Source organism: Mustelus asterias, chromosome 11 (genome assembly GCF_964213995.1).
Source record: "Mustelus asterias chromosome 11, sMusAst1.hap1.1, whole genome shotgun sequence".
NCBI lineage: Eukaryota > Metazoa > Chordata > Chondrichthyes > Carcharhiniformes > Triakidae > Mustelus > Mustelus asterias.
The window spans coordinates 88,040,998-88,329,355 of NC_135811.1; the positions used below are offsets into that span (position 1 = coordinate 88,040,998).

At 44.8% G+C, this 288,358-nt stretch overlaps 1 protein-coding gene across 1 annotated transcript; it reads right to left on the minus strand.

Moving 5' to 3' along the window:
- Window positions 1-14,590: 14,590 nt before the first annotated feature.
- samd14 (sterile alpha motif domain containing 14) lies at window positions 14,591-199,650 on the minus strand. Its single transcript, XM_078223904.1, has 9 exons — window positions 199,604-199,650; window positions 107,650-107,807; window positions 104,777-105,113; window positions 98,427-98,520; window positions 82,593-82,670; window positions 78,233-78,416; window positions 27,964-28,074; window positions 20,878-21,039; window positions 14,591-14,975 (listed from the first exon to the last, which is right to left on the minus strand). The coding sequence occupies exons 1-9, from the start codon at window positions 199,641-199,643 to the stop codon at window positions 14,814-14,816; spliced, it is 1,326 nt and encodes a 441-aa protein (XP_078080030.1). The 5' UTR covers window positions 199,644-199,650; the 3' UTR covers window positions 14,591-14,813.
- Window positions 199,651-288,358: the final 88,708 nt, after the last annotated feature.

The window sequence follows — 288,358 nt, forward strand, 5'->3', positions numbered from 1 at the left end:
TGCTGGGTGACACGGTGGGACAGTAGTTAGAATTGCTGCCTCACAGTGCCAGTGAACCAGGTTCAATTCCGGCCTTGGGTGACTGTCTGTGTAGAGTCTGCACATTCACCCGTTGTCTATGTGGGTTTTCTCTGGGTGCTCCAGTTTCCTCCCACAGTCCAAAGATGTGCAGGTTAAGTGGATTGGCCAGGCTAAATTGCCCCGTAGTGTCCAAAGACACGTAGGTTAGGTGGATTGGCCATACTAAATTGCCCCTTAGCGTCCACCGCTTTGGTGGATTAGCCATGGTAAATGCAGAGGGTTATGGGGATAGGGCGGGAGGTGGGTGGGTGTGGGTAAGATGCTCTTCTGGTGAGTCAGCGCAAACCCGATGGGCCAAATGGCCTCTTCTGTTGTGTAGGGGTTTTATGGTCTCAAAACACTTTGCAGCGAATGGCATACTTTTGAATTGTGGTGGTCGTAATATCGGAAATGCAGCAGAAATTTGTAAACAGCAACTCCCGTAACAGCTTTGTGATACTGACTGGCTTATATCTTTCTGTGATGTTGATTGAGGAATTCATATTGGCTGGGATTTGTTTCTTATTCTTTTCCACATTGCCTCATGGGACCTGGTACGTCCACTCCAGTAAGCAGATGGAGCCTTAGTTTAACATCTCAACCAAAAGTGGCACCTCTAACAATACAGCACTCCCTCAGTGCTGCACCACCCTCTCCACCAACCCTTGCCCTGTCCACCCCATTGTAAAATTGCTTCCAAGTCAGGGCGGGCGGGATCCCAGAGGGAATTCCATCTGTACAATTTTATGCTCCCCTTCCTTGAAATACACCGGGGTGGGGGAATGCGGGGGGGGGGGGGCATAAGATTAGTTAGTTTACATTTATTTATTATTAATGTCACAAGTAGGCTTACATTAACACTGCAATGAGTTGCTGTGTAAATCCCCTAGTCGCCACACTCCGGCGCCTGTTTGGGTACACTGAGGAGAATTTAGCATGGCCAATGCACCTAACCAGCACGTCTTTCAGACTGTGGGAGGAAACTAGAACACCCGGAGGAAACCCACGCAGACATGGGGAGAATGTGCAAACTCCACACAGACAGTGGACCAAGCCAGGAATCGAACCCGGGTCCCTGGCGCTGTGAAGCAGCAGTGCGAACAACTGTGCCACCACGGAGGAGCTCTGACTGATTCCCCCCCTCTCCAAAACAAGGAGTTCTGAGGTTAATTACCATGATGATAATGCACTGCTTTATCTGATAACGGCTGATGTCACAGGTTGGAAATTGAATCTGGAACGATCTGATTTGTAGAATGATACCTTGTTTTTGATGAATGAAAATATTTCCTCAATAAGATTTTACAAGGAAGATTTCAAAAATCTGTTTTCCTATGTCGAAAGCAAATAAGAATTTAAAAAGCTGTTGATTTAAAAGGTAGTCAGCTTATTAGATTTAAGGGACGCACTGTCACAAAGTATTGCAGAAGCACCGAGATTGTGTGACATTAATAGTTCTTCATTGTTACCATGCACTGAATAAAAGTTTCTGCATGCAGCAAATCACTGAATACAAAGTTTGCATCATTCCAAATTTTGGGCTAAATCTTACCAAAAAAATGGCAGAGTGTGGTTGCTGGCAAGAAAACCAGTGTGTTTCCCACCGGAGAACCCGGTCGGTTTTCTCTCCCGATCTTATGACACTCTGCCAAAAAAAACTCAAGGGGGCGTTTTTCATGCCGCCATTCAGGAGAATGGGGCCTCCACACGCTGGCAATACACAGCTACGCAGAGATCGGGACGCCATCTTTAAAGGGCGCCCCGATGATAACCTGAGAAAACCTGCCCCCCAGCCTATCATCGAGGCCTCAGGGGCTCCCCTCCCTTCCCCGCTCCCGATCGGAGTCAACACTTCTTCCCCCCACTCCAATTCCCCCCTCGATCATCGGCCCCTTCCCCTCCCCCTCCCCTCCCCGATCTACAACCTCATACCCCCAACCATCAGGCCCTCCCCCCTCCTCAATCATTGGCTCCCTTCTCTCCTGTTTATTGACCTCTTCTACCCCCAACCATTGGCCACTTCCCACCCCCCCCCCGCCCCCACAGTTTGAGCTGGTACCCGCCTCCACCGTCCTCCACCAAACCCCCACCTCTCCCCTCCCCCTCAGTTTGAGCTGGCACCACCTCCACTGTCCTCCACCGCACCCCCACCAGTGGCCATTGCCAACACCCTCAGCTCCTCCATCCACTCCCACCACATTCAACTGAATCCCCCTCCTCCCCATGAGGCTCCCACTGGGGCTCGGCCTTTGGCATGGGTTGGCAGTGTCGGGTTAGTGCTGCCAGGTTGGCATGGGCATGCTGCCAACCATAGCAGTGCCAGCCTGTGCCAAGTGGCAGCGCCAGCCTGTGCCAAGTGGCAGCGCCAGGGGTCATTGCCAGGCCACTGACTGGCCATTTCCCTCTCTCCGGGGACTATACTTACCACTGCACCATGGGGGGATGGTGCGGCCCCCCCGCCATTACAGGTTCACGTCTGGGTGAACCTCTTGTAAGCTATAGACGGCGGGATGTCAATATCCTGAGGGGGCGGGTTCATAACATTTAAATATATTCAAATTCATGCAAAGCAGGTTCACCCTCATTATGATTGGGAACCTGATGACATCACCAGCGAGGGGCTGAGAAGGTTCGAAGTGCAAACTCGCCACTGAGAAGCGCGACTTCCTGATCTTGGCATTCGCATGAATGGTGAACACAGACTCCAGATCACTCCATTGTACACTGTCCAAAAATACCGATCCTCGAGTCAAACTAAAATATTATAGCCTAGAGGGTGTATTACACACATTTTTAATCACTTGTGCTTCAAATAATTGAGGTTTTGTACAGGTAATTTTATTCATGTAAGTTACATACCTTCAAAATATGCAAAGTTCATTGCAAAGCATAATATTTATTGCACTTGCTTCATGCCCATGATGCTGAATGGACTACCTGAAATAGTAACTTAATGTCGAAGTTTAATGTCAATGCTATATGCCGGACTAAGCATGTTCTGAATAACACATAGCATCACCTTCACCAGAGAGCTATGCTGATAAATGCAGACCATGTAAGTATATGTACTTAGATATATGGTCATCTCACAGAGTGTTTCATAGAATCATAGAAGCTTCTACAATGCAGAAGGCGGCCATTCGACCCATTGAGTCTGCACCGACACAATCCCACCCAGGCCCTGTACCCGTAACCCCACATATTTACCCTGTTAACCCCCCTGACACTAGGATCAGTTTAGCATAGTCAATCAACTTAACTGCACATCTTTGGACTGTGGGAGGAAACCTGAGCACCCCGGACGAAATCCACATAGACACGGGGATAACATGCAAACTCTGCACAGATAGTGACCCGAGGCCGGAATTGAACCCGGGTCCCTGGCACTGTGAGGCAGCAGTGTTAACCATTGTGCCACCATGCCACCCCAAAACAGAGCTTCACAAAACAATCGTTCATTAAAATGTTGAAAACTGTATTAGCGTTTGCATGAAACACAAACAATTAATCTCCGCTTCCAGATCCAGGTTGAATGATTCCTATTTAAATCATAAGATGAGGTTTTGAATTTTAAGTGTTCACTTAATTGTATTTGAAGAAGGAATTCAAACCTTGGTATCATTAGAGGTATCTGCCCCGTCTTTATCAGTTTATCTGGTTCATTGTGATCTCAAACAGCTCAATGTACTGGTAGAGGAAAGCCCGATATAAAATGGTTGAATAAACTAGGATTGTTTTCACTGGAAAGATGGAGGCTGAGGGGAGACCTGACAGAGGTCTACAAAATTATGAGAGGCATAGGCAGGGTGGATAGTCGGAGGCTTTTTCCCAGGGTGGAAGCGTCAATTACAAGGGGGCACAGGTTCAAGGCGAGGGGGAAAGTTTAAGGGAGATGTACAGGGGAGGTTTTTCACACAGAGAGTGGTGGGTGCCTGGAACGCACTGCCTGAGGAGGTGATGGAAGCAGGCACATTAGCAATATTTAAGAGGCACCTGGATGGGTACATGAATAGGGAGGAAATAGAGGGATACGGACAAAGTAAGGACAGAAGACTTTTTAGTTTAGTTAGGACATAATGATCAGCACAGGCTTGGAGGGCTGAGGACCTGTTCCTGTGCTGTACTTTTCTTTGTTCTTTGAACTTGCTGTCTTCATTGAGGATCTTGTGTGATTTCCTTCCTGGGTATCCAGCTTGTGAACTATTCCAGTTTATCAGTTGTCAGTAATAATTCTATTCAAATGTGTGTCGATTGATAATTGAAACATAGACATCTTAGGTTTCATAACACAGTGAAATAAAATTGAAGTAAATAGGATCGCGTCAATAACATTAGTCAATTTGACACAAGCACATATCAGGATTTTCAATCCATTTGCAAACAAACTGCTTATATTACAAAACCAGTCACATTATACCATTTTTTATTGAATTTTGGACAAACAGATAACCCAAGACACCTTTGAGTTTGGACTCAAATGGAGAGAGTAATCACTTTGAACTTATCTCCTTTGCGTCTGCTAATCACTCCCGAATGACTCGGTGGGCAATAGTCCATCAGAAGTTAAAGCAATTTTAACATTGATATAACATGTGCTAACATAAGACCTGTCACAACCAATACCCGTAACTTTCATCTTATTCAAAAGAAAACTCAAATACATTTGCACGCAAAATCTTAGCAAGGAGTTGATAGAGACTGCAGTGTTTGTAGGCATAATTCCCAACAGCCATTACAATTGTTCCAGGCTATGAAACTATTAACAGCAGGAACCTTATATTGTAATCAAACAGAGAGAGAGAGGGGATAATCTACACTCATTGGTTATCCAAGTCCATGCAGTCTGTAGTTGCACCCTTGTGTTTTTTTGTACAGTGTATTTATTTTGGCAGTGCAGGTTGTTGCAGCAGTTTTAAGGTCAGGTATAATGTTCTCAAATTAAAAAAAACATGGCCAGTCTGAATTGCAACTGGAAATTTGAAATTACTTTGCTGTTTGTTTCCTTAAAGGGGACATTCTTGCCAGAAATTCCTCTGACCCCCTGCTTAGCTGCAATGGGCGCACTGCAACTTCAGTGTAGCTATTAAGGCTTTAACTGTAATCATTCAACTCCCCAGTCAGACAACAATGCCATTAAAGAATCATTCTACTCAACATGGTGCTCTTAATTTTGGACATTGGTAACAATGACTTTTGTCCCACTGATCTATGAAGGATCTCTCCCAGGTATCTAAGATTAGTAAAAGCATGAACAACACGCAAGCAGTGTGTTTGAGGAGAGATCAAGTGGACCTAAATGTCCACAAACCTTCCTCTTCCCAGAGAATAGACTTGTGGAACAGGAGGTAGAAAAGATAAGAAGCAGTTTGATGGAATCCGACAGCAGTAGCTAATAATTGACTTCATTTTTGTTTCCTATGCTTCTCTTTGGGAGCGGTGAGTTTGGTGAATGGGGATAACATCAGCAAAGGAAGGGGTAGTGGGCTGAGAACGCATCGGACCTTTTGTCCTGGAAGCAAGAACATAAATGGGCCGAGAGGGGAGCCTGAAAACTTCAGCAAATGTTTGCCAGCCTACAAGGGTCAAAGAGACCACACATTGTTTTGTTTTATCACCTCACAACCCTGAGCTTTTGTCATTAATGCCTTTACCAACACAAACTGGCATTCAGATTTCAATAAAATGCTGCCTCCCATTGGTGGACTGCACAGTAATGAATCACATCCTTAAATCCGCCTGTTCTGTGGAAGAATACACGTGAGTAAAAAGTGCAAATACGTAGGAATGAACCAAAAAACCTTAAAAAAATAAGTTAAACTGAACTAAAATGATAAATGTAGTCATCTATGGAATAAATAGCATTGATTTCATACTATGAACATTTGCATAATCACTAGTAGGCAGTGAAAGGTTTAAAATATATATGACGGCAGAAAATAAATGGCACTTGATGGTGTTGCATTTTGGTTGTTTTGCTTTTCTCTTTAGGATAGTTGATTAAGATACAAATTCAGTTCCAGGGATCATAACTTGGCCCCGTCTGGATGACCCTTCGTCAGAGTTCTGACGAAGGGTCATCCAGACTTGAAACGTTGGCTCGATTCTCTCTCCACAGATGCTGTCAGACCTGCTGAGATTTTCCAGCGTTTTCTGTTTTTGTTTCAGATTCCAGCATCCGCGGTATTTTGCTTTAATCATAACTTGGCCATGAGGCAATTTGTTCACACTGAGGTTGTGCGTTGCCAAATTAAAAATGAATGCGAGGCAAAGCTATATGTTTGGCAGAGTCCTGGTGGCAAAGCAATATGGAATCACAGAATCCCTACAATTCAGAAGGAGGCCATTCAGCCCATCAAGCCTATCCCCGTAACCCCACATATTTACCCTGCTAATCCCCCTGAAACTAGGGTCAATTTAGCATAGCCAGTCAGCCTAACCTGCACGTCTTTGGACTGTGGGAGGAAACTGGAGCACCCGGAGGAAACCCATGCAGACATGGGGAGAGTGTGCAAACTCCACACAGACAGTTCACCCGAGGCCAGAATTGAACCCGAGTCCCTGGTGCTATGAGGCAGCAATGCTAACCACTGTGCCACAGTGCTACCCTCATTTGAAAGGATGGCCAAAATGCTGAGATTTCACAGGCCTCCTTACAAGGACCCTTCCACATGATAAAATCTCTTGACAAAATGTTCTACCAGCTTTGTAAACTAAGAAGCATTCAATCGCATTGCCTGTGATGGATTTGTGATATTCTATCATGCCTGTCTGATGCCCATTGTAAGCTTTAAGTTCAGCAGAAAGCATAAGCCTGCTTAACATAATGTAACATTAATTAAACTCAGCCAACCTCATCATCCACTTGCCTGTTTGTGTTAGAAATTATCACCTTAAGTCCACCATCACCAGGGTGTGATTTTCACAGGCCTCAACAGCTCTGACAAAGGATCATCCAGACTCGAAACGTTGGCTCTATTGTCTCTCCACAGATGCTGTCAGACCTGCTGACGTTTTCCAGCACTTTCTGTTTTTGTTTCAGATTCCAGCATCTGCAGTATTTTGCCTTTATATATATATGTGTGTGTATGTATAACTAGAAGTATAAGTTTAGTTATTAGTCACAAGTAGGCTTGCATTCACACTGCAATGAAGTTACTGTGAAAATCCCCTAGTCGCCACACTCCGGCACCTGTTCAGGTACACCGAGGGTGAATTCAGCATGGCCAATTCACCTAATCTGCACATCTTTGGACTATGGGAGGAAACCAGAGCACCCGGAGGAAACCCATGCAGACAGAGGGAGAACGTGCAAACTCCACACAGACAATGACCCAAGCCGGGAATCAAACCCAGGTCCCTGGCGCTGAGAGGCAGCAGTGCTAACCACTGTGCTAGGCTGGCTGACCCTCTGGATATCTGCATGTGCCTTCAGCATCCTCCTCTCCTCATCTCCTGGAGGCATTGTCTTAGCCTGGATCCAGATTAATGAGTACACGTTCTGCACGAGTGATGATGCTCCCATGAACTTAAGCAGTAACTGTCAGCGGATGGGGATGGCATAGGCATGTGGGAAGACATTTGAGGCTAATCCTATTCTCACCGTATATTGACACACAGGAACTTTTCAGCAGCATTTGAGACCAGGAACTTCAAGCGGATTTTCTTTTCCTTTCTAGAGCAGTATGGCCAATTACATATCTTCTCCTGAGGCTTAAACTGAGATCAGCTAACTTGGCTCAAACCAGGGATTGAAATTCTGTGGTGCAAGTGAGTTAACAGCACAGGAAAAGTCAGCAGGGAAATGTTTAGTCACAGATTTCCATTTTCTCGTAAGCAAAGGAGTTCCATTGACATAACCTTCTGAAAATTCAGAACAGGTATCTTCATAAGACTGGTAATAACAGCATGCAATGCTGTCTGCATACAAACTAGTGGGATTTCCAACTGGGTTATTTGAAGCTGTAGTGAACAGTGCTCACTGAAAAATACATCTTTTCTGTATCTTTAACCACCAGTACATTACAGCTAATTCACAGAGGTATTAAGGACAGTGAGAATCACGGCCAGCACAGTCATGGCATGCTTATTGAAGTATATTTTATGCTTGTGGTCAGTACTGTTTAATAATACCTTCATTAAAATAATAAGATACATATCTATTTAACGCATTGCCCACATTGGTGGTAAATAAATTAGTGCAAAATAGCAAATGTTCACCAAACATGTAAACGTTTTCTTTCCCCAGTATAAATCTAGTTCCAGATGGACGTCAATTTAAGTCACATCTAGGTAGGCAACCTTGCCAATGGCGAAAAATAAAAATAATGAGTTCTTGCCAACGGCAGTGGATGACAATTGTGTGGCAGTTAGAAGCTCAATATGGTGATCAGTGAGTTTATTATCAGGCACATAAGAGAGAGTCTACAGGTACAGCTGTTGGTACAAGGGATAATCGTAAGCTGAATAAAGGGATCACAAAGGACCCGTCGATTCACACATCCCCGTACAAGCACAAAGATACACAGCAATAGCTGACGCACTAAGCACAACTCCTTCCACGCTGCATTCTGTGCGCAAGTTGCTGTCAGTATTTCCAGGCCCTTTCCATGAGGGAATTTGTGATTCCAGAACAAAAGGTGGTATTTTCTGGCCATTCCCGCCTGTGCGATACTCCGGTCCTGCCAATGGCGACCCCCCCAACCCACACCCACCCACTGTGGGTTCCCCAGTGGCGGAGAGTGGAATTTTACCGGCACGTCTGCCCGAGGTTCGTACGATCCCGCCCGAGGCCAACGGAGAATGCCGTTTTCCGAGCCTCGTCCGCCCCTGACATCGGGGCAGGCGTGCCGGTAAAATTCCTGCCATAGAGTGCGGACAACTGGAAACCCTGTTGACAGTGGCAGGACTGGAATGTTTTTTTTAAAAGCCACAAAACACGTCGCAAGGGAAGTGGAAAATCCCACAGAAGTTTTTAAGAGAAAACTCTTCACCAACATAATGTTGAACAGATCACTTAAAATGTCTGCACACTATTGGTTATATTTATTGTTCTTCATGGACCCCATAATTGTTTCCTACCAACCACTTCCATCTGCTCTCTATCCTCCTGGGAAGGTTACAGTCCTCAATGACTTTGAGTCAGTATTAAGCTGTGTTGACAATGTAATGAACTGTGCCATGCACGTGTTGGTGTTTTTGGCTCAAATGGCCTGACAGACCTCACTCCTAAGTTTCTATGTAACCAAAGTGACAAACTCTAATCCAACCTATTGATCTGCTGTCTACAGTGTTAATCTGAAAGGAAATAATGGATGTTCCCACAACTACAATTTAGGACAGGATTCTCCAGCCTCCCAGCCGTGTGTTTCTCAACAGTGAGAGGCAGTGCACCGTTCACTGGCTGTGGGACTTACTGCTCCCACCACTGTCAATGGGAGTTCCCATTGAAGCCACCCTATGTCGCCGGGAAACCCGTGGACAAGGGTGTGTTGCCGGCAGGATCAGTGAATCCTGTTGGCGTGAATGGCAGGAGAATTCCGGCCTTAAAGTCATGAGCTTGGATCCCAAACCACTAAGCTACAATGTGGCCTTGGCTGATTGATTAATCAGGAAATTCAGATAGTTAATCGGTTAGTACAACATAATACATGTTATTTCTAAATAGCTCTTTTAAAAATATGCCAAAAAATATTTGTCATAAAATGCTGCAAATAGGTACTCTTTGGTTCTATAATTTTTTGAAAACTCCTTTAAATACATTTTCCAAAATTAAACTATATCTGCAGATGTTTCATGATAGACATTGTGCATACTTTAAAAGATAAAAAAGATTTTCATTCAGATAGAATTGACCAACTAACTGAAACTGCGGATATTTTTTAAGCTTGAGACTGTGTTTTATACCTGTTCAAAATGGTTGTATGAAACGTTCTTGCTCAAAATAAAGTTTAAGTTTACTTATTCTTTTTTTAAAATTATTCATTCATGGGACTTGGATGTCGCTGGCTGGCCAGCATTTATTGCCCATCCCTAGTTGCCTGAGGGCAGTTGAGAGTCAACCACATTGCTGTGGCTCTGGAGTCACATGTAGGCCAGACCAGGTAAGGATGGCAGATTTCCTTCCCTAAAGGACATTAGTGAACCAGATGGGTTTTTCTGACAATCGACAATGGTTTCTTGGTCATCAGTAGATTCTTAATTCCAGATATTTTTCATTGAATTCAAATTCCACCGTCTGCCATGGCGGGATTTGAACCCTGCTGCCCAGAACATTAGCTGAGTTTCTGGATTAATATTCTAGCGATAATACCACTAGGCCATCGCCTCCTGTCATGTCACAAGTGGGCTTACATTAACACTGGAATGAAGTTACTGTGAAAACCCTCTAGTCGCCACACTCTGGCACCTGTTCGGGTACACTGAGGGTGGATTTAGCGTGGCCAACACACCTAACCAGCACGTCTTTCAGACTGTGGGAGGAAACCGGAGCACCCGGAGGAAACCCATGCAGACACGGGGAGAATGTGCAGACTCCGCACAGTCACCCGAGGCCGGAATTGAACCCGGGTTCCTGGCGCTGTGAGGCAGCAGTTCTAACCACTGTGCCACCGAAACAACATACTAAAGCATCATTGACTAGAACGCACTGAAAGTTTCTTCTTGGTTAACATTGATTGAATCAACAAGTAGCAATAATGTAGATGTGCTGAGAAATTGATGATTGAAGTGATAAATTTGACATCTACTGACTGAACAATGAATCAGACCCGTAAGAGAATTCAATCATTTTATATTCCAGTCCACAAAGTGGGGGAAAATGAGGTAATTCAAAAAGTGCAAAATATATTCGGTGGGACATAAAGATGTCTTATTTTAGATTCCATGAACGTACTTAGAAACATAGAAAATAGAAACAGGAGTAGGCCATTCGGCCCTTCGAGCCTGCTCCGCCATTCATTTTGATCATGACTGATCATCAGAATTCAATATCCTGATCCTCCCTTTCCCCCATATCCCTTGATCTCTTTAGCCCCAAGAGCTTTTCCTAATTTCTTCTCAAAATCACACAAGGTTTTGGCCTCAACTACTGAAAACCTTTCTTGTAAATTCAATACCAGAAATTGTGCAATTGCTTCAATGGCCACAGTTAATATTTAACTGTTAAAAATGTCACGTTAGACATGTGTGTGCTTTGAGTTAAGCCATATTTCTTGTTACTGCGCAGATCTCAAAAGATGGCCGATTCTGCTTTTAGAATACAGATTGGACCCGAGCTAAAAAGTTGTTAAACCCAGCAATGATTTATCTACATGTCCTGCTCAGTATTCTGATTCGACTTATCCCAGTCTGATAAAGTTCTGGACTTACATTTTAATGAATCTTCAGATGTGATACATCTGTTTCATAGCCTCACATAGTTAATCATGTAGACACCACTTTGCTTAAGAAGAGGTCACGGACCCCCCTCCGATGCTTTCTTTGTCAGCTCAGTACTAATGATTGCACACAGGGTGTAGAACTAGGCTGAAGCAAGTGATTTTTTTTCAGCACTGGCAACTGAAGGCTGACAGATAATGGCTAAGCATGCAACTTGGAGGTTTTGGTGGGCCTCATGAATAAAGCTCCGAAGAAGGTAATTTTGCCACTAAATTGCCCTCATCCTAAAATCAGTACAAATGTGGTCAATGAAGTTTATAAATCATTTCCATTTGAAATGAATGCTAGAATAAATCACTGTCTGGGATATCTTACAACTTGATCTCTATGTAAAACTGTGAAACCATAGACTAGGACAGATGGTATGATGTTCAGTGCCCATAACATTGATTCATATTCATTGCCAACTGTTCACATTATGAGGTGCCTAGTTTTACTGGGCTCTCTATGCATCTATCACACAAAATGTACCCCCAACCAAGGGTCTATGGCACTCTGAGAACCAATGTGCCTTCCATGCAATAGGTTCATTATGAACCCAATTGTACTGTAAATGAGCAGTCCTCCCCATCGTACAGTGGAAACAGTTGAGCAATATTCCAGATGCACAGTGAAGGCAGCAGGGAACTCCAACACTATAATGCCTACAGTATAGCCCCCTCCTTCCAATCGGGCTATTCTTCTATATGTACGTACTTATCTTTTGTCTTCAGTGGGCAATGACTGAAAAATGCTGTTATATCAAGATCATGTGGGAAAGACTGTAAGTGTTTAATGGGTAGTCAACAGCTCTTCCACTCTTGCTGCCTCCAATATTTGGGTCCGACTGTTATGCACGCGAAGCAACGCAAGTGGCGCTAACATATTTTAATGAGCTGATGTTACACTAACCTCCCAGGTCAGTTGCTTTGGGTGCTGGGTTGAAGATGCGACAGTCCTGCTGCCCTGAGTCAAACTATTGACTCCATTCAGCCCTTCCAAGCCCAGCAGCATTTATACACAAATGCTCTAATATCTTTGTCTAGCATGATGTGGAGGTGCTGGCGTTGGAATGGGATGGGCACAGTACGAAGCCTCACAACACCAGGTTAAAGTCCAACAGGTTTATTTGGAATCACGAGCTTTCAGAGCGCTGCTCCTTCATCAGGTGATGAACCTATTGGACTTTAACCTGGCGTTGTGAGACTTCTTACTTTATCTAGCATGTCAGAAACCATCTGAAAAATATTGTCACCATGCGGGCACAGGGTTATCAGTTGTTTACAGGCCCTTAGTATCTTCCCTCAATCTCAGATGACAAAATTCAAAAGCTTCACTGGCAGTATCCAAATACACGTATCCAATAACTTCTGCAGATTCCCAATCAATGTGATGTTCCAATAATCTTGCATCCATATCAATTCCATGCCACACATATAAATCCCTTAACTGAGGTTTTAACCAAGTATCCTCAATATATTTTACAAAATAATTATCCCTTGGATAATTTAAAATCAAAAACTGTGATAGATTTGACAACCTACCTAACACTTAAAGGGACTTATACCTGTCTAAATCATAGAGTCACAGAATCATACAGTGCAGAAGAGGCCTTTCGGCCCATCGAGTCTGCATCGAGTCCCCGAAGAGAGGGGCAAATTTCAACCAATTCATTCAAACAAAATCCTTTCCTATGTGCTTTGACCTATTTGTTGGTGGCAAATTTGGGCTTGTAACACTGAACTGAAGGTGAATGATGTCCCTGCATTTCTTCATTTCCTGCAGCCATGCTATATATTTGCATGTGTGTGTGAAGCCTTGGTTAAAATCTGTGTCTCGCTAGTCGTAGCTCTATCAAAACTATCTAATCTGATGCCACATTTCCCACAATGCACAGAGGGGACAGGAAGCAATGGTCCTGTGGGGCAGGAAACAAATGGATTTAGACGGGTTGCCAGATGTTATAAAGAGGGTCATGGGCATGTACAGTTTACAATAAGTTAGAGCTTCCATTGAAAAGAAATCATTTAATCTTTGTTTCTAATTCCCTGAATCTATGACCATAGTAAAATTAGAGTCACTGCTGAAATATTGTTGCCACTTGCAGGTTTCCTATTGCAGGGTGTTCAATAATTCCCCTTTAAATCACAACCACGATATTTGGAAGATCCTGCCAAGTGTCACGGTTTGGATTTAAAATACTGGCTACACTTGCAACACGCAAAACATCTCCACACCACCAATATCTTAGGCGACTTGTAATGTTTTTACTTGTTCAATACAAGCCAGAAAGTGTTTTTTTTTAAGGTCACATAACTGGTGATCTTATTACACTGGTCTGAACAATGTTCATCACCTCCTAGATCTTTGGATTAATTTCTACCTTTAATCAATGAGTTCACTCGCGGGTCCTGAATATCTTGTACAACTACACGCACGGAAATGAGGTCTTCTGAAAACACGCAGTTTATCTCCATTATACTGCATCAGGCTCTCCAGGACAGTCTATCACAGGAAGACATTGCTCAATAAACGGCAAGGTACCAAGTGCATCCCATTGCCTAGCTTCTTTTCCTCATTCCCAATTTCACAGTACGTACATTCCAGCCACACACTGATGCAATGTTTCTGTCTGCCATCACAACACGATAGCCGGCAAAGTCTTTCGATCAACTGAGGCCTGCTTTACAACCTAGATTGTGGAAGAATTCAGGTTTGGAGAAAATTGTGCACAAACAGCTGTAATATTTCCAACGCAGGCACATTAATCCTCAGTTCTCCCTCGTCCTTCTTATTTAATAATTAGAATGCATCCTTTGATGACTAAACAAAATAACAAGATTTCGTTTCTTTTTTTTTTAAAAGGACATTTTTCATGTTCTTCTCCATTTTTGATATTGTTAAAGTGAACAGAGGTACAAATGCACTCGGAATCACTCCTGTAAGTGACTTAAGAATTCAGGAACATTTTATTCTCAGAGGATAGGTATTTTTTTTTAAATATAGATTATCCTGACATCCTCTGTGTCTGACCCAGGATGGATTCAGTTGTTAGTAAACGCAGCATGGATTTCGGTGGTAATCCACTGATGAAGGAAAAGTCTGCCTGCATTGTGAAATATTACTTCTTTTTTAATACTAGAGGTTGCCGTTACAGACCTGAACTGTCCAAGTGTGAAGTTAAACTGTACTTCACAAATCCCACAAGCAGAACTGAGATACAATGTCCAGTTTGATCCACTGACTCCTTGCACTTCTTCTTTTGCTCACGTTTAAATATCTCTGAAGAACTGGAGACAAATGTGTAGATGAGTTGACGTCTGGTCATTCTTCCCAGCTTAACTCTTCTTCTGCGACTGCTCCTGTTCCTTTCTCTTCTGTTTCTCCTTCTGTTTTTCCAGTTTCTCCAAGGCTTTCTTTTCTTTCTCAACTGCTGCATTCATGTCTTTAATTTTCTTTTTGATGGTGGCTCGATCCTGTGAGTTGACGACTCCCAAAGCCTGTGCAGTAAAAAAAACCCAAATTAATCCTCAAAGTGGGCTGCTGGCGTGTGATTTTTGTTATAAAATATTACAATTCTTGAAAGCCCCAGGGATAAAAGGAAGGAGATTCAGTAAATCCGTCCATTGATTTAACTCTTCCCGTCATAGCATCAAACTGCACTTTAAAACTCTAGGGTCGGGATTTTCCGGCCTCGCTCGATCCGAGACTGGAAAATCCCGCCCGAGGTCAATGGTCCATGGTCCGCCACTCGCCTGCTCCAATTCCTGTGGCGGGCGGGATGGTAAAATTCCGCCCTAGGGGTAAATTTTCCGGTCCCACGCATTGTGGGAATTGCAGCGGACAGGACAGAAAATTTGGCAGACCATTTAAAGGTCCGTTGACCTTGGGTGGGAATTTCCAGTCTTGGTGTCACGTGCAACCAGGAAATCCTGCCCTGGTGCGCTGAATGATTCCAATTCTCTTCCTGCACCTTGTGATGCACTAAGGCAGACTTTAGGCTGTTTGCGTAGCTAGTAATTCCTGGAATAGGTCACCAGTCTGTCGCCAGGAGCTCATAGCTTGAGGGGCGCCACTCCACATCAAGAGTGGCTGACCAGGAGTCTCTCCCACTCTTACCGCCAGCCATTGACATGTTTGGAAGGATTTACAGGTTGACACACTCAAACCTGTTTGGTCACATTATGAATGTACCTTTCTTGGCCATCAAGTCCGAGGATGGGATTCAAACCCGGAGCTTCTGGCTCAGAGGCAAGGATTCTTGGGCAGCATGGTGGCACAGTGGTTAGCACTGCTGCCTCAAAGCACCAGGGACCTGGGTTCGATTCCTGGCTTGGGTCACTATCTGTGTGGGGTTTGCATGTTCTCCCCGTGTCTGCGTGGGTTTCCTCCAGGTGCTCCGGTTTCCTCCCACTGTCCAAAGATGCGCGGGTTAGGTTGATTGGCCATCCTAAATTGCCCCTTAGTGTCAGGGGGAACTAGTTGGGGTAAATGCGTGGGGTTATGCGGATAGGACCTGGGTGGGACTGTGGTCAGTGCAGACTCGATGGGCCAAATGGTCTCCTTCTGCACTGTAGGGATTCTATGATTCTACCCACTGCGCCACAAAACCTCCAATGTGCTGAATGACAGAATTTCTCCAGTGGACAAGCCAGATAGGCTACAGTTTTTTAAATTTGCTGGTCCTGTAATGTAATATTCTAAATATGCATCACTCTCTATATGATCAATAGCTGTTTTGAATGTATCCTTCAGTGTATTATGTCTATGGTCACTGGCCTTCCTCTCTTTGCTGAACCTCAAGCAACAGCCTATGTTTACTTCAGGTAATATTTTCTACTTCAATAAGGGTGGCATGGTGGTTAGCACTGCTGCCTCACAGTGCTAGGGACCCGGGACCAGGCTTCAATTCCAGCCTTGGGTGACTGTCTGCGTGGGGTTTGCACGTTCTCCCCATGTCTGTGTGGGTTTCCTCCGGGTGCTCCGGTTTCCTCCCACACTCCAAAGATGTGCAGGTTAGGTTGATTGACTATGCTAAATTGTCCCTTAGATGCCTAGGCTAGGGGAATTAGTGGGGTAAATATGGTGGGGGTTATGGGAAAGGGCTTGGGCGGGATGTTCTGTGGGAGAGTCGGTGCAGACCCAATGGCCTCCTTGTGCACTGCAAGGATTCTATGATTCTAAGATGTGCCCTTAGTCCTTTCTTTCTGTACTGAAGTAATCTTCTCTTGTAGCTCCTCCCCTTTAAACTAGGGATCGATCTTGGCTTGTGTGTCCTTTTGCGGTACAGTAAACAGGGTTGAAGACAGTGGGGCTGATTAGTCTAAGTGGACAACCCTGGTGAGGGGGCAGAGTTTGCAGGGAGCATTGGTGGAAATTTGCAGAGCTCCAGATATTTACCCTCCTCCACCATTAACCACAAGGCCAAACTTTTATCCATGTTCATATGACCCTTCTAATCAATGATCCTCAAGATGTACCACAAGATCTTCCTCAGTTGTAATGGTGACGAAGGGGAGCAGAGCAGAAATTTGTCAGAAATCCTGATAGCTTGCCCTCCCATCCGTTCCTTTGCAGAGCGGAGGTACTGGGGGAAGCGCACCCTGCGTATGGCATTAACGCCAGGGAAATGGATTGGTCATGATGACCTTGAGTGCTAAACTTTTGTGCACTCACTTAGTGCTCAGTGGGGAGGAAGGATTCTGGGTCAGAGAGAAGGGCCGCGATTCTCCCAAAAGTGCTGAATTGGTGGGAGAACTGTTCTAAATCCCGACTGTTCTGTCAGTTCAGCTTCTCACCTGAATCTCCGCACTCTGTGCACTGAAGAGGTTCCAGTCGGGAATCTCATTAAAAACCCAAGGGGGGCGGGGCCTATTCACGCCGGAGTTTGACAGTTCTGGAACTCTGCGCGTGCGCAGTGGCCCCAAACTGTCAACCTCCCATTTGCTGGCCAGCTCAATCGCTGGCCAGCCCGGGACCCCCGCAGTGCTGCCCCTCCAGCCCCCCTCACGGCCCTATCATGGCCCCCTCAGCAATTCACAGCCCAGCCCTGACACCACCCCCCCGCCCCACCATCCCAGAGCGCCCCGACGTCCAGGCCTATGCCCCAGCAATGGCGATCCCTCACCCCCTCACTCCGGCAGACTCCCCCCGCCCCCCCCCAACCCCCCCCTGGGGTCAGACACCCCCCAGAGGCAGCCCGCCCCGGCAGGCCCCCCCTCCCTGCCCGCCCCAATTGCTGCCCTCCCTCCATCCCAGACCGATCCCAATGCAGAGTGGCAGCAGGAACCCCCATCCCCACCAATCACCCCTAGGCCCTGCCCACAATAGGCCCCGCCCCTTGGCACTGCCTGATGCCCGGCGGGCAGTGCCAGGGTGCCCCCTGGCATGGGCACTTTGCCCCTTGGGCAGTGCCGGGGGCACAGGCTGGCACTGCCAGGATGCCCATGACCTGAAAGGTCCTGATAATTAACTCATATACATATTTAAAACATATTTTAAAAAGATTTAAATGACTTAGCTGCCTTCCCGCCGATTTCAAGCGTGGTCTGACCGGCGAATGTTTGCCGGCTCTGGGAGATGGGCATGCGCCGGGAAGGCCAGAGATGCGCGTCTCCCACCGCGACCCGACAGAAAAGTTGCAGATCGCAATGGGAGAATCGCGGCCAAGGTGTTTTAAATTTTGTTTGTCAATCATCGGGGTGGCAAGGCCAAGGCCTCTGGTTCAATTCCAGCCTCGGGTTACTGTCTGTGTAGAGTTTGCACTTTCTCCACGTGTCTGCGTGGGTTTCCTCCAGGTGCTCCAGTTTCCTCCCACAGTCCAAAGATGTGAAGGTTAAGTTGATTGGCCATGCTAAATTGTCCATGAGCATCCCAAGATGTATCTGACAGGGGAATTAGCAGGATAGATATGTGGTGGTATGGGGATTGGGTTGGGTCAGATGTTCTGTCGGAGAGTTGGTGCAGACTCAATGGCCCGAATAGCCTCCTTCTCCACTGTAGGGATTCTATGATTCAATATTTTCATTGCCATTTATTTTGCTCAGATAGTGACGATTCCAAAGGCATTATAAAGCAGAGAGAAGGACAGGCTATCAGGATTCCCCACAGAATTGCCACGTTCCCCTCCATCACCAATTGTCCCTCTGGGCCCTGGAATTTTACAGGTATTGCTTTTGTTGAAAGAAGAAGAAAGCAGTTTGCTTTGGATTATGTATACAATTAGATTGCAGTATCTCAGTGCAGAGATGGTTTTATGATAAGTGAGCTGTGTTCTCACCACTCAAGGGGATTTTGTTCCAACTTTGAAGCTTCCTTAATGTCAACTATTCTCCTTGAGTTGATTGAGAAACTGATCATACATTGTACTGAGCCCAAAGGTAATGCAATTCTCAACAGGTAAAGAAAGACATGAGATTTTGTTTGTGCTCCACTGTGAAGACATCCACTGGGGTTGATGTAACATTGATTCAACTATGATTAGAAAAAATAGATGCTCTCATTCTATATAGAATCCCTACAGTGCAGAAGGAAGTCATTCATCCCATCAAGTCTGCACTGACCCTCCGACGGAGCATCTCACCCAGGCTCACCACCACACCCTCCCCATAACCCCACACATTTACCCCGCTAATCCCCCTATCTTACACATTTTTGGACACTAAGGGACAACTTAGCATGGCCAATCCACCTAACCTACACATCTTTGGGCTGTGGGAGGAAACCGGAGCACCCAGAGGAAACCCATGCAGACATGGGGAGAATGTGCAGACTCCGCACAGTCACCTGAGGCCAGAATTGAACCCGTGTCCCTGGCATTGTGAGGCAGCAGTGCTAACCACTGCTCTAAAGTACTGTGACTATTCTCTCTGTAATTTCTCACACTGACTGTCTCAAGTATTCAAATGTTTAATTCTGGTCACCACACTACCAGAAGGATGTGGAGGCTTTGAAGAGGGTACAGAAAAAATTTACCAGGATGTTGCCTGGTATGGAGGGCATTAGTTATGAGGAGAGGTTGGAGAAACTTGGTTTGTTCTCACTGAAACGACGCAGGTTGAGGGGGCGACTTAATAGAAGCATACAAGATTATGAGAGGCATGGACAGAGTGGATAGTCAGAAGCTTTTTCCCAGGGTGCAAGAGTCAATTACGCAGGGGCGTAGGTTTAAGGTGCCAGGGGCAAGATTTAAAGAGATGTACGAGGCAGGTTTTTTACACAGAAGCTGGTGGGTGCCTGGTTCTCGTTGCCGGGGCAGGTAGTGGAAGCAGATACAATAGTGAGTTTTAAGGGGTGTCTTGACAAATACATGAATAGGATGGGAATAGAGGGATATGGTCTCCGGAAGGGTAGGGGGTTTTAGTTAAGTCGGGCAGCATGGTCGGTGCAGGCTTGGAGGGCCGAAGGGCCTGTTCCTGTGCTATAATTTTCTTTGTTCTTATTTCTCCACAATGTTGAACGGTTTAGGTGTTGTGTCTAATATCCCACATGTATGAAAGAAAAAACTATCACAAAAAGGTCATCTCTTTTAAATTGTAATATTCCTGCCTGTGTAATTATCACCTGCTCAGTGGTGTCACATAAATCTTCAAAACAAAAGTTAACTGGCAATTGTATGCATTGTCATTATAAATAGCATAATGGGGTCATTTAAGACGTTAGGGTGGTCGTCACTGCCCTTTTGCAAGTTGCCCCAGGCCCAAGGGTCCCATGCTTAGAGTTATGAGCCATGTTAAATAGTAGAACCAGGGAATTTTTGATCATGATGACAGGAGAGTTAGAACCTGAGGGAAATTCCACAGAATCCCTATAGTGCAGAAAGAGGCCATTTGGCCCATCAAGCCTGCACCAACAACAGTCCCACCCAGGCTCTATCCTTGTAACCCCACGTATTCACCCTGTTAATCCCTCTGACACTAAGGGGCAATTTAGCATGGCCAATCAATCTAACTTGCACATCTTTGGAATGTGGGAGGAAAGTGGAGCATCCAGAGGAAACCCAAGTAGACACAGGGAGAAAATGCAAACTGCATACAGACAGACACGAGAGGCTGGAATTGAACCCGGGTCCCTGGCGCTGTGAGGCAGCAGCGCGAACCACTGGGCCACCGTGCTGCCCTTGGTTGCTTACAGGTGGAGGATCTTTTGGGAAGAGGACTTGTGTTTACTTTCAGCATACCTGAGGTAGCCAATGGGAAACCACCTCATGTATTATTTCTCCTAGTCATCTTGCTCAGTCAGTGAAGATGAAAATGGAAGGCCCCCATGAACAACTGAAGAGGAAAGCGGAAGACCACGCAATGTGGAGAACTGAGCAGAAAACCTCATGCAGATCAATACAACATTGCAAATCATCCTTGCTGTAAAAGCACCCCACTTTCATCTTTACTTCCCCAAACTTACCTTCAGCTTACTTCCATCCAAGTGCAATAATTGTTCTCCATCAACATTGCCAGCAGTGAATTCTGATACGTAGTGGTCCATGTGCAACCCAGTTAGCCACTGGCAGACTTGCTGGGTTGTCCAGGTTGAAACAAGGCAACAGGGCTGTCCTTCATCAAGAAACTGGAATATCAAACAAATGGCACACAATTACTAGATATCGCAATCTGGTGAAGATATCTGTTGAGGATAAAGAAACTTTACAACTATATTACTCAAGCATTGAATCATAGAATCACAGAATCCTTACAGTGCAGAAGGAGGCCATTCCACCCATCGAGTCTGCACCGATCACAATCCCACCTAGCCCCTATCCCCGTAGCCCACATATTTATCCTGCTGGTCTCCCTGACACTAAGTGACAATTTAGCATAGCCAATCAACCTAATCCGCACATCTTTGGACTATGGGCACATAAAAATGAACTACACAAGTATATGTCAAAAATATCTAATTTTGTTTGTAATTACAGCTCTGTTTATAAGGCAAATAGGGACAGCATGGTGGCTCAGTGGTTAGTACTGCTGCCTCACAGCACCAGGGACCCGTGTTCAATTCCAGCCTCAGGTCACTGTCTGTGTGGAGTCTGCACCGTCTCCCCATGTCTGCGTGGTTTCCTCCAGGTGCTCCGGTTTCCTCCCACACTCCAAAGATGTGTAGGTTAGGTTGATTGACCCTAGTGTCAGGGGGATTAGCAAGGTAAAAAATTGTGGAGTTACGGGAATAGGGCCTGGGTGGGATTGTGGTCGGTGCAGACTCGATGGGCCAAATGGCCTCCTTCTGCACTTTAGGGATTCTATAATTCAAATGTACATTGTAAAATAGAATCAATTTTGAAATACTTATGTAATGGGAGGGATTTTTCAGCCTCACTTGCCCCAAAACTGGAAAATCCCGCCCAAGGTAACGGACCTTTCCATGGTCCACACCCCTGCCCAATATGATTCCTATGGCAGGTGGGACAGGAAAATTCCCTCAATATGTCTTTTTACACAATCTCATGGAAATATGTGATGCCACATAATGGAACATGATAGGACAGTCTGCAATTTAAAGATTTATCATTGGGCTGAAGTGACCTGCGGTGCTAAGATTTTATTTTGAATGATGGTAATTAACGTGACTCAAAACATATGGCAGCAATACTCATCATCCTTTGGGTAATAAAATTGAAGAATGACACTATGGTTTAAAACCCTTTTTTCCTCTCATATGTAATATAATCTCAGCAATATTTGGTCAAATTATGTATTAACAAGCTCGACGAATTAAAGAAATGAGAACAAAATATTCTTAACGCAGCAACATGAAATTGCTGCGAGATTTGCAATAATTAGATGGAGAGAAGATTGAGTCTAGGATGACTTCACCTCTGGCATTTGGATCCCCACTACACATATGGCCTTTGACCTGTTTTGTTTAAAGTTTATTTATTAGTGTCACATTTACATTAACACTGCAATGAGGTTACTCTGAAAAATCCCCGAGTCGCTACACTCTGGCGCCTTCGGGTACACTGCCTCTGGCTCGCCCGCACTCTCTTGTCTCTGGCTCACCCGCTCGCTATATCTCTGGGTTGCCATTTCTCTGTTCCTGGCTCGCACACTGTCTCTGTCCCTGACTTGCCCATTCTGTCTCTGAGAATTTAGCACGGCCAATGCACCTAACCAGCACGTCTTTCAGACCGAGAGGGGAAACCGGAGCACCCAGAGGAAAACCGCGCAGACACGGGGAGAACGTGTCTGTGTGGGTCTGCGCGGTAGCACAGTGGTTAACACTGCTGCTTCACAGCTCCAGGGACCTGGGTTCGATTCCCGGCTTGGGTCACTGTCTGTGCGGAGTTTGCACATTCTCCTCGTGTCTGCGTGGGTTTCCTCCGGGTGCTCCGGTTTCCTCCCACAGTCCAAAGATGTGCGGGTTAGGTTGATTGGCTGTGCTAAAATTGTCACTTAATGTCCTGAAATGCATAGGTTAGAGGGATTAGCGGTTAAATATGTAGGGATATGGGGTTAGGGCCTGGGTGGGATTGTGGTCGGTGCAGACTCGATGGGCCAAATGGCCTCTTTCTGCACTGTAGGGTTTCTATGATTTCTATGAACATGCAGACTCCGCATAGGCAGTGACCCAAGCCGGGAATCGAACCCAGGTCCCTGGTACTGTGAGGTTAGCAGTGCTAACCATTGTGCCACCGGGCTGCCCACAAATGACCAAGGCACCCCTGAGATTTGAACTCACGATCTCCTTTGCACTTTAACCAACTAGTTTTGTACAGGCCAATAAGTGATGTACCTAGTGTGGAAGTGCATTCTCCAAAAACAAGGTGTAACATCTCCAAACTACAAACAAACTGTCAATTAAAAAATGTCAAATTTGAGTCAATAATAAATTCAATCCTCTGCGGTGCCTTTCACGACCTTGGTCAAGATCTTGGGATAATCACTTTCTCTCTGAGCTGCATTCCAATGAGTGAGGACCAACAACCTGTCTCACAAGTGTCTGAAATATCGTTCATCCCATTCAAAATGCAAAGCGGCACGAGTTCACAGCATTTAATATTGATGCATTTGCATGCATTTAAAGTGACTTAATGAGCTGGACGCCCATCTTACCGGATTTCCCCCCTTTACCATTGCGTTCACCCATCCAGATTCGGCGCAAACCAGACATGCTCGGCGAAGGTCTGTTTCGGGCGCTCCAGCTTCTGAGGAGGTAAGTTCAGAGCTTCCAGCGGCTCTCTGACTCAGATCGGTGGGGGGGGGGGGGTAGGAGCGGGCAGATCGCTCTCTGGTGGGGGGAGGGAGGGGGTAGGAGAGAGGCCCGACGGTTCTCTGGTTGGCGGGGGGAGGGAGGGAGGGCCAGATGGTTCTCTGGTTGGGGGGGGGGCGGGAGGAGGGAGGCCAGATCATTCTCTGGTCGTGGGGTGGGAGGAGGGAGGGCCTGATGGTTCTCTCGTGGGTGGGGGCACGGGGGACAGGAGTAGGGGGTGTCCGCTGCCACTCTGTGGGCGATCGGTGGAAGAATGGGGGCAGGGGGTCAAAATCGGTCTGGGTAGCGGGGGGTGGGTGGATAAGGGGGATAGTTATGTTGTGGGGATGGGGCAATGTCTGTGGGGGCCAGCCCTCCTGGGCCGCTTTATCCGCTTTTTGTGGCCCGGGAACAATGTGTCAGGGGAGCGTTTTTCTAATTTTATTTTACTGCGCATGTGCAGTTGAAGGCTCTGATCGGAGCAGCAGCGTTTTGGGCGTGATAAGCCCCGCCTACAGCGCGATTCAGACTCGCGATTTTTTTTTTCAGACTAAGTGCGTATGGGGGCGCCTGAGAACAGATTTCCAAGTCAGATCTGAATTGCGCCCAGATTCAGCACTTAGAATCAAAATGGCAAAATAGGGACCGTAGTTTTGCTTTTTTCTCTCTCCCCAGTTTGAAAAAGAAAATCTCTGCTCCATTGTATCAGGCAGCATGCTCCTTTGGAGGGACAAGAAATGGCTTGTTAATTGAAAGCATTGCTGTAGAACCAGTCAGAAGGAGTGAAGGCTGAGGTGATTCACCACCTGAATTCTGAGGCTTGCTACTGCGGCAAAAACAGCTGATATTTGCTGCCTGGATTGGAGACTAAACATAGCAGGAATTGAAGGTGGGACTGAGAAGGGGTACTGTAATGCCACGTGCTGTCCCATTACATTAAAGTATAGAAAATCATGCTGTTAATCTGATGCAAAATAGACACACATATCTATATATAGTTTGCTGATGACACCACTGTAGTGGGTCAGATCTCAAACAATGACGAGACAGAGTACAGGAATGAGATGGAGAATCTGGTGAACTGCTGCAGCGACAATAATCTCTCCCTCAATGTCAACAAAATGAAGGAGATTGTCATCGACGTCAGGAAGCGTAGAGGAGAACATGACCCTGTCTACGTCAATGGGGACAAAGTGGAAAGTGTTGAGAGCTTCAAGTTTTTAGGTGTCCAGATCACCAACAACCTGTCCTGGTCCCCGCATACCAACACTATAGTTAAGAAAGCCCACCAACGTCTCTACTTTCTCAAAAGACTAAGGAAATTTGGCATGTCAGCTACGACTCTCACCAACTTTTACAGATGCGCCATAGAAAGTATTCTTTCTGGCTGTATCACAGCTTGGTATGGTTCCTACTCTGACCAAGACCGCAAGGAACTACAAAACATTGTGAATGTAGTCCAATCCATCACGCAAACCAGCCTCCCATCCATTGACTCTGTCTGCACTTCCCGCTGCCTCGACAAAGCAGCCAGCATAATTAAGGATCCCACGCACCCCGGATATTCTCTTTTCCACCTTCTTCCTTCGGGAATAAGATACAAAAGTCTGAGGTCATGTGCCAACCGACTCAAAAACAGCTTCTTACCTGCTGCCATCAGACTCTTGAATGGACCTATCTTGCATTAAGTTGATCTTTCTCTACACCCTGGCTATGACTGTAACACTAGATTCTGCACTCTCTCCTTTCCTTCTCTATGAACGGTATGCTTTGTCTGTATAGCACGCAAGAGACAATATTATTCACCGAATACTAATACATTGACAATAATAAATCAAATCAAGTCAAAAGTCAAAGTTGGCTTTCATGTGTCCAGACTAAGGAACAGAGAAGTTAGCCAGGAAGCCCATTCCCGAGCAATATTCCAGTGGCAATTCCTCTCCTGTTAGCAACTTTTGATGTGTGAGTGGTGAGGACAGAATTTAACTCTGCAGTAATACTCTCCTTCCCAATGATGGGATCCCATATGAAGAATGGCCAGTTGGCCATTGCCTGTGCCATAGAAAAGGGTACACAGATGGGATATGCTATTATATGATGTAGATGATTGTGTACTATTGACATCAGTCAGTCATGTGTGAGACTCTCTTTCAGGGAGAGAGAGAGGTTGGAACACCATGCCTAAGAGCAACATACCTACTCTGGAACTTGTTTCGACGAAACACTAATAAAGATGTGTTAAACTTGTACAGCAGTGATGGGCAGCCTAGGCTAGTGAGTGGCCCTCCTTCATCCTGCTGCAAGATTGAAATCAGGCTTGTCCACTAACCATGACCCCAGGAATAAGATTAAATACATTTAACACTCACCAAATATTTCCTCACTAGTTATAGAAAATACTGAATCATTTATATATAAATAGAACCATCATCAACTTCAAATGGTAACAACAGAAGACATTTTTATACTTTGGACACAAAGGGAGTGCAGGCTCTCACAGTCAGTGTTGTGAGCAATCAGCACGCACCTCACTTCACTTGCCCTTGCTTTACGTGTGAATCACTTCAGTAGGAGAAAGCTTATGTGGACAGAAATCAGCAGAACGTGGCAATCCTGCACTGGTCAACTCAATGTCTCGTGGGCTGTACTCAGAACGGAGATGGGCCGCATGTGACCCCCAGGCCCAGCGCTGTTGTAGACTGCAGCCTGTTTAAAAACCAAGTACCACGCCTAGTGTCCAAGACAGAAAGACCATTTCAGAACAGCCTGTCTAATGGTAGTTAAGCATAAACATTACCATTAGGAGAGGAGGGTAAAATTGATTGGATGGGAACAGACTCTATTGCTTTAGTGTCAGCAGAAAGCTCACCACTCTCTGTGCTATCATCACCATAACAACGCAGAGTAAAAATATACTCCAGCTCCATTAGTCAGTGCATCCTTCAGACTTTCACTTTACACAAAACTGCAGCAGATATCTGTGGCATCGTAAAGAAAAGATTTGTTTAAAAAGGACAAAAATAAATAATAATTTAGGGCCTGAATTTTACCTCATTGGGCGAGCGCGATTGGCGGGACTGGAAGCGGACGTAAAATTCACTCCGGCCCTCTGTAGTCTCCTAACAGTGGTTTCCCGTTGGCCGGACAATTAACTGGCGGCCAGTGTGAAATGCGCTGAAGGAGGCATGGGAGCGCGGGGAGGGGAGGAGGGAGAGGAGGAGGAGGGGTGGTGGGGGAGTGAAGAGGGTGGTGCTGAGACAAATGAGGGCGCAATGCAGGTGGATGGTTTCACACAAGCTCCCTGAAGACTGACAACTGCTGTGGTGATGCCTTAGGGAGCTACAATATTGTTAATGGATATTTACACGTGAAAAATGCCCCAAACTATGTCCAACAACAAAAAGCTGACAGCAATACTTCTACCTCCTCAACATTCAAATATCTTTGGGCCTTTCATCCCACCCTGGATCGAGAATTGTCCAAAAGCATAGAAACATAGAAAGTAGAAGCAGGAGTAGGCCATTCGGCCCTTTGAGCCTGCTCCGCCATTCATTTTGATCATGGCTAACCAATGTGAAGGTTGTCTGGCTGACTGCCCGTGCACCATACATAAAAGTGCACTTCCTCTAAAAATCCCAGTCAATTGAGGCTTTAATAGGCGCACGGTAGCACAGTGGTTAGCACTGCTGTCTCACAGCTCCAGGGACCTGGGTTCAATTCCGTCCTCGGGTCACTGTCTGTGTGGAGTTTGCACATTCTCCCCGTGTCTGCGTGGGTTTCCTCTTCCGGTTTCCTCCCACAGTCCAAAGATATGCGGGTTAGGTTGATTGGCCATGCTAAATTGCCCCTTAGTGTCCCAGGATATGTAGGTTAGAGGGATTAGTGGGGTAAATATGTGGGGTTGTGGGGATAGAGCCTGGGGTGGGATTGTGGTGGGTGCAGACTAGATGGGCCGAATGGCCTCCTTCTGCACTGTGGGGATTCTATCTGTGAAAGGACTCCGAACACTGTCCAGGTTCGAGAAAACGTTGGGCTGGTATACCAACACCATAGCTTCGTCGTGTCATATTACGGTCGGCAGGCACACTTCGGAGACCTGCACCGACTAAAGCACTGATTGACTGGGCTTTTTAGAGGCTGGTGAGCTTTCATGCTGGGTACAGTGGCTCTTGCGAACGCAGAATTGAAGGATGTTCAAGGAACCGTAACCCACAAGTAGACGAGAAGAGAGAACCAACAATTGAGAATAAGAAGCGTGAAAGTAAAGTACAAAACACCAGTCATCAAAATTAAAACACTTACTTCATCAGAGGACAGAGACAAAGGAGGTGTCGCTCGTGATTCAGCAGCTGAACTACTCAAAATTCTAGGGCTTCCACTTCTTGGGCTGGAGTCGTCACTCAGTGTGGATTCCTGTGTGAATAGAGATGGATTTGAATGATATTTCATTTGTGGATAAGATTGCAGTGAAGTTTCGAATCCTAATCTATTTATTTTGAAAACAAATCATAGAGTCTCGACAGTGCAGAAGGAGGCCATTTGGCCCATCGAGTCTGCACCAACCACATTCCACCCAGGCCCTATTCCCGTAAGCTCACATATTTACCCTGCTAATCCCCCTAAGCGGCAATTTAGCACGGCCAATTAACCTTACCCGCACATCTTTGGACTGTGGGAGGAAACCGGAGCGCCTGGAAGAAACCCACGCAGACACAGGGAGAATGTGCAAACTCCACGAGGCCAGAATTGAACCCGGATCCATGGCGCTGTGAGGCAGCAGTGCTAACCACTGTGCCATAAACAGGAGGGGTTAGAAATTCATCTTGGGTGCTATCACGTCGATTGCCTATGGTACATAATGAATGGGAATACCATCCCTTGCAAGTTCCCCTCCAAGCCACTCACAATCTTGACTTGGAAATATATCGTAGTTCCTTCCCTGTTGCTGGGTCAAAATCCTAGAAATTCCCCACCCCACGGCACTTTGCCTCCACCTACTCCACATGGATTGCATTGGTTCGGGAAGGTGGTTCACCATCACCTTCTCAAGAGTAATTAGGGATGGTCAATAAATGCTGGCCTAGCCAGCGATACCCACATCCTGTGAAAGAATTTAAAAAAACATCTTGCCCAATATTAATTTCTATGGCAGTCAATGGAATTAATTATTGTGTACGCTGGCTGGACAATGCAGTATCACTGGCTGTGTACAGGATAAATTTCTACCCACTAAGCTTTCCTGATACAGCTTTCTTCAAAATGCATTATTCATAGGTTGTGGAGGTCACTGGCCAGGCCAGTATTTATTACCCATCTGTAAATACCCATGAGAAAGTAGTGCTCAGCCATCTTCATGAATCACTGCCATCTATGTGGTGCAGGTACATCCAAAGTGCTGTTAGAGAGTTCATTCCTTATAGGGGTTGACACGACTGAGTAGTTTGCTGGACCATTTCAGCGGGCAGTTAAGAGTTAACTACATTGATGCGGATCTGGAGTCACATGTAGGCCAGACCAGGAAAGGCCGGTAGATTTCCATCCCTATAGGACACGAGTGAACCAGATGGGTTTTTCTGGCAATTGACAATATTTCATGGGCACTAATACTGAGACTAGTTTTTAAATCCAGATGTTTAGATTGAAATTAAATTCCACAGTTGCCGTGTTGAGATTTGAAACCTTGTCCCCAAGGCATTTTCCTAATCCTCTGGATTACTTGTCCAGTGGCATTACCACATAATCATAGCCTCTCCTAGACTAACACAACAGAGTACATTACAACACACCTAACATGGCACTGATCACTTGGTCACAGTTGAACAAGAATGAAACTCGTTTATGTCATAGTGGTGCCTAAGGTAAATGTTCAATTAAAGGAACATCTGTGTATTTTAAAATGAACATTGATTTTCTGTTTATTCCACCTTCGTGTTGACTTTCTCTCCCATTAATGCTCCCTTCACTTTTTCTTTGAAAACCTCTAAGATTCCCCCCAGTCCACACACGCGGAAAACATTGGCTTCTGCTGAAGGAGAAAAATCACAGAAACCACATATCCTTTGGTATCGAACCAAGTATTATTTATTTTGATTTAATTTGATTTATTATTGCCGCATGTATTGGGATGCAGTGAAAAGTATTGTTTCTTGTGCACTATACAGACAAAACATACCATCCATAGAATATATAGGGGAGAAGGAAAGGAGAGGATGCAGAATGTAGTGTTACAGCCACAGGTAGGGTGTAGAGAAAGATCAGCTTAATATATGGTAGGTCCGTTCAAATGACTGATGGCAGCAGGGAAGAAGCTGTTCTGGAGTGTTCTCAGACTTTTGTATCTTTTTCCTGACAAGGAGAAGGTGCAAGAGAGTATGCCCCAGGGTGCGTGGGATCCTTGATTATGCTGGCTGCTTTTCCGAGGCAGCGGGATTGTAGGCAGAGTCAATGGATGGGAGGCTAGTTTGTGTGATGGACTGGGCTATGTTCACAACCCTTTCTAGTTTTTTTGTGTTCTTGGTCTGAGCAGGAGCCATACCAAACTGTGATTCATCTGGAAAGGATGCTTATCATAGTACATCTGAAAAATTGGTGAGAGTTGTAGCGGACATGCTGCATTTCCTTAGCTTCCTGAGAAAGTAGAGGCGTTGGTGGGCTTTCTTAACTATAGCGTCAGCGTGGAGGGACTAGGACAGTTTGTTATTGATCTGGACACCTAGAAACAAAGAACAAAGAACAATACAGCACAGGAACAGGCCCTTCGGCCCTCCAAGCCCGCGCCGCTCCCCGGTCCAGGATTGAATCCTGAATCCAGGATTCCCGCCCAATTTTCCAGCCTATCTACATACCAATATCCTATCCACCGAGCTGTCCCCCACAGCTACGATGCTTTGTTCATTACAACCTATTAACTCACCCCCACCCCCCCATTCCAGACCATGTGATCTCCAGGGAGAGGCGAAAACCCAGAGTGAAAAACCCCAGGGCCAATATGGAGAAAAAAAAATCTGGGAAATTCCTCTCCGACCCCCTGAGGCGATCGAAACGAGTCCAGGAGATCACAATGGCCCTGATCGGAAAATGCTTCCCAACCCTAGTCATTTCCACTTCCACGAGAAACAAGGAACAATTAGCCCGCGCCGCTCCCTGGTCCAAACTAGACCACTCTTTTGTATCCCTCCATTCCCACTCCGTTCATATAGCTGTCTAGATAAGTCTTAAACGTTCCCAGTGTGTCCGCCTCCACCACCTTGCCCGGCAACACATTCCAGGCCCCCACGACCCTCTGTGTGAAATATGTCCTTCTGATATCTGTGTTAAACCTCCCCCCCTTCACCTTGAACCTATGACCCCTCGTGAACGTCACCACCGACCCGGGGAAAAGCTTCCCACCGTTCACCCTATCTATGCCTTTCATAATTTTATACACCTCTATTAAGTCTCCCCTCATCCTCTGTCTTTCCAAGGAGAACAACCCCAGTTTCCCCAATCTCTCCTCATAACCAAGCCCCTCCATACCAGGCAACATCCTGGTAAACCTCCTCTGTACTCTCTCCAAAGCCTCCACGTCCTTCTGGTAGTGTGGCGACCAGAACTGGACGCAGTATTCCAAATGCGGCCGAACCAACGTTCTATACATCTGCAACATCAGACCCCAACTTTTATACTCTATGCCCCGTCCTATAAAGGCAAGCATGCCATATGCCTTCTTCACCACCTTCTCCACCTGTGACATCCCCTTCAAAGATCTGTGGACTTGCACACCCAGGTCCCTCTGCGTCTCTACACCCTTTATGGTTCTTCCATTTATCGTGTAGCTCCTCCTTACATTATTCCCACCAAAATGCATCACTTCGCATTTATCAGGATTGAACTCCATCTGCCATTTCCTTGCCCAAATTTCCAGCCTATCTATATCCTTCTGTAGCCTCTGACAATGTTCCTCACTATCTGCAAGTCCTGCCAGTTTTGTGTCGTCCGCAAACTTACTGATCACCCCAGTTACTCCTTCTTCCAGATCATTTATATAAATCACAAACAGCAGAGGTCCCAATACAGAGCCCTGCGGTACACCACTAGTCACAGGCCTCCAGCCGGAAAAAGACCCTTCCACTACCACCCTCTGTCTTCTATGACCAAGCCAGTTCTCCACCCATCTAGCCACCTCCCCCTTTATCCCATGGGATCCAACCTTTTTCACTAGCCTACCATGAGGGACTTTGTCAAACGCTTTACTAAAGTCCATATAGACAACATCCACGGCCCTTCCTTCGTCAACCATTTTGGTCACTTCTTCAAAAAACTCCACCAGGTTAGTGAGGCATGACCTCCCTCTCACAAAACCATGTTGACTATCGTTAATGAGTTTATTCCTTTCTAAATGCGCATACATCCTATCTTTAAGAATCTTCTCCAACAACTTCCCCACCACGGACGTCAAGCTCACCGGCCTATAATTACCCGGGTTATCCTTCCTACCCTTCTTAAATAACGGGACCACATTGGCTATCCTCCAATCCTCTGGGACCTCACCTGTGTCCAGTGACGAGACAAAGATTTGCGTCAGAGGCCCAACGATTTCACCTCTCGTCTCCCTGAGCAGCCTTGGATAGATTCCATCAGGCCCTGGGGATTTGTCAGTCTTTATATTCTCTAACAAACCTAACACTTCCTCCTTTGTAATGGAGATTTTCTCCAACGGTTCAACACTCCCCTCCGAGACACTCCCAGTCAACACATCCCTCTCCTTTGTGAATACCGACGCAAAGTATTCATTTAGGATCTCCCCTACCTCTTTGGGCTCCAAGCATAAGTCCCCACTTTTGTCCCTGAGAGGTCCGATTTTTTCCCTAACAACCCTTTTGTTCCTAACGTATGAATAAAATGCCTTGGGATTCTCCTTAATCCTGTCTGCCAAGAACATTTCGTGACCCCTTTTTGCTCTTCTAATTCCCCGTTTGAGTATTTTCCTACTTTCATTGTACTCCTGCAGAGCTCCCTCCGTTTTTAGCTGATTGGACCTAACATACGCCTCTCTTTTCCTTTTGACCAGTCCCTCAATTTCCCTGGTTATCCACGGTTCCCTAATCCTACCCTTCCTATCCTTCTTTTTTACAGGCACATGCTTGTCCTGTAGCCCTAACAACCGTTCCTTAAAAGACTGCCACATACCAGATGTGGATTTACCCTCAAACCTGAAGCCCTAGCCCATTTTCACTTCATCCCCATTGACGTAGACATGGGCACGTCCTAGAAACATAGAACATCGAAAAACTACAGTACAAAACAGGCCCTTCGGCCCCACAAGTTGTGCCGAACATATCCCTACCTTTTAGGCCTACCTATAACCCTCCACCCTATTAAGTCCCATGTACTCATCCAGGAGTCTCTTAAAAGACCCTATTGAGTTTGCCTCCACCACCACTGACGGCAGCCGATTCCACTCTGTGAAAAACTTCCCCCTAACATCTCCCCTGTACCTACCCCACAGCACCTTAAACCTGTAAGTCCTCCGCTATGCTTCCTGAAGTTGATGACTATCTCCTTCGTTTTACTGACATTGAGGGAGAGATTATCATTGCACCAGTTCACCAGATTCTCCATCTCTTTCCTGTACTCCGTCTTGTCATTGTTTGAGATCCTACCCATTGTGGTGGTGTCATCAGCAAACTTGAAAATCGAGTTGAGGGGAATTTGGCCACATAGCCGTAGGTGTATAAGGAATATAGTAAAGGGCTGAGGACACAGCCTTGTGGGACACTGGAATTGAGGATAATCATGGAGGAGGTGTCATTACCTATCCTTACTGATTGTGGTCTGTGGGTTAGGAAGTCCAGGATCGAGTCGCAGAGACTTGGGACTACTTGGGAGACTTGAAAGGGATTGTCAGCAGGCAATTCAACCATGGAGGTGTCATGTCTGTGCCTACTTTTCACCTCAGTTGATGTCTTGGGTAGAGGTTGTTCCAATCTCAGAGAAATGAAATCATCTACAGTGTTCCACCACTGGCTGTCATCAGGCAATCTAGCTTTGCTGGTTTATGTTGTCTCAATAAGCCTATATATCTAGGATCACCTTCCATAAATTAATGAAACTAGGACCAAAAAACTGTTGCAAATACCAGTAAGAAGTCTCACAACACCAGGTTAAAATCCAACAGGTTTATTTGGAATCATGAGCTTTCAGAGCGCTGCCCCTTCCTCAGATGAGTGTTGTGAGACGTCTTACTGTGCCCACCCCTATCCAACGCTGGCATCTCCACATCATGGCAAATATCGGATAAGTTCAGAAGATAGCACAGTACACAATAAACTGACTAGCTGACGTGCTACATTTTTTTCAAATTGTACATGTAGTCAGAACAAATCATTGACATGGAGGAGAAAAGATGGTGAGGGGCAAAGAAATCAATAAAAGTGTAACATTTTACAAGTAAATATTAGATGTTCACGCCCTGCTGCCAGCAAGGACAGAGAATTTGGCACTCAGCCAAATCTTCATTCAGTGCAGAAAATCCCGCTAGTGTGAACAACTGGGAGACCCTGCCCATCATAGCTATGGGGGGACTTCTTCAGCCATTCGCGCCAGTGGGATTCTCCAATCCCACTGGCAATGCACCCTCTCCCCCAGGTTTTGCAGCGGTGTGGGGGATGACAATGAGAGATCCCATTGACAGCGGCGGGGCCAGAGAATCCTACCACCAGTGAACACACGGCTGGGAGGCCGGAGAACACCCCCTATCTTTCAAAATATATATGATCTTATAATGGGTAAAGGTTTTAAAAAAGAAATATTTATACTCCCTACTGTAAAGATCCGCACATAGTTAATGAAGAAATAAAGAAATGGTGCATGAAAAATCTTTGGGTGAGATTTTCCAGCCCCCCTGTGGCATGCTTACTGGCGACAGAGGTGGCTCATCATTCATTGGCCACATGGAGGATCCTCTGGTCCTGTCAATGTCTACAGTGTTTTGCATGGCTCACCTGTCCCGTTGCCAGGAACCCACCGGATGGAGGGAAGGAGTCACCTTTCGACGGGACTGGAAGATTCTGCCAGCCAAAAGGGCCGGAAAATCCCACCCTTTAGCTTTTGTTTCTTCATGTGCATTATCTGCAGTTCAGGTAGCTTACAAGAAGATGGCTGCTGAGCTTCCAGGAGATCTCCGCTGTTGCGAAGAAAGAAGCTCCAGACAGAAGAAAAGGCCCAGAATATCCCGGAAGACACAAACCTGGTTGCAATTTATAGAGTGACTAAATTCTATTTTTTGTTAGTGAGTGGGAATTGTATTTATTGGAACCGTATGCCATTAGAATCTTGTTTTATACAGTTTGTTAATAGTTTAGTTAACTTGTTCACTGTTAGTTAGATAAATTGTTATGTGTTGATTTTAGAGAGAGTGTCAGGGATTTATTTTGTATTTAACCACTAGGAGTTGCTGAAGAGCAGGTCGCACCACTTCTCACACACTTTTTACAGATTATGAGGTGAGGGACTCCTCTTTGGGTGTTTGCTCTCTGAGGGGGAATCAAACTCTGTTTCATAACACCATTATCCATTCAAACCTTTTCCAGAAAGTCAGAGTCTGGACATAGGGACACGCACACCATTGTGGGGGCATGGTGGTGGCTGCAAGTTGTAGCGTAGAGGAAACTTCAACTGGTTAAATTCCAGAGCTGTAAGGTGAAGGTTGCTCAGTTTGAGTGGTGCGGTGAATAGATCTCTCAGAAATATGAACCATGACTTGCCATTTCCAGCATGTTAAGCTGCTTGATGATATGTCGCAATGCCTGTGACATTTTTAATGGCCTGCCTCACAAGCTCTTTCTCTCTCTGTGACAGGCCACACTTGTTTATCAGGGGGGGGTTCTATCTCGATTATATACTCTCATTTCAAAACTCTGGAAATCAGTGGCGTGATTCTCTGGACTCCCAGCTGAGTGTTTCCTGCCGGCGGGAGGTGGCGTGTTGTTTGCTAGCGACGGGATTCTTTGGTCCTGCCGCTGTCAATGGAAATCCCCATCGACATCACCCCACGCCCAAGGAAACTCGCAGGCGGGGCTGCGCTGCCAGTGGGACTGGAGAATTCCATCGGTGTGAATGGCCGGAGAATTCCGGCCTAGATTTATTTTCAATGATTACCCAGACATTTCAATGGCTCTCTTAGTTCCTTCACTTTCAACAAACGCGCCCTTGAATGAGAGAGAGAATTCAAAGGTCAGACATTTTTAAAAAATGTATTTCCTTCATTACAAATCAGCAACTGAATCCCAGTGAAATCATGTTTTCTCAGTCACTATCGCTGGCTTTTGCCACCACATCATTTGTATTAACCAACTGGCATGCTTAATGTGAATAATTTCAACTTGCATCTGACTGCATTTCCCAACTGATAAAAGCAGAGAATCAGATCATTAGGTGCTGTTATCTCAGTGTTCTATTGCACATTGCTGCCCAAATTACTTCCATAGTCTGAATCTAGAGCCACACATTACTACATTCAGGGGAAGAACTGAAATTGTTTTCTCTACATTTAGTTACATCCACTTTAATGGATTCTTCCAGCCCAATGTTATTAGCCTGACATGAAATAGCTGTGAGCGAAACCCCGGCAGGCACCAGCATCTAATTCCAATTACAGTGCTTTTGCTCCGCTGTTTGAGATTATTCACACTCCTTCGGAAGCTATTAAAGTTTCTTATAAATGCTAAGAGCTCCCAAACCTCAAGTGGATTAGGGGTGAACTGCCGTAAAAGAGCTGGATGAACGTATTTGGGAGTCGATGAGAATGATAATTTGCTGTCACTAAGCCCACCAAAGATAGGCACCTCTTTAAGATTCTGAAGCAAAGGGTAATTTGCATCAGCAAGGCTGTGTCCTCAGCCCTTTATTATACCCCTTATACACTTATGGCTATGTGGCCAAATTCTGCTCCAACTCCATTTTCAGGTTCGCTGATCACACCACCGTAGTGGTGATGATAAGACAGAGTACAGGAAAGAGAGAATCTGGTGAAATGGTGTGACAACAATAATCTTTCCCTCAATATCAATAAAACGAAGGAGATAGTCATCGACTTCAGGGAACGTAGGGGAGGACATGCCCGTCTACATCAACGAAGTGAAGTGGAAATGGTCGGGAGTTTCAGGTTTCTAGGTGTTCAGATCACCAGCAACCTGTCCTGGTCCCTCCACGCTGATGCTATAATTAAGAAGGCCCACCAACACCAATAGTTTCTCAGGAGGCTAAGGAAATTCATCATGTCTAATACAACTCTCAGTAATTTCTACAGATGCACCATAGAAAGCCACCTTTCTGATGTATCACAGCTTGGTATGGCTCCTGGTTTGACCAAGACTGCAAGAAACTACAAAGGGTTGTGAACGTAGCCCAGCCCATCATGCAAAGCAGCCTCCCACCTATTGACTCTGTCTACACTTCCTGCTGCCTTGGAAAAGCAACCAGCATAATCAAGGACCCCATGCACCCTGGACATACTCTCTGCCACCTTCTATCGGGAAAAAGATATAAAAGTCGGAGGTCACGTACCAACTGACTCAAGAACAGCTTCTTCCCTGCTGCCATCAGACTTTTGAATGACCCTATCATATACTAAGCTGATCTTTCTTTACACCCTATCTGTGACTGCAACACTGTATTCTGCACCCTCTTCTTTCCTTCTCCCCTATGTACTCTATGAATGGTATGTTTTGTCTGTACAGCATGCAAGAAACAATACTTTTCACTGTACCCTAATACACGTGACAATAATCAAACAAATAATATTTAAAAGTCATGATCTGGAAATAAAACTGTTTCTGAATTGGGGCATCATCTGGGTGCAGTGTTACATGCTAATGAGGACGGTCACAGGTAAATTGGTCCACTGGCTTCAGTGGGATAATAATGGCCAAATACAAAGCACAATTCACAGCCCCAGAGGCTGCTGTCTGGTTCCTGGGTGGCAGAGTTCCACTCTCAGTTAGGAAATGCTAGTAGGGTGGGAAAGGGACAAGTGGAAGAGGGCAACGGGCCATATTTTAACAGGGAGTTGGTAGAAATATTCCCAGTCCTCTTGGCTCTACCATAGGGAAACGCATCTTTCAGCATGTAGCCGACAACAATCCCTTTAAAGATTGCTTGTCTTTGCTGAGAAGCTGAGCAACTCCAGTTTAATTGGCCAAAGGCATGCTCAGACACATGCTCTGGATGCATAATGATTAGCCTGAATCTATATGGCAAACTTAAATCTGCATTACAGAATGAGCACCATATTGCATCCTTAGGTACCCGGTTTACACCTGTAAAATGGGCACAGAGCCATCACATTTCATGGTTCAGGTGTCTAATTTCGTTCATGCAGGAGTCGTCACAAAACAATATGGAACGGTCTGTATAAAATCCTTCGTGGAATATTTCCTTTTCTTGATTTGATTTGGTTTCTTATTGTCACATATATTAGTAGACAGTGAAAAGCATTGTTTCCTGCGTACCACACAGATAAAGCATACCGTACATAGAAAAGGAATGGAGGGGGTGCAGAATGTAGTGTTACAGTCATAGCTAGGGTGTAGAGAAAGGTCAACTTAATAGCCGGGGACCTGGGTTCAAATCCGGCCTCGGGTGACTGTCTGTGTGGAGTTTGCACGTTCTCCCCATGTCTGCGTGGGTTTCCTCCGGGTGCTCTGGTTTCCTCCCACAGTCCAAAGATGTGCTGGTTAGGTTAATGGACTATGGTAAATTGACCCCAGTGTCAGGGGGATTAGCAGGGTAAATATGTGGGGTTACGGGTATGGGGCCTGATTGGGATTGTGGTTGGTGCAGACTCGATGGGTTGAATGGCCTCCTTCTGCATTGCATGGAGGTAGGCCCACTCAAAAGTCTGATCGCAGCAGGAAAGAAGCTGTTCTTGAGTTGGTTGGTATGTGATCTCAGACTTTTGTATCTTTTTCACCATCTTTCAAGACAAAAGTATCTGAACAAGGAACAACCAGCAAAGAATGAACAGAAGGAAATACTAAATAATTCAAATAAAGGATAATTGATATGCAATCCTTGAATATAGCAGTCTGGAAATTAGTGTTGACAATGTGAACGGATAAATGCTTAATGTGTTTGTATAATCCTTTGCTGTCGAAAGCAACGAATAACCCATTTATTTTAAGTACCTCGTCTAAAATAGCAAACAGAAGACTATCATATGAACGTGTTAAACATTTGCCAACAGTAGTTCTTCTGCTTATAATTCTTCAAACGGACGTGCGGCACTTAAACAATTATACTGAGGGCTAAGTAGGGTAGTGTTTATATAAGTTCCTTTCATTTTTAATGAAATTATGTTAATTTATTCTGGACTGCCCATGAAAGTCATTGTGCAGCCGTAAGAATTGCTCGCAGCTTTACCTGCAAGTTATTGCAGCGTGGTGGTTTAATTTCATTGGGCCATGTTAATTTTCTATTCCCCTGCAAATTCTCCATGAAATGTTTGTTATTCCTCAGCTGCCCCCATTTGCTTCCAAGCGTTGCAGCAAACTCCTTGACAAGGGGGAGAGAAGAGAGGAACGTGTTCCCCCAACTATAATTGTGTTTGTTAAACTAGAAACAAATAGTTGCTGCTTGATCATCAATCTCTTGTCAATGTCAGAAGCGTTGTGCGTGCCTCCCTCCATAATGTATGTGTGCAGGCACTGGAGCCAGCGGTCCGGTTTTAAGTGCTGCTAGATACTTAACCTCTTCCTTCTTGAATTTCTTCCCACTTAAGCAGCCTCTCGCCAGCAATTTGACTGCTGACAGCTTTTGCTCTGTGGTGGAATATTTTGCTGAGAGGATATTCTCACCCTAAACATCGTGCCAATGTAGAAAGAATGCACTTGCATTTATATGACATTACATTTTTCTCATCCCAAGTGCTTTGGAGAGCACTTCTGATTTTTGGAGAGAATGCAAAGAAGGTTCACCAGGATGTTGCCTGGTCTCGAGGGCATTGGCTAAGAGGAGAGGTTGAATAAAGTAGGATTGTTTTCACAGGAAAGACGGAGGCTGAGGGGAGACCTGATATTGGTCTACAAAATTATGAGAGGCATAGACAGGGTGGATAGTCAGAGGCTTTTTCCCCAGGGTGGAAGCGTCAATTATGAGGGGGCACAGGTTCAAGATGAGAGGGGGAAAATTTAAGTGCAGGGGAAGCTTTTCGCGCAGAGCATGCCTAGGATGCGCTGCCAGAGGAGGTGGTGGAAGCAGGCACATTAGCAACATTTAAGAGGCATCTGGATGGGTACATGAATAGGGAGGGAATAGAGGGATACGGACCAAAGGTTTCTTTTTTAAATTTAGTAAGGGCATCATAGAGGGCTGAAGGGCCTGTTCCTGAGCTGTACTTTTCTTTGTTCAACCAATTAATCACTTTCTCAATTGTACACATCACAGCAAAGATAGCACAAGTTGACAAAGCAGCTTTTCCTCAGTACCACACCCTCATCTCTGCCTAGGTTATGAAAATTCTGTGGAGGCAGTGGCATAGTGGTAATTTCACTGGACTAGTAATTCAGCAACCCAGGGTAATGCTCCGTGACTCAGGTTCAAATCCCACCATTGCAGATGGTGAAAATTTAAAAATCTGGAATTAAAAGTCGAATGATGACCATGAAACCATTGTTAATTGTTGTAAAAACCCATCTGGTTCACTAATGTTTTTTAGGGAAGGAAATCTGCCATCCTCACTGGTCTGACCGACATGTGACTCCAGATCCACAGCAATGTGAGTGACTCTTAAATATCCCCTCAAAAACAATTAGGGATGGGCCCACATTCCATGGAAGATTAAAACAAAAAATGGGGCTTGAAACCAAGACCTTTAATTAAGCAGCAATATGCTGTATGCCATGTAATTTGATTAGTGTGAAGCAATAACCTATAGTAACCTGAGAAGAAGTCAATTAGAGGGGGCGACACAGTGGCACAGCACCAGGGACACGGGTTCAATTCCAGCCTTGGGTGATTGTATAGTGTTTGCACGTTCTCCCCGTGTCTGCGTGGGTTTCCTCCGGGTGCTCCGGTTTCTGCCAACACTCCAAAGATGTGCAGGTTAGGTTGATTGGCCATGCTAAATTGTCCCTTAGTGTCAGGGAGATTAGTAGGGTAAATACATAGGTTTACGGGGATAGGGCCTGGGTGGGATTGTTGTCAGTGCAGGTTCGTTGGGCTGAGTGGCCTCTTTCCGCACTGGAGAGGGTCTATGATTCTAGGAAACAATGAATGTTCAGTAGTCACTGATGGCAATCTTGTTTTGACTTCTTGTCGTACACAAATTTAAAGGGCAGACATGAGCTGTGAAATGACATAAGATCAGAGAGAAGAGTAGGAGTAGACCCATTGGGCCTGTTCTGCCATTCGATGAGATTAATGCAAATCTTCTACCTCAAATCTTCCCCCACCCCAGCCCATATCCCTCGATTTGCTCAGTGTCTAAAAATCTATCAATCTCAATCTTGAATTTACTCAATGACTGAGCATCCACAGGGTTAAACAACTCCTCAGATTCACAACCTCCAAGTGAAGAAAGTTCTCCTCATCTCAGTCTTAAATGGCTGACCCCTTATCCTGAGCCTATGCCTCCGAGTTATAGACCTCAAACCTGCTGTTTAGTAGCAAAGAGTCAGGGATAAATTGAAAATACTCCCTAAGATTAGTAGACATCTCCAAATTTGGAAATAAAAAGCATACATTCTAAAATAAAAAAGCTAAAGATTATTCTTAGAACTCTTACACTTAATACAGCTCAAATAAAGGTTTTCCAAGGCAGATCCATGTCTCTTATCCATCATCAAGAAGCCACGTACATTCCTCAGCTGTTAATTCAATAATTTCAATTCGAATTGTTCTTGAAAGAAAACATTGCCATTTTTAAGCAATTGATCGATCCAAAATACTGAATCAATTTTTGAGGACAAAAGCCAACCTTTGGATGCTCATAGGTAGACTGCATCAGGGACCTGAGTTCAATTCTGGCTTTGGGTGACTGTTTGTGTGGAGCTTGCACGTTCTCCCCGTGTCTGCGTGGGTCTCCTCCGGGTGCTCCGGTTTCCTCCCAGAGTCACAAGTTGTGCAGGCTAGATGGATTGGCCATGCTAAATTGCCCTCGGGAGGGGGATTAGCAGGGTAAATACGTGGGTGGGATTGTTGTTGGTGCAGGCTTGATGGGCCGAATGGCCTCCTCCTGCACAGTGGGGATTCTATTCTATAAAATGTAAATTCTGTTACCGGCACACACAGGATTTGGAAATCTCAAATAAAGCTGGAGATGGGGGAACTGCGGAAGGGAGGGAATAATGTGTAACAGCAGCTGAATGGACCATTCTGGTGGCTATTTTGTGCATTGAATTGAAATGCAATAATTCCGAAGGGTTTGAGGCTTTGAAGAGGTATTTTTCAAACCACAGAACTGTATGTGGTTAGAGAGATGCCAATTGGCAGGTCCCATTTGTGAAAAAAAACAAAACCACTTTAAGAAAACAGAATCTCGTTCCAACTTGGAACATTGTAAGGGATGTCCTTTGATGCAATTGTGCTAATTCTTGCTCATGCCACACTGCCAGATGAAATGTCAGAACTGAAGTGAGGCTTTCCTTTGAAAAGGTCCCTTTAGATCTCACTTCTCAACTTGGCAACATTGTATTGTGTCTGATTGTTATCCCTGTTCTTTGGGTTTTAGATCCCTCCATAAACGTTCCTCAGCCAACATACTGGGCAGGCAACAAACTCCCTACTCTCTTGTGCAAGTGACTCTATGGCTGACGATTAAGGAATTACAAGCTTAACCACTTTCTGAATTTCCCTCTTCCACGTGGGAAATGATCGGGCTTTTTTCTATGCAAAGAGTCGTTACTCTAAATCCTCTAGTACTGCTTTGTTATACACGTCCAACCATATCATTCGAATTTAAAGTTCATTGTTATGTGCCTGAATGTATCGTTGGTATAATTGTTCTATTTGTCTATTCCCTTCATGGTTTCAAGAGATATGCATCCAATATACCAATGTCTTCTAATGCTTTATGCACTTCCCACTGCCTCGGAAAATCAGCCAACATAACACGCCCCTGACATAGGCCAGAATTTTAGCGCCACGCCCCGACCCAGAATCAGGGCGGGCGAGGCTCACAGAACAGAATTCTCCGTTGGCCTCGGGCGGAATTTTATGAGCCTCGCCCGAGCGAGGTCGTAAAATCACGGCCATCGTCTCTTCCACCTTCTTCCGTTGGGAAAAAGATACAAAAGTCTGAGAACACATACCAACTGACTCAAGAACAGCTTCTTCCCTGCTGCCATCAGAGTTTTGAATGGACCTATCATGTATTAAGCTGATCTTCCTCTACACCCTAGTGATAACTGTAACACTCCATTCTGCACCCTCTCCACTCTTCCTCCCCTATGTAATCTATGAACGGTATGCTTTTGTCTGTATAGTGTGCAAGAAACAATACTTTTCACTGTATCCCAATACATGCGACTATAATAAATCAAATCCAATCAAAAACTTGTGCAGTTGTCCATCTGACCTATGATTTGGGCTGCTGATGAAGCCTGTCCAAGCATCCAGTGGTACATTTAGTTTAATCACTGTATTAATAGTATGGACAATTGTGGTTAGCCTTCTAATACATGCTGTTGGCGCGCTAGGTTTCTCAATGGTGGCACAGATATAAAAAAATGGGTTGAAAGAAAACAACCACTCAAACTACCACTCTACCCTCCCCCCGACCCCCCTCACCACACCACCACGGGGATAGGGAGCATGAACAACCCCATCCTACTGGCCTCACAGTTACCTTGAGACTTTTCAAATGTTTCTGAGATGAGGCATCAAAATGCAATTACCTGTTCTGAAACAATAACTGCAGCAGGCATGCACTTATGGAATTTCTCTGTGATATACAGCCGGTGAGGTACTTTTCAGGACTCCTCATCAGCAGGAGAGGGAACAAAATACAATGCTGTACTGAACACAGGCTGTTGAAGCCGAGTGCCTTCTCTGTCTTTCTCTCTCTCTCAGAGGTATTGTGCCTGGCTTTGCAAAGCAACTATCCTGGGAAGAGAAATTGACTGCAAACCAAAACCTTTTGGGAGTAAAACATGGAATATGCTTCATACAATTACATGCAGGAAGACAACTGAACAAAACGGCCAAAACATGGAATCATCACATCGAGATCAGCCAAGGAACAGCAATTTACCACTCTGTTTTATTTTTTCAAGAACAGTAAAAATTCTAAAGGCCTATCCTCTTACTCTGTCCTCTGTACTGGTGTGGTGGGTGTGTGTGTGCTCAGATGAGTGTGTGTGACGTATGCATGGTGGTTGCAATTTACCTAGGTAAGTTGCAACCACCACACACACGTTGATTCAGGAGATAGTTTCAATAAACTTATCTTGTTCTTTGTTTAACCCCTGGTATGGTCAGGCCTGGAGTGGGAGAATAAGGGAGTCATTTCACCTTGCGGTAGCACTGTAGTTAACAGCACCAGGGACCCGGGTTCGAATCTTGGCCTTGGGTCACTGTCTGTGTGGAGTTTGCACATTCTCCCCGTGTCTGCATGGATTTTCCTCCGGGTGCTCCGGTTTCCTCCCACAGTCCAAAAAACGCGCTGGTTTGGTGAACTGGCCGTGCTAAATTCTCCGTCAGTGTACCCGAACAGGTGCCGGAGTGTGGCAACTAGGGGATTTTCACAGTAACTTCATTGCAGTGTTAATGTAAGTCTATTTGTGACACTAAAAGATAGACTTTAAACTTCTCTTCATGTGGCCATAAGAATCTGTGCAATCAGACTGCACATAAAATGCCTGGTGTGTCCCTTAAAAAAACCACACTGACTTCCCTTTGAATTTATTGTATGTGAAACACTTTACAACGATCCTGTAAATAAATGGCATTTTGATTTCTCCTGGTCCTTCACTTCAGTTGTGTTTTTCTCGAGAAAGCAACAGCTTTATTTCTTAAAGGGTGAGTTAGAAAAATTAATTCAGGCTGAGTAGCACTTTAGAAAGCAAATAAAGTGAGTTTTTTTTTCTGGATTCATTTCTCAATGGTATATCCCCAAGTACCTTGTTGCATTTCAGGGCAAGTCATTTGAAATAAACTGCAAAGTGGTTAGTAAGCCGTCACTACATCTGGGAAATTAATGTAGCTAATCCAAATGTCAAGAACATTAAATTCAATCAACGTTCACAGAACGAAGCCGCTGTCTGGTCTACAAGTAATTTGGTTCCCCATGAGGGCAGCATGGTGGCACAGTGGTTAGTACTGCTGTCTCACATTACCAGGGACCCAGGTTCAATTCCAGCCTCGGGTGACTGTCTGTGAGGAGTTTGTACGTTCTCCCCGTGTCTGCGTGGGTTTCCTTTGGGTGCTCCGGTTTCCCATCCTTGTAATACCCCACTAGCCACAGCCTGCCAATGGGGGAATCACCATTTTATTCCTCCTCTATGTTTTCTGCATGTTAGCCAATCCTAAACCCATGACAGTATGTTGCCTCCTATCCCATGTGCTTTTATTTTGCTAATCAGCCTTGTTATGGTTCAGGTCAGAAACTCCAAAGTGTTTTACCAAGCCCGCCTAAATCATAAGTTTTGCACTTTGAATTTGGCTAGGGTAAGCATGATCTGTTTCACTTCAGGAATGATTCAAATGACCCACTAGGGAGCTTTTATTAAACAAAGTTTAATTAAGAATATAGTTAACATGTATAGTAAGAAAATTAGCAATAACTTTTATCAATTGCAACCAACAAAACAACCACAATAATGGACAACCCTTAACAAATATATCCAAGATGTTCCAATCAAAACCAATGCCTTAAACAACCCATCAAACAGGTTCGACACTGAAAAACTACTGTTCACGTGATACTGGAATTGAGTCCTTTGGATGAATTCTGCTGTTCTCTTGATAGACTCAGAACAGTTTGAGGTCAGAACAGCGTCTCAGAATCCCAAGGAGATTGGTCAAGCTACCAACAGCAGATTCTCCCCTTCAGAAAGGCAAGACCTTGTTTCCAGATCACCAGCAGAATTTCCAAATAAAACAGAGAAACACTTCTCTTAGCTTGCTGTCCCTTCTTAAAAAAAAAACTTACCTGCAGCTCAGAACTGAAAATGAAAAAGCTCCTGTCACCTGACCTGCCAACCAGTTTTCCTCAAAACTAATCTCAGAAAGTACTTGAGGCCCCCATTTAAGGAGCAATAAAAGGACATCTTCTAGACAGCTCTGCAGCAATGAAGCTGTGAGAGCTCCAGAGATCATGATTTAAGAAAAATCTTTCTTAAAGGTACACTAACGTCACATCTCCCCCCTTAAGAAAAAAATGAACCATCAATATTCAAAGATGGTTTCATTTTTCAAATCCTTACAGGTACATTAACGTCACAGCCTCTTGTGGGGGATTTCATCAAAAGCCTTCTGAAAATCCAAATATTCTATGTCCATCGATTCTCTTTAGTCAATTTTGTTAGTAACATCCTCAGAAAACTCCAACAAGTTCATAAAACATGACTTCCCATTTGTAAATCCATGCTGACTATACCTAATCAGATCATGGCTGTCCAACTGCCTATTTATCACATCTTTTATGATAGATTCCAGCATTTTCCCTACCACTGATGTAAGGCCAACAGGTCTGTACCTCCTTGTTTTCTCTCTCACTCCCTTCTTAAATAGCGGAGTGACATTTGCTACCTTCCAATCTTTAGGATCTATAAATTTGATAATCACCAATGCATCATCCACCACCACCAACCCACCCCCACCTCACCACCCATAACAGAACCCCTTCCCCCATAACCATTGACCCTGCCCCAGATGTAACACTCGACTTTCCCACAGTTGCCCTTGATCCCCCTGCACCATTACCCTCTGTCCCACGAAGGTGAGAGTCCACACCTCCTAACTTCCCGAGGAGTTCACCTCTGGGGCAGTAGATATGCCTTCCATCATTCTGCTGAACCCCAGAATCCACTTCTACTTCTGTATTGCCTCCAGCAACACTCAGCGCCCCTTCACCATGCCATTGCGAACCCACACCCTCTCATCTTTCCAACTCCCACTGCCCCCTTTAAATCTCACCATCCCTTTACATCAACAGTTTCTTTAGTGTGCTCCCGGGGTCATCATTTGGCCGACCAGAGCCCCCCTTCTGAAATCCCTTTTCCATTTCCCCACCCACTGTCCATTTTCAACTGCACCCACCCCCCACACCATACAACCGCCCATACTCGTAAACAGCCATTCCCACTCTCCAACTCCTTGCCCACTCCACGACTCCCACAACATCCCGCTCTTTGCCTCACCACCCCCCAACTCCCCCTCTCTAGGCACACTTGCGCCATCTCTTTATTGCTCTACTCCCTCATCTCAAACCACACCCCCTACTCAATACATCGCTGCCCAACAGTACCTCATTCAGTTGAATGATTGGCAGTTCAAGAATCCACGTGATAGATGCTCCACCCACCTACTGCTGCACGTGATCTTCCAAGGCCCATAGTCACTGGAGACCTCCATCTCTTCCACTCTCCACAAGTTTCCCCAGGCCTTCATCCCAACAGTGGAATGCGGTAGGCCTTCCCAATGGCCTCAGGATCGCCATGATCATACTATGACAGTTGGGACCGCAAGTTCTTGGGGCCAATGGGATCAAAGGTTATGGGGAGAAAACAGGCTAGGCTATTGAATTGGATGATCAGCCATGATTGTGATGAATGGCAGAGAAAGCTCGAAGGGCCAAATGGCCTCATCCTGCTCCTATCTTTTATGTTTCTATGTTTCCTGCTGTCAGCAACCAATTTTTCAGTTCCAGTGAGATTGTCCACCCCTGCTTGCCACAACTCCTGCTGGTGGTGGGGGGTGGAACGGTTCCACTCAATATGTTGGAGGACTTAAACAATTGCTGTTGTAAGGTCTTATATTTATTTTCAGTTCTGAATCAACAGCTCTCTCGTTTACTAATCTGACCAACGTTGAACATCTTGTTATAATTGTATTGCTTGTGGAATTTAGCCAATGGCTCCAAGGTGACGTCTTTGGCCTAGAATCTTCCAGTCAGCCTTGTTTTGACATCGGCTGTAACCATTACTGCCACAGTTAAAACAAGTCAGTATTATCGAAGCTACACTCTCGGAACATTATCGGAGATCTACAGGTCAAGAATGAAGAATGTTGCAAGCCTGAGGCATCTTCAGGAGCGAAGGGAGGGCTGGTGACTGCCTCCAGGGCAGCTGAGACAGTGAGTGACATTTGTTTTGCGAATTTTAAATTTGACTTCTTCACTCACCTTGGATGCCATTTAAAATTGAACCACTTTGCTGGATGTTGCAGTGGAACAACATTTCAGACATACAGTACTGCCACTCCATTAATGAACATTGAGGTGATGCATGTCCTCAGAATGCCCTTTAGACATGGCTGGCCAAGTATCAGTGGACACAATCAGTCACTTCCAAAGTAAAATGCTGGACATAGTGGAAACCGGCAGCAGAACATTTGCCAGGGTTGTTATCCCATAGAATCCCTACAGTGCAGAAGGAGGCCATTCGGCCCATGGATTTGCATCAACTCTCTGAAAGAGCATCTATCTCACCCCACCCCTCCCCCAGGTTATCCCAGTAACCCCATGCAATTACCTAAACTAATCTACCTAACCTACATATCTTTTGGCCACAAAGGGCAATTTAGCATGGCCAATCCACCTAACCTGCACAGGATGGCATGGTGACAAGGTGGTTAACACTGCCGTCTCACAGCTCCAGGGCCCCGGGTTCGATTCCAGCCTGGGGTGACTGTCTGTGTGGAATTTGGATCTTCTTCCTGTGTCTGCGTGGGTTTCCTCCAGATGCTCCAGTTTCCTCCCACAGTTCCAAGATGTGTAGGTTATGGAACTTAGCGGGGTTCCGGGGATAGGGCGGCAGTTGGGCCTGGGTATGATGCTTTGTCAGAAATTCGGTGCAGACTCAATGGGCCGAATGGCCTCCTTTTGCACTGTAGGGATTCTATGATTCTACCTTTTCACTGTGGGGTGAAAGCGGAGCACCCAGAGGAAACTCACACAGACGTAGAAACATAGAAACATAGAACAGTACAGTACAGTACAGGCCCTTCGGCCCTCGATGTTGTGCTGAGCTTTGACCAAAGCCAAGATCAAGCTATCCCACTCCCTATCATCCTGGTGTGCTCCATGTGCCTACCCAATAACCGCTTGAAAGTTCCTAAAGTGTCTGACTCCACTATCACAGCAGGCAGTCCATTCCACACCCCAACCACTCTCTGAGTAAAGAAGACACGGGGAGAACATGCAAACTCCACACAGACAGTGACTGAAGCCATGAATTGAACCTGGACCCTTCGCGCTGTGAGGCAGTAGTGTTAACCACTGTGCCATCATACTTTCCTTCAATTATTCTGCCCCTTTACACCCCATGTAAAGAGGAAGTAAAATCTTGCCCATCAATTTTTAGTTAAGAGATCACTAATATTAAGAACACAAAGGCAATACAATGGGAGTTGTATTGGTGGTTTTTGTATGTATTTCAATCCTCGTCCCCCCAGTCTGCTGTGAGGAAATTTGTTTAGGTGGCCTCCCACTGCTTGTCTCAAATCTGAGTGCTCTCAGATCACTAACCTCAAACCAGAATGATTCCGCCATTTAGCTCTGGAAATTATAGACCAGTGAGTCTAACCTCAGTGGTTGGTAAGTTGATGGAGAAGATCCTGAGAGGCAGGATTTATGAACATTTGGAGAGGTATAATATGATTAAGAATAGTCAGCATGGCTTTGTCAAAGGCAGATCATGCCTTACAAGCCTGATTGAATTTTTTGAGGATGTGACTAAACACATTGATGAAGGAAGAGCAGTAGATGAAGTATATATGGACTTCAGCAAGGCATTTGATAAGGTGCCCCATGCAAGGCTTATTGAGAAAGTGAGGGGGCATGGGATCCAAGGGGACATTGCTTTGTGGATCCAGAACTGGCTTGCCCACAGAAGGCAAAGAGTGGTTATAGATGGGTCATATTCTGCATGGAGGTCGGTCACCAGTGGAGTGCCCCAGGGATCTGTTCTGGGACCCTTACTCTTTGTGATTTTTATAAATGACCTGGATGAGGAAGTGGAGGGATGGGTTGGTAAGTTTGCGGATGACACAAAGGTTGAAGGTGTTGTGGATAGTGTGGAGGGATGTCAGAAGTTGCAGCGAGACATTGATAAGATGCAAGACTGGGCGGAGAAGTGGCAGATGGAGTTCAACCCAGATAAGTATGAGGTGGTTCATTTTGGCAGGTCAAATAGGATGGCGGAATATAATATTAATGGTAGAACTCTTGGCAGAGTGGAAGATCAGAAGGATCTTGGAGTCCGAGTTTATAGGACGCTCAAAGTAGCTGTGCAGGTTGAGGCTGTGGTTAACAAGGCGTATGGTGTACTGGCCTTCATCAATCGAGGTATTGAGTTTAGGAGCCATGAGATAATGTTGCAGCTATATAAGACCCTGGTCAGACCACACTTGGAGTACTGTGCTCAGTTCTGGTCGCCTCATTACAGGAAGGATGTGGAAGCCATAGAAAGGGTGCAGAGGAGATTTACAAGGATGTTGCCTGGGTTGGGGAGCATGCCTTATGAGGATAGGTTGAGTGAACTCAGCCTTTTCTCCTTGGAGAGACAAAGGGTGAGGGGTGGCCTGATAGAGGTGTATAAGATGTTGAGAAGTATTGATCGAGTGGATAGTCAGAGGCTTTTTCCCAGGGCTGAAATGGTTGCCACAAGAGGACACAGGTTGAAGGTGCTGGGGAGTAGGTACAGAGGAGATGTCAGGGGTAAGTTTTTCACTCAGAGGGTGGTGGGTGTGTGGAATGGGGTGCCAGCAACGGTGGTGGAGGTGGATTCGATAGGGTCTTTTAAGAGACTTTTACATAAGTACATGGAACTTAGTAAGATAGTGGGTTATAGGTAAGCCTAGTAATCGCTAAGGTAGGGACATGTTTGGCACAACTTTGTGGGCTGAAGGGCCTGTATTGTGCTGTAGTCTTTCTATGTTCTATTTGTGTATTGATGTGGCACAAAACTGCTGCATCAAAACTATACCATAACTGTCCTATTCGCCAGCTCACTGATCACTGATCACAGCTAAAATACAGATTAAAACAATGATAGAACAAGACAGACATTAGCAGGGAGTTTCATTCCCCATTAAATTGCAGTAAGTAGCACAAGACAAGATGATATCAAACACCACAGAAGTGCAAATAAATCCCCAGAGAAAAGATCACGTACGATGAAAAATTGCAGGGAGATGGAATGCATGGGATTATTGATTAGGACTCTCACTAATCAAATTTCATCACCTCATTTAGTCTGACTATGAACCATAATTGGATTGCAGGAACAGTCTGAACAATTTCATCTCATACGATTACTCTGCACAACAGAAAGATCTCCATCTAACAGCTCCTGTGGAGTGAGCAAACCATTTCAACTTTGTGAAGTGATTATTAACTTAATTTGATACAATCGCCAGAATTCTACCACCCCACCCACCACGGGAATTGGAGTGGGCAAGGAGCGGATAATGAGAAGTACTTTGACCTCGGGGGGGGGGGGGGATTTTCCGGCCTCGGATCGAGCGAGGCCATAAAATTCCACCCAATGTAAATGGCAACATTCAAAGACAGTAAGAAGTTTAACAACACCAGGTTAAAGTCCAACAGGTTTATTTGGTAGCAAAAGCCACACAAGCTTTCGGAGCTCTAAGCCCCTTCTTCAGGTGAGTCCATAGAATCCCTACAGAAGAGACCATTCAGTTCATCACTGACTCTCTAACAGAGAATTTTAACCAGGCCCTCTCCCATATACATCTTGAGACACAAAGGGGCAATTTAGCATGGACAATCCACCTAAACTGAACATCTTTGGACTGTGGGTGGAAACTGGAGCACCCGAAGGAAACCCATGCAGACACAAGGAGAACGTGCAAACTCCACACAGTCACCCAAGGCCAAAATTGAAACCGGGTTCCTGGAGCTGTGAGGCAGCAGTGCTAACCATTGTGCCACCGTGTGCCCAATTGATTTGGTATTCTTGCAATGTATCTGATGAGTGCAAGATGAAAAGCTTCAACAACATATCTCTTTTTTCAAGTTCTGTACTGTCAAGCGACTATTGTATACCCAAGACAAAGGTATAACAAAGACCAAGTTCTATCTTTCTTGTAGCCATGTAGTATGACTGCACAATGCAGGTTCACTGGCCATATAGAGGGATGGAGTTGAGTCCCAAGGCAATGTTTCACATTGGCAATCAATCACAAAGCCTGGGGATAGGACAGCAGGAAAAAACAGATAACCTTTTCTCGAAGAAAACCACGTTCTCCTGTAGTTCCCTCCTGATCACCAATCAATCGCAGAGCTACAGGCAACTGGAGGTTTCTCTTCAGAAAAATATTATGCTCACTTACAATGGAGAAAGGAAGACTTGTATTTGTATAGTGCCTTTCCCTAAGCCAGACATCCCAAAGCCAAACCATGCTGGAAAGCTGCCACCCAGTTTGCACCAAGCAAGAGTTCACAAACAGCAATGAGACAAGGATCATATGGTCTGTTTTAGTGAAGTTGGTTGAGGGATGAATATAGTGCAAAGGGCAGGGAGAACCCCCCTATTCTACCATTAAAATAGTGCAAGAAAACTTTGTATTTACCTTAGGAATACGAATGGGCCCTCAGATAAACCTTTCATCTAAAAGACAGCACTTAGAGTCATAGAATTCTTACAGTGCAGAATGAGGCCATTCAGCCCATCGAGCCTGCACTGACAACATTCCCACCCAGGCCCAATCCCCATAACCCCACGTATTTGCCCTTCTAATCCACCTGACACCAAGGGACAATTGAGCATGGCCAATCAACTTCCACAGCCCAAAGATGTGCGGGTTAAGGGAACTGGAGCACCCGGAGGAAACCCATGCAGACATGGGGAAAATGTGCAAACTCCACACAAATAGTCACCCAAGGCTTGAATCGAACTCAGGTCCCTGGCATTGTGAGGCAGCAGTGCTAACCACTGTGCCGCCCCTATCAATGTCAAAATTCCTCGATGCTGCACCAGCGAGCGAGCTTGGACTTTTAACTCTGTAGCCCCCGAGTCAAATCTTTCTGTCTCAGGCCCATTTTTCTGTATCAGCTCCATTTAACCATAGAATGGCAAAGCGCTGCTGTAACTTTCCTGCTTCACCACAGGGCAAATGTCATAAATGGGATGGGAGACTGGCTCTTGTACATAAATAATCCTGCCTCCGAGATCTGGGATAAGGCCAACACTGAGCAGAATAGTGAGAGGAAGTCTTAGAGCTCCTCAATCCTGGCGGTGGGGATTGGCTTGGGAAATTTCAATCTTATCACAGAAGAAATAAAATCTTTACAGTGTTAACTAAATACACCATGTCATTATTTCAAACAACTGAAACAATGTACACAAAACAAATACATTAAGCATCATAACGTTTCACTGTAGATCCAGCGAGAGGGAATTGATAATTACTGTTCTGGGGAGTGGGAAACAGCAGTTGTATATAATTTAGATGCTTTATTTCAAAGATTAGTGACTGCTTTCCCGAAGGAAGTGTGATCTACTATTTTGCTTCATCGCTTATAGAGTCATAGAATCATAGAGGTTTACTGCATGGAAACAGGCCCTTCAGACCAACTTGTCCATGCCACCCTTTTTTTTAAACCCCTCAGCGAGGGGTGATGGTGCTGTAGTGGTAATGTCACTGGACTAGTAATCCAGAGTCCCATGCGCTGGAGACACCAGTTCAAATCTCACTGTAGCAGCTTGTGATACTTTTAAAAATTCAATTGAAATCTACTCTCAGTAATGGTTACCATGAAACTATCATCGATTGTCACTAAAAGCCCATCTGGCTCACCAATGTCTTACGGGGAAGGAAATCTGCCATCCTTACCTGATCTGGCCTACATGTGACTCCAGATTCGCAGTAATGTGTCTCCTAACTGCATTCTGAAATAGCCTAACGAGCCACCCACGGGCAACAAATATTTACCAGTGACGTCCACCTCCCATGAAAGAATGAATAAAAACAAGAACTCCCAGTGAGAGTCACCAGGGTAAAATTAGTACTATCCTGTCACATGAGAGAATTGGTGCAGACTCAATGAGCTGAATGGCCTCTTCTGCAGCAGCTTAATTGCTGGGATGATTATTTTAATCTGGACTAATGTAGGATTGTTATTTTAGTGTTTTCCCCTGGGGTTTTTCAGAGTGGGGCTTGATTAGATTTTAACAGGAAAAGTCATGTGACTGGGCGGGGCTAGGCTCTTAGAGAGATGCCCAATTCAGTTGCTGTTTGGGATCTGTGGAGGGAAAAAAAATAGCTCTCTATCTGTCTCTTTCGTTCTCTGGATTTGGAGATTCTATGATTGCATTGCTATTGGCTCAAGGCAGGGGAAACACAGAGACGTTATGTGAATTTCTTGGTGCATCACAAAGATAACTCAAAATTCCTGCACTAAATTATTGATGGTGTTGGAGTCTCCATCGCGGATGCAGCTTTATCTACAGTTATTGACAAAAGCATCCATCCACATTAAAAACCCAGTGTTGGTTGCAGTGCCCTCGGAATGAATAGTGTGGTGATGAAAAACATGGAAGAAGTTATAATTCAAGTCACAGATCTATTGATAAGAATCTTTGTATGAAGATACGGGCTCACAGTAAAAGTAACACTACTTTCTCTCTCACATTTTCTCTCCTGCAAAGAGCCATAATTTAAAATAATTACCCTAAGCTTCAATGAGCAATCATACAGTTGCTCTCAAGACAAGGACAAAAGGGAGAAAAATGTTCCAAAGCAGAAGGATTGTTACTAATCTTTTGTAATATCGGGAAATCTGGTCTTCCTTTTCCGTTATTGCAGTGAAGTCCCTGCTGCAAATCTTCTGCAATTTGCTTTATCGATACATTCTCACTTGATTGCACACGTGTCAGAGAAAATTATTTTTCTGATGAGACCCACAGGAGTTGTGGATTGAATGATAGAGTACATGGTGAATCAATATTGCTATCCTCCCCTACCGACTCCATGAGTTTATCTAGCAAACATAGAACATAAAACATTACAGCGCAGTACAGGCCCTTCGGCCCTCAATGTTGCGCCGACCTGTGAAACCAATCTAAAGCCCATCTAACCTACACTATTCCAATGTCATCCATATGTTTATCCAATGACCCTTTAAATGCCCTTAATGTTGACGAGTCCACTACTGTTGCAGGCAGGGCATTCCACGCCCTTACTACTCTCTGAGTAAAGAACTTACCTCTGACATCTGTCCTATATCTATCACCCCTCAATTTAAAGCTATGTCCCCTCGTGCTAGCCATCACCATCCGAGGAAAAAGGAACTCACTGTCCACCCCATCTAATCCTCTGATCATCTTGTATGCCTCTATTAAGTCACCTCTTAACCTTCTTCTCTCTAACGAAAACAGCCTCAAGTCACTCAGCCTTTCCTCATAAGACCTTCCCACCATACCAGGCAACATCCTGGTAAATCTCCTCTGCACCCTTGCCAATGCTTCCACATCCTTCCTGTAATGCGGCGACCAGAACTGTACGCAATACTCCAAGTGCGGCTGCACCGGAGTTTTGTACAGCTGCAACATGACATCATGGCTCCGAAACTCAATCCCTCTACCAATAAAAGCTAACACACTGTACGCCTTCTTAACAACCCTATCAACCTGGGTGCCAACTTTCAGGGATCTATGCCCATGGACACCGAGATCTCTCTGTTCATCCACACTACCAAGTATCTTACCATTAGCCCAGTACTCTGTATTCTTATTACTCCTTCCAAAGTGAATCACCTCACACTTTTCCGCATTAAACTTCATTTGCCACCTCTCAGCCCAGCTCTGCAGCTTATCTATGTCCCTCTGTAACCTGCAACATCCTCCTGCACTGTCCACAACTCCACCGACATTAGTGTCATCCGCAAATTTACTAACCCATCCTTCTACGCCCTCATCCAGGACATTTATAAAAATGACAAACAGCAGTGGCCCCAAAACAGATCCTTGCGGTACACCACGAGTAACTGAACTCCGGGATGAACATTTCCCATCAACCAGCACCCTCTGTCTTCTTACAGCTAGCCAATTTCTGATCCAAACCGCAAAATCACCCTCAATCCCATGCCTCCGTATTTTCTGCAATAGCCTACCATGGGGAGCCTTATCAAACACTTTACTGAAATCCATATACACCACATCAACTGCTTTACCCTCATCCACCTCTTTGGTCACCTTCTCAAAGAACCCAATAAGGTTTGTGAGGCACGACCTACCTTTCACAAAACCGTATTGACTATCCCTAATCAAATTGTTCCTTTCTAGATGATTATAAATCGTATCTCTTATAATCCTTTCCAAAACTTTGCCCACAACAGAAGTAAGGCTCACTGGTCTAGAATTACCAGGGTTGTCTCTACTCCCCTTCTTGAACAAGGGGACAACATTTGCTATCCTCCAGTCTTCTGGCACTGTTCCAGTAGACAATGACAACATAAAGATCAAAGCCAAAGTCTCTGCAATCTCCTCCCTAGCTTCCCAGAGAATCCTAGGATAAATCCCATCCGGCCCAGGGGACTTATCTATTTTCACACTTTCCAGAATTGCTAACACCTCCTCCTTATGAACCTCAATCCCGTCTAGTCTAATAGCCTGTATCTCAGTATTCTCTTCGACAACATTGTCTTTTTCCTGTGTGAATACTGACGAAAAATATTCATTTAGCACCTCTCCTATCTCTTCTGACTCCACGCACAACTTCCCACTACTGTCCTTGACTGGTCCTAATCTTACCCTCGTCATTCTTTTATTCCTGACATACCTATAGAAAGCTTTAGGGTTTTCCTTGATCCTACCTGCCAAAGACTTCTCATGTCCCCTCCTGGCTCTTTTTAGCTCTCTCTTCAGGTCCTTCCTGGCTAACTTGTAACTCTCAAGTGCCCTAACTGAGCCTTCATGTCTCATCTTTACATAAGTCTCCTTCTTCCTCTCCACAAGAGATTCAACTTCTTTAGTAAACCACGGTTCCCTCGTTCGACCACTTCCTCCCTGCCTGACAGGTACATACTTATCAAGGACACCCAGTAGCTGTTCCTTGAACAAGCTCCACATTTCAATTGTGCCCATCCCCTGCAGATTTCCTCCCCATCCTATGCATCCTAAATCTCACCTAATCGCATCATAATTTCCTTTCCCACAGCTATAACACTTGCCCTGCGGAATATACCTATCCCTTTCCTTCGCTAAAGTAAACGTAACCGAATTGTGGTCACTATCACTAAAGTGCTCACCTACCTCCAAATCTAACACCTGGCCTGGTTCATTACCCAGTACCAAATCCAATGTGGCCTTGCCTCTTGTTGGCCTATCTACATCCTGTGTCAGGAAACCCTCCTGCACACATTGGACAAAAACTGACCCATCTAAAGTACTCGAACTATTGCGTTTCCAGTCAATATTTGTAAAGTTAAAGTCCCCCATAACAACTACCCTGTTACTTTCGCTCCTATCCAGAATCATCTTTGCAATCCTTTCCTCTACATCTCTGGAACTTTTCGGAGACCTATAGAAAACTCCCAACAGGGTGACCTCTCCTTTCCTGGTTCTAACCTCAGCCCATACTACCTCAGTAGCCGAGTCCTCATCAAACGTCCTTTCTGCCACCGTAATACTGTCCTTGACTAACAATGCCACACCTCCCCCTCTTTTACCACCTTCCCTGATTTTACTGAAACATCTAAACCCCGGAACCTGCAACAACCATTCCTGTCCCTGCTCTATCCATATCTCCGAAATGGCCACAACATCGAAGTCCCAGGTACCAACCCATGCTGCAAGTTCACCCACCTTATTCCGGATGCTTCTGGCGTTGAAGTAGACACACTTCAAAACACCTTCCTGCCTGCCGGTACACTCCTGCGACCTTGAAACCTTATTCATGACCTCACCACTCACATCCTCCTGTACACTGGAGCAACAATTCAGGTTCCCATTCCCCAGCCAAATTAGTTTAAACCCTCCCGAAGAGCATTCGCAAATTTCCCCCCCAGGATATTGGTACCCCTCTGGTCCAGGTGAAGACCATCCCATTTGTAGAGGTCCCACCTATCCCAGAATGAGCCCCAATTATCCAGGTATCTGAATCCTTCTCTCCTGCACCATCCCTGTAGCCACGGGTTCAACTGCTCTCTCTCCCTATTCCTCTCCTCGCTAGCACGTGGCACGGGTAACAAACCAGAGATAACAACTCTATTTGTTGTAGCTCTAAGCTTCCACCCTAACTCCCTGAATTTCTGCCTTACATCCCCATCTCTTTTCCTACCTATGTCATTGGTGCCTATGTGAACCACGACTTGGGGCTGGTCCCCCTCCCCCTTAAGGATCTCGAAAACACGATCCGAGACATCACAGACTCTGGCACCTGGGAGGCAACACACCAACCGTGAGTCTCTCTCGCTCCCACAGAATCTCCTATCTGTCCCCCTAACTATGGAGTCCCCAATGACTAATGCTCTACTCCTCCCCCCCTTTCCCTTCTGAGCAACAGGGACAGACTCTGTGCCAGAGACCTGTACCCCATGGCTTACCCCCGGTAAGTCGTCCTCCCCAACAGTATCCAAAACAGTATACTTGTTATACAGAGGAACGGCCACAGGGGATAGCTGCACTGACTGCTTCTTATCCCTTCTAACAGTCACCCAAGTATCCTCATTCCTAGGAGTATGAACCTCCCTGTAGCTTTTATCTATAACTGTCTCTGCCTCCCGAATGATCCTGAGTTCATCCAGTTCCAGCTCCAGATCCCTAACACGGTCTTCAAGGAGCTGGAATTGGGTGCACTTCCTACAGGTGTACTCAGCTGGGACACTAATGGTGTCCCTGACCTCAAACATCCCACAGGAGGAACATTGCATTGCTTGCACTGACATCCTTGTTAACTTCCCTTACTAAGAAACGAAAGAAAAAGAAAAAAAAAAGCTCACCTGCTCTCACACCGAGTCTTTTTTTTAGGTTAGAGGAGGGGGAAGGGTGGGAGACTCTACACGTGTAGAGTCTCGGGTTACCCCCCCCCCCCCCCCCCCCGTTCAAATTTATTGGGCAAAAAACTGTCCCAGGTCACCCTGCAACCTATTTCCGGTTTCTGGTTTCCTGTTTCTTGTTGCTCAGGAAAAAAAAACAAAAAAAAACAAAAACAGGAAGGTTCCAGCTTCAACTCCATTGGAGGAATTTTCGGCCGCGCTCGCCCCAAAGCCAGAAAATCCCGCCGGAGCTCAACGGATCTTTGCATGGTTTGTGTCCCGCCAGCTACGATTCCCATGGTGGGCAGGATGGGAGAATTCCGCATCACGTGCTGTGGTAGTGGGCAGCCGGGATCAAACTAAGGCACGGGCCAATTTTAACCCAGATGGACAGGCAAGGGATGGGACAAAGGGAGATGCAGTCATTGGTCTATGACACAAGCTATTTGATCATTTGTTAGGGACCATACCAGAAACTCTAAGGTATATTTATGAAGTTAGCCTAGACTCCAACTTTATTTGATTTTTGCATTAGTGCAAGCAAAAGGTTTTTCACTCCAGGTGTGATTCTATTGACCCACAAGAAAGCTTTTATTAAAACAAACTTTATTTAAGAACACAGTTAGAATGTAACAAAAAGAATTAGCATAACTTTTACCAATTAAAATACTTAAACATGACAAAGTGTCATTCTTAACAGATATCTATCTTTATAGTTCTAATTTAAGCAATATCCCCATAGACCTAAATCCTTCTTCAGTATTAATTAGCACCAAAAACACATATCCACACAAGGGTGTTAGATTTCCAGCCTTTTAACCCCTCCGGACAGATACAGAAAGACACCTGCATTCTGACTCCTATACAGCAGTTTCCAGAGAAAGATCTACCTTCAATTAGCAAAACTTTAAAAGAGAGAGAACTATTTTCTAGCAGATCCCAGTCTCCAAATCCAGAGAGAGAAAGAGACAGAGAGTTTTTTTTTTCTCTCTACAGATCCCAAACAGCAACTAAACTGGGTTTCTCCCTGCGAACCTAGCCCCACCCAGTCACATGATTTTTCCTGTCAAAACGTAACCCCCGGGGAAAACACTAAAATAACAATCCTACATTAGTCCGGATTAAAACAATCATTCCAGCAATTAAGATCAATTATGCTGCTGCAGTAACAACAGGGGCTGCCGGGCACAGACAAAGCGGCACCAATAATAAAACAAACTGCTAAAATAAATCCGAGGATTTGCAGCTGGATCAGGCAAGAGATGGGCACAGTTTGGTTGTCTGGACGTGGAAATCCAGAAGTCCTTCCAGGCAAGCAGCAACTTTGAGAAGGTCTAGCAGGAAGGAGGTAGGTTGCGGGGAATGGGGAGAAGGGGTTGGATTCCAGGGTATGGAAAATTGTGACTTGGTTTGCAGCACCCCCACCCCAGATTAAATTAGACTCAGTGGCAATGCTGACGCTTGAAAAACAATAACTCGGGCAACAAAGTCCTGGGAGTGACCAGCACATTAGGAACTGCAAACAAGAAAAGTATAATGACACTGAAGAGAGGAGGAAGATGTCTAAAGAAGGAAAGAAATGCAACATAGAACTTGAGACTCAGGAGCAGGAGTCAGGCAGTCAGCACTTGGAACCTGCTCTGTCATGAAAGACGCTCATAGCTGATCTGGATGTGTCTCAACTCCATTTTGTCACCCCCCCCCCCTCCCCATAACTGTTGAAGCCTTTGTCTATCAAACCAAATTGATAACATAAATTCAATAACCCAGCCTTACCATTGCTTTCTGAGGGTGAGAATTCTGCATACCAACCAGCCTTTGAGAGATAGATATTCTCCTCAGCTACATCTCGAATGCTAGACCTCTTATTTGTAAACTGTGTCCCCTGGTTCTAGTCTCTCCCAAGAGAGGAAACGTCCTTCTTCTATCCACCCTGTCAAATCCTCTCAAGATCTTATATGTTTCAAGAAGATCACCTCTCATTCTTCCAAACTCCAGTGGGTGAAGGCCAAACCTGTTCAACCTTTCTTCATAAGATAAGACCCACATTCTAAGAATGAGTCGAGTGAACCTTCCGTGAACTGCTTCTCAAGCAATTATATCTTTTTTTTCAAATAAGGAGAGCATACCATTTTCCAGATGTAATCTCACCAATTTACAGCGGCAGTAAAACATTCCTACTTTTATCAAAAGAGAAAATGCTGGAAAATCTCAGCAGGTCTGGCAGGTAAGGAGAGAAAAGAGCTGATGTTTCAAGTCCAGATGATCCTTTGTTGAAGCTGAAGAGCTTTGACAAAGGGTCATCTGGACTCGAAACGTCAGCTCTTTTGTTTCCTTACAGATGCTGCCAGACCTGCTGAGATTCTCTAACATGTTCTCTTTTGGTTTCAGATTCCAGCATCCGCAGTAATTTGCTTTTATTCCTACTTTTATGTTCTATTCTACATGCAATGAATGCCAACATTTCATTTGTCCTTCCTAATCACTTGCTGTACCTGCATACTAGCTTTTCATAGTTCATGTACCAGGACATCCAGATTCCTCTGTATCTCAGAGTTGTGCAATCTCTCTCCATTTAAATAGTAAACTGTTTTTCTATTTTTTGTGCCAAGGTGGATAAATTCACATTTTCCAACATTATACTACATCTGCCCATTTTTGCCCATTCACTTAACCTACCTATATTTCTTTGCAGACTCTCTAATTCCACTTGATAACTTACTTTTCGACCCATTTTGGTGTCATCAGCAAATCTAGCTACCATACATTTGGTCCCTTCATCAAATCATTGATGTAGATTGTAAGTAATTGAGCCCAGCACTGGTCCCTGTGACGTTCCACTTGTTAAAGCTGGCCAACCTTACTCTCTGCTTTCTGTTAGCCAAACAAACCTTTATCCAAGCTAATATGTCACCCCCTACACCATGTAATCTTATATTGTGTAATAACCTTTGATGTGGCACCTTATCAAATACCTTCTGAAAATCCAAGTATACCACATCTACAGGTTCCCCTTTATCCACCTTGCTTGTTACTTTCTTAAAAAAAACTCTAATGAATTAGTTAGGCATGATTTCCCTTTCACAAATTGGTGTTGGCATTTATTTTTGATATTATTCGTGAGAAGCCAAGGAAAAGGAAATAAAAAAGAAGGGATATATCACATGTTTGGAGGACTCAAACTGTGTGCAAGAAGGCTGAAGATTTGAGAGCAATGTAAATAATTCTACGTGACATCCTACGAAGTATTTTCAGTGATAGGAAATTCATTAACAACCTTTGACATCCACACTGTGGAAAAGAGGACAACTTTTTTCTTCTCTTGTTCTGAACTATAATTAGATTCTTCCCTATCTCTGTATTTCCTCCAACCCTACATCACCTGCTTTCCCACCCCCATAGTGATCCCCATGCGCCTCTAATTCAGGTCTCTGGCACATCTCTGATTTTAATTGTTCCACTGTTAGTGACCATGCTTTCAGTTAGGAAGGCCCTAAGTTCTGGAATTCCCTCTAAGTCATTTCACCTCTCTCCTCTTTCACAATGTTCCATGACACATATCCTCATCTATCCTAAAATCTCCAAACACAATCTGATGACAAATTTTGTTCTTTAATGTCACAATGAAGTGCTGTGAGAAGTTTCAGCAAGCGAATTGTATAGATGCACTTAAGGGAAAGATAGACAACCATGTGAAGAGGAGGGACTAAAGGTTTATAATGATAGGTTCAGATGAGAAGACACTCAAGTGGACAATCAAAGCTAGCATGGACTTGTTGGGCTGAATGGCCTGTTTCTGTGGTTTATATCCTAAGTAATCCAATGTTTTGTGATTAAGAGTGTTACATAGAAACCCTACAGTTCAGATGGAGGCCATTCAGCCCATCGAGTCTGCACCGACCACAATCCCACCCAACCCCTATTCCGTATCTCCACTTATTTAACCTGCTAGTCCCCCTGACACTAATTTAGCATGGCCAATCAGTCTAACCCGCACATCTTTGGACTGTGGGAGGAAACTGGAGCACCCGGAGGAAACCCACGCAGACACTGAGTGAATGTGCAAACTCCACACAGTAGCCCAAGCTGAGAATCAAACCCGGGTCCCTGGCACTGTGAGGATTCAGTGCTAACCACTGTGCCACTCAATTTTTTTTTTCTTTTCAATGCAGCATAAATGTAAGTTGTTAGTCATTGCATTTTCTATTTCAAAATAAAGTTCAGGTCTCCTTTTGCAGATATAATTCTCAGAGGAAAAATGTTCAGGCTATGTTTGCAAAATATCTGGAGGGGGAGATTTAAAAAGTACCCTTCCTTTTTTGTTCTCTCTATATTCCTATTTGCGGGCAATAAATGGCCACGCTAAATCAAGTAAAATGACACTATCGTGCTGAGACTTGAGGTCACGTCTTCTCTTCTCATCTTTTCATGGTATTGTCACCGGTATAATCACAGGAAATTGGGCAATGTGCTAAGTAGAACATTGTGCTGTTAACCTCAGTAATCTGGGTTGAAGTCTAGCTCAGGCACCCAGGATGAAAACCTCCTCACTTCAATAGCTGTTAAAAATATCCTAAGTGAATATTCTCAACTTAGTCCCCTAATTGGAATATGCACAGCACGCACTTATCATAATTCAGCACTAATTGGAGAATTTTACTGAGGCCAAAGAAGATCAAAAGCAGAATTTTAATGCCTGGTAGAATGATATTAGGCTGGCGCAGTTATGCTATTAGCTATTATTTCATATCTTATATTTTTGCCAGAATTTACAGTGTAATTTAAAATGGTAATTATGTCCCTATGTTCAAACAAATCGGGCACATTTTATTGTCATTTATTCACAATATGTAGTTCTGAAATTTAAAAATAAATCTTTTTAAACAAATAAACATTCATGTTAAAGTCAACCAAATTTGTATAAGGTAAAAATCTACATTTTGAGAGCCCATTAATTAAGCTGCCTGAAAGTACCTACATGTCTTGGGTTTGAATGAGATGAGGTACTCAGGGAAATGTAAATTCTGTCAAGGCTATATAAAACAATGCATGGCCACGCACACTCCGGTTTCACTCAGACCTTGGGATATGGGAGCAACATATTGCAAATGACAGTGTTATAGGATGAGCAGTAGATTTGCCGGGGTTGTATACTATGGCATGCAAGATCTGAGTCATAGCTGGATATGTTAGAGTTTTTATTTTAATTTGCAAAATGTATATGACTGGCCTTTATATACAGATATATTATAAAATCATTGTACCAAAGCAAGGTAGACACAGTGTAGTCTGTGAAAAAGCAGCTCTTGTTCAACAATGAAGGACTTTAGGTGAACAAAAGCACTTCTGTCACCTTCAGGTCACTGCATCTTTCACCATAAGACGGAGGAGCAGAAGTAGGCCATTCGGCCCATCGAGTCGTCTCCAGCGTTCAATCACATCATAACTGATCTGATGTGATAATCCTCAACTCCACTTTCTCGCCTTATCCCCATCTGGGATCTGGGCGTGCAGGTCCACAGTTCCCTAAAAGTGGCAACACAGGTGGTCAAGGTGATCAAGAAGGAATATTGCATGCTTGCCTTCATCAGCCAGGGCATTGAGTACCAAAGTTGGGAAATCATGTTGCAGCTATATAAAATCTTGTTTAGGCCGCGTTTGGAGTATTGCATGCAGTTCTGGTCGCCACACTACCAGAAGGATGTGGAAGCTTTGGAGAGAGTGTAAAGAAGTTTAACCAGGATGTTGCCTGGTCTCGAGGGTGTTGGCTATGAGGAGAGGTTGAATACTCTACGATTGTTTTCACTGGAAAGACAGAGGCTGAGGGGTCACTGATAGAGGTCTACAAAATTATCAGAGGCATAGACAGGGTGGATAGTCAGAGGCTTTTCCCAGGGTGGAAGTGTCAATTACAATGGGGCACAAGTTCAAGGTGAGAGGGGGAAAGTTGAAGGGAGCTGTGCGGGGTAAGTTTTTCATGCAGAGAGTGGTGGGTGCCTGGAACATGCTGCCAGAGGAGGTGGTGGAGGCAGGCACATTAGCAACATTTAAGAGACATCTGGATGGGTTCATGAATAGAGAGGGAATAGAGGGCAGGATTTTTTTTTAGTTTAGTTAGGGCATCATGATCAGCACGGGCTTGGAGGGCTGAAGGTACTGTTGCTGTGCTGTACTTTTCTTTGTTCTTGATCCTTGATTCCCTTACTGATGAAAAATCTGTCTGTCTCAGCCTTGAACATGCTTAATGACCCAGCCTCTACAGCTTTCTGTGGTAAAGAATTCCATAGATTCACTGCCCACTGAGAGAAGGCTTATCTTCTGGCTCATTATTTACACTTAGCATTGGTTCATCCTAAACCTGCGCCCCTTAACCATCAGAGAGTCAATACTGTCAATAATACTTATTATTGTTTTGACATATTAAAAGGAGAATCATCACAATAACACACCTTAACTGAGAAATTAGTCTTGGTAGACAAATGATGAACAGCTTCTTATGACATTCTTGTCAGCGCATAGATTAATTTGGAGAGCTCTCATTATTTTCTCTCAATGCTCCTGTTACTATGATACAGCTCGGACTGCCTGGTACAGTCTTTGGACACCCTGATTTTACTGCATTCTCCACGGTTTCATTCTTATTTTCACTTTTCATTTTCTTTACCTTTTTAATGGAACATCTCCCTGGTATTATTTTCACTTGTTAGACTCTGTTTTACAGGTAAACTGAATGCAATGGGAGACCAATATCAGGGACCTGCAAATGGGTGAGACATTTTGCGGGCATCTCAGACAGCCAACTAAGATGTGTTAATTAGGCCCCTTGCGTTTGCTAATGAGGGGTTTATTGCCTGCTTCTGGACTCTCCTGGGAATTTGGTGCCTTGAGCAGAGCATGTGTTGGCTCCACTCAGTTTTTGAAAACACGGAGACTGACTAAGGGAGTCAGTTAGATCAGTTGGCTGGACGGCTGGTTTGCGATGCAGAATGATGCCAACAGCATGGGCTCAATTCCCTTACCGGCTGAGGTTATTCATGAAGGCAAAGCCTACCTTCTCAACCATATCCCTCACCTGAGGTGTGGTGAACCTCAGATTAAATCACCACCAGTCAGCTATGGTCATCTGGGACTCTGACGACTCTACATCTTATTGACCAAGCAGTGGCCACTAACAAATTAATATTTCTTTTGTTTGGCAGAGCACTAGAATGTACAAATGCTTCTCCTGGCTCCACAGCAATCTGAGAGTCATTACAGGCCCACAGTTGGACTTCCTTCCCATCCACCCACCAACCCACATTAATTCTAGGACCACTTCCAGCAAAGCTCAACAAGTGCTGGCAGCTTACCCAAATAATGAGGCCCGAAGTCTAATTTGGATTAAACCACAGTCCTCTCAGTTGGGGTGTTGGTGTTCAGGGCCCATTTCGGGCAATTCCCACTTGCCCACTTGGAAATCTGAAAGTGCCAGAAAATCTCAGCTCAGTAGGTCTGGCAGCATCTGTGGAGAGGGAATCGAGCCAATGTTTCGAGTCTGCATGCTGACTCAAAACATTGGCTCTATTCTCTCACCACAGATGCTGTCAGACCTGCTGAGATTTTCCAGCATTTTCTGTCTTTGCTTCAGATTCTAGCATCTCAGTATTTTGCTTCTAATCCATTGGAAATCTGTCTGCCTTTCTGTCTTTTACAATGCTTTTTTTTTGCATTAAATTCCTAACCCTTATTTCCCCACTGAAACCTGAGATCAATGAGTAATCGTCATGGAAAAGGCACTCATCAGTCAGCAACTACAGCTGTCAAAGTAACTTCAAGCTGCGGAGCAGAGAAAACACAGGGCTGTAGACAAGAGCTGAAATTATTTTTAGCTCACTGTGTCCTGGGTGCTTTATGGACCATTAGCTGGGATACTATAACACAGGAATGTGACTTAACGTCATTAAAGTAAAAAAAACATAGACCCATGAGGTGTTCTCTGGATTTTAGCTCATTGAGCTTGATGCTTTCATTAACGGACCAAATGTAGAGTACATAAGTAGTGGGCCTCCTTTGAGATTTGACTTTGGGCATTCTAAAATTCAGGTATTCTTGCAATGAAATGTGCAGTCAGCTCACCTATTTATATAATATATGCATTTGCCCTCACCCCTCTCTCTCTGCACCACAATATGCTATCATGTGCACTGTTCCAGTTATTCTTTAATATTAGTCAACACCTCATGGATACAAATCTGTTATGCGATCTGAAGGATACGATGAATAAATGTTTCTACTTGGTGCTGAGCGCTAAATCCTGCTCGTGTTAGCACGAATGTATTTTCACTTCACAATAAAATGATGGAGACCATTCAGCCCATCACTATTTACAAACCATTAAGGAGGCCTTTCAGTTCCTCACACTTGTGTTGGCTCCCTGAAAGAATTTTCCACTCAGTTTTATTTTACTACCCTTTTGGACTAATCAACTTTTCTTTTTCAAATATTTATTCCCTTCTCCTTTCCAAAATTTTATGAATTCTACTTCTATCAGTGTTTCTGCTAGTTTTCCTGTCCTGCCCACTATGGGAATCGGAGCAGGCGGGACAAGCCCCATGCAAAGGTCCGTTGACCTCAAGCGGGATTTTCCTGCACTGGGAAAATCCCGCCCTCTATGTTCATAGAACTAGTATCCCTACAGTGCAGGAAGATGCCATTCGGTCCATCAAATCTGCACCGACTCTCTTAAAGAGCATCCCCTCTCCTCCGCCCTATCCCAGTAACCCTGTGCATTTACCACACATTTTTGGAGACTAAGAGGAAATTTAGCATGGCCAATCCACCTAACCTGCTCATCTTTGGACTATGGGAGGAAACCTATGCATACACTAGGAGAACGTGCAGACTCCACACAGACAGTCACCCAAGACTGGAATTGAACCCGGGTCCTTGGCTCTGTGAGGCAGCAGTGTTAACCACTGTGCCACCATGCCACACACCAACCTAACAACCCTTTGCAACAAATAATTTCTCCCAATCTGCGCATGGCACTGTAGTGAAGGTTGGAAGTTAATGAGCTGGTCACGATAGTAATATCCTAGAACATAAACACATTGGTATGAATGATTTGTTCCTAGAATTACAGGAATCCTGGATGAACAACCATTATATTTACCTTCAATTTAGATCGATGTCCAGTATTCTGCCCAGGGCAGAAGAGTTATGCTTTTTAATGGGGCATGCATTAGGATAAAAGTGCAAACTAGCAATGCGAGGATGAACGGGTTAACAATACACAGATAATAATTTGTCTATTATTGTGTACTGGACAAGTATGAGGATGGGAAAGATTTAGTGGGATAAGGGCCAAACACAGACCAATGGGACGAGTTCAGTTTGGGAAACCTGGTCAGCATGGGCCAATTGGGCCTGAATCTATTAAATACAGCATTTGCATCATGATATCATGAACTGTGAGCAGAACTGCCAAAATTCTAAAATTATGCATTTGCAAACTGGTTTCTCAAAGCAAATTTGGAGAGCTAAAAGCAAAATTCAGATATTTTGCACTTGAGTAGAAGTCACATTTAATTGCAGTTAGATAAGAGTGACATATGAGGATGGTTAATAGTGTCTGTATGGAATAGCAATGAGAAACTCTGCTGAACATTTCCTCGCAAATCATCCCCCTGCCAAGATCATTGTGAGGATGGAACTCAACACCACAGGAGGCGGTGGCGTTGTGGTATTGTCGCTGGACTAGTAATCCAGAGACCCAGGGTAATGCTCTGGGGACCTGGGTTCGAATCCCACCTTCACAGATGGTGAAATTTGAAAATTCAATAAAAATCTGGAATTAAAAGTCTAATGATGACCAGGAAGCTGTTGTAGATTGTTGTAAAAACCCATCTGGTTCACTACTGTCCTTTAGGGAAGGGAATCTGCCATCCTTACCTGGTCTGGCCTACATGTGACTCCAGAACCACAGCAATGTGATTGACTCTTAAATACCCTCCTGGTTGGGCAATAAATGCTGGTCCAGCCAGCAACACCCACGTCCCAATGAACAAATGAATTTTAAAAAAGGATGTCAAAGGCCCAGTCGCTACACCGCCATCTGGTCAGTTAGTTCCCATTTCCTCCAGCTAGACAGGTGTTGGATTTGTAGGAAAGTTTCCATTATTGTCGAACTACAACAGTACCCAAAACATTTTTCCCTTTGCAGAGGGGGAACTAAAATAAAATGAAAAGAATTGAGAAACATTAGGAAAATTGAAGTGGAGAAGATAATTCCAGTTAATGAATAAATGCAGCTATCATTTCTGCAATGCTAATTATTACCTTCACAGAAGATAGGAGCAGGAGCCTGCTCCACGATCATGGCTGATCGTCCAACTCAGTAGCCTAATCCTGCTATAGAAACATGGAAGATCGATTCTTCATCACTTGGCACAGCTAATCTCAGGCCATTCTTTCCTATTTCTCATCTACTGGACCTTAAAATGTCCAGTGCCTCATGAACAAGGCTCACCTTGTTGAATCTGTGACCATTCTTAGAATCATTGTTCCAAAATAGAGCTTCAAAATTACTATGGAGAGGCAACTTTGCAGTTTGTCCGCTCAACTCCATGTTGACCACAATGTAACTTTTCAATGGCACAATCCCTTCCATGTACATCCTTAAAATCACACCAACTGGTCTTAAAGGAAGATGCTTCAGCTTTTGTTGGTATGTAGTCTCAGGAATTAAAGATACATCAGCATTGGTATCAACCTCTGTCCTAATTGATTGTCCACTTAACTTTGGAATCATCCAAAATCTATGTGATCCACCCTGTACGGATAAGATGTTCTGTTGGAGATTTTCATTGTATTTCTGGACACTTGCTTCTTCACAGTCGTAATTATTTTCTTCTATGTTGTGAATACGTTTTGTAAAATGCAACTTGTTCTTCTTCATGAAGGTTACCAGAGTCTTCTTCTGAATATTCTTCTCAGGGGAAGCTGGTCGAGCCCAACATGCTTTTGCAATGTGACCCATTTTGCCACGTTTCCTGCATTGGCTATCCTTGCTCCAACATTCACTTGCTGAATGGTCCATTCTGGCACATCTGTGAAATGCTTGTTGCTATTTTGATTTCTGATGACCAATTCCAAAATGTGGGTCTTCATTCCTGTGAAGGCACTTTAGCATATAGTTCTAACAGCACTGCGATATCCACTTTTGTCTTTAAACTTAAAGCATGTTCGGTCAGCAATCTTCTTTGGATTCTTTGGATACCTAATTTCGGAGACCACAAACTAGACAATCTCAAAGAGTATCTTCTAATGACTCACCAAACACAGGTTGCCACAAGCTGAGCAATGCATTCGCCTTCCACTTGATTCCTTCGGTGGAACCTGTACCGTTCCACGATGATCAGTGACTTTGGAGAGTAATGTTCTTCAAGGGTCTTTAAAATCATAGAATCCCTACAGTGCAGAAGGAGGGCATTCAGCCCATCAAATCTGCACCAATAACAATCCCACCTGTGGAAGGGGATTCCTAACCAGCTAATTTATAAGCAGAATGCAGTCTTTCAGAGGACAAGAAATCAGTAAGGAGTTAAATAATTCTTAGACCAGCTAACACAAACCGTTTTACACATATGTGAATGCAGTAAGACAATTAAAACAGTAGTTGTGATTTCAAAACGTATATATTGATATTTTATGATATTCTATGATATTTAAAAAATAATGTTCACTTTAGCCAAGCAAAGGTAGTGAAAGGCATGGTGGTAAAAGTCATTAATTTAAAGCGAAAGGTCTGAGAACTTGTTAGTCAGCAGCAGTTTTATCAGGAGGATTCCATAAGGGAACGAATGTTGCAACTAATGAATACATGCATTCATTGCCCAGACACAAGGATAGACATGTCCCTGGATGCAGGAACACATGTCTATGCAACTTGGCAGTGAGCTGGTGGGAATGTCCACTTTGACCTGACAGTAGCGTCTTCCATTACCAGGCGATATAGGGATGAATTAGTACCAAAAGAGGAGATTACGTCTGGACTTAGATGGATGAATAAAATATCACCATATTATTAAGTATCATATGATTGACTGAGGTACCTGACAGAGATTTGTATTGATGTATCACTCTTAAATGAAATTGATTTTAAGCTGAGGAAAGGCAGAATTATTGATTAGAAAAAACTATAATTGATCTGTTTTTGACTATGTACTTCAGATCTTTCGGAGAGGTTCTGTCACTCTATTCCAGAGCTATTTAACCCTTCGTGACAGTCTGGCCAGCCGTACATTTGTATTTGTCTTGCTCTATGTTTTATGGTTAATACATTTTAGTGCATCTCTGCACAGAGGCATCTACCTTGCGAGTTTTGAATTGTCTTAGTTTAATACACAACTGGCCGCCTTTTAAAATTTCCTCACAACATCACCCAGGCCCTATCCCTATCACCTCATGTACTTACCCTGCCGATCTCCATGACACTAAGGGGCATTTAGCATGGCCAATCAACCTAACCTGCACATCTTTGCACTTCAAGTCTTTGTAAGTTTTGGTTCCTGTCTTTGCTGGATGAACCAAGTTCCAGAGCAAATTGAAGGTTTTACTTCCTATTGTACTGAAAAAGGCTGGTACAATCAACTCATTTTCAATTTTATTCACTTGTGCAAAGTACTGGAACAACTCATGGTGGGAACTGCATGATTAATTTTCTTCATCTTCAGGCCCCATGGATCCTAATTGACCCACCATTTATCTTGCAGGCACCAGTGACTCAAGACCACTCAGTATATCTTTTTTTACTTTCTTCCCAGCACTCACCTTCTTTCACAAAAGCAAATTACTGCGGATGCTGGAACCTGAAACAAAAGCAGAAAATGTTGGAAAATCTCAGCAGGTCTGACAGCATCCATGAAGAGAGGACAGAGCTATTAGGTGCTGTCAGACCTGCTGAGATTTTCCAGTATTTTCTGTTTTTGTTTCCGTTTTTTGACCTTGGAAACCATTGACTTGACGTATTTTTTTTATAAACGACCCCAGCCGTGCAGCAAAGCATCTGTTCTTTTTGAATATGCAAGATACTGCCTCGAATCTCAACCATCATGCTTGGTCTTCCTGCACTGGCACTTCAACCTTTAATCCTGTTTTTGCTTCTCCCCAGCCTTCCAATATTCGAAGTGCGAGGACCGACAATGTGTTTTCTTCTACTTAGAATCTTTTCTTCATGTTCTCAACAAAACAAAATCCAGACTTGTCACCAATTTTCTTTTTATAGTGTCCTTACTATATTAGGGGTGGTTGGTTTTACACAGAAAGAAAAACACATGGTTTACACACATAAGCCCCAATTTTACCGGCACACCTGCTCCGATTTCAGGGTGGGCGAGTCTCGCAAAGTGGTATTCTCCGTTGTCCTCAGGAGCGATCTTACGAACCTCAGGCATGCATGCCGGTAAAATTCCGGCCATAGACTCAAACTGACAACAATAGATTAATTCTGTACAAAGGACAAACTGAAACTCAAACAGCAGCCTGTACAACACTCTAATGACATCACCATGTGACCAGCTCTTAGAGCAATCAGGCAGCTGCTTAAATATATAACAGTATAATTTTAATGACCCATCTACTACCACAAGAAGTAGAAGCAGAAATAGGGCATTCGGCCCAGCAAGTCTGATCCGCCATTCAATGAGATTATAACTGATCTGATAATCATCAACTTCACTTGCCCGTCTTAACCCCTGATTCCCTTACTGATTAAAAATCTATCTCAGCCTTGAACATATTTAACAACCCTGCCTCTACAGCACTCCACAGTAATGAATCCCACAGATCCACTACCCTCTGAGGAAAGAGATTCCTCCTCATCTCAGTCTCAAGTATGTGACACTTCACTCTGCAATTATGCCCTCTGGTCCTAGATTTGCCCACAAGAGGATGCAGCCTCTCAGCATTTACCTTGCCAAGCCCCCAGAGAATCCTATATGTCTCAATAAAGTCACCTCTCATTCTTCTAAACTCCAATGAGTGCAGGTCCAACCTACTTAATGTCTCCTCATAAGAAAATCTCTCCAATCTGGATCATCCTCATGGACCTTCTCTGGGCTGCTTCCAATGCCAGTTTATCTTCTCTTAGATAAAGTGACCAAAACTGTTCACAGTGTTCCAGGTGTGATTTCATCAAAACTTCCCAGTTTTATACTCCATTCCCTTCGAAATAAAGGTCAACATTCCATTTGCCTTCCCTATGACCTGCTGAACTTGCATGCGAGCTTTTTGTGATTAATGCACGAGGACCCCAAATCCCTCTGTACTGCACTTTCTGCAATCTTTCTTCATCTAAATAATATTCAGCTCCATTATTTTTCCCACCAAAGTGCAAAACTTAATATTTTCCTACATTACATTCCATCTGCCAAGTGTTGCCCACTTACTCTACCTGTCTATATCCCCCGTAGTCTCTTTATATCATCCTTACTACTTGCCCACGCACCTATTAATTTTAATTTTAAGAGCGTAAAGGAGAACATGCCCTTGTCTACATCAAGGGGGATGAAGTAGAAAGGGTCGAGAGCTTCAAGTTTTTAGGTGTCCAGGTCACCACACCTGTCCTGGTTCCCCCCCCATGCCGACACTATAGTTAAGAAAGCCCATCAACGTCTCTACTTTCTCAGAAGACTAAGGAAATTTGGCATGTCAGTGTACAGTTCTGGTCACCCTATTATAGAAAGGATATTATTAAACTAGAAAGAGTGCAGAAGAGATTTACTAAGATGCTGCCAGGACTTGATGGTTTGAGTTATAAGGAAAGGCTGGATAGACTGGAAAATTTTTCTCTGGAGCTTAGAAGGCCGATGGGTGGTTTTATAGAGGTCTATAAAATAATGAGGGGCACAGATCAGCGAGATAGTCAATCTCTTTTCCCAAAGGTAGGGGAGTCTAAAACTAGAGGGCATAGGTTTAAGATGAGAGGGGAGAGATACAAAAGTGTCCAGAGGGGCAATTCATTCACACAGAGGGTGGTGATTGTCTGGAACAAGCTGCCAGAGGTAGTAGTAGAGGCGGTACAATTTTGTCTTTTGAAAAGCATTTAGACAGTTACATGGGTACGATGGGTATAGAGGGATATGGGCCAAACGCGGGCAATTGGGATTAGCTTAGGTGTTTAAAAAAAAAAGGGCGTCATGGACAAGTTGGGTCAAAGGGCCTGTTTCCATGCTGTAAACCTCTATGACTCTCACCAACGTTTACAGATGCACCATAGAACGCATTCTTTCTGGTTGTATCACAGCTCGGTATGGCTCCTGCTCTGCCCAAGACTGCAAGGAACTACAAAAGTTCGCGAATGTAGCCCAATCCATCACGCAAACCAGCCTCCCATCCATTGACTCTGTCTACACTTTCCGCTGCCTCGGAAAAGCAGCCAGCATAATTAAGGACCCCACGCACCCCGGACATACTCTCTTCCACCTTCTTCTGTCGAGAAAAAGATACAAAAGTCTGAGATCACGTACCAATCGACTCAAGAACAGCTTCTTCCCTGCTGCTGTCAGACTTTTGAATGGACTTACCTTGCATTAAGTTGATCTTTCTCTACACCCTAGCTATGACTGTAACACTACATTCTACACCCTCTCCTTTCCTTCTCAATGAACGGTATGCTTTGTTGTATAGCACACAAGAAACAATACTTCTCACTGTATGTTAATACATGTGGCAATAATAAATCAAATCAAAATCGAATTTTTGTATCATCCACGAATAGTGCGTTCACTTCCCTCACTCAAGTCATTAGTCTATATTGCAAATAACTGTGTCCCCAGCACCTGTGGCATTCCACAGGTTGCCATCCTAAAAATGCCCCACTTATTTCAACTCTCTGTCTTCTATTAGTTAGCCAATCCTCTGTCAATGCTAATATACTACCTCCAAAACCAGGGGATCTTACCTTAGCTTTTTGTGTGGTTCTTTATTGAATGCCTTTTTAGAAATCCATCTGCTGATTCCTCGTCATCCAACTGCTACTTAATGCTTCAAAGCATCACCTTCTGGATCAAGGTGTCTGTCGGAGCAACCTGCGTAATTGGGAATCCTCCTCCCCATCTACCCGCCGCAGTCCCTCTCCCAACGCTTTCCCCTAAGGCCTCTGATTTCATCGTGAAGTCCTGGATTTGTCACCTGTTGTGACCCAGGCCAGAAACTCCAAGGTGTTTTATGAAGATAGCCAGGTTTTACCTTTAACTTTGGCATGGGTGGGCATAAGGTGTTTTACTCCAGGTATGGTTCAAGTGAGCCACTAGGACATTTTTATCAAACAAAGTTTATTTAAGAACACAGTTAAAATATAGTAAGAAAAATTAGCATTACTGATACCAATTACAAGAAACAACCATGATGTAGTATAAACCATAACAGCTGGCCAACAATGATGTTCCAAGTCAAACAACACTCAACAAATATACACCTCCTTCTAGACTTTGCTCAAAATGCAAGTATGCTCGTGTGATGCTGGATTTTGCAGTTTTTTAACATCTGTGGTGAGAGACAGAGAGAGAGACAGAGAGAGAGACAGAGAGAGAGACAGAGAGAGAGACAGAGAGAGAGACAGAGAGAGAGACAGAGAGGCACTGCCTGCCTCCACCAGCTTCTAGCGAGCAACTAAACCAAAACTAAAACACTGGATTTTTCTATGGAAAATAAACTGTCCCCAGGCATCACCTGACCTGTCAATCATACTCCATCCAGTAATTCCAAAAGGCTCCTAAACCCCCAGGACACTGCATTAGTCCAGAATAAAATTAAACATAATGTCCATTATATTGCTTCAGAAACAATTAGAGGACAGCGGCTACAGACATTATGGCAACAATACAATACTAGGACCTGTTTGAAAAGCATGTAGAGAAATATGATTAAATACATTTCTTAAAGGCACAGTATCGTCACACACCCTTTCGCCACAAGGCCTCCAAATCTCATACACAGTCACAATGCTCCTGATTCGCAAACCCCTTAATCCCCTCCACCCCACCAACACGAGTCCTCCGATATCCCATCCACCACACAGGCCTCGTTCCATAGAAATTCTTGTCATAGAATCACAGAATCCCTACAGTGCAGGAGGCGGCCATTTGGCCCATTGAGCCTGCACCAACAACAATCCCACCCAGACCCTATCCTGTAACCCCATGCATATACCTTGCTCGTCCCCCTGGCACTAAGGGGCAATTTTGCATGGTCAATCAACCTAACCTGCACATCTTTGGAGTGTGGGAAGAAACTGGAGAACACAGAGGAAACGCATGCAGAAACAAGGAGAATGTGCAAACTCCACACAGACAGTGACCCAAGGCCAAAATTGAACCCGGGTCCCTGGCGCTGCGAAGCAGCAGCGCCAGCCACTGTGCCACCATGCCGCCCTATGTTCTTACATGTGTTACATTCTTGAATACAGTTCCTTTGCTCTATTTATAAAGAACAAAGATAATCATTTTCATCTTGGGCTGGGTGGGTAATTGACAGAGTGCACATGACCTTCAAACCTGTCCAACCTGTGTAAAGGGATTGACAGTTTTGTCAGAAAGCAATGTACTCTCCAACTGTTTCATAAAACTCTGCACACATTCCATGACGGAGCTCAAAGAACGGACATTTGGTTAACTGCAGAGAAGTGTATTCAATAAATAAACAAGAGTGTGCTAACATTTTCATAGGTTTCATTAATTTTTCAAAAGGAATCATCTTAACATATTTAACCAACAGTGTGAACACATAAAGGAACCTTTGGGACATGCTGTCATTAAACGCAGTTTAGAATTGGTGAATTCAATATTTTATTGATTGTTTAGATTTCTATTAACTTAAGATAGATTTTAGGGCAGTTACAATTTTTTTCCATACAAAGAGGACCAAAGTGGTCCTGATTGCTTCAATCACATTCAATGAATATGTTGTTCAGCGCTATTCCAAGTCTTGTTGTGAGGAATCTCCTGTCAGGCAATTTTTATACTGTTTAGCCAAGTTGAAATACACTGGGAACAATCTTACCAAAAAAATTCTAAGTGCCGAACGAGCATGAAAACAGGTAAGAATTGCACCTATTTTTTGGACCAGCTCCCATACGCTATCTTATGGCACTTAGAAAAAAAAAATCCCAAATGTGATTTTCATCAGTGGGGGAATGTCGCTGGAGTCTATTTACACCTGGAAACCGGCTTCAGACTGCTAGAGGGTGCTATTGCGCATGCGGCCCAATCTCCCAGCGCACTGTGTACAAGACTACCTAGTTGTTCTATAGCAGTAGTGGACTCGTCAACATTAAGAGCACTCAAATGGATAAACATATGGATGATATTGGAATAGTGTAGATTAGAGGGGCTTTAGATTGGTTCCACTGGTCGGCGTAACATCGAGGGCCGAAGGGCCTGTACTGCGCTGTAATGTTCTATGTTCTATGTAGTGCACTTCGCCTCTGTCACTCCCGACATCCCCCCCACCCAGACAGCGCACCCCCACCCCATCGATCACCCACCTGATTGCCTCCCCGATTGCGGTTCCCCCCTCATCACAGCCCCCAATCATGGCCCCCCCAACTCGCCGCCCCCAATTGTGACACCACATCCGGCCAATTGCCACCCCGACTTCCATCCACGGCCAATCACCACCCCTGATTTCCCCCAGTATCAATCACCTCCCCATTTTATGCACCAATCCCCGGCTGATCGACACACCCAACTCCCTCCCTCCCCCCCAGCTGATCGCAGCCCCCAATTTCCACCACACCCCATCGAACGCTATCGCGGTGATCCGAGGCAGAGGACATGACCCCCCACTCCTTGCCTCCCTTCAGGCCATGCCCCCTTCAAGCCATGCCCCTCCCCTTTGACTGCACCCCTTGGCTCTGCCCGATGCCCAGTGGGCACTGCCAGACTGCCAGGTCGGCAATGCCACGGTGCCGAGTGGGCAGTGTCGGGGTGCCAGGCTGGCACTGCCAGGGTACCAAGCTGGCAGTCAGACTGGCACGGCCCAACCCTGTGTCTGACCACCAGGGGGCTTCAATGTTCTTTGGTCCCACTAGTGAGGTCATCACATCTGATCCCCGTTGCTGGGGGCCATACATGATCCTCATCAGTGTGGCAACTCGAGGATTTTCACAGTCACTTCATTGCAGTGTTAATGTAAGCCGACTTGTGACACTAATAAATAAACTTAAAAAACACCATTAGACTTAGATTTGCTGTGTGGTTATTCATAAGAATTGGATCGCTGAGAAATGTGCCACTGTTTATAAAGGTAGTCGGAGGGGAAAGCAAATTCAAAACACCTTTCTGCTTACAGGTGGGTGTGGTGAGAGGAGAAATCAGGGCTATTTAAATTAGACTCCCCTCCCATAAACCTCTTTTACTTTCCAAAATCAATGGTCATGGAAAACAGCAGCCCTACCTGGGAAGCAGACTTTTTCGGGATGATTCCCTGGGAGGACATCCTTGGCGAGCAGGTGGGTGACATTGTACCGCTGGAGGATGTTGATCCTTTGCTGCTGTCTGTGAACCACGAGAAAGGCACAAACTGTGGCACGGCAGACTTGGCAGAGACCAGAATACTGATTGGACCTTCAAAAGATTCCCTTAAAAAGAGGAAGACGCAAGAGTCAGGAGAAGGAGAAAAGCATAGTCGCGACAGAATGAGAAGGCCTTTTCATGCCAACCTAGAAAATTAGAGAAAGATGAACAACATATTTTTTTTAAAAAGCTGCCATAGCCCCAAGAGAAGCTAATAGTAGAATAGCCAATCTTTGTACAGGCATTATGCCACATGAAGACAAGTAGTTAAATTAAGTGTGCAATTAAGTCTCCACACTGGCTGTGTGGAGTTTGCACATTCTCCCCGTGTCTGTGTGGGTTTCCTCCGGGTGCTCCAGTTTCCTCCCACAGTCCAAAGCTGTGTGGGTTATGTTGTTTGGCCATGCGAAATTGACCCTAGTGTCAGGGGGAATTGGCAGGGTAAATATTTGGTGTTACGGGAATAGGGCCTGGGTGGGATTGTGGTCGGTGGAGACTCGATGGGCCGAATGGTCTTCTTCTGCACTGTGAGGATTCGAAGACATTAATTAAAACATTGGTTAGGCCCCATTTGGAATACTGTGTCCAATTCTGGTTGTCACTCTAACAGAAGGACGTTGGGGCTTTGGAGAGAGTACAGAAAAGGTTCACCAGGATGTTGCCTGGTACAGAGGGTAATAGCTAGGAGGATAGATTGAATAAACCGGGATTGTTCTCCCCAGAAAGATGGGAGGTTGGGGGGGGGGGGGGGGGGGTGGCGACCTGATAGAAGTTTAAAAATTATGAGGGGCATAGATAAGGTGAACAGTTGGAAGCTTTTTCGCAGGGCAGAAATGACAACTACAAGGGGGCACATGTTCAAGGTAAGGGGGGGAAGATTCAGTAGCGATGTGCGGGTAAATTTTTTATACAGAGAGTGGTGGGAGCCTGGAATGCACTGCCAAGTGAGGTGGTTGAGGCAGACATGTTAGCGACATTTAAGACTTGTCTGGATAGACATATGAACAAGTGGGATATAAAGGGATACAGGCAGTAGGTCTAGATAGGACAACATGATCAGTGCAGGCTTGGTAGGCCGAGAGTTCTTTAAGAGTACTGTGTTACAGGGCTTGCATAATGTCAGCTGTATCTTTTTCTGATCCCCTTGTATGGAAGAAGATGTAGAAATATGGAACTCTCCCCTACAAAAGATTGGAGATAGGCGGTGGGATTTTCCAGTCCTTTCCAGTCCTTCTTGTGATCCCAGCAAAGGTGACCTCCCCGCAGCTGGACAGGCAAGCCACGCAAAAGGGCGAACACATCGATGGGACTGGAAGATCCCACCATAGACCAATGGAAAACCACCTCTGCTGCTGGAAATACACTGTGGTGGGAGGGACAGAGTGGAAAATCACACTCACAATGTTATTGGAGCTTAAGGATGTACAGCCAAGGTCCTGAAACACTAGCTCTGTTTCTCGCTTCACCGATGCTGCTGAGTGATTCCAGAAATTCCTGTTTTTATTTCAGGTTTCCCGCATCCATGGGATTTTGCTTTTGTCCACAGGTTTGTGTTGGGCAAGTGTATCGAGGGATTAGATGAGGAAAATGGAGTTGAGTTGCACAATCAGCCTCGATCCAATTGAATAGCGGGACAGGCTCGAGGGGCTGAATGGCCCACGCCTGGTGCTAGTTTTATTGTATTATTGCAAGGGAAAATCTGCAGAAGTTTACTGCAGAGGGGAATTCACTGAGGTGGGGGTGATGCTGAGCTTTCCAAAGTAATTTATTCACAAAAGTTTTCAGATGCTTTAAAAATGAAAGGAACTTCAGTGCAGATTTAAAATCCAATACCTTTCATTGGAGATCCTGTTCCAGACTGATTATGTTAGATTGCAAACTAATCCTTTTCGAATGCATCTGCAATAATCTCTACAGGCTGTGCGTTTAACATTCACGAGGCAAAACTGATTCATTATCACATCTGTCTCTGTCCTGGGATCCCCTGACAATTCAAAGGACGGCAGAGAATACCTGATTGACAGTAGGCCAATTTCACTGTTTTAAATCATCTGATAGTGTTGTGAACAAGCTGTAAAGGTGAGGCAAAACAAAACCTTCGAGCTGAGTTCCAATAAAGGCACCTATTTAAACATTAATCAACATCTAAAGAGGTTGGAAAGGGTAATCTGCTGTGTATTTCAAACAATTTTCGGTTTTCAACACTTTGGAGCACGAGGTTAGAAGTGACTGCTGGGAATAGCTCAATGGAATTCACATCCAGCTCTCTGCTCCTTTAGTTGGAGGTGTTAGCCCATAACATAACCAATCCGACTAACACTGAACTTCATACCCACCAACTGAATTGATTGATTGACAAGCCCAAACACAAAGAAAAAAAAATGCTGATTACTTTTGGCAAATGACTGATAAACCGGCACAGTTTAAGTTGCCATTTGGTGCATATTTGTTTAAATGGGCGTCTTGTGGCGCAGTGGGTAGTGTTATGATGTAACCAATGGCGACATGCTGTGGTGGTCAGCTGACCTATTACAATGCAACCAATGGCAACATGTTGTGGTGGTCAGCTGACCTGTTACAATGCAACCAATGGCAATATGCTGTGGTGGTCAGCTGAAGCCAGTTGAAATAGGGAGCAGATGGGGGTTGGGGGAGAGCATTTAGGCCCAGGGTATTGCCCAAGTGGTTGCGCAATGAAGTTTCTTTATTAAGCCTTTACTTTGGGAAGTTGTATTTTTTTGTTGTTTGCTATTGCAGGATTCTTACTGCTGGAGGAACAGGTAGTGTCCCTGCTTCTGAGCCAGAAACTGTGGGTTCAAGTCCCACCCCAGGACTTGATGACCAAGGAAGGTGTGTTCACAATGCAGCCAAAAGGTTGAGCATGAGCCTGCAAAATCCTTCCGACACGCCAATGGCTGATGATAAGAGCAAGAGAGACTCCTGGTCAGCCATGTTTGATGTGGTGAGGTGCTCCTCAAATATAAGCCTCTAGTGACAGGCTAGGACAAACCTCACGATGAGAACGGATGCAAGTCTACCTTATGTGAGGAGAAACACCCAATGTATCTGTTAATATTCCATTCTTTTGGCAAAAATATTTTCAATGTATTTTCTACCCCAACAAGATCTCTAATTCTTCAGATGAATATTTTTCTTTGAAGAATTAGACATTATGCACAGTTGTTTCTGGGGTGACACAGAGGTTAGCACTGCTGCCTCACAACACCAGGGACCTGGGTTCACTTCCGGCTTGGGTGACTGTCTGTGTGAAGTTTGCACGTTCTCCCCCTGTCTGCGTGGGTTTCCTCCGGGTGCTCCGGTTTCCTCCCACAATCCGAAAGATGCGCTGGTTAGATGCTAAATTCTCCCTCAGTGTACCCGAACAGGCACCAGAGTGTGGCGACTAGGGGATTTTCACAGTAACTTCATTGCAGTGTTAGTCTAAGCCTACTTGCGACACTAATAAATAAACTTATATATCTTAAGCAGACTAAGTTTTTTGATTTACAAGAAAAGCACAACGAAAGGAAAACTGGAAGGGCTGAATATTTTCTATGCAGTTGAGACTCGTGTTGACTCGAGAGTTCCCCTCATATGTGGAAAGCACAGGTAGGAAATAAGATCGAAGGGAGGGGGGTATTTCCGGCTGTTCGTGCCTGAAGAATTCTTTGGTCCCGCTGCAGTGAACAGATTTGGCTGAGTGCCAAATTCTCCATCCTCGCTGGCAGTGGCGCGGGGTGGGAGGGCCAGACTTTACCGGTCATGGCCTCCCATTGTCACCCACCCTCCCTGCTGGTGGGAAGGATACAATTGCCATTCCCATAAGATTGCCCTAAAGTCTCATTGAATTAAAGATTAATCTCCACACTCGTTCTGAGTGACCCAGGAGAAATATAATTTTTCATTTTATTGTAGTACTTTTGTTTATTAAAAGTAAGGTGTGGCTTTGCGGGGTGGGGGGAAGGGCGGGTGTGCTGGAGAGAAAGACAGACTAATCAAGAGTCCTCCAATCCCCCAGTGTTTGTTTTTCCCATAGCAGGGGGACCCAAGAATGGACATGAAAGTTGACCAACAGTGGAAGCCCGGGGGAGCTGCAGTCGGAGGTGGGAGCTGATGTGATGAGACTTCCCTGAACAGAGTTGGCATCCCCAAGAAAGGATCTCGACTTGTTCTCTGAACTCAATACCCCTTCAGCTGCGTCAGAAGATATCGCAGTTCACGAAATAACAGTTTGATTTTACCTGCTACCAGTAGACAGTCTGTTAGCTGCCTTCTCTCCTTTTCTTCCTTTGGTGGAGGAAGATCTTCGTAACTGTACCCTGTAAATGGTGCAGGCATTTATTATGAGACCAAAGCATTTGAATTCTTCAAGCTCTATTAGTGATATTTCAACCAACTGTCAGAGTTTGTTTATCTAAATTCTAGAATGATGAGCGTTGACTGACACAGCACAGACAGAAATCACTCAGCCTATTGTCCACAGGCTGGCTGTTTGAGAGTGATATCCAATTAGTTCCATTCGGCTGCTCTTTCCTCGTAGCCCTGTACAATTCATCCCTCCAAGTACTTACACAATTCTCTTGGAAGTTTCTCTTGAATTTGCTTCCACCACCCTTTCAGGCCGTGAATTCCTGATCACAGCAACTCACTGCATTAAGAAAAGTTTTCTTCATTATCACCTCTGGCACTGGGGAGGTGGTGGCATCGTGGTATAGTCATTGGACCAGTTATCCAGAGACCCAGGGTAATAGTCTGAGGGCCTGGGTTCAAATCCCACCATGACAGATGTTGGAATTTGAATTCAATAAAGATCTAGAATTAAAAGTCTAATGATGACCATGAATCAATCGTTGTAAAAACCCAACTCGTTCACTAATACCCTTCAGGGAAGGAAAGCTAGCGTCCTTAACTGGTCTGGCCTACATGTGACTCCAGACTCACGGCAATATGGTTGACGCTGAACTACATTCTGAAATGGACAGGCATGCCACTCAATTCAAGGGCAATTAGGGATGGGCAACAAATGCTGGCCTTGCCAGCGATGCCCACATCCCATGAAAGAATTTCTTGAAAAGTTCCTCCCTAATTGCTCTTTTGAAACAGTTCATGATTTTGAATAACTCCATTATACCTGTAGTTGTCGCTGCTGTAAAGAGAACACCTGCCACCTCTCCAATCTCTCCATACAAAAAGCTAGTAAATCCCTTATCCACTCTCCTTAAGGCAACTTTCTTAAAGTCTGGTGCTGAGAACTGAACACAATACTCCAGTTGAGGCTAACCAATGGTAAATAAAACATTCGCGCAGCTTCCTTACTTTTATATTCTGAACCTCTATTACTAAAGCCAAGGATCTTCCATGCTATTTCAATAGCCTTCCCACTTTGCAATATCTATTTCCCGGGCAACCTTGTAAGTCTATGCTGAAATCTATAAAGTCAACTTGTCTCGACCTAAATCTGGTGTTTTCTTGGGGGGGATCCTAATCTCGGATATAGAGAATCACCTTTTATTACACAATGATGCTTATTGGACTTAACCTGATTCTAAATTTTCCCCCCTGCACTGTCTATAACTCCCTTTATGATGTATTCCTGTGCTTTATTTCTGACCATTAATGGTCTGAAGCTTTTCCCTGCCTTGTTCACACATCTACACGGTATGTTTTATTCATTCTTAACATTCACTTACTCTGGTCAAAAGTCAAGAATTTTTAATGACTGACTTTATAATTGTGGGTAAGTCTGAACTTGCTCTGGCTCTACAACATTTTTTTAATGCTGCAGTAATGATCCTTCAGCACCCCTGAAGCAGCTAATGAGCTACTTAACCAGTATGAATTTTAATGATGTTACAAGAAGTTGAAATAGAAAATGGCTGACCAATATGCGAACAAAATAACAGATATCCTCAGGGACTTTCCTAATATCGCTGTTCCAGAATGAAGCCAGAGGGGGTATAATTCACCTTGGTAGAGTTAAAGCAAGCAAAATCGAATCTGTGGTGCACTTTCCACTCCATCTGAAATTCGTTTCCAAATCGTACCCCTGTTCACTTTTGGCCAGGGTGCCATTTTCTGTCTGGGAACCTAATCAAACTATTTTGATCTATCATATTATTTGTTGAATTTTAATTTAAATTGCTCAAGTTATTTTCAAGCAAAATTATACGTGATCTGTGATGGTTTCAGATTTCTTTAAACTAAAACAAACTACTAATGTCTGGTGGTACTTCTTTTAGCTTCTCTCATTTTACTTGGGTTTGCCACAATGTTGATTGATCACCCTTCTCAATCTCCTCCCGCCCGACACCCATTCCTCTCCCGTTCCTGCTGTGATGAAGTCTCTCACCACTGCATCTGTCCATGAAGTTTTAGGCCTTCCTTTACTCCATCTTCCTGGTAGGCCCGTCTCTGTCACTTGTCTTATCACATTTCCACTCTCTCTCACTTGGCAACGGATGACCACACCATTTCAATCGCTTCTCGGCTACTTTCCTTGATGCTCCCACAATCGTCACAGACCCCCTGCTATGTAGGTTCCTGATTTTGTCCTTTCTTGTCACTCTGATCATTGAATTCAATATTCTGATTCCCCCCCCCCCCATATCCCTTGGTCCCCTTGACTCCAAGAGCTTTATTTAATTTTTTTCTTGAAATCAAACAACGTTTTGACCTCAACTACTTTGTGGTCATGAATTCCACACATTCACAACCTTCTGGGTGAAGAAATTTCCCCTCACTTCAGTTCTAAAAGGTTTACCCTTTATCCTCAAACTATGACCCCTGGTTCTGGACTCCCCCACCATTGGGAACATTCTTTCTGCATCTACCCTGTCTAACCTTGTTAGAATTTTGTAAGTTTCTATGAGTGATATTGCGGCACAATGGTTAGCACTGCTGCCTCACAGTGCCAGAGACCTGGGTTCAATTCCTGGCTTGGGTCATTGTCTGTGTGGAGTTTGCACATTCTCCCCGTGTCAACGTGGGTTTGCTCCGGTTTCCGCCTACAGTCCAAAAATGTGTGGGTTATGTGGATTGGCTATGCTAAATTGTCCCTTAATGTCAGAGGAACTAGCTAAGGTAAATGCATGGGGTTATGGGGAGAGGGCCAGGGTGGGACTGTTGTCAGTGCAGACTCGATGGGCTGAATGGCCTCCTTCTGCACTGTAGGATTCTATGATTCTATATTAGCTGAGACCTCTCTTCATCTGTGGCTGAATGCCCCACATTAATTATGTAGACGTTTGCTGACTGCCCAGTACACGCAAGGTTTAGTTGGATTATATTGATTTTAGGAACTGTAGTGGCTTTGAAACAAAATTAACTTCAGGTTTACATTCTTGCGTGTTAACTATAATCCATTAAGAGCACATAAGAGGAAGCTTCCATGTCAATGCTTAGGATCAGATGCTACTATTAACTTTAATAATCTACTATGCAAATCATAAAAAATGTATTGTGCTGTAGCAGGAATATGTGGAATGTTAGTCATATGTGGCATTTACTTTTGAACACAATCTGGGGACAATGGTCGTAAGACCATAGATATAGGAGCAGAATTAAGCCATTCGGCCCATCAAGTCTGCTCCGCCATTCAATCATGGCTGATACATTTCTCCTGCCTTTTCCCCGTAAGCTTTGATCCCCTTACCAATCAAGAACCTATCTATCTCTGTCTTAAATACACTCAATGATTTGGCCTCCACAGCCTTTTGTGGCAATGAATTCCACAGATTCACCACCCTCTGCCTGAAGAAATTCCTCCTCATCTTGGTTCTAAAGGTTCATCTCTTTATTCTGAGGCTTTGCCCTCGAATCCTAGTCTCTCCTACTCATGGAAACATCTTCCCCACGTCCACTCTATCTAGACCTTTCAGTATTCTGTAGGTTTCAATGTGTTCGACCCTCATCCTTCTAAACTCCATCGAGTACAGACCCAGAGTCCTCAAACGCTCCTCACACATCAAGCCTTTCACTCCCGGGATAATTTTCATGAACTCCCTTTCAGGAAGTGTCATTTTTGGAAATTCTATTTGATAAATTTTCTATTTGTATAATTAAATATTTTTGATGTCCATGACCTTTTGAGAGTACTGGGCTGCAATTGGAATCCATTATTAAATTGAGATCGCAGAGTACTTGGAAGTGCATGATAAAGTAGGAGGTCAAGGGGAGGTCATGTCTGACGAATCTGTTAGAGTTATTTGAGGAGGTAACAAGGAAGTTGGATAAAGGAGAACCAGTGGATGTGATTTATTTAGATTTCCAGAAGGCCTTTGACAAGGTGCCGCATAAGAGACTGTTAAATAAGTTAAGTGCCCATGGTGTTAAGGGTAAGTTCCTGGCATGGATAGAGGATTGGTTGACTGGCAGAAGGCAGAGAGTGGGGATAAAGGGGTCTTTCTCAAGATGGCAGCAGGTGACTAGTGGTGTGCCTCAGGGGTCAGTGCTGGGACCACAACTTTTCACAATATACATTAATGATTTGGAGGAAGGAACTGAAGGCACTGTTGCTAAGTTTGCAAATGATACAAAGATATGTAGAGGGATAGGTAGTATTGAGGAAGCAGGGGGGCTGCAGAAGGACTTGGACAGGCTATGAGAATGGGCAAAGAAGTGGCAGATGGAATACAATGTGGAAAAGTGCGAGATTATGCACTTTGGAAGGAGGAATGGAGGCATTGACTATTTTCTAAATGGGAAAATGCTTAGGAAATCAGAAACACAAAGGAACTTGGGAGTCCTTGTTCAAGATTCTCTTAAGGTTAACGTGCTGGTTCAGTCAGCAGTTAGGAAGACGAATGCAATGTTAACATTCACGTCGAGAGGGCTAGAATACAAGAGCAGGAATGTAGTTCTGAGGCTGTATCAGGCTCTGGTCAGACCCCATTTGGAGTATTGTAAGCAGTTTTGGGCCCCATATCTAAGGAAGGATGTTCTGGCCTTGGAAAGGGTCCAGAGGAGGTTCACAAGAATGATCCCTGGAATTAAGAGCTTGTCATATGAGGAACGATTGAGGACTCTGAGTCTGTACTCGTTGGAATTTAGAAGGATGAAGAGGGGATCTTATTGAAACTTACAGGATACTGCGAGGCCTGGATAGATTGGACATGGAGAGGATGTTTCCACTAGTGGGAAAAACGAGAACTAGAGGGCACAACCTCAGGCTAAAGGGACGATCCTTTAAAACAGATGAAGAAGAATTTCTTCAGCCAGAGAGTGGTGAATCTGTGGAACTCTGCCGCAGAAGGCTGTGGAGGCCAGGTTGTTGAGTGTCTTTAAGACAGAGATAGATATTTTCTTGATTGATAAGGGGATTAGGGGTTATGGGGAAAAGGCAGGAGAATGGGGATGAGAAACAAAATCAGCCATGATTGAATGGCGGAGCAGACTCAATGGGCCGAGTGGTCTAATTCTGCTCCTATGTCTTATGTTCTTATTATTTTATAACCATACTGTCAATCTGCAAACAAGAATATTTACTTCTTGAATCTTGTCTTAACTGTTTAGCATACTTTCTTCGAAGCCTAGAATTTGGTGTTGACAACATTAGATGAACACTTGGCTCAACGGCTAACGTCTTTATTTTTAAATCTGGTTAACTTCTGTTAAAATAGCAGGCAAATGATTTTCATTTCAATGAGTGACATTTCTTGGTCATTTTCAGTCTTTTTACACTGAGGGGAATTTTACCGGCACGTCCGCCCGAGGTTCGTACGATCCCACCCGAGGCCAATGGAGAACGCTGTTCTTCGAGACTCGCCCGCTTCCAGAATTGGGGCGGGCGTGCCAGTAAAATTCCAGCCTATATCTTCATTCACTCTCAGGGGTGTGTCCCAATGTCCAATACTTTTGAGACAGTCAACCCTTGTTTCGATGTCTTTGTAAGCAAGTGGTGACGTACGTAAAACAGCAAAGACTTTCTGCTAAATGTGTTTTTTGCTATTGGACTTAACTCTGCCATAAAATTTCGATCTGTTCTTCAAAAGCAAAGCATCAGATTGGCTGGAATTATTTGTAGAGGCGGTGTCCCTGCCCACCAGTTGAAATGTCAGGGGAAGGCCTGCCCCCCCAGGGCTGGAAAGACAGCATTTTGATTTTACAGCTATCAGGTTGCTAAATAGCTAAAATTGTGGCTTCTTCCTCCATCTGGCAGGACAGCCTGCCTCTGAGAGCAACCAGACAATCGGACGGCTGACTGTTCCCCAGTCCCAGCAGAGATACAGAGTGGCAGCCATGGCTAGGACTGCAGCTAACCCCTCACAGCATCAGCATGGAGGCCGGACTGCAAGGTAAGTGGGGCGGTTTCGAAGGAACAGTCAGGCAAACCTCTGGTAAGGGAAGATAGGGGGCTGCAACTGGGAGGCCGGGGATTGGGGCGGGGGCAGCGAATGGGAGCAGCCTGATTGGTTGGTAATGTAGCTGTTAGCACACTCAGGATTGTTCAGCCAGTGCTACCCGAAAGTAAAATCACATTTAACAGTAGACATTTTTTAAATTCGGGTACATAGTTCAAAGGCCCCAACATCTGGCTAATCAAACCAAACAGTATGCCCTTTGAGTGGTTCATAATAGGCTGAGTACAGACCATACTCAACCAGCCCACATTTGTACACCCCAAACAAAGAGTCTACTCTGAGGTATGATTCCACATTTGGGCAGAACTCACTGAACAATCCTGAATGTGTTAACAGATACAGTAAGAACCAGTTTAGGATAATCAGTTGAGCTTGTAATGTGGCTCATTTATGCTTGCTCAAAGCAACATACATTCATATGAAAGAACCTGTTCCCTGCAACAAAAGGAATATGTTCAAAACTTGCATCTTCTTTGAATTATCCAGAAGCATGGAGAGCCTATTAGAGCCAATTAGAATTCTTCATAGAATCCCTACAGTGTGAAAGAGGCCATTTGGCCCATCAAGTCTGTACCGACTACAATCCCACCCAGGCCCTATTCCTGCAACCCCATATATTTACCCTGCTAATCCTGCTGACACTAGGGTCATTTAGGATGGCCAATCAACCTAACGTTCCCATCTTTGGACTGTGGGAGGAAACCGGAGCACCCGGAAGAAACCCACGCAGACACGGGGAAAATGTGAAAACTCCACACAGACTGTAACCTGAGGCCGGATCCCTGGCGCTGTGAGGCAGCAATGCTAACCACTGTGCCACCATGCCATTCCCTGTTGCTTTCTCCATGGCAGCACCTCAGCCAATCAGGGTTGTCTCGCCAACCAATCAAACCCTTTTATTTTGTAGTACAAATTGTGATCTTTTAAAATTTGGCATTCTTGTGTTTGTCCTGATGAGTACGAGACTAAAAGCTTTGGCAACATGTCTCTGTTAAGCAGTAAAGTCGCACTTTTTCACCTGACCTGGCAACTTTTCTTTACTAATAAGTTGACCATATAAAAATGGGCTCTTACGTTTTGCTACTATTTATTGATATCAATTTATGAGCAGGAAGAATAATCAGACCAGAGCTGACATGTGTGAATAGACTATTAAGAAAGATATTTTTACAAGTCCAAAGATGTATGGGTTGGGTTGATTGGCCATATTAAATTGACACTAGTATCAGGGAGATTAGTGGGTCAATGAGGGTTATGGAAATAGGGCCTGGGTGGGATTGTGGTCACTACAGACTTGATGTGCTGAAGAGCCTCCTTCTATACTGTAGAAATTCTATGATTCCACAATCAACAATGCACTTTTTAAAAAGTGAAGTTGCAGTTGTAATTTGGGAAAAAATAGCTGCAATTTATGGACAATGTGGTCCCACAAACAATAGTTTGGTAAATGATTAATTAATTTGTTTCGATGGTTCTAGTTGAGGGAAACTTGTATCTCAACACCGAGAAAATGCTTAATGTTATGAAAAAAAATGCAAGATGGCAGAACGTAGTTCAGTCGCTATGAGTAATTTTTAATAATTAGCTAATAATTGGTCCAAAGATGTGCAGTTTAGGTTGATTGGCCATGCTCAATTGCCCCTTGGGGCGGAATTTTCCAGCCGCGCTTGCTCCAAGACTGGAAAGTCCCACCCAAGGTCATCGGACCTTTGTATGGTCTGTGTCCCCTCTGCTATGATTCCTGTGGTGAGCAGGACGGGAAAGTTTCAGCCTCAAGTGTCAGGGATAGGGCCTGGGTGGGATTGTTGTCAGTGTAAGCTCGATGGGCCGAATGGCCTCCTTCTGCATTGTAGGGATTCTATGATCCCTTGAGTGATTCTGAATGTTATGCGTAAAACTGATCGCTAGCTTTTAAATCTGATGGGTATGAGTCATTAGCATCCTTGGACCCATGTATGTACACACCAGATGTTGTGAGATCATCAGACTGTGATAAATGACAAAAATAATGAACAAAAAATAAATTCTGAACAAACAGGCTACACTACAATTTTTATTTGACTATTTTGGTGATTAAATAGCAAATAAACCAACATTATTGACTTTATGTAAATTGGCTGTTTTTATGGCTTTGTCAGTAATAGGAAGGCGCATAAATATCCCGTGTTCAATATTCCTCACAATATCATACATATATAAAAATAACAGGCAATATTTATGGCATCCTCACTTCAAAGAAAGATTGTTCAATATAAAATACCTTTTATGCCTCCCACAGACAGGGTAATGCAAAGATCTGAAGTGTTTCCTTCAGGTAATGAATATTTGATGCAAGAGAGAGTGGAGGCAGCAGTTTGCCACACAAGGCAATAAACTGTGAAACGCAACCTTCTATATTGTCCACAATTCTTCCAAACTTTTCTTTCTATATTTGATGTGTAACAAAATTGGTAGAGATTGTGGAGAGGAAATTAGTTTTGGCTCAATTCTGGGTCCATATTAGAACATAGAACATAGAACATAGAACATTACAGCGCAGAACAGGCCCTTCGGCCCACGATGTTGCACCGACCAGTTAAAAAAAAAAACAAACTGTGACCCTCCAACCTAAACCTATTTCTTTTCGTCCATGAACCTATCTACGGATCTCTTAAACGCCCCCAAACTAGGCGCATTTACTACTGATGCTGGCAGGGCATTCCAATCCCTCACCACCCTCTGGGTAAAGAACCTACCCCTGACATCGGTTCTATAACTACCCCCCCTCAATTTAAAGCCATGCCCCCTCGTGCTGGATTTCTCCATCAGAGGAAAAAGGCTATCACTATCCACCCTATCTAAACCTCTAATCATCTTATATGTTTCAATAAGATCCCCTCTTAGCCGCCGCCTTTCCAGCGAAAACAATCCCAAATCCCTCAGCCTCTCCTCATAGGATCTCCCCTCCATACCAGGCAACATCCTGGTAAACCTCCTCTGCACCCTCTCCAAAGCCTCCACATCCTTCCTGTAATGTGGGGACCAGAACTGCACACAGTACTCCAAGTGCGGCCGCACCAGAGTTGTGTACAGTTGCAACATAACGCTACGACTCCTAAATTCAATCCCCCTACCAATAAACGCCAAGACACCATATGCCTTCTTAACAACCTTATCTACTTGATTCCCAACTTTCAGGGATCTATGCACACATACACCTAGATCCCTCTGCTCCTCCACACTATTCAAAGTCCTCCCGTTAGCCCTATACTCAACACATCTGTTATTCCTACCAAAGTGAATTACCTCACACTTCTCCACATTAAACTCCATCCGCCACCTCTCGGCCCAACTTTGCAACCTGTCTAAGTCTTCCTGCAAACTACGACACCCTTCCTCACTGTCTACCACACCACCGACTTTGGTGTCATCAGCAAATTTGCTAATCCACCCAACTATACCCTCATCCAGATCATTAATAAATATTACAAACAGCAGTGGCCCCAAAACAGATCCCTGAGGTACACCACTTGTAACCGCACTCCATGATGAATATTTACTATCAACCACCACCCTCTGTTTCCTATCCGCTAGCCAATTCCTGATCCAATTTCCTAGATCACCCCCAATCCCATACATCTGCATTTTCTGCAGAAGCCTACCATGGTGAACCTTATCAAACGCCTTACTAAAATCCATATATACCACGTCCACTGCCTTGCCCCCATCCACCTCCTTGGTCACTTTCTCAAAAAACTCAATAAGGTTAGTAAGGCACGACCTACCTGCCACAAAACCATGCTGACTATCACCTATCAATTCATTACTCTCCAAATAACTATAAATCCTATCCCTTATAATTTTTTCCAACATCTTGCCGACAACAGAAGTGAGACTCACCGGTCTATAATTCCCGGGGAAGTCTCTGTTCCCCTTCTTAAACAATGGGACAACATTCGCTAACCTCCAATCTTCTGGTACTATACCAGAGGCCAACGACGACCTGAAGATCAGAGCCAGAGGCTCTGCAATCATTTCTCTTGCCTCCCAGAGAATCCTTGGATAAATCCCATCCGGACCAGGGGATTTATCTATTTTCAGACCCTCCAGAATATCCTGCACATCCTCCTTATCAACTGTAATACTGTCTATTCTACTCCCTTGCAACCCAGTGTCCTCCTCAGCTATATTCATGTCCCCTTGCGTGAACACCGAAGAGAAATATTGGTTCAATGCTTCACCAATCTCCTCCGGTTCCACACATAACTTCCCTCTGCCATCTATAACTGGCCCTAAACTTGCCCTAACCAACCTTCTGTTCTTGACATACCTATAGAACGCCTTAGGATTCTCTTTAACCCTATCCGCCAAAGTCTTCTCATGTCCCCTTTTAGCCCTTCTAAGCTCGCTCTTCAACTCCCTCTTAGCCAATCTAAAGCTTTCTAGTGCACTACCCGAGTGCTCACGTCTCATCCGAACATAAGCCTCCTTTTTCTTTTTAACCAACAAAGAAACTTTTTTGGTGCACCACGGTTCCCTAGCCCTACCAATTCCTCCTTGCCTGACAGGGACATACCTATCACAGACTCGCAGTAGCTGCTCCTTGAAAAAACTCCACATGTCGGACGTTCCCAGTCCCTGTAATCTCCTAGTCCAACCTATGTTTCCTAATTCTCTCCTAATAGCCTCATAATTACCCTTCCCCCAGCTAAAACCACTGGCCCGAGGTTCATGCCTATCCCTTTCCATCACTAAGGTGAACGTAACCGAATTGTGGTCACTATCACCAAAATGCACACCAACTTCCAAGTCTAGCACCTGGTCTGGCTCATTTCCCAGCACCAGATCCAATATAGCCTCACCTCTAGTTGGCCTGTCTACATACTGAGTCAAAAAACCTTCCTGCACGCTTTGAACAAAAACTGACCCCTCTAACGAGCTAGAGCTATAACAATTCCAGTCAATATTAGTCAAGTTAAAATCCCCCATAACAATTGCCCTATTACTTTCACTCCTAAGCAGGATTGACTCCGCAATCCTTTCCTCAACCTCTCTAGAACTTTTAGGAGGTCTATAAAAGACTCCCAACAGGGTGACCTCTCCTCTCCTATTTCTAATCTCCGCCCATACTACCTCAACAGATAAGTCCTCATCAAACCTCCTCTCTGACACTGTGATACAATCTCTGACCAATAATGCTACCCCTCCCCCTCTTCTACCTCCTTCCCTACTTCGACTAAAACATTTGAACCCCGGGACCTGCAGCATCCATTCCTGCCCCTGCTCTATCCATGTCTCTGAAATAGCCACAACATCGAAGTCCCAGGTACTGATCCACGCTGCAAGTTCACCCACTTTATTGCGAATACTCCTGGCATTGAAGTATACACATTTCAAACCCTGCTCCACCCCACCTCTGCAATGCCGTGGAGCAGGTGGGGTGGCGCCTCAACTGAGAGAATCATTGAATCCCTCAGTGCAGAAAGAGGCCATTCGGCCCATTGAGTCTGCACCGACCACAATCCCACCCAAGCCCTATTCCCCTCATATTTATCCTGCTAATCCCCCTGACAGGGTTAATTTGGCATAGCCAATCAACCTAACCCACACATCTTTGGTCTGTGGGAGAAACCGGAGGAGACACGGGGAGAACGTGCAAACTCCACAAAGACACTGACCTGAGGCTGGAATTGGACCCGGGTCCCTGTGGGGCAGCAATGTTAACCACTGTGCCACCGTGCCTAGGCTGGATGTTGGCCCAGAGTTGGCCCTCAGGCTAATCAACATTTTCTCCATGAGCTGCAGGTAGGTGCCTGTCATAGTTCGCCAGCAGTGGCCTACAGGTTTTTATAGAGGGAGATGGTGTGACAATGTGGAGAGGGGGAGATGGAGTTGTAATCGGAATACTGTGGTGTTGGGAGAGCATGCCTGCTCTTCCAGACTCCACTGGAACATCTTTTCAAACTTGCCCAAAGCTTACCTTTTCACAGCAATTGCTCAGTTAGGCCTTTGCGCCAAGGCAAAGAAAGATTGGGGTGGCACAGTGGTTAGCACCGCTGCCTCTCAGCGCCAGGGACCCGGGTTTAATTCTGACCTTGGGTGACTGTCTGTATGGAGTTTGCACATTCTCCCCATGTCTGCCTGAGTTTCCTCCCACAGTCCAAAGATCATAGAATCCCTACAGTGCAGGAGGCCATTCAGCCCAGTGAGTCTGCATCGACAACAATCCCATCTAGGCCCTATCCCCATAACTCAACATATTTACCTCATTAATCCCTCTAACCTACGCATCCTGGGACACTAAGGGGCAATTTAGCATGGCAAATGCACCTAACCCGCACATCGTTGGGACTGTGGGAGGAAACCGGTGCACCCGGAGGAAACCCATGCAGACACGGAGAATGTGCAAACTCCACACACACAGTGACCCAAGACAGGAATCGAACACAGGTCCCTGGAGCTCTGAGGCAGCAGTGCTAACCACTGTGCTACTGTGAAAAGACCATAAAACCATAAGACATAGGAGCAGAATTAGGCCACTTGGCCCATCAGGTCTGCTCTGCCATTCAATCATGGCTGATATTTTTCTTATCTCCATTCTCCTGCCGTTTCCCCATTACCCCTGATCCCCTTATTAATCAAGAACCTATCTATCTCTATCTTAAAGACAGTGATGTGTAGGTTAGGTGGATTGATCATGGTAAACTGTCCCTTTGTGTTAGGGTGATTAACAGGGTAAATAAATGGGGTTGCAGGGAAAGGGTCTGGGTGGGGATTGTTGTTGGTGCAGGCTCGATGGGCTGAATGGCCTCCTTCTGCATTGTAGGGCTTCTGAGTCTAGCTCAGCTACTAATCAAATCCAACTTGAGGGGGCCTAAAACAGACATTAGGCCACTCATATACATACGTAAGGAGCCTAATGTCAGGTACTTGTGACCACCCAGGATTCTTGCAAGACCGCTTTTAGAAAAATGGCAGTGCCCAAGATCTGGCGCAGGGTGTGTCTCAAGTTTGGACCCTTTTGCATCCATTTTCCATGCAAGAAAATTGAAGTAAGGACTAATTTCTATCCTTGTGCTTTTGACTGGGCTACAGAATTCCTCCAGTTGTTTGTTGCCTGTCAACAATTTGCCAGTGGAATTTGTATTCACTAAATAGGGATGGAGAAAGAAACCTAGCATAAAGTAACATTTCGTCTGATCAAGACAGCTCAAACACTTAGAACCATAGAAAAATTACAACACAGGAGGCGGCTATTTGGCCCGTCTTGTCCATGGCAGCCCAAGGACACCCAGGTACCATTTCTAATCCCACTTCCTTGCATCCGGTCCATAGCTCTGTAGTTTACAGCACTTAAGGTGCAGATCCGGTACTGTTTAAAAAGAGTTTTGAGTCTCTGCCTCCACCACCACCTTGGGCAGTGAATTCCAGACACCCACTACCCTTTGTGTAAAAAAAAAAGTTCTTTCTCATGTTCCCTCTACACCGACTGCCACTTATCTTAAATCTATATCCCCGGTCTAGAATTTGCCACCAATTTTATCCTGTCTACGCTATCTCTTCCTTTCATAATTTTGTATCAAGTCACCCCTCAGCCTTTTGTTGCAAGGAAAATAACCTATCCAATCTCTCCAAGGATCACGTCAAAGTCACACCTTAGTCAACTGGACAGCAATTCTTCTTCCATCAGGCCAATAAATTGCTTTTGTGTATATTTAATGTAAAGACATTTCTAAAGGCTTTTCACAAATTGACAAAAGCATAAGGGGGGAGTGATGGCCAAGTGGTATTATTGCTAGTCTATTAATCCAGAAACTCAGTTAATATTCTGGGGACCTGGTAGATGGTGGAATTCGAATTCAATGAAAAATAATCTCGAATTAAGAATCTACTGATGACCATGAAACCAGTGTCGATTGTCAGAAAAACCCATCTGGTTCACTAATGTCCTTTTGGGAAGGAAATCTGCCATCCTTTCCTGGTCTGGCCTCCAGAGCCACAGCAATGTGGTTGACTCTCAACTGTCCTCAGGCAACAAGGGATGGGCAATAAATACTGGCCAGCCAGCAACGCTCATGTCTCACAAATGAATAAAAAAAAAAAGGCATCAAGCCAGGAAAGGCGGTATGGGGAAGAAAACTGAAAGCATGGTTCCAGACGGGTGGCACAGTGGTTTGCACAGCTGCCTCAGAGCGCCAGGGTTCAATTCCCGGCTTGGGTCACTGTGTGGAGTTTGCACATTCTCCCCGTGTCTGTGTGGGTTTCCTCCGGATGCTCCGGTTTCCTCCGGATGCTCCGGTTTCCTCCATCAGTCCAAAGATGTGTGGATTAGGTGGGTTGGTCATGCTAAATTGCCCCTTAGTGTCAGCGGGGACTAGCTAGGGTAAATACATGGGGTTATGCGGATAGAGTCTGGGTGGGATTGTGGTTGGTGCAGACATGATGGGCTGAATGGCCTCCTACTGCACTGTAGGATTTTATGATTCTATTGAAATCAACACTGGGGAGGTTTAAACGCGGAGAGCCGAACAGGAAAAGTTCCAGCTTTTTCATGCAAAAGTGATTATCAATATCCATTGATTAATAAAATGATTTTGATTTCTAGCAAAACAATTGCAACATAATTTTGTACTTAATGGCTAAATACTTCACAGCAGTTGACTCTGTGTCTGTTTCAACGCCCTAATAATTTAGGTAGATCGGAGGGATAGAGAAGTGTTGACACTGGAGAAATATGAGTACAGACATTTATGATGCATGATGGTGATATCGATTGGAAACCATCTGATTTATAAAATGAGTGATACTGATTCAGTCTCCTGTTGTACATCTCCCCTGATTTTCATTCCCATTGCAATTAAAATTACCTCAAAACACCAGCTTTTCAAGTGTGAAATATGTCATGGAAAAGCAATGTTTTAAACCAAGATGAGTGGCAGGTCTGATGGATAAAGAATGGAAGATTCTAACATGCTGTGCTATGGACTGATCACGATGATGGACTATAGCCGCAATGAACAATTTAAATTTGAAACTAAATCTTCACTGGGGCATAACTTTGTCTCAGATAACTAATTAGCAGCTGATATTACGTTCAATATGATGCTTTTCTCCATTGAAACTTGAAGCACGATCAGACCTTTCACGACCTGGGTTGGTAGCTCACTATTGCCTGTTACATGCTGCTAGAGAGGAACTTGGCCTTCATTGTCATTTTGCAGCTCCATCCTCATGTTCCATTTATCCCAAATTAGAAACCACCTTCTCTTCAATCCAATGAGGTTTGTTAAAAATATGCTCATGCATTATATAATCAGAAATGACTGTTAGATGATTTAATAAGATGAACATTGCCCTTTGATGTCTGTTGTTGTTTATGTATGTGGGGCGTAGCCCATTTGAGGATGGGTCAGGTGACTTGCCCGGGAAATGGCCAGTGGAGGGCTGGAGTGAGGAGTACGGTTCATCAACAAACCCTATTGTTCCTGTGGCTTGCTTTCTGTGTGACTTTTTTGGAGCTACCCCACCACCACTCCAGTAATCTCAGACTTAATAGTTATGATCTTACGTATATGCTTGAAATTGCAAATTGCAGAATTAAAAATACTGAAATTTACACAATCGGCACATCTTCCAATTCTGCCAATGGCCAAGCCCATGGGTTCCTGCTATGTTCTGGAGTGTTACATCAAAAGGACAAAGTTTGATTATTTATTTCATTTAAATAATAATACCTACCCAAGGTCCAAGAGTTTCCGCCTTGCCTTTTTATCAAGGCCTATAGTAGGACTTGCTGGCTCTGCTGGACTTGTTTCTTTGCTCTCCTCTGAACCTACAATTACACAAATGCATGCAAAATGATCAAACATTAGGATACTATAACTACGTCCAGAGTCAGTCACTTACCAAGCCCTTTCCCACTACTGCCAATGGTTTTATTGGCCAGGATTCTCCAATCTTGTTTGCCCCGCTACAGCTGCCAGTGGGAACAGAGGATTTGGCGCTCAGTCAAAACTCCATTCACTGCAGCGGGACCGGAGAATCCCAGCCACAGGCACAGTGGGAGAATTCAGGCAGTGATTTGCTTCCAGAACTATTAATACCTAACAAGGAAAATAACAGTGCATGATTGCTTTATTGCTTCGCTTTCAGTGAATCCCATACATTCCAGAGTTAATTAGATGAGACAATCGGATAAATTTTACAATGGTTTTTCTAGGTGGGAAGAGTGGACGAAAGCAGAAATAAAAAGTAAAATGAAAGCAGGAACACCGCGGGGAAATGTCCTCCCTCCCCCCCACAGAAATGGGAACCCTCTCCCCCAGGGAAACCCCCTCAGGAACACAAGGCCCCCTACTCGGGGAACTGCCTCCCAATGGATACTGGCCCTTGGCACTTCCCGTGGGGGAGAATCCTAACATGGAGTGGGAATCATATATTGTGGAATTCCTCCAAATGTATTTAAGTGAATGCCAATGGTGTTCCCAACAAGAACCCCATTGCATGGTGGGCAGGGACAATCTTGGCATGAAAGCCGTTTGGGGACTCCCATTGGATTCCCTGCCCCTTCAGCTTCCCGACCCACCGAAAACGGGGTGAAAAATCCCACCCCCAAATATATAAAAATATGCTGCGCCTTAGCTGGTCTGTACAGTTCCCTGTTTCTGGCGTTTTATATTCTCAATCATCAATGATATACTGCGATGTTTTTAATTTAACAATGGTGTGCGATTGCTAAATTAATCAGTTGTTTTTCACTCTCGGGACCGGAATGCTGAATTCAGAAGCAATTTGAATGGTGCTGTTTTACTGTAACTCTTCAATTGACTGACTGAAATTTCAAAGCTTTTACTCATAGAACACAGGGAAATGATTATTATTTCATCTTCTGAGCTGAGGTACGGTTCAGTTTTATCAAACAGACCCATCAATCAATCCAGAAAGTGCTGGAAGGTAAACAAAAACTTGACTTTACATGGGTGAGGATTGAGGCTACATGCACATCCGTATGAACATTCAACTGTGGCCGCAGGTCTGAACTACCCAGGGATGAGTCAAGTTTAGTTTGTTATCAGAAGTAGGCTTACACTGACACTGCAATGAAGTCATTGTGAAAATCTCCCAGTCGCCACACTCTGGCACCTGTTCGGGTACACTGAGGGAGAATTTAGCACGGCCAATGCATCTAACCAGCACGTCTTTCGGACTGTGGGAGGAAACTGAAGCACCCGGAGGAAACCCACGCAGACACGGGGAGAACGTGTGGACTCCACACGGACAGTGTCCCAAACCGGGATAGAACCCGGGTCCATGGCACTGCGAGGCAGCAGTGCTAACCACTGTAACACCATGTGGCTGGTCAACTGAGACATGTTCATGGCCAAAGGAAGACATGCCATGCTCTTGTATCTACTCTTTAATTTGAAATTGCTTAGGTAGAGTAGGTGGATGCCAACTTTGATGGTTGTTCAAACTAGAAGCTGGTGAAATTGTGCAGCAGTAATATGGTGACGAGAGATTGTTTCTGGGCGCTATAACTAATGTCCCAGAGCAATAAAAGTTTATAGTGTGTACTTTTGTAATCTTTGTCACTGATGTGGTCCAGATTGCACTTTTTGTAATGTCCCATGATATAAATAGATGTATAATGTGCTCCTCGTGCCCCCTCCCCCCAACCCTTCCAGGTGTGTTTTACAGAGGCGCTCTGCCTCATGGCAAACTCTCTGCATTTAAATAGTATACTGTGTTTGTATTCTTAGAATCCCGACATAGGATCCCCACATTGCAGAACGAAGCCATTCGGCCCATCTAGTCTGCACCTACACTCAGCCAGAGCATCTCACCAAGGCCCTATCCCTGCAACCCCATGTATTTACCCCATTAATCGCCCTAATCTACATATCTCGGGACACTAAGAGGCAATTTAGCATGGCAAATTCACCTAACCTGCACATCTTTGGACTGTGGGAGGAAACCGGAGCACCCGGAGGAAACCCACACAGACACGGGGAGAACATGCAGACTCCGCACAGACAGTGACCCAAGGCTGGAATTGAACCCGGATCCCTGGCACTGTGAGGCAGCAGTGCCAACCACTGCGCCACCCTTTTCTTTTCCTGCCTAAGTGGACAAGTTCACATTTTTCCACATTATAATCCATCTGCCAATTTTTTGCCCACTCATTTAACCTGTCTGTATCCCTTCGGACTCATGGCCTCCCCTTGACAACTTACTTTCCTACCTATCTTGGTGTCATTGGCAAATTTAGCGACCGTACATCCGTTCCTCTCATCCAAGTAATTGATATAACGTGGGAAAGGGAATGCAGCTCACTATTTAACCTTAGGGAGATTACAGCCGCCACAGCTTCTGTCTTGACCCAGCGTCTACTGACATGTACTTTCCAACAGGCTTCACGGGATAGCGTCAAGGAGCCGGAATCCTGGCTGTTTAGCTCTCTTCCTGCCTGATAGCTGTGGTGCCCTGTTACTATCACAGCTGAGATCAGCTACCTCACACAAGCTGAAGCTAGCAGCTGAGCATTCCTCATCCACATGGCTCAATGCTCGGGCAGTGGCCTTTTGAGCTGTGCCATAGGGGAGCTCTGATTTCTATTAGCTTAATGCAAATAACATCTCACATAATTGCTTGTGAAGGTAACATTTACTTTTCATTTATTATTTTTCCCAGTCGCTTTTGATTACATCCAAGGCAGATAAACTCCACAATTGCACAGCTGACAAATCACTGCAAATTACTCTTGTGACACTAGAAACTCTCTCCCCTTGCCCCCCGAGGCAGCACGGTAGCACAGTGGTTAGCACTGCTGCCTCACAGCACCAGGGTCCTGGGTTCAATTCCTGGCTTGGGTCATTGTCTGCTGGAGTCTGCACGTTCATCCCATGTCTGCGTGGGTTTCCTCCGAAAGACATGCTGGTTAGGTGCATTGGCTATGCTAAATTCTCCCTCAGTGTACCCGAACAGGCGCCGGAGTGCGGCGATTAGGGGATTTTCATAGTAACTTCACTGCAGTGTTAATGTAAGCCGACTTGTGACACTAATAAATAAACTAAAACTAATTTATTTTCTCCATTTTTAAAAAGTTTTCCATTGTCATTGAAATAGAATGAATACTTGGTTTTCCAATTCCAAATGCGAGGGGCAGACAGACACACACATAGAAACATAGAAACATAGAAACCCTACAGTGCAGAAGGAGGCCATTTGGCCCATCGAGTCTGCACCGACCACAATCCCACCCAGGCCCTACCCCCACATATTTACCCACTAATCCCTCTAACCTACGCATCCCACGACACTAAGGGGCAATTTTTAACCTGGCCAATCAACCTAACCTGCACATCTTTGGACTGTGGGAGGAAACCGGAGCACCCGGAGGAAACCCACGCAGACACGAGGAGAATGTGCAAACTCCACACAGACAGTGACCCAAGCTGGGAATCGAACCCGGGACCCTGGAGCTGTGAAGCAGCAGTGCTAACCACTGTGCTACCGTGCCACAGGGCAGGATTTTCCAAATGAGAGGAAACCCCAATGGCAGGATTTAAATTGGGCCAAGTGGGTGGCAAGATACCTTTGAGGATCTCTCTGTCTACAGCCAGTGAGTGCCCAGCGGGTGGGGGCGCTGACCAATAGCAGGTGGTGGGCAGGAGGAAGTTCTGGCATGCCAAAGGAAAGCACCATATTTAATGGGCAGTCAGCGGTCTTCACATATGCTTATAACAAGGGCACAATTTGAATGAACTTCATTAGAAACTGAGTATAATGTAAGCAGCCAGTAAACAAAAATCATTGCCCCTGTCGAGTATGTCAAATCTTTATTACTAAAGTGAAAATGAATGATCTTATTGCAATAATGAGGATTGTTTCATTGTGACTCTACTGTTGGGGAGTCCCCAGGCTTGGGTGGAAGGTTAGATTAACACTCCATCCAGTTTCACCTTTCATTGACCTCAGTAAAATTGGACCTGGTACAAAACCACCATTGATCCTGTCAGTTTTCCAGCAAATGGATAGGTTAGGTTAAAATTGCCCCCCTGCGCTTGCCAACATTTACATATGTAATTCTAAGGGCTTTGTGTCAGTGTTTGAACTTTGCATCTTTCCACAAGGCCACTCTTAAGTAATTGCTAGGATACATGCAAGAACAGATCAGGACAACTTTCTTGACCTGCTACAGCCACTGCCAGGCATTCACAGCAATGTTGCTAAGGGAGAGAACTCGAGCTTAAAGTTTATTTATTAGTGTCACAAGTAGGATTACATTAACACTAATGAAGTTACTGTGAAAGTCCCCTAGTCGCCACACTCCGGCGCCTTTTTGGGTACACTGAGGGAGAATTTAGCATGGCCAATACATCTAACCAACAAGTCTTTCCGACTGTGGGAGGAAACCGGAGCATCCGGAGGAAACCCACGCAGACACGGGGAGAATGTGCAGACTCCGCATAGACAGTGACCCAAGCTGGGAATCGAACCCAGGTCCCTGTGCTGTGAGGCAGCAGTGCTAACCACTGTGCCACCGTGCCTCGAGGATATAGATGTGCTTCCACTCTTGTCCATAGTCCTGCACGCTGGTACCACTTGTATAATTTAAACCATTAACTTTGGGGGTGATTCGCTGGCCTCACCCATGCAGGCACAAATCGTGATGGCCAGAAATGCTGCGAGAACCACTTTTCCTTTTGTGGAGACCAGTAGTGATTCCTGCCGGCTTTCCGTTGCACTGGTAGGTGGATGAATCCCGGAAACTGGGTGAATACAACTAAAACCTGAAATGGGATATTTAAATAGCGATTTAAATCTGGTTCACGCCCACTGTCATTGGTTGGGGGTGATGCAAATCCCAAAAGCAGAAAGAGGATGTTTATAAACACTGCAATTAGGAACAATGGAGTCGGGGGGGGGGGGTTACTTCAGAGGCTTTCTTCCATGACAGGAAAATAAACAAAGTTGGGACACGCTGTGTAAAAACCATTAAGCTGTCAATCAAAGGCTAGTTAAAGGTACTGGATCATGAAATTGAATGAAAACAAAGGTTTGTTTTTGATTTCAAAGGACCTCTAAGTTTGGGAATGGATTTCAATGGACTTCAAAGGTTGGCAATAGGTTTCAGCTTTCCAGGAAGGCTCAGAGACTTGAAAAAACGCAGTATTAAAGGAATAGGGCCTATGAGCAGCTGTTGGGAATGAAATCCTACCCCCCCCCCCCCCGGCCTCCAGTGAAAGTTACTTATCCTGTGAGGCAGAAAATTTCTAAGGGGCCTTCTGACACCTGCAGCTTCTTAGAGAGAGAAAGGGAAATTCCTCCTGCAGAATGAAGTACTGCTGTGATTTGGAAGCCGTCCAGTTGTCCAGGGGGGCAAGATTAAATTGAGCAGGCCACTTTAAGGTTTTCACAGTATACAGACAAGAATGAAGAGTTTGATCAGAGAGATGCCTGAAATCACTCTGTCAGGAGTGATCTTTAGGTTCCCCAGGGCTAGGAGAGGCAGTCCAGCCATGAGACCCTCATTCCAGGGGAGATGACCCTGAGGTCAACCCCTTGCCCCCAGCATAAGCACCCCTAACCCCCAGATCCCTTGGGCGGCCCTCCTTCTCCAGCCTGGAATGGCAGAGGGACATTGCAATTAGCTCTTTGACCCCCTTGAGGTCAAGCACGCTATGTCCATGGTTCTCAGGGCCATCACCAAAGCCTGCCTGGTGCAGTACCTGTTGGCAAGGAGGGTGGGGTGCATTGCTGGAGGGTTTTGAATCAGGCTTCAAGCCCACTAATTACATTTAAACAAGGGTTTTGCATAATTATCGGGTTGTTAACTGCTCTGGGTGAGGTGTACTGGGTGAATGGCGATGGGTTTGCCACCTGGCAGGAATCTCAATTTAGCCCAATGCAGCGAGCCACCGGGATTCCTGCCAGCGACGAACAGGGCCGGTGATTGGCCCCGTCTTGGTCATTTTTTGGGAGAATTCTGCCCTTTGTTTTGTATAATGTGTTGCACCAAGTTCGGTCCAAATGTAAAAACAAAAGTATCTCGGTAATACAAATGACAAAAAAAAAACTAACGGCACCTTCACTGTGTTTTTCCGTTCTTCTCTCTCTCCTCATATAAACCGGAGAGGTGTCGGAGCTGTGGCAGGATTTGGAGGGAGAGCTGGTCGGAGTCAAGCCCAGCGCTTCCTGGGAGGAAGCATCAGTCAGAGTCTGGTAACGTGTCATTGCCATTGATGCTTGTTCCCCTTCTTCAAACGTTCTCCTCACGATGTTGACGTCGAAGGAGAAGGAGGCGGCTCGATGTGAGGGAGATGCTGAGGAGATAGCAGATTCTGAAGATGGGGAAGAGCCCCGCAGTGAGGAATGTAAAGGAGATCTCATACCGTGAAGTGGGCTTCCATAACTATCTGCAGCCTAAAATGTGAAAAGCAAAACAATATAGGAGGGTAAGCAAAGTGAAATAATTCTGGATAACTCGTTAAAAAAAAACTAAATGCTATTTGGCGTTTAAAACCCAGTGCTTGGATGCCATTCCGTCTACATGTATTTTTTTTATCCATTCGTGGGACATGGCTGTTGCCGGCTGGCCAGCATTTTTCGCCCATCCCCAGTTGCTTTTGGATTGATACAACTTGCGTCGCTTGCTAGGCCATTTCAGAGGGTAGCTGAGAATCAACCACAATGCTCTGGAGTCGCATGTAGACCCCAGTTAAGTACGTCAGATTTCCTTCCCTAAAGGGCATTAGTGAACCAGATGGGTTTTTCCGACAATTGTTTCATGGTCATCAGTAGATTCTTAATTCCAGATTTTCTTTACTGAATTCAAATTCCACCATCTGCCGTGGCGGGATTCGAACCCGGGTCCCCAGAACATTCACGGAGTTTCTGGATTAATAGTTTAGTGATAATACCACTAGGCCATTGCCTGCACTATCTCATTATCTCTACATTTTTATTGTCTTGCTTGACCCTTGACTGAAGATTTAGAATCCCGTTGGATTATTATTCCCTGTGCACATGTCACCATCTCACCCAAAAGCCCATTCTTCACTTGTGAACCTAAGTAGTGACTGGTGGGAGGCTGTTTAACCATCATGGTAGGTATCATTGCCTAGTCTAGTGCTGTCCTCATATTATATTCCTACACACCACTTTCCAGCAGAGCTCACTTAACACCCAGTCAGAAGATGTTAAAATACCCCTGCTACTTACTGACCAACAAAGATCAGCTAATTCGGCATCACTTAGAATGGAACCTGGGATTTGCTAGATGTAGATAGAGTCATAGTCATATACAGCATGAAAACAGGCCCTTCGGCCCACCTTGCCCATGCTGACCAGGTTTCCTGAATTGAATTGTTCCTGTTTGCCTGCATTTGGCCGATATCTCTCTCAACCTTTCCTATCCATGTACCTGTCCAAATGTCTTTTGAATGTTGTAATTGTATCTGCCTCGACCACCACCTCTGGCAACTCATTCTATACAGTAAGAAGTCTCACAACACCAGGTTAAAGTCCAACAGGTTTATTTGGTAGCAAATACCATAAGCTTTCGGAGCACTGCTCCTTCGTCAGATGGAGTGGAAATCTGCTCTCAAACAGTGCAAACAGACAAAATCAAGTTGCAGAATACTGATTAGAATGCGAATCCTACAGCCAGCCAGGTCTTAAATGTACAGACAATGTGGGTGGAAGGAACATTAAACACAGGTTAAAGAGATGTGTATTGTCTCCAGACAGAACAGCTAGTGAAATTCTGCAAGTCCAGGAGGCAAGCTGTGGGGGTTACTGATAATGTGACATAAATCCAACATCCCGGTTTAGGCCGTCCTCATGTGTGCGGAACTTGGCTATCAGTTTCTGCTCAGCGACTCTGCGTTGTCGTGTGTTGTGAAGGCCGCCTTGGAGAACGCTTACCTGAAGATCCAAGGCTGAATGCCCGTGACTGCTGAAGTGCTCCCCCACAGGAAGAGAACAGTCTTGCCTGGTGATTGTCGAGCGGTGTTCATTCATCCGTTGTCGTAGCGTCTGCATGGTTTCCCCAATGTACCATACCTCGGGACATCCTTTCCTGTAGCGTATCAGGTAGACAACATTGGCCGAGTTGCAAGAGTAGGTACCGTGTACCTGGTAGATGGTGTTCTCACGTGAGATGATGGCATCCGTGTCGATGATCCGGCACGTCTTGCAGAGGTTGCTGTGGCAGGGTTGTGTGGTGTCGTGGTCACTGTTCTCCTGAAGGCTGGGTAGTTTGCTGCGGACAATGGTCTGTCTGAGGTTGCGTGGTTGTTTGAAGGCAAGAAGTGGGGGTGTGGGGATGGCCTTGGCGAGATGTTCGTCTTCATCAATGACATGTTGAAGGCTCCGGAGGAGATGCCGTAGCTTCTCCGCTCCGGGGAAGTACTGGACGACGAAGGGTACTCTGTCCACCTATAGAATAGCTCATTCTATATACAGACCACCCTCTTTCCCCCCTCACCTTAAACCTATACCCTCTAGTTTTGGACTCCTCTACCTGAGGGGAAAATACCTTGGCTATTCACCTTATCTATGTCACTCATGATTTTATAAACCTCCATAAGATCACCCCTCATCCTCCAAGGAAAAAAGTCCCAGCTTATCCAGCCTCTTATCATTCAAACCTTACAGTCCCAGTAACATCCTTGTAAACCTTTTCCAGTTTAATAACATCCTTCCTACAGCTGGGTGATCAGAATTGTATGCAATACTCCAAATGTGGCCTTACCAATGGCTTGTACATTGTAACATAACGTCCCAAAATGCACTGACCAATGAAAGCAAGTGTGCCAAATGCCTTCTTCACTACCTTATCTACCTGTAACACCACTTTCACAGCTCATCTTAACCCTGCTGTTGCTAAGTGATCCATGCTGGGGTGGGTGGGTGGGGGGGGCCTTTGGTACTACGGTGAAAAACAAAAATCACTCACCTTTCTTTCCAGGCTGTCATCTCCCTCTGTGGAGCTTATGCTATCGCGTAGTCGCGACCTGGATGGTCGCTGTCGTCTTGCCTTCACAGAGAGCTGGGCCCGAGCCTTCTGCAAGCTGCTGTCAAGTCTTTCAGTCTCTGGTATCGCCTCATTAAAATCTGCAGGAACATCAAATGTGCAAATGCCGATCAGAACAGCGTTGGTGGTAAGAAGAACATTCAAAGTTATCCACAGGGAATGAAGTCTAGAATGTATACAATCAAACATCACATCAATTATGAAATATTATATGTTGGACCCATGATGGCCTTTGACCCGAGAGCAGGAACAGATAGGAAGATTTGTAATTACTTCAAAATGTTTGGAGAATCTGTAATTGTTTTTAATATTTGGCCATAGTAAATTACCCCTTGGGTGTCGGGGGATTAGCAAGGTAAATAGGTGGGGTTATGGGATAGGGCTTGGGTAGAATTGTTGTCAATGTAGGCTTGATGGGCCAAATGACCTCCTTCTGCTCTGTAGGCATTCTGTGATTCTATGATGCTATGATTTGGAAAGGACTTTTAAGAATCTATCACTTGTAAAAGGAATCAATTGTAATTTTTGCTTAATAAGAAATACTGGTCCATGTGACCTGGCAACCCTTGACCTGGAAGCAGTGGCAACAAGTAGTAAGTTCAAATTGTGAGCCATATTGTGCGCAGACAGAAAGAGGCTGAAACGGAAGTGTTGGAGAGAAAAGTTGAGAAGCTTTCAGAAGGAAATTCTCCCCACCAGGAAGATGACTCCAGCAAAACCTTGTTTGTGAAGAAGCCACAGAGAATTGGCCAAGTCCCTGAAGGAAAGGGCAAAATATATGGCTGAAACTGGAACCCTAAAGGCAGAGTGGACTGCCTACTAAGTCAATGAAATAGTGCAGTATTTTCCAGCTCTACCTCCCAGGATCTTCCGGTCCTGCTGAAGGTAACCTCCATTGTGAGTTCCCCAGCAGTGAGGCAGGCGAGCTATGCAAAACTATGTAACTTTGGCGGTACTGGAAGATCCCACTGGCATCCATTAGCGAGCTGCTTCCATTGGTGGAAAACACGCCAGGAGGGTGGAGGGGCAGAAAGTCCCAGCCATGGTCTCTGTTTTGTCTGCTATTCCATGTGTAAAATAAGGTTCGTGCCAACTGTCACTTTCTTGTTACCTTATATTTAATTCTCATTGAATCTGATTTGTGTTAAACTAAAAGTTACATAAAAGCTGTAAACCTCCAGCCTCATTCGCGGCTGGGATTCCCCAGTGCCGCTGTAATGAATGGAGTCTTGGCTGAGTGCCAAATTCTCCATTTGTTGCTGGCAGCAGGGTGGATACGGATGAGGTTGGAGAATCACACCCAAAGTGACATTTTGTTGGTAATATCTTCATTTGGGAGTCCTTCTGTAAAGTTTAGATCATAAATCCTCAGTGTTTGTAGCGGATCACAAAATTTATTTATTTATTAACATCACAAGCAGGTTTACACTGCAATGAAGTTACTGTGAAAATCCCCTAGTCGCTCCACTCCGGCAAATGTTCAGGCACACTGAGGGAGAATTTACCACGGCCAATGCATCTAACCAGCACGTCTTTCAGACTGTGGGAGGAAACTGGAGCACCCGGAGGAAACCCACGCAGACATGGGGAGAACATGCAGACTCCACAGCGACCCAAGCGGGGAATCTAATCTGGGTCCCTGGCACTGTGAAGCAGCCATGAGCCACCATGAAAACCAGAATTAAGCTGAAATGTTACTGCAAACCATGCAGTAGTTGCTTTCCATCGAATGTTAGAAGATATTTAGTACCATGGTTACCAAACTAACAAGTTTAAAGATCCATGGCACAATTATTTCAATGAACGATTTTGTTAAAAAAATGATTGTGCAGGAAATCAATTGTTTCACGAATGTCATTCATGGAAGGGAACTAAAGACTTCTCCATAACCTGGCATTCATACGACTCCAGTCCAAAAGAAATTCCCTGTATTACAAAGGTGACTACATTTCTAAAATGTTTCATTATGGCCGTAATATACTTTGGGAAGTGCTGAGGTTGTGAAAGGTCTATATAGCAATAGAAATCTTTAGTTTCTTATTTGTGGTACCATAAACTTCCTGAAGTAGAGTTGAACAATAAATGCTAGTTTTGCTCAGATTCCAATCAAAAAAAAGATCTTGTGTTACCCAGATTTCATTCAGAATGTTTCCAGTCTGACTCGTTAAGGGACAGACTATTGTTTACTATTTGTTGGGAAGGGAATGGCATCATGGTATTAACACTGGACTAGTAATCCAGAGACCCAGAGGAATGCTCTGGGGACCCGGTTTTGAATCCCACATGGTAGATGGCGAAATTTGCGTCCTGCAATTAAAAATCTAATGATGACCATGAAACCATTGTCGATTGTCATAAATCTGGTCCACTAAAGTCCTTTTTAGGGAAGGAAATCTGCCATCCTTGCCTGGTCTGGCCTACATGTGACTCCAGACCCACAGTAATGTGATTGACTCTTAACTGCCCCCTGAAATGGCTGAGCAAGCCACTCAGTTCAAGGGGCAATTAGGGATGGGCAACAAATGCTGACCCAGCCAGTGATGCCCACATCCCATGAAGGGATTTAAAAGAAAACCCAGTTCACGGAGGTTCCAGAACCTCTCTGGTGGGCACTGAGCTGAGAGGAATTTCTAATCACCTCAAGTCCCATGTAAAGTCAATGGATGAATGTAATGAATAATGAGTTCTGTTGGCTGGCTGCAGACCAGTAAATTCAACCCAATCTGTTTTCGGAGAGGACAAGATGCTTTGACACTAAAGCAAGCAATATTAGGATAAACACCTTAGGAATAAACTAATGACATAATGATCCTTGCAGCACTCAAATTATTAATATCACAGAAACATGTCCACAAGAGAAAGGTAGACAAGAGATTGAGCTAAGAGGACACACAATGATTCACACAGATATAAATGTCAAGCTAAGTGGAGGACAGCGATCATTTATAAGGGCTGACATAACAGCAACTCAAAAAAGGATGAACGGACACAATTTATGTGAAGAGTTAGCAAAGATGAGAGCTCCATAATAAAAAAAATTGCTTCAAGTCACTAGCTCAAGGCTAAGAGTACACCTGCGCAATTTAATAACTGCAAAGCCACACATGATTATGGAGCCACTCACTATCTAAGCTTGGAATGGAATGGGAACTTAGGGGCAAAACTGTTCGAGTGCTGATCCGTGCCCTAAGATGAATCAATGCGCTCAGGACAAGAGGGAAGAAATAAGTAAGAAGCAAAAGAAAGCGAAGCAATATATGCAGCAGGAAGAGGGGCAAGTAACACTTTTAAGTTTATTTATTAGTGCCACATTAAGTGCTTACATTAACACTGCAACGAAGTTACTGTGAAAATCCCCTAGTCGCCACACTCTGGCGCCTGTTCGGGTACACTGAGGGAAAATTTAGCATGGACAATGCATCTAACCAGCACGTCTTTGGAGTGTGGGAGGAAACCGGAGCACCTGGAGGAAGCCCATGCAGACACGGGGAGAATGTGCAGACTTTGCACAGACAGTGACCCGAGCCGGGAATCGGAGCTGTGAGGTAGCAGTGCTGACCACTTTTTGTGAAGCACACATCTAGATTTAACAAACAACACGTGAATACAAAGAGCAAGGACATAAAACTGCAGCCTGGCTGATTGATCCTCAAGTTGTAAGAATACTAGACCATCCTTCAATTGATTCTATGGAAGAGTATCCAGTTCTCTCTTGAACTGGATGAAAAACATGCACAACATGCGATCATATATAACAACCAATACTCCATAAGAGTATATTTTTTCAATAAAACAATCCATTACATATTGTACCGTTGTAAAACGATTCAAATAAGTTATATTGTGTTCAATAGTTGACATTTGATACAGCACAATAGGCAAATTCAGTGCGGCCTTATGCGTTTTGAAGTAAAGCCCCGCATCAGTTTATGATTTAGTCATTATTACAATCGGAGACTTGCTCTCACTTAATTATAGGTCACAGATGGATGATTAATGAGCAGACCATGGAGCTAATAGGTTAAAAGCTGCCTTCAATCACTGGGATTTCAAAAAAGAATTTAGTGAAACAGCTTGCTCCTATTAGAAATAATAAAGACTCTTTGGCCTCAAAAAGAACAATCTGTACAGGTCGTTCCTGAGAACAGCAGTTACAGAAAATTCACTGCAGCCGTTCTTTGCAAGTAACATGGCTAGAAATAGCTAATGTCAAGGGCTATCTTCAAGAAAGGGCAGAAGGTACGAACCTGGAAGTGACAGTCTAGCTACGTTGACAGTGAAGGACGTCAATGAGAGCCCATTTCAGCTCAAATAAAAAACAGGCCACACTCAATACATTTGGTAGAATGGTTTAAAGATGCAACTAAATGAGTGGATGAAGAGAAAAACTTCTTGACGTTGTACGTCTCAGCTTTCGTAGTATTGTAGAATCCCTACAGTGCAGAAGGGGGCCACTCGGTCCATCAAGCCTGCACCGACAGCAATTCCACCCAGGCCCTATCCCCATAACCTCGCGTATTTACCCTGCTAGCCCCCCTGAAACGGAGGGGCTTCTGAGCATAGCCAATCCAACTAACCTTTGGACTATGGGAAGAAACCAGGAGTTGTGAGGAGCAGGGGCTAGAGGGCTGTTTCTTGTTGTCAGTGTAACTGTGACAAATCCCTGGAGCACCGCAGTGGGCTGCACACAGCAGTGCCCCGGTGGTTCCCTCCGCAGTGTTTCCAGGGTTCGATTCCCACTGGAACAAAAGTCTGATGATCCGGGGCCATTTTATCCCCCCTTCCGCCCTCCACCAGCTGAGTTGGGTTTACGGAGTCAGGAATTTTCCTGACTATGCTCCCAACTTAAGAGTGAAAATTTAGCACTTAGCCTCAAGAATCACTTGAAGAGAGCACATAAACAGTGTTTTTAAACAGCTGAGTATTCATACTGAAACTCATGCCTACAGTTTATCTGTTCATCAATGGCTGCATTATTCAGCCCATTATAAGGTCAGTGTTCTTGTTTGTTTTGTTCAATCTTTTTAAGCTTGAACTCACTCCAAAACAATTTCTACCAGAAACCAAACACATTCAGGGAAGGAATTTTACCGTCCCGCCCGCCATGGGAATCGTAGCGGGTGGGGGGGGGGGGGGGGGGGGGGGGATGGACCACACAAAGGTCTGTTGACCTCAGGCAGGATATTCCGGTTTTGGGGTGAGCACGGCCGGAAAATCCCACCCATCCATAGTGTCAGTTGTGTTCAGGATCAGATCAAAAACTTCGAGGTATGTTATCAAGTTAGCCTAGACCCCAACTTTTTGGATTTTGGCATGAAGGTGAGCATAAGGTGTTTCCCTCCAGGTGTGATTAAATTGACCCACTAGGAAGCTTTTAATAAAACAAACTTTATTTAAGAACATAATTAGAAAGTAACAAAGAATTAACATAACTTTTACCAATTAAAATACTTAAACATGACAAAGTATAACTCTCAACAGCTATCCACCTCGATTGTTCCAATTTAAGTAATATCCCCATAGGCATAAATCCTACTTCAGAACCAAATAGCACCAAAAAAAACAGATTTTGTCATGTGGATGCGAGATTTCCAGCTTTTAAAATCCTCGGGACAGATACAGAAAGACACCTGCCTTCTGACTCCCATACAGCAATTTCCAGAGAAAGATCCACCCCCAAACAGCAGAATATCAGAGAAAGAGACTCGCTTCCTGGCTGAGCCAGTCTCAAAATCCAGAGAGAAGGAGAGACACAGAGAAAGCAACCTCTCTCGAAAGATCCCAAGCAGCAAACTGAGCTGGGTTTCTCTCTGTGAGCCCAGCCAAATAAACCTGTTGGACTTTAACCTGGTGTTGTGAGACTTCTTACTGTGCTTACCCCAGTCCAACGCCGGCATCTCCACATCAAGCCTAGCCCCGCCCAGTCATTGAGCCAAAAGGATCCCAGCATTATATTTAGTTCCGTTTTAAAAGTGCCAGCATTATCGCATGGAACAATTTCCAGTCATGTATGACTGTCAGTCTCCCTGTGGATTATCACCCAGCTGAACTGGCCGTAGATTTCAGACGGAGCAGAACTACACACCTGGAAGAGAGAAAACCTCTCACAATGTGCAATTTTCAGAATCAAACGACAATTATATTTGCTAAATAAATTATTTTATTGATTGCCTTCAGCATGTCCAGAATATGTGACAGGCACATTCAACCTTTCAGCTGGTTTAAGTGAAACTGAACAAACACCCATTTAAATAGTGCTTGCTTATTTACTTGACTATCAAATGACATCTGGAGCAGCTCAGTTTATGCAGCAAGAGATTCACAGCAGACTGCCATAAATACACAAGGCTATTTCAAAGCGATTCATGCAGCACACAATATCCATGCTTCCTGCTGTTTTTAGTAAACTCATGCAGTCAATGGAATGCACAGGTAGTACTAGCCAGAAGTGTACTCCTTAAAAGGATCGCAGGAAACCATAGAAGGAATCATAGAATTCTCTCAGTGCAGAAAGAGATCATTCGGCCCATTGACAGAGTATCTTTCCCAGGCCCATCTCCCCACCCCCCCCCCCCCCCCCCCCACCCTATTCCTGTAACCCCACGCATTTACCCCTGCTTACCTACATATCTTGGGAGACACAGGCAATTTAGCATAGCCAATCCACCTAACCTGTACATCTTTGGAATGTGGGAGGAAACCGGTGCATCTAGAGGAAACACACAGACACGGGGAGAATGTGCAAACTCCACACACAAAGTCACCCAAGATCAGAATTGAACCCTGGTCCCTGGCACTGTGAGGCAGCAGTGCTAACCACCGTGCTGCCCTTACTTGGCTTGCTCCTCCTGGCTGTCCAGCCAATTACATGTGACTGCCGGCACTCATCATCGTCGACCCCTCTCTACCAAGCCCATGCCACTTGAGTTCCTAAATCTAACTATGGGGGAATGGTGAAAGGCTCCAATGTGCAAGGGCTGTCTAATCAGTGCCCATAGCTCAGCACTGAGAGGCCTGTGCATCAATTCTGCATGATTCTTGGCCTTCTGTTCTTGGTCACAGGGATTGTTTCCTGTGTCCATTTGATGCCGATAACTGACCCAAGCCAATCTCTAACCTAAAGTGTTCCTGATATGAATCCATCTTAGTATAGCTACACTTATAACACAGGATTATATAGGATATATGGCACACAAAACAGGTCATTTGGCTTTATGATGTTCCACTTGAGGTTCTTCCCATCTTTCCACATCGATTTGCCATCGTAACCTTCAATTCCCTTCTCCCTCATAAGCTTGTCTAGCTTCCCCTTAGATGCATCTAAACTATTCACTTCAACACTCTCTGAGGTAGAGTTCCACCACTCTTTGCGTAAAGAGGTTTCTTCCGTGTTCCCTATTGGATTTCTTGGTGGCTATCCGATATTGGTGGCCTCCGATTAAGCTCTTCCCCAAAAAAGGAAATATTCCTCCTGTAGCCTGTCTATCAAAACCTTTATAATTTTAAAGACCTCTGTTGGATCACCCCTCAGCCTTATTTGTTCAAGAGAAGAACTACCTTGCCTTTCAATCCTTTCCTGATATAAATAACAATCCTCCTCTGCTATGCATATCGGTTTGTGTTACTTTAAGATTTAATCTGGTGTGGATTCGCTGTGGCAGGAAAACCTGTGATGTACCCACCAACGAAACATTCTTTAGATCCAGGTGGTCCTGCGGTACGGTAGCACAGTGGTTGGCACTGCTGCCTCACAGCGCCAGGGACCCAGGTTCAACTCCCAGCTTGGGTCACTGTCTGAGTGGAGTCTGCACGTTCTCCCCATGTCTGCATGGGTTTCCTCCGGGTGCTCCGGTTTCTTCCCACAGTCCAAAAAACGTGCTGGTTAGATACATTGGCTGTGCTAAATTCTGTGTGTGTGGCGACGAGAGGATTTTCACAATAACTTCATTGCAGCCTACTTGTGACACTGATAAATAAACTTAAAAAACCTATGATGGGCTTGCTTCATGCCAATGCACTCTTGCAGGTACAAGAGTAGCCTAGCACGGTGGAGTGGGATGATGAAATAATGTGGACGCTTTGTTATTAGGAGTAATAACTTCATCCAGTAAGAGGACTGGTTTTCTCCTGTTCCTGGCCTCTGTGTCTACTGATCTGTAGCTGGTCACAACCTTTCGTACTGGTAATATCAACAAAATAGTCAGTTGTACTTGCCAACTGGACAATTTGATGTATTATCCTGTCGAAGCAGAAGGTTACTTTGCTGTCTGAATATTCAGGGAAGACCAGGTTGGTGACAAGAGGAGATACACTACAAGCATCGCTGAAGGACATTCTTTATGCTTGCACACCTCACATGAGGTTAATGGAATTCTCCACATTAACCTCACCTTGAAAGCTTACAGGCACTTTGCCAACTATCCAAACAGTCTTTTCTGTTCCAATAACATTTTTAAAAAAAATCAAAGCCTTAGAAATCAGGACGATTCACCTCATCAGCAGTAGATGAAGTAGACCTCACTTAACCTCTGGTCAGGTGCTTCCTGCCCCATGACCTACAAACCAGGGTTCATAATACAAGGGGGCGGCGAGCAAATTTACCCTGAAGATGTTACAAATAGCTTGGGAGAAAGTGACGATGGGGCAAAGTATTCAAGAAAGTTGATACAATATTTAGAATCGTAGAATAGAATCCCTACAATACAGATTCAGCCATTTGAACCTGCACCAAAAACAATCCCACCCATACCCTATCACTGTAGCCCCATGTATTTACCCTGCTAACCTGCTTGACGCCAATAGTAAATTTAGCATAGCCATTCAACCTAACCCACACATCTTTGGACTGTGGGAGCAAACCCAACAGACACGGGGAGAATGTGCAAACTCCACACAGTCACCTGAGGCTTGAATTGTACCTGGGTCCCTGGCGCTGTGAGGCATCAGTGCTAACTTCTCCTTGGTTCAAATGAAGCTGAAGAATTGCAGGAACAGCTGCCTTGTTAGGAGCGGGAAAACAATGCAGAGTTTGATTGGTGAAACATCCAACGTGGGAAGGGAAGAATCCATGAGGAGATGTTCCTCCAATCACAGACTCTGCCTCTCCCATTGCCTGGCCATGACCCTCTCGGTCACGGGTATTCGGCCTCTGATATTTGGGTAAGCGTTCTCCAAGGCGGCCTTCACGATACACGACGGCGCAGAGTCGCTGAGCAGAAACTGATAGCCAAGTTCCGCACACATGAGGACGGCCTCAACCGGGATATCGGGTTCATGTCACACTATCTGTAATCCCCACAGCTTGCCTGGACTTGCAGAATCTCACTGGCTGTCCTGTCTGGAGACAATACACATCTCTTTAATGTCTTAATGCTCTCTCCACTTACATTGTTTGTACCTTTAAGACTTGATTAGCTGTAAGTATTCGCATTCCAACCATTATTCTGTAAATTGAGTTTGTGTCTTTATATGCCCTGTTTGTGAACAGAATTCCCACTCACCTGAAGAAGGAGCTTAAGGCTCCGAAAGCTTGTGGCTTTTGCTACCAAATAAATCTGTTGGACTTTAACCTGGTGTTGTTAAACTTCTTACTGTGTCATGACCCTCTCCCCCAGGGGAGTATACATACCTTTACTTCCCTGGAGAGACAACAAGTTTACGTCTAGGATTACTCCACGAGATGGGAGATCATGACATCATGATATGTTCGCATGGAGGGAGGAATAGCTAGGTCACAGGAAAGAGAGAGTCAGGATAATTGGGCATTTTCAGATGGGCAAACTGTAACAAATGGTGTGCTACAGAGATCAGTGCTGGGGCCTCGACTATTTACTATCTATGTTAATGACTTGTATGATGGGACTGATTGTGCGGTAGTTAAATTTGCTGACAGTATGAAGCTATAGGAATGCAGGTTGCGAGGAGGATTAAAGGGGCTGCAAAGGGATATGAAGAGGTTAAGTGAGTGGGGGAAAGAAATTGGCACGTGGAGTATAACCTGGGAAAATGGTCGGTTTCTCCACTTGGACAGGAAGAATAGAAAAAGCAAATTATTATACAGATAGCGAGAGACTGCAGAATGCTACAGTATAGAGGGATCTGGGTAAACAATCAATACAACAAGTAGGGGAGGTGATGGCCTAGTGATATTATCGCTAGACTATGAATCCAGAAACTCAGCTAATGTTCTGGCTACCCAGGTTCGAATCCCACCACAACAGATAGCAGAATTTGAATTCAATAAAAAATATCTGGCATTAAGAATCTACTGATGACCATGAAACTATTGTCGATTATCGGAAAAACCTATCTGGTTTACTAATGTCCTTTAGGGAAGGAAATCTGCCACCCTTACCTGGTCTGGTCTACATGTGACTCCAGAGCCACAGCAATGTGGTTGACTCTGAACTGCTCTCAGAGGGAACTAGGGATGGGCAATAAATGCTGGCCTACCAGTGACACCCATGTCCCACGAATGAATTAAAAAAAAATTAGGAAGGACAAAGGGTTGGCATTTATTGCCAGGGGATGAAGTATAAAAATACATTTGGAGTTTAAAAATAAGGGGCTAGACAGAGATGAGGAGGAATTCTCTCAGAAGGTTGTTAGTTTGTGGCAGCCTCTAGCCCAGAGGGCAGTGGAGGCTGAGTGAGACAGATTTATGATTTACTAGGGAGTCGAGGGTGATGGGGACAGGAAGGAATGGGGAGTTAAGGCCACAATCAAATCAGCTATGATCTTATCGAATCGCAGAGTAGCTCAATTAGGCCAAATGGCCTACCCCTGCTCCTATTTCTTCTGATCTTTTGGTCTATAGCCATGCAATCATTTAATACACTTGTGTTAAAGTCCTCTGTGAGCTTGTTTTTGATAACACAGCAGTTTTGAGGTGCGGACAGAAATGTAGTATGATCAGGTCATGCATTCAGTCAAAAATAGAACCCATCCACGAGTAATGCTGTCATCTAAAATTAGCTTCAAAGGGTTACACACTCCATATTGATAGCTGGTCGTGAAAACCAATGTAGATGGAAATTTAACCATACATTGTAAGGAAATAGAGATGTGGCACTTAATGATTCCATTGGCAGATCTTCAAAACATTATTTTCAAGAAATGATATGTAATTTTACGGCAGGTTTGCTAAATCATGGATCCATTTAGTTCCATTTGGGTCATCTTAGCTAAGTCAGTGGGCACGATCTTTCCGTCCGCTGCACTGGTCGATTAGCGTAGCAGGGTGGTAAATTTAAGTGGTAGACTAAAAACAACGATGGGTGGGGGGAGGGGGTGTTGTTAGATCCCAGTACACAGTATATGGGAGGTCCAGGCACATGCAGGCAGCTTCCCCCGCGAGCTTAGGTTCTCCCCCCCTCCAATCCCCATTTGTGAGAAACTTTCGACTGCCACAATAATTGGCAGACTGTGGGAAAATTAGCTCACTGAAAAAAATTGGAGTGAAACATTCAGCTCTTCAGACTTTTGAGACATTTAGAATGTTTTGGCGAAAATTCTGCCCAGTATTTCTAATGCTGACAGGACCTGCTAAATGCCCATTTCCAAAGGCCACCTGATTTTTCTTTGCAAAATAATCATCAGGTTGAACATGGATCCATGTATTTTTGTTGTGTGAACTTTCCAATCCTTTCTTGCTCAGTCTAATTGGTTTCAAACGCAGTGAATTCTTTTTGGAACTAAATGTCTTGATGCTAAAATTTTTTTGACGATGAAAGTACTTCATTCTCTGTCTCTATTTAAATTCTTTTTGCAGCCTGAATCCGTACTGGAATTTTGCAGTGTTTATTTATTAGTGTCACAAATAGACTTACATTACCACTGCAATGAAGTTACTGTGAAAATCCCCTAGTCGCCACACTCCGGCGCCTGTTCAGGTAACAGAGGGAGAATTTAGCATAGCCAATGCACATAAACTGCACGGCTTTCTGAGTGTGGGAGGAAACCCACACAGACATGGGGAGAACGTGCAAACTCCGCACAGACAGTGACCCAAGGTCAAGAATTGAACTAGGGTCCCTAGCACTGTGAGGCAGCAGTGCCAACCACTGTGCCACCACTTTAGTGATTTATTCATCACAAGTGGAAAATATCTCTGGCAATTCATGTATCATTTACCTGGTGCATATTTTGTCCTTATTCAAAAATGCAAAGGTTTTAGATGAAATTATTCCTGGTAGCCTTTGGTGCATCACCTGCAATATTAGACATTTATAGAAATAGTCATTATTCCCAATCTATCTGCACATTGCATAAAATTTGACATGATGGCACAGTGGTTAGCATTGTTGCCTCACAGCGCCAGGGACCCGGGTTCGATACCCAGCTTGGGTCATTGTCTGTGCAGATTCCGCAAGTTCTCCCCATGTCTGTGTGGGTTTCCTCCAGGCACTCCGGTTTCCTCCCACAGTCCGAAAGACGTGCTGGTTAGGTGCATTGGCTATGCTAAATTCTCCCTCAGTGTACCCGAACAGGCGCCAGAGTGTGACGACTAGGAGATTTTCACAGTAACTTCATTGCAGTGTTGGTGAAAGCCTACTTGTCTCAATAATTAATAAACTTAAAATTCATATCCTGATTACTGAAGGAATACCCACCCCGAGGTCCTGGGTAGGTGCTGTTTAATCTTTTAAATGCTATGTGTAATCGACTTATGCTGCAACTTGGGGCTTTGTTGCAATTTTAGCCTTTAGAAAACATTAAAGCATGATCACGTTCACTGTAAATTGCTTTCACACAAGCTCCTGTTGATGGGACTGCCACAAGCATCAGCAATAAATAAATGAAGTGAATATTGACGCAATAGCCAGGCCATTGACGCACATGGGCACAATTTCATGCAAACCTGCCTAAGTGATCATGCTGTGCAATGGAATAGCCCCAGACCTGGGCCTCTTGTGCACAGTACTGCTCAGTAAGTGTTGACTGTATCCAGGCAAAGCTTTTTGATTTGATTTCTTATTGTCACATGTATTGGGATATAGTGAAAAGTATTGTTTCTTGCACGCTGTTCATAGAGTACATAGGAGAGAAGAACAGGTGAGGGTGCAGAATGTAGTGTTACAGTCATATCCAGGGTGGAGAGAAAGATCAGCATAAAATAAGGTAGTTCCTTTCAAAAGTCTGATGGCAGCAGGGAAGAAGCTGTTCTTGAGTCGGTTGGTATGTGATCTCAGATGTTTGTATCTTTTTCCCGACAGAAGAAGGTAGAAGACAGTATGTCCAGGATGTGCAAAGTCTTTGATTATGCAGCCTGCTTTTCTGAGGCAGCAGGAAATGTAGACGGAGTCAATGGATGGGAGGTTGGTTTGCGCAACGGTTGGGCTACGTTCACAACCCTTTGTAGTTTCTTGTGGTCTTAGACAGAGCAGGAGCCAAACCAAGCTGTGATACCATCCAGAGAGGATGCTTTCTATGCATTGGGTGATGACTATCCTCCCAAAATGCAATTACAAATATAGAGGTGGTGTCACTAAACACAGCCAAAAACAAACTTCTCCTTTCCATGTTCATCAGCAGTTAGTCAGCAAGCTTGCATACGATACCTCTATACCTCAAAAACTCTGGAAAATATGTTTCGCCTGTTCCATTCCCTCCATTGGACATTCTGCATAACCATACTCATGTGGAGTATATCGATATCTCACACGTATGAAGTGTACTATTCCCCATGAATAAAACATGACAACTTTTGCAGTTCAAATCAAATGGTGCAATAGTTCCTCCGATTAAATCACGGATTTAATTTGGGAGCTGGCCATCTATTACTATCAATCACATCCCCGTCCTTCATGAATGCAATATGCTGCATGGTATAATGTAGGTTGGAGTGCATTTCAATGAATAATGCAACACAGGGTTCAGAAGCCAATGATAAATGCAACTTTGATATTGTGGGATATAATTCATCTGCATCCCTCAACCAAACCCATTAAACACACTACAGCCTATATATTTTACTGCTACATACATATCAACAAATAGGTTAACTCCATCCATTTATGAAAAAAAGTCAATCTTAATAGTCATTTCATTCTTGGTCAAATTTATTAAACTAGTTTCCTGAAACATAATTATTTGAGTTATGATGCTTTATTTCAAATTTTGGCATTATTATTGTTGATGAACAATTACATTTTTCACCATGTTTTTAAGCCAACATCTTGGATCGTGACCAACCCATCAGTATTCGGTTTGGGGAGGCAGCTACAATTCTGTGCTTTGGTGTTCCATTTATAAGCTGTCAAACGAGGTCTTGGGTCTCGCCTTGACCCTGATCAAAGGAAAACCAGCAACAGACAAGTCGATATTTCATCTACTGGGTAATAAATGGAAACATTCACACACAACCACCAGAATATAGCCATACACTGAAAAATACAACTATGTTCCATCCAACTATCTGGATATTGATACAGCTGAAGGTAATAGGGCAAACGTATCTTGAAAGCAGGAATAACTTTGAAATTATAGTCCACAAATCAATTTCCTGATACTATTAGTTTCATGTCCCCTCTTCCAAAGAGCATCTATTGATTTTTCTTTTGGCTTTACTGTTCTGCATTAGTTTAGCCACCTTACCTGTGGATTCAAACATACTTTTATTGTGCCTTTCCCTACCTGTCTGGGTATCTGCCTCTCCCCCAATAGGTTATGCTTTCTTCTCCTGCAAGGAGAGAAAGCAAGAGAGTCATGAGAGAGTGTCAGCAATGTGGGTAGCAGAGAGAGCCAAAATTTGTGAAGGGTGTGAGGCGTGAGAGAACAATAGGCTGAGGGTGAGTGTGTGTTGGTTGCTCAGATGGGGAAGAGGGGAACAAGTGGATCTGCCAAGGTTTGTTGTTCTGAGGCTTGTTGTGCAGGAGAATGCTACGGAATTCAGCGTGGGGATTGAAAGCATTGTGGCCGGAATCCGCTGGCCGTTCATGCTGGCAAGGTCCTCTGGTCCCGCCAGCAGCGCACCCCCACCTGCGGGTTTCCTGCCGGCATGGGGTGATGTTAATGGGAATTCCAATTGAAAGCGGCGGAGCAGAGAATCCCGCCGCTGGTACGTGACACTTCCCGCCGATAGGAAACACAGGACTGGGAGGCCGGAGTATCTCACCCTATGTCTCAAGTATTACCCATCCTCCTGGAACCTCTTAGAATCCCTACAGTGCAGAAGGCGGCCATTCAGCCCATCGAGCCTGCACTAACAACAATCCCACCCAGGCCCCATCTCCTTAACTCCTCCTATTTACCCCACTAATCCCTGTGACACGAAGGGGCAATTTAGCATGTCCAATTCACCTAACCTGCACATCTTTGGACTGTGGGAGGAAACCAGAGCACCCGGAGGAAACCCACGCAGACATAGGAGAAAGTGCAAACTCAACACAGTCAGCCGAGACCAGAATTGAACCCAGGACCCTGGCACTGGAAGGCAGCAATGCTAACCACTATGCCACCATGCCGCTCTTGGGGGCATTGTCTCCAAGTTGGAGTGACCATACTCCTACTCTGACTTCACCAGACACTTTCATCCACCCCTGCTAGATTGGGAGAAGGTGGCCTCTTTATCCCAATTTTTAAATATTTTTTACTCCATCCTTAAGGTTATAAAGCCAGTGCTCAGCATGGATCAGGTAAACACAAATCCATTCCTTGCTTGCTCCAAAAACAAAATTCAAAATCCAATTGAATCCAATTCAAGGTCCCCATAAAAGGGACAAACAAGATCCAAGCTGACAAGAAAAGACATTGCACCCCATCTTGGGCTTGATCTTAGGCAAAAGGCCTAGAAGCGATCCATTCGTCACACTACAGCCCATCAGATCCCGCATAGGACCTTCAGCTAAGATTGAGAGACTGGAGAACAGTCTTGTCCAAGTCTCCTTTCCATTGCTGTGGTTGCTGCTGCCTCGGGAGTTCATGGAGAGATGAGCCATTGTAACTCATTGCTGAGTTCCTTTAATTAGAAACCCTTCCTTTGACAGATCCAATGTGTCATCCCCGTCCCACACTCTCTTCTGGGTTGGGGAACCCTGAAGCAGGATGTTAATGGTTCAGTTGAAGAAGCACACCAAGCTTGCTCCAGATGTCTTCAATGGTCCTGTCGTTTTGGCAAGGACTGAGTTCAGAAAATTCTGACCAATTTGTCTGATGTGGAGATGCCGGCGTTGGACTGGGGTAAACACAGTAAGATGTCTCACGACACCAGGTTAAAGTCCAACAGGTTTATTTGGTAACACAAGCCACAAACTTTCAGAGCGCTGTTCCTGAAGGAGCAGCTCCTTCCCTTCAGGAGCAGTGCTCTGAAAGCTTGTGGCTTGTGCTACCAAATAAACCTGTTGGACTTTAACCTGGTGTTGTGAGACTTCTTACTGTACCCAATTTGTCTGAAGCAGCTTTCTCGATTTGCTTTGTAATCTTGAAAACTTCAAACCAATTGAAGTCAAGTTCCTTAATCTGCTTTGGCAAAGTAAATTATTGATGTCTGGAAGCATTTGAGTGAGATTCTTATGTAAAACTCATCCAATTACACAAAGTTTCAACCAATTGTTTGTGTTCACCTTTATAAGAGAGCTAGAATGATTAGATTAACAAAGCTGCAAACAGTAAATTAAATACCTCATCAATTCCTTACATGGTAACACTATATGAAGGGTGACACTGAAGTACGGGTGGAAGAAAGAAATAGGCTTTGACTTGTATTCCATTCTTATGCTAACTCAGAATATGTTTGAGATTTGAGGTGTTGTGTTGCCAATTACTTCATTCTGCACAATTATTTTTCTATTCATGGGACATGGGTGTCATTGGCTGGGCCAGCATTTATTGCCCATCCCTGGTTGTTCTTGGAGGGCAGTTGAGAGTCAACCACATTGCTGTAGCCCTGGAGACACATGTAGGCCAGACCGGGTAAGGACGGCAGATTTTCTTCCCTAAAGGACATTAGTGAACCAGATGGGCTTTTCTGGCAATCGACGATGGTTTCATGGTCATCAGTAGATTCTGAATTCCAGATTGTTTTTTTATTGAATTCAAATTCCACTGCGACCTTCCCCTCTGTGGCGGCTGCCCCAAGCTTTAGTCCCTCAGCATGCGATCCTGGGCTTTGGAATGTGCAGTCTGCAACACTCGGTTGAGGACAACTCTTTGCAATGGAAGGCCAACAGGTTTCAGGCAGACCAAAGAGCGTCTTTCACCAAGTTGATGATCCTCCAGCAACAGTTGTTGTTTGCCTCGGAGTGCATCCTTTGGAACAGCCCGTCCCTGGAAACAACCTGTAGAGCACAGCGTCCTGCATCACGCATGAACCTCGACAAAAAAACACCTCATACCCCCTCCAGGCCTTCTTTGCAAAGGCACCCTGCCTGCACCCAACTTCTTACTGACCTCGCCAGCAGCACTCAACCTTCCAGAGTACTCATTTCATGCTGATTTGCCATTAGTCGGGCCAGCCCGAAATCGCACTCTGGAGCTGATCGCAGCCAGAAATTCATTTCGCACCCAACAGGCAAAAAAATTCAAGCCAATATTTTATTTCTTCTCTTTTATCTTTGTTGGTTACTTAATCCTTTAATAATTCATTTAAATTTAACCACATTGAGTTGGATTTGCAATTGAAATATATCCAAATTTAGTTGCATATTCCCCCATTATTTTCTCTGCGTAACATTTTGGAATGATCTTGAACGGTTATTGACATCAGGAGAGAAAAAAAACATAAGGAGATTAAACTAAAAGGAGGGAAATGTAGTCAAACAACTGCTCCAACTGCTGGGGTCTTGTATGAAAGGCAACATGCAGTCAGGGTGGAAGATATTGATGAACCCAATCATGTTGCGTTTTTTGGATTCTGATTCTCGTGTGCCTCTGAAAGATAAGCAGTTGCAGCAAGAAAAATCATAAGGTCAGGTACGTAAATCATACTGACATGAGTTGGATGAGAAAATCACCAAATGGCATAAACATGAGTTATAAGGTACACTTAAGGTCCCAACGTTAAAGAAGATGCTCTTAAATTAATACACAAGTGGTAAACTCTTACTCATTCCCTGAACATTTTTGGAGTATTTACAAAATACGGTCTAATTATCATTGCTCACAGAGTAATGATAAACCCACAATATCTCCTTTGTCACACTACTCATTTATCCCAATGACTGTTAACGGTTTATTGCACATTTAAGAACATTTTAATTGCTCAATTGAAGCAATTTACTTAATGAATTCATAGCTTTAATTTTACCTCAGCGTTTGTCTCGGTGATGAATATCGAATGCTTCCGCTCAAAAACAAAGAATCGTCACAGGCAAACAACAGATATTCTGGCTGCAGGATGTTGAAAGGATTATTAAAGGAACCAGTTGTGTATGTAATTGGGTTAAGTGACAAAATGCTTTGCGGGAAAGGCCTGAATGGTTCCAAATTACAATCACAGCAGCTGACAAACCTCAAGAGGCATTCAGCTCAGGGAGTTTACATTGGAGCTATCTGCTCAAATCCCATTTTTCTGCTTCATTCTGCAGATTTAAGATTTTTCTGCAGGTGTTTATTGGGCTGAAATTATATTAACTGAAGTTGGCTGAAGCAACTCTAATTAATGAAACAAGTCCAATTTAACGCTGCACTAAGTCATTTGAAAACAAAAAGGAACATTTTTTAAAATTGCAAATTATTGTTGGGTCCAAGTTTTTCTAGAATGGCAGACTGAAATAGTAATGTTTCCAGAATTCCTGTAACCAGTCAACAAACAGTGCCTGCCATTAGTTAGACTTGCCCTCCACATTTTAACCTCTTTGATATTTTGCTTGACAAGTGCAAGTTGGATCTGAATGATCAGGGCAAGTCACTAGAGGTTTCTCAAGTGGGGAACCTGCTCCTCAGGGGTAAAGGCCTGAGCCCGAGGGTCAAAGCTCATTCATTCATGGGATTCATGTGTCGCCAGTGGGCCAGATTCTCTGACCTCGCCTTCAGTCCCGCTGCAGTGAATGAACACTTGGCTGAGCGCCAAATTCACTATTCTCGCTGGCAGCGATGGTGGGGCGTGAACAGCCGGAGAATTCCAGCCATCAGTTGGTGCCTGTCCCTAATTGCCCTTCAGAACATGGCAGTGAGCTACCCTTTTGATCTGTTGCAGATCTGTTGCAGGGTGGCACGGTGACACAGTGGTTAGCACTGCTGCCTCAGAGCGCCAGGGACCCGGATTCAATTCCGGCCTCGGGTCACTGTCTGTGTGGAGTTTGCACGTTCTCCCCGTGTCGGTGTGGGTTTCCTCCGGGTGCTCCAGTTTCCTCCCACAGTCCAAAGATGTGCGGGTTAGGTGGATTGGCCATGCTAAATTGTCCATTAGTGTCAGGGTGCCTAGCTAGGGTAAATAGATTGGGTTACGGGGATAAGGCCTGCGTCGGGTTGTTGTCAATGTAGGCTCGAGAGGCCAAATGGTCTCCTTCTGCACTGTAGGGATTCTATGATTCTATGTGAAGTATGCCTGCACACAGAGCTGTTGGGAATGGAGTTCCAAGATTTTAACACAGCAACACTGCAGCAATATATCTCAATATATCTCTGGCTGCTGAGCCAGAAACTCTGGGTTCGAGTCCCACCCCAAGACTTGATGGCCAAGGAATTTGCATTCGTAATGTGGCCAAACAGGTTGAATATCAATTTGTAAATCCTGTTAATCTTGTAAAAATATTGATAGAACACAAATTCACTATTCCTACATTGGTATCTTCCATTTAGAGCGGCACGGTGGCACAGTGGTTAGCACTGCTGCCTCACTGCGCCAGGGAACCAGGTTCAATTCCCGGCTTGGGTGACTGTGTGGAGTCTGCACGGGTTTCCTCCGGGTCCTCCGGTTTCCTCCCACAGTCCAAAGACTGTTTAGGTTAGGTTGATTTGCCATGCTAAATGGCTCCTTAGTGTGCCAGGGCGAATAGCAGGCTAAACGCATGGGGTTGCGGCAATAGGGCTTGGGTGAGATGCTCTGTTGGAGAGTCGGTGCAGACTCGATGGGCCTCCGTCTGAAGGTAATCCATGATTTTTTATGAAGCTTAGGCTTTGCTCTTGAATCACTCCCATAACATTAACACTTCCCTTTGTTGTGTTTTTGATTCTTGTGTTACAGACATGCAGCCCCTTTTCATTTTCAGAATGGAACCTGCAGCTTTGATGTGTGATGGATGCAGAATAGGTCCAATGTTCATGAGATAGATAATGAATTAATTAGAACAATGTGCACATGCTTCTCAGGGAGAATTCAATGCTGGGAGCATGTCAGAATGATGCATGCTTTAGTCCATCATTTTTGGTTTGAAAGTGATTTACTGATTTCTCGGGGCGAAATTCATCAATAGCTGCAGATCAAAACAAGACATCAGCAGCCCGATTTACACCCTGCCCGATTTCCCCCCGAAACAATTTCATGTTAAACGGGTTCAAACCCCTTTTACGCTTCTGCCATTGATCAATTTCACCCCCATTTATTGATTTAACCGTTTGCTGAAAGTATTGGATTTAGCCTTTTCGTAAGGTTTCTAACCAGATTCATGAATGAGAAAAGAATTGAATTGATAAGTTAGTCGCCGGCCGTTTCTTCAGTCTCACATCATGGGCCCGATTCTCCCATCGCGACCCGCAACTTTTCTGGCGGGTCCGGTCAGGAGAATCGTGCCTTAGGCCTTTTTCCGGGATTCCCACACAGACAGTCACCTGAGGCTGGAATTGAACCCTGGTCCTAGGCATTGTGAGGCAGCAGTGCTAACCAATGTGCCACCGTGTTATCTGTCAATGTTCTGGTTACGCACTGAACTAGCCTCGTGGTGAGTTAACCACAGAGATAAAGAGTACGGTTAACTGTGAGATTTGGCAGAATCTATTGCACAAGAGGTAAATCCTGTTATACTGAGAATGCTCTTTGATATTGAGGTGATGCATGCGCATCTCTCAGACCTGGAGAACAGTCAGAGTCCAGACCTCGCTGGAAGCCAGTGGGAAGACAGGTAAGTGATTTCATTCTTTTAATATGTTTTGCAGGTGATTATCGGGAACTTGCCAGGCCTGATTGAATCTCCGCCAGGAGTACTTCACTCTGGCGGAGTTTAGAATAGCTCCCCACATTTGGGAAACTAGCGGGAGACCCCATCGGAATGAAGGGGAGGGGTGGGGCAATCGGTGCCTCCCAGGAGGTCGGGTAGCGGGGCGGGGGTGGTGCCCCCAGCAGTGCCAGCATATGCCCCTTGGCACTGCCCAAGGGGCAAAGTGCCCATGCCCAGGGGCAATCAGTGGGGGGGGGGGTCCCATTGCCACTCTGCATGGGGATCGGTCTGGGCTGGAGGGAGGCCAGCAATTGGGGCGGGTGGTGGTCTGCCGGTGGAGGGGGGGGGCTGTGGTCAGGGCTGGCCCGAGAATTGTTGTGGGGCCACAAGCGGGCCATGGGGCCACAAGCGGGCCATGGGGGAGGGGTGCAGGTGCTGGAGGGGCAACACTGCAGTGGAGACTGACAGATCGGGGCCACTGCACATGCACAGAGTTCCAGAGCTGTCAGATTCCAACATGAATAGGCCCCCCCCACACCCCGTGTTTTTAATGAGATTCTTGGAATCACTTGGAAATAAATGGATCTATTGGTGAGAGGCAACATGGTTTTGTGAAGGGGAGGTCATGTCTCACTAACTTGATTGAGTTTTTCAAGGAAGTATGAAGGTGATTGATGAGGGTAGGGCAGTGGATGTTGTCTGCACGGACTTAAGAGTGTTGATAGTCAGAGGGATCTGGGTATACAGGTACACAGGTCACTGAAAGTGGCAACGCAGGTGGAGAAGGTAGTCAAGGCAGCATATGGCATACTTGCCTTCATCGGTCAGGGTATTGAGTTTAAAAATTGGCAAGTCATGTTGCACCTTTATAGAACCTTAGTTAGGCCGCACTTGGAATATTGTGTTCCATTCTGGTCGCCACACTACCAGAAAGATGTGGAGGCTTTGGAGCAGGTATGGAAAAGATTTACCAGGATGTTGCCTGGTATGGAGGGCATCAGCTATGAGGAGAGGTTGGAGAAACCTGGTTTGTTCTCACCGGAACAACGGAGGTTGAGGAACGACCTGATAAAAGTCTACAAGATGATGAGGGGCATGGACAGAGTAGATAGTCAGAAGCTTTTACCCTGGGTGGAAGAGTCAATTACTAGGGGGCATAGGTTTAAGGTGTGAGGGGCAAGGTTCAAAGGAGATGTACGAGGCAAGTTTTTTTTTAAACAGAAGGTGGTGAGTGCCTGGAACTCGCTGCTCGGGGAGTTAATGGAAGCAGATAGGATAGTGACTTTTAAGGGGCGTCTGCATAAATACATGAATAGGATGGGAATAGAGGGATATGGTCCCGGAAGGGTAGGGGGTTTTAGTTCAGTCGGACAGCATGGTCGGTGCAGGCTTGGAGGGCCGAAGGGCCTGTTCTTGTGCTGTCATTTTATTTGTACTTTGTCCCCCCCCATATGGTTCCTTTACGAGTTAGTTTACATCTTACAACACAATGATCACTTTTAGTTTGTTGAGAGGCAATTTGTTATGTTTGCCATCTTAATTTTGTTTGACTGTTGATTACCCTACACAAAGGGTCCTCTGACGAAATGTCATCCTGATTTGAAACTATTCTCTTTCTACATATGCTGTCAGACCTCATGAGATTTTCCAGCATTTTCTGTTTTTGTTTCCAACTCCCACATCTGCAGTATTTTGATATAATCTTGTTGATCACCCTATATTTGACTTAGTTAATGTTGACATTCTTTGTTTCCTGCAAGGAGCATACATGCGAGTTAACGTTATTTAAAGCTAGCAAATCCTGTTCGAATCGTAGAATCTCTACAGTGCAGAAGGAGTTCATTCGGCCCATCAAATCTGCACCGACTCAGCATCTTACACAACTTGGGACACTAAGGGGCAATTTAGCATTGCTAGTCTACCTAACCTGCACCTAATCTTTGGAGTGTGGGAGGAAACCAGAGCAACCTGAGGAAACCCCCACAGACATGGGGAGAACGTGCAGACTGTCACCTGAGGCCGGAATTGAACCCTGGTCCTGGACATTGTGAGGCAGCAGTGCTAACCACGGTGCCCACCACATTATCATTCTGGTTACACACTGAACTAGCCTCGTGGTGAGTTAACCATAGAGATAAAGAGTACGGTTAACTGTGAGATTTGGCAGAATCTATTGCACAAGAGGCAAATCCTGTTATACTGAGATATATTGAGGTGATGTAGTACGTACTGGAAAGATACTGAGGTGAATTTTACCATCCCGCCTGCCACGGGAATCATTGTGGGCCAGGGGTGGTCCATGCAAAGGTCTATTAACCTCAGGCGGGATTTTCCAGTTTTGGGATGAGCGAGGTCAGAAAATGCCACCTACCATTTCTCATCGGAGAAGTGTCAATCAGCCCCATGGTTCACAAAATCCTGCAGGCAAAATAACTGCTGTATTCCTGCTCCCTTCAGCATGCAATCAGAAAGTGAACCACCTTCAGGAAACCACCAAGAGCAAAGTAACATCTATGGTTTGATGAATGAACAGGTGGAAAGGGATTGAGCATCCATACATTGCGAGATGACTGTGATGTAAGAGTCCTGTTGCCATCACAACATGTGGCAAATATAATGGGTAGGGCATGATCTTACCGACCATTCACGCCCTGCTGCCACTGCAAGCAAGTACAGAGAATTTGGCACTTAGCCAAATCTCCGTTCATTGCAGCTGGACCAGAAAATCACGCCGGCGTGAATGGCCAGAAGATTCCGCCCGATGTTGCATTTTAAAAGATTGTGCAAATGTTCTACAGAATGCTGGCTCGCACTTATATGAGGCAAATACACATGGTTATATTGCTAAAAAGGTATATTAGTAAGGAAACCATTCTTTAACATTTCTTCCAAAATCGAGAAGCTGCCTTTAGGTTGCTATGTCCTATATTCAAAGCCAGCATAATTAAGGAGCCCATGCATCCCGGACATATTCTCTTCCGTCGGGAAAAAGATACAAAGATCCGAGGACATGTACCAACTGACTCACGAACAGCTTCTTCCCTGCTGCTATCAGACTTTTGTCCAAAGATGTGCGGGTTAGGTTGATTGGCCAGGTTAAAAATTGCCCCTTAGAATTCTGAGATGCGTAGGTTAGAGGGATTAGCGGGTAAATATGTGGGGGTAGGGCCTGGGTGGGATTGTGGTCGGTGCAGACTCGATGGGCCGAATGGCCTCCTTCTGCACTGTAGGGTTTCTATGTTTCTATGTTTGAATGGACCTACCATATATTAAGTTGATCTTTCCCTACACCCTAGCTATGACTGTAACATTATATTCTGCACCCTCTCCTTTCCTTCTCTATGTATGGTACGCTTTGTCTGTATAGCATGCAAGAAACAGTATTTCTCACTGTATACATGTGATAATAATAAATCAAATCAAAACAGCATTAGTTATAAATGGCTATGCTCCATGTATGATTTGCCACAACACCACCTAGATGCTGGTGACTATCCAGCAAATTTAAAGTACTATCCTTTGCTTATCCAAGCATCTGTGTACTTCTTATTATAGGCTACAATTTGTGCAATGTACCATACTTGCTTTTTTTGTTTTTGGCCAATCATTTGATGACAGTGCAGACAGACACAGAACTGGCGCACAAAATGTTTACGAGAAGCTACCCTGAGTGTCAATAGGAAACATCACCCTTTTGGGAGCGGATCCTATTTATTGACACCGAGGCCCAACAAAAGTCAAGGTAGTAAATGGCTATTGAAAATAACCCTTTGTTAAGTCTTTATTGGTACAAGACCATACACAAACATTGTATGATTTACTACCTTGTGACTCCCTGTCAGCCATTTGTTGTTCTATATTTACTACTTGGCAATGACAAAGTTGGGCTGCACTCTCTTTCGATGTATATAAAGTGTTACCCACATCTGATAATTAGATCACAAGAACACTGCATTTTCAGAATTACTGCAAGAGTTCTGAAACAAAACAAACAACTTTGCAAGTATTGCTGGCGAACTTATAGAAAACTTCAAGACTAAAAGCCTCCTGATGGCTCATTTCATCAACTAAATATGTTGCAAAAGTAAAGTTCCTGGTCTAAAATCTTCACCATTGCTTTTGGTGCATGGATTTGAGGCAGTGCGTGATTCTACTGAAAACTACAAACAGATATGCATATATCACAGTTTTTAAAAATTCATTCATGGAACATGGGTGTCACTGACTGGCCAGTATTTATTGCCCATCCCTAGTTGCTTGAGGGCAGTTAAGAATCAATCACATTGCTGTGACTCTGGAGTCACATGTCGGCCAGACCAAGTAAGGACAGCAGATTTACTTCCCTAAAGGACATTAGTGAACAAGATGGGCTTTTCCGACAATCAACAATGGTTTTACGGTCATCAGTAGATTATTAATTCCAGATATTTTTTCTTTATTGAATTCAAATTCCACCATGTGCCGTGGCGGGATTCGAACCCAGGTCCCCAGAACATTAGCTAAGTTTCTGGATTAAGAGTCTAACGATAATACCACGAGGCCATTGCCTTTTCTCAGATTTGATCTTTGAGAACGTCATCGACATCCAATCATGACTGGTTTGGAATGAACCACACTCAGTTCCGTTTTGAAATGTGGTGCCTGTATTCCATTTGTGCACTAATTTTACTCCAGGGTTGTGACCCCAATATGCATTTCAGATGGGCACCCTGCACACCTAGAGATCCCCAGCATCCAACTTGACAGCCATCTCACTTCTGGGGAAACAAATGATCACAAAGAAAAATAATTTCTCCAAATTCCAAAAAGAAAAGAACAACACAACTTTGAGTATTTCCCATCAAGAATCCCACCTTTGAAACATTTGACTAGACTTGTAGAAAATAAGATCATAAGGTCATAAGAAATAGGAACAGGTGTAAGCCATTCAGCCCATTAAGCCGAATGGCTCACACCTGGGTGGCACGGTGGTTAGCACTGCTGCCTCTCAGCCCCAGGGACCCAGGTTCAATTCCCGGCTTGGGTCATTGTCTGTGTGGAGTTTGCACATTCTCCCCGTGTCTGCATGGGTTTCCTCCAGGTGCTCCAGTTTCCTCCCACAGTCCAATGATGTGCGGGTTAGGTGGATTGGCCATTAGAAATTGCCCCTTAATGTCAGGGGGACTAGCTAGGGTAAGTGCATGGGGTTATGGGGGATAGGGCCTGGGTGGGATTGCAGTCAGTGCAGACTCAATGGGCCGAATGGCCTCCTTCTGCACTGTAGGGATTCTATGATTTTATGAGCTAGTTCCATCATTCACTTAGATCATGGCCTCAACTCCGCATTCCTTCCTGCTCTCCATAAACCTTAACTCCCTGGTTAATCAAGAATCTGTCCAGCTCAGCCTTGAAGTAATCTCCACAACTCGCTGTGGAAGAAAATTCCAATGACTTAAAGAAGATAATCCTCCTCATCTTCATCTTAAATGGGTGACCCCTTATCTTTAAACTGTGCCCCCTAGTTCTGGATTGCCCCATGAAAGGAAACTCTCCAAGCATCTACCTTCTCAAGCCCCCTTAGAATCTTGCATGTTTAATAAGATCATGTCTCATTCTTCTAAACTCCCATGAGTATAGGCCCAGACTGCTCAACATTTCCTCACAAGACAACCAGGAGGCAAATAGGAGACCCCAAAACTAAAACTACAAAATAATCTTCTTAAGCAACTCATCATGAACAATTTTCATGCACTCTGTGGCATTCTTCATTTGTAAAGCTTGCATTTCTAATTATTTGATAACAGAACTGGAGAGAATATTCACTTCCCTGTTCGCAATATTCAGATTATATAGTTATATTTCCCTCCCTCAATCTGTCTTCTTAGATAAAAGCATACCACACATCATGCCCCAATTAAGAACATGTGTTAACGATTGATGAATCTGCAGAATAGCAGATCTTGAAGTGTTCATAATTAAGCAGGTAGGTTAACAAAATCAAATAAGATAAAGGCAAAATATTGCAGATGCTGGCATCTGGAACAAAAACAGAAAACGCTGGAATAACTCAGTAGGTCTGACAGCATCTGTGGAGAGAGAATAGAGCCAACGTCTTAGTCTGGATGACCCTTCATCAGAGCTGAGGTTAACTAAATCATCCTATTTAGAACCATAGAATCCTTGCAGTGCAGAAGGAGGCCATTCGGTCCATCGGGTTTTCCTCTAACAGAACATCTTACGCAGACCCCATCACTGCAACCCCACATATTTACCCTCTTAATCCTCCTGACCTACAGGTCTTGGGACTGTAAGTGGCAATTTAGCATGGCCAACCTAACCTGCACATCTTTAGACTGCGGGAGGAAACCGGAGCACCAGGAAGAAACCCACGCCGACACAGGGAGAACGTGCAAACTCCACACAGACAGTGACCCAAGTCCAGAATTGAACCCGAGTCCCTGGCACCGTGAGGCAGCAGTGCTAACCAATGTGACATTGTGCCGCCCCCTAGAATATGGCAGATCAATCTCGCCATTCTATCTTTGCCAGCTCTGACCAAGGGTCACCCTGACTTGAAACGTTGACTCTATTCTCTCTCCACAGATGCTGTCAGACCGGCTGAGATTTTCCATTTTTGTTCCCATTCTATTGCCTTCCCAACAGTCAACGCTTCTCCCAGACAATGCAGCTGAGCTCTGCAGCCGATGGCTAAGGAACCACCAGCCTGAACACAAAACACCATCACACCAGCACAATGTCATCTTGCACCAATACTCCGAGCTCCCTGCGCAGATCAGTAATCGAAAGTAAATCAAAATTAAGTAGCATTCTATTTAAATCAGGACAATTGTAAGTATTACTGAAAAGAGACGTATTGCTGAAGATTTTCATCTTGCACCCATCAGGACAAATGCAAGAATGCCAAATTTCAAACGATCATGACAATTTATACTACCAGAGAAAAGAGTACTGACTGGTTGACAAGTCAACTGTGAATGGCCAAGGTGTTGCCATGGAGAAAGCAATAAGGAACTATAGGCTCCCCATGCTTCTGGGTAATTCAAAAGAGACAGGAGGATTGAAGATATTCCTTTTATTTTCCAAGAACAGGTCCCTGTATATAAATCTATGTATTCTATAATGTGGCTGAGTTAAGCTTGTAAGCAGCGACTTACATTTATACCCATTCGCTACAAAAAAAAGGATATGTTCAAGTCTTTTTAGAATTACTCAGAGGCTCGGGAAGTTTGTAGTTCCCTGTCGCTAACTTCATGGCAACACCTCATCCATTCAGAATTGACTTGCCAACCAATCAGCACCTTTTTCTCCAGTTGTATAAATTGTTGTGATCATTTAAAAATTGATATTCTTGCATTGTCCCGATGAGTGCAAGGTGAAAAGTGAAAGCAAAGTATATCTCTTGTTAAAATCTTCTTTATTACCAAGTGATCAAAGTACTACAGCAGCTGAAGCTCACATATAAAGTGTGTCTTCCTATCTCCATAAATAGTGAACAGTAATGAAAACACACTGAATTAATGAGATTGTCCCTGCTTCTAATATTCTGTTTTGTTGGTGAAACCTGGAAATAATATGAATTTGTTCCACATATCAAACTCTACATACGCACACGCAAACACAAATACCACACATGCAATACAATATGCTTCCCTATAAAGATACATGTGTTTCTATAAACTCAGGCCTGAATTTTCAGGATAGCGAGTGTTCAGTGCCCACCATCCTAAGAGTCAGCGGAGAACACATTCCCACCCACTCTGGCAGGCCCGCTACCATTTTATGCTCAACTGAGCATTGATTGGCAGCTGGCAGGACTTCCAGCCACCCTTGGACGGAGGTACTGGCTTGGAGAGTTGTTGGCCAAGCAGATTGGCTGACAGATCTCGAGCTCCTCCAGGCATAGTGCAGCCATGTCCAGAAGAGGTACTACAGGGCTAAGGCCCAAGAATGCACTTCAGGGGCCCCAGGACTGGGAAGGTAGAGGATCCCGGTGGGGTTTGGAGGCATAATGACTTCAAGCAGGCCATTATGCTTGGCCTATTGGAGTGTGAACTCCCTGATTGAGAATCCAATTGATGGGGCAATCAGGGAGTCTTTGTCTTATACTTAACTGTGAGTGTCAGTTCCTCTGACACCCCCAGGGATAGACTGCTAACTACTAGCACTCTGTGTACTGCTCTTAGAGTTTGGAAATAAAGGGATTTTGGTGAAGGGACTTCTGCCTCCAGAGACTTATTACAGGAGAGGTGGTCCGATCTCAGTCTTAGAGAGTAGGCCGGGATGGGGGTGGGTCCGAGCTTCCATGTCCCTGAGAAAAGAGCGCCCCAAATCTGAAGGGGCCTTCAGAGAGAGACGCCCTCCCCCTTTCTGCCCAAGATCAAAGGTGAAGACTATTTCTACTTGTCACCCTGGTCCAAGTGGCACACCTAAAAATTGAGGCAGGGTGGGAAAAAGCCCTATAGGCCTTAATAGGGACATGGGTGGGCTTTCCATCCGAGGCTCTGCCTGCACCACCATAAAACTGTGTCTGGCTTCGGAGCGGTCGAGATCCCAGAGGGAATTCTATCTCTGCAATTTTATGCTCCGTCCCCACCTCAGAAACTGCCAGTCAGATGGTGACTAATTAGGTTTTGAAGTCTGAATAGCTTGTAACATTTTGTGGTGGGATTGTAAAATCCCTGTAACCCCACGTATTTACCCGGCTCGTCCCCCTGACACTAAGGGGCAGCTTAGCATGGCCAATCAACCTAAACTGCACATCTTTGGAGTGCGAGAGAAAACCGGAGCACCCGGAGGAAACCCAAGCAGACATGGAGAGATTCTGCACAGACTGACCCAAGGCCGGAATTGAACCCGGGTCCCTGCCTCTGTGAGGCTGCAGTGATAATAACTGGCACTGTGCCGCCTTGAATAGATACAATCCATATGGAACTTGCTGAATTCTCAGTGAAGCTCTGCACTAGGGGTATTAACTCATAAAAGGAATAGATTTAATAATCGTTGCATGATTTCCACTCTGATTCAATATTGCTATATACATAATCATATTTAAGCAGAACATTATCCTTGTATCAACAATTCTGCACTTTTCTCCATTGGGCTTTTGACATTAGAGTTTTAATGGATTTCTAGTTTTAGAATCTTAGACCCAATGCTCATCACTGGCATCAGGTTCCAAGCAGAACAATAGTGCCCTATTACAGGAATCGCAAAGGATACATATACATATACAGTGTTGTTAAACTTCTTACTGTATCCAAAGGAGATCCATTGGTTCACCTACTAAAGATTACAGATCTCACTTGCTCCTTTCAAATCCAGCAAGTAGGTCAATGGCAAAGCTAGCAGTACACTGACGTCTGGTTATCACAAAGGCTGCTGTCTGCAGACGCCACTAGATTTTGTCAAAGGCAGGCAGTGTTATCATTTCCATGCTAGTCAAGTACCGATATCAAGCCATTATTCAATGCAACACAAGGGAGCAGTGAGATGTTGCACTTGTACAATGTGCCATGATAAACTACAAACCACTTTCCATATCAGGGTAAGTGACCTGAACCAAATTCTTGTTTCGGGTTCAACGAAGTCCCATTCCAACCTATTCCCAGTTCTGAAAATTGTGATGTTGCGGCCGTCAATTGTCAGGATGGATTAGGGTTGAAGCTGTTACTGTTCAAAAAGCAGTTTACACTCTGTTGGAGATTTTACTCCAAACTAAATTCAGCAGCAACGTAATTAAAAACAAATCTCACTTAATTTTCAAATGAGACTCATCTCACCTCGTTCTGTACAATTTGAGATTGCACAAGGTTTTGACCTAGTCTCGATCAACACAATGTCAAAATAATATGCTACAGATTTGAATTTCTTTTGCAAATATCAGTGTGTAAATTATTTCTCCCATAATTTTAACTGAGGTATTAACTTGATTATTTTTCAGCATCTTACATGCAATCTAATATTCACATTACATAAATTTAAAGTGCTTTGACTATTGAAACAGAGCTTAAAGAATGAGAAGTGTTTCTATGGGGGCAACATATCGGCAGTAAATCTAAAATTTCACACCTTCCTTTCAAATTCTCTCATATGATTTAGATTTAAAATTTAGATACTAAAATATTTGTTTTACAAGTTAGTTTGTCGAATCTGCTTTTGGGCACTGGCTTTCTTGTTACAGCAATTGTGGTTTCTCATCTGTGTGAGATAAAATTATGTTGTTTAGTTATTCAGAGAAGTTAACAATGTTAGGAAGGTTTTTCATAGAAGCATGCAGTGCCGCAGAGGCCCTTCGGCCCATTGACTCTGCACCAACACATAAGAAACACATGAACTCCCACCTAATCCCATCTATCAGCACTTGGCTCATAGCCTTGAATGTTATGACGTGTCAAGTGCTCATCCAGATACTTCTTAAAAAATGAGAGGCAACTCGCCTTTACCACCCTCCCTGGCAGCGCATTCCACATCCCCCCTCAACCTCCTGCCCCTCATCTTGAACCTATATGCCCTTGAGTGATCCTAAGGGGAACAGCTGCTCCTTATCCACTCTGTCCATGTCCATCATAATCTCGTACACTCGATCAGGTTGCCCCCTCAACTTTTTGAAGTTGAAATCTTGACGAACTGGGTTGCAAACATTTCCTAACCTCCCCAACGAAGTCTTGATCATTTTGCAAATGAGGCTGGTATGCTGAATAAAGAATCAAAAGGTCCTGAATGTAGCCCAATCCATCACTCAAACCAGCCTCCCATCCATGGACTCTGTCTACACTTCCCAACGCCTCGGAAAAGCATGGTGGCACAGTGGTTAGCACTACTATCTCACAGTGCCAGGGACCCAGGTTCAATTCCCGGCTTGGGTGATTGTCTGTGCAGAGTTTGCACGTTCTCCCAGTGTCTGCGTGGGTTTCCTCCGGGTGCTCCGGTTTCCTCCCACAGTCCGAAAGACGTGCTGGTTAGGTGCATTGACCTGAACAGGTGCCAGAATTTGGCGACTAGGGGATTTTCATAGTAACTTCATTGCAGTGTTAATGTAAGCCTTACTTGTGACACTAATAAAAAAAATTTAAACTTTAAAAAAGCAGCCAGCATAATTAAGGATCCCACGCACCCCTGACATACTCTCTTCCACCTTCTTCCATCCGGAAAAAGATACAAAAATCTCAGGACACGTACCAACCGACTCAAGAACAGCTTCTTCCCTGCTGCCATCAGACTTTTGAATGGACCTACCTCACACTAAGTTGGTCTTTCTCTATACCCTAACTATGACTGTAACACCATATTCTGCACTCTCTCCTTTCCTTCTCTATGAACAATACACTTTGTCTGTATAGCAAGCAAGAAACGATACTTTTCACTGTATACTAATACATGGCAGATGGAATACAATGTGGAAAAGTGTGAGGTTATGCACTTTGGAAGGAGGAATGGAGGCATAGACTATTTTCGAAATGGGAAAATACTTAGGAAATCAGAAACACAAAGGGACTTGGGAGTCATTGTTCAAGATTCTCTTAAAGTTAACGTGCAGGTTCAGTCGGCAGTTAGGAAGGCAAATGCAATGTTAGCATTCATGTCGAGAGGGCTAAAATACAAGAGCAGGGATGTACTTCTGAGGCTGTATAAGGCTCTGGTCAGCCCTCATTTGGAGTATTGTGAGCAGTTTTGGGCCCCATATCTAAGAAGGATGTGCTGGCCTTGGAAAGGGTCCAGAGGAGGTTCACAAGAATGATCCCTGGAATGAAGAGCATGTCGTATGAGTAACGGTTGAGGACTCTGGGTCTGTACTCCTTGGAGTTTAGAAGGATGAGGGGGGATCTTATTGGAACTTACAGAATACTGTGAGGCCTGGATAGAGTGGACGTGGAGAGGATGTTTCCACTAGTAGGAAAAACTAGAACCAGAGGGCACAACCTCAGGCTAAAGGGACGATCCTTTAAAACAGAGATGAGGAGGAATTTCTTGAGCCAGAGAGTGATGAATCTGTGGAAGTCTTTGCCGCAGAAGGCTGTGGAGGCCAGGTCATTGAATGTCTTTAAGATAGAGATAGATAGGTTCTTGATTAATAAGGGGATCAGGGGTTATGGGGATGAGAAAAATATCAGCCATGATTGAATGGCAGAGCAGACCCGATGGGCCGAGTGGCCTAATTCTGCTCCTATGTCTTATAGTCTTAAGTGACAATAATAACTCAAATCAAATTAAATCGGCTCTTACATGCCTAAGGGTGCCTCATGGCAACAGCAGCAAGTATCCTTTTAGGTCACACATCATCCAATCAGCTCGCAATCAAAAACAACTTAATTTCTACCATTTCATCATTAGTGGCAACAAGACAGGAATTTACATTTCGATATCCTACATATATTTAACTGTTTTGTATTTCAGCAGCAAATAACCAGTAATTTTACTACGCACAGCATTGAGAAAATGAAGACAACTTTCTTCAAACCCATTTCAAACCAATTTCGTTTGTTCATGAAATCATTATGGAAAAACTCACATTTATATAGCACCTTTCACATCCTCAGGACTTCCCAAAGTACTTTATAAACAATCAAGTACATTTGAAATGTAGTCAACAGTGGTAAATAGGAAACATTACAAGCAGCCAGTCTGAACATAGCAAGGTGCCACAAGCACTCTTTTTCTTCTGTACCTGGTGTAACTTTTAAATCTGTAAGTAAACAAAAGGTGAACATTAACTTGGAAAGTTCTTATTTGCTACTTTATCACCAATTGTTGAACTTGAGTTAATGACTTGATTTTTTTGTGTGATGTTGATTGAGGGATGGTTATTGGTTAGGACACCAGAAATAACTCCCTTACTGTTCGAAATAGTGCCACAGGATCTCTTAAGTCTACCCAAGAGAACAGAATTAATGGGTGGGATTTTGCACCCCATGTCCCCTGTTGTCAGCAGGACCGGAATATCCTTCCAGCGGGGATGGCTGGAAAATCCTGCCCTATGTCTTATCTGACAGTCGGAATGGTACGGCGATTCACGCCGGCAGGATTTTCCTATCCCGCTGCAGTGAACGGAGATTAGACCGGATGCCAAATTCTCTGACCTCGCTGGACTGGGAGCGCGGCATGAACGGCTGGTAAAATCATGCCCAACATTTTCAACAATGCAGCATATCTTCAGTACTGCACCAATACGTCAGCCTAGAATACATGCTCACATCTCTTGAAGCCACCATCTGCTGGCTAAGAGGTGAGAATTTTACCGACCGAGTCACAGTTGATACCATGAAATGTTTTTCTTTTCTGTTTGAGGTTGAACTTCCCAATGGGCCAGAGGGTAAAAAAAAATGTTGATATCAACAGCAGAGAGGAAACACAGGTCAGTTTGATGAAAGTAAACTCCCATCTCAGACGCTAAAAGGACTGAATGGATCTAAAGTTGGGCTTCTGTTGAGTTCAACAACTGAAAAATAAATTCGTAACACACCTTCTAGCAAATGTCCACTCCCCAATCGGACCTTCTCTGAATGAGTTTGATATTCTAAAAAGAATCAAATTGACTTGAGTACTTCCTTCATTCGAACCATTCCTGTGAGATATTCATTGGATACTTATGGCAAGGCAAGGTCTGAGATTACAGAACGAAAATTGTAATTATGAAACTAGAATAGCAAAGCATGAGATTCATGTCTGCTGTGGTGATGTCTTTTCTGCGCTGCTTATTGCTGTTTCATAACAACATTGCCAGATTCTCTCTGGAGCTGAAAGTGATGCTGCATTAGTTATCAGTTCATGTTAATAAATGCTATGACCTTTTGAGTTTTAACAAGCAGTCTAATCACCTGAGGTTTTTTTGTCTAATTGTGACATGTGTATTAAACAAATATCATGACACTCGGGAGTTGTCCAAGTGTTAACCTGACTTTCAAGGTTTCCAAACTTTTTCCAATCATCCATAAATCTCCGGACAAATTCAAGTTTGCGCACAGCTAAATCAAATGCGTTTCGCAATGTGGAACAAAGAAGAAATGATTCACGATCCAATCGGAACATCCCTCAATTAAGATGCGGTTAGCTGTACTTCACCTGCTGTGCAAATCAGTGTCCTAAATTTCATGATGTTTAAACTAATTTGGCAGGGGGAAGGGGACACAGGCTGTTAGCAGAATAAGGGCACAGAATCATGCAATAAAATAAAGTCAGAGGGTGTGTTGCTGTATTAAGTTTCAAGGGAATAAGGCCAGGCTTGATGGCATCTCGCCAGGAGTATTGCAGGTAAAATGGATGAGTTGAGGGCAATGATTGACATGTGGAAGTGTGATATAGTAGCCATCACAGAGACATGGTTGAGGGAAGGACACGATTGGCAACCCAACATTCCGGGATATAGAATCTTCAGACAAGACAGAGGAGGTAAAAGAGGAGGCGGCATTGCATTATTAGTTAAGGAGTCAGTTACTGCAGTAAAGAGAGATGATAAATTGGAGGGGACATAAAATGAAGCTTTGTGGGTAGAATTTAATTTTAAAAAGGTGTTTATTACAGACCTCCGGATAGTCAGGAGGGAAATTGAGGAGCAAATATGTGCTCAGTTTGTGGAGGTGTGTAAAAACAATAACAATAGGGTTATTATATTAGGTGAGTTCAACTTTCCCAACATTAACTGGGATATACATAGTGTTAAGGGCTTGGATGGAGTAGATTTCTTGAAATGTGTACAGGAGAACTTTTTAGATCAATATATAGAGGGTCTAACAAGGGAAGGAGCTGTGCTGGACCTAATTCTGGGGAATGAAGCCGGACAGGTGGTTGAGGTGGAGGAGCATTTTAGCGATCACAGCATGGTACAATTTAAGCTTGTTACAGACAAGGAAATAGACAAGTTGCAAAAAAAAAAGTTTTGGATTGGGGGAGAGCGGATTTTCGTAAAATAAGACAGGATCTGGTCTAGGTAGACTGGGAACAGCTACGAATGGGAAAATCTATAGAAGAGCAGTAGGGGGCACTCAGAAAGGAAATGGGGAGGGTGTGAGCCCAGCATGTTCCCTCTAAGGTGATAGGTAGGAACAACAAGCCCAGAGAAGCATGGATGACCAGAGATATTCAGGATACAATGAGAAGGAAAGAAAAGGCTTTTAAAAAGTACAAGGGGAGCAAATCAGGGGAGGAATTAGTGAGGTATAGAAAGTGCAGGGTGGAGCTCAAGAAATCAATTGGGGAAGCCAAAAGGGGATATGAGAAAGCTCTGGCTGGTAAAAGTAGAGAAAATCACAAGATAAGAAGAGGATGACACAAAGATTGGCTGGGTGGTTAACAGTGAGGCCAAATGTCTTGGGCTACAAGAAGATATAGGTGGAGTGGCCAAATAGGTAGGTAGGTGGGTGGCAGATAGCATTTAACCCTGAAAAGTGTGAGGTGATACACTTTGAAAGGAGTAATTTGACAAGGAAGTACTCGATGAATGGTAGGACACTAGGAGGTTCTCCAAAACAAAGGGATCTGGGTGAGTTTGTCCACAGATCTCTGAAGGCAGAAGGGCACATTAGTAGGGTGGTGAAAAAGGCATTCGGGACACTTGCCTTTATCAACTGAGGCATAGATTACAAAAGCAGGGAAATCATGTTGGAGTTGTATAGAACCTTGGTGAAGCCACAGCTAGAGTACTGTGTGCAGTTCTGGTCACCACATTATAGGAAGGATGTGATCGCGCTGGAGGGGTTGCAGAAGTGATTCACCAGGATGCTGCCTAGGATGAAACATTTTAAGTTATGAAGAGAGGTCGGGTAGGCTTGGATTCTTTTCGTTGGAGCAGAGAAGACTGAGGGGCAACCTGATCAAGGCGTACAAGATTATGAGGCATATGGACAGATTGGATAAGGAGCAGCCATTCCCCTTAGTTGAAGGATCAGTCACGAGGCAACAGAGATTCAAGGTGAGGGGCAGGAGATTTAGGGGGCGATGTGAGGAAAACCTTTTTTACTCAGAGGCTGGTGACTATCTAGAATGCATTGCCTGGGAGGGTGGTAGAGGCATGTCGCCTCACATCCTTTAAAAAGTATCTGGATGAGCACTTGGCACGTCATAACATTCAGGGCTATGGGCCAAGTGCTGGCAGATGGGATTAGGTGGGAGTTCAGGTGTTTCTAATGGGTTAGTGCAGATTCGATGGGCCGAAGGGCCTTTTCTGCACTGTATGATTCTATGAATCAAATTGAGAAGTTGCCAGGTTTGATTGGCTGCCAATTGAATCTTGTCATAAATTATAATTCCAGAGTTACCTCGCTGAAAAAAAGTTAGATATTAAAAAAATGTCATTGAAGATAAAGCGGCAAGTTTAAGGAAAAGGCCATTTAGCTGAAGTTATTAGTGTCACAAGTAGGCTTACATTAACACTGCAATGAAGTTACTGTGAAAATCCCCTAGTCGCCACACTCCGGCGCCTGTTCGGGTACACTGAGGGAGAATTTAGTGTGGCCAATGCACCTAACCAGCACTGATGCAACTCACCATATTTTAGGTTCAGACACAGAAGCTATGAGATCTCGTCACATCTGTCAAGGCACTATTGTTTTACTCCCTGTTGAATCAAGTATCATAAAATGAAAGGAATTTGTCCTTGAGGTTATATTTAGCTCACAACTGCTTAATTTATCACATCCGCTTGTCCTTTTGTTCACAAGGACCCTCTCCATACCCATCCGATTAATTAACTTCACAATCTATGAAACATGAACCGGCCCCTTTTCCTCTATCTTACTTTTCCAATAAACGCTGATCATCATTTGCTCGTCACAATGGCCCCACGATCTGTGATCCTGACCTTTGTTTTCTTTCTTTCTTTCTCGGAATTATTTTCAAGTACTTCATGTCATTTTATAAATATTCCTAAAATGTGCACATGTATGATTCATTGTGTTTGGATCACTTGGTCAGGGGATCAAAGGGTACAGGGAAAAGGTGGGAGAATGGGGTTGAGAAACCTATGATGGAATGACAGAGCAGACTCAAATGGGCCGAATGGCCTAATTCTGTTCCTATAGCTTATTCCATAGGTGTCATTTTCCAATATCAATCTCCCAGGAAGCGCTGCTCATAGTTTTCTGACAATTCCGATGTGGTTGTGATATCAAACAATTTTAAATAATAAAAGTCAAATAGCAGGAGATCTCTTCCCTCAGAGGGTCTCAAATTTCTCCCTCCCAAAGATACTCTGGAGTTATATTAGAACCTTAGCTCTTTACTAAGTTGGTACAGAGGTCCTAAAACTCAACACTCTGGTGTATTGAGAACAATCTTAACTGTTCTTGAGAGCACACAAGTGATTAGTTGCAGTTATACACCTCATCCATTTTCCTTTCCATTCACTTGAATTTTAAAATCATAATAAAACATAGGAGGCCATTCAGCCCATTGTGCCTGTGTTGGGTCTCTGAAAGAAATTGAGAATTATTTCCATTCCCCTGCCCTTCTCTTCTGGCCCTGCATAGCTTTCCCCTTCAAGTACTCATCTCAATTCCCTTTTGAAAGAGATCGGCCAGGATTTAGTCCCCGCGTTTGCCGGTACACAAATGGCGTTGTGGATGCAAAATCCCGCGAGAGACCAAAATCGAGAATCTCACCGGCAAAATCTTGCAAAACGATCGTTCCCATTCCCCTGCCACTGACGTGATGAGGTTCCCTTGGAGAACGTCACTTAAATACAGTTAAATCTAATAAGCGGATTTCCCTGCTGTATCCCCCCCTCAACCACCCCGCGACCCCCACAACAATGGGATTTCCCGTCACATTGGTGACATTTACTACAGGTCCGGAGTAATGGGAACCAGATGGAGACCACACTGGGGGCACACAGCCCCCAAGAAGGAGACGGATATGCCTGGATGGTACCCTGGCATTGCAATGCAAAGGGGCAGTACCAGGGAAGGCTGGCTCTGCGGAGCTCCAAGGGGTGTTTTCTCATGTCCATGCAGGTTCATCCAAGTGTGTGGGTTGGGGGGGGGATGTATCCCATGTTAGAATGTAACCAGTGATAATATTGGATCTGTTGTAATGTGACCAATGGTAACAAGCTGTAACGGTCAGCTGACCCAGTTAACCATGTAACCAATGATAGAATGATGTGACGATCAGCTGACTCAGTATAAATTAGAACATGTTGGGAATTGTGGGGAACTTGGAATGGCCCAGGGCGAGGCCTCAAGTTTGGAGTATTTCTTTATTAAACCTTTTCATTGATTTACAAGTTGGAGTAAGTTTTGTTATGTTTTTATTTCTACACTGGAAGAATTCCTTCTCGATCAACACCCCATATCTGCTGGGGGGGGGGGGGGCGGGGGACGGGGCTGGGGGGGCGGAGGGGCTGTGTTCCATGTTTTGATTTTTCTGCTGGAGATCGGGGTGCCCTTTTTAAAGGATGGCCCGATTTGTGGCAAGTGGACGATGCCAGCATGGAGGTCGCCCTGCCAGTGTGATGGCATGGGACACGACTCCAGCATATTTTTTCCCTCAGTGCTAGAATTATGGCGAGATAAGTTTGCGGTTCAGCCAGTGTGCTACGTGCTACTTTTCTCACTTGCGCCAGGACTTAGGAAAAAAACCCAGAAAATTCAGCCCATGATTTTTTCTGCCATCACCCTTTCAGGTTTTAATCATAACTCTGAGTGAAAAGTAAAACTCCTCATCTTACTTCTCCTTCTTTTGCCATTTGGCTTAAATCTGTGCCCTTTGGTTACTGACCTTACTGACCCTGGGAACTATTTCCCTTTATTTATTCTGTCAAATGTCTGCTCTTTATCACCCCAATTAAACTTCCTTCTCATCTTCTCTGTTCTAAGAACCCTAACCTCTCTGGTTTCTTCCCGTAACTGAAGTTTGGCATCTTTGGTATCGTTCTCAATCTTTTCTGCATCGTCTCCAAGGCCTTGACATCTTTGCTAAAGTGTGGTGCCCAGAATTTCATTTGATTTATTGTCACATATATTGGGATACAGTAAAAAGTATTGTTTTTTGTGCGCTGTACAGGCAGAACATTGTTCATAGTCTACAAAAGGGAGAAGGAAAGGAGAGGATGCAGAATATAGTATTGCAGTTACAGATAGGGTGTAGAGAGAGATCAGCTTAATACATGGTAGGTCCACTCAAATGTTTGATGGAGGCAGGGAAGAAGCCCTTCTTGACTCGGTTGGTACGCAATATCAGATTTTTGTATTCTTTTCCCAACTGAAGAAGGTGGAAGAGAGTACGTCCGGGGTGCACGAGGTCCTTGATAATGCTGGCTGCTTTTCCGAGACAGCAGGAAGTAAAGACAGAGTCAATGGATGGAAGGCTAGTTTCTGTGATGGATTGGGCTACATTCACGACAGTTTGTAGTTTCTTGTGGCCTTGGTCAGAGCAGAGCCATACCAAGCTGTGATGGTGTGGTGCATCTGCAAAAATTGGTCAGAGTCGTAGCAGGCGTGCCAAATTTTCTTTAGCCTCCTGAGAAAGTAGATGGGCTTTAACCAAGGCGTCGGCGCGGAGGGACCCGGACAGGTTGTTGATGATCTGGACATCAGAATTGCCAAGGTACTCCAGCTGGGGCTGCAGCAGTGATTTATAAAGTTGAACCGTGATCACAGTAACCTCCCATCGTCTTTGTTCAATAGCATAGTTTAACGAGGTTTGTAGTTTGCAGCTTTGCTGAGCAGGAGCGCAGATCAGAGAAGTGGGTGTGGAGGTCAGCTCAACATTTTTTAGTGCTCAAACCTAGCAGCAGAATTAAATGGAGTCCTGCAAATGGGCAATGCTGCATCCACTCCCAATTCTCTGTCTGACATGTCCAAAGCACGAGGCTCTATATTAGGAGAGCCGTTTCACTGATAGTACCTCAATGTGGTTTTATCCCTACTTTTACCAATCATTAGAATTGTTTTCCTTCTAAGAGTTAAGTCTGTATTACAGGTGGAACATATCTAGGTAAATAGGACTCTGAGTTTCATCAATAAAGTACTTAAGTCTTATACTTTGGGTTCAGATGACATCAATAGCTATTAGAGAAGCGCAGACTTATTACTCACACTTAACAGTTCATAAGACTCGTTCTGCTTCAGTGCTTCAGTCACAGCCTACTGGCTGGGTTTCAATTATTTTGGTAAGCAATTTTTGGGTGAAGCTTCAGCCATGAGAGATGAGGACGTAATTCCAAGCAAACAGAATGTATTTCTGCTTTGCAAAAACTTGGGGGCTGAATAGGATAGCCCAGGAAATTGGCCGCAGGGATCGTAATGCATGACTGCCCTGCACATGATCAAAGTGATCATGCTTTGTGCTGTCTACTCATTGTCATGTGTAGTGTGAAGTCCAGGCAAACATAGATGTATGTCCGTGCACCTGGGTCATGTGAGGTTATCACCATCTAATGCCATCATGGCTGCATATGCTTCCCCCACCCCCAAGTAGAGAAGAAGCAGCTGTCAGACCTGCTGACCATTTTCTATTTTCATCTGTGAATTTTGACCATGATTTTTGAGCCAAATACTGAATATACCATGAACAAGTTAGCCTACCAGCGAAGAGATGCCGGTTAAATCTGAGACCAAAAGAACTCTGCTCACCAAGATCAGGAAGAGGTGGCTGGAATTATGATTTTAAAAGTCTGATGCCAAGGGGAAAGAGCGATGGTAAAAGAGATTGTGAGGTATACAAAGAACAATCTTTCTAAAGAGTCTCGCAAACAGAATGAATGTGCCACCAAAGTCATCTATCCATCATGCCTCCAGAGCAAGGTTAAGATGGAGGTCCACAGATGCCAATTCCCACTTAAGGCATGTTACCTGAAGGGAAAGAGATTTATGAGTGAGAACTAACTAAGGCGAGTGGGTTCCATCGAAGTCAGCACTGTGAAGATTAGCATATTTCAGTTGCTGTTATCAAGTCAACGCGAATAAAGGACATGAGATTGTGAGAAATTTAATCCTGCCAACAGATAGCCTGAAGACCCCCATCCCTCCATTTTTGATCATCAGCTTATACCCATCACCTCTTGCTTGCTTCTGCCAAGGTGAAGATGGTTGGACAGCCACACCCGGTTCTCTGCCTCTCACTAGTGTTTTGGTTATCTTCTCCTGGGAAGTGAGAAAGAAAAGACCGAGTGGAGTGTTTTTAGCGGTTGGATGGACAACATTTATAAAGGGTGACTGCGAAAGATGGGTGTAACATTACAATAAGATGAGAGCGAGTGTCAGTGGTGGATGTTCAGATGAGTATGTAAGAAAGTTCCTCTTTAGAGGAGGGATAGGTGCACCTGAATAGAATCTTGGTCCAAAGAATAGTGTGCAAGTGAAGGTCGGGAAAGACAGAGTTTGGACTTGAATGTGCCATTCTAGTCACTTTTCCTTTCCTGATGAATCTCTCATAGCTTTGTATCCAGGAGCAAGGCAAGACAATCCTGAAACTCACCTTCTCGGCCACTTCCAACCAAGCCTGTTTGTTCTTCTTCCTCCCATTAATGGCGAGTTGAATCCCCCGAGGGCATTTACAGCTTGCAACATAATGCCTAGAGACACCTTGGAGAAAGGTGATGTGGTCCTTTCACTTACATCTGCGAAGGCCTGGTTCTTTCACGAGACTTCCACTTTGCCTCAGTTCCAACTCTTGCAGCATCCCTTTTAAATAGCGGAGCTGAAATGGACTGCTACTGGTCATCATCACGCCCACCAGCTCTGACTAGTCAACAGTCCCAGAAATCAGATGCAAATACAGCAACTGGATTATACCACTATCTCCTGACGTGAACTTGAAGCCAATGATCGATATGTGCATTCACCCGTGCATGTGCAGCTTTTCCCATTGGTTGGGCATATGCTATTACCTGGGCCCTGTCATTGTCTCACAATGGCTGGGCTGTTGCCAATTGGTGACTCTGGTTGTGGTAATCAGCACTGACTTAATTAGGAGTTTAGAGTGAAGTGGTCTGGGGAACAGTGGGTGGAAGGGTGGGAGGTGTCTGGCAGCCATTTCCTCCCACGGTGTGTGCGCTGTGGCTCTGGGATTGATGTGGGGTAAAGTGGCTAAGATTGCTGCACCTACGTTACCTGTGGTGGAATTCTCACCATCCTAAAAATTCTCCCTCTCATGCTCTGGCCAATATTTATTCCTCAATCAACATCACTCAAGGCCAAGTGCTGGTAAATGGTTTTAGTTTAGGGTTTTAGGTGGGAGGTCAGGTGTTTCTCATGTTGGTGCAGGCCCGATGGGCCTCTTCTACACTGTTTGATTCTATGATCACATTACAGTTAATGCATGTGTGCAAATTGGCTGCCTTGCTTCCTGCATTACATCGGTGATTCAACACTTCAAAAGTATTCTATTTCATTCAAAAGTGCATTTGAGATATTTGGGTGGGATTTTCCCAGGCCCCAAGACCGGAAAATCCCGCCCGAGGTCAATGGACCTTTGCATGGTCCGTGTCCCGCCCGCTACAATTCCCGTCGCAGATGGGATGGTAAAATTCCACCCCTTTGTGGTTGTGAAAATCATTACACAAATGTAAGTTTTTCATTTTTTAGAAGAATGGCACCCTTGTCAACCATTACAAAGTTTTCACATTGTCACCATCAGACTATTTGATGGGGAAATCCATTTTGTCCTCATTAGATATTAACCCCTGCATTCCGTCAGGACCCTGGATTAGAACCCCAAATTACATTAGAAAGCCAGACTAGAACAAAGAACAGTACAGCACAGGAAACAGGCCCTTCGGCCCTCCAAGCCTGTGCCGCTCCTTGGTCCAACTACACCAATCGTTTGTATCCCTCCATTTCCAGGCTGCTCATGTGACTATCCAGGTAAGTCTTAAACGATGTCAGCGTGCCTGCCTCCACCACCCTACGTGGCAGTGCATTCCAGGCCCCCACCACCCTCTGTGTAAAAAACGTCCCTCTGATATTTGAGTTATACTTCGCTCCTCTCACCTTGAGCCCGTGACCCCTCGTGATCGTCACCTCCGACCTGGGAAAAAGCTTCCCACTGTTCACCCTATCTATACCCTTCATAATCTTGTACACCTCTATTAGGTCTCCCCTCATTCTCCGTCTTTCCAAGGAGAACAACCCCAGTTTACCCAATCTCTCCTCATAGCTAAGACCCTCCATACCAGGCAACATCCTGGTAAACCTTCTCTGCACTCTCTCTAACGCCTCCACGTCCTTCTGGTAGTGCGGCGACCAGAACTGGACGCAGTACTCCAAATGTGGCCTAACCAGCGTTCTATACAGCTGCATCATCAGACTCCAGCTTTTATACTCTATACCCCGTCCTATAAAGGCAAGCATACCATATGCCTTCTTCACCACCTTCTCCACCTGTGTTGCCACCTTCAAGGATTTGTGGACTTGCACACCTAGGTCCCTTTGTGTTTCTATACTCCTGATGACTCTGCCATTTATTGTATAACTCCTCCCTACATTATTTCTTCCAAAATGCATCACTTCGCATTTATCCGGATTAAACTCCATCTGCCACCTCTCCGCCCAATTTTCCAGCCTATCTATATCCTGCTGTATTGCCCGACAATGCTCTTCGCTATCCGCAATTCCAGCCATCTTCGTGTCATCCGCAAACTTGCTGATTACACCAGTTACACCTTCTTCCAAATCATTTATATATATATATCACAAATAGCAGAGGCCCCAGTACAGAGTCCTGTGGAACACCACTGGTCACAGACCTCCAGCCGGAAAAAGACCCTTCGACCACTACCCTCTGTCTCCTATGGCCAAGCCAGTTCTCCACCCATCTAGCCACTTCTCCTTGTATCCCATGAGCCTTAACCTTCTTAACCAACCTGCCATGTGGGACTTTGTCAAATGCCTTACTGAAATCCATATAGACAACATCCACGGCCCTTCCTTCATCAACCGTTTTTGTCACTTCCTCAAAAAACTCCACCAAATTTGTAAGGCACGACCTCCCTCTTACAAAACCATGCTGTCTGTCACTAATGAGATTGTTCCCTTCTAAATGCACATACATCCTGTCTCTAAGAATCCTCTCCAACAACTTCCCTACCACGGACGTCAAGCTCACCGGCCTATAATTTCCTGGGTTATCCCTGCTACCCTTCTTAAACAACGGGACCACATTCGCTATCCTCCAATCCTCAGGGACCTCACCCATGTCCAAAGAAGCGACAAAGATTTCCGTCAGAGGCCCAGCAATTTCATCTCTCGTCTCCCTGAGCAGTCGGGGATAGATGCCATCAGGCCCTGGGGCTTTGTCAGTTTTAATGTTCCCTAAAAAACCTAACACTTCCTCTCTTGTAATGGAGATTTTCTCTAAAGGGTCAACACCTCCCTCCGAGACACTCCCGGTTAACACGCCCCTCTCCTTCGTGAATACCGATGCAAAGTATTCATTTAGGATCTCCCCTATTCCCTTGGGTTCTAAGCATAATTCCCCTCCTTGGTCCCGGAGAGGTCCGATTTTCTCCCCGACAACTCTTTTGTTCCTAACGTATGAATAGAATGCCTTAGGATTCTCCTTAATCCTGCCTGCCAAGAACATCTCGTGACCTCTTTTTGCCCTTCTAACTCCCCGTTTGAGTTCTTTCCTACAATATTTCTATTTTGACATAAATGTGAGGATAGGATACTTTACTCCAGGAGTAATTCCGCTGACAAATTAGGGATCTTTTATAGTAAAACAAACCATATTCAATAACACACTAACTAGAATTCTTACAAATAGCTTAACTATTATCCATTTGAACAATATTTAAACACGAAAAGAAACACCTCTAATTTCTAGCTTATCACCGTTTCTATTCCAAATAAGCAACATTTTTTTTTGCAGACTCAAAAAATACTTTAAATACAGTTAGCAACTATAAATATACTTGCTATAAGGGTGTAAATAGCCTTGAAGCTTTTAGAAAAGTTTTGTGGAGAGAAGATTTTGCAGACCTCAGTCCTCAAACAAACCCCAGCTAGGACTCAAAATATTGTTTCTCTCTGCTATATACCGAACTCCTCCTATTAACCACATTATCGTATGACCCTGAAAATCTAAACCCACCTTCCATTCCTTTAATCAAAAACTCCAGGGGTCATTTCTTTCTGTAAATTAAAGTCCATAAGTTCTAAGTAAACTCTAAATAGTAAAAGTCAAAATGCAGCCACCTGGCTAAAATGATTATTGTGCTTTCCCCGCATCTGAGCTACATTCCCTCCAGACGTACCGACTGCCTATAGAAAAAAAAAACTGAACTTTAAAATAGTCCCCTTAAACGTCAGAGAACAATATATACGTCTATAACAAGTACTATCATCACAATATTTTCAAGCAGAGATCAATAATATTAATCAGGGATACATTTGGTTTGTGTGGACATTTAAAATGAAAATTCTTCTACTGATGGACGATTCTGATGACAGTTCAGCAAAATAGTTCCTCTTCAATGTTAAAATTTGTCCCAGGAATTGAAAACTTGCCTATTTTTACACTGCCTTCCCCCAGAAATGTTGCAGCTAACCATAGCGCAAGTCTTACCACCATATTCTCCTTCATCCTGATCTGAAACCAGCTAACGCAGTACAAAACCTGGAGTGAATCTGGAAAGTTCCGGGTCCATTTGGTTCAGTTAGTCATAAAATAGAATGAATGGTATTGTTCTAAGTTATAAATCTCCTTTCTTTTTTACTGAAAGAATAATTGGCAACCAAAATTAAATAATTCACTGCCCTTATGTGGACAGTGTCACCATATTTTCTACCAAGTGTCGGTATGCCATTATAGACATCATTATTCCAGAGCCAATTCATTACAGGTCAGTTCACCTTGAATGTCTGAGGAATGCTACAGTCCATCTCAGAGACACCAGTGTGTCTTCTTAATTAATATTTCTCACCTGCTCAATTAAAAACAATTTTATGGCCTCCCTCACTCGAATATTTTAGACAAGTATTTATTTATTTGTCACAAGTAGGTTTATATTAACACTGCAATGAAGTTATTGTGAAAATCTCCTAGTTGCCCAACTCCAGCGCTTGTTCGGGTACACTGAGGGAGAATGCACCTAACCAGCACATCTTTTGGACCATGGGAGGAAACCGGAGCACTCGGAGGAAACCCATGCAGCCACGGGGAAAATGTGCAAACTCCACACAGACAGTGTCCCAAGCCGGGAATCGAACACGGGTTCTTGGTGCTGTGAGGCAGCAGTGCTAACCACTGTGCCACCGTGCTGTATAAGCAGTTAGATTAAACCAAATTACATAACAGTCTGCTTGTAATGATCAATTTGCAAATATCAATGTTAAACTGCAAAATGACAAAGCAGAAACAAAGACGTGGACTTATGTTAATTAAAAGTGCAAATGCTTTCATAGCCTGAAATGTTGGAGATTTAACATTGATGCTTCCAGTAAACGAGTAATTCAGCCTTTGATGCTTCAAACACACAATTTTGTTCTTCCTTTCTGAAGAAGCTTTGTTCACTTTAAGCTCTTAATTGATTTGCTTTCTTTGCCGTTCGCACAAAGGCGAATGAGATGCTTGGAATCTGATCCAGAGGGCAGCTTTATCACGAGGAGTATCATTCCCCATTCCAACCATTCCCAACACATCTCTCTTTTGAACTAAAAATATACACCATTAGCACGGTTTAAAAAAAAACAGCCTTCTCCTTTTATTAAAATACTAATTCAGCATTGATAAGAAAACTCCCATTCATCAAAGACTATTACAACCCCTAAAGCACAGGTATACGATAGAATAATTGAGTCTGAATTAAGATACAAAGAATGGACAACTCATCATTGTGATGTACTGTTTCTTTACTGGTCCTGCAAAATTACAAAAGCTAGGTCAAGAATAATACTGGATCCTTAAAGCTCAGAGACTGATCTGGAAGCAACAATGAGAACTGTTTATAGGAACAGTGTCACAATGATTGATTGATTAACTAGTGGTTACTTGAAATGTGTGTCTGAAACTTCCATTGCACATACAACAGCAACAATCCCTGTGCCAAATAAACTCCCAAAATCAAACTTTCAAGTAGTTTCACAATGTTCTGATAGAGGTTTTCTTTTGTAGAAAAATGTACTCACCAAATGTCTTGGACTTACATGGCCAGTGCTGCCACAACACTCCGCACTACAATACATACCCTACCACACAAAGACAGGACACTTTTTTTTTAAAAATCATTCATAGAACATGGACATCACTGGCTGGCCAGCATTTATTGCCCATCCCTAGTTGCCCAAGGGCAGTTGAGAGTCAACCACATTGCTTTGGCTCTGGAGTCACATGTAAGCCAGACCAGGTAAGGGCAATAGATTTCCTTCCCTAAAGGAAATCAGTGAATTAGTTGGGTTTTTCCGACAATCGACAATGGTTTCATGGTCATCAGTAGATTCTCAATTCCAGATATTTTTTATTGAATTCAAATTCTACCAGCTGCCATGGTGGGATTTGAACCCCAGAACATTAACTAAGTTTCTGGGTTAATCGTCTAGCAATAATACAATGAGGCCATCACCTTCCCCTATACTGTGCACCCGTCTGCAAAAGGTCATCACACAAACATCAATGCCTACCATAACTGGAACCCTCCACTCGAAACCCTTCCTCTGGTCTCCCTTCCTCACAAACAGCAGTCCCTCCAGACACTCACCAACTGACAAAAACCCACAGGCTGGTTGAAACCATTGGTGCTGCACCTCACTGAGTGCTCCATGATGACCTCTTCAATCCATCTTACTGCCTTCCCTCTCGGCCCCCCCAAGCTGGCAAGTTCTACCAGCAGACATCCTTTGGGTCAAGGAATGGAAAACACAGGAAGACACTGAAAAGTTCTGTTGGACAAACCCCATGGGTGGAATTTCCTGCTTTCTGCGCAGCGTGCAGGCTTGTAGCTCATGCCATCAGGGCTAAGTCCGGAGAAAGCTGGCAAAGCTGTCCCAATCCCCAATCGAGAAACAGGAACCTCTCCCGCCACACGCACAGATTAACCGCCCCATGGGCACAGAGGACACCATCCCCCACAGAGAGGGGGAACACCCTCCCTATAGGGGACCCACCCATGGATAAGGGTAACACACCACAGGGAACCTACCCTCAGCACTACCCCTTGTCACTGCAGTGCCAGGGGTCAGTGCCAGGGTACCTCTAACCCAGGGGCTGTACTTACCTAGACACCCCCAATGGGTTCCCTCCACCTGGTTTCCATTTTTAACTTATAAACATAATGTTTGTTTGGTGAAGGGGGAGATTCCAATGTTGGGTGGTGAGGGGGGGAGGGGGTGGGGAACATATAGCAGGGAAGCCCTTTCATTACATTATATTTCATTAAATGAAGTTCACAACTTTTCTGGATGGGAGCTTTGTTACATCACTGGCAAAGTTGGGGGGTTGGAGCAGGGATGGGGGAGGGGGAAGAATTGGAATACGAGACCTTGCCGGCGAGTTTCTCATTTCCTAACGCTCGTGATATTTTGTGCCCACGTCGCCGTTTGTGTTCGCGGCAAACATGGGCGCAAAATCCCAGCACATTTGTTGAGTGGCAGGCTTTGAACCACTGCCACCAGAGTGGTCCTTGGTAAAGCAGGTTCAGGATGGGCCAAAGCCTCTGAGGCCAACCTCCACCACTGGGGCCTCAGTACAAATCCCTGATGCACTTGCAGAGAGACGCAAATAATGGATGGTGCACATTACCGAGGTGGGTCCCCTCTACAGACCAAGTGGCAGACTAATCAGTTTAAACTTAGCAAATGAGGAGGCTATCGCGAAATAAACAGTAGTTGGTCAAGTGTCCAACATGGTGGGTACTATTTTATTTTCTGTGTAATGGGATACACGTAATCTACTGCTTAGTGATCTGTTAGCACAGCTAGTGAGAGACACAGGAGGGCAAGGAGTCAAGATCAAAATTTCCCCTGAAGGCAATTACCCCACTCCTACTCATAAATAAGAGAGAAATGTGACTTTCGCTAATTACAAATCGAGCGAATAGATTTGGCAAATGAGTCATATAACAGACCTGTGCATCTTATAATAGCTCAGGATCAAACAAGAACAGAAAATGCTGGAAAAGCTGAAGAAGTCATATGGACTTGAAACGTTTCTCTCTCCACAGATGCTGCCAGGCCTGCTGAGATTTTCCAGCATTTTCTGTTTTTATTTCAGATTTCCAGCATCCGTGATATTTTGCTTTTATTATAGAACAGCAGACACCCGGGAAGAGGGCACTCGTTCATTGATTGGACTGGGAAATGATGCCAAAGTCCAGAACATAAAGAAACATGGGATGCAAAAAGATCATTCAGCCCCACCTGCACTTTTCTATGCTACCTTATCCTATCCATTTAATTTACTGATTTGCTTCAATGCTTGGATCTTTCACAACAGAGCCCTGGAAGTTCAACAATGCTGATGAATGAATCCTAGTCTTCATGGAGACCCCTTCCCACACTAAAGGCGGAATTTTCCCATCCCCCCCCCGCCTCGGAATCGTAGCAGGTGGGTCACGGGCCACACAATGATCTGTTGACCCCGGATGGGATTTTCCGGCCTTGGGGTGAGCAGGGCCAGAAAGTCCCGCCCTCTATGTCCACCAGCACAATGATCCCATGAACTAATCTTAATCTCCATTAGTCTAAACCAGCTCACTTTCATTCACAACTAAAAGTTTAGTTTGCTCCACTTTTAAGTCAATTAATGCAAGATCAAATGTTTTTTCATAGATCTTGTTTAATCTTAACACGGTGCTAAATAAATATTTCCTCTATTTTCGGTTTAACTTCTAGCCCATTCATTTTAGCCTCTCAGTCTGTGCTCATATTCTGAGTCAAGTAAGTTGGTTACATTGAAGATGCAGTATGTTGTGGGCTTTGTTCAGCCTTTTAATTGATCACAAATTTGCCCTTCAAGTAACCAGACCAAGTCATGGAGTTCTCTTAAACAGCTGTTTTAATGCAAGCTATATAGTGAGGTCCCTGGAAAGTCATAGGTCACTGCTGGTAACTAGCCAGAGCCCAGAATTCAGGAATACACAAGCAGTTATACTTTCAAATTTGATTACAAGCAATTAGCATATACCAATAAAGGTAATAGGAGTTATCTTTGTCCACTCACAGTTATTGATTAAGGTTACATCATTCATAAGGTACAGATACTAAAATTAATCACAATCACCTCAAGCTTCTTTAATTATAATATCCAATCAGTGTGAAGACTGGATCATGTTAGCTGACCTAATTCATCTTTGTTACAAGTTAGTGATGTCCCAGTTTGCGTCTGTGGATATCATTCCCTTTTTCCAGTTCCTGATGTCTGATCCAATTAATTCTCTCAGACTAAAGGCCTTGGTGCTTACCTGTGAAGACTTTTATAAAGACCTCTGTGTTTATTTTCTCATAGTAAGAGTTTTAACAACACCAGGTTAAAGTCCAACAGATTTATTTGGTAGCAAATGCCATCAGCTTTCGGAGCGCTGCTCCTTCATCAGATGGAGTGGATATCTGCTCTCAAACAGGGCATACAGAGACACAAAATCAAGTTACAGAATACTGATTAGAATGCGAATCTCTACAGCCAACCAGATCTTAAAGATACAGACAATGTGGGTGGAGGGAGCATTAAGCACAGGTTAAAGAGATGTGTATTGTCTCCAGACAGTTATTTTCTCATAGCAGCTTATGTGATTTTTAAACTTGTGACCATTAACCCTTTCATAGCACTTGTCCTTTCATCTTCTTCCTTCACACAATCCAAGGTCCAAAGATGTCTTCCAGGGGAAAAACTGATTGACTTGTACTTCTTTCAATTTAGTACACTGTATTTAATGCAGCCATTTCTAAATTGTGGAGACTAAAGTAGATTCAGTGATCATGTGGCCAAACATTTGCATTCACTTAACAAGAGTGAAGCAAACTTACCATCGCTTGCAATATTACCTCTGCATCCCAGCACCACGCTATAGGGAGGATACGAATGCATTTGGAGAGAGTGTAGAAGAGGTATACAAGAATGGTTCCTAGGATAAGGAACTTCATTTGTGAGGTTGGATTGGAGAGATTGGGACCGTTCTCCTTGGCAAGGCGGCGGCTTAGAGGAGATTTGAAAGAGATGTTCAAAAACATGAGGGGCTGGACAGAGTAGATAGGGAGAAAGTGTTCTCACTCATAAAAGTAGCAAGAATGAGAAGGCACAGGTTAAATATGATTCGCAAAAGAAGCAAATGTGATGTGAAAGAAAGCTCTTTCACACAATGAGTGGTTGGGGTCTGGAATGCATTGCCTGGAAGTGTGGTGGAGGCAGGTTCAATCAAGGCATTCAAGTCGGCATTAGATGATTACTTAAATAGATACGATATGCAGGGGTACGGGAAAGACACTAAAACATAATGTTCATTTGGAGAGCTGGTGCAGAGATGATGGGCCAAATGGCCACTTCTGGGCAGTAACAATTCTAATGATTCTGCTGTTGCCATTTACATCTTCTCTAGACCCATAATTTGTTTCTTTACATGGCCCACTAACATCCCATTTGTCTTGTGCCATAACCCCTTTGTCATTCAATCTCTCCTGCTTTCCACATGATCGCAGACCTTCCCATTTCTTCTTTTGACCCTCTTTTCCTGCTTCTGTACTTGTTTCAAAACTGTTGCATCGGTAACATTCATCAACTAGTCATTAATCAATTCTGAAGAAAGAACAACAACCTGAAATGTTAGCGTTGTTTCTCTCTCCACTGATGCTGCCTGACTTGCTGAGTATTTTCAGCTTTTCCTGTTTTGATTCCGATCTCCAGCACTATTTTGTTAATATTTACATCATTTGTGCCCCTCAGCATTTCAATGGATGAGATCAATTCGCTAAATCCTCTAGTCTCCAAAATGAAGGGAAATTAATCTCTGTGACCCTCCCCTTATAACTTGGTGATTAGATCCCAAAAATATAACTTTTGCTCTCTTTTCAAACACGACGATATAACTCTTGTATGTGGAGGGGCAGGATTTTCAGGCCTTTCCCACTGACCTGACAGGATTTTCCAGTCCTTCCCAAGGCGACACCCCGAATAGACGAGCCATGCAAAACACCGTAGACATCAGCAGGGCTGGAAGATATCGGCAGCAGCCAATGGCAAGCTATCTCTGCTGCCACAAAACATGCTATGGGGAGGGCTCCCACTCGAGTTCTATCAAGAGATTTTTTTTTTCATTTCAATTGACAGTTACATGTCCCTGGCGGCACGGTGGCACAGTGGTTGGCACTGCTGCCTCACAGTGCCAGGAACCCGGGTTCAATTACAGCCTCGGGTGGCTGTCTGTGTGGAGTTTACACATTCTCCCTGTGTCTGCGTGGTTTCTTCCGGGTGTCCTGGTTTACTCCCACAGTCCAACGATGTGTAGGTGAGGTGGATTAGCCATGGTAAATATGTGGAGTTACGGGGATAGGGTGGGGGAGAGGCCTTGATAAGATACCCTGTCAGAGAGTCGGTGCAGATTTGATGGGCTGAATGGTCTCCTTCTGCACTGTAAGGATTCTATGAAAGTTGCTTCCTCGTATTTGACTAGCTTCGATAACAATTTCACATTGACTGAATGCTTTCATAGAAACAGAGAAACATAAAAAATAGCAGCAGGAGCAGGCCATTTGGCCCCTTAGGCTAGCTCTTCCATACAACGTGATTATGGCTGAACCTCTATCTCAACGTCATACTCCAGCACTCTCCCCATACCCCTTTCAAACCTATACCATCGAGAAATGTATCTATTTTCTTCTGAAATATATTCAGTGATTTGGCCTCCACAGCCTTCTGTGGTAGAGAATTCCACAGGTTCACCACCTGAGTGAAGAAATGCCTCATCACATTCCTAAATGGCCCACCCTGTACCCTGAAACTGTGACCCCTTGTTCTAGACAGCCCCCCAGCCAGAGAAAACAACATTCCTGCATCCAGCCCTGTCAGAACTTTATACGTTTGAATGAGATCCCCTCTCATTCTCCTCAATTCCAGTCAACCCAATATCTCCTCGTACAACAATCCTGCCATCCTAGGAATCAGTCTGGTGAACCTTCGCTGGCAAGAACCTTCCCTCTATGGCAAGTATATCCTTTCAGAGAACAATCAATAATTAGAACCTCAGACGTTCTGTTTTTCCACCTTCGCTAATGGCCACCCAATCGAGAAGTCCGCATATTTTCTGCTTCCTGTTGCAATATGCATTAGGATACATTTATCCACGACAAAACCCATCTGACTTTGTTTAGTGCTAATGGTTCAGAATGTTGATTTCCTCCCTGATACTTAGCAGCTGGCCACAGCACCTGATGGCTCCAGTGAATGAAATAGAAAACTAAATTACATGGAAAGGAAAGCAAAAAAGTCTTTAAAAAAGAGAAACCATACTTCAGAAGTTGTATAATTCTTCACTTACATCATAGAACATAGAAAAACTACAGCACAAACAGGCCCTTCGGCCCACAAGTTGTGCCGAACACATCCCTACCTTCTAGACCTACCTATAACCCTCTATCCTATTAAGCTCCATGTACTCATCCAGAAGTCTCTTAAAAGACCCTATTGAGTTCGCCTCCACCAACACTGACGGCAGCAGATTCCACTCGCCCACCACCCTCTGTGTGAAAAACTTACCCCCAACATCTCCCCTGTACCTTAAACCTGTGTCCTCTCGTAGCAGACATTTCCATCCTGGGAAAAAGCCTGAGAGTCCACCCGATCTATGCCTCTCAACATCTTATACACCTCTATTAGGTCTCCTCTCATCCTTCGTCTCTCCAAGGAGAAAAGACCGAGCTCCCTCAGCCTATCCTCATAAGGCATGCCACTCAATCCAGGCAACATCCTTGTAAATCTCCTCTGCACCCTTTCAATCTTTTCCACATCCTTTCTATAGTGAGGCGACCAGAACTGAGCACAGTACTCCAAGCGGGGTCTGACGAGGGTCTTATATAGCTGCATCATTATCCCCATATGTGGCCTATTCTACAATGTAAAAGATCATTGTCGCTCCATGCCTGTCAGATGGACCTACCTTATATTAAGTTGATCTTTCTCTACACCCTAGCTATGACTAACACTACATTCTACACCCTTTCCTTTCCTTCTCTATGAATGGTATGCTCTGTCTGTACAGCGCGCAAGAAGCAATACTTTTCACTGTGTGCTAATACATGCGACCATAATGAATCAAGTCAAATCAAAAAGGTTTGTCGAACAGTGTTGTTGTGAGTAGATTTATGCTCAAATCCTGGAATTGTAAGCTCTGTTTGATACTGCGGCAGGATTTCCAAGGAGGGGGAAGGATTCCGATTGGAAAACAAAGTAGCCCAAGTTTCCTTGTACACTTTGGAATTTTAACACAATGGGCAAGATTTTCAGCGCAATCCGCCAAGCAGATCGTGGTGGCAGAGATGGCCTGTTTCCCATCGAATGCACTCCCCACTCCCCGTCCCTGTCGCCACCAAGAAACCCGCAGTGGGGATGCGCCATCGGTGGGAGTGCAAGATTTGGCCGGCGTAGAGAGTTGGAAAATTCCAGCCAGTATGCTTTTTTTCTTAAAAGCAGGGTTCCCCCCTCCCTCCCACCCCCACCACAGAGAGCCAGCCCGATTTATAGGCTTAAAGGAATGCCGTAGAAGAGGACACACTCCACGAGCCGGAATTGGATTTGCTAGCAGTTCCCCAAGGGCAGGACTTCCTTCTGTGTGAGCAGTGGTAGACCCATTTAGGCTGCCCCCGAGCACTTGCTACCCATCCTCCTGCCCTGTGAAAACTACTATCTCCACTCGATTGTTTTTGTATCCTTCTGAAATTTCCCTTCAGATTTATTCCTCCATTTCCTTCCCAGGTCGTCTTCTGCTCCTTCATCTTAACCACATCAATTCAGTCTTTGAACCCTCCAGCAGAGTATTCCATTCTAGGACCGTAATCCTCTTTTTCACCAATAATAACACCCAGAACCAACTCTTTCTTGAATTCTGTATCCCTCCCATTTGCATTGAAGACAAAAATGTTAAGTTCCCATTTCTGTCCTCATTAGATCCAGGTCTCCACTATTACTGCTATCTCATAACTGCCAACCTGTTAGTACAGCTCATCAACTTTTGTTGTAGTGCTCTGCGCCTTTGCGCACATGCATTTCAAAGCCGCCTGATAAAGGTACAACGGGGTGGCACAGTCGTTAGCACTGCTGCCTCACGGCGCCAGGGACCCGGGTTTAATTCCGTCCACGGGTCACTGTCTGTGTGGAGCTTGCACATTCTCCCTGTGTCTGCATGGGTTTCCGCTGGGTGCTCCGGTTTCTTCCCACAGTCCAAAGATGTGTGGGTTAGGTGGATCGGCCAGGCTAAATTATCCCTTGGTGTGTTGGATGGATTAGCCATGGTGAATGTGTGGGGTTACAGGGATAGGAGGGAGGTCCTGGGCAACATATGCTGTCATGATGTGGAGATGCCGGCGTTGGACTGGAGTAAACACATTAAGTAGTCTCACAACACCAGGTTAAAGTCCAACAGGTTTATTTGGTAGCAAAAGCCACTAACTTTCAGAGCGCTTGCTGTCCCTTCGTCAGGTGAGTGGGAGTTCTATTCACAGACAGGGCATGTAAAGACACAAACTCAATTTACAAAATAATGATTGGAATGCGAGTCTTTCCAGGTAATCAAGTCTTAAAGGTACAGACAACGTGAGTGGAGAGAGCATTAAGCACAGGTTAAAGAGATGTGTATTGTCTCCAGTCAGGACAGTTAGTGAGATTTTGCAAGTCCAGGCAAGTCGTGGGGATTACATATTCTGTCAGATATTCTGTCAGAGAGCCGGTGTCAATGTGATGGGCCAAATGATGACTTCTGCACTGTAGTGATTCTATGATTCTATGACTGTGGAATGCGCTCGCACAGGGAATAATTGGGGTGAGTAGTGTGAAATATGTTTAAGAGGAAGCTAGATACGCATTGGGGCGGCGGGGGGGGGGGGGTGGGGGGGGAATGGGAATAGGGTGTTTTGTTGATAAAGTTACTGAGGAAGAAGGGGGAGAGCTGGTCAGCGTGAAATGGTTGGGATGAATGGTCTGTTTCAGTGCAACATAGTAAGCAAATTCAAGTTGCCTTTCAAATTCTTGTTTCTCAAAAATGTATATTTCACTCTTCGCTGAAAGCAGAAGGCACGGACAGTGGGGCAGAGAGTCTCTCGGCATCAGGAAGCACCAGCTGTAACCATAGCAACACTCCCTCTGTCACTGGGTTCCCTCTCTATGAACATCCAAATAAATGAACCCCATCTGTCCTTCACACTGAATCCACTGAACCAAAATAAAGACTGAATAATGCAAACCTTCCCCTCACGCAGTGCCAGCACACGCACACCCCCTCCTGATTTATTATTCCACAAACACCGAGAAGAAATCCCGTGTGCCACGATGGTAACTGTTGTGTTGCGAAATGTTCCGGCTGCCCCTTTACTGCTACGTGCAAGAAAGATCAAAGGGGAACCACAGCCTTAAATTCCAATGCTGGGCATATTTTAAATATTTGACATATCAAGAAGTAGTATATAACAAAATAATATCTTTAAAATCATCAAATATCAACAAAATATTTGCAATATTAAGCAATAACTTAAACCTGAAATAAATAGACATGCTTAGTATTATCAGGGAGTTCTTCTACATTATAGACTTCCAGATAGCATAGTAGAGGTGAAAACCATGCAATAATTTATGGTCTAATTGGGTGCAGCAGATTACTTTTGTGTATTCTAGGATAGATTTACAAGGAGAGGTCCTTCATTATCTTCTGAATGTTGCCTGGAAATAAAAACGTTTCACATTTCACTGATGGCGGAAGGTATGTCCGTCACAGACTAACTGGGTCTGCTGTGAAGCTCTCTGGAGTAATCTCTAAATTGCGGGGTGGGGGGGGGGGGAGGGGAACAAAGAAGGTTTCCACCTCACCCTGAATGTCTAATTCTGGGTGATCGTCAGGTTCCGCGGTTGTTTCCAGTCCGGTTCCATCGCCTCTATTGGAGGAACAGGTCATATGGGGGTTGGAGCTTTGCTGTGGTAAGTTTGGCAAACATGGGTTGGAATTCTCTTGTCTGGGACCAAGTGCCCTGGCAGGGGCAGGAACGGGGAGTGGGCTTCCAGCTGCAGAGGTGAGCAGGAAGCCATGGGGGGTGGAATTCTCCCATCCTGCCCACCCGCCCCGGGAATTGTTGCGGGCGTTGGGGGGGGGGGGGGGGGGGAGTGGGGAAACCACGCAAAGATCCACTGACCTCGGGCGGGATTCTCTGGTTTTGGGGTGAGCACAGCAGCGAATCCTACCCCATATCTTCATAATTATTTTTTAGTTCATTTATGGGATGTGGGTGTCGCTGGCTGGGCCAGCATTTGTGCCCATCCCAGAGGGCATTTAAGAGTCAACCACATTGCTGTGGATCTGCAGTCACATGTAAGCCAGACCAGACAAGGACAACAGATTTCCTTCCCTAAAGGACATTAGTGAACCAGATGGGGGTTTTACAACAATCGACATTGGTTTCATTGTCACCACCAGATTTCTAATTCCAGATTTTTTTTTACTGAATTCAAATTTCGCTATCTGCCACGGTGGGATCCCCAGAGCATTACCCTGGGTCCCTGGATTACTCATCCAGCGACAGTACCACTACGCCACTGCCTCCCCCATATTCCCCGTGATGGGGAGGGCATGATGGCATGAGTTCCACCATCATATCAGGATGCCATATTTATAAAAGGCGCCCAACATTATTGACCCACCATTGAAGAAAGAAGATGGATCCCCAGGAACATTCTGCGGCTGGAAGATGGACTTCCTCAATGACACAGAATCTGGAAGGTCCACCTGTAGATACTCCCCCCACCCAGCCGCTGTAACGTTCCAGGGTCCCCACTTTCTGGTGTCCTTCAAACCAACTTTCAGAGGCAACCCCAGGCCTTGTTCAGGTAAGTCCCCGTGTCTTCTCACCACATTGTTCTAGACATGCTCCAGAATGACGTGTTTTCCCACTAGTTTCACAGAGAATCAGTAGGTGGAAGATTCCGGTTGGGCCTTCACCTTCACGGCGGGATGCAGAGTAGCTTCTTGGCCACCTCCAGTGGGTTTCCCGAATGGCCGAGTGGGCACCAGCGGAAGATCTCCTGAGAAACTCACGCCAATTTTCGGATGCTGGACGAATGCTCACCCCTCGCCCCCCCCCACTGAACCCACTGGTGGGGCATGAGACAATTCTGCCCATGGTCTTGAAATGTTATGGCCTCCACCTCCAAGACAGGGTTACAATACCTTATAATTACTACAGGATAGTGGTCAATTTGCACTGCTGCTCCATTGGCACCATGAAAACACTATCAGGCAACATATGCCCCATGGTTTTCATGACATTGCTGCATTTTCCCATTAAAATCACCACAATTAACAAAGTAATTACCTTATTAACAGGATGACAATTGTTAATGAGTGCCAAGCAAGCCCTCTTGCAAAGAGAGTGAAAGGTTGTGGGTTCTCGTTCCTTCAGACAACACTGAGGACTTGCATAGGGCCGCACTGAATAACTCAACCAACTTAAGAGTAATTAACCCTCTATCTTTCTTCATTCAGCTTCCCGTGCTTGCTGCACTGCTCACTCAAACCAGCCTCCCATCCATTGACTCTGCCTACACTTCCCGCTGCCTCGGCAAAGCAGCCAGCATAATTAAGAATCCTTCGCACCCTGGACATTCTCTCTTCCACCTTCTTCCGTCGGGAAAAAGATACAAAGTCTGAGGTCACGTACCAACCGACTCAAGGACAGCTTCTTCCCTGCTGCTGTCAGATTTTTGAATAAACCTATCTCACATTAAGTTGATCTTTCTTTACACCCTAGCTATGACTGTAACACTACATTCTGCTCTCTCTTGTTTCCTTCTCTATGAACGATATGCTCTGTCTGTACAGTGCGCAAGAAACAATACTTTTCACTGTATGTTAATACATGTGACAATAAATCAAATCCGTTTATGGTTGCCACACAACCATATAGCTGCATAACCCAAAGAAAACGTTGGTTGTGTGTAGGGTTGCCTGTTGCCTTGCCCAGTGCATTCTGGATCACTGCACGGCCCTGCACCAGAGCAACTTAGAGGGAACATTGCTGGAGAACGCTGGGTGGCATGAGCATCCCTTGTTGCCAGCATTCTTAAAACACAAACGGAAAAAACCCCATGAACCAAAGTGATTCACTTATTTGCATCTCTTTCCAATATGCCTTCCAAATATGAGCAGATATATTAAATGACACTGAGCTAGGGGAACAGAAAATGGAACTGTCACTGAGATAACTAAACTTTTTTTCGTGAAACATGGGTGTCGCTGCTGGCTGGACAGTATTTATTCCCCATCCCTAGTTGTCCTTGAGAAGGTGGTGGTGAGCTGCTTTCTTGAATCGTTGCAGTCCACGTGCTGTGGGTTGACCCCCCCAATGCCATGAGGGAGGGAATTCCAAGATTTTGACCCAGCGACTGCGAAGGAACAGCGATATATTTCCAAGTCAGGATGGTGAGTGGCTTGGAGGGGAACTTGCAGATGATGATGTTCCCACGCATCTGCTGGCCTTGTCCTTCTGGATGCAAGTTTTCATGGGTTTGGAAGGTGTTGTCTAAGGATCTTTGGTGGATTGCTGCAGTGCATCTTGTAGATAGTGCACACTGCTGCTACTGACCGTCGGTAGTGGAGGGAGTGGATGTGGTGCCAATCAAGCGGGCTGCTTTGTCCTGGATGATGTCAAGCTTCTTGAGTGTTGTTGGAGCTGCCACAATAGTAGGCAGTGGAACACTTCCCTGAATAACCTTCCAGCTTTCACACCCCAGATCCTATGCAAATATAAACTGACAAGTGGGAAAACTAACCAATTGTTACATAATTTACCTATCAATTGGATTCTTTCTCCCTATCCAACTCCTCTTATTTTGAGTAATTTACGTTTCTTCTTTCCCTCAGTTATTTACATGGTTCTAAAATATATTTTCCTTGCCCTTACTTCCCAGTGTGGATTGATAATTCTAGTGGTTGTTCATATAGTGCTACTGAGGAGAAGTTTCTGCTGCTTGTACATGCACCTGACTGAACAGGTATGGTTCCACTTAGCTGGCTGACGGACTCCAAACACAATGCACAGAATTTGCTAAACACAATGGTTCGTGAACAATGCACGCAACTATTTTTGAGAGAATTGGCCAGCAACACAAGGCAGGGTTGCAATTCCTTATAATTACTACAGGATAGTGGTTGATTTGCACTGCTGCACCACTGGCACCATGAAAACACCATCAGGCACCTTACCAACCCATGGTTCGCATAACATTGCTGCATTTTCCCATTAAAATCATCACATTCAACAAAAGTACCCTTTCAACAAGATGATAATTGTTAAATGAATGCCAAGCGACACCTCTTGCAAAGAGAGTGAAAAATTATGGTTTCTCATGCCTGCAGCATGTAAATTATTAGAGATTTTAAAGATGTTGAATTATAAAATTCACACTTTTTAATTTTTCTTTTTTTCTCTCTTAACCCAATTTTTCTTTCCCTGTCTTTATTTGACATTTAATTCACCCAACACCCTTGTAGATCTAAAATCTGCCTAACTCAGCCCTAAATATATTCAACAACCCAGCCTCCACTGCCCTTAGAGTCCCAATGAGCAACTGAGAAGAAATTCCTCCTAATTTGCCGAGGCATTGAGTTTAAAAATCACGTTGCAGCTTTATAGAACCTTAGTTAGGCCGCTCTTGGAATATAGTGTTCAATTCTGGTCGCCACACTACCAGAAGGATGTGGAGGCTTTGGAGAGGGTACAGAAAAGATTTACCAAGATGTTGCCTAGTATGGAGGGCATTAGCTATGAGGAGAGGTTGGAGAAACTTGGTTTGTTCTCACTAGAATGACGGAGGTTGAGAGGTGACCTGATAGAAGTCTACAAGATTATGAGAGGCATGGACAGAGTGGATAGTCAGAAGCTTTTTCCCCAGGGTGGAAGAGTCAATTACTAGGGGGCACAGGTTTAAGGTGCGAGGGGCAAGGTTTAAAGGAGATGTATGAGGCAGATTTTTTACACAGAGAATGGTGGGTGCCTGGAACTCATTGCCAGGGGAGGTAGTGGAAGCGGGTACGGTAGTGACTTTTGAGGGGTATCTTGACAAATACATGAATAGGATGGGAATAGAGGGATATGGTCATCAGAAGGGTCGGGGGTTTTAGTTAAGTCGGGCAGCATGGTCGGTGCAGGCGTGGAGGGCCAAAGGGCCTGTTCCTGTGTTGTAATTTTCTTTGTTCTTTGTAACGGAAAGACACCCGATTCTGAAATATGCCCCCTAGTTCTAGATTCTTCCACAAGGGGCATCTACTCTATCAAGTCCCTCGGAATCTTATATTTTCAATATGATCACATAGAACATTACAGTGCAGTACAGGCCCTTCGGCCCTCGATGTTGCGCCGGCCAGTGAAACCAATCTAAAGCCCATCACCTCTCATTCTTCTAAATCCCAATGAGTATAGGCCCAAACTCCTCAGCCTTTCCCCAGGGTTCAACCCAGTAAGCCTTCTCTGAACTATCTCCAATGCAAGTATATCTGTAATAATTCTTGTTCATCAGTTTGGGGAAAAAGAACACACTTATTTACCGATTAAGGCTATCCAGAGGCTTGCAGCCTTGTGACTGCAGCCAGCTCCTGAGATAGTGCTGGAACAGAAACCCCTGCTTGCCGGTGTGAACCTGCAACTTGGTCCCTGATTGGTTTCCTGGGTCATGTGATGCTTAAAGGGTCAATCGCCACAATATCCTTTCTTAAATAAGGAAACCAAAATTGTGTACCATACTCTAGATATGGTCCCACCATCCCCTGTACAGCTTTAACAAGACTCCCCTTATTTTGTACTCCATACTTGCAGACTAACATCCTATTTGTCTTCCTAATTACTTGCTCCACCTGCATGCTAGCTTTTTGCGATTGTGTACAAAGGCACACTCTGTATTCCGACATCCTGCATTTCAGTAATATTCTACTTTCTATTCTGCTCGCCAAAATAGGTAGTCTCACATTTTCCTGCATTTACTTCATCTGACAAATTTTTCCCGACTCACTTAACCTACTATAACCCTTTGAAGACTCTTTGAACAGAATCTTCTGAAGGTGACGGGGGTCTCAGCTGCTGGCTGAAGTGCCAGCGAGACCCTTGCATTGTCTCCTTTTGAGAAAGCCCGCCACATCTTGCGACACTCAGGATTTAATAGGCCAGTGGTTTGCCTTTCCCCAGGATCAAGGACCCCCAGGAAGTGGGGGTCCCACCTGCCAAACAGAAGCTGGCAGCTCTTCTGTACTCTGCAGTGCCGCCAGGGAAATGGTGGCGGCTACTGATGTGAGACTCATTCGAGGCCTCGGATCCGGGAGGAACCAAGGCTCAGGTAAGTGGTGGTGGGAAGGGGGTCAGATGGATGGTGGGGGAATCAGCAGGAAAAGGCAGGGGGTAGCTTTCAGCAGTTCCCGCTTGTCCCCATCACAGGCCTCCCTGCCATAGACATAATTTGGGTAGAGGTGGGAAAGCACAACAGTCCCTATCCATCACCGTCCCACCCAATTAAATGCCCCTCTGCCACTAAACTCTGCAGAGGGGAGAGCAGATGTTTTGTGTCATCTTCAACAACCTGTTCTCCTACGTATCTTTGTATCATCAGCAAACATGCTATTTTTATCCAAGTCATTCATAAAGATTGCAAATAGTTGAGGCTCCAGCACGGATCCCTGTGGTACTTCACTGGTTACAGTTTGCGAACCTGAAAATAACCCATTTATCCCAAATCTCTGTTTCTGTTGGTCAGCCAAGTCTACAGTCACACTAATATATTACCCCCAACACCAGGAGCTCTGTCCGGTGCAGTAATCTTTTATGTGGTGCCTTATCAAAAGCTTTTGGAAATCCAAATACACTACATCTGCCATTTCATCTTTCTCTCCCCTGTTTATTACATTCCCAAAGTACTCTAAATTTGTTAAACACAATTTCCTTTTCATAAGACCATACTGACCCTGCTTGATGGTGTTTTGTCCTGCTAACACTTCCTTGATAACCGATTCCATCATTTTCTCAGGGGCAGATTTTAGGCTAATTGTGCGGCACGGTGGCACAGTGGTTAGCACTGCTGCCTCACAGCGCCAGGTTCAATTCTGACCTAGGGTGACTACGTGGAGTTTGCACTTTCGCCCTGTGTCTGCGTGGGTTTCTTCCGAGTGTTCCAGTTTGTCTCCAAAGTCGAAAGATGCGCAGGTCAGGTTGAATGGTCATGCTAAATTGACTCTTAGTACCAGGGGGATTAGCAGGGTAAATATGTATGGTAATGGGGATAGGATGGGATTGCTGTCGGTGCAGGCTTGATTGGTCGAATGGCCTCCTTCTGTTCTGTAGAGATTCTATGCTGGGCTCCGGTTTCCTCTCTCAGTCCAAAGATGCGCAGGCTAGGTGGATTGGTCATGCTAAATTGCTCCTTAGAGTCCCAAGATGTGTAGGTTAGGGGGATTAGCTTAAATATGTGTGGTTGTGGGGATATGGCCTGGGTAAAATTCACCTGGGTTAGGTGAATTGGCCATGCTAAATTCTTCCTCAGTGTACCCGAACAGGCGCTGGAGTGTGCCGACTAGGGGATTTTCACAGTAACTTCATTGCAGTGTTAATGTAAGCCTACTTGTGATACTAATAAATAAACTTTAACTTTTACTTTAGATGTTCTGTTGAAGAGTTGACGCACACTTCATGGATTGAATGGCCTCCTTCTGCACTGTAGGGACGCTATGATTCAAATCTATGATTCGATAGTTTCCCGATATCTATTATTGGTTAAATTGTTTATCCAGTTGTTTTCTATGTTCCCAGGTGCCCCATTGCATCCACTGCACTGCTGTAAGTTTGCACATCCAACAATTCTGTGGGCATAAAAGTTGAAAACCTAAACACATACAAACATGTTTGGCTAATGGGGCAAGTCACACACTGCCTGATCCCAGCAAATTTTGGACTATTGTCTGATGCGTCAGGTCTGGCTGACGTTCCTACTATTCCTGCTGTAAATGTTAAACTCTCTTCACAAAACACTTTAGCTTCAATGGCACTGATTATTGGGTAGCTGTATAACTGACAGATGGAAAATCACGCATTTTTATGTCACCATTCATGTAAAATTTCATCCAGCTTCTCCCAGCCACATCATTCACTAAGAATTTTAATTTAGTGGTTTGAAAAATGTTATTTTATGTACTCCTACCCATCATGTAGGAAACTACAATTTCCATGTTGCACTTTTTTCTCACACAGGAAATCTTTCCACAAGGCATACATAGAAACAGGAATGCAAAAGGTGCCCATCGTGATCTCCAGGCTGGGGATGGGTTCCTCAAGGTGATTATTCCGAATTGAATTAGAAAAGGCGTTCTTTAAAAGATTTATTTGGCTTTGGAAGCCAGCAGACATAGAATCATAGAATCCCTACAGTGCACAAAGAGGCCGTTCGGCCCATTGAGTCTGCACCAACTCTCCAACAAAGCATTGTACCTAGGGCCCACTCCCTGCCCTATCAACGTAACCCCATACGTTTGCCCCACTAATCCCCCTAAACATAACATTTTAGGACACTACGGGCAATTTAACTTGGCCAATCCACCTAACCTGCACATCCTTGGAGCGTGGGAGGAAACTGGAGCATCCAGAGGAAATCCACCCAGACACAGGGAGAACACTCCACACAAGCAGTCACCCAAGACTAGAATCGAACCCGGATCCCTGGCGCTGTGAGGCAGCAATGCTAATCACTGTGCCACCGTGCCGTCCATCTTGCTTCCTCCCACAAACAGTGGTGTATCATTCTCCCATATTCCCCAGTGCATTGCCTAAGTTCAGAAATAGTGGAAGTACCGGGCCCCACCTGATGCAGGATGTTCAGTCGGGATAGGTGTAGTGGGATTCCTTTTCCTATGTAGATGAAACAGCTTTGAGAAATGTTGCCCCCATTATTCCTGGGTTCCAATACCACGTGACTAGGGACTACCAACAGTACATAATTATTAACAGTAACTGAGAAACTCTTCCATGCTGTATCCGTGCTGCTGAGGAGGACTTTCTTCAGCCAGTGGGGTGGTGAATCTATGGAATTCATTGCCACAGAAGGCTGCAGAGTCCAGGTCATTGAGTGTATTTAAAACAGAGATACATAGGTTCTTGATTGGTAAGGGGATCAAAGGTTACGGGGAAAAGACGGGAGAATGATTGGGAGCCATGATTGAATGGCAGAGCAGACTCAATGGGCCGAGGGGCCTAATTCTGCTCCTATATCTTATGGTGTCTCTGCCCAGGAGAACTCCCGCACTCTTGACATATGACCCCTTTTGTACCAGCATCATCCCAACGTCCACAAGAGCACCCGGTCTACAATTCCAGTTCACTTTGAGAGATTGGCAGAGCTCATTGCAGCTTCTCCGGTTGTGCCTTATTCTGGAATAAACTACACACTTAGCTTCTGAGCAGTCTTCAACATTTTGAAAAAAAAAATGACGGATAATACAGTAGAATGCTTAATTCTTCTGCAAAAATTGCATTTGCAGCCTCTCATTAGATCAATTTGGTAGTTGTCTAGGAGTTACCAGTCTTGGTATGATTCACAGTTCACCAGCAATATTATCATACATCACACAAATCTTTTGTCACTAAGTGGCAAATGGAATTAAAGTTAAGAAGATTGGAGTGCGTAGGAAGGCAAAGGAAATTGAGAAAAAGGTTACGACACATAATACGGGATTTCGTTGTAACCCACAGGATTGTAAATTCAGTGGAGACAGTGTAGAACATTGAAAGATATACATAAAAGCTCCATCATTTTGAATGAGGGGTTTTATATATTTATAAAGACTTTGGTAAGGGAAAAAAAAATGCAATTTATGGCAAGCTGGGACTTGATTATCACGAGCGTAACTAATTGAATTGGATAGTGAGCCTGATGACAGATCGAATATTCGCTTCACTATGAAAATATATTCAATGTAATGAAAAATTGGAACACAACATGATGCAAAAAGATACGCAGTACATTTTGATTGATTCACCATAATGGTTCAAGGATAAAAACTGCTATTCAATGGTTTATTGGGCAGTCAGACTTGTTCGATTGACCGCATACTGAATCAGACATATTTAATTGTATACAGTATGTCAGTATTTATGGCACCTGCCAATTCCATTTAGCTTCTATTCACTGAATAAAACAAAAGTAAAATAACTAAAGGGGGCGGTGGGGGTCTATTCATTAAGTGGAAGCTTCACGCTGGAGGAAATCACAACATTCTGCCATTCTCCCGTGAATATGTGCTGTGTCGGCGAGTTCTAACACCTCCCCCACTCTCACTGACAAGCATGGGAGAGCAAGAAATCATTCTGAAGATATGCTGGTCTGGCATCCACAGCACTGGAAAACACCTCGGCTAAAATCAGAGAGGAAGGAAGCGAGGCGAAATACGAGAACACAAGAGAGGAGAAACAGAAACATATGTTGATTCCAGTTGACTGTCCCTACAGGCAACATGGCAAATGCAGAATGGTTCTATTAGCTTTGTTTTTGACAGGAGTGCATGCCTCCAGTTTTCCACTTACAGCTGAAAGGTTCATGCCTCTGATTTGTCTAGCAATGACAGCTCAGCTAAATGATGCCAATGGAATACATATGGACAGTTTTGCCAACATAGTCTGGACATCTGATGGCCGGCACGGTGGCACAGCAGTTAGCACTGCTGCCTCACCGTGCCAGGGACCCAGTTTCAATTCCGGCCTTGGGTAACTGTGTGGAGTTTGCATGTTCTCCGTGTGTCTGCGTGGGTTTCCTCCCACACTCCAAAGATGTGCGGGTGGTACAGTGGCAAGCATTGCTTCCTCACAGTGCCAGCGACCCAGGTTTGATTCTCAGCTTGGGTCACTGTCTGTGTGGAGTTTGCACGTTCTCCCCATATCCGCGTAGGTTTCCTCCGGCTGCTCCGGTTTCCTCCCACAGTCTGAAAGACGTGCAGGTTAGGTGCATTGGCCATGCTAAATTCTCCCTCAGTGTACCCGAACAGGTGCCAGAGTGTGGCGACTGGAGGGATTTTCACAGTAGCTTCATTGCAGTGTTAATGTAAGCCTACTTGTGATACCAATAAATAAATTTAAAGGTTAGGTTGATTGGCCACGCTAAATTGTCCCTTGGTGTGCGGGATGGATTAGCCATGGTAAATGTGTGGGGTTACAGGGGTAGGGTGGGGGAAGAGAGTCAGGGTAAGATGCTCTGAGAGAGAGTCGGTACAAATGCGATGGGCCAAAAGGACTCTTCTCACCGTAGGGATTCTATGGATCATTGTTCTGTGCTTTGGTTATCTAACATATCCCAGTTAAGGGAAAATAGAGAACACATGCAGACACAGACACACCCACACGCAAGGAAATGAGATTAAATGGAATTGTCACTCTTATGCCACCTCAGCTGATCTCCCATGGCGTGGTTCATGGTGAATCAGACTGTTGGTATCGGATAGATACTGAATGTAGAGGCTGAGTCTAGTTACATGTGTCAACTGAAAGAATTGGAATTAAATGTGAAACAATTTTCCCCCAAGGGTTCTAAATAAAAGTTTTGTTTGATAGGGAAATGAATAAACACTGTTTTCCTTACTAGTTCCAGAGAACTGAATAAAAAATTAACAAAGATTTGTATTTATGTTGCTCCAAAACACTTCACAGCAAGTGAGGTACCTTTTGAAGTGCAGTCACTGTTGTTATGTAGGAAACACAATGGGTGGGATTTTCCAGACCTTCCAACCAGTTGATCTTCCAATCCCGCTAAAGGTGCTCCCCTGCATTGGGTTCCCCGGCGGGAGGATGGGTGAACCGTACAGAATGCCATAAGAATCAACGGGGCCGGAAGATTCTGCTGGCGGCCAATGATGAGCCACTTCTGCTGCTGGAAATCAAGTCAGGGGGCAGACTGGAAAATCTCACCCATAGCTCCCGCAAAAAGTGCAGTGATAATGACCAGGTAACTCGTTACGGTGATGTTGATCCAGGGATAAATATCGGTCAAGATATCAGGGTGACTCCTCTGCTCTCCTTCAAAATAGCGTGTTCATCGGAGAGCGCGCAAGGCGTCGGTTTAACTTCACACCTGAAAGAGGGCAGCTCCAATAGTGCAGCACTCCTTCAGTACTGCACTAGTGTTCAGCATCGATTTTTGTGCTCAATTCCTTAAACCAGAACCTTGTCGCTCAGAGGTGAGATCACTACCAACTGAGCCATGGATCACGCTTATTTAAGCAAATATATTTCCCTCACCAACCATGCTAATACATAAATAAATAAATCTCTGCATTTAACAGAAGGGAGCTGCTGTAAGGTGTGGGGTTTGGTAGGTCTCTTGAAGAGGCTCTTAGTCTTGTATAGTTTAACAGGAAATGTTTATGAACTACTAGTAACAATATGTATGTGCACTGTATAAGGTCTAAGCTAGGTGCTGTCTCCATGCTTGCCTCTACACATGTCTCTGCCCAGTACAAGTCTGCCCTCTGGAGTTGAATAATTTGCCCCTTTACATCACATCGTACTTTTCTATGCCATACCCTTATACTTCACCTTGCCCCAAGTCTTTATCCAACGTATTTACAATGCAATTATGTTTACCCAACATATTTACATTACTTATACTACCCTTCTTCCCCTTCACTCAAGATTCTCTGCTTACAGGTTCAGACAGTCTGGAGGCTTTATAAAGTTTAAAGTTCATTTATTAGTCACAAGTAAGGCTTACATCAACACTGCAATGAAGTTACTGTGAAATTCCCCGAGTCGCCTGTTCAGGTCAATGCACTTAACGTCTTTCAGATTGTGGGAGGAAACTGGAGCACCCGGAGAAAACCCACGCAGACATGGGGAGAACGTGCAAACTCCAGTGACCCAAGCCAACAATTGAACCTGGGTCCCTGGCGCTGTGAGGCAGCAGTGCTAACCACTGTGACGTCCCCGTAGTTCTTCCACATCTTGTCTTTACAACAGTTGAAGGAGTGGTAGACTCTGTTATCCTGGGTAAACCTTGATGAATAGGAGATTGTTATGGATGTGGTCATTCTGGCATTATACTAGTGGATCTTAATTATTTTCATTCTTTGGAGTTGGGGCACCACAGTGGTTACCATAGCTGCCTCAAAGCGCCAGGGACCTGGGTTCGATTCCCAGCTTGGGTTACTGTCTGTGTGCAGTTTGCACGTTCTCCCTGTGGGTTTCCTCCAGGTGCTCGGGTTTCCTCCCACAGTCCAAAAGACGTGCAGGTTAGGCGAATTGGCCATGCTAAATTCTCCCTTAATGTACCCAAACAGGCACCAGAGTGTGGCAACTAGGGGATTTTCACAGTAGCTTCATTGCAGTGCTAATGTAAGCCTGCTTGTGACTAATAAATAAATTTTAAACTTGAACTGCTCCTTCTCAACACCCCATCTGTTGTTAATGATGACTATTGATTTATCCCATTTCTTACAAAGAGAACAAACTAATTCTGCATTGGACTCATTCTGTTTTTTCTCCCTTTGTGCAGTTTGCCATGATGGAGTAAAAGATGCCTCTTCCTATTGTGTGGGTGTGACTTATCATCAGGCTCACCATGTAGTTTAGCTTTCTGTGCAAAATGTTCTCATTAGTTTGCACCCTTGCCTCACGGAGCTGTACTGCGGTTGGTCAATGGCCGTTTCTCTGCATCATGTCAGCACTGTCTGACCAACAGTTATACTGGCCAGAGGTTGCAGCATCTGGGCCATGGTGAATGGAGGTATCTGACCAACAGATGTTGGAACCAGAGGTTGAGGCTCTTCTTGCTGCTGAGTCACCTCTTGACAGTCTTTCACTCGAGGTTTTGTGATAATCATCTGGGTGGTTGGCTCTTGCAGCTGCAAAGAAAATGGGCAAACCATCTCTGCAAAAGGCGATGACAATTCAGAGCTGAAGTGCCAGTCGACAGTATTTTTTAACTTGGGATACTCAGGAACCTCTAATTGACAACAGAGCGTGCTTTGATGTCTTCTGACACTTTAAGAGAGGACAACACAGGCAACTATACTCTGAGCATTCCAGATGGGAGCATTCCAAGATGGCAGCTGCAAGAGCCAACCACCCAGATGATTATCACAAAACCTCGAGTGAAAGACAGTCAAGAGGTGACTCAGCAGCAAGAAGAGCCTCAACCTCTGGTTCCAACATCTGTTGGTCAGATACCTCCATTCACCATGGCCCAGATGCTGCAACCTCTGGCCAGTATAACTGTTAGCCAGACAGTGCTGACATGATGCAGAGACACGGTGGACAGAGTACCCTTCGTCGTCCAGTACTTCCCCAGAGCGGAGAAGCTACGGCATCTCCTCCAGAGCCTTCAACATGTCATTGATGAAGACGAACATCTCGCCAAGGCCATCCCCACACCCCCACTTCTTGCCTTCAAACAACCACGCAACCTCAAACAAACCATTGTCCGCAGCAAACTACCCAGCCTTCAGGAGAACAGTGACCATGACACCACACAACCCTGCCACAGCAACCTCTGCAAGACGTGCCGGATCATCAACATGGATGCCATAATCTCACGTGAGAACACCATCTACCAGGTACACGGTACATACTCTTGCAACTCGGCCAACGTTGTCTACCTGATACGCTGCAGGAAAGGATGTCCCGAGGCATGGTACATTGGGGAAACCATGCAGACGCTACGACAATGGATGAATGAACACCGCTCGACAATCACCAGGCAAGACTGTTCTCTTCCTGTGGGGGAGCACTTCAGCAGTCACAGGCATTCAGCCTTGGATCTTCAGGTAAGTGTTCTCCAAGGCGGCCTTCATGACACACGACAGCGCAGAATCGCTGAGCAGAAACTGATAGCCAAGTTCCGCACACATGAGGACGGCCTAAACCGGGATGTTGGATTTATGTCACATTATCAGTAACCCCACAGCTTTCCCCCTGATCTTGCAGAATCTTACTAGCTGTTCTGTCTGGAGACAAACACATCTCTTTAACCTGTGTTTAATGTTCCCTCCACCCACATTATCTGTACCTTTAAGACCTGGCTGGCTGTAGAGATTTGCATTCTAATTAGTATTCTGTAACTTGATTTCTGTGTCTCTGTGCACTGTTGGAGAACAGATTTTCACTCCATCTGACGAAGGGGCAGCGCTCCGAAAGCTTATGGTATTTGCTACCAAATAAACCTGTTGGACTTTAACCTGGTGTTGTGAGACTTCTTACTGTGCTTACCCCAGTCCAACGCCAGCATCTCCACATCATGAATACCTCAATGATTCCAGCCTCTAACCAGAAGTCGGAGTCATCTGGGCCCATAGATTGGATGTGTTTGTTGTTTATAGCCAGAAATCTCTCAGTCATGGCTTTTTAATCGGAGGGGATCATAAACTGGCTCCTGTGTCCAATTTAAAGTTTGTGAGATGACCATTAAATGAGATATCCACGTTTCAGAAAAAGAAACCCCTGATCTTTGACCTCACCTAAGAAACTTGGTCGTGTTTATTCTTGGAGTGGTACCTTGACTTTGTGAATCATTTTGGGATCAGCTGTACATCTACTTGTGTTATCATAGAATCATAGTACTCCTACAGTGCAGAAAGAGGCCATTCGAGCCTGCACTAACAACAATCCCACCCAGGCCCTATCCCCGTAACCCCATGTATTTATCCTGCTAGTCCCCTTGACACGGAGGGGTAATTGAGCATGGCCAATCCACCAAACCTTAGGACTATGGAAGGAAACCAGTGCACCTGGAGGAAACCCACGCGGACACGGGGAGAACGTGTAAACTCCACGCAGACAGTGACCCGAGGCTGGAATTGAACTCGGGTCCCTGGTGCTGTGAGGCAGCAGTGCTAACCACTGTGCCACTTTGCACTGCTTTCCAAATTGTCCTAGGTAGTCACAATTAAAACACTACTGAGACTGCAGGATATTGATCATATCCGTGGGGTCACTTTACTCCACCGACGCTGTTTCCCCTCCTTTAGTGGTCAGTCCAATTGTTGCTTCTCTTGACCTTGAGTTTGCGTATTCCTCAGCTGCTTTAGTAGCTGTACAGTGGAGGCTCTGTGCCACGTCATGCTTTCACCTCTGAAGATGGATCTGTGCTGCAAATGGATTTCAGATTGCCTGACAGTTTGAGCGGCCTTTCAAAGGTCAAATCTTCCTTAGCTTGAAGCATGTCTGAGAGTTCATCATCTGCCACTCCAACAATGATTCCGTTCCCAATTAGCTCTGACTTTAGATCAGTGGTCACAGCTTTCCACTATTCTGTACAAATAGGATGGCAATAGAGGGATATGGTCCCCGGAAGGGTAGGGGCTTTTCGTTCAGTCGGGCAGCATGGCTGGTGCAGGCTTGGAGGGCCAAAGGGTCTGTTCCTGGGCTGTAATTTTCTTGGTTCTTTCTATAGCTCATTAATGAAGGACTCAACCTGTTCTCCTGGCTGTTAGACACATTTGTCAAACTTTACTCTTTTAAGGATCTTGTTGCTGCTCATTCGAACGATTTTTTAAAATTTAGTCACATTTTGGTGAGGCTTCATTGATTGTTTGTCCAGCTATTTTATCATTGGCTATTGGGCCTACCAAATAAAACAGTGTCTTAACCTGTTCAGCTTCTGTTTTTTAGTCTAGATCTGAAGCAGTCATATATCTAATGAATCTCTTTTTCAAAAGTCCCCAATTTTGTGACTTGGTTGAGTCCAAACGGGTCTGGTAAGGTAGTTTTTTGATTCATGGCCATTTCATGGGCGGCATGGTAGCACAGTGGTTAGCACTGCTGCTTCACAGCTCCAGGGACCTGGGTTCGAATCCTGGCTCGGGTCGCTGTCTGTGTGGAGTTTGCACATTCTCCCTGTGCCTGCATGGGTTTCCTCCAGGTGCTCCAGTTTCCTCCCACAGTCCAAAGATGTGCGGGTTAGGTTGATTCTAAATTGCCCCGAAGTGTCCCGGGATGGGCCGAATGGCCTCTTTCTGCACTGTAGGATTCTATGATTCTAAAATTAAAAGTGTGCGTAGTTTTTAATGCTAATAGGAAACCCAAGATGGCACTGTGTTACACCTGGACTTAATGCGATTTCCCGCTTGTCAGTTTTGGGCGAGTCTCATTGTAGACATTTGTGATTTATGAGTTTTACATTTTTAGCAGCAATGCCCTGAGTCTACTTTATTTTTTTAGCCTTTCCCACAGTGTCTAAGTCTTTTCAGATCATGAAACCGTCTAATCCCATCCTTTACTGGATCTTTTAACTGCCATTTATTTGTTATTTAATTAGAATGTTTTAGTTCAGAGTGAGCTCGGTCAGACTAACTCGGCTGTTTACGGTGTTTTACAAAATAGCAACTCAGACGGTTGCTGACTCAAACGTTTTTTGAAACTAATTCTGGCCAGGAACTAAAGTGTTTTTGCCTCACCCCTGCTCTATTTTCTGACTCTGCAATCTTTTGGGTCATGGAATCATCGAGTCAGAGCAATACAGCACGGAAACAGGCCCTTCGGCCCAACTGGTCCATGCCGACCATGGTGCCCTCCCAGCAAGTCCCAATTGCCCGAGTTTGGCCCATATCCCTCTAATCTTTTCCCATCCATGTATTTATCCAAATGCTTTTTAAATGTTGCTGTTGAACCTGCCTCAACCACTTTCTCTGGCAGCTCATTCCATATACGCACCACCCTCTTTGTGAAAAAGTTGCCCCTCAGGTCCCTTTTAAATCTTTCCCCTCTCACCTTAAACCCGTGCCGTCTAGTTTCAATTCCCCTACCCTGGGAAAAAGACTGTTCATCCTATCTATGCCCCTCATGATTTTATACACCTCAATAAAGTCATCCCCTCATTCTCCTACATTCCAAGGAATAAAATCCCAGCCTGGCCAACCTCTCCCTAATGCTCAGGCCCACTCGTCCTAGTAATGTCCTCGTAAATTTTCATGCACTTTTCCCAGTTTATTAACGTCTTTCTTATAACAGGGTGATCAAAACTGTACACAACGCTGGACTTCCACAGGATTCAACAGAGTCTTCTGCCGCAGTGTGGAGTTTTATTTCTTTCTCCTGCTTCCGATCCTGCCTCCAAACTTCTCTCGGGCAATCTCCCTGTGCACCTTTGCTTCCGGTGCTTTCTGTCACATTGGAGTGCTGCTCTTTACTTTTTCATGCTTTCCGGATTTGGGGACCCATCCTTCATTGCCGTTGTGTTGTAAGATGTTGTGTGTAGTTGGTTAGGTCTCACAAAGAGGTTCTGAGTTTTGTACATGCTTCCAAACCCCGCTGATGTTGTGCGAGAGTGTTCCAACCTGAAACACTGGTTTCATGTGGTGTATTGGTTTTTGGATTAGCGACAAACGCCTGCAGAAAGAGTGAAAACTCAGACCTCGCTTTCATTCAACAAAGAAAAGTATTAATGTAGAAGATAATAAAACACAACAAAGAACAATCTTATTCTTTGGCAAAGTAACAGTAAGCACTTAGCCCCTCAAAGAGTGAAAACTCAAAGGTATCTGTTTCTCCCCTACTTAAACTCTGCTGAGACCTCCGTTTCCCAAACAACCACCATAAACCTATTGGTCAAATCTATCCAGTGATTACCACACTGTACAGGTTAAGTGGCCACGACCTGGAAATGGCCTTCAGTTCAGCAAAGAAAATTATCTTTTGCACAAATTGACTTTCCTTCATCTCCAGCTCAGCTGTTTTCCTAAGAATGGGCTACCTCTCTCCTTGCTGCTGCTTCTTCAACACCTCATCTGCATCAATACTGCTTCCTGGCTCACAACACTTTGACTACTAATTGTATCAATTGCAAAGAACATCCTGTTCCACAGCGGCACAGTGGTTAGCACTGCCGCCTCACAGCACCATGGACCTGGGTTCGATCCCTGGCATGGGTCACTGTCTATGTGGAGTTTGCATGGTCTCCCCATGTTAGCATGGGTTTCCTCTGGGTGTTCCAGTCCAGTTTCCTTCCGCAGCCCAAAGATATGCAGGTTGGGTGAATTGGCCATGCTAAATTCTCCCTCAGTGTACCCAAACAGGTGCCAGAGTGTGGCAACTAGGAGATTTTCACAGTAACTTCATTGTAGTGTGAATGTAAGCCTACTTGTGACTAATAAACAAACTTTAACTTTCCCTATTTTTACCTTTCTCTTAAGTGCTGCCCAGATATGGTTTACAAAATACACGGCAGTTTGATTTTACTTGTGCAAAAAAAAATTAGGACATACAGTTCAACATTAAGTGTTTGTTAACAATGAATAACAATGTACCTATAACACAGTATAATGTCTAAGCTCAGAGCTGAGTCCATACTTGCCACTGCACACGTCTCTGTCCACGATAAGACTGCCCTCTAGTGTTGGGTCATGTGTCCCTTTATATCACACTGTGGGTAGTACTGTACCTTTCTATGCCAGACCCTTGTACAACAGCAGCAACTCTTCAACACTAGCATTCATCATCTTAGGTTGTCTATCTTTAGGGCCCAAATTCTTACTGCAATGGTTAAGAAATATATCCAAAATGCTTACAGTTGGAGTACTGTGAACAGGTCAGTAGTGTAAGAAGGATGCACAGACACTGGATAAGATGCAATATGATAACTATAATCTCTCAGCATTGGTTTTATCAGGGAAGACTGAACAGGCTCCTTTCTCCGGAAAGCAGAAGATTTAAAGGTGAGTAGATAGAGTCCATTGAGATTATAACAAGCTGTTAGAAGGTTGACACAGAGCAGATGTTTTCATATGTGGGGGGGAAGATCAAAACTAAGGGCCACAAATATTGGACAGTTACTGATTCACTCAATAGAGAATTGAAGAGAAACCTTTATGCCCAGAGAGAGATAAGAATGTAGAACTCACCACAACAAGACCAAAGAACAAAGAACATTACAACACAGGAACAGGCCCTTCGGCCCTCCAAGCCTGCACTGACCATGTAAAGGTGAATAGCAAAAATGCAATTAAGGGGAAATTAGATAAATGAGGGAGAAAAATATATCAATAAGGTTAGGTTAATGGTGGCACAGTGGCTAGCACTACTGCTTCACAACACCAGAGACCCAGGTTCAATTCCTGGCTTGTGCGACTGTCTACGTGGAGTTTGCACGTTCTCCCTGTGTCTGCGTGGGTTTCCTCCGGGTGCTCCGGTTTCCTCCCACAGTCCGAAAGATGTGCTGGTTAGGTGCTTTGGCCATGCTAAATTCTCCCTCAGTGTACCCGAACAGGCGCTGGAGTGTGGGGACTAGAGGATTTTCTTACTTGTGACACCAATAAATAAACTTTAAAACTTTTGAAACTTAAAGGTATCTAGGCTCATGTGGAACATAATCACCCATACGGGTAAGTTGGACTAAATGATCTGTTTCTGTGCGTTCTATGTCATTTGCATGTGTTTTCTTTTTAAAACATCACACCAATTATACCAAAAGGTTACAGTCATCACAGTGCTATTTATGAATAGGTATGTTTAGATTTAAGCCTTATGTTCAGAAAAATCTGGCAAACCTGGATAAGGGTACAGAATTTGTCACTGCTTATATTAACAATTAGTTTGAGTACTAAAATTAAATAAAATCATGTTGCAAGCATGTAGAGTAATTATGGAATATAAAGAGTAAATTTTAAATGATATCATTTGACGCACTTGTGGCCAGCCACAAACACAAGACCCTGAACAGAATAATCTAAGCTCTGATATTACATTAAAGAATTTCAAATGCCTTGATTATTTCGAATACATTACAACATACCCCCGCACTTTGAATTTCTCCACTCATCAGTACTCTCCTCAGCTGTACCTATCTTATTGTATTGCATAGGAGCACACATTATAGCATTGAAGGAGACCCAACAGATCAATCAGTAGGCGCTGATAATTAATCTTAAATTGGAACTGTCTATTCTAATTCAAAAATTCGAATCAGTTGTCGTTTGATGATCTTTGGCACGCTGGCACAGTGGTTAGCACTGCTGTCTCACAGCACCAGGGACTCGGGTTCGATTCCAGTCTTGAGTGACTATCTGTGTGGAGTTTGCACGTTCTCCCTGTGTCTGCGTGGGTTTCCTCCGGGTGCTCCGGTTTCCTCCCACAGTCTGAAAGACGTGCTGGTTAGGTGCATTAACCCAAACAGGCGCCGGAGTGTGGTGGCTAAGGGAATTTCACAGTAACATCATTGTAGTGTTAATGTAAGCCTTACTTGTGACTAATAAATAAACTTAGTTATCATCCTTGCCAAATACTTATCTAGTTGCATTTAAAATGATCTTAAGGTCTCTACCTGAAACGACCCTTTTGATAAAGCATTTGGGGAACCTCTGTGTCAAAGTCTTCCAATTTCCCCTTTCATTCAGTGCTACACTCCCGTTATTGATTTGGCCAGTAGTCAGTACTTGCTAACCGTAATTGCAACGATCAATAATATTTGACGTGCGTTGCCTGTATTCCCAAAGTTACCGCAGGAAAGGTTGAAGAGTTCATGCTCCACTTTGCATTTGATGTTTTAAACCAAAAGAAAAGTCCAAATTGCTCGTAAAACATGGTTTCCCTGGTGGTTTTCAACTGCAGTCATTTCCCCGTGATATCCAGGTGTGTCGGTGAGGTTGAGGCCAACAAACAGCAAGGTTTGGCAAGCTCTGTCAATAACCAGATGTGCTGTCAAGCCCCTCTTCAAACTTCATGATTTGTATTTACTGGCAGTTACAACCTGCTGCCATTTTGAATCTTCTCAGCTAAGACTGATTGCTACGGGAACCATGAGCTCAAGTCTAACATTTCTCCAACAAGTACAGGCCTCTACTAGAAACGATTATTGGAGATATTTTAAATATTTGTAAATGAATTTAAGCATTTTTGAAGTCATTATGTTACAGGCCTTATTTCCATAATTAAATCCTAAACTTAGAAAAATTAAGTGGAGACTAACGTAAGTAATTATTGTATGAAGTAGAATCATAGAATCCCTCCAGTGCAGGAAGAGGCTGTTCAGCTCATCGAGCCTGCACTGACCTCAATCCAACCCAGGCCCTATCCCCGTAACCCCATGTATTTAACCTGCTACCTGACACCAAAGGACAATTTAGCACGACCAATCAACCTAACCCGCACATCTTTGGGCTGTGGGAGGAAGCCGGAGCACCTGAAGGAAACCACACAGGGTGAGTGTGTGAACCCCACACAGACAGTCACCCAAGGCTGGAATTGAACCCGGGTCCCTGGCGCTTTGAGGCAGCACTGCTAACCACTGTGCTACCATGCCGCCCCAAGTCAGTAAATTAATTATTAAAGGTAAATTTCAGTGAGTAAACTTGTTTATTTGATTTAGTAGTTCAACTATGTATGGTGAGTAAACTATGAAAAAATTACTTAAAGCATTGAGTTTACGATATTAGAATCATAGAATCCCTGCAGTGCAGAAGGAGCCCATTTGGCCCATCGAGTTTGCACCGACTCTCTGATAGAGCATCCTACCAAGGTCCATCCCGCCCCCCCCCCCCCCCCCCCCACCCCGCCACCTTATCCCCATGACCCCACTAATCCCCCTAACCTACACATCTTGTGACACTAAAGGGGAAAGTTAGCATGACCAATTCGCCTAAACTGCACATCTTTGGAGTGTGGGAGGAAACCGGAGCACCTGGATGAAACCCAGGGAGAACGTGCAAACGTCACACAGTCACCCAAGGCGGGTTCAATTCCGGCCTCGGATCACTGTATGTGTGGAGTTTGCACATTCTCCCCGCATCTGCGTGGGTTTCCTCCGGGTGCTCCGATTTCCTCCCACAGTCCAAAGGTGTGTGGGTTAGGTTGATTGGCCATATAAATTGACCCTAGTGTCAGGGGGATTAGCAGGGTAAATATGTGGGGTGATTGGAATAGGGTCTGGGTGGGATTGTGGTCGGTGCGGACTCAAATGGGCCGAATGGCCTCCTTCTGCACTGTGGGAATTCTATGAGTGTGCTGCAGCAAGGTCGGAGAATTTGGTGGCCAGCCAAATCTCTGTTCACTGCTGCGGGATGGGAAAATCCCGTCGGTGTGAACGGTGCTTAAATTCTGGCCTAGGAGACTATAAAACTATATTTTAAGATTAGTAATAAATATTTCATTAGATTTCGATTGCATTTTTCAGATTCTGTTATGTTGTAAATATTAATTTTTGAACCAAATGCTAATCTTATAAAAGTTTGACCATTGTTTGTTGCTTACTACTGTTGAGCTTGGTGCTTTCAGATGAGAATTTTTAACATTTATAGAGAGTTAAACAGCTGAAAGAAATCTGCCAATAAGTTAATCAATCACAAATGTTACAAGGAGATTTGTCCACAATTTCCTTTCTGTTTAGTTGTAAGAGATGTGTAGCCCAGGAAATGTGTTACCTGTTGTATAAATAGAATATGTGCTGGATTAATTTTTAATATCCTGCCACGGATATATGCATTTCTATGAATCTCAATAGGGACTTTCTTAACTTCTGACGTTGGACAAAGTTTGGTATGAACCCTGGAAATAGCCATTCAACTGCTGGGATTTTCCCTCCCTTCCCGTCGTCAGGATCTTCAGGTCCCACCCAAGGTGCCTCCCCACCGGGTACCATGGGGGGTGCAGCCAGCGAGCAATGCAAATTGCCACTGACTTTGATGGGACCAAAAGATCGTGCCATGGGCAATGATGAATAGCTTTCAGTGCTGGAAAACCTGCCCCAGGATAGGGTGGGGGGACTGTTTCTGTGGATATTCCACCAATCCTCTGCCAAATGTATCGTGGAAGATTGTGAGAACTCGAACACTTGATATTTTCTAAGGACGGGAGCACTATTTTTTTTCATTCATTCGTGGGTCATGGGCGTCACTGGCTGGGCCAGCATTTATTGCCCATCCCTAGTTACCCTTGTTCAGAGGCAGTTAAAAATCAACCACATTGCTGTGGGTCTGGAGTCACATGTAGGCCAGACCAGGTCAGGACGGCAGATTTCCTTCCCTAAAGGACATGAACCAGATGGTTTTTCCAGCAAACAACAATGGTTTCATGGTCATCAGTAGATTCTTAATTCCAGATTTTTTCTTATTGAATTCAAATTCCACCAGCTGCCGTGGCGGGATTCGAACCCGGGTCCCCAGCTGAGTTTCTGGATTACTTGCCCAACGATAATACCTCCATTGGAGGCCATGCCCCCCCCCCCTAACATGGAATATAATTCTGCTTCTAGGTAAAAGGTGTAAAGTCACTATGGGTAGGAATTTCCACCACCTCCTGCAAAGCGTTTTGTGGTGGGATCTTCCAGGCCCGGTGTTGTCAGCGAGGCGTCCATTGCTCACACCCTCCATTGCCAGGGAACCCACGGCGATCGGAGCAGGGGAGGGGGCTGCCGTCAGCAAGACCAGAAGATCCCCACTGGCGAGAACAGCTGAAAAATCCCACCCAAGTCTGAAAACACTCAAGTTCAAATAATCTTCACAATGCAGGCCACAGAACTTGGACTTTTCTTTAATGTGTGATGAATAAACAAGTTAGAGACATTTCTGGGCAGAATCGAGCTGAGGCATTGACGGGGGTGGGGGTCTCGCCTACTGGCTGGAGATCCAGTGAGCAGCCCATGATTCCTCTTTTCCGGAAGGTCTGCTGAAACTGATGCCAATCAAGCAGTGGTAAGGCCAGCTGAGGACCATCCTCTGGAAACAGGTCCCCGGAGCAGATGTTTCACCGACCGACAGCTGCCGGTCAAAAAGATCTGAGGTGCAGGGGGATTTACGCAATTTCTTTTGCTCTGATTTGTTGTCATACGTATTGGGATACAGTGAAAAGTATTGTTTTTTGAACTCTTATACGGACAAAACATACCATTCATAGAGTACATAGGGGAGAAGGAAAGGAGGGTACAGAATATAGTGTTACAGTCATCATTAAGTTGTAGAGAAAGATCAGCTTCATATGTGGTAGGTCCATTCAAAAGTCTGATGGCAGCAGGGAAGAAGCTGTTCTTGAGTCGGTTGGTACGTGATCTCAGTTTTGTATCTTTTTCCCGACTGAAGTGGGAGTGTGTCCGGGTGTGTGTGAGGTCTTTGATTATGCTGGCTGCTTTTCCGAGACACTTGGAAGTGTGGACGGAGTCAGTGGATGGAGGTAATGGCCAGAGGCGTGTAGGGGAATCAGGAGAAATGGCAAAGAGTTGGCTGTCAGACCAACCACTCTTCCTTCCCACCCCCCTTCCAATGTCCAGTTTATTGATCAGACATGGAGTACCTTTGATCATGGGACCCCTACCCTCGGCTATGGTGACAAGCAGAGTAACAGCTGTCCTGCATGCAACATGGCAACAAACATGTCTGTACCATGGCTATATAGCAATGGTGGGATGAGTCTCTCAAGTGGTCCTTAACTGACCACTTAAGGGTCTCAATTAGTGACAGGGCAGGAAGGTAACCACGGGCCTTGCTGCCCAGAACATAATTCGAAAGAGACGAGAAAATAATGGGATTGGGATATGCCACCATCCCGCCAAAGTACATACCCTTACCACCTGCAAGAGCACAAGATTCGGCCCTGTGGCTCCTGTGTTGGGAAGAACTTCCTGGGGTGGGATGCGTGTTGCAGGAGATGGCACAAAATGGACAATATATGCAACACTTGATGTTCAGCTTCATTGCGGTCAATGGAATTGAATATCAGGGGGTGTATCGAATGGGCAGCCGGGCCACCACTCGAGACAAACCTACAGCCTGAAATATTCTAGATGATTGCTTCGCCTTCTGTCCAGTTACTTATCAAATGTGACACAGCTATTTGCAGTCTGACACTTGAAGCGCAACAGAGAAGCGTGACAGACAGAAAATGTACACTACCTTAACTGTTAATTCAAAATTTTTAACACTTTTTTGTGCAAAATGTATTCCTTTGATAGCAGATAGCCTGTCAAAAATGGCCTTCTTGTTGACCCTCATTAAGGAAATCTACACATTTTCAGAGCAGCACTCAATTTCAGCAACACAATCTTTAGGTTGAACTTTGGCTCCATGATTAGACAGAAATTGGAAAAAAATAGAAAAGAGAAACATAGATTATCTTTGTTAGTTCCTTAGCTTCTACCAATGGCAATGAGACAAGACTAGATATAACTGTGAATCACCGCTGTCACTATACATTCATCTTGGAAAGAAGGTTTTACAGCATATTAAATTTCTACCTTCCCAGTTACGGCAAACAATTTGTGGACTTAATGAAAGGACATGTCATTTTGCTAGAAACTGAATCCAGTTTCTATAGTTCTCTTAGCGCTAACTTCTCAAGAATCTGCAGAAAATAAATGGGTGATTTATTTGTCCTTTGGTGTGCTTTCTCATTGATATGCAGAGCATATGACAGAGCTATGATTTAATCTGATTGTCACATTTACTGGGATACAGTGAAAAGTATTGTTTCAGACAAAACGTGCCGTTCATAGAATACATAGTGTAGGAGAGGGTGCAGAATCTAGTGGTGTTATAGTCATAGCTAGGGTGCAGAGAAAGATCAACTTAAGATACATTTAAGCTTATTCATTACTGTCACAAGTAGGCTTACATTAACACTACAGTGAAGTTACTGTGAAAATCCCCTAGTCGCCACACGTTTGGGTACACTGAGGGAAGATTTAGCATGACCAATGCACTTAACCAGCATGTCTTTTGGACTGTGGGAGGAAACCAGAGCACCCGGAGGGAAACCACGCAGACACAGGGAGAACATGCAGATTCCACACAGACATTGGCCCAGTCCAGGAATTGAACCCAGGTCCCTGGTGCTGTGCGGCAGCAGTGCTAACCACTGTGCCACAGTGGGTAGGTCCATTCAAAAGTCTGATGGCAGCAGGGAAGAAGCTGTTCTCAAATCGGTTGTTACATGTTCATCTGTCTTTATACATGAACACTGGTTGCACACTTTTTCATGAAATTGAAGAGCAACTGAGGAGACTGAACATTGTCTTCCTCCACCTGCATGTTTGGAACAACCTTTAGGCAGCCAACACATGGACTCATTAAAGCTGTACAAGCTACAGTTCAACACAGTTCTTTCTGGTGTATTCTGTGGGCAGCATGGTGGCAGAGTGGTTAGCAATGTTGCCTCACAGTGCCAGGGATCCGGGTTTGATTCCCAGCTTGGGTCAGCGTGTGTGAAGTCTGTACATTCTTTCCATGTCGCGTGGGTTTCCTCCGGGTGCTCCGGTTTTCTCCCACAGTCTGAAAGACATGCTGGTTAGGTGCATTGACCTGAACAGGTGCCGGAGTGTGGCGACTAGGGGAATTTTACAGTAACTTCATTGCAGTGTTAATGCAAGCTTTACGTGTGACTAATAAATAAATAATGATAACTTTAACAACATGACATTTTCCATTCTTTATGGCCCATTGGTTCTAATAACCAGTCAGTACTAACAAATGCTGAAGTGTGTACAGTTTGTACATTGGACTCATATTAGGTGAAATCTAGATTGAAATTTGCCAGAACCATTTGAATCAAGACTCTTTACACCCATTATTGGGAGAGAACATTGTGCTCATATCTTTTATGGCGAGTTCCCACCATTTATCTGGATTTTGTTTGCAATTCCCACACTTTGCACAGTCCGACTCTGCTTCATTCAGGATTATCCCTTCACTGTAACACTCAGAAATAGCACAAACTCCAACAAGCTCATTACGGCTCCCCCATCGATAGACAAGCAATAAAGACCATTGCTGTACGAAGTGTTCTTCCTTGAATAGACCCTGAATGTAACATTAAACAGAGAAGCTCTTGCATTCATCGAGCTTCAACGGTTCACGACCAAGATATAGAAAGCTTCCGACAGCTGGAGCCCTGGAACACGAGCTGCCATCCTGCAGTCAGATATTTACGGAGAATCTCCATACCAAAAAAGAGGGATTAAACAACTAATAAATTTTCCATTATTTCTCCAAATGTGGAGTGGAATTTTCCAGTCGCTTCCACCCCACAGACTAGAAAATCCCACCCGAGGTCAACGGACCTTTAAACGGTCAGACAAATTTTCCGTCCCATCTGCAACAATTCCTGAGGTGGGAGGACTGGAAAATTCACCCCGCAGTGTCAGCTCTGGCTCAGTTGGTAGCATTCTTCTCTTAATGTTCCAGGTTCATGTCCCACTCTAAGCGCTGAGCGTAAATATCAACGCTGACTCTCCAGTGCAGTACCGTGTAGGTACTGTATTTCGGATGAGACATTAAACTGAGGCCCCATCTGCCTGCTAGATTAAACAGAAAGCAGGGACGTTAACTCCAGTGAGCCAGCCAATATACATCCCTCAGTCAACATCACAGAAACAGCTGGCTGGCCATTATCACATTGCTGTTTATGGGTGATTTCTGTATGCAAATTGGCCACCACTTTGCCTGCAGAACAAGAGTGACTGCATTTGAAAATTACTTCCTTGGCAATAAGGTACCTTAAGATGCCCAGTGGTTGTGAAAAGTGCCATAAAATTGCAAGTCTTTCTTTTTCCCCCCTATCATGGATCTGGCTTGTAACAGCAGTAAGAATTTAACAAGGCCTGATAGGATGTGAGCCGCCCAGCAATAGGTAGAAGAAATCTGCCTAGCGACAGCAGTGGCCAGCATTCAAAAGACACAATTTTCCCAGTAATGAGATTAGCAGGCAATACACAGAACTAGGTGTAAATCACCCTATTGGTAGGAAACAGCTTACCTCGATGACTGAGAAATCAGTGACGGTATACACAAGCTAATTTCCAGAGTCAAGGAATTTGAGAGATGCAGACAGCCAAATACACAGAATGAAGAATCAAAGAAGAAAAATTGTATAATTGCCACCACCTTCAGAAGCAGGCAGGCGAGTGTATATCTAGCAGCCGAGAGGCCAGTCCACAACACTCAGCCAAGAGGCTAGGCCCACATCGAAGTCTTAGAGCCAAGGCAGAACAGAAACCTTTATGAAGGCAGTTTAAATATCTTCACTGGATCAGTAAAGGACATTTTCCAGACTTAATTCTCAGCCTTGTATTGTGTGGTAACTATAAGCTGGATTTAGCATATAGATTTAATTTGGATGTTGTTTGGGAATAAGGATGTCTCTAGGAGTTATGGGGTTGTAGATATATTTTGGAACTTGGGGTAATTTCTACACAATCTGTGTATGAGTTTAGTAATTCATATAGTTAATTGTCTTAGAGAATTGCCGTCCTGTTTGTGTGTATGTGTCTTTACTTTAATAGTCTTTCATCATTGTTACACAATGACTGGATTGGTTGTTCTCATTGGGGTTTCATGTGACTCCTCACACCATTCCAAAAAAAACCATACACCACCATGAACAGGTGTTTCAAGTTGGGACATCCTCGCAGATGACATTTGGATGGTCATGACGCGCCCCTGCCGGAATTTTACTACTACACCCGCCCCGCAGAACGGAATTCTCCATTGGCCTCGGACGGAATTTTACGGGCCTTGCCCGAGCGAGTTCGTAAAATACTGGCCCCCATATGGAGCAAAGAGGGAAAAGCTTTTCAGTGAACCCCTTCCTCCTAGAATTTATCATTTGGTGGAAACTCCGATGCCCATTCTCAGGCCTAAAGTGTATGCACTATGCATCAAACATCCCAGCTTGGAACCCTGAGGCCAGCCTGACATTGGGCCTCAGGCAGAAGCAGCCTGAAAGTAAGTCCTGGGAAATAACTGATGCTGCAATGGAGAAACGATGAGAAGTACTGTGGTGTGTGGGGAGAACTCCTGCTCCCCTTGGACACAAGACTGATTTTTGAACTTCTCCAAAAGATAGTATTTTTAACTTGCAATAGCAGCTAAATGTCGAGCAGGGGGCCCAAAACAGGTATTAATCATTTCAGCTGGCGGTGTAAAGAATCGAACACCACTTTCAGGCAGATATCGGGAACACCTGAGAAATAGTCCAACCCAATGTCAGTTTGGACAACCTTCATGTATACTTAGGGCTTGGGAGGTCATCCCCAAAATTGGCCCATATTCCCTACCTGGAAAACAAACAGAAGGTTTAACTCCTCAGAATAGGAAGTGCATCTCCAGAAGGAAAAGAGTTCAGAGTTCCTCCTTGTCCTCTGCCCACTACTCCAGAAGCACCCACTAGAGTAAAATTAACCCTCATTTCTCTTCACCAAATTTCCTTAAACTGCTCTTCCCTGCCCTCGCCACGATAGGGAAAATAGGAGATGTGAAAGCGAGTGGGCGTTCGTGGCTCTCGGGACCCTTCTGGGGCCTATCATGGAATAGAACCTATCATAGAATCCTTACAGTGCAGAAGGAGGCCATTCAACCCATCAACCACGCACCGACAACAATCCCATCCAGACCGTATTCCTGTAACCTCATGTATTTACCTTGCTAGTCCCCCTGACACCAAGGGATAATTTAGCACAGCCAATTCACTTAACCTTCACAACTTTGGAGTGTGAGGGGAAACCGGAGCACCTGAAGGAAACCCACGCAGACACAGGAAGAACGTGCAGACTCCGCACAGACAGTCACCCGAGGCCGGAATTGAACCTGGGTCCCTGGCGCTGTGAGGCAGCAGTGCTAACCACTGTGCCATTGCCTATCATGGAGGAAGCATATCTATCAGATTTTAGGGCACGAGTCCTGGTAAGAGGGAACCTTTAGTGTGAGACTGGGAGTCAGTGGAATTAGACCCGTACCTGCGTTGAGCTCGTTTGTATATAGCTTTATTTGTCTTTCAATAAATCACTAATATGATTCAGCTTGCCTCATCTTGAAACAGGGATCAGGGCAAGAGGAGCAGAAGGAAGCAACAAAGAAACTGAACAGACAGTGACAATCTTAGCAACCAAGAAATTGTAAGTTCCTTTCACCTTTTGAGCATTAATGTAGCGAGGGTAGAGAAGAAAGGTTTAAGGAAGTGGTTAATTTGGAGATCAGGGATTGGGGTTAACTTAACTCTGGTGGATGCATCTGGAGTAGTGCAGAGGAGAATGAGGCCCAAGAATACTTGGTGTGATCTAACCAGGCCTGATGATAGATGGTTGTATCGATTGTGCATCAGAGATACTCAAGTTTGCATCCGTTGAACTAGAGAGAGCAAAGATTCCCCCAGGCCAGGGAGAAAAAGGCCAAGATAGGAGAGAACAGGTTTTGTTGTTAAAAAAAAAAAGCATCAAAATTGAAGTGAGAAAATATTTTAACAGATTGGAACTGCGGAAATATCATTGGAAATTGAAGGTCAAATACTTGGCAGTTGCCTGCTTGAAAGTACAATTGTAACTGACTTGAGGGCAAGGTTTTGTCAGAGGTGAATGAAAGAGGAAATGAAAGGAGATATCTGGATGTGGGGAGTGAAGGATACACGGAAGTGATTAGGAATGCCTTGCCTGTGATCAAGGCCACAAGAAGTGGAGAAGCAATATAATATGGCAAGGATCAGGAAGTGACAATGAACTTGGAGGGTCGATCTATATAGAGGAAAAAGGTTCAAGAGGACAAGACGTGGAAATGGAAAAGGAGGGGGCAAGGTGAGTTGAAATAAAAACTGAAAGCACCAACATTCAGCTACCACAGTATGAAGACTGAGAAAGAAAAGGAGGGAGGAAATTGCACGGAGGAACTTTAACTTGTGTCCCCTCGTGACTGACCCTTCAACTAAGGGGAACAGTTGCTCCTTAGCTACTCTCTCCATGTCTCTCATAATCTTGTACACCTCAATCAGGTCGCCCTTCAGTCTTCTCTGCTCCAATGACAACAACCCAAGCTTATCCAACCTCTCTTCGTAACTTGAACGTTCCATCCCAGGCAACATCCTGGTGAATCACCTCTGCACCCCCTCCAGTGCAATCACATCCTCCCGATAATGTGGCAACCAGAACTGCACACAGTACTGTAGCTGTGGCCTCACCAAAGTTCTTTACAACTCCAACATGACTTCCCTGCTCAATGGGGACTTCTTGGAGAATGTTATTCCTAGTTCCCAGGAGACCATTAAAATGTTAGCACGTGGCTGTAGACCAGGAGTCACATGTAGGCAGTTTGGGAATCGGCGGTCAGGTCCTTCCCCGAAGGTTACAAGTGAATTAGTGGAGTTTTTATAACTATCCTGTGACCCACCCTGTCCACTCTCACCAGCTTCTGGGACTGTCTGTATTCCCAGCAGTGACCATTGCTGCTCCTGGTGCTGATGGGACTACAGAGAAACTGATTGGTCAGCTGCTGAGGCGGGGCTTCCTCCTGCATGAGGGGCAGAAATCCCACCTCCAGTCAATTAACACAACATGGAGCGTCAGATGGCTGCAGGGCAACCTGCACCAGTAGGGTGTTTGCCTAATGCGTCAGATAATTCCTGGCCATACTGACTTCAATCTCATTATGGGATATGAGCTAACGACCTCAGGATTGCTAGCCCAGTATTATAACCACAAAGCTGGAACATCCTTAAGGCAGGGTCCCAAGTTTCCACCTGGCAGGAATTCCCATGGATTTGGGGATGGGTATTTTCCTTCATTTCTGCTGTTGCAGCACTGGATCCAAAGGAGTGCCCATATGGGGGGGGGGGGGGTTTATGATGGCAAGCACTGCTGCCTCACAGCGCCAGGGACCTAGGTTCAATTCCAGCCTCGGGTCACTCTCTGTGTGGAGTCTACGCATTCTCCCAGTGTCTGCGTGGGCTTCCTCCGGGTGCTCCAGTTTCCTCCCACACTCCAAAGGTGTACAGGTTAGGTGGATTGGTCATGTTAAATTGCCCCTCAGTGTCAGGGGGATTAGTGGGGTAAATACATGGGGTTATGGAGATAGGGCCTAGGTGGGATTGTGGTTAGTGCAGGCTTGATGGGTCGAATGGCCTCCTTCTGCGCTGTAGGGATTCTATGCATGGGCGAGCTTTGATTTCAGGAACCCTTACATTTCTGAATTCTGCTCTCCATTATTCTGTGCCTCGGACGAGAACTTAATATGAAAGCCACAGGTGAACTTTCAATGCTGGGAGAGCTGATTTTATGAAGTGCATCATAATACAACAGGTGGAACTAGTGGAAATGCAATTAACATTCTTGTCACCCTGATTGGCATTATAATAGAGTGACTGTTGGCAGAGAAACCGTGAAAAGGGGAATGTGCCAACAGTAGATAGAAAAGGTCCACAAATAGTAGGTGCATTTGCGTGGTTCTAGATATCAGCAATAAAACCAGTCCCTACTGCATTAATACTATCAAAATACAAGCTGCAAGATGCTCCAATATCTGAAGAAATAGGAGCTCCACTACGTCAGAATATACTGCAATGGATTTCATTGTCACTGTATTTACAAACTATTATTGTGAGTCCGTAAGCAACTGGTAAACATGCAAAATGATAATGCCATTCGCTATTGGTAGTAGAAATGGAAATCACGAGGAGGTGGCTGCACAGTAATGTCAGACGTGAATAAGTCTCGGGGAAGGTAACAAACAGCGTTCCCTTAACAGAAGATAATATAAGTGGGATTTTCCAGCCGGGTTCGCCCCGAAGCCGGAAAATCCCGGCCGAGGTCAACAGACCTTTCTGTGGTCCGCCCCTCGCCCGCTACAATTCCCGTGGCGGGTGGGACGGGAAAATTCGTCTTTGTCGGGAAGGCGCCAGGTACCCATACATTGGGTTAATATTCTGTGAATTAGGCAAATTCAATTCAGGCTCACTTTGATGGGAGTGCTCTTGTGTTACTAACCAGACAGAAACTCTTGTCAGTCTGAATCTCCGTACCACACTCCAACGAATGCGATCTTATTAGTGTGGGATCTATTTAAAGGGAGACGCTATTTAATGCAGGATCAATTTTAAAAGGGACAAACCAGTTGCTCACATGATTGTAACAAGCAATGTTGTCGAAGCCAGAGCCACGGACTGGATGGAGAGACCTAATGGGTTACTCCATTAGGAAACAATGTGGTTGATTTAATTTTGGAGATTTTGTTAAGTCGCTCCAGCCGTTAAAATGATTGCCACTGACAAGGACGATGTTCAGTATAACAGATCCTCATGTGTACAAGCGGGGAAGTGAGCTGTAACTAAAATTACATTGCTAAATTCAAATTGATTATTCTTCTGACATGTGATTTTATCCGATTTCTTCCACCTACTTTTCTTTCGCTGTCCATGCAACACTGCCACTAATTGGGCTAGCAGTAATAATTGGCTATCAGTGAATGACATTCGTTTGGACAATGATTTGAAAAACCTTGAGACCGTCAAGCTAACGATCATATCTCAACACAAGACAATGCACGTTAAGCAATAAATTGTTTGACTAGTGCAGACAGATCACTGCCAGACCAGGCTGAAGCATACTCTCCAACCTCAATAAAGTTCCTCTCCATACCCAGTCAACAATTCATCAACACCTTCTACTTATAATGAAGCAGTTACAAGATCAACCATTGCAAATAATGCAAACATATAATACTTCTGATAAACTACTGTACATTATCCTGTTTCCTTCAGGTAAAGGCTTAACAGTTCATTCTCCCGGTTTTTGATATCAAATCAATAGCCCCCATTCATACTTCCATATATTTTTGTTTTAGTATGGTACAGGATTAATTCGATCTGCATTGATTTCAAAGTCTTATGCTTTAAAAAATATTTAATTATTGAGTGGATGAGAGCAAATTGCCGTCAGTGAGGATGCCAGATCTGAAGCAAGCCTCTTTAATAAGAATTCGTTCTGCTGAGGTTTCCAGAAATGTTTAAAAGACTCAGTTGCAAAATATCCCAGCATCTACTCACCAAAAACCTCATCCGTATCACCTGCTTTTGTGGTAGACATGTTGCAGCTGGGACTGTGGATGAGAAAAGCAGGCCATCAGATAAGGGGCTTTATTCCTGGCCTAACACACAGGGCCAACTAAAATAATCAGTACAACTCTACTCCAGTGGAGCCACAGAGGCCGGCATGCAAGCTGTTAAAGGGAGGGAGAACAACAACAACAAAAAAAGATCACAATAATTAATCAGGACTTACCTGTGGCAGAATCACGACATGTTAATCACAGCATTTCCCGCCACTGTACACTGTTAGCAGTTCTCTTAGTGATTCCCCTCCAGCAAGATTCCTCCCATCAGCAGCATTCAAAGGATGTCTGTGATTCATTCGGGCAGGGGCAGCTCAGCAAGGGAACTGCTGATTTGAAGTGAGAGCCACGCTTCGACACATCCAGAATGGGATGGGTCCAGGGTCCAGATGGGAGGAGGGTCTGTAAGTAGCCGAAGAGCCCCGCTCTTCTGCTGTGGTAAGTCATTAACAAACACTGCCGCTCGCCGACTGTCACATTATGGATGCAGCGGTCCCTCGAGTGCCACTAAGAGTCATTCGGTCTTGGGTGATACATTATTTTGTGACCGGACGGGAAAAATGATGCAGCACACTGACCCACGGCGGGCAGGAGCTGGTTTTTAAAAGGGGATCGGCAATATTATTTGGCGGAGATGGTGAAAGCTGCCTTCAGTCTGTGCGGTATCGCACATAATGTTCCCGGAGCCCACATTTGAAAGGCAGCAGGCACTTCTGGGACGCTGACGGACTCACTGCAATGTGTTTGATGCCTTGCTTCCCAGGGAAGGCAGCTTGTTCACACAGATCATCAGTGTAATTGGATGGCTTCACTGCTCCCGGATTCCAGGCAAAATCACTTTAACCCCTTCAAGCCCTGTTCTAATCAACTTATCTTGCTGGGTCACATTTCTTTTTCAACCGTGATTTGTCACATTGGCAGGGGTGGATTGCTGATTTTTTTTAGAAAAAATAAGTGGTCACAAATAATTATTAAGTTTCACGCCTTAATTTTCTGTTCTGAGTTGATTTTCAGAGAGAAAATAGAATTTCCTAATCATAGAAACCCTACAGTGCAGAAGGAGGCCATTTGGCCCATCGAGTCTGCACCAACCACAATCCCACCCAGGCCCTACCCCCACATATTTACCCGCTAACTACACATCTCAGGGACAATTTTTAACCTGGCCAATCAACCTAACCCGCACATCTTTGGACTGTGGGAGGAAATCGGAGCACCCGGAGGAAACCCACACAGACACAAGGAGAATGTGCAAACACCACACAGACAGTGACCCGAGCCGGGAATCGAACCCAGAGCCCTAGAGCTGTGAAGCAGCAGTGCTAACCACTGTGCTACCGTGCCGCCCCTTTTGAATGTTGATAACAATATCACCAAGAAGTCCAGATGTGAGAAAGCCCCTCACTGCAAAGACACATAATTAACACACACTGCACAGGCTGAAGCAGCAGTGCTCTTCCTGGCTCAGTCGCTAATGTCTGTTCTCAATTCACCTCCCACACTCCATCAACCTTAATAATCCTTTCCAGTCTTTGTCCGCAGCTCATCCCATTCACACTTCCTGCTTGTCAGGGGTCTTGCTGCCACTTTACAAAAAAAACCACGTTAGGAACACAAATCACTTTTACCAGAAAATTATCATCCAGGAATACCACACTGGTCTGTTTCAACTCTGTTTTCGTTATAGAATCCCTACAGTGCAGGAGGCCATTTGGCCCATCGAGTCTGCGCCGACCGCAATCCCACCCAATTCCCGTAGCCCCAGATATTTACGCTGCTAATCCTCCTGATCCTAGGGGCAATTTAGCATGGCCAAAAACTGAACCCACTTTTTTCATAGAATTCATAGAAACCCCACAGTGCAGAAGAAGGCCATTCGGCCCAACACTGACTCTCCAATAGCATACCCCACCCAGACCCTATCCCCATAACCCCACCTATTTACCCCACTAACTACACATCTTGGGACACTAAGGGGCAATTTTAGTGTGATCACTCAGCCTATCCCACACATCTTTGGACTGTGGGAGGAAACCGGAGCACCCAGGGGAAACCCACGCAGACACGGGGAGAATGTGCAAACTCCACACAGTCACCCAAGGTAGGGAATCGAACCCCAGTCCCTGGCACTGTGAGGCAGCAGTGCTAACCACTGTGCTACTGCGATGGCCGATATTGCTTTGCATGCTTGTATACAATTAAGGAAAGGTTTATTGACCCTTTCTGCTTGAAGATCATGACCCTTTGAGTGAAAAGGAGCAAATAAAGTGGACCAGACCTTAGAGTGGAACAGGATACTGGAACACTTCATATTGGTTTAATAGGGCATAGATTTATGGTTGTGAATTCCAGAATAGCACAGTGGTTAGCACTGCTGCCTCACAGCACCAGGGACCCAGGTTCAATTCCGGCCTTGGGCCAATGTCTGTGTGGAGTTTGCACGTTCTCTCCGTGTCTGCGTGGGTTTCCTCTGGGTGCTCTGGTTTCCTCCCACACTCCAAAGATATGCAGGGTAGGCTGATTGGCCAGTTTAAATTGCCCCATTAATCTCCCAAGATGTGGAGGTTAGGGGGGATTAACGGGGTAAATACGTGGGGTTATGGGGATAGGGTCTGAGTGGGATGCTCCGTCGGAGAGTCAGTGCAGACATGAAGGGCTGAATGGCCTGGTTCTGACCTGTAGGGTTTCTATGAATTCTATGAAAAAAATTAGTGTGTGATTTTGGTTGTTCTCTTGAGGAGTGGCTTGTATGCAAGGACAGCATAGCTGTCCCTAATGAGAAACTCAATGAAAGAGCAATCTATGTTGTGCTCATGAACATTAGTGGCTAGGGATTCCAAGTAAGAAAGCTGCCTCAATAGCTTTAGAACATAGAAACCCTACAGTGCAGAAAGAGGCCATTCGGCCCATCGAGTCTGCACTGACCACAATCCCACCCAGGTCCTACCCCCATATCCCTACATATTTTACCCACTAATCCCTCTAATCTACGCATCCCAGGACACTAAGGGGCAATTTGAACATGGCCAATCAACCTAACCCGCACATCTTTGGACTGTGGGAGGAAACCAGAGCACCCGGAGGAACCCACGCAGACACGAGGAGAACGTGCAAACTCCACACAGACAGTGACCCAAGCCGGGAATCGAACCCAGGTCCCTGGAGCTGTGAAGCAGCAGTGCTACCCACTGTGCTACCGTGCCGTGCTTTGTGGATAAGCTCATGCTGTATAAACCAGAATAAGTTTCCAATTTGATTCCAGCAGAATTAGTTGATCTCAGGTGGAGTTTGATGTGCAGTAATTCACCTCAATTCCCAGAGAAAAAAGATCAGCCTAGATTCCTCCTCATAACAGTGACTAGTGACTCCTGCTGGGATGACACTTATAGGTGTCAATTGAAGTTAGGATTGAACTTGGTCGCGCTGCCTTTGATGGCTAAATAGCTTTGCTGCAAAGCATGGGCTCACACATGAAGAATGGCCAGCAGGGCAAAGTATTGGTGTATCTGATACATATCCTAGCCACAGTCAGGAGAGGAGGCCAGAATATTAGAGGAAAAGTAACAAGACTAATGATTATGAACTATTTTTTAAATGGCAGTGCCATGCCCATTAGACATGAAAGCAATCACAACCTGTTTAAATCAAATCATACTTTCTGCTTATTTATAAACGGACCTAGCTGCTGCATGTCACATGATTTGTAAGTAGGCCACAGTTCTGGAAATTTCCAACAGTAATTACAGGACAATATTAAACCCTAATCTTTGTGGAATCACACACCTACCAATGTGTGGACTTATGACAATCAATGAAAGAAAGAAAAGCAGATGATCTGTTATCCCATCTTGAACTAAAAATAAGGCCATCTGAGCCTGTTATACCTGAAGAGGTGCTAATAGCCATCATCTATCTCACAAGACGAACAATGGATTTTGACATCAAAACTGATTGTTAACCCAAAATAGATTCATCAACAGGCAACACCACATGAACTAATCTCCTTGGGCCTTTAGAAAGTTTTAATGTTACATCCTTGGACTCCCAAGTCAGTCTGCTGTTAAACATCCAGCCTCTCAACCCCGAAACTGAGTTCCAGGCAGACACCAAAGCCTGCCTCAAATCTAAACCTTCGAGAAGCCTGGTACTCTGAATGATTCCTGTCACCTGCTGTACAATAGACCAAGGGTGAATTTTCCCATTCTGCCCGGGAATCGAAGCAGGCGAGAGACGGACCATGGAAAGGTCTGTTGACCTCAGAATTTCGGATTTCAGGGTTAGCGTGGCCAGAAAATCCCGCCCCAGGTGTCAGTATACTAATCACATTCTGCTGTGTTGCCACCAACTTTAGTGGAATTCTGCAAACCCGTCTGAACTTTAATTCCTGAATGAAGGAAGCCTCACTGGACCCTGATATTCATGCGAATTAACATCCATGTCTTTTCTTCCTTATTTTCCTTCTCGGGTGCTTATGTGTAGGTATGTAGTTGCAATGGCCATTCCCACTCCGGGTTTGAATTTTTGAATAAATAATACTTCTGATTTAACTCCTAAACAGAATTTTCTGCCAATCACTTTCACAACTGACTTCACAAACCAAAGGTTTGGGGTAACATGTCACAGTCTATTTCACAAATGAAAACACTTCTGCTTATGTACAGGCGATGAGAAAATTAAAGGAGTTTGAATTGCCTCTCTCCACTGTCTGTAACTATAGCCTTGATCCAAGAGCTTCCACTTCTAGTGGTACAGTAGTATGGCGGTCGTTACTGGACTAATGATCTGGAAACCTGAGTCAAATCCCATCACAGCACCTGGGGAATTTAAGTTCAGTTAATTAAATGACCCTGGAATAAAATATAGCATTAATAACACAGGGCATGAAACCTCCAGATTGTCATTTAAAATCCACCCGTTTCATTGATGTCCTTTAGGGAAGGAAATTGGCTATCCCTAACTGGTGTGTCAAAGAATCCTCTGGAATGGCCCAGCAATCACTCAGTTATACCAAACTGCCATGACAGTATAGCACAGCACGGTGGCACAGTGGTTAGCACTCCTGCCTCACAGTGCCAGGGTCCTGGGTCTAAAACCAGCCTTGGATCACTGTCTGTGCGGAGTCTGCACGTCCTCCACATGTCTGCGTGGTTTCCTTCGGGTGTTCCGGTTTCCTCCCACAGTCCAAAGATGTGCAGGTCAGGCGGATTGGCCATGCTAAATTGCCCCTTAGTGTCTCAAGATGTGTAGGTTAGAAGGATTAATGGGGTAAATACATGGGGTTACAGGGATAGGGCCTGGTTGGGTTGCTCTGTCGGAGAGTTGGTGCAGACTGGATGGGCTGAATGGCCTCCTTCTGCACTGTAGGGATTCTATGCTAAACATTGAGGCACATGGACTCCTGTGGATCAAATAGGCAGCTTTCCTTCTTAAGGGCATTTAGGGATTGATAATATATGCTGGCCTTGCCAGTGAAGCACCATCCTGTCAGTGAAAAAGAAGTTAATTTTCACAGTATAATTTCACTATTTTTCTTGTTATTTTTCTTTTGGCTAGCGTGGTCAAAGTTGTCACATTTGAAGACATTGAAGGATTTTCATTCTGCGAAGGTGGCGGGTTCAGAGGAGGACATGCCAGCAATTTTGGGCTATTGGCTGGTGTACTGGTCTGCTGACATATTCACCCTCCCTGTCTATTATCAATGAGACTGCTTCGTGAAGGTGATTGCTGAGGGAGCCATTAAAGTCAATCAAAGTGCTCATACTGAGGACACTCATCATTTGCCCGTGCGGAATTGTCCTGATTGCAGGTGAGCCCCTTGCTGGGGTTTCAGCATGGCAGATCGATGGAGTGAACCCTCTGGCAGGAGGCAGGGGTGGAGGGGAAGGTGTTGGAGGCCTGCTCTGCATGCTTTAATTCCTCCTCAATACCCCAGCACAGTTGCAGACTCTTCCCTCCACAGTCTGTCAGCTGTAAATACATTTTATCTTTAAATTACATCAAGTCTTATAAAGTCTTCAGAGAACACCTCCATCTTGAGGCGTCCTCTCATTCCCCCAGATATATTGACAGTGCCTACCCCTCCTGCTGGTGTTGGTGACCTCCTGTATCCTCGGCCACCCCCATTGGCCCTGCTGACTGCTCTTCCAACCATCCTTAATTGGAAGGGATTCCCGGATGTGGCCTATTAATTGATTGCCTCCTTAAAAATCTCCTCCAGGGTTTCATGACGGACACTTCCAGGCTCCTAACCCAGAAAGCAGCCCAGGGGTGGCACAGTGGTTAGTACTGCTGCCTCACAGCGCTAGGAACCCGGGTTAGATTCACAATTTGGGTCACTGTCTGTGCAGAGTTTGCACGTTTTCCCCGTGTCTGCGTGGGTTTTCTCCGGGTGCTCCATTTTCATCCAATAGTTCAAAAAGACGTGCTGGTTAGATACATTGGGCACGTTAAATTTTCCCTCAGTGTACCCAAACAGGCGCCGGAGTGTGGTAACTAGGGGATTTTCACTTGTAAGTAGGCTTACATTCACATTTCATTGCAGTGTTAATCTAAACCTACTTGTGACACTAATAAATAAACTTTAAAAACTTTTAAACTTTAGTGTCAGAATCAGGACCCTGGAAATAAAATCCATTATACGTCCAACAGCAAAGCCCAGCCAATGGCATTTTAAGATGTAAGGTTTTATGTTTAAATCTTACCTCTGTAAGGTGAGATTCGAGCACATGGACTGTACAAAGATTATTGAACAGAGATCTTCTGTTCCATTGGCATCAACTCTTCACTAACATTAATGAAAATGCTTAACTCCGAGAAACAAACTATTTACAATGCAAATTGATGGCAGATGCTCCAAATCCACCACCTTATCCTCAGGAACTATACTATTGATATTTAATCAGTTGGGCAGCAGAGTTCAGTTGGTGGCGCTCCCATTGCTAATTTCTCACGACAGCATGAGCTAGATTACCTTGTCTCACAGACACAAGAGCAATCTGCCTCTTCTTGAGGCTTCTTGGACTTAGGGGTGCTGTCTATGCCTCCAACAGCCTGCCTCACTCCCCCTTCCTGGTTCCCTAGCCAACATCAGAGGCCTCGAACTCCATTGTCCTGGCTCTTCCATGCTGCAACTCACAAGTCCTGGGCTTTAGCTCCTGCTCCTTGCTGCAGCCCTCATGGCCCCCAGCTCTCCCCCCTCAGTCTGCCAAAGACACTGCTCCCTGCGTGATGAGGCACGTAGGGACCAACCAGTTCTTCTGTTTGGTGCTTTTCCCAGTGGGGCAGAGGCCCCACTACACTGTTCATTGAGATGCGGCAAAAATAAACACAAGTTGCTTATATGATCAAACTTCATTATTAAAACTTGCAAGAAACCAATAAATTATTCATACGTATTGTAATAACTTTGAAGATGACTCATTGTGCCTTCAAGTTATGAAGAGTTTATTAACAACAATATTTATACGCCTACAAGCCAGAGTCTAGAGAACTGCAATACACAAGCCTACTCTTTCCTCCTCCCTGGCTCCAAACTGAGGTTCCTCCCTAACCCGGGAAGCCTGCTCTTCCACCAATGTGGCCAGTCTTCCCGCGTTGTCTCTCCATAGGGTCTGGCCCAATCACATGGCCCTCAGAAATGGTTAGGTACATTAACATATATCTGGTATATATGTAACTTATATCTGATAGTGTGGCCCTTAACAGGGCCACACTACCAGATATAAAAGATGAGATTTTCTGGCCATTCATGCCCCAAGACCGGAAATTCCCACCCGAGGAACAGACCTTTCAATGTTCCGCCAAATTTTCCACCCTGCCCACCACGATTCCCGCGACGGGCGGGATGGGAAAATTCTGCCCATATTTTATTTGTCCTTCCTTAGCATTGTAAAGTGCTTTGTGTTTATTTTGGTTTGCCCTTTTGGCATTGAATCTCCATAGAAGCCTCCGTTTAATAGAACATATTAATCTCCTCACAGTTTCCTATTTGCAGTGCTCCTGAAGGGTTGCCTGGGATAACCTGTCTTCTTCCCCCACCCCCCACCCACCACCTTGACCCCTTTCCCTGTAACTGGCTGACTTCTGTTCACTAAATCTGGTTGACTGTACAGCTGAGACTCCAGCATTAACATCGAGAGCAATTTCAGGCACCCAGAGCACGATTCTTTAACACTAGATGATCACAGCATGATGGACTAGCAACCCTCCATTGCCCCACCTCCGATCTCATCATCAAAGGAAATAAAAACTTGCATTTATCTAGCACCATTAAGCTAATCTTTCTCTACACCCTAGCTGTGACTGTAACACTACATTCTGCACTCTCTCGTTTCCTTCTCTATGAATGGTATGCTTTGTCTGTATAGCACACAAGAAGCAATACTTATCACTAATACATGTGACAATAATAAATCAAATCAAATCAAAATAATTCACAACCTCAAGATGTCCCCAAATACTTCACAGCGAATTCAGTGAAGTATTATCACAGCAGTGATGTAGGAAACACAGCAGTCAATTTGCAAACAGTCGGGTCCCACATTGGGGGGAGGTGATGGCCTAGTGATATTATTAATCCAAAAACTCAGCTAATGTTCTGGGGACCTGGGTTCGAATCCCGCTGCGCAGAAGAATTCAGTAAAAATATCTGGAAATTAGAATTTACTGATGACGATGAAACCATTGTTGATTGTCGGGAAAACCCAGCTGATTCGCTAATGCCCTTTAGGGAAGGAAATCTGCCGTCTTTACCTGGTCTGGTCTACATGTAGCTCCAGAGCCACAGCAATGTGATTGACTTTCAACTGCCCTCAAAAGGCAACTAGGGATGGGCAATAAATGCTGGCCAGCCAGCGACGCCCATGTTCCACGAATGAATAAAAAATGCCAATGAGTTAATGGTGAATTTGTCTGTTTTACTGTGGTTAAGAGATCAATATTGGCCAGTACACCCCAGTTCTTCTTCAAACTAGTGCCACAATATGTTTTAACAACCACTGGAGAGGGTAGCTGGTGCTTCAGTTTAGAGTCACACCTTATAACTGGCACTTCCTATGCTGCAGCATTCCCTCAGTATGGAAGAGTGCGGTGTCATTCCAAACTTAGTCAGGAAAGCCATCCATTATGCCAACAGCTACTGCCTCATCACCATTCTGTCTCTGATCTACAAGATGTCGAGCAGTTCATTCTTCATCTGATTTAAATCGGTTTAAGAGGCAGCTGAAGAATGAACTGCCTTCATAGATGTATCATCATCACACAACACAATCAGGCATGAAGGCCTGGGATTGAAGCTTTCAACAATCATTCAATGTCACAACATTCTTTGACTTATTAACTCCCTAGCTTTAAGTTCCAAGTTTATCATAGAATCATAGAATCCCAACAGTACAGAAGGAGGCCATTCGGCCCATCAAGTCTGCACTGACCACAGTCCCACCTAGGCCCTATTCCTGTAACCCCACACATTTACCCTTCTAACTTCCCCAACACTAGCGTCAATTTAGCATGGCCAATCCACCAAACCCGCACATCTTTGGACTGTGGGAGGAAACCGGAGCACCCGGAGGAAACCCACGCAGACACGGGGAGAATGTGCAAATTCCACACCGACAGTGGCCAAGACCAGAATTAAACCCGGGTCCCTAGTGCTGTGAGGCAGCAGTGCTAACCATTGTGCCACCGTGCCGCCCCCATCGTGGTTGGGGACAAGACCAGCTAATGGAACATATGGAACGTGGATGCTTTGGAGAGGGTGCAAAGAAGGCTTACCAGGATGTTGCCTGGTCTGGGGGGCTTGAGGAGAGGTCGGATAAACTCAGATTGTTTTCGCTGGAAAGACGGAGGCTGAGGGCAACCTGATAGAAGTCTACAAAATTATGAGAGGAATAGATAGGATGGATAGTCAGAGGCTTTTTCCCAGGGTGGAAGGGTTGACTACAAGAGGGCACAGGTTTAAGGTGAGAGATGGTAAGTTTAGGGGAGACATGCGGGGCAAGTTTTCCACACAGAGGGTGGTAGGTGCCTGGAATGCACTGCCAGTGGAGGTGGTGGAAGCAGGGATATTAGCAACATTCAAGGTGTATCTTGATAGACACATGAACAGGAGGCGAACAGAGGGATAGAAACCAGGTATTGGCTCAGGCTTGATGGGCCAAAGGGCCTGTTCCTGTGCTGTATTGTTCTTTGTTCTTTTGTTCTTTGTAAACATGGACACATATCAATGGTCCGTCACAGGGATCAGTGCTCACACCAGCATTTTGCAACAGCTATATGGCAGGCAGTCCCTTCATCAAATCCCAGTAGTACCTCCATGTCAATGATATTCTGTTAACACATACATTAATGCTAGAGGTGCTGTAAGATGTTGAGTTACTGCATCGACGGGCTAAATGGCCTCTTTCTGCACTGTAGAGATTCTATGATTCAATGAATAATGTCACTGGGAAAGAGCTCCGCGTCTCCATCTGCAGAAGGTGACTTACTTGGGCTTCACATGGGCAGGTCGCTTACCTATTGTCTGATCTCATCAACACTAGCCTCAAAGTTAAAAACCAGAAACCTGTTGGAATGTCGTGGGCAAACACAGAGAGAGAGTTTCTGCCATTCTACTCTGCTGCAGGATACTACTCTACCTCAAGGTCCTTCAGCAACCACACAAAGATCGTGGACATGCAGCGAAACATTGCTGTGACGGCAGTGTCATGGACACTTAGGGGGAGACGGTGGTGTAGTGGTATCGTCACTGGACTGGTATTCCAGAAACCCACGGTAATGCTCTGGAGATCCGGGTTCGAATCCCACCAGGCCAGATGGTGAAATTTGAATTCAATAAAAATCTGGAATTAAAAGTCTAATGGTGACCATGAAACCATTGTCGAATGTCAGAAAAACCCATCTGGTTCACTAATGTCCGTCTGAGAAGAAAATCTGCTGCCCTTACCTGGTCTGGCCTACGTGTGACTCCAGACCCACAGCAATGTGGTTGATTCTTAAAATGCCCCCAGGCTTGGGCAATAAATGCTGGCCTAACCAGAAACACTCACTCCCCATGAATGTTTAAGAGAACACTCGCGTTCACTGCGACCAAGTGACTCCTGGTGAGGTCCCACAAAGTTTCACTTGCCATTTGCTGCAATACCAAGGTACTCCATGAGGTGGAGAAAGTCACGAAAAACGCTGACCACCCTCCGCACACACACACACAATGACTTGGAAAACCCACCAGAAAAGCACTTGAAGAGACACCAGCCATTTTGGGAAACAGCAGCTAATATATGTGCAGCTGGTATCTACCCATTATCTACATGAACCGGATTTTGGGACACATGCAACAACATGAATGAACACCTCATCACTGACCCAGCAGAACAGGTCTCTGTCTTCTACCTCCCTCGAGGACAGTGGACAGCATTTAACCAACTCCACGGCAGGAATGGACGATGCACAATTGGGGCAGCGCAGTGGCACAGCACTGCTGCCTCACAGCGCCAGAGATGCGGGTTCGATTCCTGGCTTGGGTCACTGTCTGTGTGGAGTTTGCACATTCTCCCCCTGTCTGCGTGGGTTTCCTCCGGGTGCTCCGGTTTCCTCCCACAGTCCAACGATGTGTGGGTTAGGTGGATTGGCCATGCCAACTTGCCCTTTAGTGTCAGGGGGACTAGCTAGGGTAAATGCATGGGGTTATGGGGATAGGACTTGGGTGAGACAGCGGTCGGTGCATTCTCAATGGGCCAAATGGCCTCCTCCTGCGCTGTAGAATTCTATGATGCGTTACTGGAAGATGAGGGACAAGTGTGATTGTGGCCATCAGTCCCAGACCATGGAACACGTCACCTCAAACCGCCCACTAAGATCTATGGCGGGAGGCTTCTCCACTTGACATCCCAGCAGCCATTAAATGGATGGCAAAAGTCGATGTTCCATTAGAAGGTTTTCCCATCAAATGAAGGGAATAGTAAGCGGGCTACCCTGAACTGTCAGCCTGCACTCTATACTCAAGTCTCTGGGGATAGCGGGGGAATGGAATTCACAAGCTCCTGACTCCGAGGCAAGAGTGCTATCACTGAGCTAATGGCATCTTGTCTAGCAGCAATCTTCATTTCGTTCTGGAGAGAAAGATTATCTGAAGCTTCTCACTAATGTAGCTCTTATACAAGCATTAACAGTGATTGATAAAGCTGTGCTTCTTCTGATCTCCAATAGGCAAGTGCACATTTTACAAGTGGAAGAAATGGGATGGGAAGTTGTGGCAATTTGAATAAATAAACGATACATTAACATTTATCTGATGTCCACCTTATTAGATTTACTCTTTCAACTGGAAACATTGCTGTGGTCTGGAGATACCGTGAGTGTTATCTATCTTAAATCTGACTTGCTCCTGCTGCAAATAAATGAGATGTCCGTTTCCATATGATACTTTTGATTATTAATTGGAAACATTGCAACGGCAGCCTCTTTAAGTTCTTATTTCAAATTCAAATTTAAAAAGATCTGTGTCTAATTCAGGCAGCTAATTAACTGTCCAATTTTTATTCGAGCCCGTGTGAAATCGGGGTTGTGCAAGAGCTGTTCCATTCGATTCTTAAAATACATCAAAATAATTGCAAGTGACAATGTAATCCTGTCGCTTCGTGGACAACACAGGAATTTGTTTGGTTGCTTATTGAAATATGATAAAATACCCACCGTAGAATAACTTTGATTTGTTTATTGTTTGTCAGCGAAATACATCTTGTTCGGCACTGGAATTTATATGTGCAGACATTTCTGACGTAAAAAAGAAATCTCTTACTTTTGAAAGGTAAAATAAAATTCCAAGCACCTTCTCCCCTTCATTGACTGACAGGCAATCTGCTTTGAAATGCAGGAGACACCATTTGTCCTTGCAATTGAAATCTTTGGGGCAACATGTTCCGGCCGCGCTCGCCCCAAGACCAGAAAATCCCACCCGAGATCAACCAACGTTTGCACGGTCCATGTCCCGCCCGCTATGATTCCCGGAGTTGGGAGGGATGGGAAAATTCCGCCCTTGATTTTGGAAAGCTAATGTTTTGATAGCTGTGGCCATTATGAATGCTCGGCTGAGTTCCAAATGCCATTCAAGGAAACAACTGATAGGTTGTAATAACTTGTTCTGCCTTTGATGTGTTTGTAGATTAGATGGCTGTTTAGGTTACATAATTTGGTTGCCATTTAAAGGCTTAATTTTTTTCAGTGGTGTTGCTTTTCTTTGCTGTGTCAGCAGCCGTTTGTCTGAATGTGAGCTTTATTTGATTTTTCTTGGGCACGAGCTTCTTTTTCATTCAACTACAGTTAAAATTATTCCTATTGCTTGGCATAGCTCCCAAGGACTGTACACAGTGGATACTGAGGCCTGAGTTTTCGCTCATGGATTGGGAATGCAGCATCAGGGCAACTCCCAGCTCTGCAAACTCAACCTGGGAAAATGTGTTCCAAAATTTTGGATTTTCAGTCCAGGGCAGGGCAAGGGGTGAAAATGGGGGATAATGCTGGGTGGACAGAAGGACTGCCTTGTGAACTCTCACTTTGTCAAAGCAATGAAAGAAAAGCACAAAGCAGCTTCCAGCCCTCACCCCTCGTACCCTGTCATCCAGCGCACACTCATGCTCCATCCATGCCAACCCATGCAACCTCATGCCTCTACACCGGCCCCAGATCTTTATACTCTCCATGGTAACTTGTGCCCTTCTACCCACATCCAAAGATCTTCATAATCCTCTCCCAACTTAATGCCAACTTATGCCCTCCACCCACCACCCTTTACCTTTACATCTTTCATGGCCAACTTTCTCTGTGTCAAGCATGGGCAGATCTCAGGGTTCATGTTGAGATTGAAGTTAATAAAGTTAATAAAGTTCTTCAGTGTCCATTGATAAATTCATTCTTTAAAATAAGCAATCCCCGGATTAATAAAGACTGTGTTTAATCCCTTATGGCAACAACATTGGAATAAATAGTCTGCAAAGAGTTACTCTCCATTTGGATTAATCAAATTGTGAACTGTAAAATCGGTCATGCAGCACTAATCCTGTGATGATTACCCTCAGGCCTGTGCCAGCAGCCAGAATAAAATAGTAAGCACTGTGTTTTTTAAATACTTCAGGGAGGTTTTTCAAACATTTAAAGGGCAGGAATTTTAAATAACTTGACAATTTGAAAGCTCTCTTTGACAATTCCATTGACCGCTTCTTTTGTGAACTCCTTTAGACAGGTCCTTTGTCAGTTTATTTTGACAGCTCTCTTTACAGCTCGAAAGCGCTTGACAGTGCCAATGAGGTTATGCACTTTTTACACACATTGATGTCTACTTTTTACAATCCCAGTGGACACCCTATTTCTCACAAAGTACACCTTACTTGATTATAATGGGCTCAATGTTCAGATGCAGGTCTTGCTTCCCGCCATCTGACAGGTCAACAAGGAACACCACCCCGGCGACTCTACATGACCCACAGCAATTTCACACTTAAGTGAGCACCAAGTGGCTGCAGACTGAACCTACGTCCCTTGCTTGGGAGGAGGTCTTGCCTTAGAGAGGTGTCAGCCAATCAGATTGGCCATTTTCTCCAAGCTGAGGCAATGCTGTTGCCAGATTCTTGAGGCCAGACTTGGGACACCTACCACTAGCTCCCACTCCCTTCAGAGGGCCTCTTGGTCTCCCAAGACAACATGGCCTATCTTCCTCTGTCCTCCTTGGTCACTAATATCATAACCGTGACCTTAAAACCCCACTCACTGGCTTGTTCTCTATGTCCGTTGTTCAACTTTGCACCAATATCAGCCAGGGACAGCTTTCTTAGGTTATTAGTTTATTTATTAGTGTCACTAAAAGGCTTACGTTAACACTGCAATGAAGTTACTGTGAAAATCCCATAGTCACTGCACTCTGGCACCTGTTTGGGTACACAGGGGGAATATAGCATGGTCAGTGCACTTAAGCAGCACATCTTTCAGACTGTGGGAGGAAACCGCAGAACCTGGAAGAAACCCACGCAGACACGGGGAGAACGTTCAGACTCTGCACAGATAGTGACCCAAGCTGGGAATCGAATCCAGGCCCCTGGTGCTGTGAGACAGCAGTGCTAACCACTGGCAGTAGCACAGTGGTTAACACTGTTGCTTCACAGCGCCAGGGACCAGGGTTCGATTCCCGGCTTGGGTCACTGTCTGTGTGGAGTTTGCACGTGCTCCCCGTGTCGGCGTGGGTTTCCTTCGAGTGCTCCGGTTTCCTCCCACATTCTGCTGCTTCGGTGTATTGACCCGAACAGGCGCCGGAATGTGGTGACTAGGGGAATGTCACAGTAACTTCATTGCAGTGTTAATGTAAGCCTTACTTGTAACTAATAAATAAACTTTAACTTTACTTTGTACCATATGAACCAGTGTAGTTTTCCTTTATGAGGGACAGACTGCCTTTAAAAACTGAAGGCTGACTGGAACATGTATGGGCCTCGCATGCTCTTTGGCCCTCTGTTCAGCATGCAGCCATCCAGTGGCATTCATTACGCTCAGCTGCACAAATCGAGTGAAAGTGACCAAAAAATGGTGCACACCAATTTCTAGCTCTTTAGCTTTATATTTACAAATGAAGATTGGCTGAATAGCGTTCCTCAGTTGTGTCAACCTTGGGAAAGCAATATTGCTCTGGGGCATGGTGGTACAGTGGTTAGCACTGCTGTCTCACAGCACCAGAGACGCAGGTCAATTCCAGCCTTGAGTGACTGCCTGTATGGAGTCTGCGCATTCTCCCCGTGACTGCGTGGGTTTCCTCCGGGTGCTCCGGTTTCCTCCCACAGTCCAAAGATGTGCAAGTTAGGTTGATTGACCATGTTAAATTGCTCATTAGTGTCAGGAGGATTAACCATTGTAAATACATGGTGTTACGGAGATAGGGCCTGGGTTGGATTGTTGTAGGTGCAGCCTCGATGGGCCGAATGGCCTCCTTCGGCACTGTAGGGATTCTATGATTCGATAAATATAACATTAATTAACTATATAATGAGATTCTTGAGGCGCTACAGCTTCAAAAATTAAATGTTACTCACTGGATGAGGGCATAGCTGGTTGGGTCAGCATTTATTGCCTGCCCATCCCTATATGCCCTTGAACTGCTTAGCCATTTCCGTCAATCACATCGCTGTGGGTCTGGATGCATATGTAGGCCAGAGCAGGTAAGGATTACAGATTTCCTTCCCTAATGGACATTTGTGAACCAAATGGGTTTTTATGACAATCGACAATGGTTTCATGGGCATCAGTAGATTTTTAATTCCAGATTTATATTGAGTTCAAATTTCACCATCTACCTTGGTGGGATTCAAACATGGGCTCCCAGAGTATTGCCCTTGGCCTCTAGATTCGTAAGTTTAAATTCAAGTTTATTTATTAGTGTCACAAGTAGGCTTACATTAACACTGCTATGAAGTTACTGTGAAAATCCCCTATTCGGCACATTATGGCGCCTGTTCGGGTACACTGAGGGAGAATTTAGCATGGGCAATGCATCTAACCAGCACGTCTTTTGGACTGTGAGAGGAAACCGGAGCACCCGGAGGAAACACACGCAGACATGGGGAGAACGTGCAAACTCCACACAAACAGTGACCCAAGCTGGGAATCGAACGGGGGCCTCTGGCGCTGTGAGGCAGCAATGCCTCTGTGCCACTGTGCCACCGTGCCACCCATTGACAATACCACCTCCCCATAATTTACGAAGTTCATAATGTGGAGTTAATTATTCATAACATCCAAGCCATAACAGCCCTCCAACACATTCCACAATATTAAATCCAAGACTCCAGATATGAGAGCTTCGTGTTTATCATTTATTTAAGGTGATTAGAATGGGCTTACTTTATTGAAAGTGCAATGAGAGTGCTCATTAAATTAGTGCTACAAAATAATACACCACAAAGTAGGATGCTGTCAGCTCAAGCAATGACTTCCCATCTACAGCTCTTGATACTGTGAGGGCACGAAGAGAAACACAAACCACTGACCTTTCAGAAAGAAAAGGTGAAAAGAAGATAAATCAACTTCTGAGGCGCTTATCCTTTACCAAAAGACGAACAATAGGAAAGTCAGAGTGCGTGCTTCAACAGCTGCATGATGCTGAGTGGCGTAGGTGTTCCCAATAATTGAAGCAAGAGTAGGCTGAAGCTAATCACACACTCACAGTTATACAATGTTATCCTGAGGGATGAAACAGTCAATGTAAATTCACACGGGTTTAAAGGAGTGCCACTGCTCAGGTTTGGCTTAAAATCTCAGCCAAATTGACACGATGTAACTTTGGTTTGCAGATTGCAAAGACTGTCTTTGCAGGGTGGAACGGTGGTTAGTACTGCTGCCTCACAGTGCCAGGGACCCAGGTTCAATTCTGACCCCGGTCTGTGTAGAGTTTGTATGTTCTCCCCGTGTCTGCGTGGGTTTCCTCCGGGTGCTCCGGTTTCCTCCCACAGTCCGAAAGATGTGCTGGATTGGCCATGCTAAATTCTCCCTCAGTTTCCTCCCACACTCCAAAGATCTCCAGGTTAGGTTGATTGGCCATGCTAAATTGTCCCCTAGTGTTGGGGGTTAGCAGGGTAAATACGTGGGGGTTACAGGGATAGGGCCTGGGTGGGATTACTGTCTGTACAGGCTTAATGGCCTGAATGGCCTCCTTCTGCACTGGAGGGATTCTATGATTCTTGTGAAATGGATTCTGCAATTCCTAGGGAAAAAAAGTCATGGGTGGGATTCTCCGGCTGCATTCGCCCCAAAACTGGAGAATCCCATCCAAGGTCAATGGACCTTTGCATGGTCTTCCCCCTGCCCACTACGATTCCCATGGTGTGTGGGACAGGAGAATTCCTCTGCATATTTTCCTCTTTTTTGTTTCAGAATGGAATGTCCATTGTTGTTTTACCTTTGAATAAGATTCCATGAATGGAAGTGCAGCATTTTTTTAAGAGAAGGTGTTGGCGAGTCTCCTGTCTGAAGAACTGGTCCATCTGATTTTGTTCCGACAAGATTTTTGGTAGTAAATTCCATGTTGATCTAGTGACTGGGAAAGGGGAATGTCGTGTGACTTGAAGAGGAACTTGGAAGTGATGGCATTCTCATGACATTGCTTCTCTTGGAGGGCTTTGCAGTCAGACTGGTTTTCGTGAGTACATCTTGCGGAACGCAACATGCATCAGCCACTTACACTGGTGACAGGGATGCCTATCCAGTGAATTGTTCTGCCTTATGTAATGTGAATCCAGATGAGAAACAGAAGAGAAAGGGACAATTTGAACATAGCTGTAATATTGCTCCTTTCACCCTTCTGAAGCAGTTAGATTGGTGTTTAGTCTGTATTATGGACATTTCTCAAATTTAGCTGTGCACTGCCTAAAGCCTGTGCATATCTCATCTGTAGGAACATAGATCTCCCTCCATCGCCAATGTACAATGTCAGCAGTGTGTACCATCTACACAACGCACTGCAGCAACTCACCATGTCTCCATCGATAGCATCTTCCAAACCTATGAGCTCCACCATCTAGAAGAGCAAGGGCAGCAGATAGATGGGAACACTGCTTCCTGCAAGTTATTATTATTTATCAGTGTCACAAATAGGCCTACATTAACACTGCAATGAAGTTACCGTGAAAATCCCCTAGTCGCCACACTCTGGCGCCTGTTCGGGTACACTGAGGGAGAATTTAGCATGGCCAATGCACCTAGCCAGCACGTCTTTCAGATTGTAGGAGGAAACCGGTTCACCCAGAGGATACCCAAGCAGACATGGGGAAAACGTGCAGACACCACACAGACAGTGACCCAAGCAAGAATTGAACCCTGTTCCCTGACACTGTGAGGCAGCAGGGCTAATCTCTCCAAAACACACACATTCTGAATTGGAACTATATCGCCATTCCTTCACTATCGCTGGGTAAAAATCCCTTCCGAATAGCTCTGTGGGTGTTTGGACTGGAGGTGTACAAGAAGGCAGCTCACCACCACCTTCTCAGGATTAATTAGGGATGGGCAATAAATGCTGGCCTAGACAGGGCTCCCACATTCTGTAAACCAATAAATAAAGAAAAACATAGAAAATGCCCTCTTACACATAAGGCTCTGTGTCATAAACAGAAGAGGTCAGGTCGGAAAGAAAGTGGCAGTTAAGTTGGATAATTCCCCAATATTGGGAGCGGGCATTACCATGCGTGATTCACCCAGGTCCATTGATTAGAGTGCAGCATTGAAATTTGTGATTTGGGTGTCAACTGTGCTGTTCCTTAGCTACAGACATCAGCTAAGGTCCAATATCAGTGCTATCTGGCACTACTTAAAACCAGCTTGCACCATTTTAAAGGAGAGGGGGAGAAGAGGGGAGGGCAGTGGGGGCGAGGGGAGGGGGAGAATGGGAGAAGGGAGGGGTGTGGTGGCTCTCAGCGGCACTCTCTTTGTTCCCGTGTCTGGGATTCAGTGCCCCCGCAACAGGAAGAACACTCACAAATTAATTCAGGTGCTGCTTTTCAGTCTTCCCACTAGGCACACTTCCCTGCTCAAGGGACAAGCTGAGGCCCTTAAGTTAATTGCTTACTTAAAGGCCTCATAGGAACATAGGATTTATGAGCAGAAGTAGGCAATTCAACCCCTTGAGCCTGCTCCGCCATTCAATCAGATCATGGCTGATGTCTTCTGGTCTCAAATCCACCTCCCTGCCTGTCCCCCATTTCCTTTTAACCCTTTTTTAAAATCAGAAACACATCTATCTCGTTCTTGAAACAATTCAGCGGTTCAGATTCCACCACTCTATGAGGCAGCGAGTTCCACAAATTCACCACCCAATGAGGCAGCACAGTGGCACAGTGGTTAGCAGGACCCAGGTTCGATTCCCGGCTTGGGTCACTGTCTGTTTGAAGTTCTCCCCGTGTCTGCGTGGGTTTTCTCCGGGTGCTCCGGTTTACTCACACACTCCAAAGATGTGTTCGTTTAGGTAGATTGGCCGTGCTAAATTACCACTTATGTCAGGGGGACTAGCTAGGATAAATGCATGGGGATAGGGTCTGGCTGGGATTGTGGTCGGTGCAGACTCGATGGGCCGAATGGCCTCCTTCTGCACTGTAGGATTCTATGGATTCTCTGCGAGAAGTAGTTCCTCCTCATCTCAGTTTTAAATCTACCACCTCTCAACCTATACCTGTGACCTCTTGTTTTAAATTGCCCCACAAGGGGAAACGTTTGGTCTACACTTACTTTATCGATCCCTTTCAGTATTTTATGTAGCTCGATCAGATCCCTTCAGTTGGCAGCAGGGTGAAAAGCTAGTTCCCAATCTGGACTGAATCGAGGCAGAGGTGGGAAAGCGGCAGAGGCCTCACCCATCACCCACCCTTCAGCCCAACTAACTGTCCCCAGACTCCAAACTCACCACAGTCGAGGGGATTATTATATCTGCTTTTTCAGCTTTCCAATCTTGTATTTACCCTCCTCCTAAATCCCTCTTGCTCCTGTGTCCAGCTCTCAGCCCCGCGAAGGAATTTGAGACTCTTTTATATAAGAAACATGATACAAGCATTTTCTCTTCAGAAACAGTTTAATTGGAGGATGAGAGATAGCTTCAAGAAAATTATAAATATTGATGGAACGTATACCATTCGCAATCAATAAAGTGTCATTTTACACTTATTACAAAAGGAAAAACTGCATTTCGTAACTATTAAATTCAATTCTCACTTCTGATAAATATTTTAACTGGGATTATTTATTAATTTGGTTCCTATTCAAATTTTCATTACACGTTCATCTTGTTGCAAATAATGGGAACCTGGTGGGACAGGATGTTGACTACTCCAACTGAGAATTATCTATTCACAGAGGACAATTTGAGCCTAAGCCACAGTCTCGGTGAACAGATGGTGCTGGAGTGTTTCAGTAGGTCTATAGAAAAGACCAAGCTGTGAGTGAAGACCCTTGTGTTTTCTTTTTGGAATGATCTTTCATGGTTTTGCATTAAGCCTCTCCCACACCCTCTTGAACACTGACTATCTATCACAGTGTGCGGACCACTGACCCCTGACAGTTGCTCCATTTGCCCGTGAATCCGAAGACTATCAATGGCACAGCATTACAGAATTCCTTCAATCCTCTTTTAGGAAACAATGGCCGGAATTTTGCCGCCTCACCGGCCCCGGAATCGGAGCGGGCGAGGCTTGCAGAATGGAATTCTCCGTTGGCCTTGGGCGAGATTTTACGAGCCTCGCCCGAGCAAGATCAATATTGTTTATTCATATAATCACTTTTAAATGTATTTATTTATTCCCATTTTCTTTTCATTTTCCACTGTAATATTAACCTAGGCTAGGAATATGTGGCGAGTAATTCACCTGCTGATTCCCTAATGCCTGTCCACCATCTACAAGGCACAAGTCAGGAGTGTGCTGGAATAACCCCCACTTGCCTGATGGGTGCAGCTCCGACAACACTCAAGAAACTTGACACCATCCAGAACAAAGCAGCCCGCTTGATTGGTACCATATCCACAAACGTCCACTCCCTCCACCACTGACGCTCAGTAGCAGCAGTGTGTACTATTTACAAGGTGCACTGCAGGAATTCATCAAAGAACCTTAGACAGCACCTTCCAAACCCAGGATCATTTCCATCTAGATGGACAAGGGCAGCAGATATATGGGAACATCACCACCCGCAAGTTCCCCTCCAAGCCACTCACCATCCTGAATTGGAAATATATCGCCGTTCCTTCGCAGTCGCTGGGTCAAAATCCTGGAATGCCCTCCCTAACGGATCAACCCACAGCACGTGGACTGCAGCGATTCAAGAAGGCAGCTCACCACCACCTTCTCAAGGGCAACTAGGGATGGGCAATAAATGCTGGTCCAGCCAGCGACGCCCATGTTCCACGATTGAATAAAAATAATTAAGAAATCTCTGCTTCCATGTATTCGAGGCCTGAATATAGCCGAGAAATCTTGGTAAGTTTAGCAGATTTAAGATTAATATGTATGGATGATATGTCTGTGTTTGCCATTTTAACACAGGCCTTAACTTGCTTAATTTAAATGTTTTAAACATCAAACATTCCAAATAACATGTATATTTTATATTTAGCCTCCACTAAAATACTCGACAAAGGATTGCCTTGCCTGCTTACATCAGCAGCTTTAATTTCTAGGTTAATTAGTTTTCATTTCTATCCCTTCCTCCCACACAATTCTTGTCTTATTTCTCATGATTACCATTTAGCAGCCTTCGTGATGGGGAATCTGTTGCCTCGTCATTTTAGAATGAGAAGGAGATTCAGGTGTTAAAAAGCAGGGGAGAAGTCTGATATTGTTTCTCACTATTATCGTACGCTTCACATCTCCGCATACACCGTCCTGTTTATTGCCATCTGCTAATAAACGTTACAGAGAAAAATGTGAGCCTCAGATAAGCAATGAAGGTGACTTGCTGTGAGAAATGGAAATTTTCGTGCTGGCGCATTGAGGAACGCTGCTTGACAGTTGAAGCATATTTTCTTTTAGCCTAGGTCTCTGCATTACTGGGGGCAGCACGGTGGCACAGTGGTTAGCGCTGCTGCCTCACAGCGCCAAGAACCCGGGTTCAATTCCAGCCTCAGGTCACTGTCTGTGTGGAGATTGCACATTCTCCCCGTGTCTGTGTGGGTTTCCTCTGGGTGCTCCGGTTTCCACCCACACTCTAAAGATGTGCGGGTTAGGCTTATGGGCCATGCTTAGTGTCAGGGGGACTAGCTAGGGTAAATAGGTGGGGTCATGGGGATAGGGCCTGGGTGGGATTGTGGTCAGTGCTGACTTGGGCTGAATGGCCTCCTTCTGTACTGTAGGGATTCTATGATTACAAGCCCAGTGATATTAATACTCCACCATTGTCTCCTGCCTGGTCCCTTTTTATACTCTTTTGAACAAGCTAAAAATAATTAACCTAATTAACGAATGAACCGACTTTGATAGGAACACTGTTACAAACAACAGTTTAAAAGGAAGCTGAACAAACTAAATGAAGACAATGTTTGCAGACCTCCAGTGGTGGCCTGCAGGCACTCCAGCCCCGTGGTTCACAGGTCACCATTTTGCTCCCTCTCCAGGGACAGCTTAGGCATAAGCGTAGAGGTGAAAGAGGGTCAGTGAGGCTGAGCGACCCTCTCAATCACCCGCTGTCAGGCCTGGGAGAATGTTTATAATGAGGTCCTCTGCCCTGCCCGCTCCCCTCCACACTGGGTGGCCAACGAGCAGGAGCGTGGGGCTGAAGTGCAACCAGAAGCTGAGTAGAAGGCCCTTCAAGGAGCTATAGCCTCACACAGTCGAGGTATGGAACATAGACTCTGCAAGGACGCAGGAAATAAAGGCGGCCCAGTGAGTCTGTAAGCCACCTTAACCTTTGGGACTGCTGCAAGCAATGCCCTCCACGTCAAATCCCCAATGATAAAGAAGAGGACTCCCGCACAGTCCCTTTTTGTAATCTTCTGAGAAGACAAAAATCAATAAATCAAAAAAATGAGAGGGGGTGACAGCCCCTGGTGGGGCACTGTAACAAAAAATCCAAACTCTAAAGGAAGCTTAACTAAATAAACCAAGATACCATGACCAGGGGGGTAATGATGCACCCAGCCCCTACAGCATCATGGAAAACAGGTCATGGAAAACAGTCCCTTTATACATATGCTCAAGATACTTAATCAATCCATACGCTCCACTTGTTTATCCTTAACCGTAACAATACAATTGACATAGCATTAATAGGAGGCACAACTATGTCTCCCTCCCCCACATATCCAGCAACAAGACTCCAGGTAAAATTCAATGGCAGCAAGGGTAGGATGTTAAGTGGCCATTAATTAGCAATATAAGGTCCTCAATTAGTCCACAGGCAAGTGGGCTGCCCAACACCTCGCCCTGCTGTACACAAAATCCCAGCAGCACCCGATGAATGACGGACACAGTGGTGCCACCATGGTGCCCAATTTTATACCCCCTTTGTTTGCCAACCTGCCCCTGGGAGGAGGGTATAAAATTCTGGCCAGTGACTGTGCCCTGGGGCTGAACGTCAGTTGTCCATATTTCCACAGATCAGTACACATAGGCAGGAATGTCTTTCCTCAGTAAAGGGAGATTATTTCAGTCCTTGCCGCTACTCTTACCAGAGTGACAAATGTTTTCACACTTTCTCTGTGCCCTTCTCAAGTTGTTCCCAATGCTCTTCAATGATATTGAAGTGATAGGTCCCAACTGCATTCCTCCCTCTCATGAACATGGTGGTGGTGCCTGCTCGGGCTCTGAAGCAGCCTGCAGATTGAGGTAACTCGGGCCTTTCTGAATCCTCAAACTAAAGCTGGGGTTGAGCACAACTTTTCCACAGGTGTGTTGGTGACAAGATCAGGACCCGTTTTACCCAAACCTGACCAGATTTCCTTTTGTCTGATGAAAGTCTTCATTGTGGTCACTATATATGGGTAATCAGATCAGCATGATCTTTGCCTCACTATTGGAGGAACACAACATCTTTGTTTATGATGATGATGATGATGAATAATATTTCCAAAGTTTCACCTGAGCTCAGGAAATTGAAAGACGTGTGGGTGCAAGTTGCAGAGTCATGGATTCGCTAAACACTTAAAAGGCTGCAAGCCAACTCTTTACGTTTGGCTAGTTTCCTTCACAAAGCTTCATCCTCAATCCTCACACAATGAGATTTAGGTAAACATTGAACTTTGGCATCACGCCTGGGATGGAATATCTGTCCTGCGCTATCAACAGGGACAAAGGTTTTTGCAAGAATTTCTTCTCCTTTATCTTCAACTGTCTGACATGCAACACTTGTGGTTTATGTAAAGTAACTTACAGACACATTGGGGGGGAGTTTTCCCGTGCCGCCCACCATGGGAATCATAGTGGGGGAGGGACGGCCCATTCACAGGTCCGTTGACGTCGGACGGGATTTTCCAGTTTTGGGGTGAGCGTGGCTGGAAAATCCAGCTCATTGTAATTAGAGATAGTAATACACTCTGAAATTACAATTTTTTTCAATGCGAACAACCATTGCCATGAAATAGATGTCAAGCTTTGAAAAAATGTAAATAATATGATGTATGTAACGCTTGCTTACTGTTACTTTTATGTGATTAAAACCCTTTTTCCATATGGTATTGAACAACAAAAGCAAGATCCTAATCACACTACAGTAACTTCAGTCTGCCATGCAGTGCGTTATCCAGCTTTCAATTTAAACACCTTGCAAGCATTCCAGTTTAATGAGGCAAACAATGTAATTCAACTATTTCTTTAATTAATACTTCTGTTACCAACTCAAAAATAAACAGTTGCAACTCGTTAACTCTTTACTGAACTTTAACTCTAACTGAACATCAACTCTCAACTGAACTTTAACGAAGTGTTTTCGACTCCTATAACCCCGGATAACTAAATAATAGGAAAATTCCTGTAATGTCACTGACACTCTCCAGAATCCTTAACTTTCACAGAAAATTAACTCCAAGCGTATTAGCATTTAGGTACATTGAATCAAACAGATTTTACATGTTCACATTGCGTCTTTTTCCCCGTGTCTGCGTGGGTTTCCTCCGGGTGCTCCAGTTTCCTCCCACAGATGTGTGGGTTAGATGGATTGGTGATGCTAAATTGCCCCTTAGTGTCAGGGGGGACTAGCTAGGGGCAAATACATGAGGTTATGGGGATAGGGCCTGTGTGGGATTGAGGTCGGTGCAGATCTGATGGGCCGAATGGCCTCTGTCTGCACTGTAGGATTCTATGATTACCTCAGATAACACTTACACAGAATAGGAAACACACAAAGCAAACAGATATGACTTTGTAAAATTATCCCAGATTGAAATGGTGACATCATGAACTGAAAATGAATTTAAGTTTATCCCTCTTCAACAACAAATGAAAAGCTTATTTCCTCGAAATGCAAAACCCATACAGACTCTCTTTCCATTACCCTTTATTTGTCAAAAATTAAAATATATTTACCCCTTCAGAATTTAGGTAACTTCCCATTTACATGAGTTGGATATTTTATGCACTCAATTCATTCAATCAATTAGAAATCAGAAACCGGAATGCTGAAGTATAACTAATCACTTTAATTCAAAAGGTAACAGTGAGAAAATATGAATGAGTCAAACTCTCCAGGTCTCAATTATCACTTGGGTGTGATGAACAATCTTGAAGTCTTGAAGCTGATAGACTTGTTTATTATCTGTAATTCACGATCCACCTAGTTAAAACAAACCACAATAAATACATTCGGCTTGGAGCCAAATGAGTTAATTTGGTCTCGAAATCTCTGCCAAATTAAAAACAAGCAAAAGCAAACTTCATAATCTCCAATGCACATAAATTCTTAATCGCCAAATTAGGAACAGAAGATGGTGAAATCTCTGCCAGTCTAAAAAAAACACAAGAGATAAAACAAATTCCAATGTGATGACGACACGATTTCTTCAAACTAAGGCAAAGGAAAGAGCACACAGTTCCCTCCAAGCTTTAAATCCTTTCTTATCACAATTTGAACCCAGGATTATTCAAAGTTCAAATTAGTTATTTCAAACTACAATTTATATACTTTGATTTTAAAATTTCAAATTACTTTCCAAAAATTTTATTCGAAGTAACTTCCCACACCTGTATATTGTATATGTATATCCTAAACTCTGGAGAATAATCGTGGCCATCAATTACACTCAAGATTAAGGAATTTCAAAAATTTATCTTCTTTCAATTTACACTTTAATCCAATCCAATTCCCATTTGATTTTCAACTCTGCATCAAACGCACAATTGTAAAATCACAATTAGATGAAAAGGATAAAAACATTAAAGCAAACAATATAATAAAAACATCCACACAAATACATTATTAAACACACACACACACACACACACACGCAAATGGAAGCTTCCAGCACTCATTCCATGGCATTTTTCTTTCATTCAAACTTAACATTTTAAACTGGAATGAAAATAGAAACATTCAAAGAGAATAAAGAAAATAGATTAAGACAGTAGCCTTCATTCTTCTTTCTTCCAAATTGTAATCAAACTCAAAAACAAGAGTAAATTCAAAACATTTTGAACTTAAATTTTAACAGTTGTAACTTTCTCAGTAATTCAACTATTTCTTTATTTAATACTTCTGGTACCAACTCAGAAATAAACAGTTGCAACTCATCAACTCTCAACTGAACATCAACTCTCAACTGAACTTTAACTCTTAACTACACATTAACTTTAACAACACCAACTTTCATTATTTAACTGAGAATAGATTCGACCAAGTTTAGGAAAAACCTTGGCCAAGAAATATCCTCAATGTAGAATCTATTTTCTTCTTCTCTGAAGCATCCTTCAGGGTACATGTCTTGTGATGGTTGTTCTCAATCAAGTTATCGCTGGCAAACAAAGGTTGCAATGCCATTTATCTACAAATCCTCCACTCACTTCCAGAAGGTTCTCTGCCATCCAGCCAACTGTGTAACCAGAAACTGATCACATGGCTCGAACATCCAATGAAATTACTTGTAAACCCCATTACGCTTAGTTCATTTGACATTTTCCAAACATAACGGTAATAAAATTTGAAACCATAATGTCTGGGCCAACACAGGGTTCAGATCACAGCTCACAGACCAGAGCCTTACCCAGAGCAACTTTATGACCTGCGTCTGTTTTTAATTAGAAGTTGACCAAACATCTCAGCATGCTTAACTCTCAGCCAGAATAGCCATTTTAAAGCCACTATTGCCATTATTGTTGTTAAATCATTGTTCTAGCCAATCTATCTCCACGCACAAGTGATTTTAAAAGGAATTAAGTATCTCCTTGCTAGCAGACACTACATAATCATTGATCTCAAAGCGTGGTTCCAAGTAACACAATCTGACCTTGATATCAAATTGGAAATGAGGTTTTAGCCATCAGTCATAACTCTCAGTTACCATGGAAACCATCTGTTTTGCACGCCAGATGTTCTACAAAAGCACCTTTGTTAAACAGTCTAATTAATGCTTCCATATCTTGCCTGTTTATTTTCCCTCCCCTATTCCGTGCACAGCACTCTCCCCCCCCCCCCCCCCACACGCCCACCCCCCTCCCCTGCACTCTCCACATTCACTTGTTATTGGTGGTGATTCTCCCAGCCTGCTGCATTAATCTATCAGCACAGCAGGCGAGGAGACATCAGCGGTGGCTGTTTTGCAGGATTCACGCTGGGCACCATGGCCTCTGCACATCTCTCAAGGTAAGTTTTTTGACATCATCGAGGGGAATGGGGAGATAGGAGTTGGCCGTGGGTGGGGGGGGTTATAGGGGCTGGCCCTGGGAGGCCAACGATTGGGGAGAGCCGGAACACCAGTGATCAAGGGGGTTGTGGGACTGGCCAGTGATTGGGAAGGCCAGCAATTGGGAGGCCAGCAATGGGGGACCACTGTGCATGCGCCGATCTCCGTGCAGACAGATCGGCGCATGCGCAATAACCCGCTCAGTGCCATGCTGCAGGCCTCTCGGGAGGGAATAGGCCCCACCCACTACTTTCCAGAGTGAATCCCGTTGAGGCACTCTGCAGTGCTCAGAGTGTCGGAGATTCGCTCTGGTAAGTATTCTAAAAAAAGCGGTGGGATTAGTCCTATTTTCCCGCACGTTGGGAACGTAGAATTTTTTTGGGAGAATCAGAGCCTTTATCTCTGTTCCTCAGCACAATCATACTACTGATCAAGTGGAATTGAGCTTCATGGCATGGCTCAAACTCTACTCCCTGGGCTATAAAATCATTGGAATTCGAACCTGTCATTGATCGGAGATCTTAACACTGAAGCTTTCAGTAAATTATCAAATTGCAGCTGGCACACAGTAAGGATATGTTCATGTACAGAGGAATATAAATCACCCCATTTCTTTTCTAACTTATTTGTATTCTGACTGACGGACAGATTATGTCAACTCAAATTAAACTCAATTTTAATCAGGCCTTCAATATTCCAAAGTAGACTTACTTGACCAAGAACTCGTCTTCCCAGAGACCATCTTAGAGAATATGTAACGGGTTCACTAATAGTGATCCAAAAGCAGTAAGGTGTAATGTCCTAACTATGTCAGAGATTGTGAGTTTTAACAGAAAAAGAAAAGATGTGGTTTGCACATGTAGGTTCAAAGTAACACATGACAGGTTTTATTGAGGAGCTGCTCCCTGCACTGTAGAATGCAAAACTGAAAGGAAAACAACACCCTCTGCAAACACCCTCATGACATTGCCATCAAATCATGTGATCAGTTCTTAAAGCAATCTGCAACCCTTTCAAATATATAACATAAGGTATTGTCATGAAGGTGTAATTAGGAAATTATATGTGGGAATCATAACAGTTGGGGTTTAATGTCTGGGATCATACCCATTGCTAAACAAGCCAAAGCCAAACTTGTACTGAAAGCTGGGATTTTAAAGAGTCAAATATTGAACAGCACAGAAATTGGATGGTGAAGGGAAGAAGCAAAGTCCCGCTTGTTTGAAACCAAGCCAAAAGTTGCAACAGCAATCTTTGTTTTGTACAAGGGCAAGTCCAGCCACACAATCCCCATCCAAGGGAAGGCTGGCAAGGCCAATGCCTTACTCCCAGCCTGAGCTCATCCAAATCCCAGAAACCTTGGGGGACCCTCCCTCTGAAGCCTGGCAGTGTCAGAGGGGCAATTGCCCATTCAATCTACCTCCTTGACCACCCTTGGGGTCAAATTGCCAGGCCAACATGTCTCAATTGAACCTGCCTCCACCACACTTCCAGGAAGTGCATTCCAGGCCTGAACCACTCTGTGAGAATGTGTTTTCTCAGATAGATTTGCTTCTTTTGCAAATCACCTTAACTTTGTGCCCTTTCATTCTTGATCCTTTTATGAGCAACAACAATTTGTCCCTGTCTGCTCTGTCCGGCATGCAAAGAAAATCAAAATGCTATAAATAGGAGAAATTAAAATGTTGAAAAGCTGGCAAAAAATCTCGTACATGTACAAAAAGGTGACCTGGTCATTTTGCGGGATTAGCATTTATCAAGGTTACAATGAAATAGTAAGAAATCTCACAGCACCATTTTCTTCCTTTGGACTCATGGTGAACAATCACTGAAACAACGATATGATGACATCAACAAGTTCCATCCCACCATCAGACTCACCATGCACTACTCTCCGGAATCGGTTGCATTCTTGGACACATGCATCTCCATCAAGGACGGTCACCTCAGCACTTCACTGTACGCAAGCCAACGGATAACCTCACGATGCTCCACTTCTCCAGCTTCCACTCTGAACACGTTAAAGAAGCCATCGCCTACGGACAAGCCCTCCATATACACAGGATCTGCTCAAATGAGGAGGATCGCAACAGACACCTCCAGACACTGAAAGATGCCCTCATAAGAACAGGATATGGCGCTCGACTCATTGATCGTCAGTTCCGATGCGCCACAGCGAAAAACCGCACCGACCTCCTCAAAGACAAACACGGGATACGGTGGACAGAGTACCCTTCATCGTCCAGTACTTCCCCGGAGCGGAGAATCTACAACATCTTCTCCGGAGCCTTCAACACATCATCGATGAAGGCGAACATCTCGCCAAGGCCATCCCCACACCCCCACTTCTTGCCTTCAAACAACCGCACAACCTCAAACAGACCATTGTCTGCAGCAAACTACTGAGCCTTCAGGAGAACAGTGACCATGACACCACACAACCCTGCCACAGCAACCTCTGCAAAATGTGCCGGATCATCGACACGGATGCCATCATCTCACGTGAGAACACCATCCATCAGGTACACGGTACATACTCTTGCAATTCGGCCAACGTTGTCTACCTGATACGCTGCAGGAAAGGATGTCCCGAGGCATGGTACATTGGGGAGACCATGAAGATGCTATGGCAATGGATGAATGAACACCACTCAATAATCACCAGGCATGAGTGTTCCCTTCCTGTTGGGGAACACTTCAACAGTCATGGGCATTCAGCCTCTGATCTTCAGGTAAGCGTTCTCCAAGGCGGCCTTCACGACACACGACAGCGCAGAATCGCTGAGCAGAAACTAATAGCCAAGTTCCGCACACATGATCCTCAACCAGGATCTTGGGTTCATGTCACACTATCTGTAACCCCCATGCCTTGCCTGGGCTTGCAAAATCTCACTAACTGTCCTGGCTGGAGACAATACACATCTCTTTAACCTGTGCTTAAACCTCTCTCCACTCACATTGTCTGTACCTCTAAGACTTGATTACCTGCAAAGACTCGCATTCCAACCATTATTTTGTAAATTGAGTTTGTGTCCATATATGTCCTGTTTGTGAACAGAACTCCCGCTCACCTGATGAAGGAGCAGCGCTCCGAAAGCTAGTGGCTTGTGCTACCAGATAAACCTGCTGGACTTTAACCTGGCGTTGTGAGACTTCTTACTGTGCTTACCCCCAGTCCAACGCCGGCTTCTCCACATCATGGCTACAATGAAATACCCACAGATCACATTCAGATGAAAAAAAGAGATCAATCACCACTGGTTTAAAAAGTTAACATGAGGAAAGTCTGTGAAAAACTGAGTAGAAAGCAAAAGTTTTACATTCCAGGAAAATAAACAGTTACACACATTGGTCTCGCAAAGTAAAGATGCTAAAGGCCACAATTTATTGTAGCAGGGCATCCAACAGCATCTGACATGAGTTGGACTTGCCCTTACACTTTAAGATTTCCAAATTGTTTGCGTGACTTTGCTGAAAGTGTGAGCTGGTGACATCACAGAGAGGGAAATCAGACAGGGAGCTGAGTGAACAGAGAAGCAACCAACCTCTCTCCTAAAGCAATCAAATGGAAGGATTGAGTAATTAACTGTGCAAGAACGGACGAGTAAGTGAGAGTGGGTGAATTCAGTTCCAAATCGGGTACAGAATGAGAAATAAGAGGGGATCAAAGTTTGGATGAAAAGAGGGGGAAAAATAAGATAAAAAGGAAAAGTAAAAGAGGATATTTAATTCAGATAAATTATCACCAATAGTTAATACCTAAATGTGTACACTTGTAAAAGATTCATTTTCAGTGGTAGAGAGTTTTATTGATGGTAATTAACACATCACATTGTAGAACAGTACTTTACACTCAAATGGACAAGGCTTATATCATAGAATCATAGAATTCCTACAGTGTGGAAGAGGCCATTTAGGCCACAAACTCCAAGGTGTTTTATGAAGATAGCCCAGAGCCTAGGTTTTTACATTTGAATTTGGCACGGGTAAGCACAAGGTGTTTCACTCCAGCCATGATTCAAGTGATCCACTAGGAAGCTTTTATTTAAGAGCACAATTAAATTATAATAAAAAGAATTAGCATAACTTTTACCAATTACAAGGTTCAAACATGATACAGTATGAAACTTAACAGCTAGCTATCCATATTGTTCCAAGTCAAACACCATCCCACAAATGTACACCCCTTTCTGGACTTGGTACAGGAATGAGTAAGCTCGCATGATGCTGAATTTTCAGTTTTTTAAGAGCTGCAGCATGGTGGCACAGTGATTAGCACTGCTGCCTCACAGCGCCAGGGATCCGGGTTCCATTCCGACCTCTGGGTCACTGTCTGTGTGGCGTCTGCAATTTCTCCCCATGTCTTTGTCGGTTTCCTCCAGGTACTTTGTTTTCCTCCCACAGTCCAAAGATATGCGACTTAGGTGGATTGGCCATGCTAAATTGCCCCTTAGTGTCAGGAGGATTAGCAAATATATGGGGTTGGGAGGATAGGGCCTGGGTGGGATTGTTATTGGTGCAGGCTCGATGGGCTGAATGGCCTCTTTCTGCACTGTAGGGATTCTATGATTCTATGCTGTGAATTGATCCTTTGAATGTTGGAACAAATCTCTGAGGCATCCCAGTCCAGGAATTTCCAAAAAGCCTCTGGAGAGAGAGAGACACACAGAGACAGAAAGACACTGCCTGCCTCCACCAACTTCTGACAGCAACTAAACCGAAACTGAAATACTTATCTTTGGAAAGAAAACTGTCCCCAGGCATCACCTGACCTGTCAATCACACTCCACTCAACATTCCCCAAAGACTCATAAAACCCCAGGACTCTGCATTAGCCAGAATAAAAATAAACATGATGTCCATTATATTGCTTCAGTAACAATTAGAGACACCAGCTGCAGACAAAATGGTGACGACAATTTCCAGGGCCTCCTCGAAACATCCAGGAACATTTAGGATTAAAATACATTTCTTAAAGGCACAGTATCATCACACTGTGATGTACTTAGTTCATATCCAACATTGGGCGACACGGTAGCACAGTGGTTAGCACTGCTGCTTCACAGCGCCAAGGACCCAGGTTTGATTCCCAGCTTGGGTCACTGTCTGTGTGGAGTCTGCATGTTCTCCCCATGTCTGCGTTGGTTTCCTCCCACAGTTCGAAAGACATGCTGGTTAGGTGCATTGGCCATGCTAAGTTCTCCCTCGGTGTACCTGAGCAGGTGCCGGAGTGTGGCGAATAGGGGATTTTCACAGTAACTTCATTGCAATGTTAATGCAAGCCTACTTGTGACACTAATAAATAAGCCAAGTTAAATGAAAATACAGCAACATCACGTCATTCAAAGAATTACAAAGGTGAAGCAGATGGCAAGATGCAGTTTTCTGGCAGAGCAGTGTATCCCAGACAACACATTTTGGATATTTCTTTTTAAGCATCTGAGCCTCACCTGAAATTGTTGAACGACTTGCTCATAAATAATGGTGAGCGTCGGGAGCTTTACTCTTATTTTGACAGCAACTTCTTGGCTCAGACAATCTGGGATGTGTGACAGTGAACTGTTATTCCACTCTAGAGAATGGATCTAGATTCAGCCCAGCCAATTACATTTTTATAAGGCTCCTGCATTCAACATGTTTGGACCTTCTGAACTTCGATGCTAGTAGGCGTAAAGTACAATATGAGTTTCCATAATGCAATGTTAAATTGACATTTTATTCAGAGATAGCTTGAGTATTAGATGATGGGAAATGGAAATGACATGAATGCAGTATAAGTCATTTTCTGAGGATAAGCTAATCAGATCGATCAGAAATGGCACAGTTATTTTACCCTGTGGATGCCCACACTGTACCTGATCTGTAGTCAGGCAATACTGATACTGGCAACTGAAATAGGAAATTCTTATTGGTGCTTTCCCTTAAGTAGAAAGTTCCTCTTCATAAACAAAATTATTTTCTACAATTATCGAGTAACATCAGACATAATGGTGAATACATTAGTTAAGACTTGGATCTGTGTTAAACAATTAACTATTTACAAAAACCACTGGCCAGAATTCTCTGGCCGTTCACATCCCGCCACCGCTACCAGCGAGAATGGAGAATTTGGCGCTCAGCCAAATCCCCATTCCCTGCAGCAAGACCGGAGAATCCCGGTTGCAGGTACGTTTGGAGAATCCGGCCCCATGTCTGCAAAGACTAACCTGGGGAGGGGATGCCCTAGTGGTATTATCCCTCGGCCTTTAAGCCAGAAACTCAGCTAGTATTCTGGGGACCCGGGTTTGAATCCCACCACGGCAGATGGTGGAATTTGAATTCAATAAAAAATATCTGGAATTAAGAATCTACTGATGACCATGAAACCATTGTTGATTGTCGGAAAAGCCCATCTGGTTCACTAATGTCCTTTAGGGAAGGAAAACTTACCTGATCATTTGCCTCCAGAGCCACAGAAATGTGGTTGACTCTTAAATGCCCTCGGGCAACTAGGGATGGGCAATAAATGCTTGCCAGCCAGTGACGCCCATGTCCCATGAATGAATAGAAATAAAACTGAACCTGCGCTGTGAATAAACCCGTTTTGGAGCTTTAACCCATGCATGTGTGAGTATGTATAGACTTTAACGTACAAAATTACTGTAGATGTTGGCAATACACAGAGCATCCAACAAAGACCAAGTTCTAGACATTAACTGAATTCCAAATTCTTATTCGGAATGGAACTACATTGGATGCAATGAGATGAAAGGCTGTTTATTGGTAGTAGAATTAGCAAGGCAGCTTCACCCAATGACTTAAATGTAAGAAAGTGGAAAGCAACCGCCATTGGTTGGAAATGGCACAATTCAGGAGTGTGATGGAATACTCCCCACTTGCCCAGATAAGTGCAGCTCCAACAACACTCAAGGACAAAGCAGCCTGCTTGATTGGCACCACATCAACAAACATTCACTCCCTACACCACTGACGCTCAGTGGCAGCAATGTGTACTACATACAAGGTGCACTGCAGCAATTCACCAAAGATCCTTCGACAGCATCTTCCAAACCCACGACCCCTTCCATCTAGGACAAGGGCAGCAGATACATGGGAATGCCACCATCCGCAAGTTCCTCTCTAAGCCACTCACCATCTTGACTTGGAAATATATCGCCGTTCCTTCGCAGTCTCTGGGTTAAAATCCTGGAATACCCTCTCTCACGGCATTGCGGGTCAACCCACAGCACGTGGACTGCAGCGATTCAAGAAGGCAGCTTCTCAAGGGCAACCGGAGATGGGTAATAAATGCTGGTCAGCCAGCGACGCCCATGTCCCACGATTGAGTTTTTAAAAATGGGTTTTCTTATTGCAGTTGAACCAGGTTTATTTATAATACCACATATAAATTTCGTTAAGACAATTCCAGCTCAAAGTGAGAGCAACAGCTGGCTTCAGTGTCCCGGGGCACAAGAAAAAATAATCAGCCTGTGTCTTTGTTTCTGACACAGGCTGTGAAAGACACCCTGAGGTCTATGTGCCTCTCTACCTTTCATTTATATTTGATTAAAATCTAAAATATTACACATCTATGATTATATCTGCCTGCTGCTGCCTGTAATAGGATGACGTTTTGTCACAAATCAACGCTTAACATTTCTCCTGGATGACTAAGTTGTAGTCCTGGCTGTGATTTACAATCCAGTTAATTTAGATGGGGAGATGTTGCCTTGACTTATTCCATTCCCCATACCCTTGGCTGACAATTCTCTTCCACTTCCTGATAATGTCGGAGGCTCCAAAGCGACACAAGGTACATCGACTCCTCCGCACCAACTGGGTTTCTGAAGGCTTTGCACAACCTGATCACGACGGGTCACAATTGATTGGTCCATCATTTGAAATGTGTGTCTATAGCAAGAAAGCAACAGTAGTGGCAGGATAAGTAGATTATTTTAATAATTGGTGTTCAGGATTGATTATTAGGCAAATACCACAATGTGATAACCCCCATGACTTGCATGGGGCATCATTGATTGACCTCCTTGTAAGACTTGTTGAATACAAGCTCCCTGGGGATTGATAATTAACTAACCAGGTGGAGCTCATATACTGAGCCCAATATAAAGCGGGCCCTTGAGAGTTGACGAAAGTTCATTATTCCTTTGTTCAGGTGGGGACTTGTGTTCACCGTAGACTTCTGGTTTTTGCTTTATTTTGTTTTGTGCAGTGAAGCACTGTTCCTTTACAGCTGACTCCTAGAATTATTATACAGGAAAAGTGAGCATTTTATGGCCTTGTACAGAATGCTAATTTGGTACCTGATAAGTCTCTCAAATTCCTGAGATGTTTCTGTGTTTTGATGACCATTACTGGAATTTTACTGCCACGCCAGCCTGATTCTCCGAGGTTAGCAGAATGGCATTCTCTGTTGGTCTAGGGTGGGATCTTAGCAGCTTTGGGTGGGTGAGGTGATAAAATTCCGGTACATATTTCCCTTTTTTTCCCTTAATTTTTTTTCCCCTCAAAGTGAAGGCCTTGACCCTTCACTGGGGCAGAATGCTAAAGATGCTAATTGCCCTCCTGAGCCTTGTCTGCGAAGCCATTTTGCATGAGGCCTGAATGGTAAGTGTCAGCAAGCTATTGGGTCAAGCAGACCACAGTTTACCCCTGTGCTGCATTCAGCTGACATCCATGCTGCAGACATCCAGTAGAGTGGTAAAATAACCAAATTGTTCTGCATTATCCAGTGAGCCATACCCTTGGCTGGCAATTCTCTTCTACTTCCTAATAACACCTGGGGCTCAAAAGTGACATAAGGTACTTTGACTTCTCAGCACCAACTGGGGTTTTGAAGTTTCACAATTGATTGGACAAAGAGAACAATTTGGTTATTTTATCATTGCTTGATGCTGTGGCCAGTTGTAGCATCTTCCCACCACCACCCTATTTCACAGCAGCTTGCTCAGGACAGGCCAACAGTCAAACCTTAGAGCCTTCCTGTGTGCTTCAGCCAATAGGTAAATATTTACTGAGTGGTCGGAGCTACCACAATTCGCCACTTAAGATGAAAGATAAATGTTAAATGAATGTGTAATTAGTGAAATGTTCAACATAGCAAATGTCCTTGAATATTCCATCGATGGGCGGGGTGAGCCGCTAAACTCCCAGTGTATGTCATGTGTCAGAGGTTTAAAATCTCTCTGTATGTAAGGTGGCACAGTGATTAGCACTGCTGCCTCACAGTGCCATGGACCTGGGTTCGATTCCCAGTTTGGGTGACTGAGTGTAGTCTGCACATTCTCCCCATGTCTGCGTGGGTTTCCTCCGGGTGCTCGGGTTTCCTCCCACAGTCTGAAAGGCATGCTGGTTAGGTGAATTGGGCATGCTAAAGTGTGACGACTGGGGAATTTTCACAGTAACTTCATTGCAGTGTTAATGTAAGCCTACTTGTGACACTAATAAATAAACTTAAAAACTTGGAAAATAATAAATAAGAGTTGACGAAAGTTCATCCAGACTTGAAACGTTGGCTCTATTCTCTCTCCACAGATGCTGTCAGACCTGCTGAGATTTTCCAGCATCTTGTTTTTTGTTTCAGATTCCAACATCCGCAGTATTTTGCTGTAATCAGTTCTTTAGTTCAGTCAATTAGATGCTTGTCAATTAATGTTTGACTCGGGCGATTTTGGTTTGTTACAGTGGAAGAACTAATATTTCCTTTAGTTATTTCCCTCAGTCACTGGGAAGCTCGGTTCTTCTTCAAAAGTTATCTTTCTCTACAGGGATCATAACAACAGTCACTGCATGTCCTGAAACATCAGACACCATCAGTGTTCATTATTTCCCTCCCAAGTATTCGATGTAACTCACCTAGCCTATTCTATCTTTTGATGCTCACCATGCACACTAAAGGGGACGATTAAAGGGAAATTAAAAATCTAAACATAGAAGTCAATATGCCATTAGATCTACAACAGCAGAACTGTTGCCAATTAAAATATTAATTTTTAATATAGTAAATCCCATTTTTATTAAAAAAGAGTAAGTCGTTTAAACATCATTTATCCCATCACAATGTAAGGCCAACATTCCATTAGCCTTTTTAATTAATTTTCATAACTACCCATTAACTTTTCATGATTTCCATTCTTGGGGACCTTTATATCTTTCCCCTCGTCCTCAGTTTCCAGTTACTCGCCATTTAGAAAATGCTCTGATTTGATCTGACACTTCCAAGGTCCAAAGCTCACAGTTTCTGTCACTGAACTTCATCTATCACATTTTTTTCCCACTCTATCCGTGTCCCTTTGCAACTTTCTGATTCTGAAAACATAGGGCAGGACCATCACGACTGAATGGAATAACAGTTTCTTAATTTACTTCTTCCAATATCCTGAGGAGACGAGCATCAGGCCCTGAGCATTTATCTACCTTAAGTCTCATTTATCCCTCCGTTTGTAATATATATAAATGATTTGGAGGAAAATGTAGCTGGTTTGATTAGTAAGTTTGCAGACGACACAAAGCTTGGTGGATTTGCGGATAGCGATGAGGACCATCAGAGGATACAGCAGGATATAGATCGGTTGGAGACTTGGGCGGAGAGATGGCAGATGGAGTTTAATCCGGACAAATGTGAGGTAATGCATTTTGGAAGGTCTAATACAGATAGGAAATATACAGTAAATGGCAGAACCCTTAAGAGTATTGATAGGCAGAGGGATCTGGGTATACAGGTACACAGGTCACAGAAAGTGGCAACGCAGGTGGAGGAGGTAGCAAGAAGGCATATGGTGTGCCTGCCTTCATCAGCCATTGAGTTTAAAAATTGGCAAGTCATGTTGCAGCTTTATAGAACCTTAGCTAGGCCACACTTGGAATATAGTGTTCAATTTTGGCTGCCACACTACCAGAAAGATGTGGAGGCTTTGGAGAGGGTACAGAAATGATTTACCAGGATGTTGCCTAGTATGGAGGGCATTAGCTATGATGAGAGATTGGAGTAACTTGGTTTGTTCTCACTGGAACAATGGCAGTTGAGGGGCGACCTGATAGAAGTCTACAAGATTGAGGGGCATGGAAGAGTGGATAGTCAGAAGCTTTTTCCCAGGGTGGAAGAGTCAATTACTAGGGGGCAGAGTTTTAAGGTGTGAGGGGCAAGGTTTAAAGGAGATGTACGAGTTTTAAAGGGCATCTGGACAAATACATAAATAGGAAGCAAATAGAGGGATATGGTCCCTGGAAGGGTGGCGGGTTTTACTTCAGTCAGGCAGCATGGTCGGTGCAGGCGTGGAGGGCCGAAGGGCCTGTTCCTGTGCTGTAATGTTCTTCTTTGTTCTTTGTTCTCTATCACCGTTTTTTAAACTTGCGTTGAATCTGGTTGAGTCCTCCCCTTGATTTATGTTAATACCTTATCTTCAATCTTTAACACTTTCTCCTCACCCCCTACTGTGAAGACTGATATAAAGGTCTGAATTTTCATCCTTGAGATTGATAGTGGATATCAGGAAGATTCCTGTCTCAGCACACAAACATTGGGGAAGAATTGCCTGTAACGGCAGGAGTGTTGGGTGGGATGGGGATGGGGGGAGCGGGGGGGGGGGGGGGGCTGCGGATGCGGGTATGAGCTGGTTTCAGGCCAACTAACCCAGGAGAAAATTTGGAAGTAGCCACATTGGCTGCTGGCTGCCCACTGTTTAAAAAACTCGCCTCAGTATTGTAGGACGTTTTTGATTTGATCTGATTTATTATTGTCACATGTATTGGGAAACAGTGAAAAGTATTGTTTCTTGTGCACTATACAGACAAAACATACCATTCATAGAATACATAGTGGAAAGGGAAAGGAGAGGGTGCAGGATGTAGTGTTACATGGTAAGTCCATTCAAAAGTCTGATGGCAACAGGGAAAAAGCTGTTCTTGAGTCGGTTGGTACATGTTCTGAGACTTGTGTATCTTTTTCCCGACGGAAGAAGGTGAAAGAGAGACTGATGGGGTGTACGGGGTCCTTGATTATGCTGGCTGCTTTTCCAAGGCAGCAGGAAGGGTAGACAGAGTCAATGGATGGGAGGCATGATGGACTGGACTTCGTTCACGACCCTTTGTAGTTTCTTGTGGTCTTGGTCAGGGCAGGAGCCTGAAACAGTAAGAACCTACAGTCCTCATCACTCAAATCCCCTCCCTTCCCTCATCAGGCTCCATCAATGTCATCTTACCCCACCCCCACCCCCCCACCCATCCCCCATAGCCCCTCATGACTCCATGTTAAGCAAAGGCAAACCCATTCACCTGCTATATGAACCAATGAACTCTATAATGACAGTACAGTCCAAAAGAAAATTATTAATTGATAACATCCCACTTTCTTAAGAAGATCATTTTTGTTACAGCCCATTATAAGTGCCAATCATTCAAACCCTTTAAAGTTTCATCTATTGAAACTATCAGCTTTTGAAATCTCTTGACCATATGTAAATAAACACTGTGAAATTAACAGCTCTTGGCTGAGAGTCCAGACATCCATTAGACTGCTGAACACCTGAGCCTCAGGGGAAACATTGCCGGACAGCGCCTGATCTCTAAGATTTTAAGTGCCTGCAGTTTGAGCAATGATTAATACTTTCATTGCTCTGCAGTCAAACTGATTTTTTTTTAAAGAAGGTAGAAAGTTTTTTTTAAAGCTTTTTTTAAACACTTTCTATTGTCACTATAGGTTCATTGCAAATAGTAGGTGAATGGTCATGGAAGTGCCATAGCTGGGCATGGAGGGAATGAGATCCATGAAGCTTGTTTGGGGACTTTTTCTTAGGGGGGGGGGGGGGGGCGGCATGAGGGGCCAGAGGGGGTGGGTGGGTGAGAAGAACACCTTGGCATGAAGGTGGGAGTGAATGTGGAGGACCTTTCAAATTTACCTTTTCGAGACTAAGGTTCATGATGATTTCTGAGGTACCGTGAACAATAATCCATTAAAGACCTGGCCTGACTCAATGAATAGTACGGAGGACTAGGACATGCCTATTTCTGCATTGCAGCCTGCCAGGGAGTGCAGGGTATGGGCATGCAAACCGAACATGGCTGTACCTTTTAAAGCCCTGTTGAAAATTGGAAAATCCGGGAGTGGGGTCGGGAATCCTGGAATTGGGTCCCAGTCACCATTTTTAAAGGGTTGCCCTGTCACCCTGACTTGGTGAAAAATCCAAACCAAAGTAATATTTAGAAATTCTTCCTGTTCTTGATTTCCATTTTTTATTGAGGCATAAGCCAGAGCAACCATTTTTCTTGAAGCATTTGTGTAAAAACCTTCAGGGGACGATCTGACCAAAAGTGTGCTAAGTGCCAAACGAGCGTGAAAACAGGAGAAATTCGCGCCGCTTTTTTGGGCAACTTAAATGTCGAATCTTACCACACTCTGGCAAAAAAAGATATCTTGACAAACTTGAAGATTGCCAGTAGGGGGAGTGGGCAGGGCCTAAATCACCCAGAAGCTGGCTGATAGCAGCACAGGGTGCAATTGCGCATGTGCAAGTTTCTGTGCTCAGAGTAGCAGAGATCTGTCACTGCCTCTGCTGCTATCAGCTGGCCTTGTGGCCTAAACCCGGTCTCACTGCCCCCCCCCCCCACCCCGCCCCACTTCCATGGAGTCCTGTGGCAAATTGCAAGGCCCACATCCGGAATGATCGCAAGCCCCCCTCCCACTGGCCAAAACGATTGCCACCCTCTCTCCCCTCATTGATCACCAGTTGCAAAGCAGTAACGGACTCCCCTCTCTCCCCCCACCAATCGCTGTGCAGAGTGCGTAGTGGCCTCCTTCCCGCCACTGATTGCTGTGTAGTGTGTGCTGTGGTCCCCCCCACCAAACAGCCCACCTCTGGTCAGACCCTGCCCCCACAGTAAGCCCCACTCCCGGTCTGGCCCTGCCCCCACAATAGGCCCCCCCTCAAGCATCACGTCCTTGGCACTGTCAAGGTGCAAGGATGGCAGTGCCAGGGTGCCAGACTGGCACTGCCCAAGGGCATCCCCCTCTGCCCAAACTCCCAGGGGAGGCCTCAATGGCCTCCTGTTCTACCAGCAAGACCATCACATCTGGCCCCTATTGATGGGGAACTATACATGATCCTCGCCAAAGAGAACCTTCCCGGCAAGGCCACGGAGGCAATTGAGCCTGGACAATTCCGTCCCAGACTTGCTAATTCTTTTTAAATTAACATTTAAATGAATTTAACTAATACATTCAGCCTCGCTCCCTTTTCAGGCATGAGGTTGAACGTGCCAGATATCTGATGCTGGTAAGATCGCGAGAGGCGAGAAATTTGGTGATTTCTCAGCTCTATCACGATGTTACCGGCTCGCCCTGTCCATCACAGGCGGGGAGCAATGGTACGATCGTGGCCTTAAAGTTCCCCGTGGTATCCCTTGTATGTTTCTTCTCATATTTCAATTCTAAGTATTTTGTTTGTTTGTTGCAACTCAGAACTGGAGACAAGTTTTAGTCGTTATTGTGACGGAGCAAGTTACACGTGTGCTCATTTCTATATTGCCAATCACATTTATTACCTAGCTCTTCATGATAAATTCATCTGCAATGTTAACATCTTCTTCAGTTCTCTGCACATCAGCAGGTCCGGCTCACATCACTGCAATCTCCATGGCTGGAGCAAGGAGGCAGGTCCTGCATCTTCTCCAGCCAGAATAGGGAATTGAAATCCAGGCTGCTAGCACCAAACCCTATCAGCCATCCAGCCAACTGAGTCAACCAGCTCCCCAATGGGTCTGAGTTGCTGCAGCAACATACACTTTTACATGCACGTTGTAGCATGGGTAGTAAGGCCTGAAATGCAATATGTTTCAAACTCTGAAAGAATGTCAGCAAGACAGAGATGATTATTGAACAATCCAACAGACCTCCTTTCAAAATACTTCATACTAGCTTTCTATGGATAGTGATGGTAAAGGCTCCAATTTTTTTCTAGCACATAGCTGATGGGAAATTGATCCTGCTCTTATTGCTTGCCATTGGTGTATTTTGTAAGGTTATACAAGTTGATTTTCAACCTGTTATGAATGCATCTTCATTGGTTATCAAGTCTTGGAGTGGGACCTGGACCCAATGATAACTATGGTCGGAATTCTCCCATCCTGCCCGCCACTGGAATTCTAGCAGGCAGGGGGTGGACCATGTGAAGGTCCATTGAAGTCGGGCAGGAATCTCCAGTTTTCAGACAAGTGCGACTGGAGAATCTCCCCCTAAATTTGTAATATAGCCTTGGCCATCGTGAACATTTTTAATATTACACAAGGGCCACGATTCTTCCAAAAGCGCTGAATTGGCAGGAAAAGTGTTCGAAATCTCAACTGTTTTGTCAGTTCAGCTTCTCACCTGATTCTCTGCACTCTGTGCGCTGAAGAGGTCACAATCAGAAATCTCATTAAAAACCCAGGGGGAGCGGGGCCTATTCACGGTAGAGTTTGACAGTTCTGGAACTCTGCACATGCGCAGTGGACCCGATCTGTCAGACTCCCCCTTTGCTGTCTAGCTTGATTGGTGGCCAGACTGGGACCACCGCAGGGCTACCGCCCCCACGGCCCAATCGTGGACCCTACAGCAATTCCCGGGCCAGCCCTGAACCCCCCCCGGCCCTGGAACGCCCCGATGTCCAGCCCCCCGCACCCAGCAGTGGCGATCCAACCACCCACTCCCTCCAGCCCGCCCCAATCGCTGCCCTCCCTCCATCCCAGACCGATCGCCATGCTGAGTGGCAGCGGGACCCCCCACCACCACCGATTGCCCCTAGGCCCCGCCTTCAATAGGCCCTTCCCCCTTGGCACTGCCCGATGCCCAGTGGGCAATGCCAAGGTGCCCCCTGGGCATGGGTACTTTGCCCCTTGGGCATGGGCACTGCCAGGGTGCCCATGCCCAGGGGGCACCCCCATCGCCCAAACCGGGGGGCCCCGATTGCCCCCCCTTCATTCTGACGGGATCTCTCGCTAGTTCCCCGAATGTGGGGAGCTAGTCCGAACCCTGCCAGAATAAAGTACCCCTGGCGGGGTGGGAGATTCAATCAGGACCTGAAAGTCATAGAGAGTCAACCACATTGCTGTGGCCCTCGAGTCACATGTAGACCAGACCAGGTAAGGATGGCAGATTTCCTTCCCTAAAAGACATTAGTGAACCAGATGGGTTTTTCCAACCATTGAAAATGGTTTTATGGTCATCAGTAGATTCATAATTCCAGATATTTTTCCAGATATTGAATTCAAATTCCACCGTCTGCTGTGGCTGGATTTGAACCCGGGTCTCCAGAACATTAGCAGTGTTTCTGGATTAACAGTCTAACGATAATACCACTAGGTCACTAGTTACTGGGTTAAAGGTCCCGATAATGATCAAATATACATATTTAATATACATGCAGAAAAGATTTAAATTACTTACCTGCCTTCCTGTCGGTTTCCAGCGTGTCCTGGTCGGTGTCTGTTCTGCGACTCTGGGAGATGCGCATGCGTTCCTAGCACATGCGCAAATCCCTGTTCAAGGCCGGAGACGCGCATCTCCCATCGCGACTTGACAGAAAAGTTGCGGGTCGCGATGGGACAGTCGCGTTCAGGGTTTCTATTGATTACTGCTTCATTTAGTTGGTTAGGTAGAGGAAACTGCATGGGGGGAGTTTTCCCGTTCTGCCTGCCGCGGCAACTGGAGCGGGTGGGGTCCATTGACCTCGGGTGGGATTTTCTGGTTTCGGGGCAAGCGCGGCCGGATAATCCCACCCCACGATAAAATCACAGTTTCTACAATTGATTAAGTGCAGAGTGCAATTGCAATGAAGGGAAGTTACAAATAGAGAATTGTGTTAAACCACAGTGAAGAAAGTTTACATCTTAGCTCTGGACGGGGAGGAAAGAGACTGGTCTCATGATGGTCTAACTGTTGCACCTTGCTTTAATATGTGTAAGAGTCCAAAACTGGGAGTTAAGTGTAAGATAGTCACCAGTAATTCCAATAAGGAATTCAGGATGAGCAATTTTATTCAGCATTTAGAATGTGGAATAAAGAACAAAGAAACTTACAACACAGGAACAGGCCCTTCGGCCTCCAAGCCTGTGCCGACCATGCTGCCCGACTTAACTAAAACCCTCTACCCTTCCGGGGACCATATCCCTCTATTCCCATCCTATTCATGAACTTGTCAAGACGCCCCTTAAAAGTCACTACCTTATCCGCTTCCACTACCTCCCCCGGCAATGAGTTCCAGGCACCCACTACTCTGTGTAAAATATCTGCCTTGTACATCTCCTGTAAACCTTGCCCCTCGCACCTTAAACCTATGCCCCCTAGTAATTGACTCTTCCACCCTGGGAAAAAGCTTCTGACTATCCACTCTGTCCATGCCCCTCATAATCTTGTAGACTTCTATCAGGTCACCCCTCAACCTCCATCGTTCCAGTGAGAACAAACCAAGTTTCTCCAACCTCTCCTCATAGCTAATACCCTCCATACCAGGCAACATCCTGGTAAATCTTTTCTGTACCCTCTCCAAAGCCTCCACATCCTTCTGGTAGTGTGCCAACCAGAATTGAACACTATATTCATGCGGCCTAACTAAGGTTCTATAAAGCTGCAACATGACTTGCCAATTATTAAACTCAATGCCCCGGCCGATGAAGGCAAGCATGCCGTATGCCTTCTTGACTACCTTCTCCACCTGCATTGCCACTTTCAGTGACCTGTGTACCTGTACACCCAGATCCTTTTGCCTATCAATACTCTTGAGAGTTCTGCCATTTACTGTATATTTCCCAGCACATGGAGTATTAGAAGCTTTTGGCTAAGATCAAGTATAGTTATGCGGATGCTGCACTTGGTTGAGGTCATTTGGTTACATTTAAGCTTCATTTTCATATGAAGCAAGTTTTAAAAGTGGCATCTCGGCCTTTTGGCTAAGATGCAAATGAGATCAAGCCTTGGAGGAGGAAGACCTGTGCCTATTCCAATCAGCTTGGCTCATGTAGATCAGGCCCAAGACAGGGGTTGCAGACCCTGTCTTGTCAGCTTGGATCGGAAATGTCTCAACTTGTTGAGACTCTGAATTGGACTTGATTTGAATGAATTGGAAAAGTATTTTAAAAAATTAGAAGCTAATAGCATAGATATTATTCAAGTGGAAGCTTGAATAAATACATGCCGGTGAAAGCAATAAAACAATTGATTGGTTGAGATGAGGCAAGGTGGGAGGCCATGTGCGTGGGAACAAACACCAGTTTAAATCAACCGGGGTCAATCTGACTGTGTAGCAAATTCTATGAAATTCTGTATTCTAGGCTGTCTTATGATATTTATTGATTGGAAAGATGTCAGCAAATATGATGACTCACACAATGCCATGTCAAATAAGATTCTGCAACCTGTCAAGTGCCTTACAAAAGATCCAGAATTCGTTTACAATTCAGACGTATACATATTTATATATTTTATATGTGTATATATATTATGTACATATAATTAGTATGAATATATACACATATATGTATTGTGTACATGTATATATAAAATATGTAGAATACATAAAATTCGTATCTTGCAAGAGCTTTATTCATAGAATCCTTACAGTACAGAAGGAGGCCATTTGGCCCATCAAGTCTGTACTGACCACAATCCCACCCAGGCCCCACTCCCATGGACCCATGTATTTACCCTGCTGATCCCCCTGACACTAGGATCAATTTAGCATGGCCAATCTAACCTACACATCTTTGCACTGTGGAAGGAAACCGGAGCACCTGGAGGAAACCCACGCAGACACGGGGAAAATGTGCAAACTCCACACAGACAGTGACCCAAGGCTGGAATTGAACCTGGGACCCTGGCGTTGTGAGGCAGCAGTGCTAACCTCTGTGCCACCGTGACTTCAAAAAAGTTTATAATTCTTCTGAGTGTTTCATTACTTATCTTCAGTTACAGCTATTTACAGATAGTTCCACAGATGCCACTTGTTGCTGAATCCAAAACTAAAAAGGAAACATGGGAAGGAAGACGGAGGTGTTAACGCTTGACTTGAATTTTTATTTTTGCATTGCTGCCTTCATCTTTTTCCTGTTGATTTATGAACAGATTTCCTTTCATAAATGTGGCTTTCTTCAAAGCTCTTCATAAAGACAATGGGGGCAATTTTCCAAACAGAAACTAAGTGTCCGACGGGTGGGAAAACAGGAGATTTTCCCACCGGATTTTTAGGTGTGCTTACTTGAATGAATTTGCGACACTCTGTGCATCACAGGGATTCATGCCGGTAAAGGGGGGGGCGGAGGCCTGATCCCCACTGTGCATGCACCGATCTATCAATGGAGAGATTAGTGCATGTGCACCCCGCACCCGCCCCCCCCCACCAACCACTGGCCTCCCAATCGCCGGCTTCCCGATGTCAACCCCCTCCCCCCGCCCAGACTGATCACCAGCCTCCATGACCCCCCAACCTGGTGGCCAGTCCTGTTCCCCATCACTACCGATTGCCGCCCTCTGTGATGCCCCCCCCCCCCCCCCCCCTCAATCGCCTGGGCCAGACCTGTTCACCAGTTCCCCATGGTCAGCTCCAACATCCCACCATGGCCAGTCCTGATTACACCCCATGGCCAGCCTGATCACCAACCCCAACCCCACCAGCCCTAATGCAGAGTGTGCAGTGAGTCCCCCCCCCCACCACCAATTGGCCCTGCCCCCCCAGTAGGACCCACCGCCTCAGCCACCACCCCCTTGTCATTGCCTGCCGCCCAGTGGGTAGTGCCACAGTGCCCAGTGAGCAGTGCCAGGTGACAAGTGGCAGGATGCTTGGTAAGCAATGCCAGGGTGCCAGGCTGGCACCCCAATTGATGGGGACCAGCTTTAATTCCTGCTGGTGGGATCCTCTCCTGCAGGGGTGGAAACATTAGTGAGCCTGGATGATACCGTCCCGGGCTCGTTAATGATTTGGAAATTGAGATTTCCTTATCGTAATCAGCCTCGCGCCCATAGTATGTTGTTGTTATAATAGTAACGCATAAAAATTGCAAATACCAAATCAAATATTTCAAAGGAAAATGGAAAAGGTGGATTCTGTACAAGCAAACCTATAGACCTGGACTTTCCTCATCTCTCTCCTGCCCCCAAATAAGGCAGGGCAGCAGCAGAAACAGCAAGGAAAATTGGGTGCTGAAGTTCCCTTCTGATCTTCATTTTTCTCCCCTCCACGAGGCTAGATTTTCAGTCCCTGCCAATTGGAGGTGAACAGGAGCATATAATAGCCTCGCTGTCTAGCATGCTGATTCCCCCAGCTCCATCCTACGGCTGGGACCTTTTTATTGCAGGCCACATGTGGTGGGAGGCCTAAGGTGGCCCGTAAGCAGATGCTAATTGGAATTTTCCAAGTTCCCTCAGACAGCGGTAGCTGGCTTAGATGCCTAGAGGAGGGCACTAAGCAGCAGGCTGGGGGATGGGGGACAATGCTTCAGAGATCCTCCCTACCTGCCTGGTGCAAGAGCAGCCATAGGCTTCCTGTTTAGCAGTATACGCACCCCTCCCCTACAGTAGGTACATTGACCCGAACAGGCGCCGGAGTGCGGCGATGAGGGAATTTCACAGTAACTTCATTGCAGTATTAATGTAAGCCTTACTTGTGACCAATAAATAAACTTTTAAAAATAGGAGGCTGCTGAATCAATATTTTAATTAGAAATTTAAAAAAGTTGGAGAGATGGCACTTCCATATTGAAGCACTCTCTCTTTTACTTGCCTTCCATTACAGCCTGCTGCACCTTTCAAGTTACAAGGTCTCTGATCGGCCTTCCATCCTTGCAAGTCCATTCACTAGCCTGAATTGGTTGGTCACCCTTCCCTTCCCTCTGTCAACTGGCTGTCCTGGGGAAAATCACAGGTGAATGACTGCTTCCCCTTGGCGATGGACTCAGGACACAGTAATAGTCCCAACCTCTGTTTCTCCCCCGTGGAGGGAAAATTTGGCCCGTGGAGATTTCTTTGAGGAATATTTTTATTAGAAGTTTTCCATTTTACAAATGCCATAAAAAACAACAAATCCCCAAAATCTAGTACAGTACAGAGTGACCACTATTCCTCATAAACATACAGAAAAGACCAGCAAACATCCATACAAATGATTCCAATTATCAATCACTGCAATTCTTGTCATCGACATCTCCTCTCGTATGGATAAAGAAAGAAAGGATACAAAAAAGAGTGGCATATCTCAGGATAACAAGATACAGCCTATGGACGTTTAATAAAATAATAGATAGAGGTTAAGATATATTAGGGCATCTCTAAAATGGCACCAATCGTTTACATATCCTTTCCTCCCCCCACCCAATTTCCCTCATTGAAAGTTTGGGGAAGTCTGTGTTTGTTACCTTGGGTCGCTGTTGCGTAACTAACGCAGCATTAATTTAAATTCACATCTCTCATAAAATTAGCATAACAAAAATAGAATCTGGGAAATCTGCTGCCGGGAACTTGGTGCCTGTTGTGTTTCTTGTGTTAAAAAACATGCATTTTATTTTAACCTTTCGACCTCAGTTTCAAATTAATCAAGACAGAAGAATGAGGACATCTGCTTTCCAATGAACGCCAGCATTCGCAATCCAATTCCCTCAGGACTTAAGTTCACAGTACACAGAAACAAACAACAAGTTCTGCCCTTGAATCACCATCAAATGACACTCATGATGAGAGGATAAAGAATTCCAGAAATTGAAATTGTTCATCTGTGCCTAACCCGGGAGTGCATCAGTGCTGTTACTGAGTAGATAACGTGATAAAGATAAAAATAATTCTCCAACATATTCGCCTTCAACCTTCATAAACAACAAACACTTTCATTTGGAGAGAAAACGTACCATGTGTTTTAATTGTTACTGACTTGGTAAAAAGATTAGCTTCGAAGTGAAAGTTAGGAATAATGATAGCTTTGGTATTACTGAAACCTTTTGTCTGGCGCTCATTGAGACTGATTTGCAAGAATAACAATTGCAAATGGAACAACAATTTGTACTACATGGTAAGAGAGTGCTGATTAGTTGGCAAATGGGCTCTGATTGATCGAGATATTGCCACAGAGAATGCATCAGGGAACATTACTGCCAAGGTTTCTCTTAAATTCAAACCAAGGAAGTTTAATCTGGTTGGTCAAGGCATTATCATGGGGAATGAACCAGGGAATGTCTGCCCCCCAATCTTCTGTTTAGTCGAAAAAGGCACAATGCATGAATATGTTTTTTCTGTTTACAAAGGACTGGGCCTTGTGCGTGAATATGTGTAGCGGCTGGCACTTTTGAGCCACCTCACCATTCCAGGGTAATTTGACATAGGCTGGCCAACAGTCAGGACTGCAAGTCCTTCCTAGGTCCATTCATGAGTTTGCGCGATGTGCAGCGATCTGATTAGGGTCACTGTTAATTGGAGCAACAAGTCTAGCCACTTCATGCTGCTACAATGCAATAGTAGCACTGGTTCATTCTTTTCATGCAGTATAAATTGTTGGCCCCTTGCAATTGGTATTCTTACAAACCTGCCTTGATGAGTACAAGATGAAAAGCTTCAACAGCATGTTTATTTTTTCAGCAATACTCATGTGGTGGACTACCAAACTGCGAATATCAGCTTTCACATTTATTCTGACACAGAGTGGGATTTTCCGGCTGCGCTCGCCCCAAAACCAGAAAATCCCACCCGAGATCAACTATCCTTTGCATAATCCGCCCCCCCCCCATGATTCCCAGGGCAGGCGGGATGGGAAACCTCCCCGCAAAATGTCTGTACTCTGGTTGGGAGATATGATTGAAATTAGATCAATAATTTCAATCTAAAAACACTCTCCCAGGGGTTTAGTTCATCTTGGATGTACCACAAAATGGATAATATTGGCTACCTGCTTACACTCCAATGCCTTTACTTGTTGTTAAAGGGAATGTAAAAGAAACTTATACAGTGTGTAAAAAAGATTGCCAATATGCAGCCAACCATTATGCATTGTCATGACCACTGATCATAGCCCAGAATTACTTACGGACATAATGAACTTTTAAGTAAGACGTGTTTTTTAAAAAGGACATGCACACAAAAGATGGCTGAGAATGTAAATTCGTGACTGGACAGTTCCTGTGTGGATTATAATCAGTCCCAAGAGAGACCATGGAATGTCACACCTGGAGAGTGTCAAAGAGCTTCAGACCAAAGCATTTCAAAGTAAGAGATGCAATGCAAAAATTGAACTGTCAAGATAATGGAAGTTGATTACCATCTCAGTGGAAACCATCTCCTGTAAGTTATATCCCAGACTGTGGACATGATGTGAGTTGAAAGAAACAGTGTCTGGGTGAAAGACGTGTTTGTGTTTTTTTCCCATCCAGGAATACACAAGAAAGAGGTTAAAACCCAACCACAACCTTGGTTTCTGTGCGCTAGTCTGGCTAGTTTATGCGAGTGTGCACCATGAAGGTCACAAACTCCAGAACATCCACTCAGTATCTCGCAGAACCAAGAATCTCCAAACCAGCTCATCAATTGCTGTAGTCAGCACTATCGGAATTACCCAACTTAACAGCTGCAAAGTTTCATCATCTACCCTTCACAAGACATTTCTAATCTGTGTGTATGTGTGCTGTATTTTATTATTTTATTCCTTGTTTTTTTATAACGAATAAACTCAATTTTTCTTTAACCAAAGAAAGCATGGTTAAATTAACCCCTTTTAAAACATTAATACATTTGGACTGGGTAAAGGTATCCATGAGGGTAAGGGTCCTTTGAAATTAATTTTGTTGTGACCAGCCAAGGGGGTTAAATAAAGAAGTGGGCCAGGATTCTCCCACCCGCTGTGTTGCTCGAGTAGCACAGCAGGCCGGGAGACATCAGCGGCGGCTGTTTCACAGGATTCGCGTTGGGCGCCCAACCTCCTTGCATCACCCAGACGCTCTTTTTGAGCGTAATCAGCTCCGTGCCAGAAATCGGCACAGAGCCTGATTATCATATTAAAATGAGTATTTCAATGTGATTAGCAGGCCTGGGATGGTATTCTCCTGGCCCACTAGCATCTCCCTCCCCATCGGGAATGGTTCCCTTCAACGGCATTTAGGACTGGCAGGGAACAGGTGTCCAGCCCTGCTGGAGAGGCCATTGAGGCCCCCCAGGGAGATTGGGTGTAAAGGCGGGGTGCCCTTTGGGCAGTATCAGCCTGACAGTGCCAGCCTGGCACTCTGGCACTGCCCAAAGGGCAAATTGGCACTGCTCACTGGGCACTGCCTGCCAACCACTGTCCAAGGGGTGGGGTCATACGGGGCGAGGCCTACGGGGGGCAGAGCCAATTGGGGAGGAATTGGTGGGGGGACCCGCTGTCACTCTGCAAGAGGATCAGTGGCGGAGGCACGGGGGAGGACGATTAGCGCTGGCCATTGGAGTGGGGTAGGGGTCGGGACTGCCAGGGGGACTCGGGGCTGGTCATTGGGGGGGGGGGTGTGCGTCAGGAATGTAGGGGGGTGTTGGGGCTGGCCGGGCGAGGGGCGGGGCACATGGGGCTGACCCCGGGATGCCAGCGATCAGGAGGTGGGTGTGGTCGGAAGGCTATCTATCCGAAGGGTTGCAGGGCTGGCCAGCGAGCTGAAAGGCTAGATATCGGGAGGCCGGCATTAGAGGGCCACTGAGCATGCCCCGCCAATCTCCACTCTGACAGAAAGGTGCATGCGCAGTGGCCCATTCAGCGCTATGTTGCCGGCCTCTCCAATGGGAATAGACCCCGCACCTTACTTTCCAGAGTGAATCCCGCTGAGGAACCCTGAGCGTCAGAGATTCGTTCTGGTAAGTACGCTAAAAAAGTGACAGGAATTACTCACACACATTGGGAATTTAGAGTTCTTTTGGGAGAATCCTGGCTGCTGAGTCAGTTCATCTCTCCTCACCTGGGATCGTAACAATTTGGGGATATTTCATCCAGTATTGTAACAAAACGAGGTCTTGCCCAGGGACTGATTGTAACGGCATGAGTCCAGAATGAGTCTCAGTTTCTCAAAATCTTGCCATGCTTCATCAATGCTGAACGTCACAAGTCACTCTGTGGCCCGCAGGTTCAATTGGTCAGGCTTTATTTTCTGCGTGACCTTCCTCAAGCAGTGACACTGAAAACATTCTGTTCCGTTCTGTGTGACTGGACATTTAAGTCATTATGTGAGTGGAAATCTCAGCCTGTATATCAGTTCTTTTGTGAGCTATTGCTTGTCTAAGTTGCTTCCTTGACAGTTCCAGCATGGAGTCAAACTTGGTTCTCATCCTTTTACCCAGCTAAAAAAAACCCAAGTCACAGCAATGTTAGAAGTTGAAGGAGGCTTCCTCATTCATTCAACTGCCCTTGGATTATGAGAATTTATTAACAGGGGACTGTAAAATAGAGAGAAGGTGGCAAGTTAGAAATAGCAGCTTAAATAAGGAAATTGACTTCTTTGTTTAAATGCGATAATGGCTATTGTTAAATAATGGCTGTTTGTACCATAATGTGGAGTTGCCGGCGTTGGATTGGGGTAGGCACAGTAAGAAATCACACAACACCAGGTTACAGTCCAACAGGTTTATTTGGTATCACGAGCTTTCGGAGCGCTGCCCCTTCATCAGGTGAATGATACCATCAGGTGAGTGACTCCCTGACGAAGGAGCAGCGCTCCGAAAGCTCGTGATACCAAGTAAACCTGTTGGACTTTAACCCGGTGCTATGAGACTTCTTACTGTCTGTAACATAGGCAGATGTAGGGCCTGAAATCATCACTTGTACAAATCTTGTACATGTGCATCTTACACTCAGAGATTGTGAGATTGAGTCCTTCCGGCTATGCATCGACCCAGTCTTTGGACAGAGGTCTGTGTGGGAAACAAAGTCAAGATGAAGGAAAAGAAAAGCGAAGCTGGGAACTCTGTCCACAACCAGAAGAAAATTGCAAGTGGTCCTGTCATCCGCTGTTAACTTTGCTGCTGTCAATGTTCTGCTTTAGGAGGTAGGTTTGCCTGCCTGTGAGCTGTAATAGAAATAATATTTAATACAGTAACGCCAAGTGAAAAAAACCAGCACAATCAGAGGTCATGAACCAATAAGAAAGTAAACATTACATGTTCTGCAAAACCCAACCACAAAAGAAAAAGAACAGGAAGATAACATTGCACTCTCTTTATGGGTGGCATGGTGGCACAGTGGTTAGCACTGCTGCCTCACAGCGCCAAACAGGTGACACGGTGGCAGAGTGGTTAGCACTGCTGCCTCACAGCACCAGGGACCCGGATTCAATTCTGGCCGACTGTGTGGAGTTTGCACGTTCTCCCCGTGTCTGCGTGCGTTTCCTCCCAGTGCTCTGCTTTCCTCCCACAGTCCAAAGATGTGTGGGTTAGGTGGATTGGCCACGCTAAATTGCCCCTTAGTGTCCCAAGATGTGTAGGTTTGAGGGATTAATGGAGTAAATACATGGGATTATGGGGTTAGGGTCTGGGTGGGATGCTCTGCTGGAGAGTCAGTACAAACTCAGGGGGCCGAATGGCCTTCTTCTGCACTGTAGGGATTCTATGATACACTTCCCTTTTTTAATCAATGGGAATTATGCCTGCACCCATGTCCATATCATGTTGCACTGCTGATCTAAAATCTAACTGTCTGAATGCTGAAACCCCTTGAAAATCCACAGGCGACATTGCTAACAATGATGCTGGGACTGCAAACACTGATGTACTCCATTATTGATACCACAACAGGTATTCATGGACCCAGCATTATAGGCGCATCTCCAGAATGTACCTACCCTATGAAGCCAGAGCATCAGGTCCCTTGCTGCTACTGAGAGCTGTTGCTCAGGCTCCACTGCCTCAGAGACCCTAGATAACTTTACCTTTCAACCCTTTGAGCAAGAGTGCCAAAGGAGCAAATAGGAAAAGAATGACCATTTCTTTGTATGTATAGGTCATTTACTTGTTGCTAACCCCAATAAGAACCATGGATTTTGGTATGCTTCACTTGACCTGATGCATTAGTCCCCAATTCTATATCAGGTGCTGACATTGCATCTCACCGCTGCGGAGGTGTCTCAATGAGGAGATCTTGAGACTTGTATGTTTAAACATGAACTATTTATTGGTGGTCTTTAACTCCCAAGGTGTGGTCCTGCATGGTGCTGTGACTGCAATGCAGGCAGGCTGCTTATTTACAGAGTTCTGTTCTAGACTGTTTTCCCGGAGTCACTTACCATGTAACTCTATGCATCATACCGTGGGTGGTGCTATTCTCCAGGCCCATGCTAACCCTTTCTATGCTGAGCACCTTTACATTATAATGGCACATGGGAGATATCACAACATTCCTCTTTCTTCTCTGAAGAAAACATTCCTCCTCCTACATATAGTATAATTTTTTACTTGCTATCTCTGCTCCCCCATCCCAAGTCTCTGAGCTTATGAATCAGGTGGTCTTGACAGTTCTTCCATGTTTGGAGGAATGAGAGTATACTCTGTGTTTCTGGTACTTGGCTATCTCCAACTAATACAAATTTTGTGCTCCTTTGAGTTGCAGTTCTCTTTATTAACAACCATCATCTTTTTTCAGACAGTGTTGATGGAATTTTCCCGTCCCGCCCGCCACGGGAATCGTAGCAGACAAGGCTGGACCACATGAAGGCCCGTTGACCTCAGGCAGGAATTTCCGTCCTTGGGGCGAGCGCGGTCAGAAAATTCCACCCTGTGGGTTTACCCCAATCCTTCCAAGCGAAATGTGCATTCTGCTGCCTCACAGTGCCAGGGACCCGGGCTCGATTGTGTGGAGTCTGCACGTTCTCTCCGTGTCTACGTGGGTTTTCTCCGGGTCCTTCGGTTTCCTCCCACAGTCCAAAGATGTGCGGGTTAGGTGGATTGGCCGTGCTAAATTGCCCCTTTGTGTCAGGGGGGCTATTTTGGGTAAATGCATGGGGTTTGGGGATAGGGCCTGGGTGGGATTGTTGTCGGTGCAGACTCGATGGACCAAATGGCCTTCTTCTGCACTGTAGGGATTCTATGATTCCAGAGTGTTCTTGCTGTACTTATATCTTTTGCGTTTGGAACCTTCATTTCCACGTGTTTCATAATTTCAGCCATACATTTGTTTGCTGCTTTATTTCCAAAGTGAAAATATTCTTATTTTTCTTCTTCTCGTTCCCTGCACTTCAATGTTGGATTTACATTTTTCAATCTCATTTCTGTCTCTTTCTCTTTCAGCAACAGAGTTTTGTCCTCGTCCTTCATTTTGGGTTCACTGTTGGCCAGGTCTGTCACCGGAACTTGTTTCCGCTCTGTAATTATGCTACTCACGGCCGCATTATCCACTTGCAGCTTGGAAAGTTCTGTGGCTTCTCCTTTCAACGCCTCTTTTCTTCTGTTCGACGGCATCTGCCACCCTTCAGCCACTACCTTGGGAGCTTTCGGCTTCCTCCAGGATATACTTCCAAAAAAATATATCCTTTGCAAGAAAGGAGAAGTGAAAAGCCTTCTGTTACATTTATTAGTGATCTGATGAAAGTAACCTCTTTAACCATTCATATATAATAACAGTCTGTTTAAACACAAAGGGAGATTGGGTGGCCTTGCAAACGGCTGTACAAACGTATCCTCTGGGCCATCTATCATGTTTAACACTGTTTAATTGACCGAGGGTGCCTAACGTTAGATTATTTACCCCAAATTAAGGGAGCAATGGCCTGCTGCCCCTTCAGTTCCAACACACATGGAAATGCTTTGTAACAAAGCTGTTCCCCTTCCTGTTGAAGCTAAGACTGACACTTTACACCCCAAAGGCTTGACGGCAGAAGATTATGTATATTTATTCATGTCAATTGTGCTACATTCGCTATTAGCATTTACTTCCTGTGCTTTGCAGCAGATGTTAGGAGGCTGTAACATTGGAACATGACAGCGCTCTGTTTCCCCGCATTAAATACACGACTGCTTCCCTGCAATGTGCTTGCTAAAGTTATTCATCAAAGGGGACCTTTCTCTTGCTCAATTTAAAAAATAACACTCTATGTTGGTACATGACTCAACTTGACATTGCTGATGACTCTCAGTCTCTTGTCAAATTTCTGCAGTGTGTTTCTGTTTAGAAAAGTCTTTTTTTAAATGGTGAGATGCACCGTATGTTATGCAGCTGACTTAGCACTCAGTTGCATGTGGCATTGATACTCAGAGTTAGGACAGATAGGTCAATTGTCCCAAATATTGTGGCATTTACTCATCAGATGCAGGACAAGTGAGCTCTTATCTTGATTCCCATCAGGCAAATGCCATCAATCGTAATGCCAGAAAATTATCACGTGTTCAGCAACATTTTCATTCATTCATGGGACATGGGCGTCGCAGGCTGGCCAGCATTTATTGCCCATCCTTAGTTGCCCTTGAGAAGGTGGTGGTGAGCTGCCTTCTTGAATCGCTGCAGTCCCCGTGCTGTGGGTTGACCCACAATGCCGTTAGGGAGGCAATTCCAAAATTTTGACCCAGCGACAGCGAAGGAACGGTGCTATGTGGAAGGAACAGTGTGGGTGGCACGGTGGTACAGTGGTTGGCACTGCTTTATCTCAGCGCCAGGGACCCTGGTTCGATTCCCGGCTTGGGTTACTGTCTGTGCGGAGTCTACACATTTTCCCCGTGTCTGCGTGAGTTTCCTTTGGGTGCTCCGGTTTCCTCCCACAGTCTGAAAGACGTGCTGGTTAGGTGCATTGGCCATGCTAAATTCTCCCACAGTGTACCCGAACAGGCGCCGGAGTGTGGTGACTAGGGGATTTTCACAGTAACATCATTGCAGTGTTAATGTAAGCCTACTTGTGACACGAATAAATAAGCCAAGCTAAATGAAAATACAGTAACATCACATCATTCAAAGAATTACAATGGTGAAGCCTGTATGTGACACTAATAAATAAACTTTAATATATTTCCAAGTCAGGATGGTGGGTGGCTTGGAAATGGTCTTGCTGGTGGTGGTGTTCCCAGGTTTCTGCTGCCCTTCATCTGCATTAATTGGGATACCCTTTGGCAAGTGAGACCAGCGATCCATAAAAATAATAACCTCTTTGCTTTGAGTACTGCTGACTGTCTGGAGTGTCCAGAAACCAAAACCAACCCTGAGGAATCACTCTTTGAAAATTCTATTGCGGATATGATGGACAATCTAGCATGCAGGTACAGCAGATAATAAAGAAAGTGAATGGGATGTTGGCATTTATAGCAAAAGGAATAGAAGATATGTGTAAGGAAGTATTGTTGCAATTATGCAAGGCAATGGTGAGGCCTCACCTGGAGTATTGTGCACAGTTTTGGTCTGTGGTGAACCATCGTTGGTTCACCACTGGGGTTTGTTACCATGTTACTGTTGGGCTAGGGTGTTATTACTGTGGGGGTTGTACTATGTTGTTGGGTTAGGGTTTTTACCTGTTATGAGAGTTATCGTGGCACATTCCAGTGGGGTCCCGCCTCCGGTGGCAGGGTATAAGACCCCCTGCTCCGGCAGGACCCCTTCAGTCTGAACTGGTGTATTCGTGTTAGTAGTTCCCTTGTTACTTTATTAAAGCCTTCAATACCGAAGCCTTGATTCCATGTGCTTATTGACGCGCATCAATTTAATAAAGTAAACAGAAAACTCACAACTGTGCAACAAGAAGAAAAAAAAACAGAGAGTATGGAACAGATCCTAAAACCGGATCATCTGACACTGGACCCACGTGCGGTCGGTGCAGCTAACACATTCGACCATTGGTGGAAGTGCTTTGAGGACTACCTGGCAGCCTCGGTAGCTATCACTACGGACAGTGATAGACTCCAGGTCCTCCACGCGAGGGTAAGCGACACGATTTACCTAGCCATTCGTGCAGCTCCCACTTACCAGGGTGCCGTCGAGCTCCTAAAGAATAGGTACATTATGCCACCCAACGAGATACATGCTCGTTACCTCCTCGCTACACGACGTCGGCAGTCGGGCGAAACCATAGAGGATTATGCCAATGAGCTCCTGCAGCTTGCCAGGGGTTGCGACCGTAAGGACGTCTCCGCCGAGCAGTATATGTACGACCTCGCCCGAGACGCGTTCGTAGCAGGGGTAGGGTCCTCGTACATCAGGCTTAAATTGCTAGAAAAGGGGAAACTCAACTTGACCCAGGCAATGGGGATGGCCGTGAGGTTGGAGGCGGCGTCGAAGAGCTTGGCGCTGTACCCCGAGGACCACGTGCAGTCAACGTGGTTGGAGCAAGCTCTGCTCCCTCCTCGCCCCGCGAACCCGCGCTCCCAGACCGATTCGACGACGGCGGCAGCTCCAGGTGGCCAGCGATGCTATTTTTGTGGAGGGGCCAAGCATCCACGGCAACAGTGTCCGGCAAGAACGGCAATCTGCAGCCAGTGCGGTAAAAAAGGCCACTACGGCAAAGTCTGCAGGTCCAAACCTAAAAACGGCAGTGCAGCTTGTAACCCTCCAGAACGGAGACCATCTCTTTCGGCGTCGCAGTACCCACGAGGTCCGACCACGTGCGATCTCAGGACCATAAGACCATAAGACATAGGAGCGGAAGTAAGGCCATTCGGCCCATCGAGTCCACTCCACCATTCAATCATGGTTGATTTCAACTCCATTTACCCGCTCTCTCCCCATAGCCCTTAATTCCTCGAGAAATCAAGAATTTATCAATTTCTGTCTTGAAGACGCTCAACGTCTCGGCCTCCACAGCCCTCTGTGGCAATGAATTCCACAGACCCACCACTCTCTGGCTGAAGAAATTTCTCCTCATCTCTGTTCTAAAGTGACTCCCTTTTATTCTAAGGCTGTGCCCCCGCGTCCTAGTCTCCCCTGTTAATGGAAACAACTTCCCTACGTCCATCCTATCTAAGCCGTTCATTATCTTGTAAGTTTCTATCAGATCTCCCCTCAACCTCCTAAACTCCAATGAATATAATCCCACGATCCTCAGACGTTCATCGTATGTCAGGCCTACCATTCCTGGGATCATCCGTGTGAATCTCCGCTGGACCCGCTCCAGTGCCAGTATGTCCTTCCTGAGGTGTGGGGCCCAAAATTGCTCACAGTACTCCAAATGGGGCCTAACCAGTGCTTTATAAAGCCTCAGAAGTACATCCCTGCTTTTGTATTCCAAGCCTCTTGAGATAAATGACAACATTACATTTGCTTTCTTAATTACGGACTCAACCTGCAAGTTTACCTTTAGAGAATCCTGGACTAGGACTCCCAAGTCCCTTTGCACTTTAGCATTATGAATTTTGTCACCGTTTAGAAAATAGTCCATGCCTCTATTCTTTTTTCCAAAGTGTACGACCTCGCACTTGCCCACGTTGAATTTCATCAGCCACTTCTTGGACCACTCTCCTAAACTGTCTAAATCTTTCTGCAGCCTCCCCACCTCCTCAATACTACCTGCCCCTCCACCTATCTTTGTATCATCGGCAAACTTGGCCAGAATGCTCCCAGTCCCGTCATCTAGATCGTTAATATATAAAGAGAACAGCTGTGGCCCCAACACTGAACCCTGCGGGACACCACTTGTCACCGGTTGCCATTCTGAGAAAGAACCTTTTATCCCAACTCTCTGCCTTCTGTCTGACAGCCAATCGTCAATCCATGTTAGTACCTTGCCTCGAATACCATGGGCCCTTATTTTACTCAGCAGTCTCCCGTGAGGCACCTTGTCAAAGGCCTTTTGGAAGTCAAGATAGATAACATCCATTGGCTCTCCTTGGTCTAACCTATTTGTTATCTCTTCAAAGAACTCTAACAGGTTTGTCAGGCACGACCTCCCCTTACTAAATCCATGCTGACTTGTCTTAATCCGACCCTGCACTTCCAAGAATTTAGAAATCTCATCCTTAACGATGGATTCTAGAATTTTGCCAACAACTGAGGTTAGGCTAATTGGCCTATAATTTTCCATCTTTTTTCTTGTTCCCTTCTTGAACAGGACGACGCCATCGTGGCAGACAGAGGAGGAGGAAGACCACCAGGAGTCGCTGCGCTTGGCGCCCTCGCCCACGTGCGATCCATGGGGGCGGCCATCATGGTCCACGACGACTAGGAGCGACCAGCAGGGGTCCTCAGCATCCACATCGGCAGCATGCAGTGACGCCCAGGGGCCAACGGTGGCGTCGATCTCTCTGGATCAGACCAGGCATTACAGACTGGAACATTCTATGATGGAGGTAAAGGTTAGTGGCAGAACTGTGAATTGTCTGTTTGACAGTGGGAGCACTGAAAGTTTCATACACCCTGAAACTGCTAAAAGGTGTGGACTCCGGGTTCTCCCTGCCAAACAGACAATTTCCATGGCATCACAGTCCCGGTCTGTACCGATCCAAGGACGATGTATGGTAACTCTTGAGGTACAGGGCACAGTTTACGAGCAATACAGGCTCCTTGTGCTACCTCAACTTTGCGCGCCAATTCTCCTCGGACTAAACTTTATGGTCCACATGAAGAGTGTGATCCTACAGTACGGTGGGCCACTCCCTTCACTGGCAGTAGGGAATCAGCCGCAGCCTCCAAATTGCCCAAAGCGCCCCGCGTGCAATTTATCCACCCTGAAGATCACGACACCATCCCTTTTTAAAAATCTGGTACCTGGCTGCAAGCCCATCGCTACTAAAAGTAGGCGTTACAGCGCTGAGGACCGGATCTTTATTAGATCTGAGGTTCAGCGGCTCCTCAAGGAAGGGATCATACAGGCCAGTGCTAGTCCGTGGAGAGCGCAGGTCGTGGTAGTCAAAAGCGGGAACAAACCTCGGATGGTCATCGACTATAGTCAGACCATTAATAGATACACGCAGCTGGATGCGTATCCTCTCCCGCGCATTTCTGATATGGTCAATCAGATTGCGCAGTACCGAGTGTTTTCTACCATAGACCTTAAGTCCGCCTACCATCAACTCCCCATCCGCCCAGAGGACCGACAATATACGGCTTTTGAGGCGGATGGTCGTCTATACCAATTCCTCAGGGTTCCATTTGGTGTCACCAATGGGGTCTCGGTCTTCCAGCGTGCTATGGACCGAATGGTGGACCAGAACGGGTTGCGGGCTACCTTCCCGTACCTGGATAACGTCACCATCTGCGGCCATGACCAGCAGGACCACGACACGAATCTCCAACACTTTCTGCGCACTGCATCTCGCCTGAATCTGACCTATAACAGGGAGAAGTGCGTATTCCGTACGCGTAGGTTAGCCATCCTCGGATACGGGGTGGAAAACGGGGTCATTGGCCCTGATCCAGACCGTATGCGCCCACTCACTGAACTTCACTTGCCCGCTAGCACGAAGGCACTGAGGAGATGCCTCGGGTTCTTTTCATATTATGCACAGTGGGTCCCCAACTACGCGGACAAAGCTCGTCCGCTCATTAAGTCCACGACCTTCCCACTTACGCCGGAGGCCCAATTGGCCTTCAAGGTTTTGAAGAGCGACATCTCGAAAGCCACGATGCACGCGGTGGATGAATCCATCCCTTTCCAGGTGGAGAGTGATGCATCTGACTTCGCCCTAGCCGCCACACTAAACCAGGCAGGCAGGCCCGTCGCGTTCTTTTCCCGCACCCTTCAAGGCCCAGAAATTCGGCACTCAGCGGTGGAAAAGGAGGCTCAGGCCATTGTGGAGGCAGTCAGACACTGGCGCCATTACCTGGCAGGTAAGCGGTTCACCCTGATCACGGATCAACGATCCGTGGCGTTTATGTTCAGTAACACGCAGAGGGGCAAGATCAAGAACGATAAGATCTTGCGGTGGAGAATTGAGCTCTCCACCTATAATTACGATATTATGTATCGTCCAGGGAAGCTCAATGAGCCCTCGGATGCCCTCTCACGCGGAACATGCGCCATCATGCAGGAGGACCGCTTGAAGGCTCTCCACAATGATCTGTGTCATCCTGGAGTCACCAGACTCTACCACTTCATCAAAGCCCGCAACCTGCCCTACTCGGTGGAGGATGTCAGGTCAGTAACTAGAAGCTGTCGGATTTGCGCAGAATGCAAACCACACTTTTATCGACCAGACCGGGCACAATTGGTCAAGGCCACTCGCCCTTTTGAGAGGCTGAGTGTGGATTTTAAGGGTCCCCTTCCCTCAACGGACCGGAATGTCTATTTTCTCAATATAATAGACGAGTATTCCCGGTTTCCGTTTGTTTTCCCCTGTGCGGACACGTCAACTGCCACCGTCATCAAGGTTTTCAGTGAACTTTTTACCCTGTTCGGGTACCCCTGCTACATTCATAGCGACAGGGGCTCGTCATTCATGAGCAACGACTTGAGGCAATTCCTGCTCTCATTCGGGATTGCCTCTAGTAGAACCACGAGCTACAACCCTAGGGGTAACGGACAGGTGGAAAGGGAGAATGCTACAGTCTGGAAGGCTGTCCTACTGGCACTGAAATCCAGGGGCCTTCCAGTCTCCCGTTGGCAGGAGGTCCTTCCAAATGCGCTCCATGCTATCCGCTCCCTCCTGTGTACGGCAACCAATGCTACTCCCCACGAGAGGATGTTCTCATTCCCTCGGAAGTCGTCCTCGGGGACCTCATTGCCAGCCTGGTTGACGTACCCAGGACCCGTCCTTCTGCGGCGCCATGTGAGGGCTCGCAAGTCCGACCCCTTGGTCGAACCGGTCCAACTCCTCCACGCCAACCCTCAGTATGCCTATGTGGCATATCCTGACGGGCGAGAGGACACTGTCTCCATTAGAGACCTGGCGCCCGCAGGGGACGTAGCAACCCCTGTCGCTCCTATTCCCCCAGTCACAGATCCACTACTCCTCATTACTTCCCCAGACGTGGCGCGGTCAGCACCGGGACCAGTGCATAACACTTTTACTCCCATGTACAGCTTGCCTGAGACTCGGAGATCGGCGCCACCATCATCATCACCACCACCACTACCACCAAACGTTCCAGGATCCCCTGCACCATCGCCTCACCAGGGCCGGCCGGCCCGGGAGTCCTTGAGGGGACAGCCAGACGTTACTTTAAGAGCGCCACCACAAGCACCTGCTCCGTTTTCGCAACCGGTGTTGAAGAGATCGGCACCTGCTCCGGTTTCGCAACCGGTGTTGAGGAGATCGCAGCGTCGGTGCGGTCCTCCAGACCGTCTGGACTTGTGAATCCTGTGACTTTTCTGTTATTGTCTGTTATATGACCTGTTTTTCGTCCACCCCGCCACCTTTTGTTCTTAAAGGAGGGGTGAATGTGGTGAACCATCGTTGGTTCACCACTGGGGTTTGTTACCATGTTACTGTTGGGCTAGGGTGTTATTACTGTGGGGGTTGTACTATGTTGTTGGGTTAGGGTGTTTACCTGTTATGAGAGTTATCGTGGCACATTCCAGTGGGGTCCCGCCTCCGGTGGCAGGGTATAAGACCCCCTGCTCCGGCAGGACCCCTTCAGTCTGAACTGGTGTATTCGTGTTAGTAGTTCCCTTGTTACTTTATTAAAGCCTTCAATACCAAAGCCTTGATTCCATGTGCTTATTGACGCGCATCATGGTCACCGCAGGAAATTTTAAAAACTTGACTGACACGGTTCATCAGCAGGGGAGCAAAGATTATAGAAAGGAAGCTGTGCTTACATTGTAGAATAGGTGGCAGTCCCACAGGCTCAGTAGTTTTCAGAGGCTGCAGTCAAAAAAAATCCCATAAGAAAAAGGCAGAGGAAAACCTGCAGGAAAAAAATGGGCCGATAGAGTTGCATACAGTAATCTGCAGAGCGTAGTTAAAAAGAGAGATAAGTTCCTGCAGAGTTACAACACACTCTGAATAATCCGACCATTCCAAGCACTTTGGAATTTTTTTTTGTTTTTTATTCCAATTCAATCAAACCAAGTCCAATTCAGAGTCTCAACAAGTTGAGACATTCCCGATCCAAGCTGACAAGACCAGGGCTCTCACCTCCTGTCTTGGGCTTGATCGACATGATCCAAGCTGACTGGAGTAGGCATAGCTCCTCCTCCAAGGCTTGATCTCATTTGCATCTTAGCCAAAAGGCCAAAATGCAGCTTTTAAAAATTGCTTCAAATGAAGCTAAAATGTAACCTAATGACTTCAACCAAGTACAGCATGTCGATACTACACTTGATCAAAAGGCCGAGAAGCCCATTTTGGAAATGCTGAAACCATAGCTTTGGAAAGTACTCTAATCTAAAGGAAAGTGGTTTCAAACACTCTCATTTTAAAACAAGAAAAACACATTCTGTCCCAAACAAAATGAGTGGTGTAACCAAGCTCCAAGACCAGTACAGTACAAAGAGCTGGAACACACTGTGCCTTCACTGGTAGACTTGTTGGAAAATACACCACCTGAAAAGCTTTTTTCAAAGATCTGTGCAGTAGAAATACCTCCCAAAAGACACAGGGTAGCCAACTAAGTCGTGGTCATAAAATCATAGAATCCCTACAGTGCAGAAGGAGGCCATTCGACCTATTGAGTCTGCACCGGCCACAATCCCACCCTATTTCCTAACCCCACATATTTACCTTGCTAATCCCCTTACACAAAGGGTCAATTTAGCATGGCCAATCAATCTAACCCGCACATCTTTGGACTGTGGGAGGAAACCAGAGCACCCAGAGGAAACCCACGCAGACATGGGGAGAAGGTACAAACTCCACACAGACAGTGGCCCAAGGCCAGAATTGAACCCAGGTCCCTGGAGCTGTGAGGCAGCAGTGCTAGCCACTTTAGGCGGTGCAATGAAGTTTATTTATTAAACATTTTTCTTTGATTTACTTTGTGAAGTTAGATCTTTCATTGCTTTGCAGCTGAAATATCCTTACTGCCGGATGAACAACAGCTGGTAGGGAAGACTCCGCAATGTTCCATATGATGGTATTTAAATGTGTTAATTCAGGTGCATTATTTGAGTGCAGTGTGATCAAAGTTCTACCGGCCGGTGTGAATTGTCAGGTAAAGTGAGGAAAGCCCAGTGGTACGACATGCTATTTAATATATGCTCATTTCTGTCTAACTATCTCTGAAGAAAAACATTAGTGCGTTCACAGCCATCGGAAGGAAAACTGGGCCATTCTTCCTCTTAGTGGCTTTAACCTGCAGCACGGTGTTTATTATTTCTGAGCTGTGTTCAGCTCTCACATCTGTGTACCTTATTAGTGGCTTCTGCCACTGCCCAGGGCTAATAAATAATTGGCTGAGACTCATTCACGGCACAGCTGTCTTGACAGTGTTAGACACGACAAGGCAGGAGAATTCATTTCTCCCCCTTTTGTAACTCTTATATTTTCACTGTTGTCGGATATACTGGTAGGAATCAAACTATGCCCCCCTCGTGATTGACCCCTCAACCAAGGGGAACAGCTGTTTCCTATTTTTTCCATTCATTTGTGGGACATGGGCGTCGCTGGCTGGGCCGTCATTTATTGCCCATCCCTAGTTGCTCGAGGGGAGTTGAGAGTCAACCACATTGCTGTGGCTCTGGAGTCACATGTAGTCACATTCATCCTGTCCTAGTGGTATTATCATTGGACTATTAATCCAGAAACTCAGCTTGGGTACCCAAGTTCGAATCCCGCCACAGCAGATGGTGGGATTTGAATTCAATTAGAAAAATACCTGGAATTAAGAGTCTACTGGTGACCATGAAACCATTGTCGATTGTCGGAAAAACCCATCTGGTTCACTAATGTCCTTTAGGGAAGGAAAACTGCCGTCCTTACCCGGTCTGACCTACATGTGAATCCAGACCCACAGCAATGCAGTAGACCCTCAAATGCCCTCTCAAATGGCACTCAGTTCAAGAGTAACTAGGAATGGGCAATAAATGCTGTCAGCCTGTGACGCTCATTGTCCCACGAATGAATAAAACAAAACCCTCATAATCTTGTACACCTCAATCACTCTGCTCTAAAGAAAACAATCCAAGCCTATCCAGTCTTTCCTTATACATTTGTGCCACTAAACTGCGCTGCTCATGCAACACTATCTTCAAGTGAAGGTGCCCTAATTGGGCTGAGGACAAGAGATCAGTATCCAGTCAGCGGCGCCAAACTCTTAGGACGCTGGACCTGTCTCCAGACTATGATCCTTAAAGGCACATAGCAGCCATGATGAGGCCTGCTATTGCCTTGCAGAAGAGGAGGCAGGAAATAGAAACATAGAAACATAGAAAAACTACAGCACAAAACAGGCCCTTCGGCCCCACAAGTTGTGCCGAACATATAAGACCATAAGACCATAAGACATAGGAGCGGAAGTAAGGCCATTCGGCCCATCGAGTCCACTCCACCATTCAATCATGGTTGATTTCAACTCCATTTACCCGCTCTCTCCCCATAGCCCTTAATTCCTCGAGAAATCAAGAATTTATCAATTTCTGTCTTGAAGACGCTCAACGTCTCGGCCTCCACAGCCCTCTGTGGCAATGAATTCCACAGACCCACCACTCTCTGGCTGAAGAAATTTCTCCTCATCTCTGTTCTAAAGTGACTCCCTTTTATTCTAAGGCTGTGCCCCCGCGTCCTAGTCTCCCCTGTTAATGGAAACAACTTCCCTACGTCCATCCTATCTAAGCCGTTCATTATCTTGTAAGTTTCTATCAGATCTCCCCTCAACCTCCTAAACTCCAATGAATATAATCCCACGATCCTCAGACGTTCATCGTATGTCAGGCCTACCATTCCTGGGATCATCCGTGTGAATCTCCGCTGGACCCGCTCCAGTGCCAGTATGTCCTTCCTGAGGTGTGGGGCCCAAAATTGCTCACAGTACTCCAAATGGGGCCTAACCAGTGCTTTATAAAGCCTCAGAAGTACATCCCTGCTTTTGTATTCCAAGCCTCTTGAGATAAATGACAACATTACATTTGCTTTCTTAATTACGGACTCAACCTGCAAGTTTACCTTTAGAGAATCCTGGACTAGGACTCCCAAGTCCCTTTGCACTTTAGCATTATGAATTTTGTCACCGTTTAGAAAATAGTCCATGCCTCTATTCTTTTTTCCAAAGTGTACGACCTCGCACTTGCCCACGTTGAATTTCATCAGCCACTTCTTGGACCACTCTCCTAAACTGTCTAAATCTTTCTGCAGCCTCCCCACCTCCTCAATACTACCTGCCCCTCCACCTATCTTTGTATCATCGGCAAACTTAGCCAGAATGCTCCCAGTCCCGTCATCTAGATCGTTAATATATAAAGAGAACAGCTACCTTTTAGGCCTACCTATAACCCTCCATCCTATTAAGTCCCATGTACTCATCCAGGAGTCTCTTAAAAGACTCTATTGAGTTTGCCTCCACCACCACTGAAGGCAGCCGATTCCACTCGCCCACCACCCTCTGTGTGAAAAACTTCCCCCTAACATCTCCCCTGTACCTACCCCCCAGCAGCTTAAACCTGTGTCCTCTCTAGCAGCCATTTCCACCCTGGGAAAAAGCCTCTGAGAGTCCACCCGATCTATGCCTCTCAACATCTTATACACCTCTATTAGGTCTCCTCTCATCCTATGTCTCTCCAAGGAGAAAAGACCGAGCTCCCTCAGCCTATCCTCATAAGGCATGCCACTCAATCCAGGCAACATCCTTGTAAATCTCCTCTGCACCCTTTCAATCATTTCCACATCCTTCCTGTAATGAGGCGACCAGAACTGAGCACAGTACTCCAAGTGGGGTCTGACGAGGGTCTTATATAGCTGCATCATTATCCCCGGACTCCTAAACTCAATCCCTCGATTGATAAAGGCCAGCACACCATACGCCTTCTTAAGGGGACAATTTTGACATTGACTATAGTTACACATTTAGAAGAATGAGAGATGATCAAATTGATGATAAAGGGGCTTGATGGGTTAGACACTGAGGCCGGAGTATCCACCACCCCTCCCCTTGCAGCGTGGTCACCATTGGCTACCTATGAGGTCTTCCAGTCCCACCGAGGTCTATGGCGTTTGGTATGGCTTTCCTGCCCCTGCAACCAGGAAACCCACCACGAGGGGTCTCCTTCGATGGGAACGGAAGATCGCACCGGCAGTAAGGGCTGGAAAATCCCAACCGGAGAGGTTGTTTCCCTTAACTGGGGAATTTAGAAAACGAGACACCAGTTTCAGGATAAGAGATTGACTATGTGGAACAAAGAGAAATGTTTTTACTCTCGGGTTGTAAATATTTGGAAGTGGATGCTCCATCATAGAGTATATTCAAGGCTGAAATAGATAAGTATTGAAGGGGAATTTGCAGGTTATGCTGTATCTATGCATCTGCTGCCCTTGTCCTTGTAGGTGGTAGAAGGCACAGATTTGGAAGGTCCAGCCAAAGGATCCTTGGCAAGTTGCTTCAGTGCATCTTGTTTATGGTACAGGTTACTGCCACTGTACATCAGTGCTGGAAAAAGTGAATGTTTAAAATTAATGTTTATTTATTAGTGTCACAAGTAAGGCTTACATTAACACTGCAATGAAGTTACTGTGAAAATCCCCTAGTCGCCACACTCCGGCGCCTGTTCGGGTACACTGAGGGAAAATTTAGCATGGCCAATGCACCTAACCAGCACGTCTTTTGGACTGTGGGAGGAAACTGGAGCAACCGAAGAAAACCCATGCAGACACAGGGAGAACATACAGACTCTGCACAGATAGTGACCCAAGCCGGGAATCGAACCGGGGTCCCTGGCGCTGTGAGGTGAAAGTGCAGTTGAGGCAGCAGATCTCGATTTGAATGGCAGAGCTGGCTCGAGGGGCCATCATCCTTTTCCTATTTCCTATGGCCTTAAATTCTGATAGCGATGCTTTCACACTAGAGGAAATAATTTGCATTTCTCATGATGTATTTAATTGGTGAGAAAGTTACAAATAGCTGATTCGTGACATTAGGTTTACAATCATTATCATGTTTGAGGCTCAACAGAGTATTGAGAGGTGGGAATGTATTAGGGAACCAGTCAAATCACGTGCTCACCATGTTAGGCTGTCTTCTGATAAGGATCAGACAGTTCAGTCATGTAAGATAAACTTTGACGTTCTGGAGTAGGTAAAGCCTAACAAGCCCACATTTGGATTTAATAGCACAGACAGAAAGTTTGATCTTGTTCAGTCCACTGCTTCCAGCGAAAGACTGGATCTGAAGTTTAGGGAATAAATATTATATTTGCATGTTGAGCTTTATTGAACCTATTTTATCTCCTGCGCCAAAGGGCGCACAACATTCTGAAACACATTCAAAGACATCTGCAGTGTTATAAGATGCCACTCTACCATCCATGCACCCAAGTAGATAAAACAGCCAGATCTACACCAACTCAAAACCAATGTAAATATAGAAACTGTATTAAAATCAGCCCAATAGCTGTGTTTAAAATAATAACTGCTGTCACAATTGTGGTGCTTGATACATTTTTTTTGAGGATAGCTCATTGTATCATCAATCAGCAATTAAGTGTTCAGTCTCCTGGCTCTCACCCTAAAATTATGACCCCTCGTGATTGAGCATGGTCAATCCATTTAACCTGCACATCTTTGGTCTGTGGGAGGAAACCGGAGAACCCGGAGGAAACCCACGCAGACACAGGGAGAATGTGTGGACTCAGCACTGACAGTGACACGAGGCCAGAATTGAACACAGATCCCTGGTGCTGTGAGGCAGCATGTGCTAACCCCTGTGCCACCGTGCCACCCCTAAATGGTCCATTAGCAAGCTCCTCAAGGAGTTTATGGGGGCAGTGAATTGGTAGGCGAGCAGGTAGCCAAATCCCCTTCCCTTCCGTCAGTTTTCAAGTTGCTGTGCCTCCCAGGAGGTGGCAGGGCAATGATCCCCCGCCATTCATTACCATTCACAACAGACACATGGACTTGCAACCCTGCAGCCAATCTCCGCCCCGGAAATGTCTGCGTATACGAGTGAAAAATTCAGCCGGTTCCTCATCTGCAAACACAGGGTTTGGCATTCCCCGCAATGTGCACCTGTCAATTGGGATTTAAGTGCAGCTAAAATGGTGCCTTACAGTCGGAAATAACCGTGACTGAAAACAATATGAGTTGCACTTACGCCATGAATGGAAATGGCTCGTAATCTGTACCCATGAGTGGAGCTTAAACGTTGCAGTGAGCAGCTGGTGAACAAAATGCTCGTCCATCTACCGAATAGTGACATTTCGGTTTTGTACAAAGTGCGAGAATAAAAAAAAATCAATAGGTGAAATTTTCCTTAGAGGTTAGAATGTGGAACACAGGGAGATAAACAACTCTCATGTTTTCAAAAGGAAACTGGTTCATTTGAGAAACCGGAATAGAAATACCTGCTGAAAAGTGAGATGAAGGGCAAGTTTGGAGGTGGGGAGAGAGGGGGGCTGTTTGATCAGGTGGGAGGGTACAGGGTGGAGTTCCCTCCTACTCCCCACGATCAATCTCTGGGAAGGAAGGGTGAAGGACGGAAACCCCCCCCCCCAAGGGGACAATTGACACCCTTTTAGTGGCCACTTAAGGCCTCATCACATCACTGCTCTGCTCATGTGTCACCAGTGGCCAGTGGACAACTCGCCATCTGGGGAGACCGCCCAGCAAACCGTATCGGCTTTGCCTGTAGGCTACCTGCAGGAGGTGAGGTATGGGGGGGTGCTCAGAAAATCTGTGCCCAATCAAGGGATCCCGCATTGGAGTGCAGGACCCACAGAAAGCCACCGCCCCCACCCGTCCTTGCCAGTTTCAACCCCCCCTTCCCCCTCCCCCTGCCTGGATCTACCTCCCTGTTACCCTCACCTGGCCCACGTCACTTGTTGCCAAGGATCCATTGGTGATCGTTCTTGAAGGACTGAGCGTAGCACCAACTCGTGGCCATCACTCCTAATGCAAGTACCGGAGAGTTGCCAGTCTCTGATAGGCTGCTGGCTGCTCCCGAGGGCAGGATTGCTGCTCTGCTTGGGTCTTATTGAAACAGGAGACTTGATGTTGTCCAGGTACGTGCCTGATTAATTTGAAAACTCTCTAAGAAAAGTGACATGGGGTGTCCATCAGTTTTTCAGCTGCTGAGCATGCCTTCCATCGCCAATATTAAATTCCTTCCAATGTACGTAGAGTAGAAGTCTCTTGTGTGCTGTCCAAATACCATCACAAACCAGCTGGGCTAAATGGTCTGGCTCCCTCTTGCATATTCCATATAGCTCTATATACTGTAGTTGGTGGGCACCATTGGTTAGATTGTCCTTGCTTGTTGAGTGTCTGCAAGCAATTTGCACAGCAGTTTGATGTAAGTGAGAGATGAAAAGTATAGCCCCTACTACAGAAGATCTTGGACCTCTGTGAACAGGAGAAGAGCTTGTGTATCTCCATAAGGGGGCGACATGGTGGCACAGTGGTTAGCTCTGCTGTCTCACAGCAACAGGGACCCAGGTTCAATTGTGGCCTTGGGTAACTGTGTGGAGTTTGCACATTCTCCCCGTGTCTGCGTGCGTTTCCTCTGGGTGCTCATGTTTCCTCCCACAATCCAAAGATATGCAGATTAGGTGGACTGATCATGCTAAATTGCCTGTGAGTGTCGCACGATGAGTATATTTGGGGGTTTAGTGGGGTTACAGGGATAGGGTCTGGATAAAATGCTCTGTTGGAGAGCTGGTGCAGACCTGATGGGCTGAATGGCCTCCTTCTGCACAGTAGGGATTACTAGTCAGATTAAAGATTGCTAATGATCATTGCAGGGTCTGAATTAAGGATTTGAATAGTGAATTGAGTTTAAAAATTGGCAAGTCATGTTGCAGCTTTATAGAACCTTCGTTAGGCCGCACTTGGAATATAGTGATCAATTCTGGTCACCACACTACCAGAAGGATGTGGAGGCTTTGGAGAGGTTACAGAAAAGATTTACCAGGATGTTGCCTGGTATGGAGGGCATTAGCTCTGAGGAGAGGTTGGAGAAACTTGGTTTGTTCTCACTGGAATGATGGAAGTTGAGGGACAGCCTGATACAAGATTATGAGACATGGAAGAGTGGATAGTCAGAAGCTTTTTCCCAGCGTGGAAGAGTCAATTACTAGGGGGCATAAGTTTAAGGTGTGAGGGGCAATGTTTAAAGGAGATGTACGAGGCAAGTTGTTTACACAGAGGGTGGTGAGTGCCTGGAACTCACTGTTGGGGGAAGTAGTGGAAGCAGATACGATAATGAATTTTAAGGGGCATCTTGACAAATACATGAATAAGATGGGAATTGGGGGGTATGGTCCCTGGAAGAGTAGGGGGTTTTTATTCAGTCAGGCGGGATGGTCGGTGCGGGCTTGGAGGGCCAAAGGGCCTGTTCTTGTGCTGTAATTTTCTTTGTTCTAAATTGCCCCTTAGCACCCTAAAATGTGTAGGTTAGGGGGATTAGTGGGGTAAATATGTGGGGTCACGGAGATAGGGCCTGGGTAAGATGCTCTGTTGGAAAGTCAGTACAGATTCAACGGGCCGAATGGCCTCCTTCTGTAATGTAGGATTTCTATGATTCTAATAGAAAAATAGTAAACCTCATAGCTGAAACAAACCACCATATAATCCAGCCATATAAACTAAAACTCATCACAATATAATTGTCCAATTTAGTTTTAAGTAGATCTTAGCCACTTTCCAATCAACCTTAGATAAACTATTATAGAATACAACTTCAATGAAATTATGCTTTCCTACATGATCCCCTTTTAACTAATTCTCATATCCTTTTCCTCGAGATCGCTTCTGAATGATGTTATTGAGCGCTTTTGATGACAAATGGAAAACCATTCCAAATTACATTCTTGATAGCAAAGGATCATTCTTTGTTTTACTAATGCAAATTATGCCAACAGTTTCTGGTAGGGCTCGTAGCAAATCCTAGATTGACGCTCTCAATCTTTCAACCCTATTTGAATATTCCTCCCTAGACATCTGTCCACTAAGCGTCCAGGTACAGTTTATCCTTATGTTTTATTCTTGAGTCTCCTAATCATTAAAGCAGCTCTTCTCTGCATTATGTCCAGTTTCAGCTACATCCTTTGTGTAATGAGGTTTTCCAGAAGTGCACAGAATACTGTAGGTGTTGCCTGACAACATTCTATTGCAACAGGGTAACCTAATCTCATCTGCACTTCACTCTGCCCTTACTTTACACTCACAAACATAATCTGCATCTGCCAATTCTGTTCAACTCCCTAAACAGATTAAATGTGCCTGCACTTAGTTCCTATCACTCACCATATTAATCACCCAAGCATATCTACACTTCCTGCTGCTTCGGTAAAGCGGCCAGCATAATTAAGGACCCCATGCATTCCGGCCATACTCCCTTCCACCTTCTTCCATCGGGAAAAATAAACAGAAGTCTGAGGTCACGTACCAATCGACTCAAGAACAGTTTCTTCCTTGCTGCCATCAGATTTTTGAATGGACCGACCTTGCATGAAGTTGATCTTTCTCTACACCCTAGCTATGACTGTAACACTACATTCTGCACTCTCTCCTTTCCTTCTCTATGAACGGTATGCTTTGTCTGTAAAGCACGCAAGAAACAATACTTCTCACTGTATACTAATACAAGTGACAATAATAAATCAAATTAAATTAAATCAAATCAAAAATCACCCATGTGACATTAGTGTACCTTTAAGAGTTTTAAAAAAAATCATGTTCTCTGTAGCCCACAGCCTTAGTTGATTTCAAGGTTTTTGCCAATTCCAAAAGCTTTGTTTTCATCAACCTTTGTGTAAATAATCTTGCCTGAGTTCTTCCACCCCCAGGAACTTCTTAGCCTCTGAAAGAGCCATTATTCCACAATTCCTACTTAAACCTGAATCCAACACCCAAAAAGAAAACACAAATATGCTCATCACTCACTGTCTTTGAGTTCAATAATCCCAAATCAATCAAGAAATATGGATTTTAATCCAGGACCAACCCCCAATTGTTATGGTTCAGGTCAGAAACTCCAAAGTGCTTTATGGAGCCCACCTGGATCATAAGTTTTGCACCTTGAATTTGGCCAGGGATAAACATGATATGTTTCACCTCAGGTATGATTCAAGTGACCCACTATGGAGCTTTTACAGCAAAGCTTATTTAAGAATACAGTTAACATGTATAGTAGGAATATTAGCAATCACTGTTATCAGTTACAAAACAAAACAAGACAACCACAATAACATATAACCCTTAACAAATATATCTAACATAGGTTCCTCACTGATACTTTCTCAAGGGAATTTGGGAATAGGGAATAAATGCTGGATGTGCCAGCGACACCCACATCCTATGAAAGAATAGAAACATAGAAAACTACAGCACAAAACAGGCCCTTTGGCCCCACAAGTTGTGCCGAACATATCCCTACCTTTTAGGCCTACCCTCCATCCTACTAAGTCCCATGTACTCATCCAGGAGTCTCTTAAAAGACCCTATTGAGTTTGCCTCCACCACCACTGAAGGCAGCCGATTCCACTCGCCCACCACCCTCTGTGTGAAAGACTTCCCCCTAACATTTCCCCTGTACCTACCCCCCAGCACCTTAAACCTGTGTCCTCTCGTAGCAGCCATTTCCACCCTGGGAAAAAGCCTTTGCGAGTCCACCCGATTTATGCCTCTCAACATCTTATATACCTCTATTAGGCCTCCTCTCATCCTACATCTCTCCAAGGAGAAAAGACCGAGCTCCCTCAGCCTATCCTCATAAGGCATGCCACTCAATCCAGGCAACATCCTTGTAAATCGCCTCTGCACCCTTTCAATCTTTTCCACATCCTTCCTGTAATGAGGTGACCAGAACTGAGCACAGTACTCCAAGTGGGGTCGGATGAGGGTCTTATATTGCTGCATCATTATCCCCGGACTCTAAACTCAATCCCTCGATTGATAAAGGCCAGCACACCATACGCCTTCTTAACCACCTCCTCCACCGACGGGGCCGATTTTAGAGTCCTATGGACCCGGACCCCAAGGTCCTTCTGATCCTCCACAGTACTAAGAGTCTTTCCCTTTATATTGTACTCCTTCATCCCATTTGACCTGCCAAAATGGACCACAACGCATTTATCTGGGTTGAAGTCCATCTGCCACTTCTCCGCCCAGTCTTGCATCCTATCTATGTCCCTTTGTAACTTCTGACATCCCTCCGGACTATCCACAACCCCACCAACCTTCGTGTCGTCGGCAAACGTACCAACCCATCCCTCCACTTCCTCATCCAGGTCATTATGAAAATGACAAACAGCAAGGGCCCCAGAACAGATCCCTGGGGCACACCACTGGTGACCGACCTCCATTTAGAAAAAGACCCATCTATACCCACTCTCTGTCTCCTTTGGGCAAGCCAGTTCTGGATCCACAGGGCAGCAGCCCCTTGGATCCCATGCCCTCTCACTTTTTCTCGAAGCCTTGCATGGGGGACCTTATCGAACGCCTTGCTAAAATCCATATAAACCACATCTACCGCTTTCCCTTTGTCAATGTGTTTAGTCACATTTTCGAAGAACTCCACCAGGCTCGTAAGGCACAATCTGCCTTTGGCAAAGCCATGCTGAGTATTCTTGAGCACACTAAACCTCTCTAAATGCTCTTAAATCTTGTCCCTCAGGATCTTCTCCATGAAAGAATGAAAGAGAAGCCTTCAGGAGAGGAGCTGAGAGTATTGCAAAGAAATAAAAACATCCTTCATAAAGCCAGAGATCGGAAGAACGGGTCAACAGGTGATTTGAACAACTCCCAAATGCATTCTCTCTTTTGTTAAGTCTTTGTACTGGTTGCAAGAATTATAGCTTCATAACACTGTGGTAGTCTCCCACAGTCAGTAGCAATGGACATTGAAGGATAGCTTTTGAAGTGACGAAGCCATGATTTATCTCCTTGTCATTGCTAAAGTGCTTCTGTATGGAGTTAAATAGTGATAAAACGGATTATATGAATGAACAGAAGATATACAAATGCTCAGTAAGACTGGAGATATGAATGATATTTTATTCCGATCTGCTACAAAGCTTCTGTTGACTTTGTTTCCTCACAGACCAGAGTGCCGATTAAGCACCGAACCCGGGTCAATCGAAATTTATCATTTTATATTGGTCTCCAACACAAATGACAAGATACAGAGTTGCAACAGAGAGAAATAAATAATAAACATGATATCATCACCCACAGCGACAGCAATGCTTATATTCCACAAAATAAATGTACTACACAGTCAAGTGTTAAATGCTTTAGCATCGTTCGTAGTGAATATAAAATTAACGATGGAAAGCCAAATATATGCAGCACATGGAAAGGAAAGCAATGGAGTAAAGAGCTAAAAACTAACACCACACAAAGGGATGGATTTTCTGGCTGCGCTCGTTCCGAAACCGGAAAATCCCGCCCGAGGTCAATGGATCTTTCCATGATCCAGCCCCCACCCGCTACGATTCCCATGGCGAGCAGGACGGGAATATTCGCCCATTAATGTTTGCATTATAGTGATGTTATAAGGATGTACCTTCAACAATATTGCAATTTGGGGCTGAATCATAGAATCACGATGGAGGCCATTCAGCCCAACAAGTCTGCACCGACTCTCTGATCGAGTTTCTTACCCAGGTCCACTAGCCCGTCCTATCCGATGGCTAATCCATCTAACCTACACATCCTGGGACACTAAGGGGCAATTTAGCATGGCCTATCAACCTAACCTACATGTCTTTGGACTGTGGGAGGAAACTGGAGCACCCAGAGGAAACCCACGCAGATCGGGGGACAACGTGCAAACTCCGCACAGACAGTGACCCGAGCCAGGAACTGAACCCGGGCCCCTGGCGCTATGAGGCAGCAGTGCTAACCACTGTGCCACCGTGCCGCCTGTGACAGAGAAAAAAAGATTCTCTTTTCAAAAACTGTCAAGTATTTAAAGCAGAACCATAATTTAAAACGAAATCAGGAAAATAGAATTGATCAGGTTCCCAGGATTTAACTCGAATCCGCAGATCGCCTATGGTGCTGATGTATACTGCATAACTGTCAGGCTGTATGTAAAAATCATCAACTCCCAACACACTGATGTGTTTTGTAAAGATTCCTTCAATGCCTTGTAAGCCTGGTTGTGTGATGATACAGCGTTGACTCAAGAAAAATCCTTCTTCACATAAAGACACCACAATAACAACTTGAACAGAAAGTACCAAAATTAACAGAAATTGGTGCGGAAAGTGAACGCTCTCCAGTTGAGACTGCATTGAGACTGTACTTCTCAGCACATTGAGAAAATTGTTTAACACGAGTAACACTGTGACAAGTTTATAACAGAAGGAGATTCCTGGCTTTTGAGAATTGCATATTCATAGTTTTCACTGGGATTTTTCATATTCAATTCAGTTAACTACAAGCAGAAGTAATATAATTGTGTCTAAGGGGATCAACTATCCAAACCGTTCCAATAGCAAGCCTCATACAGGAAAATGGAGATCTAAAGACCAGAGGGACGTATAGGAACATAAGGGGCAATCTTACCATCCCGTTCCTAGGGTCGATGGATAGGGTGAGCTGGTAAGATTGTAAGAGAGCTAAAAGATTGGGTTCGCACCTGATTTCTCACTCTTATGATCTTACCGGCACCAGATATCCGGTGAGAGCAGCCTTGCACCTGAAGATCTGCACATGCGTTATGGTGCACTCTGCTGCCATCTGACAGCTTTTGGGTGAGCTCAGACCCCTCTCCTTCCCCTGCTGGTGGGAAACAGATCTTGCTTCACTTTTTCCTCAAGTGAGGTAAGGTTTGATTTTTAACTCGCCCAAAAAACAATGTGATTCTCTCCCATTTCCACACTCATTCGGCACTTAGAATTTTTTTGGTAAGATCGCCTCCCCATAACATTTGGAGCTAGCCAGTGTCTGGCTAATATCTACAGTGCTCAGTGAGTGTTGGAATTGGAGACTGTGGACTAGCTAGAGGAATGGAAGGGCTACTGTCAGGAAAAATATATTTCCTCTCATAGTTGCATGTTCGTAATTTGCCATTGAACAATTTGCCATTTCCAGGTAAGTCAAAAATATTCTAAATACAGGCTGGCATTTGCATGAATAATACTAATCAGAGGAAATCCTTGCATTATGTTTATGATAGCAATACCACTAAGCAAACACATTCTTTCATCTATGCCCCCACTGGATTCCAAAAGGTCTGCTCACAGTACTTTGAAAGCTAAAATAATTTTGCATTACAAGTTACTAATACTTGATGTTTAGATGCCGGCGTTGGTCTGCTGTGGGCACAGTAAGAAGTCTCACAACACCAGGTCAAAGTCCAACAGGTCTATTTGGAATCATGAGCTTTCGGAGTGCTGCTCCTTCATCAGGTGAGTGAAGGAGCAGCGCTCCGAAAGCTCATGATTCCTGTTGGACTTTAACCTGGTGTTGTGAGACATCTTATTGCTTTGCTTGATCAGGTAGTGAAGCTCATACTTAAGATAAATAAGATCTTTCAATCCGTTTAATAGTGTTTGGTAGTAAACTGAGGGCCGGAACTGCACTGACTTTATTAAAAGCATGCTTGAATGTTCGCGTAAGTATAAACGTGCAAATAAAGACTGATGTTTTGCAGAATGAACACTGATGAGATCCAGGACAAGGATAAACACGGAGGGGCAGAGTAAAAGATTTCCCTGTTACAGCAATGCATATTTAAGGGTACTTCCTTATTCCCGAAATTCACATGAATAGCAACCAATTAAATTAAATTCCTATAAGCTACATAACATAGCAAAACCAGCTGAAACAAACGCACATAAAACGACAGAGTATACAATGAACAAAAAGAGTATCCATACATTTGCAGTTTCGTTGTAAAATGGAAATTTGCACACACACAAAATAATTGCAGGCCAGCTGCAAATTTCAATTTGCTCAGTTGCAAGTTCACAGAATCACAGAAACCCTACAGTGCAGAAGGAGGCCATTCGGCCCATCGAGTCTGCACCGACCACAATCCCACCCTTGCCCTACCCCCATATCCCTACATATTTTACCCGCTAATCCCTCTAACCTACACATCTCAGGACACTAAGGGGCAATTTTAGCATGGTCAATCAACCTAACCCGCACATCTTTGGACTGTGGGAGGAAACCGGAGCATCCGGAGGAAGCCCACGCAGACACGAGGAGAATGTGCAAACTCCACACAGACAGTGACCCAAGCCGGGAATCGAACCCAGGTCGCTGCAGCTGTGAAGCAGCAGTGCTAACCACTGTGCTACCGTGCTATAAGTTTATTTTAACTATAAGTTATTATAGTTTTGCAGAAAAGCCGATTGTATAGGCCGCACTGCCATGGCCTATAGCGTCATGGCTTTGACAAAGGGTCATCTGGACTCCAAACGTCAGCTCTTTTCTCTCCCCACAGATGCTGCCAGACCTGCTGAGATTTTCCAGCATTTTCGCTTTTGGTTTCAGAATCCAGCATCCGCAGTAATTTGCTTTTATTTTATGGTTCATAGGGTTATTTTGTTCCTGGGTTCAATGTCAGTTCCCTATTCTTCTTCATTTTTTAAAACTTAAGTGCTTTGTTCTGGATTAATTTTTGTTCTGAATAGATGTTGTGGACATTTACTTTTCAGTAACTATTAAGTTTAAGTTTATTTATTAGTGTCACAAGTAAGTTTACATTAACACTGCAATGAAGTTACTGTGAAAATCCCCCTAGGCGCCTGTTCATGTACAATGAGAGAGAATTTAGCATGGCCAATGCACCTAACCAGCACGTCTTTCGGACTGTGGGGAGGAAACCGGAGCACCCGGAGGAAACCCACGCAGACATGGGGAGAACATGCAGACTCCGCACGGACAGTGACGCAAGCCGGAATTCAAACCTGGCGCTGTAAGGCAGCAATGATAACTACTATGCCACCGTGCCGCTCATTAATATTCAATAATTTCATTTTCCAGTAAAATAAAACCAGTCAAGCACACAGTAAGGAATATATCAAATGGCAGGCTGACTAATTAAAGGGTTGAGAACTGCCATTTCCCATGCAGATATGGAAGCAGATACAGTATATATGTACGCATAAAGCAGGTTTGCTGATATTATTTTTGATGAATAATATTGATAAACGGCTTTGGAAATATGCATATCTTCACTGATACATTTCAATTACACTGAATTGTAAATACTATTAAGAATCTCAAAGGGGAGGGAAGCGATAACATCTTAGCGACATTGTCCCTTTATACTGCAAGTAAGCAACTAAACTGTAAAGGCGCCAGACCCAAATAATAATACCTGCATCCATATAAACTGAGGTGAAAAATATGCAGAGGTTATCTGAGCAATCAGCTAACTGGCCAAGAAGGTGTTGGAAATAGGACAGTTACCATGAACATAGAACATAGAACATTACAGCGCAGTACAGGCCTTTCGGCCCTCGGTGTTGCGCCGACCACTGAAACCAATCTAAAGCCCATCTAACCTACACTATTCCAATATCATCCATATGTTTATCCAATGACCATTTAAATGCCCTTAATGTTGGCGAGTCCACTACTGCTGCAGGCAGGGCATTCCACGCCCTTACTACTCTCTGAGTAAAGAACCTACCTCTGACATCTGTCCTATATCTGTCACCCCTCAATGTAAAGCTATGTCCCCTCGTGCTAGCCATCACCATCCGAGGAAAAAGGCTCTCACTATCCACCCTATCTAACATGGCAGCACAATACTCGAGATGATATGCTGAGAAAGGTGAAACTCGATCTCTTTGTGTGCAACCATGTTGTGCACTACATAAATGTCTCTAAATACATCTGCTGTATGTTTTGCAGCATGTGCCTCACAGCGCCAGGGACCCGGGTTCAATTCCCAGCTTGGGTCACTGTCTGTGCGGAGTCTGCACGTTCTCCCGTGTGTCTGCGTGGGTTTCCTCCGGGTGCTCCGGTTTCCTCCCACAGTCTGAAAGATGTGCTGGTTAGGTGCATTGACCATGCTAAATTCTCCCTCAGTGTGCCCGAACAGGTGCAGGAGTGTGGTGACTAGGGGATTTTCACAGTTCATTGCAGTGTTAATGTAAGCCTACTTGTAAACACTAATAAATAAACTAAAGTCAGAAAAGGTTAACTAGATTGAATCCTGGGATGAAGGAGTATGGTCTTTGGAGGAAAGGTTGGACAAGTTGGGCCTCCCATTGGAGGTGATAAAAATCAGAAGCGATTTTATTGAAACATAAAATTCTGAGGGGACTCCACAGGGTAGATGCTGAGAGAATGTTTCCACTCATGTGGGAGTTTAAAACAAGGGGATACAGGTGAAAGATATGGAGTGCGATCTTCTGGCTCTTTATGCAAGAGGGATGTTCTGGTCTCACCGATGGTGCAGCATTACTGTGGGTTTCCCAGCAGCATGGGGTGGAACCAATGGGAAATCCCATTGATAGTGGCGGGCCCAGAAGATCCCACTGCAGTCAATGATATACCGCGTCCTGCCGTGAGAAAAACACTGATAGATAAGATAGAGTAAGAAGTCTAACAACACCAGGTTAAAGTCCAACAGGTTTATTTGGTAGCAAAAGCCACGAGCTTTTGGAACAGGCTGTCGCTTCGTCAGGTGGGTGGGAGTTCTGATGACAAACAAGGCACAAAGACACAAACTCAATTTACATGAATAATGATTGGAATGTGAGTCTTTACAGCTAATCAAGTCTTAAAGGTACAGACAATGTGAGTAGAGGGAGTATTAAGCACAGGTTAAAGATAGTGTGACATGAACCCAATATCCCGGTTGAGGCCGTCCTCATGTGTGCGGAACCTGGTTATCAGTTTCTGCTCAGCGACTCTGCGCTGTCGTGTGTCGTGAAGGCTGCCTTGGAGAACGCTTACCCGGAGATCAGAGGCTGAATGCCTGTGACCGCTGAAGTGCTCCCCAATAGGAAGAGAACAGTCTTGCCTGGTGGAGCAGAGACTGATAGCCAGGTTCCGCACACATGAGGACGGCCTCAACCGGGATATTGGGTTCATGTCACACTATCTGTATTCCCCACAACCTGCCTGGATGTGCAAAATCTCACTAACTGTCCTGCCTGGAGACAATACACATCTCTTTAACCTGTTGCATAATGCTCCCTCCACTCACATTGACTTTAAGACTTGATTAGCTGTAAAGGCCCACATTCCAATCATTATTCATGTAAATTGAGTTTGTGTCTTTGTGCCTTGTTTGTAATCAGAACTCCCACCCACCTGACGAAGGGACAGCCTGTTCCGAAAGCTAGTGGCTTTTGCTACCAAATAAACTTGTTGGACTTTAACCTGGTGTTGTTAGACTTCTTACTGTATTTACCCCAGTCCAACGCCGGCATCTCCACATCAGATAAGATAGAAGCAGGGAAGTTGTTTCCACTGGCGGGTGAAACTAGAACTACGGCCTCAAAATAAGGGGAAGCAGATTTAGGACTGAGTTGAGGAGGAACTTCTTCACACAAAGGGTTGAGAATCTGTGGAATTCCCTGCCCAGTGAAGCAGTTGAGGCTACCTCATTGAATGTTTTTAAGGCAAGGATAGATAGATTTTTGAACAGTAAAGGAATTAAGGGTTATGGTGAGTGGGCGGGTAAGTGGAGCCGAGTCCATGAAAAGATCAGCCATGATCTTATTGAATGGCAGAGCAGGCTCCAGGGGCCAGATAGCCCACTCCTGCTCCAAGTTCTTATGTTCTTATGAAAGGTTTTCCCATTTAAGACGGAGATGAGGAGGAAATCTTTCTCTCAGAGAATCGTTAGTCTTTGGAATGTGTTCACTAGAGAGCTTTGGAGGCAGGGTCATTGAGTCTATTCAAAGCTAAGCTAATAGATGCTTCATCCACAGGGGAGTCAAGGGTTATGGGGGACAGGCAGAACAATGTCATTGAGGCCATGATCAGGTCAGCCATGATCTGACTGAATGCTGGAGAAAGCTCAATGGTCATCGCATGGTCCACTATCCTTCTCCAACTTCTTGGGCAGGAATTTCCAGCTACGCTTGCCCCAAGACCAGAAAATCCCACCTGAGGTCAATGAATCTTTACATCCTCCGTGTCCCATCTGCTACGATTCTCATGGCGGGTGGGATGGGAAAATTCCACCCCCTGTGTTCTTATATGTTATGTTATTTAGGATGTTATGGGGGTGGCACGGTGGCACAGTGGTTAGCACTGCTGCCTCACAATGCCAGGGACCTGCGTTCAATTCCCGGCTTGAGTCACTGTCTGTGTGGAGTTTGCACGTTCTCCCCGTGTCCATCTGGGTTTCCTCTGGGTGCTCCGGTTTCCTCCCACGCTCCAAAGATGGGCTGGTTAGATGGATTGGCCATGCTAAATTGCCCCTTAGTGTCAGGGGATCTAGCTAGGGGTTATGGGGATAGGGCCTGGGTGCGATTGTGGTTGGTGCAGATTCGATGGGCCGAATGGCTTCCTTCTGCACTGTAGGATTCTATGATTCTCTGACTCAGTACTCTGCATTATTACATTTCCCAAACAATCAAATAAATTGCTGCAACTTTTCATTTTGACGAGATTGATACAAAATATTTGAACCAAAATCGAGTCATTATAAGACCATTTCCACCTCATTACCTTTTGCAGCACCTCTTTAACAGACTTAATGTACAAATGCTTTATTAATTAAAGAAAAAGGTTGATGAAGTTTAATTTGTCATTGCTTAATTTTGTATTGCCTTTGCAATCGTTTGTTTATTCCTGTCTTGCCTTCCCCCTAACAGCAAGGAAAACTGTTAAACAATTTCAGTGCTGGTATGCCCATGTGAGGAAGCCAATTAACTCAGCTGGATGGATAGCTAATGTGGACTAGATTAGCGCCAATGGCATGGGGTTCAATACCCTTTGCAAATGAGGTGGACACGGAACTTGCCTCCTCGTCCGACAAGTAGTTTAGAAAAAAGCACTTTGCCACAGTAGAGCAAATAATCACCAGGGACCTGCGCCTTCCGGTGAGAGAATTGAAGATGATGCAATGTGTGTTGGATGGTAAAGGGTGCTTGCTTCCACAGCTGATGTGTGGAATCTGGGTAACTCCCATTTTTTTCTACAGTGATCCTGCACAGAAGCTCATCTGTGGCAGCCTGAAGTCCCTGAACTAAATTCATCCATGTTGAGCAGAACCCTGAATCACCTGCCTTCCTGTTACCAGGTCCCTTGTTCTGGGACAAGATTCTAAACTAATTGTCTAGCGAAGGGGCAAAATCTATTCCATAATCAGCCTCTCCGCCCAGCTGCTCGGGAACTTCTGGATTGTAGTTAAAGAGACACGAGCCAGGATTTCACAGCCTGTGTCCCTCTGCCGGATGTGGTGAATCAGGCAGGAGAGGTTGTAAAATCCTGGCCACAGGGTACTTCTTGTCTTGTCAGGTTGAAATTGTATCTTAAATGCTCCAACAGTTGATGACTGTAAACTACAACAAAATCAGGCTTGCAATAATTAAAATATTTCGCAAGATTAAAAGAATAGGAATGTTTTTGGGGGCTTGGAAAAAAAATGAAATGAATGAGATGGGAGTAAATTCCTTTTTAGTTCACTTACAGGATAGGATGTTGGTGTCGCTGGCTGGACCAGCATTTATTAGCCATCCTTAACTGCCCTCCATTTCAGAGGGCATTTTTGAGAGTTAATCACATTGTTGTGGCTCTGGAGTCACATGTAGGCCAGACCGGGTAAGGACAGATTTCCTTCCCTAAAGGACATTAGTCAACCAGACAGGTTTTTGCGACAATTGACAATGCTTTCACGGTCATCAGTAGACTTTTATTGAATTCAGATTTCAGCATCTGCTGTGGCAGGATTTGAACCCGGGTCCCCAGATCTTGTCCTGGGTCTCTGGATAACTAGACCAGTGACAATACCACTATGCCATCTGATGCGCGATTAAATCACTCGGGAGGCTAGATTGTACCCGGGAAATAAAGGCTTTTATTACTAACAAGAACGGAGCACACTACATACAATACAATCCCAGACTAAAGGGTCACCAGGCAGTGCAGTGACCTTTATACTTCCCCAGGTAGGCGGAGCCAACTGGAGTGTACCACAGAACAATATCAACAGGTAGAACAGCCCAACCCTAACCCCAACAGTGACAACAGTAACATATCTACAAATACCCATAGTGCTGACCATCCATGGCTCAGCACTCATAGTGGTAACCAACTATGGTTCACCACACCGTCACTTTTATATCCAGATTCTTACAGAGACCACCCCATTATTAATAAGCGACCCTCTCTTTTTGGCAAACCGGCAAATCAGTGATGTAATTCAAGGCAAATACATCGCTGTGAAAGTATCATCATTGTGAAAGTATTATATTATTGTTTGTGTGTGGTATCTCCTCTGCAAGAATTCCACTTTGAAATGAAATACACTTAAGCCATTTTTCATTTACTTTTGTGATTGGAATATTATCCATCCCAGAGTAAGATACAGTGGCAATATACCGATCTTGTTCATTACAAAATCATTTTTCTCAACCAAGCATTACACTGCTGGAGTTAAATAGGTGGCAATTGGGCAATAAAACCAGTCACAATAAGCAAAATATTTTCACCACCTACTTTGAACAGAAATGACATTAACCTTAAGAAAACCTGACTACATTCTATAATAAATAACCTTTAACCAATTTCTGAATTACACACTCATACCTCCTGGAGTGCATATATCTTTTTTCAAATTTATTCTTTGATAGGATGTGGGTGTTGTTGGCTACGCTAGCATTTGTCGCCCATCCTTAATTGCCCTCGAGAAAGTGGTGGTGAACTGCTTTCTGAGATAGTGCAGTCCATGTGGCTGTAGGTGGATCCATAGCGTTGTTAGGGAGGGAGTTCCAGGATTTTGACCCAGCGACAGTGAAGGAATGGCAGTATAGTGGTGTGTGGCTTGGTAGGAACTTGCAAGTGGTTGTTCACCCATGCAACCGCTGTCTTTGTCCTTCTTGGGGAAGAGGTTGTGGATTTGAAAGATGTTGTCTCAGGAGGCTTGGTGAGTTGCTGCTTTGCATCTTGTAGATGGTATGCACTGCTGCCACTGTGCAATGGTAGTGAATGGAGCGAATGTTTAAGCAGGGTGGATGGGGTGCCAATCAAACCAGATGTTTAGCCCTGGATAGTGCTGAATTTCTTGAGTATTATTGGAACTGCATTCATCCAGACAAGAGGAGAATATTCCATCACACTCCTGACTTGTGCCTTGGAGATTCCGGTCAGGCTTTGGGGAGTCAGGAGATGAGTTACTCACTGCAGAATTCCCTGCTTCCAACCTGCTCTTGTCACCGCCGTATTTTTATGGTTGGTCCATTTTAGTTTCTGATCAATGGTAACACCCAGGATATTGATCTCAGCTGTAGGTAATTTCACTTCAAGTCCACAAGTAAACATAAAAAAGTCTTGCCATACAATTAAAAGAGGAGATAAATATCTTAGAACTAATTCAATGGTTTATGAAATAAAACCCATTGACAAAAGCACAAGTGTAACAAGTATAGACTAAAAAAAAACCCGAATTCAAATGGACAATCGGAAGTGAAATATTCATAGTCATAGAATCCCTACAGTGCAGAAGGAGACCGTTCAGCCCATCGAGCCTGTACCAACAACAATCCCACCCAGGCTCTATCCCCGTAACCCCTACTAATCCCCCTGACAATAAAGGGGCAACTTATCATGGCCAATCCACCTAACCTGCACATGTTTGGACTGTGGGAGGAAACCAGAACACCCGGAGGAAACCCACGCAGACACGGGGAGAACGTGCAAACTCCACGCAGTCACCAGTCACAGGCCAGAATCGAACCCGGGTCCCTGGCGCTGTGAGGTAGCAGTGCTAACCACTGGGCCACTGTGCCGTCAAGGGCACAAAGACAGAGATATGCATTAAAACTGCTGAAAAAGTAAGGTAGAACAGACCCTGGAAGAGTTGCTTGATATAAAGTGACTTGCATAGTTGCCGAGAAAAAGGGGGAATGGGTGTAAAATCTTAAGATTCATACATGAGACAGAAAATATGATGGGGAGAGAAGCCGGTGTCTTCTGGAAATGATACACGTGATCCCTAGCTGGGAAAGTGGCACAGGTCTTGGGGTGAAGATCTTTTATACGGATGCTGTTGAAGTGGCTGATTGAATGTTATTCAGGGATTGTTTACTTTTACATTATGTTATTCCTCCCTCTTGTGGGAGAGCAGAGAAAAAAGGAAAACCCACTCGACTAATGCCGACACCCACAAGTAGCTCTGGGACGTTAGCACAGTGTCTAAGGGTAAGCACACAGAAACCTTACAGAATCAGAGCAACCTCACAATGCAGAAGCAGGCCATTTGGCCCGTTGAGTCTGCACTGACTCTCCGACGGAGCATCCCACCCATTCCCACGTATTTACCCTGC

What these genes read in the sequence shown, in the direction of transcription:
- samd14 (XM_078223904.1), bottom strand. Translation starts at nt 199,643, where the DNA reads ATGTCTACCACAAAAGCAGGTGATACGGATGAGGTTTTTG. An exon ending in ATGACAGCCTGGAAAGAAAG is followed by an intron (nt 105,114 to 107,649) that starts GTGAGTGATTTT and finishes TTCACATTTTAG; the next exon opens with GCTGCAGATAGTTATGGAAG. An exon ending in AACGGAAAAACACAGTGAAG is followed by an intron (nt 98,521 to 104,776) that starts GTGCCGTTAGTT and finishes GTGTAATTGTAG; the next exon opens with GTTCAGAGGAGAGCAAAGAA.